The following is a 232,040-nucleotide window of genomic DNA, read 5'->3' as shown; positions in this document are numbered from 1 at the left end:
TCAGTGGTATATCCATCAGATATGGAGGTTAGAGCTAAGGCATTGTGATCGTCAGACCCAACCTTTAGTGATGTTCTTAAAATTTCCCAGCCAATCGAGACAGCTAACTTACTGCCATTTGTTCTATTTCTCAGATCACTGAACGCTATCAAGTGTTCAGTGATGACTGAGAAATAGAACAAATGGCAGTAAGTTAGCATTGTAACCAGCATGCATCTGATAACATTTAGCTATCAAGTATCTTTTGTCTCATAACTGCTTGCCAGTAGAGCAATAACAGTTAATAAAGTATTTAGATTGGTAGTTAGAAACAGTTGCCCCTGTCATCAGTAGGTACCCAGGAGGGCAAGCTTAGACCATGAGTTTGATCTCATCAAACTATGTGGCAGGAGACGAAGCTGCTCCTTCACTGATGTCAAGCGAACACAGGGGCTTAGAACACCAGAAATGATCTCAATTGCTATCATAGGCACAGTAGACATCAATGCCCATTTTGTGTTGCAACATGTCGTGCCTGCCACAGAAAATGGTACTTAAAACTTGTAGGTGCAATCAAGTGGCTCGGCCACTGTCTGGCACCCATATAAGCACTATCAGTGGCTTAATCATCACCAATACCATGGCAGAGTTTTAGGCTGATGCTTGTGCTGCCTTATCCCTTGTGGCACATCTGGCTCTAGCTTCTTTGTACTACCATTGTTCTATTCTCACACGGCACACAATTTTGCGATGTTGTTCTCACTTACTTCAGTACTAATTAAATGTATAAATGACATCTGCAGTGTGTTATTACCACACTACAATACATGGACGTACTCAGACAGCTTCCGTTAACTGCTAAAAACTGGCGTGGTCCCTCTCCGATCTGCTTTCTGTCACTTCTGATCTGCCTGCCATTGCAGCCGCTCTACCTCCTGACACTGCAGATGTTTCAAGTGACATTCCACCACATATGCAGCAGTTTGGTGCATGAGATTCTGGCAGCGTGGTTTCTCATGTGCCCACTTCTCGTGCTGGATGGCGTCTTCAATCACTGACAAAACTGTAAATTGAAATATGTTTATATTTTATGTTATAAAAACAGCTACCAACCACTAATTTAAAGGCTTTTTTCCCACAAAACATTTCAATCCAGGATGAACTGTTAATCAGATGTTGGTTATTTTGCTTGCCTTGGTGCCCTATCATGAAAATATACTACCTAAAAAAATTCATAAATGGAATGGAGATAAACAAAATTTGGAAAAGCATAATGGCTTTTTATCACACATATTTGCAGTAAATGTGTCTTGATAGCTTCGGAGGCTCAAGTTTTTTGATAGTTTCTGCATACCACACAGCTGCATCAGGTAAACACATCCAAAAAATCATGAAGCAGAAGTTGGGCCACCATTAGAACGTTTACAATGAACAATTTGGTATCACACACACTCCACACACTTTACATGTACAGATAGCTTGAAATGATGCTATGAAGCAAAGGTATTCATTGTTTACATTGGTGTCAGGTATGAGGTGAAAGATAAGACTTTAACATTGACATTTTTGTAAATAATACATAAATAAGCAACGTGCAGCACAGAATAATTAAACACAGTTATTCTTTAAAAATTAAATGAAATCATATTTTTTTAATGACAACATTTCTTCTACTTCTAGACCCTATATATTTCATTATAGACATAAAAGGGATATCTACTGAAGAGCCAAAGAAACTGGTGCAACTGGTTTACTCGTGCAGGGCCCCTGTGAACACATAGAAGTGCTGCAACATGACATGGCATATGTTTGACTATTGTCTGAAGTAGTGCTGGAGGAAACTGACACAATGAATCTTACAGGGCCATCCAAAAATCTATTTGAATATGAGGGGATGGAGATCTTTTCTGAATAGCACGTTGCAAGGCATCCTGGGTATGCTCAATAATGTTGATGTCTGGTGAGTCTGGTGGCCAGCGGAAGTGTTTAAACTCAGAAGAGTGTTCCTGGAGCCACTCTGTAGTGATTCTTGATGTGTGGGGTGTAACATTGTCCTGCTGGAATTTACCTAGTCCGTCGGAATGCACAATGGACATGAATGGATGCAGGTGATCAGACAGGATGCTTACGTAAGTGTCACCTGTCAGAGTCATATCTTCATGTATCAGGGGATGTTTTACCAGATTCCTGATAGTTACAGTACACCTGTGAAATGATCATGTGGGAAAATCCCCACTTCACTGCTACCTCGGAAATGCTGTGTCCCATCGCTCATTCACTTACTATTTAACACCAAGTTCAAACGCATTTAAATCTTGATAATCTGCCATTGTAGCAGCAGTAACCAATCTAACAACTGCACCAGACAGTTGTTGTCCTGTATAATCATTGCCAACTGCAGGGGCCTATTCTGCCTGTTTACATATTTCAGTGTTGGAATATGCATGCCTATACCTGTTTCTTTGGTGCTTCAGTGTATTGGTGGAATTTATTTTTGTGTCCCATAAGAGAGCAGCTTTTGGAAATTTTTAGGAAAGCATTGTTAGCTAGTTCTGTTTGTTCGCTGAGGTTGTTGTATGGTGATATGCTTATTTTTCTTCAAGAATGTTTATAATATCACCATTGCCTGCATAATGAAGGACCTTAGGTTGTTTTCAATAATGTTCCCCTTCGCCAATGTGAGATGCAAAGTTGGACTTGCTTAAGTTGTTAAGCCAAACTGCATTGAAGTGCTCCTTAAATCTTATCTCAAAGCTTCTGCCTGTCTGGCCAATGTATTTTGAACAGGATTCACATATTATATTGCATATGAGGACGGATAGAAGTTCCTATATTATGAATAGCTTGACGTTGTATCTTATTCTTTGTGAAGAAACTTATTCTGATAGGTAATAGCTGAATATTGAGCACTCCCCTGATACATATTTGTTTCAGTTCTATTCATCCATCTCTTCCTGCCCCCTCTTTCTGTCCATCTCCTCTGCCCACCTATGTTTCCATCTTCTTCTCTCTGTCTACCTCCTCCACTATTCAGTCTCTCTCTCCATCTCCTTTTGTCCCTCTCTCTGTCCATTTGCTACTTGCCCCTCTCTCTGCCCATCTTCTTCTCCTCCTCCTCCTATCTTTGCATCTCCTCCTCTTTCTACGGCCTTCTCCTACCCCCCCCCCCCCCGCCCCCCCCACCTTCCTGCTCATTTTTCCATTTTCCTTTTCTCTGTCCATTTCCTCTGCTCCCCCCCCCCCCCCCCCCTTTTCACTATCTGTCCACTTCTTCCTTCCCGCATATCTCCTGAACTATGTGACATACGATGATGTAATTTTTGTAGGTACATTCAGCAGCATCTGTGGATACTGTGTGATAAATGTGTTGTGAATACAGGTAGTAGCAAAGAAGCAATAAACATTTTTCCTATCACCATCATGTGGGAGCATTAGCAGGAAAAGTTTTGTAAAGGTTTGAAATTATGTGTGAAAAGTGATGCCAGTCACTAAGTGCACTTGTTCTCAAATACTGGATACATAAAATCTGAGAATTCATGCTTCATAGACTACACTACTTTTTCAAGTACAGTGGTTTCAGAGGGTGGAAGATACATAGGTGCATTTTTATAATATGTATGAATATGCCATTTTCTCTAATCCAGTTTTGATGAAATATGTGGCCTGTACTGTGGCCTTAGCTGCCTTGAAGTTACCATTGAACACCATACAAAAGTCCATCTATTATGTCTTAAGACTAGCATGTTCATACAGACAGACAAGAAATTTTTAGTAAAATTACGTCATGCAATTTTATTTATTTATTTATTTAGCAGCTTATGATGTACATCTATGGAGTAAGTCCAAGTACATATTTGCTTTGTCAGTTTTCCAAAAAAATACAATACTTGTACTGATTCTAATTATAGTTTTGCTAAGATAACTAATAAATTTTAGCCACAACATTTCTGGAAATTAACATCATAGGTGCAAAATTTTAGACACTGTAAACTGAACAAATTTTATGAGGCATACATAATCTCTGTATCATAATTACAGAACATTTAATTGCAACAATTTTATGCTATCAGTCCATCATTTTATATATATGGTATAATACAGTCACATAGTACATACATATTCTAGATCCCACTTTGTTTACATTCATAAAAAAATTAACGGCAATAATACTGTAGAAAAACAAATTCTTTAGATAAAACAATGCTGTTAAGAAGTTAACAATTTTACTTTTTCTCTATACCTGTTTACATTTTTCTTTTAGTGTACTATGTCTGTTTGCTTCAGTTATTTTCATGTGAAAGAAATTCTCTGATTGAATATAAAGAGGTTTCTAATAGCAGTTGTTTGATTGACTGTTTAAATTTATCCTTTGATTTGGCATTAGTGAATTGTGGTGGTAAAGAGTTGTACAACTTTACTACCATGTAACCACTGCTTCTGCAGAATTCTTAATTTCTTGGTGCTTCTGGTGTGGTGGTGGTGTACATCTTCATTTTTGTTGAATTTACCTTTATGATCCCAAGCAAGGAGCAGAATTTTATATATATACAAAATGTAGAAGGTTAGAATCTTATATTTTTTGAAAAAAATCTTGCAACTATCTCTTAATCTTTTGTTTCCTATTATTCTAATTGCTCTCTTTTGTAATTTGAATATTTTAATTACCTCAGTTGAATGGCCGCAGATTTCTATATCACACCTCATTCTAGCACTGAATTATGAACGTTACACCATGCGCACATCATCTTCAGTTATTAGTGGCTTAATTTGTCTCAGAGCAGAAACAGCACTGCTAAGTTTATTGCTTATATTGGAAATATGATCGTTCCATACTAAACAACTGTCCACAGTGATCCATAGAAATTTAGTAGAAATTTAGCACTTTCAACTACTCTTACATCCAGCTCTTTCAAATTTGTTGTTTTTTTTTTGTTCCTAAATAGGATTGCATTAGTTTTCTCATAACTGAGAATTAACCTATTCACTTCAAGCCAGTGGGTGATCATTTAAACTGTTTGATTGCTTTTAATTATAGCCTTCTGTAAGCTCAGTCTCACAGTTATGCTCATTGTGCCATCTGCAAAGAGCATCAATTTACTGTCTAGGTTACAAGGTAAATCATTTACGTATATAAGAAAAAGGAGGGGTCCTACAATACTACCCTGTGGCACCCTATGTTTTACATCTTGCAGTTCTGACAGCTGTTTCCCTTGATTGTGTGTCACTTCCACTGCTTGTTTTCTGTTCTGCAGAAATTACTTTATCCTCTACTTACACAGTGGTGTAGCTTCATTATTAATATGTCACAAAAAAACACGAACTGGGATTTGGCCTTGATCTAGGCCTGCAGAGATTATATTAATAAGTTCAAATGCAGCTGACACTGTAGATTTTTCCTTCTGGAACCCAAACTGTCTACCATTTTGTTATAACCTTTAATCACCAATAATTGCGTGGATATTCAAACACATTCACTTAGAAACAATAGCTGGTTACATGATAACAACTCAGTATCTCTTATTCGACTGTCGTGCTGTGACATGCGGCCAGCGCCGTTCGTAGCTAGGTGGCGCTCCCGCGCTCAGCCGAGTTGCGGAGCACCTCTATCACCGTTTGTACTGTCGTGGCGGCACTGTTAAATGTCGTGGCACTGGCACAACACTTTTCCCCCCTTGAAAAAAAAAAACCCCTCACTTCCTTGGAGACATGGACAGTGCAGGGACATCCATGGCCTCATGTGAGGCCCGGAGAAGATCCTGCGAAGAAACACGAGAGTATGTTCGGAAATGTCCAGGATGGAAGCTCGTGCGTGGAACATGCGTCCTTGATGAGATTATGGGTGAAAACTCTGTAGCAGCATCCATAGGTGTCGTGGACCTGGGGGTGTGCTCCAGCGAGAAGGTGGCGTCGCGACTGGGGCCGGTTCCGGCGTATTCGGAAGCGGTAGCGACGTCGGCTGCATCAACATGTACGGTAGATCGGCAGCAGCGACAGGACTGCCTTCTCGGGCTGGTGGAGGTGAAGGAAGGGGCGGTGGCACCGGCGTGGCCACCACTTGTGGGCGCATCTGGTCATAATGGCAAACAACCATGCCATCGTCCGTACGTATTTCACAAAGCCGGCGGCTGCGAAGAGCCTTGCCAACCCCTGGAATCCATTTAGGGCGAGATCCATACCCTCGTGCCCTCATGTTGGTGCCCACCGAGTATTTTCCCGGACTAGGGGACACAGCACAAGGCCTGACAGGGTGAAGCAGGTGCAGTAGAGTGCGTGGTTGGCAGCCATGCAAGAGTTCAGCAGGGCTGTGATCACCCAGAGGCGTGAAGTGATAAGAACTCAGAAATTGTAGCCGAGCATCATCTGTGGAAAAATCACTAAGGAATTTTTTCATCTGGCATTTGAAAGTGCGGACAAGGCGCTTGACCTCCTCATTCGATTGCGGATGGAAGGGCGGTGCTGTAACATGATGAATCCCTTGTCCAGTACAAAAATCACGGAAGACCTGCCAAGAGAACTGAGGGCCATTGTCCGTGATGATCGTGGATGGAAGACCTTCTAGCGCAAAGATTTTGGACAAAGCCAGTGTCGTCGACGCAGTGGTGGGCGACAGACATCGAACAGCAACTTCGAGAAGGCGTCAATCAACAGTAGCCAATAAGTACCGAGGAAGGGGCTGGCAAAGTCAGCGTGCACCCATTCCCATGGCTGTGCCAGATCAGGCCACAGAGAGGGCACTGTACAAGGTGCAGCCATTTGTAGAGCACACTGACCACACGCAGCAACTATGTGGGCGATGTCCGAATCAATACCAGGCCAATAAACGTGCCTGCAGGCCAGGGACTTAGGCCAAGAAATACCCCAATGGCCTTCATGCAACAGTTTGAGAACATCTTTGCAAAGAGAGGCTGGCACCATGACCCGTGGAGATGCGTCATCTGTGGGCAGAAGAACAACACCATCATGAACAGACAGACGAAGGCACAAGGCACAGTAGTTGCGAAGGGGATCGGATGCCCGGCTCTCGGTCCTGTCTGGCCAACCTCGTTGAACAAAACCGATCACCTGACACAGGACCAGGTCCCGCGCAGTAGCCAACATAACCTGCGAACCTGTAAGTGGAAAACCCTCGACCGCATGACGTTCTTCCTCATCAATGTTGAACCAGAGTAGTTCATCATGATCGAAAACTGGGTCGGGGCCCATTGGCAATCGCGACAATGCGTCAGCATTGACTTGCTGGACCGTGGGGCGATAGTGAATCTCATAGTGAAAACGATACAATTATAAGGCCGAACGTTGCAGGCGGTAAGCTGCCTTATCCGGAAGCGACGCCAATGGGCTGAACAGAGAGACCAGCGGCTTGTGGTCGGTGATGAGGTGAAACGTAGAACCATACAAAAAAACGCTGAACTTTTTTAGAGCATAAATGATAGTGAGTGCCTCCTTTTCGATTTGAGAGTAACCCCGTTGTGCATCGTTGAGGGTCATGGAAGCATAGGCGATGGGTCGTTCCAACCCATCCTCATACTGATGGGCGAGAACAGCCCCTAGGCCATACTGTGATATGTCAGTTGCCAGAACCAAGTGCTGACCCAGACGGAATGTGGCAAGACAAGGCACCGATTGCAAATGAGCCTTTAGGTGGACAAAAGCCTGCTCACACTCGTCAGACCAACAGAAAGGGACGTTTTTGTGAAACAGCTGATGCAGAGGATGAGCTACCGCCACCGCGGATGGAATGAATTTGTGATATAAGCATTCTTGCCTAGAAACGCCTGAAGTTCTTTGACCATAGACAGCCGGGGTAGAGTGTTAATGGCCGCAACGTGCTGACGTAGAGGACGTATACCCTCACGGGACAAGTGGAAACCAAGATACACAATGGAGGGTTGGAAGAACTGTGACTTGTCCAGATTGCACCTCAACCCAGCCGAATGCAAAATCCAAAACAGTGAACACAAATTGCAAAGGCACTCCTCAGTGGAGGCTAATGTTACAACAATGTCATCCAGATAGTTTATGCAGTCGGGAATGGAAGCCGTGAGCTGTTCCAAAAACTGGTGAAAAATGGCCGGTGCTCTAGCAACACCAAATGGTAACCGCTGGTACTGATACAACCCACAAGGAGCATTGATGACGAGAAATTCCTAGGAAGAAGCATCCAACGGCAACTGATGGTATGCCTCCGATAAGTCAAGTTTGGAAAAGAACTGGCCCCCAGCGAGCTTGGTAAATAACTCCTCAGGAAGGGGAAGAGGATAAATGTCAATGAGGCTCTGAGCGTTGGCAGTGGCTTTAAAATCACCACACAATCACAGACTCCTGTTTGGTTTAGAAACCACCACGATTGGCGATGCCCATTTGCTGGAGGTAACAGGGAGGAGAATCCCTGAAGCTGTTAACCTGTCTATCTCAGCCTTGACAGGTGCACGCAACGCCACCATAATAGGGCGTGTCCGGAAAAACTTAGGGCAAGCTGTAGGTTTAAGAGTAATGTGGGCTTCAAAATCCTTGGCATGACCCAGACCAGCAGAGAACATGGACGAAAATTCAGAACACAATCCATCCAGCTGTTGATACGGAATATCCTCAGATATGAGGTGCACATCATCATCAATGGAGAACCCGAACAACTAGAAAGCATCATAACTGAACAGGTTTTCAGTGCCCGCATGATCCACCACATAAAATGTGAGCGGCCTAACAACAGACTTGTAGGCACTGGAAGCATCAAACTGGCCAATGATAGGAATTTTCTGTTTATTGTAAGTTCTCAGATTTCATGTAACTGGAGACAAGGGAGGGGAGCCCAACTCCAAATACGTGTGAGAACTAATGAGAGTTACTGCAGAGCCAGTGTCCACTTGCATGCGAATGTCTTTATCCAGAACACGAATAGTAACAAACAACTTATTTGTTTGAGAAAGCACACAGTTAACATCCATGTCCGATATCTCATCCTCGTCAACAGGAACTTCAGAGGACTGACACACAGAAGCAATGTGGCCTTTATTCCTACATGAATTACACGTGGCCCAATGTTTTGGACACGCGGCCCTGTCATGCTGTATGAAATAATGTGGACAAGAAGGAAGTGCGGAACGAACGTGCTTCTGTGGTTGCTGTTTTCGCTGCGAGCATTGCGGCCCAACGCGACATTGTTAATGCGAGTGAACTGGCGCCACTTCTTCGTTCTCCTGTGAAACAGGCAAATTGTCCATGTCGAAAGTTGACTGTACAGTGCCTACATCACACCACGCATCTATTTGCGTGCCAGCAGCATGAGACACTTCAAAGGATTGAGTGATGCTTAGAACTTCTGACAACGGCGGGGTTGGCAGTTGTAGGGCACACTGCCAAACTTCTTTATCAGGAGCAAGCCGTAGAATAGCATCCCTAACCATTGAATCAGCATAAGACTCGTGATGAGTGTCCATGACAAACTAACATTTCCTACTCAGACCGTGTTGTTCTGCCGCCCAAGCCCGGTAAGACTGATGGGGCTGTTTACGACACCGGTAGAACGCCACGTGGGCGGCAACGACATGGGTCTTTTTTCGGTAATAGTTAGACAATAAGTCACACATTTCTTGGAAGGACAGAGAGGCAGGTTCCCACAGAGGGGCTAACTGAGATAGCAGCTGATAGATCCATGGGGAAATCCAAGATAGAAATAACGACTTACACATAGGAGCATCGACAACGCTGAAAGCCAAGGAGTGTTGCCACAAACGCTTCTCATAATCCTCCCAGTCTTCAGCGGCCTTGTCATAAGGAGGGAATGGAGACAGAGAAAAGGAAGACAGACGATGAGAAAGTGACGTTGACAATGCCTGAATAACAGCCGTCAGCTGTGTTTGTTGTGCCTGAATAGCAGCTGTCAGATGTGTTTGTTGTTCAATGAGCGCTTGCATAAGCTGTTCCACGTCTGCCCTGTCACGAACACACAAATCCATAACACAGTGAAAATATCCCATCCTCATCGCCAAAAAGTGTTATAACCTTTGTTGTTGTTGTTGTGGTCTTCAGTCCCAAGACTGGTTTGATGCAGCTCTCGATGCTACTCTATCCTGTGCAAGCTTCTTCATCTCCCAGTACCTACTACAACCTACATCCTTCTGAATCTGCTTAGTGTATTCATCTCTTGGTCTCCCTTTATGATTTTTACCCTCCACGCTGCACTCCAATACTAAATTGGTGATCCCTTGATGCCTCAGAACATGTCCTACCAACCAATCCCTTCTTCTGGTCAAGTTGTGCCACAAACTTCTCTTCTCCCCAATCCTATTCAATACTTCCTCATTAGTTATGTGATCTACCCATATAATTTTCAGCATTCTTCTGTAGCACCACATTATGAAAGCTTCTATTTTCTTCTTGTCTAAACTATTTATCGTCCATGTTTCACTTCCATACATGGCTACACTCCATACAAATACTATCAGAAATGACTTCCTGACACTTAAATCTATACTCGATGTTAACAAATTTCTCTTCTTCGAAAACGCTTTCCTTGCCATTGCCAGTCTACATTTTATATCCTCTCTACTTCGACCATCATCAGTTATTTTGCTCCCCAAATAGCAAAACTCCTTTACTACTTTAAGTGTCTCATTTCCTAATCTAATTCCCTCAGCATCACCCGACTTAATTTGACTACATTCCATTATCCTCGTTTTGCTTTTGTTGATGTTCATCTTATATACTCCTCTCGAGACTCTGTCCATTCCATTCAACTGCTCTTCCAAGTCCCTTGCTGTCTCTGACAGAATATCAATGCCATCGGCAAACCTCAAAGTTTTTATTTCTTCTCCATGGATTTTAATACCTACTCAAAATTTTCCTGTTGTTTCCTTTACTGCTTGCTCAATATACAGATTCCCTGTATTTTACCCCTGCCACCTTCTGAATTTGAAAGAGAGTATTCCAGACAACATTGTCAAAAGCTTTCTCTAAGTCTACAAATGCTAGAAATGTAGGTTTTCCTTTCCTTAATCTTTCTTCTAAGATAAGTTGTAAGGTCAGTATTGCCTCACGTGTTCCAGTATTTCTACGTTATCCAAACTGATCTTCCCTGAGGTCGGCTTCCACTAGTTTTTCCATTTGTCTGTAAAGAATTAGTGTTAGTATTTTGCAGCTATGGCTTATGAAAGTGACTGCTCGGTAATTTTCACATCTGTCATACCTGCTTCCTTTGGGATTGGAATTATTATATTCTTCTTGAAGTCTGAGGGAATTTCGCCTGTTTCATACATCTTGCTCACCAGATGGTAGAGTTTTGTCAGGACTGGCTCTCCCAAGGTCGTCAGTAGTTCTAATGGAATGTTGTCTACTCCCAGGGCCTTGTTTCGACTCAGATCTTTCAGTGCTCTGTCAAACTCTTCACGCAGTATCATATCTCCCATTTCATCTTCATCTACATCCTCTTCCATTTCCATAATATTGTCTTCAAGTACATCGCCCTTGTATAGACCCTCTATGTACTGCTTCCACCTTTCCGCTTTCCCTTCTTTGCTTAGAACTGGGTTTCCATCTGAGCTCTTGATGTTCATACAAGTGGTTCTCTTATCTCCAAAGGTCTCTCTAATTTTCCTGTAGGCAGTATCTATCTTACCCCTAGTGATATAAGCCTCTACATACTTACATTTGTCCTCTAGCCATCCCTGCTTAGCCATTTTGCACTTCCTGTCGATCTCATTTTTGAGACGTTTGTATTCCTTTTTGCCTGCTTCATTTATTGCATTTTTATATTTTCTCCTTTCATCAATTAAATTCAATATTTCTTCTGTTACCCAAGGATTTCTCCTAGCCCTCATCTTTTTACCTACTTGATCCTCTGCTGCCTTCACTACTTCATCCTTCAAAGCTACTCATTCTTCTTCTATTGTATTTCTTTCCCCCATTCCTGACAATTGTTCGCTTATGCTCTCCCTGAAACTCTGTACAACCTCTGGTTCTTTCAGTTTATCCAGGTCCTTCCCACCTTTTTGCAGTTTCTTCAGTTTTAATCTACAGGTCATACCCAATAGATTGTGGTCAGAGTCCACATCTGCCCCTGGAAATGTCTTACAATTTAAAACCTGGTTCCTAAATCTCTGTCTTACCATTATATAATCTATCTGATACATTTTAGTATCTCCAGGGTTCTTCCATGTATACAACCTTCTTTCATGATTCTTAAACCAAGTGTTAGCTATGACTAAGTTGTGCTCTGTGCAAAATTCTACCATGTGGCTTCCTCTTTTATTCCGTAGCCCCAATCCATATCCACCTACTACGTTTCCTTCTTTTTCTTTTCCTACACTTGAATTCTCTTCACCCATGACTATTAAATTATAACCTTTAATCACCAATAATTGCGTGGATATTCAAACACACTCATTTAGAAACAATAGCTCGTTACATGATAAAAACTCAGTATCTCTTATTTGACTGCCATGCTGTGACATGCGGCCGGTGCCGTGTGTAGCTAGGTGGTGCCGAGTTGCGGAGTGCCTCTATCGCCATTTGCGCGTACTGTCATGGCGGCACTGTTAAATGTCGTGGCAAAAGGCGGGATGTGATAATATTGCACCCCAACTCTGTCACATAATAAATCAATCGTTTGATGAGGGCTGCTTTCCGGATAGGCTGAAGTATGCGGAAGTTCAACCTATTCACAAAAAGGGCAGACAAGAGGAGATAGGAAATTTTCGCCCAGTATCAATATTACCAATTATTTCTAAAATATTTGAGTGAGTAGTTAGTAACCAACTAGAGAAATATAACAAAAAAATAACATTATTCTTAATAATCAGTATGGATTCAGGAAGGGCCGAAGCACTGTGCATGCTATTAATGAACTAATCACTAAAATAAGCAAATGCCTCGATAACAAGGAGAGTGTATCCGGTATCTTCTGTGACCTGAGTAAGGCATTTGATATGGTAAACCATAAGCAGCTGCTCCTCAAATTAGCTTCTTATGGCTTCCATGAAAATCTTTAAATTGGTTCAAGTCCACTCTCAAAAATAGGAAACAGAGAGTAGTTATACAAGATAAGGGTAATAAAGCTTGCTCTAGTTGGAAGGAAATACAAGCAGGAGTGCCCCAGGGGTCCATACTAGGCCCGTTACTATTTCTATATTATATAAATGACATGCCAGGTAAGGTAACTTCAGATACGATTCTGTATGCAGATGACTCAATAGCAGTAGTCTGCTGCAAAAACACTGAAGAATTAGCACAGAATACAAAACAGACTCTTCAAGAACTAGAAAGTTGGATAAATGATAATGCTATGAAACTAAACTTAACAAAAACACAAATTGTACAATTCAGGACCAAAAAAACTGTTGAATATGTAACAAAGTTAAGTTATGAAGGCACAGAACTGATAACTGCAGATTCTGTCAAATTTCTGGGAGTGACCATAAATAAAAACTTGACATGGACTAATCATGTGGATTGCTTACTGAAACGGTTAAATAGTTTTGTTTACGCAATGAGGGTTCTGAACAAAGTAACTGACTTAAGTGTTAGGAAAATTGTGTATCATGCGTATTTTATATCAGTTGTAAGATATGGGATAATTTTTTGGGGAGTTGAAAAAGGAAGCCTCCTCAGAGTGTTCAAGCTACAGAAAAAAATCATCAGAGCTATGACTGGAACAAACAATACACAATCATGCAAACCCTTATTTGCAAACCTTGACTTACTGACAGTTCCTTCCATGTTTATATACGAAACACTTCTCTTTGGTTTAAAAAACCCACATCTTTTTGAGGGAAACTCATTTTCACATTCTTATGAAACAAGGCACAAACAAGATTACATGTTACCTTGCCACAGGTTAACATTATTTGAAAATACGCCATATTATATGGCTTTGAAGCTTGGCAATAAAATCCGTTCAAAGTTAAAGGACTGCAAGCTAGAATCCACCTGTGCAAACATTGAAAAATATTTAAAAAGCAAATGCTACTACAGTGTGGATGATTTTATAAACGAGGAAGGCAAGTAGGAGATATTCATGTGCTTGGTTTTCCTGTTTGTTCTACGTTATGTTCGATGTGTATGCTTATGTTCCCTTTTAATGGAGGTAGATGTTCTTTTTATATGTGTCCATACTTATAAACTATGTATCTAAATATCTAGATGTAAACATATATACTACTATTAAGAAAGTATGTGGTCTTTGGAGTATGACTATATTTATAAACTCCAGAAACAAACATGATAAATACTTTAAAAGAATGATTTCAAACCACTGTGGAAATCTTTTTATGTTGTTATGTGCTTGTGGGAGCATCCACAATGCATTATTTTAATGTATCTTGTAGTAGTTGTTGTAGGTATACTTAGGTAGGCACAGAATTATTCATTGACGAGTCACCAATGTTTCAATCGAATGATTGTATATAACATGTCATGTGACAATAAAGATTCTATTCTATTCTATTCATTTATGATAGAGTTTTTATCAAAAAATGCCATTAGCCTCACAAATATTATACTTTCTAGGAACTCTGACAAAATGGGAGGAGGCTAACTGGTCTGTAATTATCTGGGCACATGTGATCATCTTTTTTTGAACAGTGGTAGTACTCTGGCAATCTTTGTTCTATCTGGGAAGATTCCTTTTTCAAGACATGAGTTTACTGAGTGACAGAGGGGTTTAGCAATTTCCCTAGTAGTTAGCTTCAAAATTTTGTTTGACAGGCCATTTGTGTCTGTGGATGCTTTATATTTTAGTTTCTCTATTATTTTTCTTATCTCTTGTTCAGTAGCCGGATACAGGTAACGTGAGTTACTGGGTGACTTCTGTTTATTCTCAACTAGTTTTTGGGCTTGCAGAGAATCACTATTGTTACCCTGCATAAGTTGTTGGCAAATGCTTGTAAAATATTGGTTGAAAGTGTTGCTAATGATTACTGGATCTTCTGTTACAACATTATTTATTTTTAGGCTTAAGCTTTTATTGTGATTTCCTGATGACTTCCATGTTTCTCTGTTTATTATCTTCCAAGTGCTTCTGACTTAGTTGGGAGCTTGTGTAATAACATTTCAGTCAGACAGTCTTTTTGCAGCTATTAAAGTTTTATTGTAAATCTTTTTATAGTCTCTATAATATTCAACAAATGAATAGGCCTGTCTGGAGCTTTCCAAATTGCATGAACAAGTTTCAGCTTTTTTCAGGATACTAATAGACCTTTTGTTAGCAGTGGCAGATTTCCATGCTTTTTCTTTATTGGATTAGTTTTGGCTGGCAAATACTCTTCAATGATTTTTAAATATATATGTAGGAAACTGTTATATTTATCATTAACACTATTAGATAAGTAAATTTCTGGCCACTTTTCATTTTGTAGCTTTATCTTTAGGTCTGTTATGTTAGAACTTCTCATACCTTGGTAAGAGATAAAGCTGAGTGAATCTAATTTCCCTACTACTTTTATTATTACTGTCTGTCAGTTGTGATCTGATAAATTCATGTCTTCTATAAGGCAATTATATCTGCCAGAATGAATATTTGTAATTATGGAATCAATAGCAGTTTGAGTGTTCATACCTAGTCTCGTATATTTTTGAATTGTGTTATGTAAACCAAACATTATAAGTAAGCTCTCTAGTTCCGTTTCATATTTTGATTCAGAAAGGCAGTCAATATTCAAGTCTCTGCATAACATTAACTTGTTCTTCCAAAATTGTGATAGCAGGCTATCAAGATTTTTTATGAATACACTGAAATCACCATTGGGAGCTATGTATAAAGACATTATTACATAGTTTACATTTTGCAGTTCAATACTTATACCACTACACTCAAAATGTTTTTCAGTTGCATACATTTCCAATGGAATTGCAGTTACAGGGTAGGAGATGCAATTGCTAACAAATATGCAGCTACCACCATTTTTAAAATTCTCTCTGCAAAAGTATGATACTAACTTATAATTAAATAAGTTTATACAAGTTATTATTGTTGTTATTGTGGTCTTCTGTCCTGAGACTGGTTTGATGCAGCTCTCCATGCTACTCTATCCTGTGCAAGCTTCTTCATCTCCCACTACCTACTGAACCCTACATCCATCTTAATCTGCTTAGTGTATTCAATTCTTGGTCTCCCTCTACAATTTTTACCCTCCATGCTGCCCTCCAATGCTAAATTTGTGATCCCTTGATGCCTCAGAACATGTCCTACCAACCGGTCACTTCCTCTTGTCAAGTTGTGCCACAAACTCCTCTTCTCCCCAATTCTATTCAATACCTCCTCATTGTGATGTGATCTACCCATCTAATCTTCAGCATTCTCCTGTAGCACTACATTTTGAAAGCTTCTATTCTCTTGTTGTCTCAAATATTTATCGTCCATGTTTCACTTCCATACATGGCTACACTCCATACAAATACTTTCAGAAACAACTTCCTGACATTTAAATCTATACTCAATGTTTGGCTACACTCCATACAAATACTTTCAGAAACAACTTCCTGACATTTAAATCTATACTCGATGTTAACATATTTATCTTCTTCAGAAATGCTTTCATTGCCATTGCCAGTCTACATTTTATATCCTCTCTACTTTGACCATCATCAGTTATTTTGCTCCCCATAGCAAAACTCCTTTACTACTTAAAGTGTCTCATTTCCCAATCTAATTCCCTCAGCATCACCTGACTTAATTTGGCTACATTCCATTAACCTCGTTTTGCTTTTGTTGATGTTCATCCTATATCCTCCTTTCAAGACACTGTCCATTCCATTCAACTGCTCTTCCAAATCCTTTGCTGTCTCTGACAGAATTACAATGTTATCGGTGGACCTCAAAGTTTTTAGTTCTTCTCCATGGATTTTAATACATACTCCAAATTTTTCTTTTGTTTCCTTTACTGCTTGCTCAATACACAGATTGAATAACATTGAGGATAGGCTACAACCCTGTCTCACTCCCTTCCGAACCACTACTTCCCTTTCATGCCCCTCAACTCTTATAACTGCCATCTGGTTTCTCCCTGTATTTTACCCCTGCCACCTTCTGAATTTGAAAGAGAGTATTCCAGTCAACATTGTCAAAAGCTTACTCTAAGTCTACAAATGCTAGATATGTAGGTTTGCCTTTCCTTATTCTTTCTTCTAAGATAAGTCGTAGGGTCAGTATTGCCTCACGTGATCCAACATTTCTACGGAATCCAAACTGATCATCCCCGAGGTCGGCTTCTACCAGTTTTTCCATTCGTCTGTAAAGAATTCACGGTAGTATTTTGCAGCTGTGACTTATTAAACTGATAGTTCGGTAATTTTCACAACTGTAAACACCTGCTTTCTTTGGGATTGGAATTATTATATTCTTCATGAAGTCTGAGGGTATTTCGCCTGTCTCATAAATCATGCTAAACAAATGGTAAAGTTTTGTCATGAGTGGCTCTCTTAAGGCCATCAGTAGTTCTAATGGAATGTTGTCTAGTTCCGGGGCCTTGTTTCAACTCAGGTCTTTCAGTGCTCTGTCAAACTCTTCACACAGTATCGTATCTCCCATTTTATCTTCATCTACATCCTCTTCCATTTCCATAAGATTATCCTCAAGTACATCGCCCTTGTATAGGCCCTCTATATACTCCTTTCACATTCCTGCTTTCCCTTCTTTGCTTAGAACTGGGTTTCCATCTGAGCTCTTGATATTCATACAAGTGGCTCTCTTTCCTCCAAAGGTCTCTTTAATTTTCCTGTAGGTGGTATCTATCTCACCCCTAATGAGATAAGCCTCTACATCCTTACATTTGTCCTCTAGCCATCCCTGCCTAGCCATATTGCACTTCTTGTCGATCTCATTTTTGAGACGTTTGTATTCCTTTTTGCCTGCTTCATTTACTGCATTTTTATTTTTTCTCCTTTCACCAATTAAATTCAATATTTCTTCTGTTGTCCAAGGATTTCTACCAGCCCTCGTCTTTTTATGTACTTGATCCTCTGCTGCTTTCTCTTCTTCATATCTCAGAGCTACCCATTCTTCTTCTATTGTATTTCTTTCCCCCATTCCTGTCAATTGTTCCCTTATGCTCTTGCTAAAACTCTGTACAACCTCTCGTTAAGTCAGTTTATCCAGGTCCCATCTCCTTAAATTCCCACCTTTTTGCAGTTTTTTCAGTTTTAATCTACAGTTCATAACCAATAGATTGTGGTCAGAGACCACATCTGCCCCAGGAAATGTCTTACAATTTAAAACCTGGTTCCTAAATCTCTGTCTTACCATTATATAATCTATCTGATACCTTCTACTATCTCCAAGATTCTTCCATGTGTATAACCTTCTTTTATGATTCTTGAACCAAGTGTTAGCTATGATTAAGTTATGCCCTGTGCAAGATTCTACCACACGGCTTCCTCTTACATTTCTTACCCCCAATCCATATTCACCTCCTATGTTTCCTTCTCTCCCTTTTCCTACTCTCGAATCCCAGTCACCAATGACTATTCAGTTTTTGTCTCCCTTCACTACCTGAATAATTTCTTTTATCTCATCATACATTTAATCAATTTCTTCATCATCTGCAGACCTATTTGGCATATAAACTTGTACTACTGTAGTAGGCATGGACTTCATATCTATCTTGGGCACAATAATGCATTCACTATGTTGTTTGCAGTAGCTTACCTGCACTCCTAATTTTTTTTTCATTATTAAACCTACTCCTGCATTACCCCTATCTTAGTTTGAATGTATAACCCTGTACTTACTTGACCAAAAGTCTTGTTCCTCCTGCCACCAAACTTCACTTATTCCCACTATATCTAACTTTAACCTATCCATTTCCCTTTCTAAATTTTCTAACTTACCTGCCCGATTAAGGGATCTGACATTCCACGCTTCAATCTGTAGAACGCCAGTTTTCTTTCTCCCGATAACGATATTCTCCTGAGTAATCCCCACCCGTAAATCTGAATGGGGTGCTATTTTACCTCCGGAATATTTTACCCAAGAGAACTCCATCATCATTTAACCATACAGTAAAGCTGCATGCCCTCGGGAAAAATTAGAGCTGTAGTTTCCCCTTGCTTTCAGCCGTTTGCAGTACCAGCACAACAAGGCAGTTTTGGTTAGTGTTACAAGGCCAGATCAGTCAATCATCCAGACTGCTGCCCCTGCAACTACTGAAAAGGCTGCTGCCCCTCTTCAGGGACCACATGTTTGTCTGGCCTCTCAACAGATACCCCTCTGTTGTGGTTGCACCTACTGTACAGCCATATGTATCGCTGAGGGACGCAAGCCTCCTCACCAACGGCAAGGTCCATGGTTCATGGGAGGTTTATACAAGTTATTTCATTGTTTTTTACCCTATGTTCAGTTACACAGTGAACAGTAGGTCTTATACCACTGCTTTCTATAGCTACGTGTACGTTTAAGAGTTTTTTTTGGTTGATTGAATGTTTTCATGTGTAATTATTAATGTATTGACTGAGGTATTTACTCTACCTGTACTTAACTTTTTGTCCTTTTTATGACATGCATGAGAAAAAAAAATCACTTAAGTGAGATGGAGTTACTGGATTCTTCTTCTGTAGCTGAACCACTGTTGCCTCTTTTGATGCTGAGCAGTTCACTTTTGGTGAGGCTGTAATCTTCCCTCTTGGCACTGGAACTGCTGTCTTATTCCTCTACTGTTGCTCATCATTAGATGGTGATTTTGCTGTCTTCTTTTTCTCCTGTAGAGGATTATTTGATGTTTTTGATGCCAGATTCACTTCTTCAGTGGCATTGGATTGATTTTTTAAAAATTGTTTTCCTTTCCTTTTGTTTCCTCCAATGAAGAATGACTTTGGAGTTTTGATTTAGAGCCCATTGAATGTTTCTGTGCAATTGAATTGAGAGGGTAATGCCAATGGAGAATCAGCTTTTTATCACAGAATTTTTTCTGCTTTTCTGACACAATATTGGCTATCACCTGTTTCCCCAAAAAGTTAAGATGTAGGCCATGGACAGTATGAAATCTTCTTTTATTTATTTATTATTTGTCATTAGCCAACATTTGTTGAAATAGAAAGTTTTGACATTACATTTGATAGTGAATCTAAAATTGGGAAACTATGTACATTCAGATTACATTACATGAGGATCAAGAGTTATTCTCTACATTATAATTCCTTGACATCATAGTTACTCTCTACCACATTCCAAGTCCTTAACATCATAGTTACTCTCTACTACATTCCAATTCCTTTACATCATAGTTACTCTCACTCTCTACTACATTCCAATTCCTTTACATCATAGACACACTTATCAGCTAACAATTTGTGCAGCTGCTTCTTCTTGAAGGCATCACCTTGTAGGTCTTTCAGTGATGGTGGTAACTTGTGATATAATTTTAATCCTGTTTGCTTAAAGCTACTTTGGACCTTAGACAGCCTAGTAAAGTCTACATCAAGATCTGGTATCATGTGAATGAACATCTGTTCTGGAAGGTAAGGTATGTTAATGTCTATAGTCAACACATTTGTGAAATGCTTACATACTCCTAACAGATGTTTATTTGCCTCTGCAATTTCTTTACCATTTTGGTAAGTCATATATATGTGGAATATTGCATACTACCACTTTTGTGTGAGTAAGGTGGCTTAAGCATCTTTTCAGACTTTGTATGGCCTTTTCAGTTACATTTTTATATACATCGTTTGACCCTCCTAATAATCAGCATATTGTACTAACTTCCCTACTTCAGGAAATGGGGCGTTTGGTTTAGTAATACCTGTTGATTTTAGTTGTGTTGTCTGGTTGAAAATTTCCGCTAGTCCACGACCATGACTGTCCATCAACACTATTACTTTACTTATTTTATTTATCATTTTGTCTTTATCTGGAGTCACCGTTTTGATGTTTATCGGTCCACCACTAGTATATGCACATGAATTGTCACAATGTTATTTTGTTTTTGTTTCACAGTTTTCGGACACACTGTTTTCTTTTTCTCGTAATAATTTATCATTTTCTTGCTTTAGAGTCATGACTTCACTTTTCAACACCTCAATATCACCTTGTATATCTTGATAATTTTGCTTTTTGTTTTCAATACTTTTTCAAATTTGGATGTTTCAAAATGTAAACAGTCGAGACATGTCCATAAATAATCATCACTGATGTATTTTAAGTTTATTTTGGGCCACCTTTTGTGTAACCAGTAATTGCACGTAACACACAAGATTCCTTTCGTCACCTTTTTATTACATTCTTTACCACAACGAACTGTTCAACTTTTCTGTTTCTGAGCAGACGTTGTGGGTTAGTATGTAGCTTCTTCACTTTTGAAGGCCAGACATACCAACAATTAAAGGGAACAGCCATGGGTACCGGGATGGCCCCCTCATATGCCAACCTATTTATGGGTTGCTTAGAGGAAGCCTTCTTGGTTACCCGGGCCTGCCAACCCAAAATTTGGTACAGATTTATTGATGACATCTTCATGATCTGGACTCACAGTGAAGAACAACTCCAGAATTTCCTCTCCAACCTCAACTCCTTTGGTTCCATCAGATTCACCTGGTCCTACTCCAAATCCCATGCCACTTTCCTCGACGTTGACCTCCATCTGTCCAATGGCCAGCTTCACACATCCATCCACATCAAACCCACCAACAAGCAACAGTACCTCCATTTTGACAGCTGCCACCCATTCCATATCAAACAGTTGCTTCCCTACAGCTTAGGTATTCATGGCAAACGAATCTGCTCCAGTCCTGAATCCCTGAACCATTACACCAATAACCTGAAAACAGCTTTCGCATCCAGCAACTACCTTCCTGACCTGGACAGAAGCAAATAGCTAGAGCCACTTCCTCATCCCCTCAAACCCATAACATCCCACAGAAGAACCCCAAAAGTGGCCCACTTGTGACAGGACACTTTCCAAAATGAGATCCATCCTTCATGAAATCCTTCCCACTCCACCAAGAGTGTCTTTGTGTGTGTGTTTGAGGTTTACGGGCGCTAAACAGCGTGGTCATCAGCGCCCAAACGCATAGAAACAGGAACACAAGCGGTGAAGGGACGAAGACGGACGCCGAACAAGGAGAACGGCTAAAAGACACAGGCCTGATGCAGTTCCAAATGCGCACAGACAGAGGCAAAACAAGAGGAGAAGAAACACACTAAAAAAGGAAAGGAAACACAAGGAAAAGAGAACAGATACCGAAGGGAAACAAGGAGGTAATCGTGACTGGCGGACCTCTTACCTAAAACCTGGGTGAGCCAGTCACCCAGCAGTACATTAAAACCTTCTCCCTAAAATCCGAGGCAACAGATTGGACAGGACACAAAACCGTAAGACCTTAACCACAGTCGCCGCGTCGTCTTGCAAAATAGAGGGCAAATCCGGTGGCAAGGAAACCACCGCCCTCTGGTCAGAGAATAAAAGACAGTCAAGTAAAATGTGGCGGACAGTAATCTGGACGCCACAAGCACTGCAGATTGGGGGGTCCTCCCGCCGGAGTAAAAAACCATGCGTGAAGGGACTGTGTCCAATGCGGAGGCGAGTGAGGAGAACCTCATCCCGCCTGTATGACTGGTAGGACGTACGCCATGGTCGCGTAGTGGCCTTTACCAGACGCAGCTTATTGTCAGAAACTGCCAACCACTCCTCTTCCCATTGATGCATAACACGAAAACGCAAAAGGGAGGTTACAGCATGGAGGGGGACGGCACATTCAACAACGTGAGGGAGGGAACATGCATCTTTGGCAGCCACATCCGCCAGTTCGTTTCCCCTAATACCCACGTGCCCCGGCACCCAGCAGAAAGAAACCTCCTTCCCCTGCCGTTGCAGGTGGAGTAGGGCATCATGGATGTTCTGGACGACCGTATCCGCTGGGTACAAGTGTTGCATGGTCTGAAGGGCACTCAGGGAGTCAGAAAAGATGAGGAACTTTAGAGACCGGAAGTCCAAGTGACCCCTTTCGATGGCAGTGCGGTAGCGGCAGAAATCTGGATCACAGTTAATAGTGGCGGTAGATTCCGCAAAATGCATGGCCAGTGTCTGGGCAATGTCTCTCGGCGCCGTGAGGAGACTTCCCTGATGCAGCAATGCCGTGACAGGTAGCTGGCTGAGTTTCCCGGAAATCCTCCTAATGGCTTCCCATACTTTCGTAGAACTAGTGGAGCGAGAGATGGGATTCAAGAACGATTGCCATGACCGTCGTTTGCTCTCTTTAATCACTCGCCGCGCTCTGGCCCTTGCCACCCGAAAGGCCGCAAGATTGTCAGCTGAGGGACGGCACTTGAAGCGGCGCAGTGCTGCACGGCGGGCGCGGATGGCTGAGTGGCACTCAGTGGTCCACCAAGGGACAGGACGCCTCTTGGGATGACCCGATGACCGTGGGATTGACAATTCAGCAGCATGAGAGATCACAGCTGCAACATGGTCTACCCATTCGTGGACGCTGGCACGGTGTTCCAAAACAGCCAGTTGGCTGAAAAGTGTCCAGTCAGCTCTGCAAAAGTGCCACCGGGGCGGCACTGGTAATGCCACAGCCTCATCCAGGAGGCGAATCCAGAGGGGGAAGTGGTCACTAGAATGGAGGTCAGCTGCAGCCTCCCACAGAGCAGAATCCGCGAGTGCTGGAGAGCAAAAGGAAAGGTCAATAGCCGATGACGATCCGGAAGCAGTACAGAAATGAGTGGGAGCACCCGAGTTGAGGAGGCACAGTTCTTCAGACATCATGACGCTTTCCAGAATGCGACCCCTGGAGCAAGTAGTCGGAGAGCCCCATAAGACATTATGAGAGTTGAAGTCCCCCAGAAGAAGAAATGGGCGAGGGAGTTGGCTAATAAGGTCCGTGAGAGCCTCAGAGTCTATCGCATCCGGAGGTGGTAAATAAACAGAACAGACTGTGAGCCTCCGACCCACAAGAATGTCAACTGCAACTGCTTGCAAGTCGGTGACGAGAGGGAGCTCAGATGAGGGGTGCATGTCACGGACAAAAACCGCAACACCACCCTTTGCCCTTTGCCCCATCAGATCATCTTTCCGATATATGGTATAGCCGCGTAAAGAAGGAGAATCAGTGGCCCGAAAATGTGTCTCTTGGAGACATAAGCACAAGGGGCACTCTCGTATAAGGAGTTGTAATTCGGCCACATGCGTCCTGAAACCATTCAGGTTCCACTGTAATATGGGAGCCAGTGATCAGGGTGGCTGAACTTTCACCCTGCCTCTGTGCTTTGGAGGAGAGACCGTACTGGCCAGAGATTTATTCCTGGGGCGAGAAGATCGCCCCCGATCGACATCAATGTCCATAAGATCCGATGACGACCCACGGGAGATGTCAGACAGTACGATGGCATCATCATCGGACCGACGCTGACTAGTCTCCTCAGGTGGCAGAACCTTCATCTTCTGAGGCGTTGTCTTGGGGGGCTTGGAATGCAGAGCCTTGTCAACAGTTGGAAGTTGACTCACCTGGGCAGAAGGCGCCATATGGGGGGAGGCTGGAAGTACCTCAATGTCAGCAACCACGGCCTTGTCCGATGTAGCGGGGAGAGCCACAGATTGCAAAACAACCACAGCAGCACAAGTGCACTGGCAAGCGCAGGTTTTAGTGCTAACACTAGCAACCTCCGTTTGCGTAGCAACAGTGGCCATTTGTACCGGTTTTCTCAGAGCGGAAGCGAAAGATGTTGAAAACACAGGAGGTTGCATAGCCTTAAAGATCTTCTTGGCCTCACCATAGGGGATGCGCTTAGATGCTTTAATCTCCTGTACCTTCCGCTCTTCGAGATAGATGGGGCAGATCCGGCTCCAGACAGGGTGACTCCCAGAGCAATTCACGCACTTCACAGGCGATGAACAATCGGCTCCGTCATGGGCAGGCTGACCACATTTACCACACGTGGCTATCCCATTGCACCCCAACGTAGTATGCCCAAAGCGCTGACATTTAAAACAGCGCATTGGGTTGGGGAAATATGGCCGTACGGGCAAACGTAAGAACCCCGCTTTAACATGCTCCGGGAGTCTCGGGCAACTGAATGTGACAATAAACGAGTCAGATTTGACGAGGTCCCCATTGACTCGTTTCATAATGTGCTGCACGTCAACAATTCCTTCGTCAGCCCACTCAGATTTTAGCACGTCTATGGGGATATCCACCAAGTCCCTACACGTCACAACACCCTTACTATAATTCAAAGTGGAGTGGAGCTCGGTCTCGACAGCGTACTCTCCTAGACAATTTGCTTTCCGAAGGGCAGCGACTTGACGGGAACTAGAAGTTTCAACTAACAGAGTCCCATTCCGCAGTCGCTTTACAGATTTCAGTGTTCCTGCAATTCCCTCAAGACCCTTGTGGATGTAAAAGGGAGAAACCCTCTCAAAGCTACCCTCCTTCCTTTTAATAATCAAAAACACATTCTGATTATCAGCATGTGCTCCGTTACTACATTCTGTTAAATCTCTAGCAACACCAGGCGCTGGAGGACTCGCAGCGCGTAGCCGCTTTTTCGATTGGGTGTGTTTTCCTACCAGCGGCCCACCCAAGCCACTGGTAGGGGGAAATGTAGAGGTCGAAGGGTCCATTGCGGTCCCACGAGCAGCTAGGGAACTAAAAGTCCGCTCAGACAGAGCCCCGCGTGCCTGAGTAAGCCTTATACAACTGGGGTGCGGCAGGTGCCCCAGAGGTTGCCCGCTTGCGACTGTTCCACCCCAACAGCCATGCATCTTCTAGGCGCGGAGCACACCGAAAGATTGAGGGGTTTTTATAGAGGTTGGCCTTCCTCGCAATCCAGGCGGTCAAGCCAAGATTACCATTCCCCGCAGCACACAACATTTCACCGCTGCGCCGTACGGTGGTCGCTGAAGCATGTTCGGGGGTTACGGTGACAGGACACTGGCGGCGCAGACCAGTCCCCAGCTCAGGACCCCGGGGTAGCCAAGCCCGTACTCAGCAAGTGAATGCTGAGCCCCTGGGGGCAAGAGTGTCTTTCCGCCATCCACCTAACCTTTGTAACCTCTTGGTTCATCCCTATGAAATCCCAAAATCACCTTCCCTACCCTCTGGCTCCTACCCTTGTAACTGCCCTCGGTGTAATACCTGTCCCATGCGCCCACCCACCACCACCTACTCCAGTCCTGTTACCCGAAAGGTGTACACAATCAAAGGCAGAGCCACGTGTGAAAGCACTCACGTGATTTACCAACTGACATGCCTACACTGTGAAGCCTTCTATGTGGGAATGACCAGCAACAAACTGTCCATTCGCATGAACGGACACAGGCAGACAGTGTTTGTTGGGAATGAGGATCACCCTGTGGTTAAACATGCCTTGGTGCATGGCGAGCACATCTTGGCGCAGTGTTACACTGTCTGGGTTATCTGGATATTTCCCACTGACACCAACCTATCAGAATTCCAGCGATGGGAACTTGCCCTTCAATATATTCTCTTTTCCCGTTACCCACCAGGTTTCAACCTCCGCTAATTTCTAGTTGCTGCCACTCATACCTCACCTGTCATTCAACAACATCTTTGCCTCTGTACTTCCGCATCGACTGATATCTCTGCCCAACCTCTTTGCATTTACATATGTCTGCCTGTGTCTGTATATGTGTGGATGGATATGTGTGTGTGTGCAAGTGCATAGTTGTCCCTTTTTTCCCCCTAAGGTAAGTCTTTCCGCTCCCAGGATTGGTATGACTCCTTACCCCTCCCTTAAAACCCACATCCTTTCGTCTTTCCCTCTCTTTCCTGATGAAGCAACCTTGGGTTGCAAAAGCTTGAAATTTGTGTGTGTGTTTGTGTGTCTATTGTTCTATCAACATACCAACACTTTCGTAAGTTACAGCATCTATGTTTTTAGATATACACTCCTGGAAATGGAAAAAAGAACACATTGACACCGGTGTGTCAGACCCACCATACTTGCTCCGGACACTGCGAGAGGGCTGTACAAGCAATGATCACACGCACGGCACAGCGGACACACCAGGAACCGCGGTGTTGGCCGTCGAATGGCGCTAGCTGCCCAGCATTTGTGCACCGCCGCCGTCAGTGTCAGCCAGTTTGCCGTGGCATACGGAGCTCCATCGCAGTCTTTAACACTGGTAGCATGCTGCGACAGCGTGGACGTGAACCGTATGTGCAGTTGACGGACTTTGAGCGAGGGCATATAGTGGGCATGCGGGAGGCCGGGTGGACGTACCGCCGAATTGCTCAACACGTGGGGCGTGAGGTCTCCACAGTACATTGATGTTGTCGCCAGTGGTCGGCGGAAGGTGCACATGCCCGTCGACCTGGGACCGGACCGCAGCGACACATGGATGCACGCCAAGACCGTAGGATCCTATGCAGTGCCGTAGGGGACCGCACCGCCACTTCCCAGCAAATTAGGGACACTGTTGCTCCTGGGGTATCGGCGAGGACCATTCCCAACCGTATCCATGAAGCTGGGCCACGGTCCCACACACCGTTAGGCCGTCTTCCGCTCACGCCCCAACATTGTGCAGCCCGCCTCCAGTGGTGTCACGACAGGCATGAATGGAGGGACGAATGGAGACGTGTCGTCTTCAGCGATGAGAGTCGCTTCTGCCTTGGTGCCAATGATGGTCGTATGTGTGTTTGGCGCCGTGCAGGTGAGCGCCACAATCAGGACTGCATACGACCGAGGCACACAGGGCCAACACCCGGCATCATGGTGTGGGGAGCGATCTCCTACACTGGCCGTACACCTCTGGTGATCGTCGAGGGGACACTGAATAGTGCACGGTACATCCAAACTGTCATCGAACCCATCGTTCTACCATTCCTAGACCAGCAAGGGAACTTGCTGTTCCAACAGAACAATGCACGTCGGCATGTATCCCGTGCCACCCAACGTGCTCTAGAAGGTGTAAGTCAACTACCCTGGCCAGCAAAATCACCGGATCTGTCCCCCATTGAGCATGTTTGGGACTGGATGAAGCATCGTCTCACGGGGTCTGCACGACCAGCACGAATGCTGGTCCAACTGAGGCGCCAGGTGGAAATGGCATGGCAAGGCGTTCCACAGGACTACATCCAGCATCTCTACGATTGTCTCCATGGGAGAATAGCAGCCTGCATTGCTGCGAAAGGTGGATATCACTGTACTAGTGCCGACATTGTGCATGCTCTGTTGCCTGTGTCTATGTGCCTGTGGTTCTGTCAGTGTGATCATGTGATGTATCTGACCCCAGGAATGTGTCAATAAAGTTTCCCCTTCCTGGGACAATGAATTCACGGTATTCTTATTTCAATTTCCAGGAGTGTATTTCATTGTTATTTATGTGAAACATTAATTGTAGTAATACTGAAAAGATGTCACTTGCTGTTATCAATGATTTGTGTGGCAATTTTGTCCACTTAGTAGCAATTATAAAATCATATAATGAAAAATATTCTGATATTATAGTTGTGAATAGATTATTTCATATTGCTTAGGAATGCAAAGTCTTGCATAAAAGTCACTTCAGGATGTCTGCAGTAAACAGTAATGATATACCAGTTTGGTCAACAATCATGGACACCTTCCAGTTCAATGAGGTAAGTATTAGAATTTATAGCTAAAAAATCACAAAATTGAATCAATAACTCTAGGAAAGAAAAAAAATGGAATTAAGGTACACTTCTTGGCATTTGTTGATGATTTTGCAATACTTTCAGAAAACCTGACAGAAGCAGTTATTCAAATAAACCTCCTGGGAAGAATAGCAAACAGAATTGGTCTCAAAACTTCAGCTGAAAAAACGAAATTCACGACAAATATAAAAAATGCACCAAAATGCATTGAAACACAACTAGGTAAAATAGAGCAAGTAAATAAATTTAAATATCTTGGAGAACTTATACAACAGAATGGAATAGAAAAATGTGCAGTAGATTTAAGAATTAACAAAATGGAAAGAGCATATGGTCTGACCAAAAATATTCACAACAAGAAATGTATATCTAGAAAAACAAAACTAAAACACTACACTACAGTGGTACAAGCAGAATGTTTATATGGATCTGAATGCCTAATGGTGAACTATAAGATGGACAAATTAGAGGTACTGGAAAGAAGGATTGTTAGAAAAATAATGGATGCAACAAAAACTGCAGGAAGTAATGGCCAAATGAAGATTAATCTTTTTTTGAACACTTCTACCAAATGGATGGAAATAGTCTAACAAAACAAATCCTCCTATAGTTCTGGAAGAAGAAATTGACAATAATGTTGATTACAGAAGTAAGGAAAGATCTAGAAAGAAACAACATCAAAGAATCAGAAATATCAGAAAGAAACTGTTTTAAAAATAAAATACTAAATTTGGAAGGCTTTCAAAGCAGAAGAAACAAAAAACCAGAAACAACATGGACAGAAGAAGGGAAGATACTTCATGGGGAGAAAATGAGGGAATACTGGATAAATAGAAAATAACAAAAAAGGAAGAAGAGGAACTGAAATTATCAACATGATCCTAGTTGGTCAATACGATTGGAAAAAAAAGAATTATTCATTTAGCACAAAAAAATCTGTATGTTCTTTATATGGCCTGTGCATAACTGTAGTTCTCACACAAGACTGCCTATAGCAGCTGCCCAACAAGTTCTAAGGCTAATTTCATTTTTGGTGCTAGAGCAACATCAATGCAGTAACTATGGCAGCTGCTTGACTAACTATTGTAAATAAAAGGTGTGCGTTAAATCAGGGAGTTGTGAACAGGCAGTGTTAAGTAGTGAACATGCAGCTGCAGTGTGTCAACATTGTTGTGTCACAAACTGCAATGGAGAAACATCTCTAAATCAATATTCAAGATATTCTCCAAAATATTTTGAAGAAAAGAAAAGTGTATGCAAAATTTGTCCCACACATTGACTCACATGCATTATTTTCTGGTAAGAATCATCATGAATGATAAGACTTAATGTTATTGATACCAACATAACACAAAATGAAAAAGTGCACACATTCACATGAAAGATTAATACTTTGACAACATAACCAACATTGTTTGACCACTCTTATCCATTATATTTTTTTAGATTACTAGGACTTACAAACAATGTCAGTGGTTTTATACTTTTTAGGAAATTGCACATTCACATTCTCTTAAACAACAGGACAAAGAAAATACCTTACTTTCCACTACCCTTCACAAATTTATTTAACAAGGCATGAACCCATAAGCATTTAAGAAACAACCAAATGATACTTTCTAATGTGTTTTACAATCTCAGAAAAAGGTCTTTTAGAAAATAAACAGCAACCATTAAAACAAAACTAACTGAACACATCAATAAATAAATTTTGTTTCCAAGGAGAGACTGCTGAAGTGCTTTTCAGTCTTCAAATCGCTGCATTGATGACACAAATTGTGTCACAGGAGAATTTGATCCAAATAAAAGCTGAAACATAATTCCAAAATGATAAATTAAAACATTACTGTAGCATCTGCATTACATATGAAACCTATGGTATCATAGAACAAGTCTTCAAATGCGTATCTATAGCCAGTGTATTGTGGCTGTATAAGGCTTACTATAAGGGAATTAAAAAGCAAATGCAGACTCCTGCTTTTCCAAATAGTTGTCCCCATATTTTCTCAGAGTACCTGCCTTCAAATTTCATATCCTGGTACAATCTTTCAAACTAATTAGAAAAGTCTTCACAATTGGCCTTCTTACATGGATTGTTGGGCTGTTTAATGGATGTAAACTTTGACTGATTCTCCTCTATGGCAATTTGTCCACTTGCAGTGAAGAAAGAGGACACAACTGTGTACTTTCATTACTGTTCTTTAATGAGCACTATTGCACTAGAACCAGATCCTGAATGTTAATTTCTCTTGAGGTCAAACTGCTACAGCAAACTTTATGATACATATATCATGCCTAAATTTTCTGACCTTGCAGTTTATGAATAATTTTGGAATAAAGGAGACAACTCATTGAAAGGCAGAAGTGCAGCACTGTCAACAGGCACACAAATAAAAGGTATGGAGCTGGCTAGCTTTCAGAATGTGCTTACTTTTTCTAGCTGAAGGAAAAACATTCACATAGATAAAAAAAAAACACACACACCTAACTCCCTACATTTTGTTCAATTCACTGCCAGCTCTTTTTTCTAGTTTGAAATTGAATCATGTCTCAGTTTGTTGTACTTCGTGGGGAAGTCACTTTCTTGGAGAGAGGTCAGTTTTGAAACTTGGCAGCAACTGGTTTGACAATTAACAAAAATTATCTTCATGTTCTCACCATAAAAATTGTTTATTCAGCTGTTTTTAATAACTGTCTCTCAGTTAACAGGTTTATGCCTGGCGATCTCAGAGTTTTGCCTAACCTTTTCTTTAAAACAAAAGTACTAAATGAATATTTCACATTCACTTGACAATCCAAGTAGTACAGGTTGAGCCAAGCTCTTCACAAAACCAACAAAACATCTGGCTGAGACTGTCCGCTTGGCTCTGGGCCAGAGGACTCTGGTTTTTCTCACAGAGATACTGCACTGAAAGCCACAAATGAAGTTAGCTATTTAACCGATTTTCTTTTGGGCCTGCCTCCATGATAGAATTATTTCTTCTTCTGATATTTAGATTTTGCCTGATAACCTTACAGTCATCTTTAAGCCAAGTTTATGGTAGAATTGAAACCACTTTCAATACTGTTGAGCAAACACATATGCTTCAGAGATACCATTGTGGGCAACAAGAGCATCAATCACAGACAAAACTTTATGCATCTAAGAGCAAACCAAAGCAAGCAGCAGTCAGCAAATCCCCAGAATGTCAGCCAACATATCAATCCTGTCTGGCAGAAAAACTTCAAGAAATGTGAAGTAAGCTATTTACACCACTTCCTCTAGTCTCTGGATAGAACTGTGAATAGTTTAAAATACCAGAGAACCAGACAACAGAAAATTTTTGGTAGCAAGGTAAAATAAAGTACATAGTCTGACGCCAGCTGTGAGCATCACATGCTCATGATGTTTATGCAAATATAATTTCCATTAGCTATTGTAGAGCCAATTAGTGGAGTGCAGGCTGTAACACAGCAAAAAAGGACTATCCTGCTTGTTCTTATACCACTCCTAACTTTAATATTATTTTTTCCTTACATTTGATTCTGTTTTGTTAATATAGTTACTTGAAATATTCAATTTCTTATTTAAGCAGAGATTATTAAAACCTTAGTATTCACTGAGCAGTTTCTCAATTACTGGTAACAGCAGCATAATTAACCTCTCACTGTCCATCTTCTCCTCCCCACTCTGTCCATCTGCTCCCCCATCTTCTGTCCATCTGATATTTCATCCTCTGTCCATCTCCTCCTCCCCCTATAAGTCCTTCTCCTCCTGCCCCCTCCATCTCTTCCTTCCCTTCTATGTTCTTCAACCCCTCTCTGTCTAAATCCCCCTCACTCTATCACTGTCCATATTCACCTCTTCCATTTCCCTGTCCATCCTACTCTTCGCCTCTCTCTGTCCACCTCTTCCTCCTCCATCTCTCAGTCCATCCCCTCCTCTTTACTTATTTCTTTCCAGGCAGTAAGTTACACATGTATCAAGTTTGGTTGAAATCAATTCAGGGGTTTAGGAAAAGCCTTTTACCCATTGCAGTTTTTGCCCTGCAGTTATTTACAAGCAGGTCAATGTTTACAATGTCATACCTCCTGAACTATCTGTTGTACAATGATATAATTTTGTAGGTACATTTAACAACATATATGGACACTGCCTGCAAAATGTGTGGTGAATAGAGTTAGTAGAAAATAAGTAATAAATTTAAATGTCATGTTGAGGCAGCAGTTTTTCATGGACCTCATTGTTTAAGACATCATATCTCTTGCCTGCTTAGCTGAAAGGTAACATGTTTGCATACCATGCAGCAGGCCCAGGTTCAATTCCTGGCCAGGCTGGAGATTTTCTCCGTTTGTGGACTGGGTGTTGTGTTGTACTCATCATCATCTCATCAACAGCGACACTTAAGTCTGGTGGCCGAACTTCCCCAGATGGGACCTCCCAGTCATCAATGCCACATGATCATTTCATTTCATTTTCCTGAACTATGGGTCATACAATGATAAATTTGCAGGTACATTCAGTGATATACTTAAATACTGTCTGCAAAGTAGCTCATGAATACAGTTAGTAGTAAGGAAGTAATAAACAAAAACATCATGTCTGATGCGTCAGTTTCACTCCATGAATAGAGAAAATGAAGTGTGCAATTAACTTTCTTCCTTTCATCATATTTTGGGAGTTGTCAGCAGAAAAAGTTTCATGAAACTATGTGTAAATTTGGATGCAAATCACTAAGCATTGTGATTCTCAAATACTGTAGGAGTGGAGTCTGATTATTTGAATGTCATGCATGTTTTCACCCTCTCTCCTTTGACACATTGGTATTTTTACCAATGTGATATGTGTACCAAGTTTGGTTGAAATTGGTCCAGTTAGTCTCCTAATGAGAGACCAGTTTATTGATACAGTCACTGTAGACTGTCTGACTTTGTTGACACAATTGCAGCCTTGCTTCTGCTTATATCACTACAGCACCATCAAAGTGAAGTCCTCAACAGTGGTCCTTAAGTTTTGGAAACAGATGAAAATTGGATGGGGCCAAGCTGAGGTTAGCACTATAATTTCCTTCACTGTGAGCATGAAGAACCCAACAAAATTGCACATTACTGATGTTAATACAATCATAACCATACACAGCATCCAGTCTTCTATGGATTTCAAATGGAGGCACATTTTCTAAGGTTAGAAACTTGATTATGCCATACTGTTTCTCAGACACTGGCAGACTTACATTATGCACCACCACATTACAAATGTCAATTCAAAGCCTTTCAGCAGCACAGGGTTGAGGCTTGTGTCACTGAAGCAGGAAAGTCTACTGAGTAATATGCATGACATCTAATACCTCAACTGATAATGAGAACAGAATAAAATGTTTGGAGGCATTACTTTTCTGCCACCCTCACACATACGTCCAATTTTATAATAGTTGTGTATTAGTGTTTCTGTTCAAAATTTACATGTTACAGAAAATCCTGAAAATTCCAATCTCAAATGGTGATTTCCAAAATTCAGTAGAATTTTAGCTCAGATTTTTCTAATTCCAAAAATGATGACTTTGATTAAAATCAATTGTCAGTTTTTTAACTATTCAAATCAGGAACTTTCACTGTGTTTAAAGTTTTCGGTGGGCTTTGTGAATCCCCATGTACATTAAATTAACTTCATAAAGTGTCACCTATTATTTTTAGTATTTTCTGGTTATACTTGTCTTTCTTAAACAAACTTACATCACTTTCTACTGCATCTTTGTTTGTTTTTTTTTTAATTTTCGTGAGTTTTATGTTAATATTTGAAAGATGCAGGTGTTAGACAAGGAGATGAACTATTCCCACTCCTTTCCAACTGCATCTTGAAAAAGGTCATTTAAGATTGGAGAAAGTTGTTAGCCCAAGAAGAAACAAATGAAGAGCAGTTCAGACTCGATCCTAAGAACAAAGGGGTGTACATTGACTGCTTGGCCTTTGTGGATGACCTGGCCATTTTTGCAAACAACATAGAGTCAGCAGTCAACAAGATCAATAGGCTGTCACAAACTGCTGAAAAAGTTAGATCTCTATTCAAAAAATAAGATATATGATAAAAATTTGTGATGGACCTGAATGGATGATCACCAGTCTGAGAAAAATCAGATGAGTTAAGAATTTCGGGTATCTCGGTGAAGTCATCCAGGAGAATGGATTAAATGAAGAAGCAATTAAAGTCTCAATGAGGAAGTTAGGATCAGGCATACCAACTGACAAAAAATACCTACATTAAATAGACCATGAGTATAGGGGCCAAGTTCTGAGGTTAGAATACAGTTGTAGAACCTGAGGGCCCATATGCATCTGAAAGTTTGACCATGAATAGACAAAGTCAGGCTGAGTGGCTGGAAAAGCAAGAGTGTAGGATATTAAGGTAAATACTAGGTAATAGATGGGTTGATGGACAATGGCGAATGAGAGCAAATGAGGACTTGTACAGCAAGACAGAACCTATCACAGCATCCATTAAGAAGAGACAATTGTTATCTCATGAGGATGGACGGTGACCAACTAACAAAAAGAATATGGAATTTCATCCAGCCTAAGAAAAAAAGGCTGAGATGGTTTGAAGAACGCGAAAAAGATATTAGGCAGATTGGTATCTCAAAGAGAGAAATTTCTGATTGTAACAAATTTAGAAGATTTGTGAACACCTACCAAGGTTTTAAAATGGCATCAATGTCTAAGAGACGGAGAGGACCTTTGTCCAAAGAGCATAAACAGGCACTTCCTGGTGGGCTCAGAAGATACTGGCAGGAAATCAAAGCTGTAACAAGAGCAAGACCTAGACACTAATATGAAATTGACTGTTACCATGAAGTGCATAAAGACTCAACTCGAAAGAAATAAAAAAAATGGACATATTAGCTCTGTATTTCAACATTTTATGGTTTTTGATATTACTCTCATCTATAAACAGTTAAGATGCACAGCAGTACCATCAGTCTGTAGTTAGCACTTAAACTGAACAGCCTCTATGTTAGTCAGTTGGCAGGAAGCATCCAAAGTGTAAAATACTTAATGAGAAGGGTTGGTAATAAGCATCCAAAAATTTCAACTTCATGTACTCATTTTGTAAACACTACATAATTTGTATATCAGTAATATCATGTTAGCAGTCTCAGTTTAGCTATAAATGACAGAATAGTGTGAAATCATGTGTTATTCAATCACTTGAGGACTTCATCATATTGCCTATGAATGTAACTCACTAACCTGGTTTGAATATTTAGAATCTTGCTTGTGACAAAGCTGATTATCAAATATGATCCACAGAGTATAAATAAATATGAAGAGATCAAGAATTAATTACTGCAATGTGATGACAATTATCTGGCATGTCTTTGACAGATCCTTTAACAACTGGAAGACAATCATCTACAAGAGACTGTAAGACTACTGAAGACTTAATAGTAGAAGAGGACAGTTACAAGGCTGAGCTTATATATTATCCATGTGTTGCCTCAATAACTTAACATACAGTTTTGGTAACAACAGTAAGAGTTTTTGCTGTCATTGAGCACGCCACTCAGTCTCTCTCTCATCCTTGTTGCCAAGCCACCCTTTGAATGGGTCATAAATCAGTCTTTCAGGGCATCCTGATCCCTACTTTGCTGATGTAAATTAAGTGTTTTATTTTGAAGTGTGACAGAAAACAATAACTCCCCTACACAAGGTGTACAACCTTGCTTCTGCCATTTGCCGATAGGTGGTGACAGCAGTAAGTGGCGGTCAAAAGAAACAGACTGCAGACATCAGGCAGTTAGCTTGGACCTTGATCAACATAATCTTATTCCAACATCAGTCGATTTGTGTCTGCATCATAAAGTTGTTCTTGATCAAAAATGTCAGTTTACAAGACTAATTCTCATTACTTGTGGGAGGTGTTACTGTTTTGTTTCAATATGAAGAAAACAGCAGCTGAGTCTCATCGAATACTCTCAAGTACGTATGGTAAGGACGCTAGTGAAAGAGTGTGTCATGAGTGGTTTCAATGCTTCAAGAATGGTTATTTTAATATCGTAGACTGGCATAGTGGTGGAAGAGAGAATGTTATCGAAGATGAAGAATTGGAGACATTGCTGAGAGAAGACTCATGTCAAACTCAAGAAGAATTGGCACAATTAGTGCAAGTGACACGGCAAGCCACTTCAAAACATCTCAAGACCATGGGCATGATTCAGAAAGAAGGATTTTGGGTCCAATGTGAGCTGAAACCAAGAGAAGTTGAAGAGCGTTTGTGTGTTTGTGAACAGTTGATTCAGAGGCGAAAACAGAAGGGATTTCTGCATCACATTGTGGTCAGGGATGAAAAATGGGTTCATTAAAATAAACCTAAATGCAAAAAATCATGGGGATATCCTGGCCATGCTTCCACATTGATGGCCAAACCGAATATTCATGGCTCCAAGATCATGCTCTGCATTTGGTGGGACCAACTCGACAACGTGTACTATGAGGTGTTGAAACCAAGTGAAACAATCAAAGATGCTTGTTATCAAATGCAGTTAATGTGTCTGAGCAGAGCATTAAAAGGCAAATGGCCGCAATACAGTGATAGGCATGATAAAGCGATTTTGCAACACAACAACGCTTGACCCCACATTGCAAAAGAGATCGAAACATACTTGGAAACATTAAAATGGGAAGTCCTACCCCATCCACCATATTCTATAGACATTGCTCCCCCTGACTATCACTTGTGTAGATCAATGGCACATGGCCTGGCTGACCAACACTTCTGATCTCATGAAGAAGTCACAAATAGGATTGATTCATGGATTGCTTCAAAGATGAACAATTTTTTTGGTGCAGGATTCATACACTACACAAAAAATGTGAGAAAGTAGTGGCCAGAGATGGAAAATAGTTTGAATGATGCATGTGTAAGCAGTTTGTTTCATTAAAGCCTCAAATTCTGGGGAAAAAATGGTGGAAACAAAGTTGTACACCTAGTAGGATATCAGCATTGAAGTAAACGAAGTTTCTTTTTTCAGTGTGACAAAAAAACTATAACTGTCATATGAAAGTGATCTATAAGTCATAGATATTTTTTTATACAAATTTAAGCCTCATCCTGAAGTAAAATAAGCAAGTAATAGTGGCATGAAGTGTGCAGTACCATAAAACCATACTTTCAATTGCTCTCTTCAGCTCACTTAAAATTACTCCCAGGATAGAAACAGAGTGTACGTGAGATTCTTGCAGGATGTAACTTCCTGAAGGGGGCTGAACCTGTTCTCAGTATTGGAACTACTGTAAAATATAATTTCCTGACCATCTTTGTGTGCACATCCTGAGGCTATTGTCTACATGGTTGGGAGATATCACAATGCCACAAAAGCTCTGAGAGTGGACATTTCAGTTCCTATTACTAGCAGCTCTTCTTCACCTTCTGCAGATCCCTGGACCGCCATGAAGATGTTGCTGCTTAACTTGCAGGGCAATGCTTCAAACGGAATGCACATGAGATTCTTGCATGATGTTGTTTCCCAAAGTGGGCTGTACATGTTGTTAACATTAGAATGACTATAATGTAATATTTCTGGGTCATGCTTGAGTACTCATCCTGTGACAATTGTCTATGTGACTCAGAGACAGCATGATGCTAAAGAAGCTTTGAGGATGGACATTTCAGTACCTGTTACTAGCAGCTCTCCTTTCCTTTCTGTGGGCACCTGAACCTCCACAAAGGAGAGAAACTGAATAAACTGCAAAAAGGTGGGAATTTAAGGAGATGGGACCTGGATAAACTGAAAGAACCAGAGATTGTACAGAGTTTCAGCGAGAGCATAAGGGAACAATTGACACGAATGGGGGAAAGAAATACACTAAAAGAAGAATGGGTAGCTTTGAGGGATGAAATAGTGAAGGCAGCAGAGGATCAAATAGGTAAAAAGACGAGGGCTAGTAGAAACCCTTGGGTAACAGAAAAAATACTGAATTTAATTGATGAAAGGAGCAAATGAGATCGACAGGGAGTGCAAAATGGCTAAGCAGGGATGGCTAGAGGAAAAATGTAAGTATGTAGAGGCTTATCTCACTAAGGGTAAGATAGATACTGCCTACAGGAAAATTAAAGAGACCTTTGGAGAAAAGAGGACCACTTGTATGAATATTAAGAGCTCAGATGGAAACCCAGTTCTAACCAAAGAAGGGAAAGCAGAAAGTTGGGAGGAGTATATAGAGGGTCTATACAAGGGCGATGTACTTGAGGACAATATTATGGAAATGGAAGAGGATGTAGATGAAGATGACATGGGAGATACGATATTGCAGGAAGAGTTGGACAGAGCACTGAAAGACCTGAGTCGAAACAGGGCCCCCAGAGTAAACAACATTCCATTAGAGCTATTGACAACCTTGGGAGAGCCAGTCCAAACAAAACTCTACCATCTGGTGAGCAAGATGTATGAGACAGGCGAAATACCCTCAGACTTCAAGAAGAATTAAATAATCCCAATCCCAAAGAAAGCAGCTGTTGACAGATGTGAAAATTACTGCACCATCAGTTTAATAAGTCACAGCTGCAAAATAGTAACACGAATTCTTTACAGACGAATGGAAAAATTGGTAGGAGCCGACCTCGAGGTAGATCATTTTGGATTGCATAGAAATTTTGGAACACATGCGGCAATACTGAACGTATGACTTTTCTTAGATGAAAGATTAAGGAAAGGCAAACCTATGTTTCTAACATTTGTAGACTTAGAGAAAACTTTTGACAATGCTGACTGGAATACTCTCTTTCAAATTCAGAAGGTGGCAGGGGTAAAATACGGAGAGCAAAAGGCTATTTACAATTTGTACAGAAACCAGATGGCAGTTATAAGATTCAAGGGGTATGAAAGGGAAGCAGTGGTTGGGAAGGGAGTGAGACAGGGTTGTAGCCTATCCCCAGCGTTATTCAATCTGTATATTGAGCAAGCAGTAAAGGAAACAACAGGAAAATTTTGAGTAGGTATTAAAATCCATGGAGAAGAAATAAAAACTTTGAGGTCCACCGATGACATTGTAATTCTGTCAGAGACAGCAATGGACTTGGAAGAGCAGTTGAACAGAATGGATAGTGTCTTGAAAGGAGGGTATAAGGTGAACATCAACAAAAGCAAAACAAGGATAATGGAATGTAGTTGAATTAAATCGGGTGATGCTGAGGGAATTAGATTAAGAAATGAGACACTTAAAGTAGTAAAGGAGTTTTGCTATTTGGGGAGCAAAATAACTGATGATGGTCGAAGTGGAGACGATATAAAATGTAGACTGGTAATGGCAATGAAAGCATTTCTGAAGAAGAAAAATTTGTTAACATTGAGTATAGATTTAAATGTCAGGAAGTCTTTTCTGAAAGTATTTGTATGGAGTGTAGCCATGTATGGAAGTGAAACATGGGCGATAAGGAGTTTGGACAAGAAGAGAATAGAAGCTTTCGAAATGTGGTGCTACAGAAAAATGCTGGAGATTAGATGGGTAGATCACATAACTAATGAGGAGGTATTGAATAGAATTGGGGAGAAGAGGAGTTTGTGGCACTACTTGACCAGAAGGGATCAGTTGGTAGGACATGTTCTGAGACATCGAGGGATCACCAATTTAGTATTGGAGGGCAGCATGGAGGGTAAAAATCATAGAGAGTGACCAAGAAATGAATACACTAAGCAGATTCAGAAGGATGTAGGCTACAGTAGGTACTGGGAGATGAAGAAGCTTGCACAGGATAGAGTAGCATGGAGAGCTGCATCAAACCAGTCTCAGGACTGAAGACCACAACAACAACATGGGGCCATTGGAAAACATATTATATTTCCCAGGGAAAAGCACTAGATATGGGCACATGAAAAAGTTATGTTAATCTGATTTTGAAAGTCACATGGTCGGGAGCTGCAAATGCCCCATGAGTTTGTTAGAAGGGGTAACAGGGAATTAAGATCATCAAAGGTGTACCATGGAGCAAAGTCAGAAATATCTTATCAGGTCAACAGTCATTTTTTTATTTTCTATCTTATCATTGTATTATGATTAAATCTATGGTTACAATATTTATTTACATATGAGCATTCTGTTTTATGGATGGTGATTCCAGAAAGTCATGTGTATAATTATACAGCATTCATTCATGAGTTTCATATTTCCTTTATAAATTGTGAATTAAAGCAAATATCACTATTATATGTTGTCCAAAAATTCTCTTATTGAGTAGTTGGAGTGGTACTGTAGACATGTACTTACTTCTCTCTCAGACATTTCTGCAACTATAATAGATTTATAGTACTTGGAAGTGTGTTGAACAGTTTTATCAGTATGTGATAGCTTTCTTTTCAACATTGTCAGGCTGTGTATGTGTAACACAAAGGTTGGCTTGCTGTCTTGTGCAGCTATTGCAAATGTTTGATTTTTGTTTTTATGTTTTCTTTACTGACTTCATGTTGGACTCTAATGTATCCAGGTGTACGTGCAATACAGTTATTACATGGCCAATTACTGAACAAAGGTCTGCATAAATCTCTGCTTTTCTTGCTAGTAACAATTCTGTATCCCATAGTATTACGTGCTATGGGAGAGTTATCCCAAAATATGACTCCATATATTGCAAATGTTTGATTTTTGTTTTTATGTTTTCTTTACTGACTTCATGTTGGACTCTAATGTATACAGGTGTACGTGCAATACAGTTATTACATGGCCAATTACTGAACAAAGGTCTGCATAAATCTCTGCTTTTCTTGCTAGTAACAATTCTGTATCCCGTAGTATTACGTGCTGTGGGAGAGTTATCCCAAAATATGACTCCATATTTTATTTATGCGGTCTTTCAGGATCCTTGGGGGATAGCTTTTACTCAGCTTTGAATTAACTTGTGACACATGTGTGTTCCAGATCTAAGAATTGTTTCCTTACTATTTACTACAGGCTGATGTTTTTGAGAAGTCATGAGAAACAACAGTGAATAGTGAAGTAAATAAGAAGAAAACTACTTCTTCCTCATTCAAATGAATGTTTAGATGAAGGCTCAAAAAATGAGAAGTTTCAAAAGTAAGAAGTGCTCAGTGTTTCTCATCTCTCCAACAAACTATCCAATCAATAAGAAAAGGTATTTCACTTGTTTGTGTTACAGAAATTTTGTGTAGGGGATCTAAAGTAGCACAATTAGCTCTTAACACAAATGATCTACCATTCCATTATAGTAGAACCACTATGAGAAGTGGTGGATCATGTATACAATATATGTGTTCAAAAAACATTGAAAATGTTGTAATTTCATGGATTTTTATTTGACCAATTGGTGTAATTTTTCATTGTTGTATTGGATTTTGCATTTGGCATCAGTTGTCAAGAAGGTTACATGTGTTTGCTTATGAATGGTGATTATTGATTTGTTTTAAAAATTAATCAGAGAATTTTCAGTAAATTTTGCTATGAAAATTGAATAAAATTTAACACAGTTTTAGAAATGTTAAATATTGCTTTTGGTGTGTCTACTGTAATTAAAAGAAAGGTTTATGAATGGTATAAGCATTTCTACAATGGCCATGAAGCAGCTGAAGAAACATTCTGGACACCACAGCCTGCCAACAATTAATGAAAATGTGGCAAAAGTGAAAGAAATGGTTATGAACAATCACTGATATACAATCAGAGAAGTTGTTGATGATGATGGCATGTCAAGAGACTCATGACATGAAAGTGATTTCAAATATTTTGGATATGAGACATGTAACAGGAAAATTTGTACCAAAAGTATTGAATTTTGACCAAAAACAGCAGCAAATGGAAGTTGCTCTGGAGTCACTAAGTGAAGTCATCAGAAATGCAGAAATATTGAAGTGTGTCATAATAGGTAGCAAAACATAGGTGTATGTGTACGATGTCAAAACTAAGACTCAGTCATCCCAGTGGTGGTATCTTGGATCGCCAAGACTGAATAGGGTCAGCAGGTGTGGTAGAATGTTAAGGTTCTGGTAACTTTTTCTTCAATATTCTTGGCATAGCGCATCATGAGTTCTTGCCTAAAGGTCAGATGATCAATAAGGAGTATTAGCTACAAGGTCAATGCAGTCTGTGGGAAGCAATACAAAAAAAGCCCGGATTTATGGAAAACAATTCATGGCTTATGCACCATGATAATGCACCTGCTCACATTTCATTGTTTGTCCATGAAATTTTGGCGAAAAACAACACTATAATGATGTCCCAGTCTCCATATTTGCCAGATATGGCCCTGTGTGACTTTTTTCTGTTTCCAAAAGTAAAGAGAACTTTATAGAGCCATAGTTTTACAAGCTTAGATGAGACTAAAAGCAAATCGCTGAAAGAGCTACGTGCTGTCCCAAAAATCAAGTTCCAGAAGTGTTTCTTCTATTCAAAGCAGTGCTGGCATAAGTGTATAATATCTAACGGGGACTACTCTAATGGCAGTAATGTTAATGTGGACAAATAAATAAAATTGTTTCCAGAAAATGAAAGTTATTGATGCATTTTTGAACACAACTCATATGTAAAGTAAGGGATTATGAATAAAATTAGAAATTATAATATTTCATGGAGCAAACAAAAACATCCAGAATGAAATTTTCACTCTGCAGTGAAGTACGCCCTGTTATGAAACTTCCTGGCAGATTAAAACTGTCTGCCAGCCCGAGACTAGAACTCGGGACCTTTGCCTTTCACGGGCAAGTGCTCTAGCAACTGAGCTACCCAAGCATGACTCACAGTCTTAATTCCACCAGTACCTCATCTCCTTCCTTCCAAACTTCACAGAAGCTCTCCTGCGAACCTTGCACAACTAGTATTCCTGGAAGAAAGGAGACAAGGTGTTGTCGGAATTAAGGCTGTGAGGGCAGGTCGTGAGTCATGCTTAGGTAGCTCAGTTGGTAGAGCACTTGCCTGCAAAAGGCAAAGATCCCAAGTTCGAGTCTCAGTCTGGCACACAGTTTTAATCTGCCAGGAAGTTTCCAAGAAAAACATGTTTAGATATCAGCTACAGAGAGAGGAAAAATAGAACTGTTCCAAAGCCAAAGTATACTATGTATTTCCCATTCTCACACTTTGATATTGGTACATTCATTGCAAAATTAACCCAAGTTTTGGAAATTTCCAAGTCCAAGGGCAAAATACCCATTTATGGAGATTTTTTAAGCAACAAATAGGTTCTGCAACACATTCTTGAATATTATGTACCACTATAGAATATCACCACTGACTAACACTGCCATGAGGATAAACATGTATTCAGCAGCCATCATTGACATTATGTGTCATTCTACATCAAATCAGCCAGTTTTAGAAATAGTTTCCACCTGACAATCTCCATGAAGGAGAGAATTCCATAAAGTTGTAGCTCAAGACATGCTGTACATTTGACACAAGAGCTGTAAGCCTGGGGATCATTCAGTCGATGTGCATATTATTGCACATAAATTATCATATTTACAGTTCATGTTGCTTCTGCATAATCTTTCATTGATTGTATGAGTATCCATTTGAGTTGTGAAATTTCAAACATTCACACGTATTGCAATAAACTTGTACTGTTATCATCAATCGTAGGTGCCAACTTGATTGTGATTTTTTAATTTTTTTTTTAACAGTGGGTCTACCCTCATTCAAAACAAAAGCTCTCTAATTTCATGTTTAATTATGTGAGAAATTGGTTAGTTTTTAGAATTTTTGAATGCTTACAAAACTATATTTTTGTAAGTCATCAGTACTAGTGTTTTCGGCATGTTACTTATTTCACAGTGAATCAGTGTTTGTGGTTCACACTTACTGGCAAAGATTACATCATCCATGAATTTTGTTGTATATCAATGCAAATAAATGTGCATTTTTGTGAATTTTCAAAATCTGCTGTGTCCTGTGGATAATGTACAATTAATTTATAGTAAATTGACTTTTGTGATTTATTTACTGTAGCAGATATTCCAACATATTGTATTACATCTAGTTTTCCCTTAAAGATGAGTAGCTCTACATATTATCTACACTTATCAAAACTTAGCTCTGTTTTCGAGTTTGATAACAAGTACAATTAACCTCCGAAAGTTATAGGAAACTAGTGATAGGTTTTTGTGTTGCCTTAATAGAAATCTCATTTTGCACATTTGCTTCAATTCTTATAGCGAATTAGCAATGTTTTAGCTCACCAGATGAAAAGATAATAAGTGGGCTTAATTTAAAGTTATTTGTTAACTGTCCTGAAATACAAATACATTGCACCAGCCAAAATGCAGCCCCACTGTGAATGCTGCACTCAAACACACAATGAGTTGCTTGAAATTCGTGAGCAGCTGGAAATGATGACTGGCAGCTGCTGTGAATCAGTTATGTTGGGAGAATTCCCAAGACTCATGTACATGTGATACTGGTACCAAAGGTACTATCCTCTCCTGTGGGTCCTCTCTCTTCTGCAGAAAGTACAGGAGCTATCATTACTCATCCACTTGACTGTGAGTGGCACATCAATGGTTGATTTAGGCATCCTGTACAGGGTGGATGGGGACCAGGGATGATTCAGAGGGTTGTAGCCTAACCAACAAGTTGGAGGTGCTGTCTTTCACTGAAACTGACCCAGTGGGACTCACATCACATCAACTGGTTTAGGGAGAGCTGTTTTGCCCAGTGTCATCAATAGGAGGTAAAAGCAAAAGGGTAGGGGTCTTTTAATTGTTGGCAATTCAAACATATGGCAAATGATGGTGGTACCCATTGACAAAATGGCAGCAAGGGCAGGAAAGGACACCAGGTGCACTCAGTTTGTATGCCTGGTGGCCTCATTCAACATGTTGAAAAGGCTATTCCAGCAGCTATTGAGGGAACAGGATGCAACCATCTGCAGATTGTGGCACATATTGGAACAAATGATGCCAGTTGTCTGGGCTCTGAGATCATACTTGGGTCATTCCAGTGATTGGCAGAGAAGTTTGAGAAGACCAGCCTTTTGACTTTGAAAAGGCCAGCTTGTGCACGGGGTTTCAACATAGCTCACAATTTGCAGCATTGTCCCCAGAACTGATAGCAGCTCTTTGGTTCCAAGTAAAGTGGAAGGACTGAACCAGAGACTTTGAATGTTCTGTGACAATCTAGGTGGCAACTTTCTAGACTTGCACCATAGTGTTTAGAACTGTAGGATTCTCCTAAGTGGGACAGGTGTGCACTACACATCAGAGGCTGTGAGTCAGATAACTGACTCTGTGTAGTGTGCACACAAGGGTTTCTTAGATTAGGTGAATCTCCACCCAATCCAGATAACAATAGCTGTAGGAAACCCAGAAGTATCAGTGTAGGTTCAAAAGAAAAACCCACAGGTGAGAGTATTAAAGTCCTAGTGGTTGACTGTTGAAGCATTTGCAACAAAGTGCCAGAGTTCAAAATGTCCATGAAAAGCAGTGATGCTCACATAATACTAGGTATGGAGAGCTGGTTGAAACATTAAATTGACAGCAGTGAGATATTTGGGGAAAATTTAAGTGTATATCAAAAGGATAGCTAGTGGAAAATGGAGGTGGAGTAATTGTTGCAGTAGACACAAAACTCAAATCCACCAAGACAGAAACTGAAGTTGCATGTGAGATTGCTTTGGCAAGACTTAGTATCAAGGCTGGGCCTAAAATGATAACTATATCCTTCTATTACCCATAAGAATTGTGACATTTGCCTGCTTCATTTCTTCTTTGATAGTCCTTGGTGTCAATGTACAGAGTTGTTATACTGGCTGAAAAATGGAGGCGCAAGGGGGTGGGGTGGGGGAGGGGAGGGGGGAGGTGGTAGTTCAACACTGACTACTGTAAATGATGTTGCCGACAGTAACACAGTTGCATTTCACAGTTCTTTACTTTCACTGTTCACAACCCCTCAATATTACACTGGTACGTGGCCAGTTCACTGTTGGTTAACTTTTGATAAGCCTCATTAATAGTTTGTAGGCAAACATCAGCATACTGCTGCAATAGTTTGCTGTTGAACATCTGTGAGTGGCAAAAACCTAATCATGCACTTCTCGCAGAATAATGTGGTACGTATTGAACAGACACAGCTATTGTCTTACACTTATTTCACAGCTAAGTTGATGCATTGTTGTTGTTCTAAGCAACACAGGTTTCTTGTCTGAAACTCGACTGTGGACTAACTGTCACATGACCAAAAATCAGGCCTTTATATATCATCACAATAATAGGCACTGAAACTATACATTGTTCGATGTTTAAGTTACAGAAATTTACAATTAAAACATAACCCATTCAATTAACTGAATACATTGGAGAATTCTTCCCTTTTTAATAGTTTCTTCTACTACAAGGGTTAAGCCAAATTATTTGTTTAAATGATGAAATTAACACATGTAGTTATACAAACAATACTTTTGACAAACCTGGTAATTACTTTGGAATTAATTAAGAGCTGGCTTTGCTAATATGTTTTCAAAAAGAGCCAAATAAATACTTTAAGAATAGTAGTGATTTTCCTCCAAATGTTTATAATTAGTAAAGAATTAATATTTGTTTAAAAGTCAACAACAGAATTTAAGTTATGAAACAATTGCTGATTTCACCCAACAACAAAATATATTAACTAGGAATAGCCAAAATAAATCAGGCAAGTAATGACATACATAAAACTAAGCACAAAATTAGATCTGGTGCTATATTCTTTAAAACTTAGGGCTAACCTTTCTGTTTTATCAAAATGCAGATCATACTCCTGTATGTTAGTGATAATTAGTTAAAACTGAAAATGAATTTAAGGATGCAGATGGCAAAACGAGAGAGGAAGTAAAGATATCCCAGCTTGCTTCATCACACACTTATCTCCTAATGTAACTAAACACTTTAAAGAAGTCCTCAGTTGACTTATACATAAGTTCCCCAATCATACTGTAATCTTCAGTAGAGACTTTACTCATCCAACAGTCAAATGGGAAAATTACAGTTATGTAACTGGCAGGTGTGGAAGACATCTTATGAAACATTTCTAAATGCCTTATCTGAAAACTACCTAGAAGAGATAGTTCAGAACACCAGTCATGATGGAAATATGTTGCGTCGAAGAGCAAAAAATAAGAACAGATGTCTACAAGGATGTCCACAAAGAAACTTGTATTGGTCATAATAACATGGTATGAAGGAGCATGACAGCTGGAGGCATGCAGGTACAAATCTGTATATGTACCTGCGTGCTTCCAACTGTCATGCTCCTTCACACCAAGAGGGCATTCTGAGCACACTGGTGCACAGTGCATTCGAAATCTCGGATTCTGACAATCTAGCAACTGAATTGCAACACTTGCAGGCCATGTTTCACATGAACGGTTACAACAACTGCCAGATAAAATGCTCCTTGAGACCAAAGAAGCCAAGACTGCAGGCTTCCAAGGATGAAGACAAACCAGTTGCGAGGGCGATTATGCCATATGTCGAGAACACATTGGCAAAGATCGGCAGAATACTCAGGAAATACAATGTCAAGTGCATATTTTGCCCTCCATCTAAAACGAAAACATTACTAGAATCAGTCAAGGACAACTTTGGACTCAAGAAACTGGAAGTTTACAGCATCCCTTGCCAGTGCAGGAAAATGTATATAGGCCAGACCATCTGGAAAACCAGGAGAGATGTAGTGAATATAAACATGACTCAGGCAACACACAGCCAAGCAAGTCCACAGGACACCTGAAGAAGAAGAAGAAGCACTGTCACCATGATGGCAGAGTTCTGCAAGCAGCCATGGCCACAGAAGGACTGCAGTCCATGATCCATTGCCAGGCACCAAGCTTCCCCAACCGCCCAATGCCACCCTTACTCCACCACCGGCCACAGACCACCCAGAAGCACCCAGAGAGAGGTGCAGGAGAGGGATGGAGACTACATAAAGTTGACATCCATGACAGATAAATCAGACACCATGAAACACCTGAAGATGGCGAGACATTGGCTTGAAGAAATATCGCGCATTTTGGACAATGCTACCCAGCTGAATACCTGCGAAATTTTCAAGATTCCTGTATGCCAGGAAAACCTCAGATCAAGATCCTAAGTTCTTTAAAGAACGGTTTACATGATATTCAGCTGTATGCATTTTTCATTATCCTCCATATCTTTTTTTCCTTCTGGAAAGTTGTTATGCAGTGAGCAGAATTTCCCCAGAATATGATGCTGTATCTCACACGGGAATGTATGTCAGCATAATATACCACTCTAAATGTTTCAGCAGTTGTGTTGTTTCATATCATTCTCATTGCATAGGTCATTTCAATAGCTTAGAATTTAAGGATGTAACGTGGGTATTCCATTTAAGATTGTCTTGTAAGTAAATGACAAGAAATTTTGTTTCAATGACACTGTTAATTTTTTGGGTTAGCATGTAAATATTTGGTGTAATGGATTTTCATTTTGCTATGTGTGCAAAGTGTATGGTGAGGGTTTATCAGAAGCTATTCCTCACAAAGCACTCTGAAATCTTTTCATTTACGACTTTAGCATAAAGACTAAGAGCTTTTTCATTTTCACCTTCAATCAATACTCTGGTGTCGTCTGCAAATAGACAATGTAGAGGGAGGTCATTTATGAAAACTAAAAAGACAAAGGGACCTAAAATTGAGCCTTGTGGTACATCATAAGTTAATGTGGGAGGTTTCAAGTTATAAGCTTGGAGTTCCTTTTTTTCCATATGTTTGATCTCTGTCGTCTGAAAGCAATTTTCTAAGTAGGATTTCAGTCACTCATTTGGGAGACCTCTTACACCATACCACTCTAGCTTTCGTAGAATAATTTCATGATCTACTAGATAAAAGTCTTTGGGTAAAATGTAGAAAAATCTCTGAAACATTTCTGTGATTACCCAAGGCATTTAAAATATGATTTATGAGGATGAAAGTGGCTGTTTCAGAACTGTACTGCAGCCTCAAGCCATGCTGACATCCTGAGATAACATTATTTTTGCTTAAAAAAGTTGGTTAATTATGACAGAAATAATTCCTTGACGATTTTTGAAAAGCCTGACAGGAGTAACACAAGCCCATAGTTGACCATCTGCTGCTGATCACCCTTTTTGTAAACGGGTACAACTTTTGCAGTTTTTAGCTGCTACAGGAAGATACCTTCTTCTAACTATAATCTGTCATAGATACCTTGAACAAAAAAACCATGCCCAGTTCTTGGAAATAAGCACAGATCACACCTGTCTACAAGAAGGGTACTATAAGTGATCCACAAAACTACTATCCAGTATCTTTCACAATGGCTAGTTGTAGAATCTAGAACATATTCTGAGCTCAAACATAATGAGGTACCTTGAACAGAGTAATCTCCATGCCAACCAGCAAGGATTCTCAAAACAACAATCATGTGAAACCCAACTCACACTTTTCTCACATGACATACCAGAAGCTTCGCATCAAGGAAGTCAGGTAGATGCTGTATTTCTTGATTTCCAAAATGCATATGCCTCAGTACCACACCTACACTAATCACCAAAAGTATGATCATATGGGGTATCAGGTGAAATTTTTAACAGGATTGAGGACTTTTTGGTAGGGAGGACATACCATGTTATCTTGGTGCAGGACTCATTGACAGATGTAGAAGAAGCTTCACATGTGCCTCTGTGTGTTGGGACCCATGCTGTTCATGTTGTACATTATTGTCCTTGTAGACAATATTAACCTCAGACTTTTTGCAGATGATGCAGTCATCCGTAAAGGAGTACTGCCTGAAAGAAGCTGCTTAAATATTCAGTCAGATCTTGATAAGATTTCAAAGTGGTGCAAAGACTGGCAACATGCTTTAAATGTTCAAAAATGTAAAACATTTACTTCGCAAAATTGGAGAAAAAACATAGTATCCTATAATATCAATGAATCACTGTTGAAATTGGCAAACTGATACAAATACCTGGGTGTAACACTTTGTAAGGATATGAAATGGAATGATAACACAGGCTCAATTGTGGTTAAAGCAGGTGATTGATAAAATAATGGGGAAGTGCAATCAGTCTACAGAGGAGATTCTTTACAAATCACTCACGTGTCCAATTCTAGAATATGGATTAAGTGTGTGGGATCTGTACCAAATAGGACTAACAGGAGATATTGAAAATACGTAAAGAAGGGCAGCAGAGGTTTGTTTGATTCATGGCAGAATGTCACAGATATAGTGAAGAAACTGAACTGGCAGATTCTTGAAGACAAACTATCCTGAGAAAGTTTATTAACAAAGTTTCAAGAACTGGTTTTAAATGATGACTCCATGAATATACAACAACCCCTACATATTGCTCTCATAAGGATTGTGAGGATAAGATTAGAATAATTACAGCACACACAGAGGCATTCAAACAATCATTCTTCCCATACTTCATACAGGAATGAAGTGGGAAGAAACACTAATAACTGTTACCAAGAGATGTAGCCTCTGCCATGCACTACATAGTGGTTTGCAGAATCTAGACATAGATGGAGATTTTTGACAACCCTTTATAAGCTAATAATTGTCATAATAAATTTGCAAACTGGCGTTTCTACTCCACTTTTGCTCATAAGTCCAAGTTTAACAATGTCAATAAAGCGGTACATTTTCCACAATTGCTGCTGAAAGTGGGTAAAATAAACTTATGGCATGGGTGCTTCAACCACTGATATTTCTAGCCTTTAACTTTTCTATTTCAATTTTTTTTTTTTAAATGAAGAAAGTTGATGTAAGACCACATGATAAATACAGGCTGATTCAAAAAGAATACCACAACTTTAGGAATTTAAAACTCTGCAACAAAAAAAGGCAGGGCTAAGCACTATCTGTCGGCGAATTAAGGGAGCTATAAAGTTTCATTTAGTTGTACATTTGTTCGCTTGAGGCGCTGTTGACTAGGCGTCAACTACCCGAGGCGATGGATTGGCCACCAGGCAGCCCGTGACAGAGCACTTCATCACTGGCCTCCAAGAAGCCCTGATCTTACCCCCTGCGATTTTTTCTTATGGGGGTATGTTAAGGATATGGTGTTTCGTCCACCTCTCCCAGCCACCATTGATGATTTGAAACGAGAAATAACAGCAGCTATCCACACTGTTACACCTGATAAGCTACAGAGAGTGTGGAACGAGTTGGAGTATCGGGTTGATATTGCTTGAGTGTCTGGAGGGGGCCATATTGAACATCTCTGAACTTGTTTTTGAGTGAAAAACAAACCTTTTTAAATACTCTTTGTAATGATGTATAACAGAAGGTTATATTATGTTTCTTTCATTAAATACACATTTTTAAAGTTGTGGTATTCTTTTTGAATCACCCTGTATTAATTTTCAAGTTGTTTAGTTTATGAGAAATTTGTACTTACATTTTATTGTCAAATTTTTACATTTTATTGTCAAATTTGACCAATATTCAGGATCAAATATCTGAAAATTGTGTTCAATCAACTTTTTTCTTATTAGTTCCATTAGAAAGTGCAGATTTTTCATCTTCCTGGTTACTTGTTTTGCTTGATAGTATCGTTTGTTTAAGGGATGATATTTAGCTTCAAACATAAGCGATTGTGACATGTCAAACGTGTATTTGATGTAAATGGATGAGTGAAAATTAATTTATTTTTAAGGTTATATAAACAGGGAACTTGCATTGGTCCATGGTGGCTTTGCTACTACAAGTTTAGAAAAATTGGCAATAGTTCTGATACTATCTATTTAAAAAAATTGGTAACACCATTGCCAAAAGGACATGCCTGATAGCCATAACCAAACAACCACGGGTGAATCTCTCAGTACAACCTCCCAAGCCTGAATTGGATTGTTCTGCAATATTCACAAGCCTGTTCCAGGGTTTCCTATCAAGTTCCCAAGTCTGAATTGCTATTTTTTTTATTTTATTTATTTATTTATTTATTTTTTTCCATCAATGCTGTGCATGGGGCAGAAATGTTGGTGCTAATATGCTGCTCTGGTAACCTGCAATAGAATGCAATAACCAACAGAATGAATGTGCAGGATCCTTGGGATGCATGGACTCTATTAGCACATCATTCTTTTCAAGTGATAACCCACCATTTATTGTCATAAATACAGGCTATATATTCTTCAGGTTGGAGATTCAAACCCTTTTCTCCAAAGCTTGTGACAGTATGTTTTGTGTTAGCTGTGAATGATGCTGTATCATTTGAAATTTTGCTGATACTAAATTATTTTTCATCAGTTTGTACAAATTGGTGACTGTTTACTGTCCAAGGAATGATTTTGCCATTTTCAGATCTTTCCATTGAAGAAACTGGATAATTTTTTCCTTCTTCTTTTTTCCCCATCTATTTCAGTTACACTGATATACAATTTTACAGTACAGTGGTTACAGGTTTCGGGCTGACACACCCATTCTCTAACTGCATACCTTGTTATCCAGTTTCCTCAGTACTGAACAGGTGCTTGGCATCATGCCTCAAATCAGCAACTTTCTTCTTGAGCCATTCTTGCAATTCCAGCTTCCACCTTTTCCTTCACATTCTCATCACAAAATGTGAATAACTCAAATGGTATCAAAAATTGGTTTCCCCGAGGCAGCTGAATGGTGGCACATGCTGCCTAATTGTTTTGCTGTTCCACCAATTCCGTGGCATAGTGATTTACCACAACTCGTCCTGAAGAAGTTCCATTCAGTTTTGCTACCAAAATAATTTTCATGATTATACAAGGCGAGTCACTAACTATTGCCATCAAGAATAGCTCCAAAAGTATGATAGGTGCTGAAAAGTTTGTGGGACAAAAGTTGCATGGGACAATGGGAGCCATAATATGATGTCAGTTTTTTGTTGCTAGGTGGGTTCACTTCAGAGATACGAAGGTCAACTTTCTTTTTCAAATGTGATGCTACAGTTTGGTACTTATTTTCTGATAGCAGCTATCAAGATGAAGATCTTTGAAGGTCAACGAAGGTCACAAAGGTGGCATGAACATTCATTTACAGGTGTTGGAAGTAATGACTATTGGTATCAATGCAAGGCTGCAATCTTCTTATCATGGATTGAGTGGTATTTTGCATCACATTGGCACTTATCAAAGCACATACTCTAACAATTCTCTCTCACGTATCTTCAGGCATAGTTGGAATGTCTTTATGAACAATGTCTTTTACAAATCCCCACAAGAAAAGATCCAGAGGCAACAAGTCTGGCAAATGAGCCGGCCATGAGACATCTTCTACATGTCCAATCCAATGATTTGAGAACTGTCTATTGTCTCTGCAACTCATTTCTAGCCATCCACAAAAAAATGTGCTGGACACCCATTGTGTTGATACCACATTCTGTTCCTTGTTTCTATAGGTCTTTCTTCCAATAACAGACCTAATGTTTCTTGCAGGAATGAGGTGTACTTCCTACCATTAAAATTTCCTTTGTTGAAATAGGGGCCTATAATTCTGTACTACAGTATCCCACACCATCTATTCACTGACCACGGTTTTTGGTGTGCAACTTGCCACAGCCAACATGGATTTTTAGTTGCCGCATAATGCATGTAATGCAAATTAACATCTCCATGGTTCATGACTGTAGTCTCATCAGTAAATAAAATCAAATTAATACATGTGTCAGCTCTCTGAATCTGAAGTTGAGCCCATCAGCAAAATTCAATGCAATGGATACAATCCGTACCACTCAACTCTGGGTGGAGACTGATATGATAAGGATGATATTTATGTTGATGCAGAATACAAACAATACTACTCTGGCTCATGCCTGATTCCCTTGCAATCTGAAGTAAACTAGCACAGGATCTCGAAACACAGAGGCAAGAGTACCAATTTCTGTTTCCTTGTTAGTAACTTTCCTTTGCCAGATATGTTTCCAATGCATTAAAGACCCACTGGTTCACAATTTATCATACACATATTTAAGTGTACAATGTGTAGGGTGAATATGTTGAGGATACCTTTCAGTGTATAAGTCTCTAGCTCTCAATTTCGTTGACATTCTCTGTAAATGAGAAGCATATCGACTTGTTCTTTGAAGGAATACATCATTCACAATCACTTGATTTGACTATACTAGCCTTACCATTCAATTAGTGTTGTATTGCAAAACTGTCAAATGATGTTTACGTATCTGTGGCACATTAGATGGATATGCCGTATTTGGAGAATATTTACTATTTGCATGATATACGAGAGAGAATTGTCAGAGCATGTGCTTCAATAAGAGCCGAAGTGATGAGGAATACCACTTAATCCATAATAAGAAGATTGTAGCACTGCTCTGATACCAATAGTTATAACTTCCAACACCTTCTGTAAATGGAAGTTCATGCCACCTTTGAGACCTTCATTGACCTTCAGAGACCTTACTGTTACACATCATTGGATTCGTCTTGATAGCTGCTATCAAAAAATAAGTAACAAACTTTAGCATTCCATTTAGAAAAAAAATCAAAGTTGACCTTCGTATCTCTGAAGTGACCTCACCAAGCAACAAAAAACCAATGTCATATCATGCCCTCATTGTCCCATGCAACACTTTTCCCCACATAATTTTCAGCTAATATCATAATTTCAGCGATATTCGAGGTGGCAATAGTTAGTGACTCACCCTGTATAAGCTGATGAAGTTCTTGAAATTTTTGTCTTGGGCAGCAGAAAATGCAAATGCTCAAATGTTGGATATCTTCAGCACCTCTGCAATAAACTACAGATGGGTGTAAAGTGGCCTGGCGATTTTCCCAGCGGAGGGATTGCACGGCATCTGGCACCCAGCAGCTCCCATTTTCAGATTGACTTTTATTGTTTACTAATGGTGTCTTTGATGCTTCAGGACGTAGTGATGGCATGAAATGTTCCATATTTTTCCTGTCAATTCTGTAATAAAATCTTCAGTTGCCATGTGCTATGTGTCGAATGTTTCTCTCTGTGTGGACCTACTGCTTGCATTCAATAATACCTTCAGGATCACCATTCTTGACCATATCTGTCAAAAATATTTCCATTACTTCTTCACTAGAGCACTTTTCACAATGATGGAGCTTGCGGTCTTTCATTTCTAAGCTACAGATAGGTTTTTTTTAGTAGGCATTTTAATCTTCTTGGACTGCATTTCTGTGTAACTTTAGCTTGACATTCTGATGTGTTGTACATCCATAAACTACATGTATTCCAAAGGAGCAAATAGGCACACATCATTTTGGACAGAATTCACAGAATTTTGAAAATCCAGTTTCAGGCCCATTGTGGTCTCAATAGAATATAAATAGTTCTTTCAGTTTGCAAAGTAGGAGTCATTTCTACTTCTTGATCTTCTGTCCTTCAATTATAACTGAAACATAATCTTTGACCCCTGGACACGTGCTACTATACTGATCATTTTCATAAAATTGTAGGACTTGTGGCTTTATTTGGTCCAAAATTATTTTTCCTAACTTCCTTTCAAGCATTGCTGGAATTCCCTTTTCTTTTTTTAAATTTATAGCACTCAGGCATGGCTCTTTGGCGATGAGGTAACCAATTTTTTTAGAACATTTATACCTGCAGATCTACTACTAATTTTTCTGCTGCAAATTCCTATTTAAATAACCTTCAAATAAATTAATTCTCACACGCCCATTTACAACAAATACATGTTTACAGCACTGAACTTGCTTACAACTGAAGCTAAATATTATCCCTTAAACAAAAGTTACTTTCAAGCAACACAAGAGCCTAGGAGATAAAAATTTGCTTTTTCACGTTTGAAAGTTAATATTAATCATGTTTTATTACAACTACTTTCATGATAAAAAATGAATATGGTGGCAAAAATGTTTTAGGGTGGATATATCTGTGGTTGAAATTGGGGTGGCACTTTGAGCCAATTCTGGAAAATGTGCTATCCCATTGACCTTGTTACATTTAAACTTATCTGAAAAAGTTGAGTAGAAATACCAATTTACAGATTTCTCACTACAATTGTCCACTTGAAAATATGTTGTCATCCATGATGATTTATTCACAATAATATGCACATTGTCTGAGTGACCTTCAGGCTTACAGCTCTGGAGTCAAAAGTACAGGTGAACAATAAAAAATGGGAAGAAGTGTACAAGGTCACTAGGATGACTGGAAAATTTTCAAACTTTCTTTTGTAATTTAAATTCAGATCTGTATAACTGTTTCCAAACATACTAAAAGCCATTAAAGCACAAAAGAAAAATAACTGAGTGTCTATTGAGATCAAAAACTACTTAACAATCCACAGGCACCTTGGCAGCATAAAAAAAACACAAAGATCCTTAATTTCAAAACTATGATCACACACAGTCAAACAAAAATGTAAGAGTACTACAAACAGAAAAAGTCCCAAAATGATATATTTATAGGAGAGGCAGAAAACAAAATCAAAGCAGACTGGAATGTCACCAAACAAACAAGAAAACATCACTAACTTTTAGTAAGGGGACTTGCTGCAGCTGTCAGATCCCTGAAGAACTTCATTTTAGGCATCAGCTGTATGAATTACATGGTCCAGTCATTAAATGTGAGCACTGTCTATGTTCAATGTAATGTGCCATAAACACTCATAGACAGCTGGTGGCAGGACTAGCAGTGGGGGGTATATAAAGCATGTTGAGGGGTTGCAGAAAACAGTGGAGTCATTATCATAATGCAGAAACATAGTGATTTATGTGATGTTCAAATGGTATAATCATTAGCTTTTGGGCAAACGGTGGAATCATTTTCAAAATGGCTAAGTTTGTAAACTGTTTATTTGTAGCCATGGTTAAAATATACCGTGCGTGACAAAATGGCACTAGCCAAGAATGGCACGGAGACACTTGTGGTGCACCGCAGGCCATGGATGACAGGAGTGAAAGACAGCTACAGAGATGTGTACAGGTGAAAATACATGCAAATGCTAAGCAACTGACACTGCAGATGACTCAAGGTCCTACCATCAATGTCTCCTCAATGACCATTCAGCAAATGTTGTCATATATGGACTTACGCAGCAGGCACTTGGTTCATGCACACATGCTTACTGCTGTTCATCGGCAATGGAGGTTAGAATTTGCACATCAATACCACAACTTGACATCCACTGACTGGTAGATGATGGCCTTTTCAGATGAATCATATTTTATGTTCCATCAGGCAGATGGACATTGGTATGTGTGGCATGATACATCTGAAAGCAAACACCCTGCAACAGTCACAGGTAGGGTCCAAGCCAGAGAAAGGAATATTATGATCTGGAGAATGTTTTCACGATATTCCCTGCATGATCTCATCATTCTGGAAGGCATAATGGATCAACACAAGTACGCACCTATTCTTGGGGACCATGTCCACCCTAATACGGAGTTTGTAAATAAAATAGAAAGAAACTTCCACATGGGAAAAATATATTAAAAACAAAGATTCCAAGACTTACCAAGGGGAAAGCGCCGGCAGACAGGCACAATGAACAAAACACACAAACACACACACAGAATTACTAGCTTTCGCAACCGATGGTTGCTTCTTCAGGAAGGAGAGGGAAAGACGAAAGGATGTGGGTTTTAAGGGAGAGGGTAAGGAGTCATTCCAATCCCGGGAGCGGAAAGACTTACCTTAGGGGGGAAAAAAAGGACAAGTGTACAGTCGCGCGCGCGCGCACGCACGCACACACACACACACACACACACACACACACACACACACACACACACACACACACACATATCCATCCGCACATACACAGACACAAGCAGAAATATTTAAAGGGCTTTAAATATGTCTGCTTGTGTGTGTGTGTGTGTGTGTGTGTGTGTGTGTGTGTGTGTGTGTGTGTGTGTGTGTGTGTGTGTGTGCGCGCGCGCGCGCGCGCGCGCGCGAGAGAGTGTACACCTGTCTTTTTTTCCCCTAAGGGAAGTCTTTCCGCTCCCGGGATTGGAATGACTCCTTACCCTCTCCCTTAAAACCCACATCCTTTCGTCTTTCCCTCTCCTTCCTGAAGAAGCAACCATTGGTTGCGAAAGCTAGTAATTCTGTGTGTGTGTGTTTGTGTGTTTTGCTCATTGTGCCTGTCTGCCGGCACTTTCCCGCTTGGTAAGTCTTGGAATCTTTGTTTCTAATACAGAGTTTGTTTTTTCTTGACATGGTGGCATCTACCAGCAAGACAATGGAACATGTCATGCAGGTTTCAGTGTATGTGCATAGTTAAAAAAGCACCAGGATGAGTTTACTGTACTCCCTAGCCACCAAACTCCATGGATTTAAACCCAATTCATAGTGTGTGGGTCAGCCTCATTCACACTGTTTGTACCACTGGAAGTCAAGAAACATTGAGCAGCTGGCCACGGTGTGGTGGTGCAATTCCTTTCTCCTTTACCTGCACCTGCCTGTGAACTCATTGGAGCAGATTGCCAGTAGGAAAGCTGAGCAGAAACCTACTGTACTACAACCTGCACCAGGCTGCATACAATGCAACTATTCCAAGAATTGGGAAAAGATCTTAATTTTGAATGAAATACTGGCAAAACTTTGGTATATTCTGAACCTTGATAATGTACATGTTCACTGCGAAGCCTGTGCTAATCTTAACATAGTCATCCACAAACCCTTCCATCCATGTCAGCAAGTTTATGGTAACATATTTCCCAAAATCTGAACAGCTACATGATCACCATACTATTAAGTTTTTTGGTGTCTAATACACTTAAGTTTTTAGTCACCGACCAGCGCAATTAGTCATGTGGAATTACTACCTTTTCTCATACACAAAATTACTTAAAAAATCTGCACATTCTAAAAAAATCCACCGGAATAAATATGCTTTCACTTTAAAACACTTTTGAAATATGCAGCACAACTAAAATCAGCAAATTATAACTTCCTTCAGAGCTCACACTACACACCACCATACTATTGAAAGGCTGAGGTCCCACTACTTTAGACTGCTGTAGGCATTCTATATCTCCAAGAGAAAGGACATGTGAAGAATACTCTGTTCTGAGGGGTCAGTTTTCTTTAAGGCCAATAGAAAAACATTATTCTCTCATGTTAGTCCACAATTTTTATGACTAACCAATCAACAAATAACACACTTTCAAACTGTACTTTTTCCCAAAATAAATATTTAACATTCTGCTACTTTGTTTATACTTTACATTATTAACCATTTTCATTTGCACTCAAATTAGCTTTCCTTTTACCATAAACTTACTTAACATATTATGATACAAAATTCCCTGTTGTCTGCATTCACACTGTCTTAAAACTTTCTCCCACTAGTTCGTACTGCATTCATCAATAGAAGAATGATCTACATACTTACTTTGCACCACGTTCATGCATCATCCACAAAACTAGAAGCATACACAGACCTGTACAAACATAAATAAACAAAAAAGACTTCAAGAAATAAGCAGAACAATTCACAAAAACATTCTCTTGACCTGTTTCTTGAATGTCTCTGTCCTCTACTGTCTTCTAGCTGAGGAAAATTTAAACTACACACTTGACTGAACCTGCTTCAGACCATCTGTCACTGTGCATGCATAAGTCATTCTTCCAATATACAGGCTCTAAAGAGGAGTGATATAAGGCACCAAGCCTCAATGGCACTACAGACAACATAGCTCCACATCTTTATTGGTACTTTCACTGACTCTCTTCCTGCATATCTCACAGTGGTCCACACTGTGAAAGGTGGTTATTAAGGCTTTTGGCAGGTGATGACAGTAATGTGAGTGGACAGAGTATTCTTTATTCTTAACCAGTTGCAGTAAAAACAACCACCATCACAGGAAGACTATCAACAAAATGAATTATGAAATGTACACTTGAGATCAAGTACATAGTACAACATCCCAGCTTCCTCAACCAAATTATAACATTTCAGCTCCTCAACACCAAATTAAAACCTTGCATTAGGAGGTGTCTGCTTCGTGCAAAAGGTCTTGAGTTCATATTGACGACAACAAGTAATTCTTCATTACAGACGTTTATTTACAAACAGAACTGACAGACTTCACAGACTCAACAACTGACTCTCAGAGCTAACCGCACTGCACATCCGAACTGAACTAGCAACTGACAACTCCTAGGTGTATTAATATCTTTCCAAACAATGAGAGTCTTTAACAATGTTTTGTTTACAATACGATAGCAATTCACGACCCAAAACTAAATTAGACATTACAGAATTTTAGTACAGATTAAAGTAAGTAAAAGGATCAGTACATATAAATTCTTACAAGCATAATTTCCAAAAAGATTTTATAACATTTTTCTACCAGCTTCTGGATAACCTTCACCAGATTTGTACCAATGTTTCCAGAAATATCTTGACATTTGATTCTGGATATTTCTTGAGTGATTTAGAACAACTATTTATATGTAAAATGATTTAAATCGTGTTTCAAAACATAAATAAATCTTTTTAGCAATATTTCTTGATACAAATCGTCTTTCGAAATTAGGTTATGAAACAGTTTTCACAAGTTTTCGTATTTTTGCGATCATAATATAGAATTTCTCCATAGAAAGCTCCAGAAGTGTGCATTAAATATTCATTTAGAGACTTTCTCTTTAGCTGGTGAGTTTTTAAAAGTATCTTGTCCATATTATATGAAATAATTTAGCTCAAAACTGATAATTTATACAATTAATCAGAGCTGCAGCAAACAGTGAGTCTTTCTTTTACAAAATGAAATATAATTACAAAATTGAATGAAAATAGTTTACTAACACTAATATATATTTACATTAATTCTATTTTTGTTCTTTCTGTGCAAAATGTCCTAATATTGACACAGTACAATATTTAAACATCACCAAAGTTTCCCTTTACATTTTGCATATCTGTATCGACATCCCCTAAAAGTCTACAGTATCGAATACTTCAATATGTCCCAATATGTCCTGTAATGTTACACAACCCCCACATCAGCACTTCCACGTGAAACACGGAAGGGTTGATGTCCTTACATTACAAAACAGAAAAGTTTTACACATATCTTTGGTGTCTTCTTTCTTGAAGACCGGTGATCTTCTTTCTTGAAGGTCGGTGATCTTCTTCCTTAAAGGTCAGTATACCTCTATGCCACACACTGTATTTCAGTCTCATCTTCACAGTCCATATGGTTTCCATATACACTGCAGGCTATCACAGGCTGCAATAGCACAGTCCGCTATGAATATACAGCATACAGTGGTCAAACCCAGTTAAACATTAGCAAAAGCATTTAATAGTCGGTGGACCGGTTTTTAAGGACACAGAAATTTGAATTCTCTAAAGTCTAATTACTCAAGAAAATTTTACTCTAAATTATTTCTTAAAGCTAAGAGAGGATAGACCGACAGATGGAGAAAATTGATTATACAGGATCACAGAATAAGTGTAAGATGCAATGCCAGAATAGGAAAATGAAATATGACAATTGCATAGCTAGGGGACCTAGTGCTCGCCAAACACTTAGCACACAAAGAATGTATGCTCCCCTGAGGAATCAGATAAATACAACATAACAAAGTATACAAAAATATCCTGGTAAGATTACATATAAAAGTTTATAAACATCTATTATCTAAAATACTTTTTTACATTTTTTTTAATACAATTTCAGTTCGGTCACGTTTCGTAGGCCAAACAGTCTGCCAGAATTTGGGTAGACTAGACGGTAAGCATTCGGATGAGGATTGTCCTGAATCTTGAAAGGTCCAATGTATATGACAAAAAACTTTTTTAGTTCACCACTGATGGCTTTAGACTTCTCTTGTGTTTTAACAAGGGCCAAGTCTTCAATTTTAAATTGAGTAGGCTTCAATCTTTTGTCATGTCTACATTTCCTCTTATCACCTTGAGATTTCATGGTCTTTCTCACTATTTCCTCTCTCTCTTGAGTACTTAATGGTTTGCAGACTGGAAAATCAATGAAATCACTAATTGGATGTGGTGGTTTGCTATTATACTGTATGTCATAAGGCGAAAACCCTGTTGGGAATGCTGTAGGCTGTTCACAACATCTTCGAATTTCTCAACATAGTCAATCCAACTAGCATGATCAGTATTGCAGTAGGTTCTAAAGAATCGCCCAATTTCCCTCATGTATCTCTCCGAAGGGTTTCCTGACGGATGATAAGCTGAAATAAGAATGTGACTTATATTTTCATCTTCAACAAAAGCTTTCCATACTCCAGAAGTAAATTGAGTCCCATTGTCTGATAAGATTTTCTGAGGTTTTCCAACCCTGCCAAAATAGTCTCCTCTGATTTTTGAAATAATGCTCTTACTGTTTGCCTTGCGAAGAGGGTATAACTTAATGAATTTTGAAAAAACATCAACCATAACAAAAATGTAGCAATTGCCTCCTCTGGTCTTCGGTAATGGTCCATATAAGTCGACAGCGACTAACTCGTGTTGTTCTTTTGGTAAGATCTTTTGCATCAATCCTCGACAAGTTTGGTTGGATACTTTTACTCTTTGGCACCTGTCACAACCCGTCAAAATTTTTCTAACCCTCCTGGCTATGTTGTTAAAGTACACATTTTCTTGGATTTTCTGGATACACTTTTGAATCCCACAATGACCAAAACTTTCATGAATGTACTTGATGAGTACATTGATGTACTGTTCAGGCCAACATAATTTCCATACATCGCTATCTACACTGTTTCTCTTGAATAGAATCCCCTTGTAGATTTTGTAATAATCTCCCACTTTTTCATGTCCTTTTGTCCCTAAATAACTTTTGACCAGTTTACAGTTCTCATCGTGGTTCTGATTCCGTCGGATGTCATTACAAATGTCTCTGATTTCTTGTTCATTGTCCACCCCTCTTAAATACATAATTTTGAATTCTTTTTCACATTCCCCACTGTCATCTTCAAAGTCACCCCCCCCCCCCCCAGGTAGTCTAGATAAAGCATCAGCAACTACATTATCGGGTCCTCTAAGATATTTTATTGAGCAATTAAATTGTTGTAACAAGAGTGCCCACCTGGTAATCCTTCCATGATGCAACCTACATTCTTGAATATAAATTAATGCCTTATGGTCTGTGTAGACAACTACCTGGTTTCCCAATAAATAATTTCTGAATTTAGAAAAGCTCTTTCTCGGTAACAGTGTATTGCCTCTCATGTTTTTTCAAGGTTCGACTAGCAAAAGCAATAGACCTGTGTTCTATTTTCCCATTTATATTTACTTCTTGGAAAAGGTGAGCACCTAGGCCATAATCACTACTATCTGCCATAATGCAAAAAGGTAAACTTAAATCAGGACGGTACAAAATTTGACTGTTACATAACTGTGTTTTTATTTCTTCAAAAGCAGCTTCACATTCCTGATCCCAAACCCACCTTGCGTTTTTCTTCAGCAATCTGTTAAGACTTGGAGCATTTAGAGCTTGGGTACTAATGAACTTTCTGTAGTAACCGCACATCCCGAAAAATGACTTTAGTTCTTTCTTGGTTTTTGGAATTGGGAATTTTGCAATTGCCTCGAGTTTTTCAGGATCTGGCAAAATACCTTCCTCAGAAATACTGTGCCCCAGAAACTTCAATTTTTTCATACCAAACTTACATTTAGATAATTTAAGTGACATTCCCCCTTTCCTTAATCTATTGCAAACCTCCCTCAAAGTATTAACATGTTCTTCCCAAGTTTCTCCAGTGATCAAAATGTCATCTACATACACAGTTAATTTTGCTAAAAGATCTTTTCCCAAAACAAAAACAAGTGCTCTAATGAATTCGGCTACTGAGACATTCAGCCCAAATGGTACCACACAATACTGGTAACATCTTCCCCCATACAAAAAGGCAGTATACTTTCTGGAATCATTTTCTAATTCTACTTGGTGAAATCCCGATGTGAGATCTAAACTGGTCATGTATTTCATTCTTTCAAATTTATGAAGTAGTTCGTCTATATTCTCTGGATGATCGGTCTCTCTTTCCAGATACTTATTTAGGTGTCTTGAATCTAGTACAAGCCTGACACTGCCATCACGTTTTGCAACCACTACCAAAGGATTATTGTATTGGCTCTTACTTCTCTCAATGATGCCCCACTCTTCCATCTTTTGAAGTTCCTTTTCTACATCTTTTCTCTTTGCAATGGGTACACTATAAGGTTTTATAAAGAATGGCTCATGTGGTTTTAATCTGAGTTTACATTGATAATTCTTTACTGTGCCAGGTCTATCATCAAAAACATCACAGTAATTCCACAATAATCTTTCTAACTCTACCTTCTGTTCTTAGTTCAAATTATCTGATTCCCGTAATTTTTCTTGAACTATATCCCCATACTCTCCATCATCATAATCCTCAGTAATTTCCTCTACACAATAACCACTGTCTTTAGAAAATGTAACGTCCCTAATTTCAATTCCCTTATCAGCACAGTTTTGAACCGACATGTCAGTACTGGAACATACTCTCGTCTTAGGATCAATAAAGGTAAACAAACTCTTTTCCCAATCAAATGCTGCATTAGCTTTTAATATCCAGTCTATACCCAACAGTACATTCTCATTTAGGTCACTTATTACAAGACATCCTTGAGTAAACTGTACATCATTTATACTGAAGGACAACAACACCTGTCTATTAACAATTTTGCTCAGTTTGCCGGTAATGCCTCTAATTTTTATTCCAACAACTGGTAATTCAACAAAGTCAGGATCATGCTTAATTATATCTTTTAATTTGCTTGAAATGGCACCAATTGGACTCCCTGTGTCAATCAAACAATACCCTTCCCAACCTGCAGCTTTAATTTTTATGTATGGACTACCAATAGTGGTGTTTTCCCTTTCTTCCTGTTTTTCATACAAAAGATCTTCTGCTATCTCATCATACCTCTGTTCAATATTTAGGTTTTCTTTATTAGGCAATACTTTCTTCAAACTTCTAGGTCTTCTGGAATTTACTGGAATGTCTGGATTACTATTTACCTCACACACATCCTAACTAGTACCCCATTTGATGATTTCATTAGGCTTAAAAGCAGAAACTGGTTCACAAATTTCCCTTAATTTGATTTTAACATCATTGTCATCACTGTAATCTTTAAATTTGTCCCAATCAGATTGCAAAATAATCTCAGATGCATCAGCACAATCAACCCCCCTGTCTCCTGATGTATTACTAATCTTAACTGGCACAATCTGATTCTCATGTGGAATGTAGTTAGAGTTCCTGGCACAACTATTCTCAACACTATTGCTTATAACATCCTCCTTAACTTCAACATAAACTATTCCATCCAATTCACCATCAAAATCTTCTAGTACATAATCACCACTAGCCTTAACATCAACATTATCATCATCATTGCCTGAGCTTACACTACAAACACTACTAGTATCACCAACATTACTCACAACACCATCTTCACCAACCACATCCACATGAATATCAGACTTTCCAGAAACTTCAGTACGAACATCATTATGACAACTTACATCTAAAACATCACCACACATAAGTTTGTACAATCCAAAATTATCAAAGTTATCCTTACCTTTCATTTCAACATTAGGTGCTTCTTCTTGATTATATAAATTTGCAATTATATCATCTTCTAAGCCTACTTCATCAAAGGTAGCCTGGTTCCTATTACAGTTGTTTCTAGTATTTTCTCTAATGACATTCCTAAATTTCCTGTCAAATTTAATTTTTTCATTACCTCTATCTACAGATCGATCATAAGCATACTGTCTATACTGGTTACTAAACCCCATTGTACTCTTTTCGGAAGTCTCCGTTTTAGTGCATCAATTTGAGTTAGCTCATCCAATGGCTTATCCAGATGCACTAATTTTTGCAACTGTTTCTCACAATAGGCTTTCATTGACCCATCAGATTCTCTGTAACTAGGACCATTCAAGAATTCACTTTTGATTCGAGCTTGCTCAGTTTCAGACCAAAATTTGGTTAGAAAACATTTTTCGAAATCTTCAAAGGACATTTCCGCGGAACAATTCTGATTGGCCCACGAAAGCACCTCACCATCAAGTAATTTCTTTACAAATTTTATCTTAACACTATCTGTCATTATGGAGGGAACTGCTCCTTGCAGAATTGCATGAAGTCTTTTGGGTGTATATTCTTGTCACTGGGATAAGTTTTAATGGGAAAATTTCCCCATACCCCATTACAACTATTACTAAAACCTTTTTGCAACATAGTTTCTTGTATTTCTACAAATTTTCTGTCTACAGTTTTTTTGACATTACCTACTCTACTACAAATTTCTGTGACCTTTTTGTCAGAATCGGATTTGAAAGATTCAATTTCGCTTTCAAAAAATCGTTTTGTCTGGTCAAATTCATTTCTCAATTGAGAATTTTCCTCATTTACAAAATCAACAACTTTTTTAAGTTTTGACTGGTTATTTGAAATTTCGTTACTTAAATCAGTTTCAAGGACAGAAATTTTGCTCTCAACCGTGTCCACACGACAAGTAAGTTCTTTTTGGTTTGACTCAAAAGTAATTCGCCATTCTTCGAGAACCTGATTAGTGTGAGCAATCTGTTCTGTATTTGAATTTATTTCTGATTTTAGATCACACACAGCCTTCGAAATCGACCTGTCCATCTGTTGTTGTGTCTGTTCAATTTGTTGACGTAATTCGGCACGAGAATCGTCCATCTTCGAGTTTAACTCTGAAAACATTTGTTTTAACATTTCCAATATTCCTACACTGTCAGAAGCACTTTCCCTAATAGGTGTACTCGCTACACCGCTGTCAATACTGAAATCTGCGTCTTTTTCCATTATTTTAGGAAGCAGGTACTTATCTTAGAGTCCGTCGGCGGTCGTTGGTGTCCGTGTTTTGCGAAATTTTTTCAATTCCAGGATGGTTTCGCTCGGTTGATTCACTCCTCTTCTTGTGACCCCAGAATCGACGTATTTACTTCTGAAGAATGACTGGTCCGTCGTATATCCTCTTCTTGTGGTCCCAAAACAGACGTATTTTCTTCTTGTGATCCCAGAAGAGACGTATTTTATTTTGAAGAATCACTGGGTTGTCGTCAGATCCTCTGCTTCCTCCACCAAATTATAACATCCCAGCTTCCTCAACCAAATTATAACGTCCCAGGACTTTCTGCACCAACTTATAACATTTCAGCTCCTCAACACCAAATTAAAACCTTGCATTAGGAGGTGTCTGCTTCGTGCAAAAGGTCTTGAGTTCATATTGACGACAACAAGTAATTCTTCATTACAGACGTTTATTTACAAACAGAACTGACAGACTTCACAGACTCAATAACTGACTCTCAGCGCTAACCGCACTGCACATCCGAACTGAACTAGCAACTGACAACTCCTAGGTGTATTAATATCTTTCCAAACAATGAGAGTCTTTAACAATGTTTTGTTTACAATACGATAGCAATTCACGACCCAAAACTAAATTAGACATTACAGAATTTTAGTACAGATTAAAGTAAGTAAAAGGATCAGTACATATAAATTCTTACAAGCATAATTTCCAAAAAGATTTTATAACATTTTTCTACCAGCTTCTGGATAACCTTCACCAGATTTGTACCGATGTTTCCAGAAATATCTTGACATTTGATTCTGGATATTTCTTGAGTGATTTAGAACAACTATTTATATGTAAAATGATTTAAATCGTGTTTCAGAACGTAAATAAATCTTTTTAGCAATATTTCTTGATACAAATCGTCTTTCGAAATTAGGTTATGAAACAGTTTTCACAAGTTTTCGTATTTTTGCGATCATAATATAGAATTTCTCCATAGAAAGCTCCAGAAGTGTGCATTAAACGTTCATTTAGAGACTTTCTCTTTAGCTGGTGAGTTTTTAAAAGTATCTTGTCCATATTATACGAAATAATTTAGCTCAAAACTGATAATTTATACAATTAATCAGAGCTGCAGCAAACAGTGAGTCTTTCTTTTACAAAATGAAATATAATTACAAAATTGAATGAAACTAGATTACTAACACTAATATATATTTACATTAATTCTATTTTTGTTCTTTCTGTGCAAAATGTCCTAATATTGACACAGTACAATATTTAAACATCACCAAAGTTTCCCTTTACATTTTGCATATCTGTATCGACATCCCCTAAAAGTCTACAGTATCGAATACTTCAATATGTCCCGATATGTCCTGTAATGTGACAATAGGATAAAAATAATTCAAGTAAAATACAAAAATCAATACATCAGATGAATAAGAATCTTTCCTTTAGCTGAATTGAAAGTCTCAAATTTACAAGATATTTTCATAAACATATGTAATACACCACGATTCTAAATAGCAAAAAATTGGCTTAACTCAAAACCAAGACATAACATGAGCACTGACCTCAAACTGAGGAACATCAATGAACACGTGAGTCTGTAAGAACTCCAAAGAAGACAATACAGAGCATGCCCTATGTACAAAATTATACAGCGTCAGCTCTAGTACCTCCCACAGCGGAATTAGAACACATGCCAGAACAAATGGACGTGGCCAGCCTATAGATGGCTGGGGGCTCTTCCGCGCAGTGGCTCTCGTGCAATGAGGGCGCCACCACTACACCACATGCAGACTGCAGCCAATAGCCACTCTCTCCGGCTTCGCATACAAGGACCTGCTTTGCCCTAGTCCAGTCAGTCTGGTACTCTCTCTGGATTGCGTCTCTATCTCGACGGTACTGCGTTCTGGTCATTGCTCGTTGTTGACATTTGCCTGGCTCTGGTTCCAAGTGGATTTACTGTTGGCGTTTGGTGTTGTGTTTTCTACAAGCCTCTGTTGTTTATCTCTTCCTTGTTGTGTCGGTCATAGTCGGTTGTCGTTGGTCTGTCGTCCGACTCGTGCTTGTGTTTACCCAGTGGTGTATGCTCCACTGCCGGTGGCTTGCCCGCCTGGTGGCTCCAATCTGCAGCCCAAGGCATTCCTGTGGTTGGTTTTGGTTACTACATCAACAATCAAGGATGAGGAAACAATATAGGTATAGCATGGAAGAACATTGTATTATAATGTAACAGTGTTGTCAGCCATGTGAATATATGCAGTATTCCTGGAAATGCAATGACATCTACATCTATACTCTGAAAACCACTGTGTGGTGCATGGCAGAGGGCACTTCCCATTGTACTAGTTATTTGGGTTTCTTCCTGTCTCATTCACATAATGTGCAGGAAGAATGAGTGCTTGAATGGCTCTCTGCGTGAAGTAATTATTCTAATCTTATCCTCAGAGTCCCTATGTGAATGATACATAGGCAGTTGTGTTATGTTCCTAGAGTAATCATTTAAAGCTGGCTCTTAAAACTTCAAGTTTCTTGGAATGTTTCGAGAGTAATAATTTAAAGCTGGCTCTTGAAACTTCATTAAGTTTCTCTGGACAGTTTACGTCTATCTTCAAGAGCCTTCCAGTGTAGTTTCTTCAGTATCTTTGTGACACTCTCCCATGGATTAAACAAACCTGTGACCATTCATGCTTCCCTTGTCTGTATACATCCAATATCCCCTGTTAGTCCTATTTGGTATAGATCCCACAGGCTTTAGAAATACTCTAGAGCCAGTTGCACGGCTGATTAGTAAGCAATCTCCTTTGTAGATTGACTGCACTTCCATAGCATTCTACCAACAAACTGAAGTCTACCACCTGAGTCTACCATCTGCTTTACCCATGGCTGAATCTATGTGATCATTTCATTTCATACCTCTACAAAGTTTTACACCCAGGTAACTGTACGAGTTGGTCAATTAAACTGTGACTCACTGATATTATAGTCATAGAATATTACCTTTTCGTGAAGTGCATAATTTTACATTTCTGTAACATTTGAAGCAATGTTGCCAATCTCTGCACCATTTTGAAGTCTTATCAGGATCTAACAATATACATGCAACTTCTTTCAGATAGTATTTAATTACAGATAACTGCACCATCTGCAAAATGCCTGGCTGGGGCACACTCGAAGTTACTTCTACATCCAATGATAATTCTCCATCCAAGATAATATGCTGCATCCTCCCTACCAAAACGTCCTCAATCCAGTCACAAATTTCAGTTGATACCCAATATGTCGTACTTTTGACAATAAGTGTATTTCTGATACTGAGTCAAATCCTTTTTGGAAATCAAGAAATACAGCATCTAACTGACTGCTTTGATAAAATGCTTTCAACACATAATGTGAGAAAAGTGTGAGTTAGGTTTCACATGATTGATGTTTTTAAACTCCATGCTGTTTGGCACTGAAGAGTCATTCTGTTAGAGATACCTCATTATGCTCGAAATTTCTACAACAAATCAATGTCAAGGATATTGGTTGGTAGTTTTATGGATCACTTTTACTACCGTTCTTGAAGACAGATGTGACCTGTGCCTTTTTTCAAGAAATGGGCACAATTTTTCATGTTAGGGATCTACAATAGAGTATAGTTGGAAGAGGGGCTAACTCAGCCACAAATTTTGTATAGAATCTGACAGGGATTCCATCAAGCCCTGGAGCTCTGTTAAATTTTACTGATTTCAGCTGTTTCTCAACACCACTGTTATTAATACTTATTTTATTCATCTTTTCAGTGATGCTAGGATTAAACTGGGGAAGTTCTCCTGGCTCTTTCTTTGTAAAGCAATATTTGAAAATGGAGTTAAGCATTTAAGCTTTTGCTTTGCAACCCTTAATTTCAGTTCCTGTCTACTCCATTAGGGACTGGACACTAACTTTGGTGCCACTAACAGCCTTTACTTACACCCATAATTTCCTTGTGTTTTGTAAAAGATTATTCGTCAGTATTCTACAATGATAGTCATTGGAGACATCGTGCATTGCTCTCTTGACAGCCAAATGCTTTTCATTGAGCATCTCTCTATCTACAGCCATATACTCTGTTTAACACCTATTATGCAGTTATCTCTGTTTATTTAGAAGTTAATTAACAATGACTGGATAACACAAACGTTCCCTACCATTATGAACTGTTCTACTGCATACATATCTGTACAGTGTGTGGTCAACTGCTGTTTTTAATCTTGAGCCACAGTTCCTCTACATATTCCTGCTCTGTGTGATAGTTTCAGCTTCCTCATTGAGATATAACACTACTGACTTTTTATCTAATTTACTGAACATATGTATATTTATGCTTGTTTTAGTTGACCTTTGTACTTCAGTAACCATTGTTGGCACAACTGCGTCATGGCCACTAATACCAGTTTTGACATGGCTATCCTCAAAGAGGTCAGATCTGTTTGTTGCCATCACATACAATATACATCCATCCTAACTGGGGTTCTGAACTATCTATTGTAGGTAGTTTTCAGAGAAGGCATTTAGTAAAGTTTCACAGGATGTATTATCACACCATCCGCTAACTGTAATTTTCCCAATTATTTGTTGGATGATTAAAGTCTCCACTGATGATTACAGTATGATCTGGGAACTATCATACAAGTGAACTGAGGTCTTCTGCTAAGGAGTATGTGGTTACATCACGAGATGAGTCTGGTGGGCGACAGAAGGACCCAGTTCTCATTTTATGCCCAACCCTGATACTGAATCTTGCCCAAACAATTTAAAATGCAACCTCAATTTATACATCAGTGGCTTTGAGTTCCTTGTTTACTGCATTTCCCATTTTCTTATCCTTTTGACATAAACTTAAATTTTCTGCAAAAATCTCACTGCTATCAATTACAGGTTTAAACCAGCTTTCCACACCTAGTAATATGTGAGCATCACTACCTTTCAGGAGCACTTCATACTCTGGCACTTTGTTGTGAATGCTTCAGCAGTGTACCATTAGGATTTCAATACTCTCACCTGTGTGAGGTATTTCTTTTGATCTAACACTATTTTTTTCTCGGTTTCCTACAGCTATTGTTATCTGGATTGGATGGAGAGTTGCCTAATCTAAAAACCTGTTGTGTGCATCCCAGCCTCTGATGTGCAGTGCACACCTGATACATTTAGGGGGACCCTACAGTTCTCAACCCTATGGTCCAGGGAGTTGCAGCCTAGTCTGTCACAGAACCTATAAGTCTCTGGTTCAGTCCTTCCACTTGACTCAGAACCAAAAGGCCATGATCAATTCTGGGGATAATTCTGCAAATTGTGACCTGCGTTGAAACTCTATGTGCAAGGCTGGGCCTGTCAACCTTCTCTGCCATTATCACTCAACATGTGCTACTTACAAATACGGGGTACCTAAGCATAATATATTAGCTAACATCCCATAAAGAAGTAGGACTCTCCAATAAGTCTCTAATGTTTTGTAAATCATAAATTTCTAGAAAAAACCTTAGTTAAAAAAGGTTAGTTATCACTAGCATACACGTCATGAAAATGTGTTTCTTTTGTGTAACTTGTAATTATGTGACTATCTCAAAAATAAATAAACAGAGGACAGCCCAATTCTTAAGTGTAAGATATTTTCATTGTATGTTGTGTACAATAAAATGTATGAAGATATATGAACGTATATATGTTCATTTCTGAAGAAGCATAATATAGATAAATGAGAACAATTCCAAACTGTATTAGTGTACATTCAGGACCTCAAGTGCTAATCGGCCAACATATAACGTAGCAACTGGGCAGCAGCCATTTAAATTACAAATGTCAGTCAACCTAAATGTTAGTATACAGAGGACTTAAGCATCGGGAACTATATAAGATAGCAGCATAAGAGAAATGTAGAACTGTTGTATATATTACTGAATTTAGGAGCAATAGTCACACATAACATTTGTATTATGTTACTACATTGGCTCACTATAACCAGGACAATGTCAAGAATACAATTTTTCTCTTATGGAAACATTGGTAATTCAAAGAACAAGAAAAATTATATAAAGATATCGGAACAAAATGTTCAGTCAAAAAGAAAAACAATCCAAGATTCTATTATAATATGAACCTAACTCGCTGGCAGGAACCATTTTAAATTGTGAGCACTATATCATTTAAGCTACGAGTTACTAAAGACATAAACCTCCATGACTCACTTAGAGATCAAGCATTATTTTCTCTAAAGCATAAAGAACAGGTAAGCAGTTGTCAGGTTTAATAATATTACAATTACATGCTTGTATTCATTTTAAGGAACCATAGCGCTAATGGAGAAAGGTCAGGAACTTATCAGGCGAAGGACAATAGTGAAATCCTCTAATGCATTATATTAAAAACTTTTATCCATTTACAATGTTGCGAGGATGATGTTAGAGCTTATATAGGAGTGATATGTTGACCAGCAACAACAATCTGAAGCTGTCTTGTCATACAAGCTAAAACACAGGAATTAATCAGTTATCTTATACCTACCCTCTCAGGCACTAGCCTGTAAAATTACAATGTCCTAAACCTTGGTATGTGGATGCTTTACACAGCAGGTATCATATAACATCACACACATTTTTTTTTCTAAAACATGTACATGATGACGTATGATGACATATATCAGTATAAGACTAAAAAAACATGTGTCCAATCAATATGAATAGGTGTAAACTACAAAAATAGGAAAGCAATTTAAAACTACATTGTAATCTAGATGTAGACTTTATACAATGATCGCAAATTGCATTTTACACTACTTAGACCCCTAGTGCAATCAGAGATCATAAAATCTAGACCTCAGTATGCAAACTACTTAAAAATCAGGTTCTGTATAATATGGGATAAGTAATACACATGACCAATTGTATATGGTAATGAATAGAAAACCAGTAATCTCATATAACAATGGTATATTGTTACTACACAACCTTACATAATCATAGACAATGTCAAGGATACAAATGTTCCTATTTCATTAAAAACTCTTTATCCATTTACAGTATTTCTATGGTGTTATTAGATGAAACATCAGCATATACACTGCCCAGTCACATTAATGTGACCACCTATCAAAAGACTGAATAACAACCTTGTGCAGTATGGGCCTCTGTGAAACATGCAGGATAACACACAGATAGGTTCTGGAACGTACTGATAGGGATGTGGAGCCATGCTGACTCTAGCGCTGTGGCCAGCTGTGCTAGGTTCCTTGGTTGAGAATTCAAGGCAGAAACAGCCCGATCAAGGTCGTCCCATTGATTATCGACTGGGTTAATATCCAAAGAATTTGGTGGCCAGGGGAGCATGAAAAAACTCATTCTGGTGCTCTTCAAACAATGCACGTACACTGTGAACAGTGAGACACGTTGCAGGGATGGTAGAAGCCATCATGCTAAGGAAAAACACACTGCACGTGAGGGAGGACATGGTCCCCAAGGATACTTACACACTTGTGTTGATCTACTGTTCCTTCGAGAATGACGATATCATGCAGGGTATGCCACGCTTCCTCCTCCAACTTGGACCCTTCCAATGACTGTTGTAGGGTGTTTGCTTTTGAACACTTCATGCTGTGCACACTAACAGCCACCTGTCAGATGTTGCATAACATATAGTTTTTTCTGAAAAGGCCACCTCTCACCATTTAGTGCACGTCCAGTTGATGTGCAGCTGTGGTACTGATGAGCAAATTGCAGCCTTCGTCACTGGTGAACAGTAGTCAGAGTGGGTACATGAACCAGGTGTCTGCTGTGGTGATCCACACGCAGCAACATTCACTGAACAGTTATTAAGGAGATACTGTTGGTAGCCCCTCGGTTCATCTGGGTGGTCAATCGCTCAACAGTTGCACATACATTCTCCCATACGCACCTCCAAAGTTGTCGTCCACTCCTCTCATTTATAGCCTGTGGTGCACCACAACTGTCTTGGTGCTGTTTTTACATAATGCCATTTTAAATTTACAGTAAGTTTTAGCCATGGCAGTACACAAACAGTTTACAAACTTAGCTGTTTCAGAAATGCTTCCACCTTTGGCCCAAAAGCCAATGATCATTTCCATTTGGACATCACATAAATCACACTGTTTCTGCATTAACAGTGACTGCAGAGTTTTGCTGCCCCCCCCCCCCCCCCCGCTCCCCCCCCCCCTCTCACTCAACACGCTTTATAGACCCTCCACTGCTAGTGCTGCCAACTGCTGTCTATGAGTGGTTGACATCAAACATGGGCAGGGATCCCATTAATGTGCCTGGACTGTGTGTGGTATCAATGAAGCAGCATAACATTGACAAACAACAACAGTATCAAGGTTGTTCTATCACACAACCTAGAACACAGGCACTGACCAATTATCTTCTAACCTGGACCTCTGGCACAAGTCAGAGAAATTACAAATATCAACAAACTATACCTCAGTATAAAGATGAGTCATATATCACGTAACAACAACATCAAAAATAAAATTATTCTATACTTCAAACATTGGTATGCATGTTGATGACAAATATCAGTTCAATCAATACGAGATCATAATTTACACAAACAGAAATACTCTTACGAATTCTGGACCGATCAACTGAAGTTGGAAGTCATGTTTGTGTAAAGTGTGCTTGCTTGTGTGTATGAATGGTGTATGTTTCTCTTGTTCTGATGAAGGCTCTGGCCAAAAGCTTTGTGTAAGTGTCTTTTAAATGTGCCTATCTGTAGCTGGATGTGTCATATTTATGGTAAGCAGCAATGTAGCTTTTCTGACACTGTTGATATTCCTACATGGAGTTTCCATTGTTTTATTTTGCATCCAGTTCAAAATGCAAATTAAATTTTGAATTTTTTCCTTAATGACTCTACTTCTTATGTTGAAAATACAATGACAATAAGATGAATTACTGTGTCACACAGCTCAAAAAGAGAAACTGTATTACCAATATGTGGAGGGTTTTGTTTCTTTTCTAGTCTCTCAATTTTCTTATTCTGGTTACAAATACTTGCATTTCACGTGTGGCATAATCATTTACAACACTAATGACTTCATTAAAGTTGTCATAATAAATCTTCTCAGCTAACTGCATATGTGCTAAAGAAGTTTCTCTGTTCAGAGATGTGTCATCTGGAAGGCATTTCCTTTCACTACGTTCTTTCACTGTTTTTGACACAGCACTACACGTCTTAATCTTCACTACTGCAAAAGTTGGAATAACATTATTTAAAATACATTTCCTGATGAAGAAAACTGCTTGTGTACTTCTCATTAGTTTCAGCTTTACATTGTTGATACTGAAGTATCACCTACTGTACATGCTAATGATTACTAACTGGTTATGTACTAAGGTTTTGTCTAATCATTTTGGAGTAACAAAACGTTAGGGACTTATTGATGAGACTTATACCTTTCATGGGTATTAGCTAGTATATTGTGCTTTAGGTCTCCCATTATTTGTAAATTCCACTCTTTGAGAGATAATTTAATCATGTGTCCACGAATACTGTGTGTACTGACACACTTATATCTTCTTCCTGAGATCCACACAACCAGTCACTCAAACCATCCCATAGTTGCTGGATACAAAGCACCCACTGGACATATGTCTGCTCTAGTTGAGCAACACCTGCAACCCGTAGTACAGACTTCCCTCCTATTTCCCAGATCATCTAAAATCTGTGCCCATCCCAACTTCATCACACACCTTGCTTGTCACCAATGATGCCACCTACCTCTATACCGACATCCTCCATATACAAGATTTGTCTGCTGCTAAACATTTCCTAGTCAGTTCCTACCTGACTCCAAACCTATGACATGCTTCCTGCTTACCTTAATCAACTTTATACTTACCAACAACCACTATACTTTAGAAGGACAGACATACGAACATATTAGGGGTATGGCCATGGAAATCAGGCTAGCTCCTCTTTATATGTTACTTGGAGGGGGATTTCGTGGGATCTATAAGCCCTGAGCCCATCCTTTGATTTAGATACATTGATGACCTATTTGCATGTAGACTCATGGTAACGCAGATCTGTTAAAATTCTTGGAATCTGTAAATAACTTTTCTCAGTTAAATTTCACAATGTCCCATTGCAAATTCCATGCCACTTTCCTTGATGTTGACCGCATCCTCACCAAAGGTCAGCTACACACTTCTGTTTATATAAAACCTACTAAAAAAACAATACTACTTACATTTGAACAGTTGCCATTCTTTTCCCATCAAACATTCCCTCCTGCACAGACTTGGACTTTGATACATACATATTTGTTCAGATGCAGACTCTTTACAGCAATAAACCACCATTCTGACCTCAGCTTTTACTAGACATAATTACCCCACCAGCATAGTTCAAAATCAAGTTCACTGGGCCATCACATCCAATCCAGCTGCTGCTGATCCATCTACAAATATCTTAGAAGTACACCTCTAGTCACTTAGTATTGCCTTGGTCTTGACTGTATTAATCAGCTGCTTTGACAAGGCTACGACTTCCTAAAATCATGCCCTGGATTGAGGTTCATTCTGTTTGACATTTTGTCCACCACACCCAGAACAGCTCTTCACTGAACTCCTAATCTCCGCAATATCGTCGTCAGACCCTATGTTCCTTCTGCACCCATTTCCTACCCCATGGATTCTACTGCAGTGACCATCCCTGCTGTAAGACTTGCCCTATGCATCCTACTACCACCATTTATACCAAACCTGTAACTGGTAAAACATATACTATCAATGAGAGAATCACTGGTGAAATGACACATGTTGTATAGTAGCTGTTGCATAAACACTGTCCAGCCTTTTACACTGGCATGATTACCACAAAGCTATCAGTTAGGATGAATGTACATAGGCAGAGGGTGTGCACTGGATGCACGCAATATCCTGTTGCAGAGAACACTCTACAATGTGACAGTCATGACCTCAGTGCCTGTTTCATCACTTTTGCCATCTGGATTCTTTCCCCAGACACCAGTTTCTCAGAACTCCCCAGGTGAAAACTGGTGTTACAACATGTCCTTGGTTCTTGCCACGCACTTGGCCTAACTTGCATTAATCCCTTTGGTCTCAGCATTTCTTCACAGTAATTATTCCTCCCTTCTATATCTTCCATTTTCTTACTGTCTAATTGTCCATAACCCCTCCCTCTCTCCCATCACTATCATATGCAATGCGCTTAGTTTCTGCTCTTATTAACTCAGGCACAACATTTTGGCAGTAATCCCTGTCTTGCGTATTAGCCTATCTTCTACCTCTAAGCCCCAGGTTTAGAAATTACATCTGATGCAGTCCCATCAGATAAGTCTGCCCTGATCCAAACTTCCGGCTGACATTTCCAAACTCTCCCTATTTCCTAAACTTCACCTATCCTTTTCCTTCACCCCTCTTTCTTCCCCCTTTAACCCTTCTGCCAGAAGAAGGAGCCACTGACACCAAATGCTTGCAAATTTAAATACCTTTACGTTTGTATGTCCCTGCCACTGCTTGTAGCTTTTTTATCAATTACATTATATTTTCAAAAATAGATTATCTCTGTACATCAGTGATGATAGGATGTGCTTTACAAGCATTCTTTGGAGTTATTATATATGCATTTATTCATTGGCATTCTGTGTTTGACTCAAGTCAGTCTTAGCACTATGTCTTTCATACTTGGTTGTGGGTTATTGTGAGGCAAATTTCATGGTGTTTAGAGTCATGGTGTATGGTGTATGTTCATGTAAACATCTAGTAATTCTGGGGACTTTCAGTTCATCTAAAAGAAAGATGAATGGCTTATTCATCTGATGTACTGCTATGTAAGTACTTTTGCATAATTACTTGGCCTATTTGTTTACTTGATCTTATGTGTACATTGCATATTTCATTTTCATTGATAGTCTTCATATGATGATGGTTGCTTAATTCATACAGCTGATGACTAAAATTCATTTCTCCAAGATTTTTTAAAAAGCTTTTATACAATTTCAGCACTATGGCATCACAATATCTTATCACAAAAACTAACAACCTTTGCAAATCAATATTTCAAAACAATAACAAAATAGGATAGATAAAAAAAAATCTACTCACCAAGCAGTGGCAGGAGTACACAACATGAGAAAATTTAAATTATGCTGTGTGTGTGTGTGTGTGTGTGTGTGTGTGTGTGTGTGTGTGTGTGTGTGTGTTTTCTCCTGCTGCGACTAGGTGAGAAGGTTGTCTTATACATTCACATTATATTGACAAAAATTGATAATTTTTGAAGCTATAACAAAAATTTGACAAAACACAACCTATACAAATATAGAACTATGTACGACATACAATGATGCTGTGACCTACCACTGTGAAAGAAGTAAGCAATACTGCATACAACTTAAAAAATAAAACAAATGTTTTTTTATTCCAGTCTTTGATCACAATATGAATTCTTTAGACAATGACTGGTTTCAGTCTGTAATGACCATCCTCAGATCTATAATATACAAATATATACACCTAGTGAACAGTGTGTCTTTCAACATAATATAACAATATGTATCGCAATATACTATCATACAACCAGGGAAATGTACAGAAAACATGGTAAAAGGTACGATTTTTCACCATGTCCTAAAGTGATAAGGCTGTAATGGCATCATCAAAACATATAAATATAATCAGCATAGTATCGTCATATAGATTTAAAATAAGATGTAGAATAGGCTGCATCATCCACACAGTCATTATTGCAACTGGCTACTGAAGTACAGTAGCTACCAGAAATCTTTTCGCGTACATCATACCTAGATGTCAATACTGTTGGCTTAGATGTAGTCATCATTTATGCAAAAAACATAATCTGGTAAAAACACATTATGTAAAATACATGCAGTAAACTTTTAAAATTGATAACTATCATAGAAACTAAACTGTAATACATTAAAAGATGAATACAGTTACTCATATAAAATTATTAAAAGGAAATATATGAATATAATAGGAACGATCCTTTTTATGGTGAATTTATGGTCAACAATTAATATATGTATGACACTGCCTGTAACAACCTATAAATTGCCTATGATATATAAAATGTCTATATGACAGCTGGAAAAAGGACAGATCAATGATCAGCGCCCTCTGTAGGGTCGGCTGCCAGGAAGTTATTTAGGTGTGCACCAATCTTAAGAACTTACCCACTAGAGGGATTTACATACAACATGCTATATCTCCCACAGGAAACTTTTAAACAACATATTAACAGTCAATAAATAAAATTATATAGTCTGGTTATACATTCAATGAATAGGTAGGACATAATCAGTTACAGGATTAGTGCAATTAATGTATGGAAGTAAGGCAAATGCCTACTGTTTTCAACATAAATCACCAAGTAAGGCTAGGTATAAATATGCGAGGCATTATTTGGTTATCGTAGTATGTTATCAAACAAAGCAAAGTAGGCATTGGGCACAAAATCTCTTTGTCCATTGAGCATCCCTAGTGGGCTCATGCTTTTTTGCCTTGTAAATCTCCAACTCTTCCAACAAGTCAAGAGCGCCACCCTTCTCTGCCCTGTGTAGAATACGCATACAACTCTCGATATTGCCTAGGGTGTGGCCAGTTTCTGCCAAATGCATTCCCAATGCACGTTTTGTTATGTGCCTGCAAATGTTTCCTGAATCTAATTTTAAACGAATGGCCAGTTTGACTGACGTAAAATTTGTTACAACTACTACAAACAATTTTGTAAACCCCAGAGCCATCAAATTTATCAGATCCTTACTCAAACTATGTTTTACACAGAGTTTCAGAGTGTTGTTAACTTCAAAACCACACCTAACATTAAATTTATTCAAACACTTTTCTATTTGTTGTGACATTTTTCTGTAAAATCTCATTGGAATAATTTCCAGGTTATCTTTATTCTTTCTTTTTTCTACATGATTGTGGATCTGCCTATCATTTGCTTTCTGTTTTTTTGTCCTATTGTATGGGCGCATAACATCTTTAGGTGAGAAACCATTGGCTACTGCAATTTGCCTTAACATACAAAGTTTTTGGTGTATGTCCTTGTCGGCCAATGGTCATCTAAAAAGTCAGTGGATCATAGAGATGATAAAGGCCTTTTATATTGTGGCAGATGGCATGAACTTGCTCCAATAACAATATCTGTAAGTGTAGGCTTTCTAAAAATTGGAAATTCATGTCTGTTATCAAGCTTCTTATTGGTAAGGTCTAAATAGTTAATGGAGCCTGCTTCTTCTATGTCTGTAGTAAACAGTAGTTTGGTGCATGCTGCCTATGGCTTGCGCCAATGCTGTAACCTCATTCTCGTTCCCCTCTAACAACAACAAGATGTCATCGACATAACATTTATTATATATATTCTTGTCTTTCAGTCATGGAAACATAGCAAAGAACTTACATTCCAAGTCGTTCATGAAAACATATGCTAACGTACCTATCCGAAGACCATCTTTGTGTTGATATATTTTGCCATTGAATGTAAAATAGTTATAATTTAAAGCAAATTCTAAAAATTCTATTAATTCTAAGTATTCTGCAAAACTAATCCTGTTATGAGTTAGCAGATTATGATTAATAAACTAAATTGTTTCCTCCATCGGGACACTACTGTATTGGGTTTTTACATCTAGGGAAGCTAGTGTGGCATTATTTGGAATATGTATATCTTTAATCGCATTGGCACGGTCAGAACAGTTTTTCACCCCAAAACTGGAAGAGAAAGTGTACAATGCTTTAAGTTTGTTGTTAAGAAACTTATTTAGTTTACAACATGGAGATGACAAATTGTTAACAATTGGACGGACTGGGTTTCCTTCTTTATGTATCTTAACCTGCGATCTCCGTTGGGGGAGCTTGGGATTAATCTTTTTTAGCGATTTCTTTACATAATCATTAAGCAGAAATTGGTAGCTGTCTATCTTTTTCCATAAATCCATTGGGAACTTCTGTGTTGGGTCTTTGTGAACTTCTGTTTTTCATTTTCAGAGAAGAATTCCTCCGTTTTTTTTTTTAATATAGTCCTCTTCATATATAAAGACAGCTGTATTACCGTCATCTGTACAAATGACCGTTGCCTTCTCTTTTTCTAACTTAGTATTAAGATCTTTTAAGATATGATTCTCACGATTGACGGCATTAGAAGAGTTACACTGACTGGCTAAACACGGCTGTGTCCGCAACTTCCAGTTTTGTCATATTAGCTGCTTCACACACCTTTTTAGTTTCGACTATGGCTCTTGTAATGGTTTGATTATTAGGATTAGTCTTCTGACACTTGAGCAATGTGCCTAACTTTTTGTTATGCCTCTTCTCTATTCTTTCAACATTAATCCTTACTCTGCTAGAAATTTTTTGCCAAACAAACTGAAACTGAGTACTAAACAGCCCGTTACTTAATTTCAAATGTTAATTCAAAGCTTCATTAGTTAGCAAGTCTTTATACGATTCACGTAATTGGGCTCTAATCCAGTTCCTCTCACCTTTGGCTTTGATTACCAAAGCGAGGGCTGACTGTTGTTTAATGTTCAGTTTTGCATAATTCAGTTGACACCTGCTGCAAGACACTGCTTATTGAATCTGATATTCATAACCTCAGTACTGATTTTTTGCTTCGGTTTACAGAGCCTTTTGACTCTGTCATAAGACAGTCACTGCATTAGTTTCACCAACAGCGATATGGTCGCGTATACGAACATTGATCTAGTACTGTAAAATGTTTTTTATTCCAGTCTTTGATCACAATATGATTTCTTTAGATGATGACCGGTTTCAGTCCATAATGACCATCCTGAGATATGTAATTTACAGATTTGTGCACCTAGTGAGCAGTGTGTCTTTCAACATAATACAGCAATACGTATCACAATATACTATCATACAACTAGGGAGATGTACAAAAAATATCCTTCCATACATATACAGACACAAGCAGACATATGGATGTGTGTGTGTGTGTGTGTGTGTGTGTATGTGTGTGTGTGTGTGTGTGTATGTGTGCGTGTATGTGTGCGAGTATATACCTATCCTTTTTTCCCCCTTCCCATGTGGAAGTTTCTTCCTTTTTTCCTCCTTCCCATGTGGAAGGAAGGAAAAGGAAAGATGAAAGGATGTGGGTTTTGAGGGAGAGGGTAAGGAGTCATTCCAATCCCGGGAGCGGAAAGACTTACCTTAGGGGGAAAAAATAGGACAGGTGTACACTCGCACACACACACACACACACACACACACACACACACACATATCCATCCGCACATACATATCCATCCGCACATACACAGACACAAGCAGACATATTTAAAGGCCTTTAAATATGTCTGCTTGTGTCTGTGTATGTGCGGATGGATATGTGTGTGTGTGTGTGTGTGTGTGTGTGTGTGTGTGTGCGCGCGAGTGTACACCTGTCCTTTTTTTTCCCCCTAAGGGAAGTCTTTCCGCTCCCAGGATTGGAATGACTCCTTACCCTCTCCCTTAAAACCAACATCCTTTCGTCTTTCCCTCTCCTTCCTGAAGAAGCAACCATCGGTTGCGAAAGCTAGTAATTCTGTGTGTGTGTTTGTGCGTTTTGTTCATTGTACCTGTCTGCCGGCTCTTTCCCGCTTGGTAAGTCTTGGAATCTTTGTTTTTAATATATTTTCCCATGTGGAAGAAAGAAACTTCCACATGGGAAAAATATATTAAAAACAAAGATTCCAAGACTTACCAAGCGGGAAAGCGCCGGCAGACAGGAACATGAACAAAACACCCAAACACACACACAAATTACTAGATTTCGCAACCGATGGTTGCTTCTTCAGGAAGGAGAGGGAAAGACGAAAGGATGTGGGTTTTAAGTGAGAGGGTAAGGAGTCATTCCAATCCCGGGAGCGGAAAGACTTCCCTTAGGGGAAAAAAAGGACAGGTGTACAATCGCACACACACACACACACACACACACACACACACATACACATATCCATCCGCACATACACAGACACAAGCAGACATATTTAAAGGCCTTGGCAGAGATGTCAGTCGAGGCGGAAGTTCAGAGGCAAAGAAGTTGTTGAAAGACAGGTGAGGTATGAGCGGCGGCAACTTGAAATTAGCGGAGGTTGAGGCCTGGCGGATATCGAGAAGAGAGGATATACTGAAGGGCGAGTTCCCATCTCCGGAGTTCGGATAGGTTGGTGTTGGTGGGAAGTATCGAGATAACTCGGACGGTGTAACACTGTGCCAACATGTGCTGGCCGTGCATCAAGGCATGTTTAGCCACAGGGTGATCCTCATTACCAACGAACACTGTCTGCCTGTGTCCATTCATGCGAATGGACAGTTTGTTGCTGGTCATTCCCACATAGAAAGCGTCACAGTGCAGGCAGGTCAGTTGGTAAATCACGTGGGTGCTTTCACACGTGGCTCTCCCTTTGATCGTGTACACCTTCCGGGTTACAGGACTGGAGTAGGTGGTGGTGGGAGGGTGCATAGGACAGGTTTTACACCGGGGGCGGTTGCAAGGGTAGGAGCCAGAGGGTAGGGAAGGTGGTTTGGGGATTTCATAGGGATGAACCAAGAGGTTACGAAGGTTAGGTGGATGGCGGAAAGACACTCTTGGTGGAGTGGGGAGGATTTCATGAAGGATGGATCTCATTTCGGATTTCATATATATATTACATGGTCTGTAGCAACCTATAATTTGCCTATGAAAGATAAAATGTCTATATGACAGCTGAAAAAAGAACAGATCAATGATCAGCGGCCTCTGTTGGTTCGGCCACCAGGATGTTATTTTGGCGTGCACCGATCTTAAGCACTTACCCCTAGGGGGCTTTACATACAACGTGATATATCTCCCACAGGAAACTTCTAAACAACATATTAACAGCCAATAAATAAAATTATGTAGTCTGGTTATACATTCAATGAATAGGTAGGACATAATTAGTTACAGGATTAGTGCAATTAACGTATGGAAGTAAGGCAAATGCCTACTGTTCTTGACATAAATCATCAAGTAAGGCTAGGTATAAATACGCAAGGCATTATTTGGTTATCATAGTATGTTATCAAACAAAACAAAATAGACAATGGGCACAAAATCACTCTGTCTGTTGAGCACTTTCATGCTTTTTCACTTTGTAAAACTCAAACTCCTCCAGCAAGTCAAGAATGCGACCCTCCTCAGCCCCGCGTAGAATACGCATACAACTCTTGATATTGCCTAGGGTGTGGCCGGTTTCTGCCAGGTGCATTACCAATGCACGTTTTGTTATGTGCCTGCTAATTTTAAAAGTATGGCCAGTTTGATGGATGTAAAATTTGTCACAACTACTACAAACGATCATGTAAACCCCAGAGTCATCAAATTTCCCAGATACTTACTCAAACTATGTTTTACACAGAGTTTCAGAGTGTTGTTAACTTGAAAACCACATCTAACATTAAATTCATTCAAACATTTTTCTATTTGTTGTGACATTTTTGCATAAAATTTCATTGGAATAGTTTTCAGGTTGTCTTTATTCTTTCTTTTTTCTAGATGATTGTGGTTCTGTGTACTATTTGATGATACCATTATGTCCTTATCGCTTTAGGACATGGTGTAAAAAAGGTATGTTTTACCGTTTTATCAACCTGGTTGCATTATAGGTTTGTGTGTTTTATTCATTGTGCCTATCTACCGGCGCTTTCCCGCTTGGTAAGTCTTGGAATCTTTGTTTTTAATATATTTTTCGCATGTGGAAGTTTCTTTCTATTTTATTTATAGTATATTGTGATACGTATTGCTGTATTATGTTCAAAAACACTCTGCTTACTAGTTGTATATATTTGTATATTATAGATCTGAGGATGGTCATTATGGACTGAAACCAGTCATCATCTAAAGAATTCGTACTGTGATCAAAGACTGGAATAAAAAAAATTTGACAGTATTGGATCACTGTTTGTATATGCGACCATGTTGCATTTGGTAAAACTAGTGCCCTGGCTGGCTTACAACAAAGTCAAAAGGCTGTTTAAACTGAAGCAAAAAATCAGTACTAGGTAATGAATATCAGATTCAATAAGCAGTGTCTAGCAGCAGGTGTCACACTGAATTATGTGAAATGGAACATTAAACAATGGTCAGCCCTCGCCTTGGTCATCAAAGCCAAAAGTTAGAGGAACTGGATTAGGGAACAATTACGAGTATCATATAAACACAAAGACTTGCTAAGTAAAGGCGCTTTCTATTTACATTAGTAATTCTATCTTGTAAATACCCAACCTTGTCCAATATCCTTGTATATATTCTATACATATAGGATTTGAAGGAATAAATAAATAAAAAATAAAATAAATAAATAAGTAACGAACTGTCTAGTACTCTGAAATTTCTAGCAGAGTAAGGATTAATGTTTAAAGATTAGAGAAGAGGCCTAACAAAAAGTTAGGCACATTGCTAAAGCGTTAGAAGACTAATGTTGTAAAAAGTAAGGATGGCATTGGACAACATCGCTTTTATGATAGAGTAGCTAACTTGACAAATATCGAATTGAATGAGGACGAAAATACTCTGCTAAATAAAGGTTTAGAACATAATGTCACTCCTAATCCTAGTAATCGAAACATTATAAGAGCCATAGTCAAAACTAAAATGGCGTGTGCAGCAGATAATATGACAAAACTAGAAGTTGCGGACACAGCCGTGTTTAGCCAGTCAGTGTAACTCTTCTAATGCCATCAACCATGAAAATCATATCTTAAAAGATCTTAATACTAAGTTAGAAAAAGACAAGGCAATGGTCATTTGTACAGATGACAGTAATACAGCCCTCTTTATATATGAAGAGGACTATATTAAAAAACCAGAGGAATTCTTCTCTGAAAATGAAAAATAGAAGTTCACAAAGACCCAAAACAGAAGTTCCAAATGGATTTATGGAAAAAGATAGACAGCTACCAATTTCTGCTTAACGATTATGAAAAGAAATCGCTAAAAATGATGAATCCCAAGCTCCCCCAACGGAGATCGCAGGTTAAGATACATAAAGAAGAAAAAACCCAGTCCGTCCAATTGTTAACAATTTGTCATCTCCATGTTGTAAACTAAATAAGTTTCTTAACAACAAACCTAAAGCATCGTACACTTTCTCTTCCAGTTTTGGGGTGAAAAACTGTTCTGACCGTGCCAATGCGATTAAAGATATACATATTCCAAATAATGCCACACTAGCTTCCCTAGATGTAAAAACCCAATACAGTAGTGTTCCAATGGAGGAAACAATTTAGATTATTAATCATAATCTGCTAACTCATAACAAGATTAGTATTGCAGAATACTTAGAATTAATAGAATTTTTAGAATTTGCTTTAAATTATAACTATTTTACATTCAATGGCAAAATATATCAACACAAAGATGGTCTTCGGATAGGTACGTTAGCATATGTTTTCATGAACGACTTGGAATGTAAGTTCTTTGCTATGTTTCCATGACTGAAAGACAAGAATATATATAATAAATGTTATGTCGATGACATCTTGTTGTTGTTAGAGGGGAACGAGAATGAGGTTACAGCATTGGCGCAAGCCATAGGCAGCATGCACCAAACTACTGTTTACTACAGACATAGAAGAACCAGGCTCCATTCACTATTTAGACCTTACCAATAAGAAGCTTGATAACAGACATGAATTTCCAATTTTTAGAAAGCCTACACTTACAGATATTATTATTGGAGCAAGTTCATGCCATCTGCCACAATATAAAAGGCCTTTATCATCTCTATGATCCACTGACTTTTTAGATGACCATTGGCTGACATGGACATACGCCAAAAACTTTGTATGTTAAGGCAAATTGCAGTAGCCAATGGTTTCTCACCTAAAGATGTTATGTGCCCATACAATAGGACAAAAAAAAACAGAAAGCAAATGATAGGCAGATCCACAATCATGTAGAAAAAAGAAAGAATAAAGATAATCTGGAAATTATTCCAATGAGATTTTACAGAAAAATGTCACAACAAATAGAAAAGTGTTTGAATAAATTTAATGTTAGGTGTGGTTTTGAAGTTAACAACACTCTGAAACTCTGTGTAAAACATAGTTTGAGTAAGGATCTGATAAATTTGATGGCTCTGGGGTTTACAAAATTGTTTGTAGTAGTTGTAACAAATTTTACGTCAGTCAAACTGGCCATTCGTTTAAAATTAGATTCAGGAAACATTTGCAGGCACATAACAAAACGTGCATTGGGAATGCATTTGGCAGAAACTGGCCACACCCTAGGCAATATCGAGAGTTGTATGCGTATTCTACACAGGGCAGAGAAGGGTGGCGCTCTTGACTTGTTGGAAGAGTTGGAGATTTACAAGGCAAAAAAGCATGAGCCCACTAGGGATGCTCAATGGACAAAGAGATTTTGTGCCCAATGCCTTTGCTTTGTTTGATAGTATACTACAATAGCCAAATAATGTGTCGCATATTTATACCTAGCCTTACTTGATGATTTATGTTGAGAACTGTAGGCATTTGCCTTACTTCCATACATTAATCACACTAATCCTGTAACTAATTATGTCCTACCTATTCATTGAATGTATAACCAGACTACATAATTTTATTTATTGACTGTTAATATGTTGTTTAAAAGTTTCCTGTGGGAGATATAGCATGTTGTATGTAAAGCCCTCTAGTGGGTAAGTTCTTATGATCGGTGCATGCCTAAATAACATCCCGGCGGCTGGCTCAACAGAGAGTGCTTATCATTGATCTGTTCTTTTTTCAGCTGTCATATAGACATTTTATCTTTCATAGGCAATTTATAGGTTGCTACAGGCAGTATCATACATATATTAACTGTCGACCGTAAATTCACCATAAAAAGGATCGTTCCTATTCTATTCATATATTTCCTTTTAATAATTTTACACTCCTGGAAATGGAAAAAAAAACACATTGACACCGGTGTGTCAGATCCACCATATTTGCTCCGGACACTGCGAGAGGGCTGTACAAGCAATGATCACACGCACGGCACAGCGGACACACCAGGAACCGCGGTGTTGGCCGTCGAATGGCGCTAGCTGTGCAGCATTTGTGCACCGCCGCCGTCAGTGTCAGCCAGTTTGCCGTGGCATACGGAGCTCCATCGCAGTCTTTAACACTGGTAGCATGCCGCGACAGCGTGGACGTGAACCGTATGTGCAGTTGACGGACTTTGAGCGAGGGCGTATAGTGGGCATGCGGGAGGGACGAATGGAGACGTGTCATCTTCAGCGATGAGAGTTGCTTCTGCCTTGGTGCCGATGATGGTCGTATGCTTGTTTGGCGCCGTGCAGGTGAGCGCCACAATCAGGACTGCATACGACCGAGGCACACAGGGCCAACACCCAGCATCATGGTGTAGGGAGCGATCTCCTACACTGGCCGTACACCTCTGGTGATCGTCGAGGGGACACTGAATAGTGCACGGTACATCCAAACCGTCATCGAACCCATCGTTCTACCATTCCTAGACCAGCAAGGGAACTTGCTGTTCCAACAGGACAATGCACGTCCGCATGTATCCTGTGCCACCCAACGTGCTCTAGAAGGTGTAAGTCAACTACCCTGGCCACCAAGATCTCCGGATCTGTCGCCCATTGAGCATGTTTGGGAATGGATGAAGCGTCGTCTCACGCGGTCTGCACGTCCAGCACGAACGCTGGTCCAACTGAGGCGCCAGGTGGAAATGGCATGGCAAGCCGTTCCACAGGACTACATCCAGCATCTCTACGATCGTCTCCATGGGAGAATAGCAGCCTGCATTGCTGTGAAAGGTGGATACACACTGTACTAGTGCCGACATTGTGCATGCTCTGTTGCCTGTGTCTATGTGCCTGTGGTTCTGTCAGTGTGATCACGTGATGTAACTGACCTCAGGAATGTGTCAATAAAGTTTCCCCTTCCTGGGACAATGAATTCACGGTGTTCTTATTTCAATTTGCAGGAGTGTATATGGGTAACTGTATTCATCTTTTAATGTATCACAGTTTAGTTTCTATGATAGTTATCAATTTTAAAAGTTTACTACATGTATTTTACATAATGTGTTTTAACCAGATTATGTTTTTTGTATAAATGATGACAACATCTAAGCCGACAGTAGTGACATCTAGGGATGTTGTACGCAAAAAGATTTCTGGTATCTACTGTACTTCAGTAGCCAGTTGCAATAATGACTGTGTGGATGATGTGGCCTATTCTACACCTTATTTTCGATCTATATGACAATACTATGCTGATTATATTATGTTTTGACAGTGCCATTTTGTCTTATCACTTTAGGACATGGTGTAAAAAAGGTATGTTTTACTATTTTTTTGTACATCTCCCTGGTTGTATGATAGTATATTGTGACACATATTGCTGTATTATTTTGAAAGACACACTGCTCACTAGGTGTATATGTTTTTTTATATTATAGATTGAGGATGGTCATTACGGACTGAAACCATTCACCGTCTAAAGAATTCATAGTGTGTTCAAAGACTGGAATAAAAAACATTTGACAGTGTTGGATCACTGTTTGTATATGCAACCATGTCGTAGTTGGTGAAAAAATAAAACATCTCAGTACCAAAGACATTTTAGTGTGCATCATAAATAAATCTTTCACTATAGGTTTCTTCCGAGAGACAGAAAAGCATCCAAAATTCTTCCCTCTACATAAGTATGGTTACCTAGAAAACATAGAAATTCAATTTTAGGGTACTTAACAAAGTACAATCTTCTTTGTAAACAACAGTTTGGTTTCAGGTCTTACAGAAACACAGTATCATCTTGTAATGGAGTTGATAAATGATACACTGTCACCATTAAGTAAACAACACAGCACATCCTATAAATTCACTATGCAATGCTATAAAGATTAATCAGCAATTGCATCATTATACAAGTGATTTTTAGTTGTAAACAGAATGTAATAAATATCCACTTGAACATAAATGGCATAAAAATAATATTATGTACAATACTTAATTTTTCTATTATGTAAATATATCTTAAGTTGTTATCATCAATACTGTTTGTTCAAACTTTCAAATTAACTGAAGAAACAATTGCTGTTAAGTAACTACTTTGTCACTGTTGAATTCTCTTTGCTGTCTATATTATGTCTGTTGCTCTTTGCTTTCTGGTGGTTGATGGGAAGTACACACAGTGTGTTGACTTGTGTGTGGAGGTTTACACATACTGGAACAAGTTGGAAAGTTGTAATTGTGCTGTAGAATGTTGTAAAGAATATGATGAGTAAAAGTGCTATTTGAAAGAAAGTCATGTCTGCAGCAAGTTATTTAAAAGATCACAAACACATTGTGAAGTAACATTGTAAATCATCCTGCATGTAGGATATCTCATGCCCCTGAATTTACCCATTCCATACCAAGAAATCTCTTCCATACAGCCAAGCCACCCATGGCCATTGAATCTGTAGTGACAAGTGGTCCCTCTCGAAATACAGTATGGATCTCGCTGAGGCCTTCACAGACTATAATTACCCTCCCAACCTCATACAAAAACAGATCTGCTGTACCCCATCCCTCCAGTCACCCATCACGTACCAAAGTCCCACAGTTCAGCCACAGAGGAGCATTCCCCTCATGACTCAGTACTACCCAGGTCCAGAGCAACTGAATCACATTCTCCACCAGGGTTTCCACAATCTCTCATTGTGCCCTGAAGTGAAAAATATACTACCAGCTATACTTCCCACCTGTCCCAAAGTGGTATTCTGCTGCTCACTGAACATACACAATATCTTCATCCACCCCTGCTCCCAACCCCTTACCTCATGGCTCAGATCGCTGTAATAAAACTAGATGTGAGATCTGTCCCATACTTCCTCCCACCACCATCTACTCTAGTCCGGTCACAAGCATCACCTATCCCATCAAAGGCAGGGCTACCTGTGAAACCAGTCAGGTGATCTACAAGACAAGCAGCAGCCACTGTCCTGCATTGTACATGGGCATGACAACCAACAAAATGTCTGTCCTCATGAATGGCCACTGACAAACTGGAGGCAACAAACAGCTGGGCCAACCCAATGCTGAGCACGCCACTGAACATGACATTCTCCATTTAATGACTGTTTCAAAGCCTGTGCATCTGAATCCTTCCCAACACAGATTAGATTTTCTGAAATGCACAAGTGGAAACTCCCCCTTCAATATATTGTATATTCCTGTAACTCTCATGGCCTCAGTCTTTGTTAATACTCCCAATTGCCCTTACTCACATAGCCCCTTCCCTAAAGCTCACTTTTGGTGGTTTTATTTGTTCTGCCTATCTGCAATTCAGTATCTCTGAAGTATGGTGAGAAGCAACTATCCTTTTCATAATATTGCTAAAAATTACATTTTAAGTTTTATTTTAGTTTACAGTTAATTCATTGTCTTTAAACAAGTTACTAGAAATTGTTAGGTTGGCTGAACTTTGTTCCTTTAGATCACGTATGTCACTCTCAGTTGCAATGAAAGTGATGACATCCGCAAACAGAACAGATTTATGTGGCGTGGTACTGGGAGACTATAGTTCTGAACCTCAAATGAAACAGCACCTCAGTTTATCTATTAGAATCTCTCTACTCATAGAGTAGAAGTGCAATAACAGATGATTTTGCTTCAAAGGAACTGAGTACTGTTGAAGCAACATTGTCAACAGCTTTCAGTGTTGATGAATTTTCTCTGAAGCCATATTGAATATTTTCCTGTGTTTTATTGCAGGTGAAATGATTGTAAATTTGTTAGCACATGCAACACTTTATTATTTTCGAAAATATTTGTACAATAAAACAGGATGGTACTTATCAATGCATGATTTGTTTCTTTTTCTATGTAGAGGTATAACTCCTGTAATCTTTAAGCAGGCTTGGGAAAAAAAAAAACCATCTCGTGAAAATCAAACTTACTAGTACATGGAGTGGTTGTAGTATAATGTCCACTATCTTCTCAATAACAAAATTTGACAGACCATACAAGTCTTCTGCTTTTTTGAGTTGCTGCATTTTGCAAGAGTTACTGCAACTTCAGTTATAGCAGTTTGTGTCCACTTTAATGTGCATGTTGCAGATTTATTGTAGAGTATGAATAACTTTGTTTTTTCAAAATGTTTATTAATGCCTGATTTAAAATTGTTATTTTGTTGAGTTGGGTGTCCTTTGTTGCCAGAATTAATAAAGAAGTTATTCATTGCATTTGGTGTGATATTGGAGTATCACAAGTGGTTCTACTAGTATTAGTTGTATTTGTATTTCTTTATTGGTCCTGTAAATCGTGTTTAGGTACATATTTTGCACAAACGATGTAGGACAAGTCAGGTTGGTACAGTATATACATCATCATACACATTGTTATTTTGAAAGGACAAATAATTAAAAATTATTCAATACATGTTGAATATTGATGACACATTTAATATAATAAAATAAAATGATAGACTTATTAAGGATATTTGAGCAATTATACTACACTTTTCTGGTACCCTAAAAACTCGGAAACAGAATAGAAGCAGTGGTCAAGCAAGTACTCTTTCAGTTTCACTTTTGTAATTCTCCAAGCACCCTTGCATTCATTTTATGATTGCTGAATATAGTTATTATTTGGCATTGATTTTTGTTTTATAATTGCAAATCAGTACCTTTTGCTTAGTAGAAGGTACTGATGTCCATCTTCTTCACTGTTCTTTCATATGATACAGAGATAAAGAACCTGTGTTCTTAATTTTTTGAGGACATGTGTAAACCATTGATATAAACTTTTGTGATTAATTTTGTTTGATTTTCCCTTCTGTCTTTTTAATACTTTAGAACAGCACCTATTAAACATAGTAGAAACAAGACTGACAGAGCTATCAAAAGCTTCATCAACATTTGTCAATTAGGACAGGAAGATGGACCATTATACTATACACAGCTGTGATCTAAAAGTGTTGATACGAGTATCATTAACAATTCTAGTGGAATTTTTTGTCGGCAACTATCAGATCAGCAGAGTGTACCAATAAGACTTGTAGCATTTCACTGTTCACTAATTTATCTGTTTGCTTTTCATATAACAATCAGTTTTGAGATATTGTCATAACATTAGTTTACGTACATGGTGAGATACAATAGCCTACTTCTATTACTAGAAGAATATAAAGACATACATTTATATAAAAAGTACGATTCACAAAATACCATTTTTCTGTTGCAAAAGCAAGCTTAAGATTTTGTAAACTAGCAGTTTTACAGGGGGATCATTAAAATTTGAAGTCTTATACTGAATAGCAGCATTTATCTATTAATAAGTGCTTGAGATTATACTTCAAGATATATAAATTAGTCACCTAGTAGTCTATTGCACAAAATTTCCTCTGTTGTATGTGAACTGTGGTCTGCATCCTTTTTATTACTGGTAATTCTCTGAAAATTTTCCTTGCCCTTCTGTTGTAGTTTGTACACTACTGTTACAGAGTGTTAAAGTTATAGGTGCTGGCACCTGTAAACATGTGTATATAGAGGGTGATTGTGTGCTGATGTTATAAACTTTCAAAGATGATGGAGACAGATAGATGCATCAATCTGAGGTAAGGTTTCCTGGTTCGAAAAAGAATGAGTTGAAAGTTACAAGTAAAAATTATTCTAATACCTTTGACAGTTAAATACATGTATTGATACTGTTGTTGCTAAGAATGTAGAGTATACAACTTTCAAAGCTGGTAGTATGGACTAAAACAAGAAAAAATTCCTATTAAACATGCACAGGCCTGAGGAGCAATGAGTGCTTATTCATCTTTGTTAGTGTCCTCTCCTTTATTGAACAAGTGCTCATAGCTCTAAGATATGTATTTTAGAGCCCATGTTTACTAGAAAATTTTCCTTGTTTTGGTCCTTGCTACCTCCTCTGAAAATTGTCGATCCAACAGTCTTAGCAACAACAGTACCGGTACAAGTATTCCACTGTTGTTGTTGTTATTGTGGTCTTCAGTCCTGAAACTGGTTTGATGCAGCTCTCCATGCTACTCTATCCTGTGCAAGCTTCTTCATCTCTCAGTACCTACTGCAACCTACATCCTTCTGAATCTGCTTAGTGTAGTCATCTCTTGGTCCCCCTACACGATTTTTACCCTCCACGCTGCCCTCCAATACTAAATTGGAGATCCCTTGATGCCTCAGAACATGTCCTACCAACCGATCCCTCCTTCTGGTCAAGTTGTGCCACAAACTTCTCTTCTCCCCAATCCGATTCAATACTTCCTCATTAGTTATGTGATCTACCCATCTAATCTTCAGCATTCTTCTGTAGCACCACATTTCGAAAGCTTCTATTCTCTTCTTGTCCAAACTATTTATCGTCCATGATTCACTTCCATACATGGCTACACTCCATACAAATACTTTCAGGAATGACTTCCTGACATTTAAATCTATACTCGATGTTATCAAATTTCTCATCTTCAGAAACGCTTTCCTTGCCATTTCCAGTCTACATTTTATATCCTCTCTACTTCGACCATCATCAGTTATTTTGATCCCTAAATAGCAAAACTCCTTTGTTACTTTAAGTGTCTCACTTCCTAATCTAATTCCCTCAGCATCACCCGACTTAATTCGACTACATTCCATTATCCTCGTTTTACTTTTGTTGATGGTCATCGTATATCCTCCTTTCAAGACACTATCCATTCCGTTCAACTGCTCTTCCAAGTCCTTCGCTGTTTCTGACAGAATTACGATGTCATCGGCGAACATCAAAGTTTTTATTTCTTCTCCATGGACTTTAATACCTACTCCGAATTTTTCTTTTGTTTCCTTCACTGCTTGCTCAATATACAGATTGAATAACATCGGGGAGAGGCTACAACCCTGTCTGACTCCCTTCCCAACCACTGCTTCCCTTTCGTGCCCCTCGACTCTTATAATTGCCATCTGCTTTCTGTACAAATAGTAAATAGCTTTCACTCCCTGTAATTTACCCCTGGCACCTTTAGAATTTGAAGAGAGTATTCCAGTCAACATTGTCAAAAGCTTTCTCTAAATCTACAAATGCTAGAAATGTAGGTTTGCCTTTCCTTAATCTTTCTTCTAAGATAAGTCGTAGGGTCAGTATTGCCTCACGTGTTCCAACATTGATAGTTCAGTAATTTTCACATCTGTCAACACCTGCTTTCTTTGAGATTGGAATTATTATATTCTTCTTGAAGTCTGAGGGTATTTTACCCGTCTCATACATCTTGCTCACCAGATGGTACAGTTTTGTGAGGATTGGCTCTCCCAAGGCTGTCAGTAGTTCTAATGGAATGTTGTCTACTCCCAGGGCCTTGTTTCGACTCAGGTCTTTCAGTGCTCTGTCAAACTCTTTACGCAGTATCGTATCTCCCATTTCATCTTCATCTACATCCTCTTCCATTTGCATAATATTGTCCTCAAGTACATCGCCCTTGTATAGACCCTCTATATACTCCTTCTACCTTTCTGCTTTCCCTTCTGTGGTTAGAACCGGGTTTCCATCTGAGCTCTTAATATTCATACAAGTGGTCCCCTTTTCTCCAAAGGTCTCTTTAATTTTCCAGTAGGCAGTATCTATCTTACCCCTAGTGAGATAAGCCTCTACATCCTTACATTTGTCCTCTAGCCATCCCTGCTTAGCCATTTTGCACTTCCTGTCGATGTCATTTTTGAGACGTTTGTATTCCTTTTTGCCTGCTTCATTTACTGTATTTTTATATTTTCTCCTTTCATCAATTAAATTCAATATTTCTTCTGTTACCCAAGGATTTCTACTAGCCCTCGTCTTTTTATCTACTTGATCCTCTGCTGCCTTCACTACTTCATCCCTCAAAGCTACCCATTCTTCTTCTATTGTATTTCTTTCCCCCATTCCTGTCAATTGCCCCCTTATGCTCTCCTTGAAACTCTGTACAACCTCTGGTTCTTTTAGTTTATCCAGGTCCCATCTCCTTAAATTCCCACCTTTTTGTAGTTTCTTCAGTTTTAATCTACAGGTCATAACCAACAGATTGTGATCAGAGTCCACATCTGCCCGTGGAAATGTCTTACAATTTAAAACCTGGTTCCTAAATCTCTGTTGTACCATTATATAATCTATCTGAAACCTGTCAGTATCTCCAGGGTTCTTCCATGTATAGAACCTTCTTTCATGATTCTTAAACCAAGTATTAGCTCTGATTAAGTTATGCTCTGTGCAAAATTCTACCAGACGTTTTCCTCTTTCATTTGTTACTCCCAATCCATATTCACCTACTATGTTTCCTTTTCCCCCTTTTCCTACTGACAAATTCCAGTCACCCATGACTATTAAATTTTCGTCTCCCTTCACTATCTGAATAATTTCTTTTATTTGATCATACATTTCTTCAATTTCTTCGTCATCTGCAGAGCTAGTTGGCATATAAACTCGTACTACTGTAGTAGGTGTGGGCTTCGTATCTATCTTGGCCACAATAATGCATTCACTATGCTGTTTGTAGTAGCTTACCCGCATTCCTATTTTCCTATTCATTATTAAACCTACTCCTGCATTACCCCTATCTGATTTTGTGTTTATAACCCTGTAGTCACCTGACCAGAAGTCTTGTTCCTCCTGCCACCAAACTTCACTAATTCCCACTATATCTAACTTTAACCTATCCATTTTCCTTTTTAAATTTTCTAACCTACCTGCCCGATTAAGGGATCTGACATTCCACGCTCCGACCCGTAGAACGCCAGTTTTCTTTCTCCTGATAACGACATCCCCTTGAGTAGTTCCCGCCCGGAGATCCAAATGGGGGACTATTTTACCTCCAGAATATTTTACCCAAGAGGACGCCATCATCATTTAATCATACAGTAAAGCTGCATGCCCTCTGGAAAAATTACGGCTGTAGTTTCCCATTGCTTTCAGTTTTTCGCAGTACCAGCACAGCAAGGCTGTTTTGGTTATTGTTACAAGGCCAGATCAGTCAATCATCCAGACTGTTGCCCCTGCAACTACTGAAAAGGCTGCTGCCCCTCTTCAGGAACAACACGTTTGTCTGGCCTCTCAACAGATACCCCTCCGTTGTGGTTGCACCTACGGTACGGCTATCTCTATCGCTGAGGCACGCAAGCCTCCCCACCAACGGCAAGGTCCATGGTTCATGGGGGGAGTATTCCACTGTCAGAAGTATAAGAACAATTTTTGCTTATAACTTTTGACTCTTGTTTCCTGTACAGGGATCCTGACTCAAACTGAAATATTTATCCTTCTGCACCTTCCTTGAAAGTTTGTAACATTATCACAAAATCATCCTGTGTATCCTTACATTTTCGTCTGCAGCTCGTGGTCTTGTGGTAGCGTTCTCGCTTCCCATGTACGGGGTCCCGGGTTTGATTCCCGGTGAGGCCTGGGATTTTTCTGCCTTGTGATGACTGGGTGTTGTGTGTCTTTCATCATCATTTCATTCCCATCGACACGCAAGTCGCCGAAGTGGCGTCAACTCGAAATACTTGCACCAGGCGAACGGTCTACCCGACGGGAGGCCCTAGCCTTATGGCATTTCCATTTTCCTTACATTTTCAGGCGCTGGCACCTGTAACTTTGAAGCTCTATAGCATCACTGGGTGCCATTTCCAGACATGGGTTCCTGTACAAAACATTATGTACTCCCTCCCCTCTACAAGTCCTAGAAGTTTGTAAAAGGAATATCCAAACACCTTATATAGATTGTATTGCAACATTCCACATGAAAATAATGTGACATTCCTCCCACTGATTTCCTTTCCTGATGATTCTATGGCAGTTTGCACACTTCTCTATTTTCACAATAAAATTATGCCTCAGGTGTGAAGTTAAAGATCTCTTTTCAAAGAAAGGTAATGATTAAAGGATTTCTGTATCAGACAAAACATCTAAATCAGAACTGTTCATCAACAATTCTGTCACATGATTTAAATGTAGCCTATTAAGTTTATATATTCTGAGTAATGAAATTTACTGATGGGAGATATGAAAATGATTTATGAACAATTATCAACAATACTAACAAAAGGACTGATTGCTACTTACCATAAAGATGAGATGCTGGCTTGATGACTGGCACAACAAAATGACTGTTACACATTCAACTTTTGGCCAAAGCCTTCTTCAGAAAAGAAAACACCACACACACTTAAAAGCAAACATACCTGACACACCCATGACCATCATCTCCAGCAGCTTTGAGTGAAATACATGTCACTTTGAACAAAAGTAGCATTCTGCACTGAGGCAGGGAAGGGGGAGGGATAGGCAGTAGAGAGGGGGGTGGGGGGGAAGAGGTTCTGCCTGAAGCATGCAGGGACTACATGGAGGTATGACGAATCTGCTAGGCACAGGATCAGAAAGTTGTGAGGCAGGGGATGTGAACAGGGAGAAGGTCATAGGACAGAGTGGGCAGAAATTGTTGTAAGGAGACTGTGGGGACAGTAGGTTACCACAGGATGAGGCTGAGATAATTATATGGAGACTGTGGGGACAGTAGGTTACCATAGGTTGAGGCTGAGATAATTTTGGACATAGAGACTGTGTTATAAGGATAACTCCCATCTGTGTAGTTCAGAAAAGCTGGTGGTGGAGGGAATGATGCAGATGGCCGGGGTTGTAAAGCAACCATTGAAATCAAGCATGTTAGGTTCAGCTGCATGTTGTGTCACAGTGTGGTCTATTTTGCTCTTGGCCACAGCTTGTCAGTGGCCATTCATCCTGTTGGACACCAGCTGGTTGGGTGTAGTCACACCAATATAAAAATCTGTGTGAGATTGCAACTGAGATGGTATATGACATAGCTGCTTTCACAGGTGGCCCAGCCGCTATGGGGTAGGATAACCCCATGACAGGACTGGAACAGGAAGTGCTGGGGGATGGACTGGACAGGTCTTGCTCATGTGTCTTACACAGTGATATGATCCTTGTGGCAAGGGGTTAGGATTGGTAGTGGCATATGGAGGTTCAGGATGTTCTGGAAGTTAGGTGGGTGACAGAACACAGAAGGATATGGTACAGTTGTTTCTGTCTGTGGTAGTATTGGGTGATGGAGACATTCATCTTAGATGGTTCTTTGAGGAAGTGTGAGATAATGGTACAGGAGTAATGTTTACAGATTAGGTCTGTGGGACAGATGTTGAAGCTGTTAAACAGGGTGCTAGATTTGTCACCTGTAGGTTCAAACAACATGCAAGTATTCTGAAGATGCTTCGACATCAGGTGGGAATATGTTGAGGGAAGCTTATGTTCTTTTCAATGAACACTGTTGGAAAACTCAGAGAACCAGAATTTGAAGGTGACTGCAGAATCATTCTACCGCTGCCAACACGCATTTCACATAAGGACCATTAAGATAACATATGAGAAATTAGGGTCCACATGGAAGCATGTACAGTGGAACTATGATTTTACATTTCTGGTTTATGTTTTTCATTATTCTACACCATAAATTTGTAGCCCCTGCAAAAAACCCAGAAGATTTATACTAAAAATCCCCAATTTTACATTTATTTCTAGTAAGGTGGACTTCAATTCTAAGTTCTCACTCGATGTCTTACTTGACTTCAGTCCAATTTCTTCCTATTGACATTTGATGAAACTGAATGGGTTATAAGTGGCACAAAAGTCAGATGGTTCGCATCATGCGCGGTGGCAGAGTCAAGGGAATATTTTAAGCTGTTGTGGAGAGGGGAGGTGTGAAAGAGGAAAGAGGTGTGTTGCCAACACAACTTCCAACATTTAGCTTCACCGTGCAAATATGATACAATTAATGCTAGGTAGCAGCAGTAATGGGAAAACAAGACAGTCAACACAAAGTGTTGTGGACTGAGCCAATACATGACGAAGGGGTCCAGCCACGACCTTTTCTTGTGTTACTTATAAATCAGTCTCACCTTTTTTATCTTTTTACACATATTTCAAATGTACTGTATTCAGCAACAATATCAATCATCAACATTTAAATTCAAACAGTGAGTCTTGAAGAATTGGTCATAATCAAGAAAACATTGCCCATTTCCACCTAGATACCAGTGCTTATTAGCTGGTGACATGTTAAGTCACCCAGTATTCAGCATAGTCACCACACCACATTAACAAATGTAAAACGAGTTCGCCTACTGGATGTGTGGACAGGGGAGTTGCCCTTTAGTGATGGGAGTGCTGGTAGGGGTGAAAGAATTTTGTGAAGTGTTGAAAATATACATTTCATGCAGATGATGTGGTTTGACAAAGATTTCACACGGAAGTAGAAAAAGGGTTTTGCGATAGCACATTTTAAAGACTTTCGTGTTCAAATCTGACATGATACAGATGCAACAACTATCTGTGCTATTTATGTTCATACTTTGCACTTCACACACCACACACTGTAGATCATAAATATTGGCAGTAATAATGTGTGAAGTGAAACTGTCGCACCTGAGCTTTCTTTCAAAATTACATTTTACACAGTGTACAGAAATTCACTGAGCTGACTTGTAATAAGCATGTAATGTCAACTGGGGGAGTAAATTCATTTTTTTAAATCTCCATTTCAAGCCTAAAATAACATTTTAACTGTGGTGAGCATATGAAGTGAGGCTCATAACAAAAGCATTAAACAATAACACTAATGGTAACAAAGTAACTCATTAAGCAGATGTCCGCATTTATGCTCATGGTTTAACTACTTAGCTGCAGTGATGTGTTTGGTTTAATTCAACATGTTCATCAACTTTTGCCTTCTTCCGGATGAGCACAAAAGATGATCTCTCAAAAATGCGTGTTTTGTACCTGTAATTTGTGGTCATAGAATATTGGAAAACATGCTAGATTACTTTCTACCCAGATTCCAATTTCATTTTTTTATGAGTTTTTACTAGTTGTTACACACCTGTGTTTTTTAAGAACCGATGAAATTCAGTACTCAAATTGTTGTATAAACATTATATTGTACATTTAATTTCCTTCACTTACGCAGATTTCAAAGTACTGGAGAGGACTGATTTTTAATCATATGTGCCAATTACATGTGTTTTCCTCATATTCTGGGGGGTTTAAACACTTTCCTCAGTTCTGCATTTTTTAAGTCTGGATTGCATGAAAACATAAAATAAGGGTTTCACTATAGACAGTCGTTTTTCACTCACTATATTTGCAGGAGGGACAGGAAAGGAAGTGCCTAGTAGTGGTACAGGGTACTCTCCGTTGTGCACCGCATAGCGGCTTGTGGAGTATGTGTGCAGATGGAGATGTAAATAGTGCCTATCTGTGAAGGTCTTTGAGAGACCTTTAGCATATTGGGCAATGGAGTTCTTGTCACTGCACTCCCTGCGTGCCTGACCTATATAGAAATATTATTTGTTGTGGAAGGGACGGCAGCCATTGAAATGCATGTGTTGTTGGGGGATGGTGGGTTTAATGTGGATGGAAATGTGAATGGAACCATCAAAGAGGAGAAGGTCAATATCCAGGAAGGAAGCATGCTAGAAAAGGGTACTCCCTACCATGCACCACAGAGTGGCTTGTGGAGTATGCATACAGATGAAGGTGTAGGAGATGCCTGTCTGTGAAAGTCTTAGTGAGACCTTCACCATACTGTGCAAGTGAGTTCTTGAGACTGCACTCCCTACATGACTGGACTATATGGAAATATTATTTGTTGGGGACGGGATGGCAGCTGTTGAAATGTGTGTGCTGTTGGTGGATAGTGGGCTTAATATGGACAGAAATGTGGATGTAACCACCAAATAGGAGGTGGTCAATATCCAGGAAGGTGGTATGCTAGGTTGAGGAGGACCAGCTGAAGTGGATGCAGTAGAAGGTGTTAAGGTCATGAACAAATGAGGATATGGTATCTTGGCCCTGAGTCCAGATCATTAAAGTATCATCCTTGAAGAGAAGCTTTGGGTTTTGGGGAGGCTGGGAAGGTTTCCTCTAGATGGCCTATAAACAGTTTGACAGAGAAAAGCACCATGTGGGTGCTGGTGGATTTGTTCGTATACCTTCCTTGAAAGGAGACGTAGTTGTGTTTTAGGATGACGTTGGTAAGATGTATGAGGAATGAGGTTGTGGGCATCATGTTTGAAGGACACTGGGAAAGCTAGTGTTTAATAATGGCCACACCATGGGCATGATGGAGGTTGGTGTATAGGAAAGCAGCATCAACAGTGACAATTAGAGATCCAGGAGATCAAGGGGTTGGGATGGTGGAAAGTTGGTGAAGGAATTGGCTGGCATCTTTGATGTGGGAGGCTAGATTTTGGGCAATTGATTGGACCAATGAGAGGCAAAATTCTATCAGTGCAGGTGCAATAACCAGCTACAGTGGAACAGTGGATTTGTGAGTTTTGGGGAGCATGTAGGAGATGGGTGTGCAATGTGTCATTAGTATGAGGAGGAAACAGATTCTGGGGAGAGGTTCTGGAAAGAGCCTAAGGTGTTAGGCAGAGATTGGAGGTTATGTTGGACTTTTGATGTGGGGACACTCTGGCCTAGTTTGCAGGTGAAGGAGTAAGATAATTGACAGAGGTCTTCCCACAGGTAATCACTGCAATTCTTAACAATAGTGGTGGAACCTTTGTATGCTGGTAGGATGATTAGGTCAGAATTTGCTACAAGTTTGTGTATAGCTGTCCTTCCTTCAGCTGAAAGGTTGGTGTTCTTAGGAAGGGTCCTGGGGAAGGATGGTGAGGCCAAGCTGGAGGTAAGGAATTCCTAGAAAGTGACCAGGGGGTGTTTAGTTGGGGGAAGGATTGCAGTTGTATGGCTGTATGGACTGGGAGACGTGACCACATCCCTGTGGATGATCCAGGTGCAACACCTGCCCAATCCATCCACTTAGTATTTCCTATTCTAATCCTTTCACAGGCTTGTCCTATCCCATCAATGGCCAAGCCACCTTTGAAAGCAGCATTGTCATATACCATCTCAGTTGCAATCTCGCACAGATTTTTATATTAGTACAATTACACCCAACCAGTTGACCACCAGGATGAATGGCCACCACCAAACTGTGACCAAGAGCAAAGTAGGCCACCCTGTCACACAAAGTGTGGCTGAACATAACATGCTTGATTTCAATGGCTGCTTTACAACCCAGGCCATCTGAATCCTCCCTTCTGCCACCAGATTTTCTGAACTCTGCAGGTGGGAGTGATCCTTACAATACATTCTTCACTCCTAAAACTATCTCATCCTCAACCTATGGTAACCTACTGTTACCACACCCTCCACCCAAGAGTTTCAGCCACCTCTGTCCTACAACCTCCTCTCTGTTCATGGCCCCTCACTCATTTTTTGCTGCCCTCTGCCAATGGACCCACTCGTATTTCCCTTTTCCTACCCCTCTCCTTTTCTGCTCGCCTCATCCCTCCCGATGCACCTCCCTGCCTCTCAGCCAACCACAGCTGTGCCTGGTGGCAATCTTGCCATGCTGCCTTCTAGTCCCTGCATGCTATGCCAAAATATTAGATTAGATTGGATTCAGTTTTTGTTCCAAAGACCCAAAAAATGAGCTGATAGTCATGAGTGTGGAACATGTCAGAAAGTATAACAAAACATTTGAATATAATGCTTACTACTCTGACCATTTGTCAGGAGATAGGTGAATGCAATGTGGTAAACTGGAACAGCTAATATTTACAAAAATAACACACTGTCAGAATGAAACATTGTTATGCACTATTAATAAATTTATCATACACAAAACACCTAATCTCTACTGTTGTGACCAGGTGCTGTCAAAACTGAAATCTAACAGATACACTCCTGGAAATTGAAATAAGAAGACCATGAATTCATTGTCCCAGGAAGGGGAAACTTTATTGACACATTCCTGGGGTCAGATACATCACATGATCACACTGACAGCACCACAGGCACATAGACACAGGCAACAGTGCATGCACAATGTCGGCACTAGTACAGTGTATATCCACCTTTCGCAGCAATGTAGGCTGCTATTCTCCCATGGAGACGATCGTAGAGATGCTGGATGTAGTCCTGTGGAACGGCTTGCCATGCCATTTCCACCTGGCGCCTCAGTTGGACCAGCGTTCGTGCTGGACGTGCAGACCGCGTGAGACGACGCTTCATCCAGTCCCAAACATGCTCAATGGGGGACAGATCCGGAGATCTTGCTGGTCAGGGTAGTTGACTTACACCTTCTAGACCACATTGGGTGGCACGGGATACATGCGGACGTGCATTGTCCTGTTGGAACAGCAAGCTCCCTTTCTGGTCTAGGAATGGTAGAACGATGGGTTCGATGATGGTTTGGATGTACTATTCAGTGTCCCCTCGACAATCACCAGAGGTGTACGGCCAGTGTAGGAGATCACTCCCCACACCATGATGCCGGGTGTTGGCCCTGTGTGCCTGGGTCGTATGCAGTCCTGATTGTGGCGCTCACCTGCACGGCGCCAAACACGCATACGACCATCATTGGCACCAAGGCAGAAGCGACTCTCATCGCTGAAGACGACACATCTCCATTCGTCCCTCCATTCACGCCTGTCGCGACGTCACTGGAGGCGGGCTGCACGATGTTGGGGCATGAGCAGAAGACGGCCTAACGGTGTGCGGGACCGTAGCCCAGCTTCATGGAGACGGTTGCGAATGGTCCTCGCCGATACCCCAGGAGCAACAGTGTCCCTAATTTGCTGGGAAGTGGCGGTGCGGTCCCCTACGGCACTGCGTAGGATCCTACGGTCTTGGCATGCATCCGTGCATCGCTGCGGTCCGGTCCCAGGTCGACGGGCACGTGCACCTTCCGCCGACCACTGGCGACAACATCGATGTACTGTGGAGACCTCACGCCCCACGTGTTGAGCAATTCGGCGGTACGTCCACCCGGCCTCCCGCATGCCCACTATACGCCTTCGCTCAAAGTCCGTCAACTGCACATACGGTTCACGTTCACGCTGTCGCGGCATGCTACCAGTGTTAAAGACTGCGATGGAGCTCCGTATGCCACGGCAAACTGGCTGACACTTGACGGTGGCGGTGCACAAATGCTGCGCAGCTAGCGCCATTCGATGGCCAACACCGCGGTTCCTGGTGTGTCCGCTGTGCCGTGCGTGTGATCATTGCTTGGACAGCCCTCTCGCAGTGTCCGGAGCAAGTATCTTGGGTCTGACACACCGGTGTCAATGTGTTCTTTTTTCCATTTCCAGGAGTGTATTTTTACTTAAGCTGGCTTAACAGTCTCTGTTAAGATATTAATCTATGGAGTAGAAGGACCTGTGTATCAAAAAGTCTTTCAAACTCTGTTTAAACTGTGCTTTATCTGAAAGATGCTCTTGAGTCTCCTTACCTTTACCCTGTTATCCCTCCTCCTTCCCCACCCTGTTCCAGGTTGCTAATTTTATTCACTGTGACAGTTGGATTCCAGTCCAAGATGCTGGAAATGGCAGTCATGTGTGTGAGATGTGCATGGTGGTATGATTGTATGTATGTTTTGTTTTCTGAAGACAGCTTTGACTGAAAGACGAATGTGTAACAGTTTTTCCACTGTGCCTGTCTTTAACTCAACATGTTGTCTTTACCTGAGCAACAATCTGTCCTCTTCCTAATACTGTTGATTTTCCAACCTGCAGTTCCATTGTTTGATTTAATGAGAGTCTATTTATGAAAGAAAATTAAAATGATTTACATAAGATGACATTAATATGATTTGTTAGAATAGTCTGTTTTATCTAATGAGCTGATCAATGAATTTTATGTGATAAAGGAAAAGGTTTACTGCCACAAAACTTGAGATTAGCTTAGTTCACGCCAGTACACAATCAAGATGAAATGTAAAATTTTTCTGTTAAATTATATACAACTAATAGATTTGTGAAAATTGAAGAAAAAAAACTAGTAATTGCATAAATGTACTTTTATTTTGTAAACTTACAAAGTATAACATAACTTTTGTTAGACTAGGTTGTAGTGACATATTTTCTTATTCAAATATGTATTATCATCTTGTGTTCACTTTACACTAATGGTTAATCTACGTCCATGCATGCAAACCATTGTTTAATGCATGGCAAGAGGTAATAAGCTACATAATTAATTTGGATACCAAACACAATCTGCGAAACTTTGATTCCAAAGAGGGCCCATTTATGCAGTTTGCTCTTGTAAAATGATCACTTTGCAGTTCCACACAACATAGTATCTGTTGTGGGCCTTTTCATTTTTATTCTACATGTATAACAAAAATTGAATAATCTGCATGGAGAAATGTCAGTGAAACTAGAATATGCAAGATAAATTATGGGATCATAGCAAAGTCTCAAGATATTGAACTATTTGCAGAAAACATTTGTGAAAAGTGAGGCTCAATTTTCAACTATGCACTATGAAGTTTTAATTTTACTTACTCAGGGAGTAACAATATTGAAAAGGATAGTTGCTATTCACCATATAGCAGAGATGGGAGTTGCAGATGGGCACAATGAAATGACTGTCAGAAAATGAGCTTTCAGCCAATAAGGCCTTCGCCGGTGGTAGAACATACCCATTCACTCTCACACAAATGCAACTCACACACACATGACCACAGTCTCTGGCTGTTGACTATTACATATACACTACAAATATACTCTGCTAGCCACCAAGCGGTGTGTGGCAGAGGGCACAATTCATGCCAAAGTCTTATTCCCCCCTCCCCCCCCCCCCCCCCCTCACTCTCTCTGTTCCACTCACTGATTATGCGAGGGAAAAACAACTGTCTGAACGCGTCAGTACGAGCTCTGATTTCCCTTATCTTTGAATGGTGACTATTGTGTAATTTGAAAGTTGGTGGTAATAATATATGCTCTACATCCTCAGCAAAGATCATATTTCGGAATTTAGTGAGCAGCCCCTTCCATCTGGCACATCGTCTATCTGCAAGTGTGTCCCACTTCAAACTTTCTATGAGATTTTTAATTCTCTCACAATGGCTAAATGTACCAGTCATGAATATTACCACTCTTCTTTGGACCTTCTCAATCTCTTGAATCAGACCCAATTGGTAATGGTCCCGTACTGATGAACAATGCTCCAACACTGGATGAACTAATGTATTGTAAGCAATTTCCTTTGTTGAAGGACTGCATCGATCGAAGATTCTACCAATAAAGCACAATCTAGAGTTCGCCTTGCTCGCTACTTGTGTAATCTGATCTTTCCATTTGAGATTATTTCGAATAGTCACACCCAGATACTTTATGGATTTTACTGCTTCCAAAGACTGGGCATTTATTTTGCACTTGTACATTATTGGGGATTTTTTGACTTGTTATCAGTAGGATACACTTACTAATATTGAGAGATAACTGCCAGTCATTACACCACATTTATTTTATGCAAATCCTCAATGATTTGTTCACAACTTTCATGTGATACTACTAACCTGTAGACCACAGAATAATCGGCAAACAGTCTAATGCTGCTGTCAGTAACACCAAACAGATCATTTATGTAAATTGTAAAAAGCTGCGGACCTATTATGCTGCCGTGGGGCACACCTGATGTTATGCTTGTTTCTGTTGAAGTCACCCCGTTCAGGATGACATACTGCTCTCTGTCTGTTAGAAAACTTTCTATCCAACGACACGTCATCAGATATACCATAAGCGTCGACTTTTTGGAGAAAGTGACAGTGCAGAACTGAGTCAAAAGCCCTTTGAAAGTTGAGAAATATGGGATCAACCTGGGAGACAGTATCTAGAGCCTGCTGTGTATCATGCACAAAGGCGGCCAGCTGTGTCTCACATGACCACTGTTTCCTAGAATCATGCTCGTTTCTGCAGATGTGCTTCTCATAGTCTAGAAAGATCATTATGTCTGAACACAAACTATGTTCCATGATTCTACAACAAATCAACATCAGTGAAATTGGCCAGTAATTATGTGCATCCAATTTTCTACCCTTTTTATAGATTGCTATGACTTGGGCCTTCTTCCAGTCCTGTGGGACTTTCAACAGTGTGGCCTCTGCAGCCAGAGACTGGTCATGCATGTATGAGTTGTGTTTGTGTGTATGTTCTATCTTCGACAAGGTCCTTGTTGGCTGAAAGCTCATTTTCCAACAGTTGTTTCATTGTACACCATCTGTGACTAAGTGCCTCTGCTATATGGTGAATAGCAACTACCGTTTTTATAATACTCTTACATTGGATACCAGATTTTCCTTTACTCAGTGAGTAAATTAGACTAAGAATCTACATCTACATACATACTCTGCAAGCCACCTTATTATGTGTGGTGGAGGTACATTGTATGACTACTAGTTATTTCCCTTCCTGTTGCACTCATAAATAGAGTAAGGAAAAAACTGACCATATCAGACCTAACTTCTCTTATCTTATGTGCATTGTCCTAATGCAAAATGTATGCTGGCAGCAGTAGACTCTTTCCTCTGTCAGATTCAAATGCCAGTTCTCTAAGTTTTCTCAATAGAATTACCCAGATAGAATGGTGACTTACCTCTAAGTATTCCCACTTGAGTTCCTGAAGTATCTCTGTAATACTTGCATGTTGATCAAACCTATTGGTAACATATCTAACAGCCCTTCCCTGAATTGCTTTGATGTCTTCCTTTAATCTGACCTGATGGAGATCCCAGACACCTGAGCAGTACATACTATTGTTCGATATGTTGTCTCCTTTACAGATGAACTACACTTTCCTAAAATTCTCCCAGTAAACCAAAGTTGACCATTCACCTTCCCTACTACAATCCTCACATTTTTAATGTGAAATTGATCAACCTGACTGTGTCAATTAGTACACTACTAATTCTGTATTCAAACGTTATAAGATTGTTTTCCCTATTCATCATCAGCATTAACTTACATTTTTCTACATTCAGAGCTAGCTGCCATTTATCACACTAACTAGAAATTTCGTCAGCTCAGCATATAGATGGATATCACTGTACTGAAGATCAGAGTAACTTCATGTGATAATAACAGTTACTATTTATGTGCTCCAACCTACAACTGATAGTCTGCAGTATATATACTCCCATACAAATGGCCAGACATAGATGAGGAAATACAGAGTTATCCTTTAGTTTTCACTGAAGGCAGATTGTTGGACCACACTTAATGGAAGCAAGTGTATTCAATACCATACTATCAGTTTTCAGTGAACAAATACCCCAATAAATAGTAACAGTGAAAAAAGTCAGTCACAATGGTAAGATTCAACAAGAACACACACAAGATCTGAGTTGGAGGAGGAAGGGGGCAACTCATATATTGGAAAGGGGAGGCATAGAGGAAGCAAAGCACAATTTCTAAAAAAATTAAACTCATAATATTTGAAAACTGACAGAATCATTTAATCTTGGAACAACCCTGTAACAGTATGTATCATTGTAGAGTTTCTGATATAATCCAAGTAAATTGCTCATTCTGTTATTAAATCAAAGATTGATTGTAGGTACTCAAACCCAAGTGACTGCTTCTGAAGGGAGACCCTTTTTGCATGATAACATAAATTTTCATGTAGTGAAAATTAGTTGTAACACAACAGGCACATTGAGCTACAACACAAAACTGCTTGAAATTCTCCGTCTCTTTACTTATGTTTACTCTATCAGCTCTCATCACACTATTCAAGTTTTGATATTTTGTCTCCCTTGTAGAAATTATCACCAGCATTACTAACATTTACTGGAAATCAGAGCCATCTCTTATTCACAGTGACAAAATTCAATTATTGGGTTATTCCAGGATATTATGCCATACTCAAATGAATTTTTTGTTGAAGCCAAATGCTTCATACATGTTTGTAGACATCATCTTCAAAGAGGGTTGTAGCTTTTTAGAAGGTCTGATGCAAAGCTTAGCTCATTATTGATTGAAGTGAAATTCCATTTCTATGTGCTTTTGGACAGAGGCACGATGCCACGGATTTTGAATACTTGAATACAATTGGCAATTGTCAGCTCCTGTTGTCTGTTACTGGTAGCGTGCCATGATGGGAGACTAATGCACACCTTCTTCAGTGCTGAAATCCAGATATCATGTAGCTTTAAACCCTCCTTCTACTGAAAAAATTGTTAAGGTGTTTAGTAATCTTTTTGGTCTCTCTATATAGCTTTTCATAGTAGCCACTTGTGGCTGCCACAGTCTGAGTTTTATCAAACTGAATCCAATGGTCTGGCTGCAAAGCATGTTCCACAATGATTGATCTGTCAGTTTCTGCCCTTCTGCACTTGCACTTACATTCTTGTAGTCAGTTTTTGACCATTATTTTAATAGTATCAACAACTACACGGTATCCTGTAAATTCCTGCTTTTTCAGCAGTTTGCAAGCATCCTTGGCTGACTTTAGGTGTTCCTGTATCTTATGGGTAGGTTTGTAAATAGCAGTGGCACTCTGTTTTAGCAAGATCTTTCCTGTGTAGTCAGTAATGTATTTTTCAGAGGGAAGGGGGGGGGGGGGACGACCTTGGTTTTATCATATGCCCATACATCACTATGATATTTTTGTAGCTGTCTTAACACTCTTTTTACCTCAGCAGACAATTATCTATTCTTCAGCAATATATTGCTGTAATATTCCAATTCTGTATTAAACATCTCTGGTGCAAAGAGGTTCCCCATTCTTCCTGCTAACATTTTTTTAACAACTCACTTTACAACTCACTTTGTCATGGCTGGTGATTTGAATCTCAGTGAGGGTAACAGTCTGTGTGCTTGGATTTTTGTTATCCCTGTGCCCAAAATTACCATCTTCCTTCTTGAAGGCTGGAACATCAAGAAAATTCAATATGTTTTCTACCTCCTGTTCCATAGTGAACTGAGTCTTTAGATGAATCTCATAGAGATGTTCTTGAAAATGATGTAATTTTTCTACATCATTTCTCCACAACATGTACATATCACCAGTGTAACAGAACGATATATTTGGCTTTTTGGCAGTTCCTAATGCCTGTCCTTCAAATTTTTCCATAAAAAGAAATTTGAAATAAAAGGGGCTCCACATAGTCACACCATTTGTCTGTTCATAAAACTCATTGCTTCATTTGAAGTTCATCAGTATGATATAATACCTAAATAGTTATGTAATATCCACAGGAAAAATATGATTCGGCCATTTCAACATCTCATAAAATGGAACAACTGTAAAAAGTGATACTCCATCAAAACTGACTGCCTTCAGTTCTGAGACTGGTTTGATGCAGCTCTCCATGCTATTCTATCCTGTGCAAGCATCTTCATCTCCCAGTACCTACTGCAACCTACCTCAAACTGAATCTGTTTACTGTATTCATTTCTTGGTCTCCCTCTACGATTTTTACCCTGCACACTGCCCTCCAATACTAAATTGATGATCCCTTGATGCCTCAAAATATGCACTACTGACTGACCCCTTCTTCTAGTCCAGTTGTGTCACAAATTTCTATTCTCCCTGATATTCAATATCTCCTCATTAGTTATGTGACCTAACCACCCAATCTTCAGCATTCTTCTGTAGCACCACATTTCGAAAGCTTCTATTCTCTTCTTGTCCAAACTAGTTATCGTCCATGTTTCACTTCCATACATGGCTACGCTCCATACAAATACTTCCAGAAATGACTTCCTGACATTTAACTCTATACTCGATGTTATCAAATTTCTCATCTTCAGAAACGCTTTCCTTGCCATTGCCAGTCTACATTTTATATCCTCTATACTTCGACCATCATCAGTTGTTTTGCTCCCCAAATAGCAAAACTCCTTTACTACTTTAAGTGTCTCATTTCCTGATCTAATTCCCTCAGCATCACTCGACTTAATTCAACTACATTCCATTATCCTTGTTTTGCTTTTGTTGATGTTCATGTTATATCCTCCTTTCATGACACTGTCCATTTCGTTCAACTGCTCTTCCAAGTCCTTTGCTGTCTCTGACAGAATGTCAATGTCATCAATGAACCTCAAAGTTTTTATTTTTTCTCCATGGATTTTAATACCTACTCTAAATTTTACACTGCTTGCTCAATATACAGATTTAATAACATCAGGGAAAGGCTACAACCCTGTCTCACTCCCTTCCCAACCACTGCTTCCCTTTCATGCCCCTCGAATCCTATAACTGCCATCTGGTTTCTGTACAAATTGTAAATAGCCTTTAGCTCCCTGTATTTTACCCCTGCCACCTTTAGAGAAAGCTTTTGACAATGTTGACTGGAATACTCTATTTCAAATTCCAAGTCTACAAATGCTAGAAACGTAAGTTTGCCTTCCCTTAATCTAGCTTCTAAGATAAGTCGTAGGGTGAGTATTGCCTCACGTGTTCCAATTGTTCCAATATTTCTACAGAATCCAAACTGATCTTCCTCGAGGTTGGCTTCTACCAGTTTTTTCATTTGTCTGTAAAGAATTCGTGTTAGTATTTTGCATCCGTGACTTATTAAACTGATTGTTCGGTAATTTTCACATCTGTCAGCACCTAATTTCTTTGGGATTGGAATTATTATATTCTTCTTGAAGTCTGAGGGTATTTCACCTGTCTCATACATCTTGCTCACCAGATGGTAGAGTCTTGTCGGGATTGGCTCTCTCAAGGCCGTCAGTAGTTCTAATGGAATGTTGTCTATGCTTGGGGCCTTGTTTCGACTCAGGTCTTTCAGTGCTCTGTCGAACTCTTCACACAGTATCGTATCTCCCATTCCATCTTCATCTACATCCTCTTCCATTTCCACAATATTATCCTCAAATACATTGCCTGGTTCTCTTTTTTGCAAAGGTCTCTAATTTTCCTGTTGGCAATATCTATCTTACCCCTAGTGAGATAAGCCTCTACATCCTTACATTTGTCCTCTAGCCATCCCTGCTTAGCCGTTTTGCACTTCCTGTCGATCTCATTTTTGAGACGTTTGTATTCCTTTTTACCTCTTTCATTTACTGCATTTTTATATTTTCTCCTTTCATCAATTAACTTCAATATTTCTTCTGTTACCCAAGGATTTCCACTAGCCTTCGTCTTTTTACCTGCTTAATCCTCTGCTGCCTTCACTACTTCATCTCTCGAAGCTATCCATTCTCCTTCTACTGTATTTCTTTCCCCCATTCCTGTCAATTGTTACCTTATGCTCTCCCTGAAACTCTGTACAACCTCTGGTTTAGTCCATTTATTCAGGTCCCATCTCCTTAAATTCCTCCTTTTTGCAGTTTCTTCAGTTTTAATCTGCAGTTCATAACCAATAGATTGTGGTCAGAGTCCACATCTGCCCCTGGAAATGTCTTACAATTTAAAACCTGGATCCTAAATCTCTGTCTTACCATTATATAAGATATCTGAAACCTGTCAGTATCTCCAAGCTTCTTCCATGTATACAACCTTCTTTTATGATTCTTGAACAAGTGTTAGCTATGATTAAGTTGTGCTCTGTGCAAAATTCTATCAGGCGGATTCCTGTTTGATTTCTTAGCCCCAATCCATATTCACGTTACGTTTCCTTCTCTCCCTTTTCTTACTACCGAATTCCAGTCACCCCTGACTGTCTCCCTTCACTATCTGAATAATTTATTTTATTTCTTCATACATTTCTTCAATTTCTTTGTCATCTGCAGTGCTAGTTGGCATATAAACTTGTACTACTTTAGTAGGCGTGGGCTTCGTACCTATCTTGCCCACAATAATGTGTTCTCTATGCTGTTTGTAGTAGCTTAGCCACACTCCTATTTTTTATTCATTATTAAACCAACTCCTGCATTACCCCTATTTGATTTTGTATTAATAACCCTGTGTTCACCTGACCAAAAGTCCTGTTCCTCCTGCCAGCGAACTTCACTAATTCCTACTATCTCTAACATTAACCTATCTTCGATTATGGACCACTATCCCATTAAATTTCCTGATGTAGTGTGCCAATTTCGGGTCCTAATAGGCAACATACAATTGTAATAATGTTATCAAGAATTGGTGAATTGAAAGCTGAGTAAGCCAATGGCACTTACTACAGGTCTTAGTAAAACATTCTCTCTATTAATTTTTGCCAACCCATAAAATCTCAGTGGTAGTGAAGATGAAATGAACAGACCCTTCTCTATGTCCTGACTGAGGGACTATTATTACCTGTGTAATAGTTCTAAGAATTTTATTGGTGGGGCCCTTACTCAGCTTCTTATATGGCTGCAGGTCTAACAAATTGCAATTTTACTGTGATAGTGGACCACATTCAAAAGTACCATTGCACAGACCTTTTCAATGTGGAAAAAGATAGTACTAACATCCTCATTCAAGTGTTTTATAGTATTCCTCTCACCCATAGTTATATTTAGGAGCCTTTATGCCAGCTAATACTTTTACTCTTCTATACAGATTTCTTCAGGTGTTAATGCAATAACACTATGAATGCCTGCTTCCAATCTAGTTGTTTCCTCCATGGGCACAGTGTTGATTTTCAAAATGATATTCATCCAAACGTGGCATAAAAGCATGGAATATAATAATAATAATAATAATAATAATAATAATAATAACTGTAAAATTTCTGGCCATGAAAATTTATATTTGACAATTAATGTGACAGGTTTTGTGGAGGATACTTTCTGTGAACTAAACCTGCAAATCCTGATAAGAGAACACTGCTTAACTTCCTTCTTGATACTTTTCTTAAGAAGCATTCTGAAGTACCTGAGATACAAAAACAAACAAACACCGTCTGAACAGACCCAAAGGCCTAATGTTACTGACTGGCCGCTACATCACCCTCAGCCCTGAGGCATCAGTGGATGTGGGTATGGAGAGGCATGTGGTCAGCACACCACTCTCCTACCTGTTATCAGTCTTTATCACCGGTGCTGCTACTTCTCAATCAAGTAGCTCCTCAATCAGCCTCACAAGGGCTGAGTGCACCCAGCTTGCCTACAGCACCCAGGAGACCCCAGTGCTAGCCAAGCCCAACAGTGCTTAACTTTGGTGATCTGATGGGAACCGGTGTTACCACTGTGGCAAGCCCATTGGCAACTGACATACAATGCTGAGATATCTCAATAGAGGTAAATTTTTCATCCAAATGCTGATGCTTTAAATAATATTAATGAATCAAAACGGTGATAAAAAAGCATCACCAACTTATTAAATACTTTGTCTTGGAAAAATCTTAGTCCAGAACTGTAATCTATCAATCACATTCTGTTAATTTTTAGTTGACCTTTTTGCAGCAATTTTCATTTTTGATTGTTTTTATCTCTTTCCTGCCTATATCAGTCCAGTTCAAGCAATATATTATAAAGATGATTTTTGTACAAACCGAACCAAAAATCTGTGAGTGTCCATGAATTCTATTATGATCCTCCAAATTCTACTAAAATTTGGTAACTGTACAAATTATTATTTAAGATATACTTTGTAATTCTCAAGTAGACCTTGGTTAACACGATAAGAATTTCACAAGCCATCATAATGAGAGAAATTGCCGAAGCAGAGGTTGGACAGTTCCAGATAGTTTTCAGGGAGGTAGGTAGTTGCTAACAGAATGGTTAAGAGTTTCAGATGAGTGAGTTCTAATTAGTGTGGTGGCAATACTGACAATATTATATACAAGTAGAGTACTGTATTTATATTCTGTGCAGAACAATAATAAACAAGTATGATACACAATTTTTGTTTGTTATTTATAATTTTAAAATAACCCCAAACATCATATGAAGCACGATAAGTATAGTCATGGTAGACAAGGATTTGGTGTTTTGCCTATTATAATAAAACAAAAGACATAGATCTCAAGCTACTTTCAACAATTTAAAACAGTGTGCGACTACTACCGTGGTGATTTCTCATCTAGATATTGGAGTTAAGCTATAAAACTCAAAGACAAACAACATAAACATAAGTTAAAATTGTCATGTACAAGCTATCAAATAGCTCATACTAACACACAGTGTACATTCTAAACCTTACACCAACAAATTGAAGGAAGTAAGTAAGGAAAAGATTAGAATGGCTCAGCTGTAGTAAAAAGAAAAAGAAGCTCATCAGAAAAGGAACACACGCACATCTTCATTCACACAATCAAGCACAACTCATGCACCCATCTGCCATCTCCGGTAGCTTGGACTAGAATGCAGGTGTCACATAAATCGAAAACAGCAACACGGAAGGGGTGGGGAAGGGGAAGGGACAGCAGGGAGGGTGGTGGTGGGGGGGGGGGGGGGGCACTGTCTGGCAGTGTAAGCAGGCACTAGACTGCCAACAGGTACAGCATCAGGAGGCTATGGGGGAGGGAGGTGGAGAGGGGGAGTGGAAATGGGGAGCAAAAAAAGAGAGGAGTGGGGAAGAGGAAACTTGGGTGGAAGCATTGGCAAAGGGAGACACACAAAGTGGGAGGGAGATGAGAATAGGGAGGAAGTGATAGGACAGAGGGGGTGGAAACTGTTGGGTGGAGGGTGTGGGAACAATAGATGGAGCAGAGGATAAAGATGGTTCGGGTAGTGCAGCAGGCATTGAAATCAAGCATGTTATGTTCAGCTGCATCTTGTGCCATAGAGTAGTCTACTTTGTTCTTGGCCACAGGTTAGCAGAGACTGTTTATCCTAGACAGGTGGACCAAAGCCAACCTTATCCCAGCATTGAACCCTGCCTCATCCAATTCATACCATCATCCAACAATGACCCTGCCTCTCCCCCTCTCATCTAATCATCCACCTTCCCAGATTTCCTTACCTCCAATATGGCCTCTCACCATCCCTCCCCAAATCCTTTCTTCTGAACACTTACCTTTCAGCAACTAGGTACCCTTGTTCCCAATGTGGATAGATCTTTTGTGTTCATTCCTGCATGCACACAGTTTAGTGGTGATCATCCCTAAATAAAACACTGCATTAAACACATGTTAGCGGGTAAATGATGTGTGGGTTTAGACATTGCTCTGCCTTTCACAATGTCAATGGAGGGGCAAGACTAAGTGTCTGGTTTTGTATTCCAAGCTGTCCTATAGCTTACAATGCCCCTCTGCCACATACTCCTGTATTGGAGCTTGTCTCCAGGGAGCGTGAAGTTAGAACAGTTTGCATTCACCTCAGAACCTCTTGGGTAAGTTTTGTGGTCTCAGTAATATTTTCCAGGAGGACTGAAGAATTTCTGGAATGCTTGAAGACAAGGGTTCCTTTGGGATTTCAGTTGAAATCTGTTGGTGTGATTGGAATAATGTGGTGAAATGGTACTTGCAATTGAGATTAAGGCCGAATAAGTGGGGATCTTGCAGTAAGGCAGAGTGACTGAATCTGAGTTTGAGGCTGAAGTCCTTCAGAAAGAACAGATGTCTCAGAATCAGTGAGGGCTCTAGAAGAGTGATTGAGGATTAAAAGGGAACCAGAGCAGCGAGGTGTTGCATTTTGATTTTAGTTCTGGTGAGCTTGGATGGGTGATCACTAGGAGGAGAAAGACATCAATTTTGAGGTATTTGACAAACAAGTAAGTGAGAAACATTTTATTCAAATTTGGACTGTGTGTGCTAGCAGTTGCAGGGACTGAAAGATGAAGATTTTGAACATAGACAGAAGACGTTGAGAGTGATATTGATTGGCAATGTATATGTCAACTGTGTTGTGGTAGGCAGGAGAGCCAACACCGTGTTGCTAGAGGAGGCCGAAAGGCACGCGTTTTAGCTCACGCAGGCTGGCATGAGGTTTGGAACAGGAAAAGGAAATTAGACTTCAGAAAAACAAACCTAGCTGGTGGAATACTTAACTTTAATCCATTAATGATTAACATCACTCTTGACGGTACATGATTTACAATATCAATAGTAACTGATAATGGCGCCTTGCTAGGTCGTAGCAAATAACGTAGCTGAAGGCTATTTTTTTTTTTTTTTTTTTTTTTTTTGTGGTTTTAGGACACACAACTATAATGGTCATTAGCGCCCTGACTAAGTTAGGAATGCACCACGAGGCACAAGGTTAAAACAGCAACTAAAAGGGTCAACACTATAAAAGACATTAACAGGCATAGGATCAAAAAAAACAACAGAATAATCAAACGTCCTTAGACAGGTGTGTCAAGTAGATAAAACGAAGAATGCGAGCAGCAGCTCCTGGGTCATCCACTAAAATGGCATCCAGAGTACATGGCAGGCCAAGATCAAGATGCAGTGTAGTAAAATCCGGACAGGACATTAGAATGTGGTAGACCGTCAGCAATTGCCCACATGGACAGAACGGTGACGGTGCAGCCATCAGCAGATGGCGATGGCTGAACCAGCAGTGTCCAATTTGTAGCCGGGCCAAAACGACCTCCTCCCGCCGAGGAGGACGTGAGGAGGACGTCCAAGCCGCGGGAAGAGGTTTCAAGGCCCGAAGCTTGTTGTCCGTAAGTGCAGCCCAATCAGCATGCCACAGCGATAAAATACGCCGACAAATGACCCTGCTACAATCTGATGAAGGGACAACAAGAAGCTGTCTGAAGCTGGAGAACCGCAACCTTGGCCGCGGCATCTGCAGCTTCGATCCCAGGGATACCAACGTGGCCAGGAACCCACATAAAGCTAACCGGAGAACCTTCGTCCACCAGCTGCTGAAGAGAGCGTTTGATCTGGTGCACGAAAGGGTGAACCGGATACAGATCACTGAGGCTCTGGATGGCGCTCAGAGAATCGGAGCAGATAACATAAGCAGAACGTTGGTGGTGGCAGATGTGAAGAACAGTTTGGTAGAGGGCAAAGAGCTCAGCTGTGAAGACCTAACAATGGCCATGTAGCCAGTATTTGAAACTTTGTGCCCCAACAATAAAAGAACACCTGACCCCGTGATTGGTCTTAGAGCCATCTGTATAAATGAAGGTCATATTAATGAACTTCGAACAAAGTTCGACAAAACGGGAGTGGTACACCGAACCGGGGGTAACCTCCATTGAGAGCAAGCTGAGGTCAAGGTGAACGCGAACCTGAGCCTGGAGCCAAGGTGGCGTGTGGCTCTCGCCCACTCTAAAGGTTATAGGGAGTGAAAAATCAAGGTGTTGAAGGAGGCGATGAAAGCGAACTCCAGGGTGTAGCAGAGCAGAGACATACAACCTGTATTGACGGTCGAGAGAGTCGTCAAAAAAGGAACGATACGATGGGTGGTCGGGCATTGACAGTAGCCGACAGGCGTAACGGCAAGGCAGTATATCGCGCCGGTAGGTGAGTGGCAATTCACCGGCTTCAGCATGAAGACTCTCGACGGGACTAGTATAAAACGCTCCGATCGCAAGCCATATACCCCGATGTTGTATGGGGTTGAGGTGGCGTAAGATGGACAGCCGTGCAGAGAAGTAAACAAAGCTCCCATTATCCAGCTTGGAGCGAACGATCGACCGATATAGGCAAAGTAGGATGGTTCGATCCACTCCCCACGACATACCACTGAGAACACGGAGGACATTTAGAGAATGGGTACAACGGGCAGCCAAATATGACACATGTGGAGACCAGCTAAGTTTCCTGTCAAATGTAAGACCTAAAAATTTTGTTGTCTCCACAAATGGGAGAGCACAGCCGCGGTCAGGCGCTTCCGCAAGAAGTTATTCATAATAAAGGTCGACAAGGTAACCAGATTGTCATCAGCAGAGCGGTGCCTACGAAATCCACATTGTACATTGGTAAGTAGTCATCGAGATTCAAGCAGCCAAACCAAACGAGAGTTAACCATTCGCTCCATCACCTTACAGACATAGCTGGTAAGCGAGATGGGTTGATAACTGGAAGGCAAGTGCTTGTCCTTCCCCGGCTTAGGAATCGGTACAACAATAGACTCACGCCAGCATGCGGGAACGTGTCCCTCAATCCAGATGCGATTGTAAGTACGAAGAAGGAAACCTTTATCCGCAGGAGAAAGGTTCTTCAGCATCGGAATATGAATAGAATCAGGCCTCGGAGCAGAGGACCGTGACCGGGCAAGTGCATTTTCGAGTTCCCGCATGGTGGATGGGGCATTGTAACTTTCACGATTCTAGGAGTGGAAGTTAGGTGGCTGAGCCTCCTCTGCCTGTTTTCGGGGAGGAAGGCAGGGGGGTAATGAGTGGAGCTCGAAACCTCTGCGAAATAGCAGCTGAAGGCATTGGAGACATCCTCAGGGGCCACAAGGGCGTCATTCGCGACTGTCAAGGCAAAAAATTGTGGGTGGGGTAGCCTGCGCCAGCTATCTAGCACTAAGGTCCAGACAACAGAAGGAGTAAAACTGTTGAAGGTGCTTGTGAAAGCAGCCCAGCTGGCTATCTTGCTTTCTTTAAAAATACGACGACACTGTGCACGTAATCGTTTATAATTGATACAATTCGCCACTGTAGGGTGGCATTTAAAGGTGCGTAAAGCACGTCGACGAGCACGTAAAGCGTCTCTACATGCTGCGGTCCACCAGGGGACTGGTACGCAACTTGGAGAAGAAGTAGTGTGAGGGATGGAATATTCAGCAGCAGTGAGAATGACTTCCATGAGGTGTGCAACCTGACTATCACAGCTTGTGAAGGTTTGATCCTGAAAGGTCGCCCTGGAAGGGAAGAGCCCCCAGACTGCTTTGAAGATGTTCCAACTAGTTGAGCACGGATAGGGGGTATGATGCAGGAGATGGATAACACACGGGAAGTGGTCGCTCAAATATGTATCATAAAGTGCATACCACTCAAATTGGCGTGCAAGTTGGGTAGTACATACAGAGAGGTCTAAACGGGAATAGGTGTGAGAGGTGTCTGAAAGGAAAGTAGGGGCGCCAGTATTGAGGCAGGCAAGACTGAGCTGGTTGAAAACGTCTGCTAACAGGGAGCCCCTCGGACAGGATGCCGGAGAGCCCCAAAGAGGGTGGTGAGCATTGAAGTCGCCATTTAACAAAAATGGAGCAGGCAGCTGAGCAACAATTTGCATCATGTCTGCCCTGGTAACGGCAGATGACGATGGAGTGTAAATGGTACAAATGTAAAATGTAAAAGTGGGGAGAGTAATGCGGATGGCAACTGCCTGCAGGCCGGTGTGCAATGTGATGGGATCATAGTAGATATCATCCCGGACCAGCAACATAACCCCTCCATGAGCTGGAATACCTGCCACAGGGGGTAAGTCAAAATGCACAGAGGCGTAGTGTGCCAAGTCAATGTGATCGCCTGGGCGTAGCTCCGTTTCCTGGAGGGCTACGACGAGCAGACTGTGCAAGCGGAGCAGCAGCTTTAAGTCCTCTTGGTTCTAGTGAATGCTGCGAATATTCCAGTGAACAGGTGCCATCGTGAGAAGAAGATGCAAGAAGGGGTCACCTCGAAAGCCGCTGAGGGCCCGGCTTTGAGCGAGTACTGCCGCCGCTAGCGGCAGGCGGACAGTCATCATTCATTTGTTCTATAGGTTCATCGGCCATCTTGTGAGGATGGCCGGGAGGGGGAGCTTCCTCCTCTGGTGAATGGCCAGATGTTTGGATACCAGCGGTGCAGCCAGGTGAAACAGATGACAGCCTGGGGCGGCAACCGCTGGGTGGTGCAGGAGAAGAAATGCGCCATGGTGGGGAAGGTGAACTGTGCTTCCTATGAGCCTTCTTGGAAGGTAGTTTTGTGGAAGGATTGGTCGATGGCTGGGATTTCGAGGTACGTAGGAAGTCTGCATGAGACGGTTCCTTCTTGAAGCCCTGTGCATCTGACTTCTGGGTCTTCGTCCTGGCAGAAGCTGATAAAGGTGCTTGTGTCTGAGGGGTGACGGGAGGAAGAGGAGACGTCGACTGGGCGATCTTAGCACTGGCCGAACGGACGACCGTAGTGCTGAAGGTCAGACCGCATGTCTGCGTCGCCACCTCCCTGGTAGTCAGAGGAGAGGCGAGGACAGTACTGTATTTCCCCGCTGGGAGCAGCATGGGCTTCCTGCTAGCAAATAGCTTGTGAGCAGCTGAGGTGGACACTTTCCTTTGACCCGAATTTCTTGTATACAGCGTTCTTCCTTGTAGATGGGACAGTCGCGGGAGGACGCTGCATGGTCACCCTGACAGTTCACACAATGAGGAGATGGAGGTGGACAGTCACCCTCATGGGCATCCCTGCCACAAGTGACATTTAGCCGCATTGGAACAAGACTGGCGAGTGTGATTAAAATGCTGACATTGGTAGCAGCACGTAGGTGTCGGGACATAGGGGCGAACAGAAGTAACCTCGTAGGCCGCTTTGATGCGCGACGGCAGCTGAACACTATAAAAGGTCAAGAAAAGTGTCTGGGTCGGTAAAATGTCATTGTTGACCTTTTTCATGACCCTATGGACAGCCGTCACACCCTGCTCAGTGAGGAAAGACTGAATCTCCTCGTCAGTCAAGCCATAGAGTGATATACCACACCACGAGACGAATTCAAAGTGCGGTGAGCCTCCACCCGGACAGAGAATGTGTACAGGAGTGTGGCCCAAAGCAGTATTTGTGCCTGAAAGGCGCTCTCAGTTTCTAGTAACAAGGTACCGTTATGCTACCTGGTACAAAACTTGACTGATCCGGCTATGGCATCTAACCCTTCTGGATAACGAAAGGGTTGACAGAGGAAAACCCTTTCCAGCATCAAATCGAGAAACTACGAGGAACTCTGGGGCAGGCAGTAGTACTTTTGTCACTGTTGGCTGGTCAAGTTTCCGTTTGTGGGCAGAGGTCGAGAGAGGAGAAGAAGAAGAAGAAGAGAAATCCATTGCGGAGGAATCCCCCATCATTGCGAGCATCTCCGATGGCACACTCCTTCCTTGTGGGGACCCTCTCAGAGGGCACTCTCGCCTTAGGTGATTGTTCACACCTCAGGTCACACCTCCCGAGAAAAGGACGGAGCGACCAATCATCATGGTCGGAAGATGTCAGCTCAGGCAATCACACCCCTCCACCCCGTCACTGGCTATGCGTGCGAACGCGTGGGTCGGCCTTCAGGCACACACAGGGAGGAGAGAAGGAAAGAAAGGACAGAGGGAAAGAAAGGACAGAGGGAAAGAAAGGACAGAGGGAAAGAAAGGACAGAGGGAAAGAAAGGACAGAGGGAAAGAAAGGACAGAGGGAAAGAAAGGACAGAGGGAAAGAAAGGACAGAGGGAAAGAAAGGACAGAGGGAAAGAAAGGACAGAGGGAAAGAAAGGACAGACTGTCTCAAATGCCGAGGCGGAGACCAGAGAAGGCAAGGAGAAGAAGGCAAGGAGAAGAGTAAAGAAGACAGTGAGATGGAGAAGAACAAAGAAAGGTACCAACCAAAGAAAGGAAGAAACCAGAAGAAGTGAAAAACCAAAATGACTGCAAATATAGGTCGTGATACAGTCCGTCTCCGGATGCAGGTGCGAACTACCTCCTTGAGGGGGAGGGATTCTTTGTAGCCGCCTCTTACGACAGGCAGGAATACCTCGGGCCTATTCTAACAGTCGGACCCGCATGGGGGCTGAAGGCTATGCTAACTATCGTCTCGGCAAATGAGAGAGTATTTTGTCAGTGATCCATCACTAGCAAAATCGGTTTTACAACTGGGGCGAGTGCTAGGAAGTCTCTCTCTAGACCTGCTGTGTGGCGGCACTCGGTCTGCAATCACTGATAGTGGCGACACGTGGGTCCGATGTATACTACCGGACTGCGGCCGATTTAAAGGCTATCAACTACCAAGTGTGGTGTCTGGCGGTGACACCACAAACTGCAGGATGGGTAAGAGCTAAGGAATGATCAGTATGGTATTTAAGAAGGGACTGGTGGAAAGAGTAAGTGCTGCCAGAGGAGGAAAATAGTAATCTGAAGCCTTCGGGGACTACACCAAAGGTTAAGTGGGACTGGAGGAAAAGTATGTGGAGCTGTTGTTTGGCTGCAGCAAGAGCGTATGTGTGAAACCTTAGGTGTTGAAATATAAGGTTAAGGAACATGAAATTGGTGAAAAAAAGCAGAGATTACTTAGTTTGGTGAATGTAACACTATGGAAGAGAAACAATAGTATAGATTCTGTTCACAGGCAATTACACAATTATATTGATTCTAAGATTTAATATTTTCTTATGTAGCATATAAACCAATGATGCTCATTGTAAATATCCATCCGTTTTTATAGTTTGTACATGACTTATCATTGATAACTATTGGTATAGATGTGGTACACTGAAGTAACCTCCTTGTAGAGTACTCATAAATTAATCAGCAATCAGGCACACCATGGGCAACACTGACATCAAGAGAATGGCAAACCCTTCAACCACCAGAAGACATTGTGGAGGAAACAAAACGCTTTCCTCAAGGGTAATGGAACAAGGGCTAGCACCCTGACAGTTTTTCAGTTCACATGCCACTCAACATGAGGTGAAAACAGTCAAGAAACCAACACCAAAAACACACCATAATACCATAATGTGTACCGTACTTGGAATTATCAGCTCAGAAGTCCCCTTTAAATGGTAATTCACCTTCAGAAAGGTGGCCTGGAAAATTTTATCAATGGAATTGAGCAATGAAGTTGCAAAACTTAAATTGACTCCAAAAACATATAAGGATTTTGTAACACTTATAAAATCTCTCTTGGAAACACGTACTTGTGGATGCAGAACAATACATGTTTGGTCTCAACCAAGACACAGTTAGCCTGTGGCGGCCACAATGTTCAAATGAGCGAAGGGCTAAACTATGGCACAGCCGACACAAGTGCAGCTATACCATTATGCCAGATTTTGGGATGCACCAGACCACACAGGACAAAAGCAGGCAGGCAGTGTGAGCTGGTCAACACAATACAGCACACATTTCTGACTTCTCCCGCTGCTGACCATGTATGTCAAGTTAACACGACTCCCCCGCAAACACGCACGCGTGATCTTAAATGCTGTCGCCCGTTTCACAGTGTGCACCCTTTCTCTCTTTCATGGACATCATGGTGCCTCCGGTTGTGCCAGGAGCTGAACATTCGGTGACACAGCTTTTGTCTCGCTCAGTCCATGTGGTCGCATCATGGCTCATCGCTGGAGTGTACACCCTCTGAGATCAGTGACAGAGCCATACCACCAGTGCAACGCACCTGTACGGACAGGCTTTAGTGATGAATTGCATTTGTAATTTAGTGTAAGACTTGTGGAGAATAAATGTGTCATGACCAAAAATGCTCTAGTCATTTCTGTCAGCAAGCCTCTCCCTTTAACATTGTGTGTGGGTACAGCAATACAGCTGGTTCACTGCATGCCAATGACTGTAAGCAGTGATACCACCATCTCTGCTTCACTGGTGAACCCTGCATGATCCAAGGCTAAAAACATGTGGTGATGAACGTTCATTGGTACAAGTGACTTGGAACTGCAAGCAAGCTGGCGTGTATATGCCCGCACCCAAACAGTGCTCCATAGTGATAAAATATGTTTTTTTAACAAACTTTTTTTTGTGTTGTTTTTGTGCGAGTATGTTTCTTTCATGAACTGACTAGTTTTATTCTTTTTTTGCGTGTTTTCGTTTGTCATGTTATTTTCATTGTGTATTTTCCCCTTGTGTGAGGACTCGACTCTAAGCTAAGATGACAACATTAGAAGAGTTGCAAAAGACTGTTGAAGACCTGCTTGCACGAAACAAGGGGCTGGAGAGTGAGCTACAAGCTCTGACTACACGCTCAGATGCTGCGCAGCCACAGACAGCCCAGGACAATTTTGGCACTCAAATCCCCACCACAATGACACTTCCTACAATCATCAGAGTGCCAACAAGCACTGGATGGGTGTCGATCAGGCTGCCTCCCTTTTGGCCCCACGAACCTGTAATGTAGTTCAGCCAAGTGGAGGCGATCTTTATGAGCAATCATGTAACCTGTGACCTGGCGAAATTTGGACACGTGGTGAGCCAGCTCGACCAGAACTATGCGGCTGAAGTGTGGGATATAATCACCACTCTGCCAATGCAGTCAACCTACAAATGGCTCAAGGAAGAGCTGATCCAGTCGAAAGAATGAGTGCACCAACTGCTGTGGCAATAGGAATATGACCACCGGAGGCCCTCACAGTTCCTGAGCCACTTGCGGAGCCTCACACAGACCGACACGGTGGCAGATTTGCTGTTACACACTATCTGGGTGCACAGCTTCTCAGCTCAGTTGCACGCAGAGATAGCAGCACAGATGGAGATGCAGCTGGACACAATCACTAACTTAGACGACTGGGTGCACGTGCGCTGACAACGGTGCCTAGCACCACGGCTGTGGCAGCTTACGACACCATCCCCCCCACCTCCGTGGTGGCACACGCCTGCCACACCAGCATTGAATGCTGACCTGCAGCAGCCAGTGCAAAACTTGGCCGCACAGGTGGCAGCTCTCTCCACACAAGTCGACCGGTTGGTGCACTTGCAGCAGCAGGGCAGTGCGCATCACAGCGGCAGCAGACTAGGCTACTGGCAGCGTGGCTCGTGCAGCCAGCAATACAGAAACAACCACTCCAATGGTACCCCACAGACGTCAGAGCACGCACAAAGTGACTACTGCTGGTACCACGCCCATTTCGGCAACAAAGCAACCATGTGCCACGCTCCTTGCTGGCACCCAAATGCTGGCTGTGACCGGACCTAGGCACACCCGGCTGCAGTACGATATCGAAGCACCTGTTTGTTGCAGAATGGAGTCGCGAGTATGAGGTACCTAGTCGACACTGCTTCAGACCTTTCGATATTCCTCTATTCTATGCTACGAGACTGCAGGTGGGTCGAGGCACTCTCCCTCACAGCGGCAAACAATTCAACTATCAAAACTTATGGCACACACAGCCACAGTTTAGATCTAGCTCTAAGCTGAGAAATTCTCATGGACTTTTACTGTGACCAATGTCAATGAGCCGATCCTGGGTGCAGACTTTCTCGGCCACTACGGGCTGCTGGCCAACATCGCAAATGGCCAGCTAATCTATGTGACGACAAATTTAAAGTTAGCGAGACTGCACCGGCAGGCCTCATTCTACAGTGTTGAAAACCTGTGAAGTGCCCCAGACCTAACAATGACATCCTTGAAAAATTACCCAACCGCACCCATCCAGCTGGCACATTGAGAGACGTTAAACATTCGATGGTGGACCACATAATAACCACACCTGGACCCCCAACATCATGTTGCCCATGTCAACTCGTGCCTGATAGACTTGCAGCAGCAAAGGCATCGTTCGACCATTGAGCAGCCCACTGTCGTCGGCATTACATTTAGTACAAAAAAAAAGACAATTTGGGGTGCACATTTATGGACTCTCGTGCCCTTAATTCACAAACAGTGACGGATCGATACCCAGTCCCACACCTTCAAGAGTTCAGTTATACTTTGGCGGGCTGTTTGGTGTTCAGCCAGATAGATTGCACAAACATGTACACCCAAATTCCGGTGGTGCCCAAAGACATTGAAAAAACAGCTATTGTAAATATCTTTTGGACTTTTCAAAAGCCTGTTTATGACTTTTGGTCTTCGGAATGCTCCCCAGACTTGGCAGCTGTTCCTGGATGGCGTCTTGCGAGGCATGCCATTTTGTTTTGTGTAACTTGACGATGTCCTGGTGTATTCCAAGTCACCCGAGCTCCACCACCACCACCACCACCACCACTTTCAGTTCCTGAGTGAAGCCGACATTGTTATTAATCCAGCAAAATGTGAATTTGGTGTGACAGAAATCTAGTTTCTTGGCCATTTAATTACCCCCCACCGGATCGACACCACTACTGAAGAAAGTGCAAGTGATACTGAACATGCCATGTACCGCACATACACAAAGAACTATACCGTTACCTCGGCATATTGAACTTTTATCACCAACACCTGGCCAACTGTGCCACCATGAAAGAGCCGTTGACTAAGGCGTTACATGGTCCTACCTCAAAGGGAAAGATCCCTGTGTGTTGGACAGATGCAACGGAGCAGAGCTTCACAGACTCAAAACAGAATCTCGCAGAAGCGATGCTGCTCGTGCATCCGGTACATGACGCGGACTTGGCTGTAGTTGTGGACGCCAGCATGGCCACCACCAGTGCAGCATTACAACAGCACATTGGCGGAAGCTGGCAGCCTCTCGATTTTTTCTCTAAAAAGTTATCCAAATCGCAATGCGCTCGGAGTGCTTATGACCGAGAGTTGCTTGCGGTGTATGCAGCAGTGAAATACTTCCGACCATCCGTAGAAACCAACAACTCGTCATTTTCACCGACCACAAACCCATTACTCACGCATTCCAGAACACTCACACTAAGTGTTCACCGCGCCAACTCCAGCAATTACATTACATGTCACAATTCACGACAGACACCCGACATTTCGGGGATAGACAATATCGTCGGCAATTGTTCATCCCGAGCGTGTGCCTTTATCTCACACTGTGTCAACTTTGAGGATGGCGGCCAACTACAGGAGAGTGATGAAGAACTGCACCACTTTCATTACGACACTTCGAGTGGCCTGCAACTAGAGCTGGTGCCTGTTCCCGGCTCTGCCCGTAAGATACGGTGTGACATCTCAACTGGCACTGACCGACCGTTCCTTTTGGAGAAATTCCAGGGGCAGTGCCTATCACTGAGCCCAAAGGCTGTCACACGCCGGCACCAATACCTCTGTGGCACTCATGGCTGCACATTTCATCTGGCCGGGGCTTTGGAAGGACTGGCGTGAATGGGCATGCACTTGCACAGCATGTCAGTTTGCCAAGGTCGTGAGGTCCACTCACATGCCCGTGGGCACCTTCCCTGATTCGACACGCCAATTTGCGCACATTCATGTGGACCTCATTGGCCCGCTGCCTCAAGGCAAGCGGTATCTCTTAACTATGATGGACCGCTTCACTCATTGGCCAAAAGCAACACCCGTCACGGACATCACCACTGAGACTGTTGCCACCGAATTTGTTGACACCTGGGTGGCACCCTTTGGATGTGCCAGTCAGGTGACAACTGACCACGGCCACCAGTTTGACCACGTGTTATTCGCGCATATCACCTGACTGTGTGGCATCCGGTTACACAGGACAACAAGCTACCTTCTGGCATCAAATGGCGCAGTTAAATGGCTCCACAGGACTCTGAAAGCAACCCTAACTTGCCAAGATGCCTCGTGGCCAGAAACACTTCCACTGGTGCTGCTCGGCTGCGAGTAACACAGGAGAAGGAGATCAGTATGTCATCTACCGACCTTGTTTACTGACAACCTCTGACAATCCCAGGCGATTTTGTCAAAGAAGTTCCACTCCCACATGATGCCATCGCACCCTCTCTGGCAGAATGTCTGCACACTCCCACGGCTGGCCTCCGAGCGCACGGGATGGTATTTGTGCACGGTGGCTGCACGGTGGCCGCTGCATGCACGTCATATTGCATATTGATGCAGTACAGCCACATCTCCGGTTGCCCTACTACGTACCGCACCACACGAACGCCCGAGGAGACATAGTGCTGGTCATCGAGTGCAACGGGAAGCCATCTACATAGTCAATTGACCACATCAAGCCAGCTTACATCTTGCCTGCTCCAGCAGCCACACATTTCTTCAACCCAGCGGAAGGAAGATCTGTTTACAGATGACACTTCCTCTGCCAGAGGTCAGAAGGGGCCTGCACTCGTGGCTGCCGGTGACACACAGCTGCAGTCTGCTGTCATCGTGCCACTATGTACACATCCCACCACCCCACCTGGGCAGCCAGCATGGCCACCCTGACCGTACCCACCACAGGCTCTCTGGTAACCCCACCACAGCCGCCAGTGGACTACAACACGACCGCCGGCTGCTGCGTCCGATTCAAATGGCCGTGCTGCGTCGCCAATGTGCTACACCACCCAAAACGACAAACACACACCCGAGCCACTGAACACCGTCAGAATCCAGTGTCCACGAGCCACTGTCCTCTGTAGAGACCCAGCCTCACGCTGCCCGCATCTTCAGACTGTAACTCCAGTCGAGCCCTGGACAATGCCTCCAGTGACCGTCACAGCTCCTGGACCCGCATTCGTGTCCCTGTGTCTCCACCGCATCAGGTGTGGTGACCAGGTCAGCATCTGTGCCAGTTTACAATATTCGCTTTGCTGTCTAGCTCTGGACATCGCACTCCACACCACCTGGCTTGCCCGAAGTAGCTCCTGGACCCGGGTTCGAGTCCCAACTGTACCGCACTCGCACATATTCTTCGGACCTCCGTTGTCTCGAGGGTCGAAGTCGGTTCAAGTGCTGCGCTGTGTGCCCACGACTGAGTTACTTGGTGAAGTTGTGGAACAGTGCAACGAATGAACACTTGGACTTGCTACTCTCGACACCACTCTGAACAATGTAAATAGTGAACTTTTTTTGTAGCTCTTGTGATTACTCAGCATTGTTATTAAGATGTCAGTGCCTTCAAGACATTATACCAAATGACCTGAAGCATGTGCCTTCATCATGAATTGGACAGACAGTTGTAGTCAGTGCGTGCCGCTGCTGTCACTAGCCAACCGCATGAGAACATGCCCACCGCACACTTGCAGGTCCTGTGCGCTGATGTCACGGGCTGTCACACTCCCTTCCAACGCTGACCGACCCCTGCCAGTGCTGCCACACTGTCATCATGCAGTGCGTGAACTTTAAACACGCATGCACCACAGAACAATCACCACGTATTTGCAGACAGTGCGAGATGGTGAACACGACATGACACACACCTCCAACTTCTCCCATTGCTGACCACATACATTGAGTTAATGTGACTCTCCCAAAAATGCACATGTGCGATCTTAAATGTAGCCGTTCATTTCATGGTGTACACCCTTCTGTTCGGCAGTGCCTTTCTCTCTTTTGTGGACATCACAGCGCCTCTGGTCATGCCAGAAGCTGAACATTTGGATGCAGCTTTTGTCTCACTCGGTCGTTACGGTCGTGCCACTGCTCATCACTGGAGTGTATACTCTCCAGGACTGGTGACTGAGACAAGCATTAGTGATGAATTGTATTTGTAACTTAGTGTAAGACTTGTTAAGAATAAATATGTCATGACCAAAACTGCTCTAGTCATTTCCATCACCAAGCCTCTCTACTGAACATAGTGTGGGGGGTACAGCAATAAAGCCGGTTTGCTGCACGTTAATGACTGTAAGCGGTGATACCACATATCTCCGCTTCAAGCCTACTGAAAATCTACCAAGATAAATACAAAAGACACTCACAAGCTGAAAATCCTATTCAGGTACATGAAGAGCTGATGACATGTTTTGTAAAAGGCAGAATTGTCAAATCTTTTAACTGATCTAGATATAGCTCAAAAAGTAGAAAGTCTTGGAAAGTAATTAAAAGTCACAAGCAATGATCCTATAATACAACCAGAGGAATTTGTGCACATCTCAATGTATATCCATGTAGAATGAAGTAATAAAAAAGTTACTGAGCCCACCCCAGGCCCTTCTTCTATTGCACACCTGCATCCTTCTTTGACAGCCATCCCTGCCATCCCATTATAGATGGTGTCAGGAGTGAAATTCCTAGAGGTGAAGATGAATGGCCAGAGGGAAGTAGGTGGTCCCATGGTTCCACAGCAGCATCTTTCTTGCACTTAGATGTATATTATGGAGGAAGCATTATTAAATGAAGTAATATCATTAAAAATCAGTTTAGTAAATATATTTAAGGGATAAATTTAATATTTTGGTCAAAAATATTTACACAAATGAAGATACATAAAATTTAGCTGTTATCAAAATAATGCATGTATTCATTCAGATATTTTGTCAAAATATATTTTGTTTTTCTGTTTTTGCTTCTACAGTCCACACACCATTCTCGTGAAGTCACAGTTGATTCCACTTCAGAAATTTTCACATTGCAAAGCTCTCCAATTCTCTCAGTTATCTTCCTTGGCAATATTTTTGACACTACTCTTTGCTGAAGATGATCATGCAGAAGTGCAAAAGAAAGCTGCCTCAAAAACTCTTCTTCTCAGTTGTTCTTTCTGATCTGAGCTGAAAATAATAGCAGCATTTATCACAGGTGTGTTCATGATGCTATAAAAAACAACGATTGGCCATCTTTCAGTGTTTCTAGCTACATCATATGTTGCACTCATTCCATCTACAACGTCGACTCCGCCCTTAGTAAAGTTATAGAAAGTGATAATTTCTGATTTTATTTATTTTATCATTCTGTGTATTTTTGTCAATATTTCCATTGCGGTGCATCACTGACAGTAGTAATACCACTATTTTGTTTCGGCACATAAGAGGCTAAGGTGCAATTTTTCTGAAACCCAAACATGGATGACTTTTCTTGTCAGTTTTTAGTGTTAATAAATCCCCTTGGGACTTGTCTTGTTCTTCCTCAGGGTACAAACGATGGTCGTCTTCTTCGTAATCAATGTGTTTGCAAGCTCGTAACGTGTAAAATAATTGTCACGGGTTATGTGGTGGCCTGTATTCAGGATAGGCTGGCAAAGTCTCTAAACAAGTTCAACTGGTCTGTTGTCCTGTCTGTAAGGGCCTTCAAGCTGCTGCCCAACATCCATGTTGAATGTGTAAAACATTCTGGCATCCCTGCTGCAAAAACCTTTACTCCATACTTGTTTGACTTATTTGGCATGTACTGTCTGAATCTGCATCTTCCACGGAATGCTTCTAGTTTTTCATCAACTGTCACATATTCCGAAACTGTATAAGCCTTCTGAAAGTTTTCAACAATTAGACTGAACACCTGTCTTATTGCTGCCATGTGATCTGTTTTCTCCCATTCCATTCTCATTTGTTTGTCGTCAAATCTAATACATCAAAGGAGAAAACAAAATCTGTTTATGCCCATTGTGAGATGAAATATTTCAACTCCTGTGCCATCTGTTTACCACAAATTTTGTAGACTTAGTTGATGGGCATGCATTACACCTGTGTAGTACAATAATCCCAATAAGGACTTTATTTCAGCTTCATTAGTTTGTTATGCATCTCTTTCCCTTGAAAAGTTTCCCTGGACACTTTGAATGTACCTATTAGTGCAGCCAACAAGTATGAGTACAATGTTTTCATCAAAATCAGTTTCCAGCACTGTAGAGGATTTGTAGCACTTTTTGTAGCACCTTTCACACCTGGTAAATGAGTTACGATGTTATGACAACATGTGCGGGAGTTCTTTGGCAGAGCACGTGAGTCCCATACTGTTCCCTCTTTACTGACAACCACATCACTGTCAGCACCACAATCACCGTCTTCTGATTCATCACTCAACATTTTTTGTTCGGTGCCGGAATCACCTCAAAGTCGATTTCTCCATCTTCAGAATCACCAGCATCACTTTCAGCCATTACTTCTTCAATCAAGTTCCTAGTTCTCTCCTCCTGTGCCTCATAAGAACAAGCCATGATGCAGTTACAACATTTACATAACACTGAAATAGGGTACAAAGTGCAAAAAAATCTGTTCTACCACTAAACTAAGCAGACACTGCAAATATGTACACGCGTGAATAACCTTCGGAGCTAACAATAAACTGCCACCAGTGCATGCGGCTGGCCTGTGAGACCCTAGGCCACTTTGTTGTGAACTAACTGGAAGTGCTATTGTTGAAATACCAGATACACCATACCAAATTACTCTTATTACATTCATTTAAAGGTACTGAGAGGATAGGTTCTTGAAAACAACTTTCAGAAATTGCATTAATATGAAAATATTCTCCTTGGTCTGACAGACCATCTGCATGTACTGAGGGGTTAAAGTTGTGGCCATTTCAAGAATACTGGGAGATGTAATCTCAATAAATGTGAGTCCAGGAGAAATAGTTAACAGTTACTACTTAGTTCATTAAGATAGGTTTAAGCGATGGCATAGTGCTAATAAGTAAGAACAAGAATAAAGAGTTGCAAAATTATTTCTTGGTTAGGTTTTACTGTCTCCACATCATGTGGCATTGTTTCAAAACAGAAGTGCTGAGATACCACACATATGTGAAATGGGACGTAGGTGGGAAAATGATAGGATTATTGTTGGGGCTAGTATAACACCTGTAGCTGGGTCAGTGTTATCAAATGGATAAATCTCTATAACAAGAGTAACCAGCTATAGGCATTTGGATAGATTCCTCACTCACAATGTCTTCAGACAAAGACCAAAGCACGGTTACCATGGATCCCCTACTATTGTAAATTTTTTTCCTAATAGCTAAAATATAAAATATGGCACAAAGCTGAGCGCTAAGTCCTCCGCTGGCGCGCTGCAAAGATTGCGTAAGCTGTTCAGCGGGTTGCATTGGCCGCCTTTGTAGGCGTAACATGCTGTTGCATCCTTGAGCCCCCGGTTCTAGATGTACCCTTGTCCGGTTAATGGCTGACGCTACAGATCAGTTTGCAAATAAACAATTTATTTATGAAAATATACAGTACAATCACCAACAAACTTTACATATTCACATACACCTTTACCTTTTACCCAAATGAATACAGACTCTTTTACAGATAATTTCCTCCTATTACAAGTATACAACGACAAAGCAGAAGGCGACATATAAGCAGATTTACCAAAGTCTTTATTAGCAAGTTCGGCCATGTAGTAGGTGCGAAATGAAATAATGTCTCTGTCAACAAAACTTTCAAGTCCACCAACATTGGGTACTCCAGAACCTCCACGGACAATGGCTACAGTAAACCATCCATTGCCATGATCAAAAGAATCATTAATATCTAAACTAAAATTAAGTCGGCACCCTCAGAAAACAGAAGGTGGGTAAAAGGTCCGTCCGTACAGACGATACCGTCGCCGTTCTAAACAGACAGTGTACAAAACCATCGAGAACATTGAGTTCGCTACAACATCTGGAGACAAGAAGAATCGTATACCAGTCAAGTCTGTTGCTGCTCAAGCCTTGCTGGACAGACCTTGTGTTTTCTGTGGGTGCCGACTTAATTTTAGTTTAGATATTAATGATTCTTTTGATCATGGCAACAGATGGTTTACTGTAGCCATTGTCCGTGGAGGTTCTGGAGTACCTAATGTTGGTGGACTCTAAAAGTTTTGTTGACAGAGACATTATTGTATTTCAAGGCCAGTATCGTCGAACAACAGGGTAGTGCATGAACCATTCTGTTCACATAAGTCAGATTAGATCCCCACAGGTTAAGAAAGGGTTTAGCCCTTAGTACATGGTATTCTACTTGATATTGTTAGTGATAGGCAGTAAGCAATTAACATGATATGAGGCGGAAAACATAAGGGACAAATCAAATCATAGAGCTAGGAAGCCATCCTCATGTCTGTTCCCTCCCTCATAGTGGAGCCAAAAGCTGCTCACCAATGAGGAACAGAATTAATTGTGAACTCTCTGTGTGAAGTGAAGTGCTAGCAAGGTTGAAAGAACTGTAAACAGTGAAAATGGACCAAGTTACAACATGATGAAGTTAAAAATGTAAGAGATACAGCACTGGCAGAAAAAAAATCACAGTACCAAAAAATAATTAATGTACAGTAATGATATTTCTGCAATACATTTGTCTAGGTAACATTCTCAAATGGTTAACATTGTAAGATAATGAAAGTGCAAGATAAGCCATTGCAAATGCGAAATGGTTAACATTGTAAGATAATGAAAGTGCAAGATAAGCCATTGCAAATGCGAAATGCTGGTATATCAGTAACTGGTGTAACTGCCAGAAGATTAAATTCAAGCATTCTGTTGTAGAGGTGCCAGAAGTCAGTTTGTGGGATGGAGATCCACGCCTGTTTTACTTCATTGGTCAATACAGGGATGGTTAATGCTGTCTGTGGATAGCACTCTGGAGTTGTTATCGGAAGATGTCTTGCATGTACTCAACTGGAGACAGATCTGGTGGTCAAGGAGGCCAAGGCAACATGTTAGCACTGTGTAGATAATGTTGGGTTACAGCAGCAGTATGTTGGCAAACATTATCCTATAGGAAAAACCCCTTGGAATGTTGTTGATGAATGGCAGCACAACATTTCAAATCACCACCGACATACAAATTTGCAGTCAGGGTGCATGAGATAACCACGTGAATGCTCCTGCTGTCATATAAAATCACACCCCAGACCAGTGCATCTAGTATGCTGACAGATTCGTTGCTGGTCCTCAACTGGCCTCCTCCGAACCAACAAATGGATATCACTGGCACCAAGGCTGAACCAGCAGTCATCAGAAAACAAGACATCTACCCTACCCTCCAATGAGCTCTTGCTTGACACCACTGAAGTTGTAGATGGCAGTGGTTTGGTTTCAGTGAATGCATGCTACAGGACATCTAGCTCAGAACTGTTCTTGAAGTAACCAATTTGCAACAGTTCATTTTGCCACTGTGGTGCCAACTGATGCTCAAATTGCTGCTGCAGATGCAGTATGATGCGCCACAGTCATATGCTGAACACAATGGTATTCCCTCTTGGTAGTGCCACACATCTGTCTGGAATCCAGTCTTCTTGTGACCACAGATTCTGGTGATCACAGCTGCCAGCAGTCATGTACAGTGGCTACATTCCTGTCAAGCCTTGCTGTAGTGTTGCAAAAGGAAAATCCAGCTTCTTGTAGTCCTGTTAGACAATCTCATTCAAACTCACTGAGACGTTAATAATGGTGTCTTTGTCACTTTAAATGCATTCTTGACTAATAACAACTCACCATGCCAAATCTCAAAGGTAATCAAGACTCATTACTGTTACAGCATGTATTTATAGCAAACCTGATTTGCATCCTCACAGTGATGCTACTAATGCCACTTCCATGTGACTAGCATGAAATGAATAGAAATCATCTTTCAGTCATAGAAACACACTGCCAACTTTCATGTATGTTGCACAATGCCTTCTTGATGCTCCATTTTTTTTTCCATCTATATATTTCATAATGGCTGTAGTCACTGCAATGCATGATCCTTCAGACATGCATGCGTGCATTGTTCTTGTTAACAACACAGGCACTGAAATATATTTATCTGCCAATACCAGGCAGTGACTTTCAATTAAAATATCCTATCCTGTATGGGAATTATGTAATGCGTGTACAAGTATAGATTGTAATGCAGAAATGACACTATATGGAAATTTGTGACTGGCTGCGAGTTGTGCACCAATAGCCAAAGCAGTTAAGGTGACTGCTCATCTAAAGCAGGAAATCACATTCGAGTCCCAGTCCAGCACAAATTTTTGTTGTCATCATTCCCTTATACAGATGATGTATGCCTGTATTGGAATGGAAGATTGATCCAAGAGATCTGTAATCAGGCCACAGCCAGAATCAGCCAGTGCTGATCATTGAACTGCATGATCAGCAGAAGTGACTGCCCCTGCATCAACATACCACACATGCCGACATCAGTTCAGTCTCCAGGAAGTAGTATAGCCTGAGCCACTGCTGCTTATAACAGCCGATCATTGCCTCTGCTCCAGATAATGCATCCACCACTGTGGAGCCAACAGAAGAGAAGCAGCATTCAAAACTCACCCAAGCCAGGTCATCATCATGATTCGACCATCAGGACATTGTGGTATCCACCACTATTAAATCTCCACACTGAGCAGTGGCACACTCCATTATGCATGGCCGAGAACCCATCATTGGCTGCTCTTCTCCATGCACAGCCCACTGCTAGCATTGCAGTCCATCTTTGTACACACACTTGGACACTCAGAACACACAGTGATTGGCCACCCTGAACATGCAGTGACCCCAGCCACCAGCTCCATTACTATGGAGCCTTATTTAACAATGACACCAATGTCTACAAGCCAGTTCTCATCGTACTATGTTCTACTCAACAACTCAGAAGTACTATGCTGCAGTGGACTGTTTCATCTCTTGGACTGATGTATCTGTTGCTCACTGTTGGCTTGGCTGCACTCTGGACATAGAATTTAGCTGCTATACTGCAACTTGAACTTCAACATTCACTAGGTTTAGTATGTCAATGAAATTGTGATTTCTGCCCAAATTCCACATTCCACTTGCACTTTCTGGCCATTGGTATAACCACCATCAATTTATATTATTTTCGTAAAGTGTTTACCTAACATTGGGCACTTGGTGGAGGAATTATTTGTATCAGTTTGTGTTAGTAAACTGTGGAACTGTGAGATATAACTGGTTGTAACAACCATATGTGATGCTGGGCCAACACTGTCAATTCAACCCAGCATACTGACTACACCAGCTCAGTCCACCACTATCTGAGCAGCATATGCCAACTGCTTCCTGCATCTACCTTGCCCGCTGCTACAATGTGCCAGAGATGAAGGGTGCAGCTGAATCTGTGCTCAAGCTGAGTAAATTAACAAAGAAGTAATAAAGAAGTTACTGAACCTTCATCACGGCATCCTTCTGCTGCACACCTGCATCCAACTTTAGCCAGCAAACAACCATCCACACACCCAGCCATCCCTGCTATTCCTTTATAAAAATTACCACAATACATGGAAGAAAATAACTTCTTGAGGTTGCTTTGCACAGCAACAGTGTTGGTAAGGGCTGCGAAACAAATGAAAAGTATCAGAGCTGCAGGACAGATGATATAAGAACAAAGCAGCCAATGCATTTTGGACCAGAGACTCTAAAGTGGTTGGTTAAATTTATTAATTAATGTTCTGAATCTGCCCACATACCTACTTTCAAGCTGGGGAAACAATCTACCGATCAAAGGAATTTTCACTGGTTCTCTCTTATGTGCCACCTGCAGATAGACTTCGAGAGGATGATACAGCCTAGGATTTCAAGTACAAATTAAAAGATCATTCCAGGGCAAGCTCACTAACACCAAGGCAGGAAATATTATGACCTGAAAAACCTCACGTTCATTCCTGTAAAGACTGGAGTATGTGAAAACTGAAAACTAAGTGGAGAAGATCAGAAACCCATCACTGAGGCATTGCATACTATCTGGGAATAAGTCTGGATTGCACGCAATATTTTAGAGCACACAGTGAGGGTTTGAAAGGAAAAATCTGCTGAAGAAACAACATCTTGGGAAATCTGACAAATTCTGTGTGTGGGAGCAAATCCCCACCTTCTCTGGTAAACTGTGCTGGGATCTTTTTTGTGGGAGAGTAGGGCACACCAGTTTGGAGTGTCAGTCCACAGCATGTACGTGAACATAGCCTTAAATGTGTTAGCCCACTTTGTTACAGAGTGCCTTAGATCAACCCCAGACCCAAAAATCTACTCTTTGGTCGGCATTGCATCTCCATCCATAACATTAGAATGCTGCGAGGAACAGATTGGAATAAGCAAATAGAAAACCCAAAACATTTGTGGTACTATTATACATCAGCAGCATTCTGCTTTAAATATAGGAAAAGTTTATGTTGAACGTTATTATTAGATGTCAAGCCTGATCCAGTTTTAGACATGTTTTTCTGTGGCAACCAAGTACCCCTAAGAAAGAGTGCTTCACTCCAAGAGAAGAAATCAGCTGTGGTACTGACCCTATACTAATTGGAGAACCCTTAATAGATCAAGAACAGGAGTCTCAAGGTATCGAATAAATTTGGTCTCATGGATATGAGGAGGGGATTACATGCAGCTGAGCAGTGGTCCAACCAGTTAATTTACTACTATTATGGATGGATCCTGTATCCAGAAAGATGTCTTAAAAGCCACTATCAAATACATTAAGGTTGCAGAATTATGGAGAGAAAATGTGGTGTCTCTCTCCCAGACATGGAGTTAAAATAATCAGTGTACATGTGTTAACATTGAGTAAGTGGAAGCAGCAGCTTTTGTTGAAATATTGAATTTTTAGAGCTCTTGGTATTATGTTCATTTGTAGCCTTTATAAGCACAAATTGAATATAGGCATTAAGTAACAATTATTTGTGATTACAGCATACAGAATTAGTTTATGGCAGTTTAAAATTTATATCTTGACTTGTTCTACATATCAGAATGTTCTTTCACACAACCAGATGCTTGAACAAACAAATGAATGAATGAACTGTGATCTTAATTGGCTTACACTTTGTCATTCTTTCTTGGTAAACTGGTTTTGGAATACATTAATTCAGACAGATTTCTGTTTCTGTATTCAAACATAACATTTTACAACTTCATCATCATCTTGGACAGTTTCTAGCCTCTGGCTGAGTCTGTTTTGAACATAAGCCTCTCAATCACCTTCTTTATTGCCACTATCTCTCTGTCTTCACTTTGGTCTAGTCTTTTCCTTTCTTCTGGATGCATTCCTCTACTCCTTTCAGCCATCTGTCTCTCAGTCTTTCTCTTGGTATCTTATTCCAGTATCATCTCATATAACCTCCTGGGTATCCTCTTCTCCTCCACTCACTTATATGCCCATACCACCTCAGCCTTGATTTCTCTATCTCTTCCTGTAATGATTCTATATTCATTAACACTCTGATCCTCTCATTTCTTAACCTGTCTGTCTTTGTCACTCCAATACTGTTCCTCAAGAATTTCATCTGCTTTTCTCTCTGCCTTTCATAACCCAAGGTTTGGATGCATATGTCAGGATCAGGACATAGTATGACCAGTATATAACCTTTTCACTGATTTGGCGTACATCCTTGCTCCATGGCAGGTTTCTGACTGTTTCGAAATGCTTCCGATTTTCTCCCACTTGGAACTAACATGAAACATTTTTTTAAAGGTACAAATTCCACACAACAATCAACTGAATACAACATGAATAATATTTAACTTGATGATGCTGAAAAAATAATAAAACAGAAAGAAACTTCCACATGGGAAAAATATATTAAAAACAAAGATTCCAAGACTTACCAAGCGGGAAAGCGCCGGCAGACAGGCACATGAACAAAACACACAAACACACACACAGAATTACGAGCTTTCGCAACTGGCAGTTGCTTCGTCAGGAAAGAGGGAAGGAGAGGGAAAAATGAAAGGATGTGGGTTTTAAGGGAGAGGGTAAGGAGTCATTCCAATCCCGGGAGCGGAAAGACTTCCCTTAGGGGAAAAAAAGGACAGGTGTACACTCGCACACACACACATATATGGATATCCATATATGTGTGTGTGTGTGTGTGTGTGCGAGTGTACACCTGTCCTTTTTTTCCCCTAAGGGAAGTCTTTCCGCTCCCGGGATTGGAATGACTCCTTACCCTCTCCCTTAAAACCCACATCCTTTCATTTTTCCCTCTCCTTCCCTCTTTCCTGACGAAGCAACTGCCAGTTGCGAAAGCTCGTAATTCTGTGTGTGTGTTTTGTTCATGTGCCTGTCTGCCGGCGCTTTCCCGCTTGGTAAGTCTTGGAATCTTTGTTTTTAATGAAAAAATAATAACCTATATACCTCAGATGATGGTTACCTGACTCTGATGTCTTCGTTGTTCATTTTCAATTTCAGCTCTTTCCACTTCAAGTATAACAGGAATGAAAATAAGTATAGATGTGCTAAAAAACAACCATGTAGCAGTTCGTCCAAAATTATAAAATGCTGCAATAAGAAAGGACAGCTAATTATTTTCATGAGACACAAACTTTGATTTTTTAGATATACTATTATTACTTCTTGTCGCAAATTAAGAGGCAAAATAATATGAAGAAAATCAATAAACATACCTTTAAATGCATTGCAAGTCTGAGTAAACACAACATAAGAAACATTACGAAAACTTTCTGGGAAAAGTAACCACAATTTTTGTATTAAACTTTGGTTTCCATCCTGCAAGTATAAAGATATAATTCAGTCAGGTAAAGAAGCATTAAGTGCACTGTTAAATGTAGCAGTTACGGATGAGCACAATAATACATACACTCAAACCATATTCTCCAGAAAATGTGTAAAAAACCTGAACATATTAACTCATGGGCTACAAAAGCACCAACTAAAGTAGCTAACAATGCATACTATGATTCAAAGCCAGCATTCTTGTAATTGAATTAAGTCAGTTAATTAATAAAAATGTATTTGAGCACAAATTAATAAACCAGTGGTTAGAGGTAACATGAAAGTGGAGAGAAAAAAAACAACAAGCAAACAGCCTCAGTCTAGCACAGATTAGAATGGACTCTTGCTTCAGAACAGTTACTAAAAGCACTACCATCACAGCCATTTCAGTGGCCAATGGAAATTATACTGTTGCTACTCCACCACTCAGAAATAGGAAAATCAAACAATGGAAAATCCAGGATGGAATGTAACAATATTATGAAAAGGATAGTTGCTACTCACTATGTAGCAGAGATGCTGAATCGCAGATAGGCACAACAAAAAGACTGACACACAATAAGCTTTTGGCCAACAAAGCCTTTGTCAAACACACACACACACACACACACACACACACACACACACACACACACACGCACACAGCTTAAATGACTTACATTCTCACTTGTCACAAACATTTCTGAATATTTAAAGATTTCTGACATTGTAGATAGGCAGGAACCTAAGAACAGCTTTAATTGCTGTGAATGAAATGAGCAGCAATCATATTTACAGTCTTACTTGTCACAAATATTTAGCTGTGACCAAATCCTTAACAATTCTTTTGTAAATCTGGTGGTCAAGACAAAGATTGCACCTCACAGAAAGTGAGTGTTGTCATTTGACTAATAACAGATTGCAGGTGAATGGAGGGATATCACATAGTTTCAATTATTGGTTATTGCTGTTTCAGGCTAAGTTGTCTAATAATAAGTACAAGCAGGGAAACTTTGTCACATTTTGAATAACAGTTGTGGAATCCTTCACTATTGACTCCATCACCATCTAGATCACTCACAGGAGTTGGCAGCTGCTTCCAACATGCATCCTCCAGTGTGGGAGACTCCACAGGCAGGGACTGCAGTACCCCATTGGAAGGGTTGAGAAAGTGTAGGCTGGCCACCTCATGAGCATTCTTGGTTCAATCTTGAGGTTGCTCACTCATGGTTAATGTGCTTTACTAATCAGTCATCATTACTTTGCTTGTATTGTGGCCTGCTGTGTGTCTGGACACTGCATCTAACGACGTTAAGTGATATCAAACTGTCACTAAGTGCTGTTCATCTCATCGCTTTTTAGTGTGAGTGCCACCTTATCCTGATCACCTAAGCCTGGGACAATACAACACACCATGTTCCTCAATAATCCAATAGAAGCATCAATGCTTTCATTGAATAGAGCAAACAACAAATGATAGATATGGTGTGCATTTTAGGTTTATTCATTGTCTCCTGCACTTGTCATTGCTTTTTCTATCAACTTCTGGAAGATGCATTTTCTAGTATCGTTGTCTTCAAAAGTGTCTCATCCCAGCCACTCATTCTGACATATGTGAGAACTATTTCTTTTGTTCAATGCAGTTTCTAATTCATTATTGGGAATAAATTTGTGTGTCGCATTTTGTATAATAGTGCACCTTGGGAATACTCCACCAAAAGCTTGGTAAAATTTGACAACTTAGCCAATCCAAAATTTGGTCTTTCTTTACCTCTTTCACAATTTTTTAAATCTAGCATTTTGGGGTCTTTGTACAGGTTGTTAAAATGTCAGGGTTCATTAGATTCAAACTGAGAGCATGAAGATATTAAAATTATGACATTATGCTACAGCTTGCTGTCTCCAACGTGATGAACAAGAAAATGAGCAGTAAAAAAAAGCAGCAAAAGAGTTCAATATTCCTCAAACAACAATTGAAATTGAAGTTAAACATCTCCATTTAAAGACACAAGGGTGCCAGAGTGCACTGAGCATTGAAGCAGAGGACGAGATCCTCGTGTGTGTGCAGATCGCGGAATGCTTCTTGATGCTTTTGAAAAATGTCTTAGTTTCAATGGAGAAGCAGATTTCACAACTGAAAACAATTTATCTGGTGACAACTGGTACTGTTCTGTTGTGAAACAGCATAACCAAAGGCTTTCTTTGAACAAGAGGCAAAATATTTCTCACACAAGATTAGTGTTGGAGTAGATCAACTTAAAGCATACTTCAGTCTTTTGCAATAATCATTAGAAGCAGTTCCTCCATCTCACATATTAAACTATGATGAGTCAGATCTGACTGATGATCCAGGGTCCAAAAAAAAGTATCCAGAAAAGAATTATAAATTCAACAAATTCAAGTATTTCTTTAATGTTTGCAGTTTTGGCACGAGGTGAACTCCGTCCTCCTTTTGTGGTTAATTGTTTGAAAAAGTTGTGGGACACAGGTCTTAAGAGGACAAAAAAGAACAAAGTATGGCAGTACAACAGATGGATGATTTGATGCTCTGCATTTCATTTTGAAAATTGGTTTTTCTGTGTTGCTTAGGCATGGACAAAAAAACTATCTGGCAGCCAATGTTTAATATGAGAAATGTGTCATTGTGCCACTAAGTACTCAAGAAGTTCATTCTAGAACCCAGATGCAGAGAGATTTTATGATAATGGCACACCCACAAGAATTAGTGATTTACTCATGAAATGCTGTCGAGCCTGTAGTGAAAATCATAGTCAAGAGTCTGTCAAAGAGGAGAAGGAGAACTGATGTGGCACCAGGAAAAGCTGTTCATGAATCACACTTCATGAACTACCAGTCTCTTCCAAGTACCAGTGTAACAAATCAAATTGACGGAATATCCATCACAACAACAATGAATGGTGACTATGCTTTTTCTTTATATGACACACCTAACACTGAATTTTAACAAGACACAGAACCTATGAAAGAACTTAGTCAGGAATTTGTCAACACCTTTTATCTCACTTTTTGCTGCAAAGATGATCATAATTCAACCATTTGTCAACGTAATGAAACAATTCCAAAATGGTCCATGTAGTAACACGGTTCACGTTTTCCTTCACACTTCATAGTAGACCAGGAACTGTCTCATAGGCATTCCCGATGTGAACTGACTGGGCACAGCCCATGCTGCCTGAGTTGTTGTTGATGTTGTTGTTGTTGTTGTTGTTGTTGATCCACTGGCAGAGGTCGCGGCCAAATTCTCGCGTGCCCTCTTGTGGATGGGACTATTTGTGGCACCTACCGTCTGTGATGCACCGTGCCGATGTGTGCCACCCATGATCTTTCTGGTGGCTACTGCACTCCTCCTTCGGGGGTGAAGCCACAGTGATCCACTGCATCGGAAGGTGGAGCGTCGTGCAGGAGTGATGACCACGTCCATCGGAAAGCTGGAGTCGAGGGGATCTGCCAACCCTCAAGCTGGAACCCTCGAATACACCTGGAAGTGACCCACACGAAGAGGCACTCGTCATCCCACCACTGGAACCCGGGCCAGAACGGGAGACAGGCAGTCGAACTCTGGATTCTGGTCCACCCTGGGAGGGGCAAGACCCAGTGGCAGGGACAATGGGGAAGGGACGACCCCAGGTGAACCAGCCTGCTGAGAAACCGGGCCTGCAAAAGGGTTCGGCTCTCACTGGGGCATCGCTAATGATGGCGATGCCAGTGCTGGAGCTACTGGAGGCTGCCAAGGCTGAGAGCCATCACAGTGCGGCAGAATCACAGGGGGGAGGGGTGGTAGCGTCCCCTGAGAAACAAACACATGTGCCGGCAATGTGGAAGCCGGTGCCCGAGGGGTCGGAGGGTGGGTGCTCAAATGTGGACGTAGCTGATTTTGGTGACGACGTACCTCTCGGTCCCCCATCTGCAAGGTATAGAGCCGGCAGCCATTTTGGCACAGGACCACCACCGGTATCCAATGTGGCTGGCGACCAAACCCACGTGCCCAGACTGACATACCTGGTGGAAAGCCGGGTACTCCGTTTTGCGAAGACTGGCGAGGACCAGGCCGAAGAAGGTGCAGCAGAGTCCTAGGTTGGCGCCCGTGGAGGAGCTCTGCGGGGCTGCGTTCTCCCATAGGTGTGGCCCGGTATGCCATCAGGAAAAACGTCAACGCCTCCTCCGCAGGAAATTCGTGCACATACTTTTTCATCTGTGTCTTAAATATGCGCACCATGTGCTCGGCTTCCCCATTCGATTGTGGATGAAAGGGGGAACAGCAAACGTGCCGAATACCGAAGTGCGTACAAAAATCCTGGAAGGTGTGCGATATAAAATGAGGTCCATTGTCCAAAACCAGGGTTATTGGCAGACATTCCACAGAAAAGATTTTTGCTAGTGCCTAGATTACAACATCTGAAGTGGTTCAGGACCACCGAACCACGTATGGAAATCGGGAATAAGCATCAATGACAATGAGCCAAAAGCCATTGAGAAACGGGCCCGCAAAATCGATGTGAACACGTTCCCATGCCTGGGTTGCAGGCGGCCATGAAGAGAACGCTGACCTGGGAGATGCCTGTTGGCTCGCACACTGGGAACAGGCGGCCACCAAGTGCTCAATTTCCCTGTCAATACCGGGCCAGTACACGTGCCAGCGACCCAAGGTTTTAGTACGGGAAACACCCCAGTGCCCCTCATGTAATAATGTGAGGACTTCCCTTCACAAACTTGCAGGAACAACCACGCAAGGAGTGTATCATTGGTAGCCAGAAGGAGAACTCCTTCCAAGATAGAGAGGCGGTCTCGTAGAACAAAATAATTACGAAGAGGGTCCGAGGCCTGGCCTGAAAGAGCCCTTGCTGAATGAGGCGAACTACTTGCCGGAGAACCGGGTCAGCTGCCATTTCCCTGGCGACTCTAGAACTAGTGATCGGGAAGCCATCAACCGTTTGGCGGGACGCCACATCCAAATGAAAACACATAATCTCCTCTCGATCGAACTTAGGATCCGGGCTCACTAGAAAACGAGAAAGAGCATCTGCATTGGCATCCTACCCGATAGGGCGAAAAGGAATGTCATAATGGTACTTAGAGAGGAACAAGACCCAGTGCTGTAGTCTGTGGGCCGCCCTATCTGGAATCTGCGAGGCAGGGCCAAATAACGATATTAATGGCTTATGGTCAGTGATTAACTGAAACTTCATGCCATACAAGAAAGGGTGAAACTTGGTAATAGCATAGACAATGGCCAAAGTCTCTTTTTTCCACCTGGGAGTAATGGGCCTGTGCGGGACTAAGTTTTAGACGCAAACGCCAGTGGCTGCTCGGAACCATCTGCGTTGTGATGGGCCAGGACTGCCCCCACCCCATACTGCGAAGCATCTAGCCAGGACCAACAGCTTACGGGGGTCAAAAGCAGCCAAACACGGCGCTGACTTGAGGAGGCCTTTCATTGAGGTGAATGCTCGCTCGCATGCAGGCGACCAATCAAAAGGAACACCCTTGCACAGAAGGTGGTACAGGGGGCAGGTGGTGGTGGAAGCCCTGGGAATGACCGGTGGTAATAGGCAATCTTGCTTAAAAAAGATTGTAACTCCTTCTGTGAAGCGGGCCGCGGTAGGTCGACGACACCTTGGACCAAACTTCCTAGTGCCTGGACGCCGTGCCGAGAGACTCTGTAGCCCACATACTCAATGGACGGTTGGAAGAAGTTTGACTTACACAGGTTGCAACGCAAGCCCACGGACCTGAATTTGAGAAAGAGTGTGCGAAGGTTGTGCAAGTGCTCCTTCGTGCAGTGGCCCGTGACAATTATGTCGTCCAGGTAATTAATACAATGAGGGATTGTCGATGTGACGTGCTCAAGATAATGCTGGAATATTGCCGGAGCACCGGATATTCCGAAGGCCAACCGCTGGTATTGGTAAAGGCCAAACGGGGTGTTAACAACTGCCAGCCGTTTGGAGTCTTCATCAAGAGGTATCTGATAAGCCTCCGAAAGATCGATTTTCGAAAAATATTGGCCTCCCACTATGGCGGAGAACAATTCATCAGCATGAGGCAAAGGATAGGTGTCCACCACCAACTGGGAATTAATGGTGGCCTTGAAATCGCCACAAAGACGTAATTTTCCCGAGGTTTTCCTGACAATAACGAAGGGCGAAGCCCACTCACTAGAAGAAATGGGAAGAATGACCCCGAGGGTTATTAGCCGGACTAGCTCTGCTTTTACTTGAGGGCGGAGAGCCGAGGGGATCTGTCTCGCGCATAGAAAACGCGGGCGAGCTGACGCCTTCAACGTTAAGTGAGTTTCAAAGTCTGAAACACGCCCCAGGCCCTCCTTAAAGATACCCGGAAAGTCAGAGATCAAAGATTCTAATGATTGATAGGGAACATCTTCGGAGACCAACTGTATGGTGTCAGTGATAGAAAACCCGAAAGCTTGAAAGGCAGCCAAGCCAAAAAGGTTAGTAGAGCTCGCATCACTGACCACAATAAAAGTAATAGGCCGAGTGACGGATTTGTAAGTCACGTCGGTAGTGAATTGACTCAGAAGGGGAATGAACTGTTTACCATAATCGCGTAGACGCCCGTAAAATGGCGCCAACAGGGGCGACCCAAGGTCGGAGTAAGTTTGTGCATTCGACAAAGAAACTGCCGCGCCCGTATCTACTAGCAATTGTAATCGGCGTGACCGAACCGACACCTCGATAAAGAGTTTGTGGGCCGATGCGCCGGTAGCCTGGCCCTATGAAACTTCCGGAATGTCCACGTCCGTGTCCTCTGTACCTGCTTCCTTCGATTCTTTCGAGGCTGAGCGGCAGACGTTAGCAGTGTGTCCTTTTTTACTACATTTGCGACAAACGGCCCAACGCTGGGGGCACTCCGACCGATCGTGATGTATACAGCACGACGCACAGGACGGTGACAGGGGCCGGCGGCTGGAACTCTGATTACGGGAGCGGCCGTAACGGGCGGATTGTAGCGCTCGCACGTCGTCCACCCCGGACGCAGTGGGCGCGGCCGCGCCGCCCTGAACCGCCGCGACGTCGCACCACGCTTCCAACTGTCGACCGGCGGCGTGAGATTGAGCAATGGACAGGACTTCCTCGAGGGAAGGGTCTTCCAACTGCAGGGCCCGCTGCCGGACCTCCCTATCGGGGGCCGAACGCACAATGACGTCTCGCACCATAACGTGGGCACACGACTCTCGCGACTGCTCCGTGACAAAATGACAGTTGCGACTAAGACCGCGCAGGGTAGCGGCCCACGCCCGGTAAGACTGATGGGGCTGCTTCTTGCATTGATAGAACTCGACCCTAGCCGCCACAACATGCGTGCGGCCGCGATAATATGAAGAGAGCAATGAACACAATGCGTCAAAAGACAAGGACGAGGGTTCCTGCTACGGCGCTAGCTGCCGCTAAACTTGATATAGCGAGGGAGGTATCCGAGACAAGAAAGAGCACGACATACCTCCGCATCGGCAACATGAAACGCCTGGAAATGCTGCCGAAGGCGATGTTCGTACGCGTCCCAATCCTCCGCCGTCTCGTCATACGGGGGAAAGGGAGGAGGGAACGGCGCCGGAGCAGACGGCGCGGAGAGCAACGCCGGAAGCACTTGTTTCGTGGTGGCCATGAGCTCCGTCTGCTGCTCAACCAAAACCCGCACTAAATCCTCCATGCCGCGGACAAGCTCCGAAACCGGAACAACGACGCAACACGCGAAAGAACGACCCTACTCGTCGCCAATTGTGTATTAACACGGTTCACATTTTCCGTCGCACTTCAGAGTAGACCGGGAACTGTCTCACAGGCATGCCCGATGTGAACTGACTGGGCACGGCTCGTGCTGCCTTAGTTGTTGTTGTTTTGTTCCGCTGGCAGAGGTCGCGTCCGAATTCTCGCGTGCCCTCTGGTGGACGGGACTCTACTTGCGGCAACTACCGTGCTGGACGCGCCGTGCCGATGTGCGACGCCCGCGATCTTTCTGGTGGCTACTGCAGTCCAGGACCTTATAAATTTAAAGCTTGGACTGTTAGTTATCACAAAACGCTTAACAAAAACAGTGTCAAACATTTCCTTGGTAAACTTATTCAATTCTATGTAGAAAGAGAGCTCAAGGTATTGTATCTTCAGACAAGAGACAGGGGTAAGATTTTTTGCTTCCCAGACATGCCAAATGAAGCTTCCCTAAATGTAAATGACATTGAGCACATAATTCATTCTCCTTAAAATCAAAACCGAGGCAAATTTTTATTTATGATGAAAATGGCAAACTTTCCTTTTAACTTTATGATTCGAATATTTGTGTGAACCTCCCTTTATAACTTTCTTTGCATTGAAGTGTTCAATATTAATGAGCAAATTGTTTCCAACGTTTTAAACATCTTTTCCTGTAACTTTTATGATGATTTCCATAAATTTCAACACAGTCAGCAAAGTTACCTGGTTTTGTCAGGCAACTTTGCCAAATGTATTTGCCACTTTTTTCATATCTAAATACAAAATTAAGTTGTCATCCTTCCATGTTTTATGAGACGAGAGATCTAAATTAGTGTTTTAGAATTGTTTCAATAATGTTTTTCTCATTACGAAACAGGCAGAAAAAAATGCAGCATAGTTATGCCAGTTTACAGTACACATCATTTCAATCTGTTTCTAAACTTTTCTCACGTACAAGCTTAACATATAATGTCATACTCTGCTTGGACATATTACAGCAGAAAAAAAGCAATGTTTCAAGGAACGACACAGGGACACAGGGAAGTTCTCTTGCGACTGATAGTGTATTCTGTGGGATATGGTCCTTCTCCTAAAGTACAGGAGATAGCACCTTACACTAGTCTGTGCTGGTGACTGAGTGGATCAACACCTGTATATTTAATGGGGGTCAGGGCATTTCCTTGATACCTGCACACAGATAATATCTCTATCAGATGAAGTTAGCGGAGCTTATGTAGTTCGTAGTTTTTTATTCTATGTCTAATGGTACACAACGGAAACTATATTTGGGTGACCGACGTCCTTCGGGCTGGGGTACTTATAAGTAGTTTGGAGATGCACCACAATTAAATAGTAAAATCCTCATCCTTTTCCCAGTTTCTGTAACTGCTTGTACTGTCTTTTCTAATACCCTGTGTTGCAAGAGCAGGCTTTATTTGGCGCTGACCTTACACACTGTAGGCGGTTGGCGGAGCCACGACAATGTGGTCCCTTTCCACTGAGTCCTGCGGCATTAGCTCAACTGACCCTGTTTCTGTCCAGGTTGAAGAAGATGGTAGATATAGCTCTTCCCAACCTTTATTCAGTTCCGACTTAAATTGAAACGATCACATGTAGAACTAGCTGCAGGGATGGCAGGGTAGAGTCTGAGGAACAGTTACAAGTTGTGTAGGTATTTCTAAAACCATGTTGAAATTTTACTGTCGCAGATGGGTCTGAAAGGATGAATCGTTTCGAGATACGAGTGTGCCACAAATATGATTCACTAGCGGCTGTCATCACTAAAAGACAATAGGATCCAAAGCAGGTATGTGTTTAGATGGAAAGAGTTGCTTCCAAAGTGCAGACAGCATTTCTACCAGAAAGCTTAACAGCATAGATCTGAAAAGCTGTGTACATTTCTTATGACCTGAATCTAGCGACACATTTTTTAAAGTGAATAGTTGCATAGCACACCATCTACTGTATGTGATAATTCTCAATCAACCATTGCCTATGTACTGCTGGATATATTGCACAACTTATGACATGGCGTTGGGGTAGAAGGCGGTACAAATACTGAAGAAGTAGCTAGTGAGGGAACTGCAAATACTGGCTTCATACCATGTGCCTTAGCTGAATCACTTTTTAAATTCAATGATTTTATTACGAGCTTACATCGCTGGCGATGTATACCTGCACTGTCAGTCTGTTAATACAGGTCCTGCGATCGCCGTCTGTATTCAGTGTCGCAGTATTTGTGTGGAAAGCTACTTAGTTTGGAAGCAATACTATACCTCGAGTTATAGAGCTTGTATAATTCTTAAAATGGATATCGTTAGTGATACTTGTGTGTGCCTGTAGAACCAAGACCGTTTGTGACACTAACTTAGCCACTACGTTCGTGTTTTGAACATCTGAGAAACTATATTGCTATGGTGTATGTGGTACTGTTCACAGCTGGTTTAAATCATACCTGACAGACAGATACCAGAAAGTAGAAATAGTTCACGAAGGAACCTCTTACTTTTCAGAATATAAGAAACTTAGTAATGGATTGCCACAAGGTTCTGTCCTGGGACCCCTCTTTTTCTTGATTTTCATAAATGACCTACCAAACTGTTTAATACTAGCTAATGCTGTATTGTATGTGGACGATACAAGTCTTTTTATTAAAGCCCAAAATGAGACTGACTTGCAACACAAAGTAGAAATAACAAAAGAAGAAGCAGGAAAATTGTTTAGAGATAACTGTTTATTTGTAAATGAGAAAAAAAAACAGTATGGACGAATTTCAGCCATGTATCTAATAAAGTAAAGCCCAATAAAGTTTTGAAACATGGTGAACAGAAGCTTTTACAAACTTCAAACACAAAATTTTAGGTATCTGGTTAGATGAGCAACTAAAGTGGGATAAACCTATTGAAATGCTCAATAAAAAGCTAAGTAAATGCTGCTACATACTCAGAATGCTGAGAAACTGCAGCAGTGAAAAAACAGTAATATGTGCCTATTATGCTCTTATGCATAGTCTACTATGGTATGGTGTCTTATTTTGGGGTACTTCAAGTCTGGCAAACCAGTCATTCATTATTCAAAAACGATCATTAAAAATAATGAAAGGCGCTGCACCAACAGAGCCCAGCAGGGAAATTTTCAAAGAATTTCAAATAATGTCGCTTCCATCTTTATATATCTACAAAAGTATCTGCTTTTTCAAATCTCACCCCCAATTTTCTTCTTTAAATAGAGAGTGCCATGACTACCCAACAAGACACAGGAATGATTTCCACAGAGAAACACACAAAACAGCCCAATATTATAAAAGTGCAATATATCACCCCAAAATCCTTTTTAGTGCTCTTCCCTTAAGCATCAAAAAGATAGAAAAGTTTTATAGTTTTGAAAATGAGCTTAAAAATGTTATTAAGAGAATGTTTTTACAGTGTTACAGAGAACATAGATTTTCAGAACACAGTGACATAGTGGTCAATGATAATGATAATTCATATTTTAACAAATGTATGAAAATAGTCTACCTGTACACACTATAATTAATTAAATATTGTTTGTTCTGTTATTCTCTACTAGAGTGGTCAATAATAATATAAGTCATATCTGAAAAACAAATATATGAAATAGTATGCACTATAAATAATTATTTATTGTTTGTTTTGTTATTATCTACCATACGCTGCATGAGGTATATATTTATATATGTTTTACCACTGTAGGCCTATGTTATTAATTTACTGTATAATTTCAAACTCATATAATGTAACATGACAATTCCTATATTATTGTATATGATAAAATGAATGCTCAATAAATGAGTGAATGAATTATTCTTTAAGGCACAGTGGTACCACTTGCAAGAAAAGCAAATGAGACATGTCCATGCATCGCGAATTTTCGATCGGTATTGTTTCATATCGCCAGTACTCAGTTATTGGTGAAGTATGATACTTAGTCCTAGGGGATGTGTGATAGATTCACGCGTGCAGCAGGCTTATAAACTATGTGTGTGTTCCGACATGTGTAACTAAAATGACTATGTCCTTCATAAGGAAGTTACGGATTTGACATGGAAAACTGAGATAGCCGCAAACGGAATGAAAGTTTCCTTTTTACTTGGAAAATTAATAAGAATGATACAGACATTTCTATTTCCAGAGCCATAGTCATCAGGAGGGGTTTTTTCCGACACTGTTCATTTTCGAATGTCGTCCAATTGAGGCTGAAATCGTAATATTTAATTGTAAGTACTTTAATAAAAATGTGACTGTACGTGGTGGCAGTGGCCTGTAGTGGGAACGATTGACGTTTCCGGCTTACAGCAGGAGCCATCTGAATCGAGAGGCCGGCTGGGGTACAGCAATGTAGCTGACAGACCGTGTCGCCCTTCAGAGAGCTGAATAGCGAACTAATACTCAATATGTGTTGGGCATCCCTTGTGATCACATGTGTTCTCTGTAGAAATTTGAGAATATTCAATACGAACGTGCTGGACCGCCATTCCCTCACACATAAATTGTTTGGTTGACTGCTTTTGCAGATTTCTCGTCTTTATTTGGTTTAGAGAACATCATTGTGACGTGTGCTATGTGCATCTAGATGATGAAGGAGGGGTGGAAGACGGGTTTGCCGATTCTCTTAACTCGACAAACACCATTGTTGACTTTGTAAAGTAGAATGGAGATTTGGAATCTATTATATCACTGAGATAGCTATTCGCGAGTGTAACTACCTGTTGCCTCTATTTTTCCGCGTTTTCACATAAAGATCTTCACAGACGAGATAAGTTTCTAGTTATTCAAAGGTTTGCAGCATGTTCCACATCACAGCACCATGCTAAAGTTTCAGGATTTTAGAAATATAATTTGCTGTCTTTATGTTCGAATTATACTGTGCTAGCGATAGGTAGTGTACTGCTATGTGCTTGATATCCAGAACTGTCTCGTAAGTGGTACGATATTCTGACAAACCATACGAAAATATAATAGTTCTTGTAATCCCAGAGTATGGAGATGGGTGAAGAAAGCAAGCAGGTTGGGGCCAGAAATAGTAACATTTTTGTGTCTGTGGAGGGCGCTCTGGTCGCACGTCGAGCCAGCATATGTGCGGCAGCACTTTCCTCATGATAGAGGGCTATGGTGGATGACTGCTCAACCTCGCGGGAAATATCTAGTGCTGCAGGAGTATATACGAGGTGCAATCCAAAATTTTTGGGACTGGTGTTGCCATCTAAAAAGTAGGAGAGAGCTGCATATCTGATGAGTCAGTGTACAGAGTGGCATTCAGCTTGGATGACGTGTTGCGTAGTACTCTGTATTTGGTGTGTGGCGATTTTACGATGGATCCATTAATAGAACAGCGTGTGTGTATCAAACTCTGTGTGAATCTCGGGAAAAGTGCTACGGATACCCTCGCTGGACTTATGGTTATGACCCGAAGGCTAAGCAACAATCGTCCAATGGAAGAGACCGGGCTCTCCAAGATCCAAAAAATCGAGGCAGGTGAAGAGCTAAGTGAAGAGCATGATCATCGTTTTCTTTGATACCAAGAGAATTGTGCACAAAGAATTCGTCCCACTCAACCAAACAGTGAAGTGAATTCCGCGTACCACTGTGACTTTTTGCGATGGCTCCATGTGGCGACAACTGCCCAACTTTGGCATCAAGGGCAGTGGCTGCTGCATCATGACAATGCGCCCTGTCACACATCCTTGCTCACCAGAACCTTTTTGGCAAAAAAAACAACATGGCGGTTGAACCCCCATCCACTGTACTCGCTAGATTTGGCACCTCGCTATTCCGAAAACAAACTCAAGTTGAAAGGCCGTCGGTTTGACACTCTACAGATGATTCAAGAAACACTGCTGGCGGTGTAAACACCCTCAAAGAACAGGACTTCCAGAAGCGCTGGGACCAGTGTATACGTGCAGATGGGAACTACTTCCAGTGTGATGGTGACCATAAGTCCAAAGGTAAGTTTTTATCAGTTGGCAGCACCAGTCCAGAAAATTTTGGATAGCATCTCGTACAGTGCACGTGCTTATGTTCTCATTTCGAATTTGTCTGTCTTCGTAGCTATATGCAGGATGAAGAAATGATGATTTTTTATGGCGCAGTATATGAACTGTGTGTTTACTACATCAATTTGGTATGTTGTGATATAGCTCGATTTCATGGTGAAATGTTTGATCTTTCCTCAACAGTAGCAGAGATGTGTAATTGAGAAAGTATCTTTCCATATTTCATGATCTGTAGATCACTTTTTTACAGTTTAAGTGTCAGTGAAAGATGGGTGCTGTATGTTTCTTTTTCGGTCTGTATAAAATAGGTTTGCCGCTGAAAATCTCGGAAATGACAGAAGTGCTCCCACACCAGCAGCGGTAGCAGCAGTTTGTTGGGTAAATTCAGTAACAGCCAATCAGAATGTTCCATTCAATCACAAGACATCCTTCTTATGGGGCATGGGAGGCTCTAAAGACTGGTTCAAACAAGATGGGGCAAGGTATCTATAGAAGGTTATGACAGTAACGTGATATTTTTTTTTGTTTGAGTGTTCAAAGACAGGTCCAAGTAGGCCCTCTGTCTCTGCCGGGATGCTGTCTGTTATCCGCCATTGTAGCTTTATAGCATCACCAAGCCAGCTGCTGCAGGACACCAAAAATTCTAGCCATTTTTCTCATCTGTAGGACAGTGCTTGGAATTCTATTTGTGTAATTGTTCTGATTTTCCCGTGTATGCTTGCCTTAGACAGTGCTTTGAGAAGTAAGGAAAAAAAATAATGTCTCAGATTCCAGCAGCAGCAAATAAAAGTAACACCACTAACCATTTCAGAAAAGTGGTGAATATCACAGCAGCTGCAGAACTCAAGAGCTCTCTCTCTCTCTCTCTCTCTCTCTCTCTCTCTCTCTCTCTCTCTGGCAGTGCCTTCAAACAAGCAGCTAAAACTCGAAAACTCTTGAGCGTTATGTGTTTAGAGTTACACGGATATTTATTTCGGCTTCCCAATATCGTCGTTTTGACATGTAAAACCAGATCTTGCAGCTGACATCAGCGTCGGGGTTTGTTTCCCACAAAACCACACAAAACCATGTGATGTTTCACAAGTGTGTCATGATCTTTCTAGAGTCCATATTCGAGTGTGGCAGTATACAACGCGAAACTGAAGCAAACTACTGTGCATCGATCTTTCTGTAAGTGTATTACAGACATATTCAGTTGGATTTAGTAACTCGTGAAGCAGCTCATGCTCAAAGACAAGTGTATTTCCCATAAAACCCTGCGAACCCTCACAGGAATGGTTTCACAAGTATGTCACGCTGTGTTTCTAGAGTCCACATCAAGAGTTGCGGTATATGTCGCAAAATTGAAGCAAACTGCTGTACATGGATCTTTTTCGAAGTTTATTTACAGCTATATTCAGTTGGATTTAGTAACTCCTGAAGCAGTTCGTGCTCAAAAACAAGTGTACTTCCCACAAAAGCATGTGAAGTGTCTGTGGGATGGTTTAACGACTGTATCGCTATCTTTTTCTCTTTGATTCGACGTTCAAGTATGGCGGCGGCGGTATTCTTCGGAATAAATCGTGTAATTGTTGAAGTATTCTCGCATGACCTGCAAAGCTCAATCTCTTTTTGCGATGGCACATTTAGTTCCTGTGATATCTTGAAGTAGGTGACAATATTCCACAACAACAGATGTAATAACTCCTGAGGCAATTAGTGTTCAGTGAGAAAGGGTAACCATTCGGTGGGGATGTTAAAGATGAGGAAGGCTGTGGGTATTTCCAATGCAGCAGGAAGTGCTTAGCAGCTACCATGTGACCGTACCATAAGCCGGCGTTCATCCTGTCTGTCTCGTGAGTCAGCATGGAGACTTGGGGCAGGGAGTCTGATGCTTTGCCTCTAACAGCGGGGCACAGAGACCCTGGAAGACTAACGGATGGGACTTTTATCAATCAATCTACATTTACAGCACACAATTATCACTATGAGTTGTGAACTGTAATTTAGCCCATATTCGTCTTCATCAAATACCAATGCTATCAACACTGTCCTCAGATGCTAAATACTCCTCCTCCTCTTCCACCACAGACATCTCATCTGTTGAAAACAGTGTACAAATATGTCTGTCGTCCCAGTCCAGCAGCTAGAAACAGACTGAGTCCTTTTCTGCCATTTTTCTCCAGACCACCATCTTGTATTACATCATGGGAGGGGAGAGGGACAACAGTGCCTCCTGTTGGCAGCTTGCAAACTAGGTCAGTTGGACTCTGGACCTCATGGTGAACACACTGGATGGAGCTACTGTCTATGACAATTCAAATTGTTTAAATAAACAATGCATGCAAAACAAAGGCTTGCATCCATCCTGTCCAGTAGCTCAGCACAGATTGAGTCCTTATCCCACCACTTTCCAAATGGCAAAGGGAGGGGAGACAGGGAGAGGAGGGGGAGGGGAGGGGGGAGGTTAGTGGAGGTAGCGCAATTGACCTATTTTCCCACCAAAATTTGAACTTGCCACCATGACATCATTGTAATGTTGCCACATCTATCGCCTCCATCTAGGATCTGCCATCTTGAACAAATCTGGAAACAATGCAATGTGGTGTAGATCACTGCTTGCCCTACTACTCACATGGAATGGTTTTTGAGAACTCTAACTTTGCCATGTGTACCCTAGCACTGTGTACCACTTTTAATTGGAATTGTAGCATAGACAGAAAACTAGAAAGACACAGGCGTTTCGAAACTGGCAATTCACCATATTGGTAGGACTGACTTTCCTTTACAATACACTTGTTTTGTATTATCAGTTGCAATGTGTCTTTTCTAGATTGAAATGACCCTGTAGTGAAGCCAATTATCTGTAACACTTTTCTTTCCAGACGTCCTAGCCCAGCACAGTATGCTAGCGTTTGTGAAGTTTTGAATGTAGGAAAGGAGTATTGACAGAACTGAATGTATAAGAGTGGATGTTGAATCGATTCTGGATACTTTGTTGTTAAGAACCTTACTTATAAAATGCAACATTCCGCGATTAAAGACTTGACCGAAGATTTTGGATGAGCTGAAACTTCCGATACTTCTTACACCCTAGTCTAGGACTCGGACTATGCTACTGAGCAATATGTAGCGACATCTGATATTTCGTACTGTATTCATATTCGTTGGCCCCGTCATCTCACAATCGAACGGTCACCTTGGGCCACGGTACAGATCAATCCTTCACATTTCCTCCCCCCCCACCACCACCACCACCACAAAAAAAAGAAATAAAGGAAAAAAAGAGATGTGAAAAAATATTGTATTTTCCCGTATATGCCACATCACTACGTCACGAAACGAATCCGACATCGGTAGAGTCGTCGATTCGCGGTCATGGCAGTGCCTGTTTTAAGCCCGAGCGACAGAAGCCGCCACTTGCGCCAAAGCTGAGGTGCCACAACTGTCACAATTAACAGCAAGCGGTTTGAGTGCCAGTATGAGAGGGGCGGTAGCGTCGTAATGAGCTTTTTCTTTCCCACATTGGACGAACCTGTTCTACAGAATGCAAGCGACCATGCTGAACAGTGGTTACAATTTATTTGTGCCAGGAGCCTGCATAAAGAGATTCAGATTGAGTTTTTGTGTTCGTTGTTTTGGTTAGGTCCCGGGACAACACTGATTATGGTGCATCGGATATCTAGATTTTGGAGTAACGATGACAATTTGCTGCAAGCCCTAGAATTGTTTGAAGGACTCAGACACGCCTGCCATTCCAAATACCTTAAACAGTACGTATCTTAGTTATTAGCCCCTGTAATGTGTACAGTCTTGTTCAAACATATTCAGTTGGCCTTTCTTAAACGTGTGCTCTAATATTATTTTGCGGTTATCAGATCAGTGTTATACTGTGAACGACGTTCGATACACGTGTTACAATCACTATTAGTTCTCGATTTTTCGTATGTTTGCTTCAACTCAATTCTAAACACAGTCATATCTAGGAGATCCTTTTCAATACTTCTTAACAGAAGCACCAAATAACTTCTCACCAAGTTTAAAAGTATGAACTAGTTTTCAAATGGCTGCCTTTATTGTCTAACCTTCTATCGGTTTCAAAACATGCAGTTCAGCCATAATAGGGTATGGATTTGATTTAGTGGTGATGAACGTACCGTATTCGACACGAAACCGATTATGCCGTTAAAGATGAAGGCAATCTGCCGTTAAAGATGAAGGCAATAAAAGTACCGTAATTACCCGTTCGATAAAACAATTCTGCGATACGCACGTACATCACTACATTGACATGATGAAGAAATTGAAAGTTCGCAGTAAATGCTGAGTAACATACAAATTACATTGTCTGAGGGACTGTCAAATATTTTGTCTGCTGTACCGTACCTCGATGGTTTCAGGTTCATCTTTCTCATACTCCTCGATGTCAGCCATGAGAAATTAGTCTAGCGGAAATAACAACTTTCCTTCTTCCTATGAAAGATGTGTGCAAAATTCTCAGCGCGAAATCCTATTTCAGTGTAAAAATGACAAAGATCATACATAACTACAATATAGAGCACACTGATGGAATATTACAAAAGATCTCGACAAACATTTAACTTCTTTTTAACGTCGCTCTGTAAAAGTGACATACATACATGAAATCGTATACTGCAGAATAATGAAAGAAAATTATGTGGAATCAATAATAATGAGAAAATATTGTACTCACACAGCGCCATAGTCAATAATGCCTAACAGCAGAAATTTATTGAATCTATCGGCAATATCCGAATATATGTACCTCAAATTTCAGTAGAGAAAGAAAGCAGCGAAATCTGCTTCCCAGTCTTACCTGTTATTGGTAGCTGTTGCATTCGTGAACATCTACAACTGAAACGGTCTGAAACCCTTGTAAAGCTGTTGCAGGGTAGGTTGTGCTGCGAAATAATTGCGCAGAAAAAAACTCGATTCGTTGCGCAGTTTCCAAGTTAATCAGCATTTAAGTTAGCCGATACCCAATTTTTGTACCGCTATCTTGTTCGGTTTTAGGAAACCAAACGTTAAACAAGTTGGGCGACAGCGCCTCTGGCGGCTCGCTTGAATGTGCGCGTACAGCAACTTCATAGACTATTTACGGTGCTAATGAACTCGGAAAAAGCGCAACTTTACGATTTTTTTCTTAACAATTTATTTCTCAGCACAACCTCCCTTGCAACACCCTTACAAGCTTTTCAGACTGTTTGCGACCACCCTGTGCACTTTTTTAAAGGTATTTGGACACCAGTTTCAACTACATTTCACTAAAGAATACGCTGTTTTGTGGATATTTGGTCGAGTTGATGGATGATCACTTACGTTTTCCTCTGATAAAAAAATTCATGCTCAAGATTAATTTGCGATATTAACCGTTGACTTTGACCAATTACGGGGACTTTTTAGTGAGCATTTTAATTTGCAGTCTTTACAATTCCTTATAACGCTGTCAGTTGTTATATTTTAGTCGATTACGAGCGGTTGCGAGCAAGCAGGTATAATAGCGTGATTGCGATCATATTAAATAAATAAAAAATGAGCATAAAATCGATGGTTACGAGAGAAATCTTATTTTTAATCTTTGCTGTGTGTGAGAAGTAACATATTGTCTGTTCTGTTTCGACTGAAATAATGATATTTAGTCGATTTAATCAGTCTCCTTTTATTTAAGTCGTACTGTTTATTGTGGTCCCCACAAATGTGAGGAGTGGTCTTAAAAGGCTTGGTTCAGTTTCATTCCTATAAGTAATATACGTTCTTATGTGATAACCGTTTCGGTGTACTAATGAAACACACGTTATGTATTTTCACAACTACGTCACTGTTCGGGAAATCTCTGTTTCTACTCGATCTTTCGATCGTCACGCGGTCTTGCGACTTCTGTTGAACAGAATAGAATATTTATTCACCTTTAAACATGTTTACATGCAATCGGTGTCATCATATAAAATTTATAAACAGAGTAAAGTGATTCCACTGACATTAGCAGACGACTGTTTACGATCGATTATTGTTCATTATTTCTGTCGCCTGTACGTAACAGCTGTTTTAAATACTAAAAATTGCAGTGCATGCGTTAATACCATAGTTTCAGGAAGACAATTTCGAACATTTTACTGTTCTTGAAAGCGTTATTTCTTCTAGTAATACGACACAGTTGGCCTTATTAATACAGCTTTTTTTCGTTGATATTTTTCAAATAAGCAAGAAGAGAAAGACTGATGTGAAAAGGATGCTTTCGTAATCCATTTTATTCCACTCTTCGCTGTATTTGTATCGATAGCAAATGAAGCCAAACTGCGAAACCAATTACTTACTGGTAATTTATCTCGTTCGTACCATATTCAGATGTCAGCTTGTATGCACCACTGTTTTAATGTTTACTTCCGCAAAAACCTTATCCACCCATTGTATGTTAGCCAATAAACGTGTGCAATGAGGAAAGAAGCAAGGCTTGCTATCGTATCTCGTGCATGTGAACAAAGTGGACGATTACTGCAATGTCAACGAAACAGAACTACCTGGAGGTTGATAAAAAAATCTAACGTCAATCGACAGAAATAAGAACCCTACAATAAAAGTAAACCGCGCTAGCATAATTCAGGTACACAACAGAAAATATTGCTTCAATGGCTCCATTTACAAATGAAATGTGATTCCTTTAAACTTTAGGTTACGATCGGATCGATAAGTGCACCAGTAAAGGAAGCAAGTTGGCATTTTTAATGAAACAACTACGCTATCTCTCCACACAATCAGAGCACCAAATGTTATTTGAGATACGACCACGAAAGTCAATAGATGGCCTCGACGGTCGAAACTGAGCACGTCAGAATGACGTCACAGGGAAGTATCACCACTGCGGTGACCAATGAAAGTATAAGTGCGGTGAACCTAACGTTTCTGAGCTACAAAACAGGGCGGACGTCGGCTTCAAGTTTGTGACGTAATGACGACTCCCTTCTTTTTTTGCCTCCATGAAAACAAACACAGAAAACATTTAATAATGGGCCGACTACATTTTTAAGATGGTGACGACAACATAGACTATTATATTGATAAACAAAATTGAAAAGCAAAGTATTTCAATCAACAAATCAAATGAAATTAAAGGGGCAGTAACGGTAATGAGCGGGTATTGGGCAGGGACAAACTTAAGTGGGATACGTGAATTCGTCTAGAATGAACGGAACGAAAATATATAGAAAATATAAAATTTGAATCGAAAGACAGCGATACCAGACCCGCCCTCCCCCCCCCCCCCCCCCACCTCTCCAAAACAAAAATATAATCGAGAAATTACACGAATTTGCCTAGAATAAACGGAACATAAAAATACAAGAATCACACAATTGGAATCGAATGTTTAGCTTGGCCTGTATAGCCAAAATGAAGACAATGATACTGCAGAACCGAACAACGAGAAGTATAACTGGAACACATGCATTGATACCAAAAACATACTCCTCCGAGTGAAAGTAACAAAGCACAAAATTGAAAACCGTCAACTGAAGAGCAGAAATATCCACCACAAAAGTACATCCCTGCTCACTTCAAAATGTAGACTTCAAATACACCGAGCATGCGCGACTTCAAACAATGCAACACACTTACACCACGAGTTAAAATCAATAAGTGGAATTGCAGCTTACGCTCACCAATACGAGAGCTAAAAGGAAGACAATAGTACCAGACACAGTCACAAAAAAGAACGATTTAATGGAAAAATAACAAGAACAAATTCCTCCAGACTGAACTGAAAGAAAATATATATAAAAGCCACATAAGTGGAATGCAACATATACTGAACTAACATAGCACAAACGAAGGTTGTGATGTCAAACCATCCCCAAAGAATCACATAATCGAAAACTGGCACACACGTATTCCTCCGGAATAAACGGAACAAAGAAATGCAAGAAACACACAACTGAATCAAATATTTCGCTTGATCTCAGTTCAGGCGAAGAGAGCGATGCCAGTATCCCCGCCACACTCAATATTATGACCTAACTTTTATACGAAGTTTACCCAAAGTAGAATAATTATCCCAGACACCACTGGATAATGTATCAATAATTTGATTCAGGTTATGCATTAATTCTGTGGATTCGATGAAATGGTCATAGAACATATTTCTTGAACTGTTACTTAATTATTTGCAACTGTAACTCTTATTAGAGATCAGAACACCAAGTGCGTGCATTAGAATATCAAGCGTTTCATGTAGAGGATATTTTGTTTTAAATATTGGGCATTAAACATTTGCTGTGTGAAATCGTGTGGGTTGACTTCTATTTATTTAAACTATACTGTTAAAGTTTAATCATATTTCATTTACAAACCTGCCCCTCCTTCATAGATTAATAATTTTGTGTGTTTTCTTAAATATGGAAGCAATTCTGTATTATAGCTTGCATGCACCATTTCTTGCTCTGTACCTTTTGTTTGTGAAACACGATAGAACCTGCAGTCATTTTAATATTACGAAGTTCGATAATCAGTTTAATATTAATTTCCGCAGGGAAACATATTTAAATTCGCGGTCAGTAACAAATTTTTCCAAAAGATTTGCTCTCGAAGCTGAACCTGTGGGCCGTTGCTACTTTCAGAAGAAATTGCATTAATGTACATAAAAGTTCAGAAATAAGTCAGGCATTTAATGAAAGACGCCTCAGTTTCTTTTAATGTTGCCGCCACGATGGCTTTTGATTTTAATGTAAAAGTAGGTCATAACCCGAATTTGCCTTCCATATTAATTGGCAGTAAAATAACTAAATCCCAATTAATGGGCAGCGACATTAAAACAACCATAAATACCAGTATCACACTTTTAACTAGACCTATCAGGCTGAAGCGCAGAAATTGATAAATACCTCCCCCCCCCCCCCCCCCGCAGAAAGTGAAAGTAACCAAATACAAATTCCAAAACCCTAATTTCAAAGAGATTTCCTTTTGACAAACCAACTACAGTATCACAATAAATGAAGAAACGAACTTATGAACTGTGGAAACCTCCAAATTAATTATGGCGGCCACAAAATATACTAAACCATACTGCAAACAACAAATATACAAACACAACACCACATCAGACGCAAACACAAACATTCAATATAAAAAAACAACAAACTGCAAACGAAAATTAACAGCTCAAACAAATAAATAATCCACAATTACCAATGTTTAAATCCAAGTCAGCTGAGCCATACACTACCATAAACCTCACAACAAACACAAATATCCGCCGAAAGAGTCAGCTGCCACTGATGACAACAAGGCCCTACAAAACGATTCGTTTCAAACAAGCCACACCTCCACATCATCACGTTCAAAAAATATTTGTAAGAATCAAAATTATAAATCTTGACTCATAGATCAATAGCACTCTCACCGGCGTCTCACAGTTTGCAACTCAAATGCACATTTCCGACAGACCCCGATAGCGATCACACAATGAGCCAGCAGATCCAATGATACGCATCTGCTTGCCACACATTCAGTGGCCCTGACTACGAGCGCCCTCTGCCGTCATGACATTGGATGGCCGGTGTCAGACACACAGCCCAGTCTCAGTTGTAGTCTTTGCCCATCTCCAGTCTTAAGTTTTCTCACGCCTTGTTAGTGGGTGTCTGACAGTGCACGATGCTCTTCAGTTTGCTTCTTGTAACACCTGGACTTTATTGCTATTCGTTTTTCGCAAAGTTTCTTCGCAACACTTTGGGAAAGCTACAAGTTAAGTAAAACTTCTGTTTAGTGTATTTACGTGTTCACTAATCATTTCTGCTGCTGCCCAGCTTCCTACGACGACAACTCACATCCCCTTACCATTGTGAATGAAGCAGTATACAATAAACCTGGCAATGAGATGTTTTCGTTTCCATGTGTGGTAGTCTTCAAGTCTCATTTACTTCTTACTTCACTTTTTGGTAGTTTTCTTCTGTTGTAGGCTTGACGTCGTGTCTCCTGTGTTTGCTTGGCTTGTGCTATTTATGTTCTAGGTTTCAGGGTTGCTACTTTTGCACTCTTTTCTGTGCTATTTCGAATTGCTTTTCATGTCTTCATGCATGGCTTGGTTCACAATGCTGCAATCACATACTGTGCTACCTGCAGTTGATCCAACTCAGTTTACTCATTTTCAGAGACAACAAATGGTGTTACTGCCTGAAGTGATGTATCACTTCGTGACGATGTAGATAGCTTCGAAAACAATTCCACAGCAAATGACGCACCATCACCTGCACTGCCTGCATGTGTGCCACAATTTCTCGAGATATTAGATACAGGCTCCCAGGTAGATGCTATTTTTCTTTACTTCCGGAAGGCGTTCGATACAGTTCCGCACTGTCGCCTGATAAACAAAGTAAGAGCCTACGGAATATCAGACCAGCTGTTTGGCTGGATTGAAGAGTTTTTAGCAAACAGAACACAGCAAGTTGTTATCAATGGAGAGACGTCTTCAGACGTTAAAGTAACCTCTAGTGTGCCACAGGGGAGTGTTATGGGACCATTGCTTTTCACAATATATACAGGGTGTTTCAAAAATGACCGGTATATTTGAAACGGCAATACAAACTAAACGAGCAGCGATAGAAATACACCGTTTGTTGCAATATGCTTGGTACAACAGTATATTTTCAGGCAGACAAACTTTCGAAATTACAGTAGTTACAATTGTCAACAACAGATGACGCTGCGGTCTGGGAAACTCTATAGTACGATATTTTCGACATATCCACCATGCGTAGCAATAATATGGCGTAGTCTCTGAATAAAATTACCCGAAACCTTTGACAACGTGTCTGGCGGAATGGCTTCACATGCAGATGAGATGTACTGCTTCAGCTGTTCAATTGTTTCTAGATTCTGGCGGTACACCTGGTCTTTCAATTTCCTGAATGAATATTTCGATGATCGTGTGATTGCTTTGGGCTATCCGAAACATACAGGAGGCGGCGTGGATTGTCCTCCCTATTCGCCAGACATGAACCCCTGTGACTCCTTTCTGTGGGGACACTTGAAAGACCAGGTGTACCGCCAGAATCTAGAAACAATTGAACAGCTGAAGCAGTACATCTTATCTGCATGTGAAGCCATTCCGCCAGACACGCTGTCAAAGGTTACGGGTAATTTTATTCAGAGACTACGCCATATTATTGCTACGTATGGTGGATATGTGGAAAATATCGTACTATAGAGTTTCCCAGACCGCAGCGTCATTTGTTGTTGAAAATTGTAACTACTGTAATTTCAAAAGTTTGTCCGCCTGAAAATGTACTGTTGTCCCAAGCATATTGCAACAAACGGTGTATTTCTATCACTGATCGTTTAGTTTTTATTGCCGTTTCAAATATACCGGTCATTTTTGAAACACCCTGTATAAATTACCTAGTAGATAGTGTCGGAAGTTCCATGCGGCTTTTCGCGGATGGTGCTGTAGTATACAGAGAAGTTGCAGCATTAGAAAATTGTAGCGAAATGCAGGAAGATCTGCAGCGGATAGGCACTTGGTGCAGGGAGTGGTAACTAACCCTTAACATAGACAAATGTAATGTATTGCGAATACATAGAAAGAAGGATCCTTTATTGTATGATTATATGATAGCGGAACAAACACCGGTAGCAGTTACTTCTGTAAAATATCTGGGAGTATGCGTGCAGAACGATTTGAAGTGGAATGATCATATAAAATTAATTGTTGGTAAGGCGGGTACCAGGTTGAGATTCTTTGGGAGAGTCCTTAAAAAATGTAGTCCATCAACAAAGGAGGTGGCTTACAAAACACTCGTTCGACCTATACTTGAGTATTGCTCATCAGTGTGGGATCCGTACCAGATCGGGTTGACAGAGGAGATAGAGAAGATCCAAAGAAGAGCGGCACGTTTCGTCACAGGGTTATTTGGTAACCGTGATAGCTTTACGGAGATGTTTAACAAACTCAAGTGGCAGACTCTGCAAGAGACGCGCTCTGCATCGCGATGTAGCTTGCTCGCCAGGTTTCGAGAGGGTGCGTTTCTGGATGAGGTATCGAATATATTGCTTCCCCCTACTTATACCTCCCGAGGAGATCACGAATGTAAAATTAGAGAGATTAGAGCGCGTACGGAGGCTTTCAGACAGTCGTTCTTCCCGCGAACCATATGAGACTGGAACAGAAAAGAGAGGTAATGACAGTGGCACGTAAAGTGCCCTCTGCCACAAACCGTTGGGTGGCTTGCGGAGTTTAAATGTAGATGTAGATGTCTGATGATATGAAGAAAGACCGGAATGAATACTTCACACGGCTAGAAGCACACATTTGCAGCACATCATATATGATATACTGGCAAACATTTTTATTTCTTGCCTATGGCAGGAGTGACTGTTCATAGATTTTGCACCAAATTCTTTCCCACTTTGCACCCAGAACATATAAAATATGAGAAACTATTACAGGCGCTTACAAAGTGTTATGGAGAGTACAAGTGGCAGCTGCCACTTACAATTTCCTTAGGCTACGTAAGCGACAAAGACAGAGGGACCATTAATGGGTGACTTATTTGCAAGGCCTTACTAGACAATGTAGGTTCAAATGCGCTGTGGCAAATACTACAGTGATGCAATGAGTCATGATGCCATCACACACGATGTAGCTAGTTCTCGAATTCGGGAGGAATCTTAAATACCCAGACTATTCCTCAGAACAGGTACTGCACGTTAGATTAGATTAGATTGGATTAATTATTCATTCCATAGACACATAAAACAGAGAATCTTCCTGGGTGTGGAACATGTCAGATAAACACATTACAAAAATGTAATTAGAAAACTTGAGTTTCATTAATTTTAATGAGCCTCAGTCAATAAACAGCATAATTCTGTACATGAATTAAATTTAAATTTCTAATATTTACAGGTTTAATACTTACATCTGCTTTCATTAAATCCGTCATTCAGACATTTGCTAGTTTCTTGGCTATTACAACCAAGTATTGTCAAAAATTAAAGTAAATTATTCATTTCAGTGATCCTCAGTTAAGAACAGTCAGATTATGTACAAGATTTAAAATTAAACTTCCCCTATTTACAGACTTAAGACTTACATCTGCTTTCCATACATCCGTCATTCACACAGTAGGTAGTTACTTGGCTGTTACAAGCAAGTATTGTCAAAAATTAAAGTATGATATATTTTCATTAAAATAGTCTACTGCACTTGTAGAGAAACTCATGGATGGAATGGAAGGAGTTGGCCACCAAAATTTCTTTTAAATTATGTTTAAATTGTGCCTTGTCTGAAACAAAACTCTTAATAGTTGCTGGTAACGTATTGAAAATATGCATTACTGAATACTGGACTCCTTTCTGGGCAAGAGTAAGCGATTTTAAATCTTTATTTATATTGTTCTTATTCCTAGTATTGATACTGTGTTGGAAAAAGATATGTATTATTTACAATAAACTTCATTAAGGTATAAATATACTGAGAAGCTGTGGTTAATGTGCCCAATTCTTTGAATAGGTTTCGACATGATGTTGTCAGCTGGGGTGGCCAAGTGGTTCTGGGCGCTACAGTCTGGAACCACGTGACCACTACTGTCACAGGTTCAAATCCTGCCTCGAGCATGGGTGTGTGTGCTGTCCCTAGGTTAGTTAGGTTTAAGCAGCTCTAAGTTCTAGGGGACTGATGACCTCAGAAGTTAAGTCCCATGGTGCTCAGAGCGATTTTGACATGATGTTCTTAGATTTGCACTACTCATTACTTTTATTATATGCTTCTGTAGTCTAAACATTTTTTCTCTGTTTGTGGAGTTACCCCAAAATATGATACCATATAACATAATGGAGTGAAAATAAGAAAAATATGCCAGTTTTTTTATATTTTTATCTCCTATGTCTGACATCATTCGCATTGCAAACACAGACTGGTTTAGGCACTTCAGCAGCCAACTGAATTTATTATCAAGTTGTAATCCCAAGAATTTTACACTCTCAACTTCTCCTATTTCCATGTCATCATATTTCACACACACACCAGAAAGAAATCTCTTGGAAGTTCTGGACTGCATATAGTGGGTCTTTTTAAAGTTTAATGACAGTGAATTAGCTATGAATCACATAGTAACGTCAGTAAAAATTTGATCAGCTGCCCTTTCTAAATTTATATTTGATTTACTATTTATTGCAATGTTTGCACCTTCTGCAAATAAGACAAACTTGGCATCTGGTGATGTAACAGATGACAGGTCATTAATATACACAAGAAACAGTAGTGGACCTAGCATGGAACCTTGGGGAACACCACATGTAATTTCTTCCCAGTCAGATGATATCTGATTGCCTACTGCTGAAGTGTTACATAGTGACACCCTTCATTTTCTGTTGGTGAGATATGACTGTAACCACTTTCTAGCACTACCAGTGAGTCCATAATATTTTAATTTACTTAAAAGAATGCTGTGATTCACACAGTCAAATACCTTTGACAGATCACAGAATATGCCAGTTACCTCTAATTTGTTGTCCAACGAATTAAGGACATTTTTGCTGTAAGTTGACTATTAAGCTTCCTGTGAAAGCATAGCAGAATACTTTTGAGTTAGACTTGTTTGTTCTGTAGATATATGCGACAAACAGGTCTCGCAGCCACACCAGAAACAGCTGCCTACCTGCCAACAATCGCATCGCTCGTGTCAACATGTCTCGCCTCCAGCACAGGATGTGAAGTCGTGTCCTTGCTGTAATACGGCACACACTCGCCGAACTTGCCCATCGGGTGAAACGACTTGTTCTTTTTGTGGCAAATGGGGACATGTAAAGTCTGTTTGGTTACAGAAGCGTAAGGCACCACTTTCTGCTACTCCTTCACGCAAATCCAAGTCACAAACAGCGTGCAGTGTGTTTTCTATGGTCCACAGTGTCGTTAATGCAAAACAACAGTGTAATAGTTTTTCAGGAGAGCCCCCCAACTCATCTTCAGTGCTACAGGGAAACAATGAACTGTTTGTGTCTCTTAGAATAGCTGGACAATCAGTCCATTTGTAACTTGACGCTGGAATTTCAGTGACTTTGCTTAACCTTAGCACTTACGAACTGCATGGCAAACCATAGTTGTGCACATGGCGCTATAAGCTGATGGCATATAATGTGCAAGACATTCCTGTTTTAGACACTTGTAGCCTTCCTGAAACTTTCCGAAATTTGATGAAGTAGTGGCATTTACAGTGCATTCCTCCCCAGACAGTGCTGTTACTTTGTGGTCTAGCCATTTTTGATTTGTTTGGGTTAAGCATTCAGCATGACGTACTTTCTGTTTCTTCCTTTGATCCTCGGGAGATTGTTGTTAGATTACATGCAAAATTTTAGAATTTGTTTTCGGAGGGATTAGGCACAGTCAATAATTTCATTGCACATGTCACAATGAAGGAGAATGCACAGCCACGTTTTGTTAGAACTTTTCGTGTACCTCAGGCTCTTCATGAACAGGCGGCTCAGGAACTTGCTTCTTAGCACGACAGAGGGCTCTCAGCGCCCATTACTGCCAGTCAGTGTGTGTCCCCTCTCGCCTTCTACAGAAGCCGTCTGGCAGGTTCTAGTTGTGCACCATTAAAAAAAAAAAAAAACTGTGCACCCTCAAATGGTCATTTATAGTTATCCGTTGCCATTCTGGAAGAACAAATACATGAAATGGATGGCGGTCATTACTTTTCAAAAATTGATTTACGTGACACTTTCTTGCAAATACCTCTGTATGAGCAGTTAGAAGAGGTTTTTGTGATTAGCACTCATCAGTACTACCGTTTGGCTGTCCTTCTACATCCACCATATTTTGACACTTTCTGGATCAACTGACTTCAAAAGTTTCTTTTTGCTCGAATTATTTGTATGACACTGTCATCTCAAGTTGCACTCCTGAAGAATGCAAGTGTTGTTTGTAGCTGTTCTCAAGTGTAACAGAGACAAATGTGCGTTTTTTCAGACTTAACGTGCATACTTTGGCCATGTCGTTAATAGCCAGGGTGTTCACCCTTTGATATCTGTCCGTGATATTCCATCCACAAACTATGTGCGGAGATTGCAGTCTGTGCAAGGGAAACTCATGTACTACATCCAGTTTATTCCTAATGCTCCCTTGCATCATTGCACAGCAAGAATGTTCCTTAGCAAGGGCGTCAGTCTGCTTTCTAGAAGTTGAAAAGTGCTTTGCTTTGTGATCAATGTCTTGTTCCTTTTGTTTCTACTCAGTCACTCCCAACTCTAACACTACAGAAGCTACAATGATGGGCTGTCCTTTTGCAAATTATGTATTGGTGCACTCATAAGTGTCCCAAAGCCAAATCTCTTTCTTGCCTCCCTGTTGCTCAACTTCAGCATTCAACGAGTCTTCTGGTTCTGTTGATACATTGATGCACAAAACAGATGCTTTGCATAGCTTTCCACTTAATCACAGGAAAATTGCCCAGGCCACAGCGGCAGATCCTGATTTGCAGATTCTGTTGCACAAAATTTGCACTGACTGCATTCTGGCATATAGATTCATAGCTCTGTGGTTCTCCTGGCAGCTGTTCCATATGCCATCTTGGATCCCTCTGCAGTTGCTGAGGTGCCTCCATGTCTGTCTGCTGCTCTGCCCCTGGATGTGAGTGCACACCCTCTGCTTGGTATTTCAATTGGCATTCCCAAGCAGGCTCAGTGTGTATGCCAAAGTGTGGGCAAGAGCTCGGCAACAGACTCCGTTTCATGTCCTGTCCAATGATTGCCACTTGCATTCAGCCCTCGTCCCCATCACTGTATGCTCATCCAGATTACATGGTGACAGTGAAAAGATTTGCAGTGAGGGGACAGGGGGGAGGATCGATACCACCCTCACTGGCATCTCACAGTTGGCAATGGAAATGCACGTTCCTGACAGATGCCAACAGCAGTCAAATGTGGTTCCATTGAATCCAGTGAGGCACACCTATTGAGCCACACTTTCAGCAGCTGCTACTGCTTTGCGAATGCTTGACTCCATACCAGACCCATGGAAAATTAATATGTCATTGAAAAAATATCCACAAAAGTTCTTATCTTTGTTGTGCGCTGTCAAGATCTTGTATGCATTTAAACGTGCAGTTAAGAATTATTAAACAGTCTGAAAAAGTTGATGGCTGCTCTCCAGAGACGGCTGCAGACACTTGTAAGACCTGCAGTGTCATGTGCTGTGATGTATATGCCAGACCCTGTCTTTCTCATTGCCCTTGCACACAGAATGGGTGGAGTTGGACAATGCTCTTGAGCCTCATTTTACAAGGATCATTAAGTACCTAATTATGTTGCGAGGAGGCTTTTACGTAAGTTTCTACTTTAGGAAAGTACACTGTTATACAAAGTGATCACTGTTTGTAACTCTAATACAGTATACCACAAAACATCGGGAAATTGTGTTAATATATTTATATCTATATCATCCGTAAATAATTATAATGAGCATAAACTTGTTCTGTATATTGCCTGATAAAGCAAGGCATAGTGAGTCAACTTACCACATTGGTAACTTCATAAAATTTATCAATTTATAATTTTGTATACTGACATATCAAAAATCCAAGTCATCTATAATACATTTTTCAAATTCCAACACTGTATAAAGGATTCACTTTACACCCACTTTGTTATTACACTTTAAATTTATTAAAGAACACTAGTGTAAAATGTAGGTACTTTCTTAAAATATGTGAGGCAAAGATATTATAGCTGTTATGCACTTTTGTTTGTCTGGCACGTCACTTGTCAATTGCATATCTGTGTCTACTATTGTGATGGTTTATTGACATCCTGAGATGAAAATTATTCAGCTTTTCTTTGATGTATACTACAGAACTCTTAACATATAAACTAAGTATTTTAATAATATTCATTTCCTTGAAGTAATGTCTACAATGCATTTGATGGCTCTTTCTTACCAGTTAAGTAGAGTCTCATTGTAAGATCCAGATGAGTTTCCTCGTAGCAAAATTCTATACATGGAATCAGTATTGAAAAAACCAAAGTATGCACACAATAGCAGAGTTTAACTTAGATGGCCGCTCAGCTTATGCAGCAGATAAAACACATGTGTGGGTCTGGAGAGTAGTTTATCCATAGGTATGTCCTAGCTTAGGCTTATCAATATGGAATCCAAGAGGTTTCACTGATTTATTTTAGTTTTTGGGAGCATTTAGATTAAGTCCAATGTTTTCTGTTCGCTGCTATTTGTGTGTAATGCATTAGCCTGAAACCAGGAGATACACCTATCTATTGTTGTTGTTACATTCAGCTGTAACTCATTCATCTTTGTATTCTAAGTGGTTAATGTGGTGTCATCTGTGTATAGTATAGCTTTACAGGGCACTCTGGGAGGTAGATCTTTTATGTATATGATGAACAGAAAGGGCAAAATGGAGCCCTGCAGTGCTTCTTTTTTAAGAGGTAAAGGATCTAATTTTTGGTCATTCAAAACACTAACTGTTTCCTATTGTTTCAGTATGATTGCAGAACGAATAGGGCATTCTTCCAACTCCATAGCACTAGCACTTTCTTATTAGGATAGTGCGGGACACTGTAACTATTACCATGGTGTATCTTGTTTTTTGAAACATGGACTGCACTATCTTCCAGGGTTCATGTAATATGTAACAGTGGCAACCAATAAATAAAGGAAATATCAGAATAAAAATTCATTCTAATTCTTGAGTTTCACTCATTCCACAATCTATTGATGTCTCTTGGTACTAACTCCAGGACAGGTCTTGCCACTGTAATTATTCTCACAATACAAAATGCAATCAGTTTAATATGATTTTTTTTTTGGTTAGGCATTTCATTCTGATTAATTTTCTTCCTTGTTTCATCAGAAAATTACCTATTGTTTTCAAGCTGGTTAAAAGCCATCTACATACCCCCCCACCTGTGAACCACGGACCTTGCTTGCTGTTGGTGGGGAGGCTTACTTGCCTCAGCAATACAGACAACACAAATAGCCATACAGTAGGTGTGACCACAAGGGAGGGATATCTGTAGAGAGGCCCGGCAAATATGTGGTTCCTCAAGAGGGGCCTTTTCAGTAGTTGCAGGCGCAACAGCCTGAATGATTGACTGGTCTGACCTTGTAACATCAACCAAAATGGCCTTGCTGTGTTGGTACTACATACGGTTGATACCAAGGGGAACCTACAGCCATAATTTTTCCTGAGGGCATGCAGCTCTACTATATGGTTAAATCCTCTTGGGTAAAATATTCTAAAAGTAAAATAGTCCCCCATGTATGAACTAATCAAGAGGATATTGTCATTTTGAGAAACAGAACTGGTGTTCAATGGATCAGAGTGTGGAATGTCAGATCCCTTAATCGTGAGGGAGGTTAGAAAATTTAATCAGGGAAATGGATAGGTTAAAGTTAGATATGGCAGGAATTAGTGAAGTTTGGAGGCAGCAGGAAAAGGACTTCTGATCAGATGGATACAGGATTATAAATACAAAATCAAATAATGGTAATACAGGAAGTAAGTTTAATAATCAGTAAAAACTAGGTACATGGATAAGTTACTATGAACAGCATAAAGAATGCTGCATTATTGTAGCCAAGATAGTCATGCAGCCCACACCCACCACAGTGGTAAAAGTTTATGTGCCAACTAGCTTCCCAGATGCAGAGGAGATTGAGGAAGTATATAACTAGATAAAAGAAATTATTCAGATAGTTAAGGGGGCCAGAAATTTAGCAGTCATAGGGGACTGGAATACAATAGTAGGGGAAGAAAGAAAAAGAAAAGCAGTAAGTGAATATTAGCTGGGGGAAATGAATGAAAGAAGAAGCCGCTGGTGGAATTTGGTACACAGCATAATTTAACCATACCTATCATTTGGTTTTAAGAATCATAAAAGGTGGTTGTATACGTTAAAGCGACCAGGAGACACTGGAAGGTTTCAGATTGATTATATATTAGTTAGACAGCAATTATTTTTTGTTGTTGTGGTCTTCAGTCTATATACTGTTTTGATGCAGCTCTCCAACCTACTGTACCCTGTGCAAGCCTCTTCATCTCTGAATAACTGCTGCAAACTACATCCTTCTGAGTCTGCTTAGTGTATTCATCTCTTGGTCCCCCTCTACAATTTTTACGCTCCACACTTCCCTCTAATACTAAATTGGTGTTACATTGATGCCTCAGAACATGTCCTACCAACCGGTCCCTTTTTCTAGTCAAGTTGTGCCTCAAATTTCTCTTCTTCTCAGTTCTGTACCGAACCTCATTAGTTACATGATCTACCTATCTACTTTTCACCATTCTTCTGTAGCACTACATTTTGAAAGCTTCTATTTTATTCTTGTCTAAACCAGTTATCATCTGTGTTTTACATCCATACATGTCTACACTCCACTCGCACACTTTCAGAAAAGACTTTCTTACATTTTACATCCTCCCTATTGTAATAGTCATCAGATATTCTGCTTCCCAATAGCAACACTCATTTACTACTTTAAGTGTCTCATTTCCTAATCTAAATGCCTCAGCGTCACCCGACTTAATTCAACTACATTCCATTATCCTCGTTTTGCTTTTGTTGATGTTCATCTTATATTCTCCTTTCAAGACACTGTCCATTACGTTAAACTGCTCTTCTAGGTCCTTTGCTGTCTCTGACAGAATTACAATGTTGTTGGCAAACCTTAAGGTTTTTATTTCTTCTCCATGAATTTTAATCCCTACTCCATATTTTTCTTTTGTTTCCTTTACTGCTTGCTTAATATACAGATTGAATATCTCACTCCCTTCTCAACCATGCTTCCCTTTCGTGCCCCTTGACTCTTATAAATGTCATCTGGTTTCTGTATGAATTGTAAATAGCCTTTCGCTCCCAGTATTTTACTCCTGCCACCTTCAGAATTTGAATGGAGTATTCCAGTCAACATTGTCAAAAGCTTTCTCTAAGTCTACAATTGCTAGAAATGTAGGTTTACTTTTCCTTAACCTAACTTCTAAGATGAGGTGTATGGATCAGTATTGTCTTGCATTTTCCAACATTTCTACAGAATCCAAACTGATCTTCCTCGAGATTGGCTTGTACCAGTTCTTCCATTTTCTGCAAAGAATTCATGTTAGTATTTTGCAGATGTGACTTATTAAACTGATAGTTCAGTAATTTTCATACCTGTCATCACTTGCTTTCTTTGGGATTGAAATTATTACATTCTTCTTGAAGTCTGGTGGTATTTCACCAGTCTCACACATCTTGCTCATCAGATGGAAGAGTTTTGTCATGGCTGGTTCTCCCAAGGCTAACAGCAGTTCTAATGGAACGTTGCTACTCATGGGGCCTTGTTTTGACTAGGGTATTTCAGTGCTCTGTCAAATTCTTCACGCAGTGTCATGCCTCCCATTTCCACTTCATCTACATCCTCTTCCGTTTCCATAATATTGCCCTCAAGTATATTACCCCTGTATAGATCCTCTATATACTCCTTTCACCTTTCTGTTTTCCCTTCTTTGCTTAGGACTGGTTTTCTATTTGAGCTCTTGATATTCATAAATGTGGTTCTCTTTCCCCCAAAGGTCCCTTGAATTTTCCTGTAGGCAATATCTGTCTTACCCATAGCGATACTTGCTTCTACATCCTACATTTGTCCTCTAGCCATCCCTTCTTAGCCATTTTGCACTTTCTGTTTATCTCACTTTTGAGATATTTGTATTCCTTTTTCACCTGCTTCATTTATTGCATTTTTATATTTTCTCCTTTGATCAATTAAATTCAATATCTCTTCTCTTACCCATGGATTTCTACTAGCCCTCATCTGTTTACCTACTTGATCCTGTCTGTCTGGTATCTACCACAATATTCAGTTGTGTGAACGGACACGTTGTGCACGTAATATTGCCTCTTCGATGCAGGCTTGTAATTGGCTGAAAGTGTTGCTCACTTCTGGTGTCCATTGCAATAATCGCTTGCCCTTGGTGTTCTTACCAGCAACCGTGTTTGTTAATGGTGCCTGCGTGGCAGCTGTTACTGACAAATGGCGGCAGTAAAAATTTACGATGCCTAAACCCCTCTTAGTTGCTTATAGCCAGTTGGTTCTGGCAGATTATACAGTGTGGCTGTCTTTTCATGCAAATGTCAAAACCCATGGGCCAAGACATTATGACCTAGGAAAGTAACTTGCTTTTGTACGTGATGCAGTTGTCTTCAGCAAATACCACTCCATAGTTTTCATAGGTCTGGGCTGCATTTTTAACACCAAATGGGATACAGAAAAACTCAAACAGGACAAAAGGCATAATCACTGCCATCTTTGCAATGTGCTATATACCTGTGGGTTCTGGTTGTAAGCTTTCTGGCAATTCAACACTAGGAAATCCTTTGCGTCTGCCAGAGCATAGGTAACATTAGGTATTGCATACTTTGGGGCCATTATTGTGTTCACTCTATGGTAACCACTGTGTGCCACCCTTCTTGCATGCCTGGTGTAAAGAGAATGCCCATGGGCTGTCTGACCTTTGTATACTACCAGTGTGGAGCATCTCTTTGAACATCACCTTTTTCTCAGCCAACAACTCTGAAGCTATTCTGCAAAAATGTAGTGAAACAGGTGTACCTGGAGTCATGCATATATAATGTATGGAATTATGCTTAATATTGCCTGGCTGCACAACCCCTGTGGCGTGGTCTGTTTAATTGCGTTATTGATTACTCTTATTATGTAGATGTAGACTGTCCACATAAGCTCTTTGAATTTCCTTTACTCTGTTGCTTAGTGTCTTGTTTATAAGGCAGGCATTTACCAACTCTAGTCAGTGCAAAATGTGACAGGAAATCAGCACCTAATGTAGGTTGGATGTCAGCCACCACAGAACTTCACTTATATTGAGTGCCTGTCATCAGCTCTTTGAGCCCATACATGCTGATGCTGGAGGTGTTCACTGCCAGGAACTATAAGAGTCTGTAACTCTAAGAGTTCCTCAGCAGTTGATAAGATGCCCCTTAGCACAATACAGCATGAACCTTCCAAGAACTATGATGCATGTTTGTCACCTTCTGCTGCGATGCTGGTGGTTGTTGCTGCTATAGATGCAATTGTAGTGAACTCTAGTACGACATATGCTCTATCAGCTGCATGTAGTAACTTATTCAGTGATTGTTTCTCACATGCTATTAACATCAACTGTACTTGAAGCAGAACCTGTCATCAGATATGTAAGAGCAACTCATTAAATATTTTGCTAATGTCCACTATTGCATGCCACTGCATCCAAAATTCCAACGGGTTTCTGTCCCTCCATTCTCCTGGTGGAGCATTTGTGAAAGCCTCTGCTTAGATAACTCAATAACTCAATGCAGCATATGACTGGCAAAGTCTTGAGTGGAAGGTATGCTTGTTGGTGAGGCAGGTGCAGAATTACATTGGAAACTATCATCATTGCTGTCTGGCCCAAATCGCCACCTGCCAGCATCAATTGTTCACTGTGTTCTGTGATCTTTCGTGCAAAAATGTTCTCCAAGATCACAAACCGCATTTCCTATTGTGTGGGTGTAAGAAGTGGTGCTCAAAACTGTAGATGTAGCATGGCCGGGACCAATGAACCGGCACTTGAAAAGTATTTGGAGCAGCTGTACATTTATGGTGTAGCTGTGATTGCTGGAGCTTGTGATCTTATCTTGCCCATCTTGCTGTCATCTCTCAGGGTTGAAAGTTCTAAAACTTCAACCACTTTACACAGCTGCCAGATCTTATCACCAATGGTTTGTAAACAGCCATTTGTGCCTTCCATGTTTAACGAATGTTATGCAAAAAAAGTTATTGTGACTTAAACTGTTCTTGTTTTCAGGATTACCAGTTATGTAGGCCAGAAATGAAACCCACTTATATTTAACAACATTTATTTTTCTCGAACACAGTCAGAAGTAACAGTTATAAAAGTCTTACTCCAAAATATGCTATGTTTGCAAGGCATAAAAAGTGTACTTCATTGGTCAGTTTCTCATTCCCATACCATCAACACACAAATGTTTTTTTTTCATTCAGCCACAATTGTCTCAACAATTTCTTGTGAGTAATCTTCCACACTCCTTGAACCAGTTGTTTGTGGTGGCATGAGATCTCTGACAGGTGAAAAGGAAGATCATAGCCCCAAGAGACAATGAGAGCTAGTGTGCTCTTTACACTTGTAACGATTAGAGAAGTTATGTTTATGATGCTTAGCACTAAATAGTGTGGAAACCGTATTTCTATGTTGTGTCACTATTCTGCTATCACACCTCTTGTACCCCACTCCACAGAGGTAACCCCCAAATTTCTGCATTGCACCGTGATTTTGCTGTTAAGTCGAAGATCTGCCAGTCCGGTTATGCCATCAAGAATGCTGCCATTGCAAACAGTAAAACCTCACAGTTTCTTCAGCAATGTCAACAACATTTCTCTGCAAGTGCTAGTGAATTCCACTAACATTCCATGTGCAAAATTGTTAAATATTCACCAAGGCTTGGATGATACTACAGTGCCAAACAACATTGTGACAATGCCTTCATTGTTCACATTGACACCAATGCCAAGCAGGAAACTGCGCCATGACAAGTGTCGAATTTACCGAGTTACTTCACTATAAACATTCCAGATTTGGTACCCGGTGAATCTATGCCTAGTACTTCAGACATAAGTTCTGCAGAGACTCACAACAAAACAATGGCTACTCACCTCCATAACAAATGTTAATCTAAGTGCCTTAACCTACGTGCCTTAGAACTTTCCAGTACTAATGATTATGAGCATCATGACACACACATAAACGACTTGAATCATTTGGATGCCTCCCACAGTGCTGTTATGGTTGAACAACAATGGTCCATACCATACCATTCTGTTGCTCTGTTTTGCCACCCATCTGCCAACAGACTGCAGGATGAAGAGTTACATCATATTTCAGTACCTGTTCATTCAAATTTTCCAAATCCAGTTCTGAACGTTTCGATTGAACACGAGTTCTGTGAGACAGACTATGACATCACTCATATCCCAACTGCACCGGACATCACAGCCGACTTGCTTCTGGTCCAGCACCATGCTTTTCATGTGTATCACCCTCACCCAGCACCAAAACCACCTATGGACTCCGAGAACATATTTTTACAACCACACCTCAACAAGGTCAGATAGCACTGCCTCCTAATTCGAGTGGTGTCACACCCCTGTCAGCAGCATCACGAATGACTACACGTCCACACAAACTCCATGAGACACTGCCTGTGGTGCTGGATAATAAATGGTGCATGCATTCCTTATTTACAGTGTCACAAACTCATGCACACTCACACATACATTTTACGCCATCTCATACATCTGACATTGGGAATGTCATAGCTACTGCTTTGGCCAAGGAAGTAGACTTACATACACAGCCATTCTTCAAACAGCCACCTGAGTACTATGCACATAGCTGCATGGCAGAGACACAACGTGCCTTAGTCAGGCCACTGAAGGCCATTATACAGACCACCACCATCCAAAACTACTGTTGTTCCACAAGCATTCTCATATGAAGTGGTTTGCCAGTGGCATCATTGGGGACAACAGGCAGTTTACCACTCTTCTTAACCACCTCGGAGACAGTACAGACCTTATTAGTGACTTGCTTTTGGACATTCTGACTTCTCACAAATATGAAACCGCCAAGAAAATACTGCTACAATGCTTAACATGCACGCCTTAATAGCAGCCACATCTCATCATCAACTTTGGGCAACACCATGCCGTCTTTGCTCTGGCACCCCTTGCAAGTTCTACATGACCAACACTACCGCCTGACTGCATGCTGTGGTCATTTTGACTCCTAAAACTGCCAGAGAACATCGAACAGTGATGCCAGCGCATGAGAAGGCACCTCTAGAGTTTAAAACTCGCTTGCAGAATGCATGCACTATCAAAGCACTGCATTCTAATCAACAATCAACAGTGCTACACTGTAGTCGACGTCCACTACACCTGCACTGAAACTGATTTTGCACGATCCCAGCCAAAGTGCACTGACATTGATTGCAGCCACGGACTGCCCAACAATGGTCACTCTGACCTGAATTGGGCTGCACTCCCGGCCACTACCACCCCAAGCACTTTTCATGGTTCTCATGGACAACAGTCTCCCACCATAACAGCTGAGGTTGCTACCCCACCAGCTGGCAACTGCCCCAGCTCTGTGTATGAACAAATGCCACACTGACGAAGTGCATCACTTGCTTCCATAACCAACACACAGCAGTACTACACCAGATTTGGGCAAGATGCACAGTGCTGCAGAGAACCTTGCCACTACCCAAACTAGAAAGGAGATTGCCACCTGATGTAGTCATACCGAGCTGCTTTTCATTAACAATACACCTCTGCACACCACAAAAAAAACAGCACCAAGGCAGTGTTTCAATGGCCAGACGGTTCCTGACTATTCATCCATGAAAAGTTCCTGTACACATATTTTCTCGTTGATTCTGGAGTAAAGTGAGCATTCTATCACCTGCTCTTGCACCTGCTGCAGTGTTGCACACACCACACTCGACCTCAGAACATATATGCAAATACCTTGGACACACCTAGTGGAAGAGTTCAACGAACCAGTCCCGGGACACAATTTCCTCTGGCACTACAAACCACTTCCAGATTTAAATCATGTCCTCCTGTTATGACAGAACAGCCAGCAGCCGATCAAGGTGTGGTCAGCAAGACACTACCCACTGGCACAATAATGCCCTGAGTCACACTGCTGTGTTCAGCACACCAATCATCCTTAAACTACAAGGCGAAGCACTTAAAGGCAGCCAGTACTGATCATTATATTATGACAATGAGGTCACGTGCCTCAACAACGAACATCTGTGGAGACAAATTGCGGATGCCACCACATCATTACATGCAGCTCAACAGCATATCAATGACATTTGTCATCCCGACACCGATCACTACCGTGGCATCGTTACTATGGACACTTCTCAGTTCAGTGAAGTGTCCCCCCACTCAAATGTGCTCCTGACACAGTGCTGTGGGACAATAACAACGATGGCGAATCTCTTCATGCCCTGCTTCCTGGACTTGCTCCACACTCCCCCATTAGATCACACACAATCTGTGCCACATGAGACAGTACAGCCCACCACATTACAACCGCACCAGCCCCCCATGCCATTGCTATCCCTATCAATTACCTCCCTACCAACTTAAAGCAGCTAAGGCTGTAGTGGATGAACTTTTGCGAGCCATCAGATACTGCTTGGGCCTCCTCAATTAAACTTCTTCCTAGAAAGAATGGTACTTGGACCCTATGCAGTGACTACATTTAGCTCAATGCCTGTATAATCATTAACAGCTACCCCATTCCGAACTTGCATCATTTTAACCACGTCACGGCAGGGCAAACATTTTCTGTGTCATTGATTGCAATGTTGCATATCTGCAAATTCTAATGGTGGCCGAAGACGTATCAGAAACTGCAATTATGACACTATTCAGGTGCTCTAAGTTCCTCTATATGCTGTGTGGACTAAAAAACGTGGCACAGATATGCCAAAGATTTATTGATAGCATACTGTTCATTTGGCCTTTTTGTTACACCTATATAGATGATTTCAAAATCGTTTTGCAAAACGAGCAAGACAACAACCACCTGCGTATCATTCTTGATAAATGGGCCTTTCACAGGGTCGTGATAAACAATGACAAGTGCCAAACTTGGCAACCTCATGTGAACTTTGTCAGACACCATGTTGACGCATCTTGAGTGCATTCTATTTCTGAGAAATCTGACCAAATATGCCTCCTCTCACCTCCCAACAGCTACCAACAACTGCATAGGTTTTTGGGGGTTATAAATTTCTACAGGAACCAATTGCCACAGGCTCCTGAGATTTAACTACCACTCACACAAGCATTGCATGTCAAGAATACATCTGGTAAACGATGTCTCGATTGCACGCCACAAATGCAGACTTTTTTGAGAAAATAAAAGAACACCTGTTTCATGCCACAATCCTTGCCCACCCATCACTCAATGCACATCTAATTATTGCATCCAATGATAGAAATCGCATGATTGAGGCTGCTTCATAGCAAGAAGACTCGGAAACACTCAGCCACCCAGGTTTTTCTCATGCAGACTCACCAACACCCAGAAAAAATAGTCCACATTTGATCACGAACTACTAGCTGTATATGAAGTTGTTCGTCACTTTCAAGATGGCATTATGGCAGATGCATTCCGTAACCTGTCTGTCAGTTTTGCACCCAGGAGATTCTGCCACCTAGATTTCGTAGCACAGTTCACTACCAAAGTACGATAGATCAAAGGCGCTGACAGTATTGTGGTGTACTGTCTTTCCTGTATCACAGCTGGATTTTGATAGGACTGCAGACACACAAGTGATTTCCACAGCTTGTTTAACACACCAGACACTCCACTGCAATTGTAATAACGCATGCTACTCGACATGACCAAACAAGTTTGATGTGACGTTTGAAATGGATGGGTCCGTCCAGTCGTCCTAGAGCCGTATCACATGAGAATTTTTGATCTTCTCCACAACCTTGCACATATGGGTGTGCGTACTACCATAAGCATCACAGTACTGTTTGTCTGGTCTAACATTTAAAAACATAGTGCCATGTCAGCCAGGACTTGCATTCCGTGTCAGCAGGTAAAAAATGGCTGCCACGCACAGCCCATTTTGGTAAATTCCCAATTCCAAAGGGGCACATCCACATTGACACTGTAGGGCCACTCCCCAAATTGCATGGTTACCACTAGATTCTGTCAATGATAGATCATGTGACACGATGGGTGGAGGCCATGCCCATTTCCAATATATCAGCACAGATAGTAGCAAAAACTTCGTCAATAGTTGAGTGCCAGATTCAGCTTCCCAGGCTCTTTAATGTCAGCACAGAGTATGCAGTTCGAATCCCAACTGTTCAGTGACCTATTCCACCTATGCGGATGCCACCAGTACCACACAACCGTCTACCACCCCCAATCCCATGGGATTGTGGAATGGTGGCAACCTGCTCTCATGTTCAACTCAGAACTGTGGGTGGAGGCCCGTCCATGGGTTCTCCTGGGAATTCGCATGGCACAAAATAGGACCTTGATGAGTCGTCTCCTAAATCCTATATGGCGAGTACCTAGCCCTACCCACTGAATTCATAGTGCATGAAACAGTCCACAAGACCAGGACTTACTAGACTTAGTCACTCACATGTGCACACATATACAAAACATATGTGTCTCCCCCCCCCCCCCCCCCCTAAATCAGATGACACAACAAATTTTTATTCATACGGACCTGGCCACAGGTTCTCATGTGATGATATGTACAGACACAGCAAAACCCACCCTACAATCGTCGTTTACAGGACCATACCGAGTGCTGAAATGCAACACAAACACAAAACAAATAACAGTGTCTGTGAACCAGTTTAAACTGGCATGAACTTTAGTGGATCTGACACAACAGACATGCCTCAGCTCACCGCCTCCTATGCACCCGTTAGGCAATTTCCAAGTGCATGTGAATCTCCACATTTTCCTGCCTGATGATATATCTGCCACGTTACGCAATACCGACATTGTAACTGCTGCTATTTACATGGACAGGCGGCCATTTGCAAGCACTGTCACACACAGCTTCATGCTCTCCACTTCTGTCCCACAGAAGTTGACACGGCAGGACTTACCAACTGTTTTTCAGAAAACGGTACACTCACTGGCTTACACCACAGCAGGACCTGCAACACCTCCTATGGACATAACAGTTCACGGCAACACTACCAACATGTTTCCCTCTTCGAGTACTGCCCCTGGGCCAACACTAATCAAAGAAGATGCTGCGACTACATTCTTTTTTGGTAATGCTGCAGGCAGCAACTTGCTACTCACACCACTGATGTCGCACTTTGGGTGTGCCCTGTGGCTCCTCGTACCCCAGCCTGGCTACAATTTGTATTACACCACATCCACCTTTACACAACTGCCTACATCATTTCTGTCAGATGATGGCCCGCTGCAGCCTCTCCCTCACGTGCTCCGCACTACGTGGGATGGGGAAAGGTGGGGGGGAGGGGGGCGTCGACGGTTCCATGGTAGCTTATGATCTCTGACAGGAGTAAAGGAAGATCGCTGCTCTAGGAGTCAAGGTGAGTTCGTATGCTCTCGCAGAAATAAGTTACTAGACTGGCAAAGACTTAGCTTTTACTGAAGCCTGAAGTTTGATGGGGTACAATCAGGAAGAGTGTACGTGGTACTAACACGATTTTCTGAAACGTAATGGCGTTGTAAGTTTTACAAGGTGATTTAAAGAATTTCTGCAGTTGCGCAAATATTTGCTTAGTAATTGAGTTAAAAACATTGAATGTAGAATTATCTTACGAGAAGAGCATCAAATTACATATATGCACGTTGGAAGCAAGCTACGGTTTTCGTAAGAACACTCAAATGAATAAAGACACTTGTTATCAACGACAAATAGCATTTTCATAACGAGCATACTATTCGAAGAAGAAAAGCATAAGTTCATCTACATTGGTTAAAAGCACATCATTAAGCTACGTGTTAATACTATATTATTAGGCCCCCTACAACGTACATTAACTACATAAATACTGCCGGTACAAACTGTAATGTAATTATTTAGGATTACATACAATAAAAAGCCGAAAATGCGGAAGATGTTTCTAGTTATGCTTATCTTGAAACAAGTTCCTTTCCTTGCATCTTCCGTCTGCTGTACGAAAATTACAGCTAAACAAGACGCAGTTATTGACTATTATGCCAAAATTCTAAAGGTAAAGTAGTTGTATCAGTTTACAACTATTTCTTAATAGTAAATAAACAATGGTTTACAGTGTGCGCCAGCCACCACATTGTTATTCTAAACTGCTGCCTTCACTGATGTCAATCATACTGTCAGTCGAGTAATGTATGATATGGGTGCTCTGTACGCGAGTAACGACTGGGCGAGTTTTGTGGATTGTGCTTAGCAAGAAACAGTGTGTCACTATTCTACTATCACACCTCAGGTACACTATTCCACATGTTTTTCCTGCTTGCAAACAAACTAGAGCAAATATCTCAACACCAGCGTCTTTACTGCACAGAATTCCAAACCACAATCTTACTGACAATATAACTGACAGTTTTTTTGAGCAGTCTATGGGCGCACATCAAAATTATTGCGCAACATTATTGAATACCTAGGAGCCGCGGTCAGTTGCCTTTTCCGAGCACAAATAATAGGACCTACTTTTCTAATCGAGTCGATCGCTTATCATGCAATATAAAATATTTTATTGTTCACTCTTTCGTGTTATGTTAATTTTTATCTGGCTGTTTGCAACTGAGACTCTATATTTTTGGTTTGATTTTTATTCACTGCAGCCTGTTACAACTGACTAGTAATTTTTCTATATTTGAGTAAATGGACAACGGTATCTCATCTTCCCTGAGGTGTCCACTGCACTTACAAAGAAAAAAAAATATTTTAAAAATAATTTCAAATTTAACGGCTGAGTATCCTTTTGCAAACAGTACTCCCAGCGCCAGTAAATAATTTCAGAGTTTTAAATGTAGCCTCTCTTAAAATTAATGTATGAATTGGTTTCATTTGTCTTAATGCACGAATAAAAAAGGTCTGGGATCCTCTGTTTTCTTATAACATCTATGTACATATTCGGCATTTCCTGCCCATTGCTAACTTTGGTACCCGCAGCGGATAGAATTGTCTGCTAGTGTTGTGAAACATGGCGACTGGCAGGGTTATGACACTTCTCGGATACTCTCGGATCGTAAAAACGGAACATTTTCCTATTGTTACCAGGAAGGCTACAACAACAGCGACTGGCGCTGTACTGCCTGAACCACATAGAACGCCATTTGGATTGTTTGGATTACTGTTTGCCGTTGTACCAGGATTACTGATTGGAGCGACGATAAGCAAGAAGATAGCAAATTTCTTAGAAGAAAACGATCTGTTTGTCCCTTCGGACGACGATGACGATGATGATTGAGCCTAGGCTTTGATTTCTAGGAAGGTAATAAAATACAATACTTTGTAATTTTAGTAACCCGTGAGCGAACAAATTTTCATTCACCATGAAAGCAATGACAGTGATAATTGGGTCGATAAACATAGCTAACGAATGCTTCTTATTAAAACTTTGTCAACGAAACAACAAGGAAATACACATGACAAGCTGAGGCAAACTGAGACTGGTGTTTTATGTTAGTACCGTCAATTACGACCCGAGACGCCCACCTCGTTTATATGAAGGGTGCCTCGTGTGCGACGAATGTGAGAAACTGTAGTTATCAATTACTCGCGATCAGCGTATTATGCACGATTTTCATAGTTTCGATCTAAGCAAAGGCTGTCATTCAATAGCTCTCTCACTTCTAACAGAGTTAATGTACGTCCGATAATAATTATATACTTTATTGGTCTAACTAGATCCTATTAGGGCCTTCGGGACAAGTCTTTTGGACATACATAGTTTTTTTTTACATCATAATTAACGAAGAAATAACAATTTTAATATGACAAAAGGTATTATAATTGAGTGTGTATAGTGACAGTATTAGTAAATAATACTGATGTATGAACAGATAAAGTGCATTGTGGGAGTACTTGCGCTGCTGCTGCTGCTGCAGAAGTAAAAAGAATTTGTAGATGCGTCTTCTGATTATGACAATCGTTATAGCTGAATAATTGTCTGTATTTGTAGACCCATAGTTCAGGAGTTGGACTGCAGTCGATAAATATCCATAAATTTGAGAATTTAAGTGGTACAGTTCCTTCAAGTAGCATTCAAAGATTTTGGTATAGCACTGGATAATTCTGTATAATTTCGTTCGTTATTGTCAACACAAACAATGCAATTCAGTAAGAAGAAATATCTTGGCGACAGTTTCCAAAATAGGTTTCACAGAAATGGAAATGTGCAAGCCTTTGGATCAAGTGGCTCCTTACTGAGGCAGAAGGATTGAAGATACAGGAAGAAGACTGAAGGAAAAGGACTTGTAAGATTTAGGGAATCAGGAAAGTTGTGGAAAAGTCACCTAGAACACCAGATCAGAGGAGACTTACTGTATGGGATGAAAAGGGGAGACTGGTTCAGTCTTTCCTTCTCAGCCTGTTCAGTAAGTCTGCCCTAGGCAACTTTTTTGTAACCCTACCAATTTCCTAAACCTTGCCAGTCATTTTCCTTAATCCATCTTTCCCTTTACTGACTCCAAAAGCTTGCTCATTTGCATATTTATTTGTTTATTTAGCATCCAATAGATCACACATGTGATATAGGATTTGTCATTTGATTAGACGTAACACGTAACAACACATACACATAATAAATTGACAAACATATACAAACAGCAAACAAATTACATACACATAGTACATAAGTAGTGTACAAGAACTTATTACCCAAAAAACAAAAGTACGTGCTCATGATAAACAGTTTTAGATCATGAACTATGCCTTATACACAAAACGTATTATTGATATTTAGCAGACTTTTCCTAAGTATCATAATTACAAAGTTGAAAACATCATTAAATTAGTTTGAATTATTAAAAAATAAGTACACATTTCAATCCACAGTCTGAGACAGCTATTCACTTACACTGTAGTAGCATTTTTCCATCAAGTATTTTTTTACTTCATGCTTGAAATTATTTTTGCCTTTCAATTCTTTAATTTGAGATGAAAGTGCATTTAAAAGCTTTATTCCTAAGTGGCTAACATGTTTCTGACTTCTAATTTTTGCTACATAGGGAATGTGGAAGTCTTTACAATGCCTTGTATTGTGATCATGGTAGCTTGAGTTGGCTTGGAGATCGCAGTTATTTTTACTTATCATTTTCAGGCATTTAAAAATATATATTTATGGTACATGTGTGTCCTCTTGCTGCCATTTGTTGAGTAGATTCGTTATCTATCCATTGCTTATTTATCCATATTAGATTGTGATTATTGAGAAATTACCATTTTTCGACATTGATAGATGTTTGGTGGTTTCGAGGGGTAGACACCACTGAGAACTAGAAACAGGCAACTAAACTTAGTCAGTTACACAAGTAAATGGGTGTTATATGGAGTTTGACATCCCAGTTCAAGCCGTATCTTGATATACAGAATGCTAAAGAGCAGCTGTAATTTATTGCAAATTTCACAATTGAGAGGTGTAGTATTCATTGTGAAAAATAACGGATTTATTTTCTGTGCTCTGTTAGTATTGCTCTTTACAGTGCTTTCTTGCAAAAGTTTGAAATGTTTCCTAAAGCCTAACAAAGATAAAAAAAACTGCCTGCAGATAGTGGCAAGATATTCTAAGGATTAGATACAGTTGTCAAAATCTAGAATCAGAAGATTTGGAGGGAGTGAGGGTAGGAAGGATGCAAAGTATGCAATTATTTAAGGGAAAACAGCAAGATTTTTTTTATTTGTATGTAGAAAACTGAAAATTATTTCAGAATATTTTGAATAGATGTAAATTATTCAAACTGATAAAAAATATTATCCAACAGCTTCTGTATCTAGAGATAGTCAATTTTAGCAAGCTTCTGATTGTCTGCATTGCAGAAATGTTGTTTGGAAAATGGTTGCTTAAAGACATAAATAAGAAAGTCTTGTACCAAAGTCTGGTCTTGACCTCTATAGTCCTATAGAAAGTTCAGCTCTACATAGTAATGTTGACAAGCAGTTTTAAATGCACAAAATGTGGGAAAAAGTAGTTTGTAAAGGGTTTACTGCTAGGTTGTGTAATTTACCAATTAAAATAGGGGAATGGGATAATTTCCCCAATATTAAAAGTTAGTAAATGCGTACGCTTTCCTTTTTTTTTACTAACAAGGAGAGGCCCCCAGTGGTGAGATGCATTTTTGGAAACGAAATATACAATGGTGTAGGTTAACACCCCAGGTATCACATCCTGTAGCCATTCGCCCTGGTGGGCCCTCATTTGGAAGTAACTGTTGGAAAAAAATTTGGAATTTAGTGTGACACTCAGTAGTGCTAAAAAAAGCTGTATTACATAGTCAGGTTGTGTGGTGTGATGGATAGGGTAATTGCATCACATGCAGAAGTTTGTGGTTTCTAATCTCATCAGGTGCAGTAAATATTTTTTAATTTTTTAAATGATTTTTTTTATTTCCATTCTTTGGAAACATTTTAATCATAATATCAACTTCTTCATTTGTTCTCATTTTGCTTCCTAACATTCTTTTTGCGCTTGAAATCTTTGTTCGATTGTTTTCAATTAATTTTGATTTGTTTCCATTGTTTTATCATCAGGTTTTTTTTGTCCAGGTTATTGCAGTCATTACTTCTATTTCTCCTTTTCCTCAAATTTCATTGAATTTGGAAACCCTTCTTTCATCTACATTTTCATATGTGCAACAGGAATTTAGATTATGTTTCAATGTTTGTATGATGATTATCGTGCAAAATACCTTCATGTCTGGTAACCTAATATACAATTTTTCACACCACTGCACAGTCAACATAAATAGGTTATTTCATCTTTTGCTCTTTTACTGATCGGAATTTTCAATAAATATTTAACTTAATTAACATTGACAAAAATTTAAATTGGAAAAAGAATGATATAAAGAAAATTAAAACAAATGAAGAAGTTCATACAGTGATTAAAATTATGTGACAAAGGAACAGAAACAAAAAAATACAGTTAAACTAATTAATTGAATAAAAATATTGATCATTTGTTTTGATAAAGATTAAAAAATAAAAAATTTCCTGCTCCTGACAAGATTCAAACCTACAACCAGCTGCATGTGAAAGTCTAGGACAGTCCATTTCTTCCCCTGTACTACCGTCCATCCCGACCCCGAGCTCTGTGTCGATGCCCAACACCTGACTGAGCCCCCAGTTCCATTTCTTCGGACTTCTAGTTTACTTCATTGCCCCATATCTGTCATCTGACAGTTGGCTGGTTTTGTAAATTCAGTGTTCTTTGATGAAATCTTCTCGGGTTATCAGCCGAGTGGTGGCGTCGTCTTGTCAGTGTTCTTTGCTTTCTTGCCCACACCTCTTGGGGTACGTATCGTTCAAACCATCTCCGCTTTTATACAGCATAGTTCTGTCTCATCTGGACTATGGTTTCTTGATCAGCTGTCCCTTCCACGGTGCTCCTCTGGCACCTACATCCTGATATCCGTTTAGCCACAGGTGCCTTTTGTCCTAGTCCTGTCAATAATCTTCTGGTTGACACTGGAATTCCCCCCCGTTCAGTCTGGCAGTCCCAGCTCCTGGTATCCTGTGCCATCACCATCTGCTCTTCCCCTGCTGGCCCTTCCTATTCTATTCTTTTCGTTACTTTGAGCCATCGCTCGCCTGCTACCTGCCCTTGAGTGTGTTTACTGGTTGGGCTCCATCTTGCTTCTCTCTGCCATGATTTCCATCTCCCCTCCTTGTCATCTCCCCCACATTCTCTACCGAGCACCATCCCTTGGTTAGTTCCTTGGCCCCAGATTCAGATGGGTCTTCTTACGGTCCCAAAGCATCCATCACTCCAGTGGTGTTCTATTGTTTGTTCCGAATGATCTTACAGGATTTTCAGGCTGCCATTGTTTCTTACACAAATAGCTGTAAATCCACCCACCAATCGTGTGGAATATGCCTGATCATCATCTGTCGGCACGGAACACCATCTCTTGCCTGCCACATGGGGGATGTTTACTGCAGAATATATGGCCATCTATCAGGCCCTCTGTTTTATTAAATGGTCTTCCATCACCTGAGTTTTGTTATCTATGGACTCATTGTGTGGCCCTCACACTGTTGCTCAGTATTTTTCCTGCCACACCTTGGTCTGTACCATCCACTATCTTCCTGCTGATCTTGGCAATGCTGCTTGTTTGGTGGATTTCCTCAGGGTTACTGGTCACTTAAGAACGCCGGCTAATGAACTTGCTGATCATCTGGCTGAAGGGGGTGGAGGGGGGGGGGATGGTGAGGGGGGTTGATCTACCCTCAGCTCTCCTTGACACACTCTTGGGTGCTTCCTCACTGTATAATAAACTTCCTTCTCTTTGCCCTTCCTGACAGGACTCTACATTTTCTCTGCCATATTTGTATCGTCCATACAGGGTGGACACATGATTTTTACTCTGCGATGAAGCCCCCTCACACACACACTTTGTAGCTGAGGGGACCTGCCCCCCTGACTGTGATCAAATACCTTGCTGGACTGGCCCTACCTTTTGGCCTTTCGCACTAAATATACCCTCCCACCTGACCTCTCAGATTTAAGTTCCCCTGGAATTGGATTCCCGCAATTAGCATTGGTGTTGATTATGGAGGCCTTGGGATTTCCTCTACAGTGACCAGGTTCTGCACACCTTTTCCCCATGATTTGTCTGGTCTTAAGTGCAGTTTTGTTTCCCTTTTCTTGTCTTTTTTCCCTGGTGCTGTTGCCATTGTATCATGATCATGGTAGGGTGTGAGATTCGGGATGGGTCGGTGGCAGTGCTGGTGCTCCACTGCGCTTTATTTTTCTGGTTCACCCTTAATGTGTCTCCCCCACCCCGTTCATGTTTGCCTATTTTCCCTTCGACTGGATTGTGCTGTTTCTGTTGTTCCTCTCTTCATTGTACACCTTTGGTCATGGGTCCGATAACCTCGCTGTTTGGTCCCTTCCCCCCAATCAGTTAACCAACCGTCAGATTTTCAGCATTCCTATGACACACTGCCATGCATCAGACAAACCTGTGACTATGTGTGCCACCTTTCTTTGTCTAAATTCAGTAGGGCTATTAATCCTAATTGTTAAGAGTCCCACACATTTGATCAGTGTTCGAAGATGTACATTTGCTTTTTAAGCAATCTCCTTGTATAGCTAGGTTGCATTTCTTTAGCATTCTACCAATGAACAGAAGTGTGCCACCTGCTTTACCTATGGCCGGGACTATGCGAGTGTTTCATTTCATATCCTCACAGATTGTTACATGCAGGTATTTGTGTGATTTTACTGATTCCATATTTGACTTTTTGATATTGTAGTCATAGGCTACTATGTTTCTATACTATGTTACTTTGCTTTCTGAGTTTCCAAAATTTTACATTTCTGAGTATTTAAAGCAAGTTGTCAGTCTTTTCACCACTCTGAAATATATTTCTGCTGTCCTTTTCAGGTTAGTAATTTATTATAGATAATTGCATAATTTGCTAAAAGGCTGAAGTTGTTATTTATATTGTCCACCAGGTCATGTAAATGCAACATGAAGAACAAGCATACCAACTCACTTCTCTGTGGCCTGCTTGGAGGTACTTCTGTACCTGTCAATGACTCTGCCTCTGAAATAACATACTGCATCTTCCCCACTCAGGAACACTTAATCCAGTCACAAATTTCATTAGGTGGTTAATGTGATTGTGCTTAGTTTGTAAGTGTTACTGTGATAGTCGGATACATTTTGTAAGTCAAGAAGTACTGCACCCACATGACTGCCTTGATTAACAGCAATCAGGTTGTCATGTGTTGTTTCATGTTACTGATGTTCAGGTCATAAAATTATACCTTAGAAAACTGATGATATGGTGTTACAACCACTTCCTATTTAGAGAAGAAGACCAAATGCAATGGAGAAAGATTAAATATGATGTTGTCCCACAATGTGTTCTGCTTGACATGCATACATGATTTTTCTGGGTGTATCGGAAGACTCTTTTAAAGACAGGAGTATGCTCTTAAATTGTCCAGACATATCCATACCAGTCAGGATAATAATAGAACAGGGTTACAACTATTTCGCAACAAACAGCGTAGCCTTATATCTTACAATTCCAAACATAAAAATAGGCATACATTGGATAAGATTCTGTATTTAATGCATGAAGGTCATAGATGTGCAAATGGGTAATAAATGGAGTTGGCACTAACCGTTGCTAAATCAATGAAAAATTCAATGCAGCTTTGCCTGTTTTAGTTGTGGAAACCTTTCACATTATGTTGCCTTGCGGATAGGATGTTTAGATACTTTCATTTCACACTTCTATCCAGCATTATATTCTGGGACAATGCAGCTACGGCCAGAAAATTACTTATTCTAAATAAGTGAGCAGTGAGAATTTTGTTTAAAGTTGATAACCGAATGTACTCAACATAATTCTTCAGCAGATTCTTTCACTTATGTCCCAGTTGATTTACTTCCTAATAGAAATTGTAGTTATTAACAAAAATGAATTTAAAAGAGTTGTGCAATCAATAACTGCTAATGCAGATAAAAGTAGTTATCTATGTCGTTCAGAATTGAATTTCATTTCCTGGTGCAAAAATGTGTAGCAGATTGCTGGTAGACATTTGGCAGGAAATTCAAAATCCCAGATGTTCATAGGAAAAGTAAGACTGTACATCTCTGCTTAATTACTGCAACCTGCATACATGTGAGCCTTCTTACTGTACTCAAATGTTGATGTCCCTTTACAAATTTTCCCACCTTATTTCCTTCCGTTACGTGATTGATTAGTCCTTGATGCCTTAAGTTGTGTCCTGTCAACCAGTGCTTTTTTTTAGTCCAGTTGTGTATTTTTTTTTTAATCCCTTATTCAGTTTGTTAGTTATTGATCTGCAGCACCACATTTCAAGAACACATACTCTCTTCTTGTCTAAACCATTTGTTGTCTAAGTTTCATTTCCGTGCAAGGCTCCCCTCAGGGTCTCAGCGTTCGTTTGCTGAATATGGGCTTGGCGAGCCTAGGATTCCTTAGTTGGAGACTGGTAAGGCCACCAGCCCTCCGTCACCATAAGCTCTGGACATGGCGCAGCAGTAGAATGTTGTGTTTTGGAGAACAGGGGTCTTGGCTTCACCGCCTGGACCACGAGGAATGAACACACCTCTATAAAAAAAATCCTTCAATCTCAATGTGTACAATGCGCTTATAAGGTGAATGGCTGTTGGGATAAAACTGTCTCTAGCAGGCAACCTCTGGGACACACACACACACACACACACACACACACACACACACACACACACACACACAGAGTTGTTTAAGGCTTCCTCAGGCATGCAGGGCTCTGCCTCAGGGTTGACAGTTGTTTTCCTAGCATCTCTTGGGATCCTATGGAATGGTACACCCACTCATCAAAGAGAGCTCGGTTGGTCAGCTCTCCTGAAAAGAAAGTCTCAGAAACATAGTAATAGAGCATTAGTGTGCCACAACACTTTCATTGCAATCAAGCGAACACTATTCACATGGCATTGGGAGGTATTGTTGGGTCTCTAAAAAGTGTGGAACGACTTTGTAATAAAACACTTCTAGTTGAAACTGCTAATTCAGCCCAAATATCTAAGCTCCTGGGATGTAAGGCCTTAGGTGACTACACAATGCAGTCTGAGTTACATAACACCCTCAACTTTAGTAAGGGTGTGGTTACCTACTTTGATATAATGGAGGCGGACCCCACGGAGTTACATGAAGAATGGAAAAATGTGGGTATCACAGAAGTGCAGAACTATATGAGGAGAGTCAATGACAAATTGGAAAAATCAGCAACATTTATTCTAACATTTAGTAGCCTGGAATTACCTGGTCATATCCTTTCAGGCTATATACATGTTAAGGTTCGCCCGTTTGTTCCTAACCGAATGCGATGCTATAAATGTCATGAGATTTTGCCATACCGCTATGGGATGTAATGGGAGGGCTACGTGTGGCAGTTGTGGAGGCTCAGTTCACGAATCAGGCAATTCTTGTACACTTTCTCCTAAATGTGTAAATTGCTCCTGGAATCATCCAGAGGAGAAGAAAGTGTGAGGTTTACAAGGAAAGGAAAATTCATGAGTTGAAAGTAAAGAGGTGAAGCTAAAAAGCTTTCAAAGCTATGCAACCTCCAATTCTCGCTATTTCTTTTGTACCAGGGTTGCCAAGTGTGATGCCTCCACACACAAACTCGGACCACAGATTCAAGTATGAGCACATGCACTTGTCAGTGTACCTGTGGGTGAAATGCTCCACTTGAAGCTGAAGTAATTTGGAAGCTCTCAGCAGTGGGAGTACCACCTAAGCCACATACCACGACCAAACATCAGAAGCCAGCTAAGCCATCCCCACAACCCAGTCAACCATCTCCTCTCATTAGTAAAGAGAAATGTCTTTTAAAAAGTAGTTCAAAGTCCAAGAAAGTGGTAATTAAACCTCTGGATCGGCGAGCTCTCTCCCTATCTAATGGGGACTATGCTCTTGAGGATATGGACTTCCAATCGGAGGAACCGGAGAGCAGGGAACGGGCTAATGTTCCCTGTAATCTCCCTGGTAAATCACTGCCTCCTAGGAAAAAAAGAGAACAACAACCATCACTAAAGCATGGCTTCCACAGGGCCTTCTGTATTGCAGTGGAATTTGAATGGATATCACTCACATTTGGAAAAATTACAGCTCCTGGTCCAGGAGAAACCATTTTGTACCTGCTTACAAGAAACACATTACGGGGTTATCACCCATACAGGAAGGACAATACAAGTGGAGACACGGCTGAAGGTGGAGTGACTGTTTTCATTGAGGACAGATACCACTCCTCTACTGTCCCTCTTACCCTGACCATGCAAGCAGTTGCTGTGAAAGTTCCTGTACCTTTCCCCAAATGATGCTTTGGATGCAGATGCACAAGTAGAACTCATCCAGGCACTCCCACACCCATTCCTCCTTGTGGGGAACTTCAGTGCACACCATGTGCCATGAGGCTTGGCTACCACTTGCTCCAGGGGTCGGATGATCGAGCAACTCATCCATTCTGAGAATGTCTGTCTTCTGAATGTGGATCAGATGACATACTTTTCCACAGCTACAGGGTCTTTTTCGGCCATTGAGCTTTGTTTTTGTTTCTCAGCTATTGCAGACTCAGTTCAATGGGAAGTGGTTCCAGATTTACATTCTAGTGACCACTTCGCAGTACAGATCCGTCTGCCGACTAGGATGGTGGCTGACAGGAGACCACATAGATGGATGATACAAAGGGCAAATTGGTTGTAGTACAGTTGACTGGCTATTTTTGAACAAAAGGATTTTGCACAGGAGACAGTAGCCCGTATCACTTGTAAGATCCAATGGGCTGCCGCAGAGTCCATCCCCCGGTCTAGTAACCACATCAGACAGCCTATACCTTGGTGGGATGACGACTGTTGATAGGCAGTCAGGGCCAGATGAAAAGCTGTGCAGAACTTCAAATACTATACAACTACAGAAAACCTTTGCATCTTCAGATCTCTGAGACACATGTGGGGTGAGTGATAAAAGATTGGAAGAGGGATTCCTCGAGGGAATTCATGGCTTCCATTAATCGGTCCACTTCCACTGCGCAAGTTTGGTAATAAATAAGATGGATTTCAGGCAAGAGCAGTACACCTCCCCCTTATGGCCTTGTTAAATAAGGGGTCCTGGTGGACATAACAGAAGACATTACTCAGGTCTTAGCTGAACACTTCTTTACTATTACTACGTCATAAGACAAGCTCGTGCTTTTCAGGTGTTCCTTAGGACTGCAGAGATGAGGAAGTTCAATTTTTTCTCGCATAATGAGGAAGTCTACAACCTTCCGTTCTCCTTGTGGGAGAGAGAGAGAGAGAGAGAGAGAGAGAGAGAGAGAGAGAGAGAGAGAGAGAGAGAGAGCTGCCTGATACACTGTTCCAGGACCTGATGAGATCCATTATGCCATGTTCCGGTCATCTTTTGCCCTGAATCGAAAAGATAGCTCTCATCTTATTTCAATCAGACTTGGAAGCAGGCAGTATTAACACTTTGCTGACTGGCGACACAATAGTGGTGTAGTGTGCAAAATAGCGGTCAACGTCCAGCGACACCACAGTGGTGTCGTGTGCATAGTATCGCTCAGTGGCTGGTGACACCACAGTGGTGTCATGATCATAGTATCGTGCAGTGGCCGGTGACATCACTTTAGTATCTTTCTCATCCTGTTGGTGTTTTGTTTAGGTAACATTAAGTTACACACATGAGCAAGTTTTTTTGTTTTAATAAGTACTAGTGCACTTTCATCATGGTAGACGAAAGAGACGATACGATTATTTACGATGAATGCATGGATGTCTTGTCTGACGTTCTGGATGTCTTGGCCAACTTGGAAGAAGACATTAGATATAAAAAAAAAATGAAAGTGAAGTAGAATTATCGGAAGATAGTAAAATACATCCAAGAAGAATTTGGTGAACACTACAGTTGCCAATTGATTCGGATGAATCAGACAAAGAAGACTGACTATGATTTACGGAGCACCAATAATATTCTTCAAGGATCTCTGGGGCCACACATATTTCTCAAAGATACACAGAGCATCGGGGATATCATAGAATTATGTACTGGGAATGATCTGTTTGAATATATTAGCAACAAAACCAACAAGTATTACAGTCAAAATTTCAATAGAAGGAAACTGACTAAAAAAAAAGCCAAATTTGCCGACGTTACAGGACCCATTCTTAGGAAATGGTTTGGGCTTGCTATCCTTATGGGAATTGTAAAAAAAGGCAAGGATTGATGATTACTGGTCAACGAATCTGTTGACAGATGCACAGATATTTCGCAAAACGATCTACATCTACATTTATACTCCGCAATCCACCCAACGGTGTGTGGCGGAGGACGCTTTACGCGCCACTGTTATTACCGCCCTTTCCTGTTCCAGCAGCATATGGTTCGCGAGAAGAACGACTGTCTGAAAGCCTCCGTGTGCGCTCTAATCTCTCTAATTTTACATTCGTGATCTCCTCGGGAGGTATAAGTAGGGGGAAGCAATATATTCGATACCTCATCCAGAAACGCGCCCTCTCGAAACCTGGCGAGCAAGCTACATCGCGATGCAGAGCGCGTCTCTTGCAGAGTCTGCCACTTGAGTTTGTTAAACATCTCCGTAACGCTATCACGGTTACCAAATAACCCTGTGACGAAACGTGCCGCTCTTCTTTGGATCTTCTCTATCTCCTCTGTCAACCCGATCTGTTACGGATCCCACACTGATGAGCAATACTCAAGTATAGGTCGAACGAGTGTTTTGTAAGCAACCTCCTTTGTTGATGGACTACATTTTCTAAGGAGTCTCCCAATGAATCTCAACCTGGTACCCGCCTTACCAACAATTAATTTTATATGATCATTCCACTTCAAATCGTTCCGCACGCATGCTTCCAGATATTTTACAGAAGTAACTGCTACCAGTGTTTGTTCCACTATCATATAATCATACAATAAAGGATCCTTCTTTCTATGTATTCGCAATACATTACATTTGTCTATGTTAAGGGTTAGTTACCACTCCCTGCACCAAGTGCCTATCCGCTGCAGATCTTCCTGCATTTCGCTACAATTTTCTAATGCTGCAACTTCTCTGTATACTACAGCATCATCCGCGAAAAGCCGCATGGAACTTCCGACACTATCTACTAGGTCATTTATATATATTGTGAAAAGCAATGGTCTCATAACACACCCCTGGGGCACGCCAGAGGTTACTTTAACGTCTGTAGACGTCTCTCCAATGATAACAACATGCTGTGTTCTGTTTGCTAAAAACTCTGCAATCCAGCCACACAGTTGGTCCCACAACCGATTCAGACAAATATTATCATTTTTACATTTTTCCGACAACAACAATAAAACAGATAATGCCGACCAGCTTTTCAAAGTGCAATTCATAATTGATTATTTTTCCAAAAAGTTTAAAGAAACATTTAATCTAAGTCAAAACATATCGATTGACGAAGGAATGATATCATGGTATGGACAGTTAAAATTTAAAGTTTACAATCTGTCGAAAATTACGCAATATGGCATACTCAATCGGATGCTGTGTGATTAGAGTATGGGATACATTTCCTCATTCGAGATATATTCTGGTGTTGGACGACGTTTAGCAAAAGCAGTGCTGGAACTATTGACACTTTCTTATGGAAAGTGGCATCACCTCTACATGGATAATTATTATAACAGTGAAGAACTTGCAGAGAAGTTACTTGAAAAGAAAATTAGAATTTGTGGAACAATATGGCATAATAGAGGATTTCCGGAAAAATTAAAGCATGTAAAAGTTAATGTGTTTGAAGCTTGTCAGCAACGGAAAGTGAGCAAGCCACTGGTGACAAGCCAAGTAATCCGAATCAGCGCTGCCGGCTCGAAGCGAATAAATTTGCAGGAGACGTGCGGATGGCAAACTGTTAATTCCATTCTGGAAAATCAGTTACTGGACTATAGCCCTTACCAGTTGTATGTGTAAGACTCTTGAACTCATGGTCAACCACTGCCTCGTGTGGGTGCTCAAATCCTGAAGGCACCTGAACCGCTTCCAGTGCAGTTTCAGGGCTACCACTCTGCCCTTCACAACTTAATTCTACTGGAGATGTCGATACAGGAGTCATTTTTAAGCCGGAACTCTTTAGTTTTCGTGTTTTTATTTGACCTGGGAAAAGCATATGACACTACTTGGAGGTACAACATCCTTCATCAATTTCATGAATGGGAACTATGTGGATGCCTGCCACTTCTCATCCGATCCTTTTTTGAGGAATGGCATTTTTGATATCACGTTGGTGATGCCTTTTCTGACTGCTGTGTTCAGGAGAATGGGGTTCCCCAAGTCAGTGTCCTCAGTGTCACATTGGTTGCCATCGCTATAAGTGGCATTTCCTCCTAATATCCAGCACAGTTGCCAGTCCGTTGTGGTGGGGCCGCCGTGTACCCTGTTGGTTGTAGCCCCATGACCACACAAGGATCGCTCTGCTGATGCCTGCACCGTTAACTCCCCACGTATGCCAAGGAGTAGGTGTCCTTCACACTGGGGCATTGGGACTCCCAGCAGTGGCCATCGTGCCAGATGGCTACACCATGGGAGGAACGCCAGGCTAAGTATGGCAGCGAAGTTTATTCACCCCGGTACCTCGTATGTATGTGAGTTGATGGGGAATCTTTCTTGTCAATGAAACATAGTTTTCTGTGGAGCATTTAGAGGACAAGTTTGGGGAGGTGGAGGGCTTGTCCAAAATGCAGTCAGGGTCGATCTTGATCAAAACAGCATCCTCTACCCAGTCACGGGCACTACTCGCCTGTGACAAGCTGGGGGATGTTTTTGCTTCCATCACTCCCCATAAGAGCTGAATATGGTCCAGGGTATCATTTTTCACAAGGACCTGCTTTTGCAGTCTGACGATGAGCTGCACACCAATTTAGAGCGGCGAGGTGTCCATTTCGTTTGGAGCGTCCACCAGGGTCCGAAGGATAATAAGGATGCCACCAGTGCCTTTATCTTGGTCTTCAAGGGTGACACATTACCCAAGAAGGTCAAGGTGGTGGTCTACCGCTGTGACATAAAGCCATATATCTCTCCCCCAATTCTGTGCTTTAAGTGCTGGAAGTTTGGCCATATGTGTTCCTGCTGTACTTACAGCATCACCCGTATGCATTGTGGATGTCCTTCACATCCCAATACTCTCTGTGCCCCACCTCCCATCTGTGTCAACTGCAGAGAGCACCATTCGCCTTGCTCGCCAGACTGCAGGATTCTGCAGAAAGAAAGAAAGAAAGAAAGAAAGAAAAAGGTTTCTGGCCTCTGCTGAGGAGCTATATCTCAGTGGGCCCTCAGACACAATGGATGTCTATTGCACAGGTACTCTCTGGTGGCAGCAGGTGTCCCTGAGGCATAGAGTGCCTCATTGATTGTTTCGTGCCTTCCCAGTCTCACAATCACACAATCCTCCAGTGGAATTGTGGCGGATTTTCCACCACCTGGCTGAGCTGTTAAGCTTTACACCTGCTTTCTGCATTGCCCTTCAGGAATCCTGGTTCCCTTGCAGTGCGGACCCCTGACCTCTGCCGCTGTAAGGGATATTACAGGAACCGTGGCGACTATAATAGTGTGTCAGGTGGAGTTTGCGTCTATGTCCTAAACTCAGTGTGTAGTGAACCTGTGCCCCTTCAAACCCCTCATAAAGCTGTGGCTGTCAGGATTAGGATGACAGTAAATAACTGCCTGCAGTGTATATCTTCCTCCAGACAGTGCAGTACCACTGAACTTATTGGCTGCACTAATGGATCAACTCCCTAAATCTTTCCTACTTTTGGGAGATTTTAATGCGCATGACCTCTTCTGGAGTGGCACCATGCTTAGTGGCCGAGGTAGGGAGGTTGAAAATTTACTGTCACAACTCAACCTCTGCCTCTTAAATACAGGTGCCCCCACACATTTCAGTGTGGCACATTGCACATATTTGGCCATTGATCTCTGTCTGCAGTCCTGACCTTCTCCCAGCTATCCACACATGACATCCATCATCTTGTCATTCCGCTGGCATCATGCTTACGGACGTCTACCCAGATGGGCTTTAAACGAGGCAGACTGGGAAGCCTTCACCTCTGCTGTCACTGCTGAAGCTTCCCCACATAGTGCCTTTGATGTTGTTGTTGAGCAGGTCACTACAATGATCGTTTCAGCAGTGGAAAATACGATCCCTCATTCTTTAGGGTGCCCCCGGTGAAAGACAGTTCGTTGGTGGAGAGCGTTGGCAAGCTCTACAGTGACATAAGTGGCACCTTTCCCCAGAGCATCTAATAGCCTTTAAGTGGCTCCATGCTCGCATCCACCAGCTTATATAACGATGGAAACAGGAGTGTTGGGAGAGGTACGTGTCGACCATTGGGTGCCATTCATCACCTTCCCAAGTCTGGGCGGAGATCACACGTCTTTTTGGGTACCAGACCCCAACAGGTATCCCTGGCATTAACATCAATGGCGTGTTATCTACCGACGCAAACGCTATTGCCGAGCTCTTTGCTTGAGCCTCTGCGTCGGAGAACTACCCCCCAGCCTTTCACACCCTCAAACGGTGGGTGGAAAGGAAAGTCCTCTTGTTCACTATATGCCACACTGAACCCTATAACGCCCCGTTTACATAGTGGGAGCTCCTTAGCACCCTTGCACCTTGCCCTGACACAGCTCCTGGGCCAGATCGGATCCACAGTCAGATGTGTAAACATCTCTCGTCTGACTACAAGCAACATCTCCTCGTCATTTTCAACCGGATCTGGTGCAGTGGCATCTTTCTGTCACAATGGCGGGAGAGCACGATCATTCCAGTTCTCAAACCGAGTCAAAACCCACTTGATGTGGATAACTACTGGCTCATCAGCCTCCCCAACTTTCTTTGCAAGCTGTTGGAACGTATGGTGTGTCGTCGGTTGGATTGAGTCCTGGAGTCACGTGGCCTACTGCCTCCATGACAGGGTGGCTTCTGCCAGGGGCGCTCTACTACTAATAATCTCATGTCCCTGCAGTCTGCCATCCAAACAGCCTTTTCCAGACACCAGCATCTAGTTGCCATCTGTTTTGACACGACCTGGCGGCATCGTGTCCTTGGCACATTGTATGAGTGGGGTGTCCGGGGCCTGTTGCTCCGTACTTTTTCTGTGTCCAAGTCGGTGCCTTCCATAGTCCCCCCGCCCCATATTCAGGAGAATGGTGTTCCGCAGGGTTCCGTATTGAGTTTCTCTCTTTTTAGTGGCTATTAATGGTCTAGCAGCAGCAGCTGTAGGGCTGTTGGTCTCACCTTCTCTTTATGTGGATGACTTCTGCATTTCATACTACTCCTTCAGAACTGGTGTTGCTGAGTGGCGCCTACAGGGAGCCATTCACAAGGTGCAGACATGGACTCTAGCTCACGGTCTCCAGTTTTTTTGCCGCAAAGTCGTGTGTCATACATTTCTGTTCGTAACACGCCATTAACCCAAAACCAGAACTTACCTTAATGACAATTCACTCACTGTAGTGGAGACATATCGATTCTTAGGACTGGTTTTTGATGCCCAATTGACTTTGCTACCTCACCTTCATCAGTTTAAGTGGAAGTGCTGGCAGCACCAACTGGGGTGCAGATGGCTCTGAGCTGCTGCAGCTCTGCAGCAGAGCCCTTGCTCAATGCCGCCTTGACTATGAGAGTCTGGTTACGGTTCGGCGGTGCCCTCAGGGTTGCGTCTACTCGACCCAGTGCACCACTGTGGTGTTCGCCTAGCAACGAGAGCATTTAGAACGAGTCCAGTGTCCAGTGTCCTGGTGATGGCCGGAGGCCCTCCATTGAAGGTTAGGTGTGCACAACTGCTCCCCAGTTATGTTGCACATGTTAGTAGTTCGCCTGCACATCTGAATTACCATCTTCTTTTCCCAACCACGGTAGTTCTTCTCCCGCATCAGCGGCCCAGGTCAGGGCTGATGATTGCGGTTCACGTGCAGTCCCTTCTGTCTGAACTAAGAGTACTTCCCATTACCACCTGTCCTCGAGGTCCATCATGTACACCTCTATGGTGTACACCTAGATTATTCTGTACCTTTCGCATGGCCCTAAGGAGCCCATTAACCCTGCGGCTCTCCGCTATCAGTTCCTCTCGATTTTTGACATGTAGTGGGGCCATGAAATGGTTCACACCACCAGCTCGATGGCTTATGATCACATAGACTTCGCATATGTTCATGAAGGACATATTGAACAGTATTCCTTACCAGATGGCTGCATTCACTGCAGAGCTGGCAGCCATGTCTCGTGCTTTTGAGCACATCCGCTAATGCATTGATGATGAGTCATTTTTCCTATGTACTGATGCCTTGAGCAGCCTACAAGCTATCGACCAGTGCTACCCTCGCCATCCTTTTGTAACGTCCATTCAGGAGTCCATATGTGGCCTGGAATGGTCCAGTCGTTCAGCGGTGTTTGTGTGGACCCTAGGACACGTCGGAATCCCAGCCAACGAACTTGCTGACAGGCTGGCAAACCAGGCTATGCGGAAACAGCTTCTGGAGATGAGCATCTCCAAAACTGATCTGCATTCTGTCTTACGCCACAGGGTTTATCGGCTTTGGGAGATGGAATGGCATACCAGTACACACAACAAACTGCATGTCATTGAGGAGAGAGCTCATAATAATGGTGGGTTAAACTTGAATTTAGTTCCATATAATGTGGCTAATCATCTGAATACCTTAATGTGCGATCCTCTCGCAGATAATCAGTTGTCCTCTGCCGGCTCCACATGGGCCATATGTGGCTAATGCTTGCTGGACTGCCCACTTTTAGCTGCACTGCAGTGGACTTTTAATTTTCCCACCACCCTACCTTTATTGTTGGGCGACAATGCTTCAACAGCAGCTTTGTTTGACATTTTATTCTTGAGGGTAGATTTTATCATTTGATCTAAGTTTTAGTAGAACTCTTTTGTCCCTCTGTTTCCTCCACCCTAGTGCTTTTAGGGTAGAGGTTTTAATGTGCTGCAGAGTGGCTGGCTGCTTCTTTTTATTCTCATGGTCAGCCAGCCATAGTAATCTGCTCTCTTGTTTTGATCTCTTCTACATGTTTCCTGCATGTGTCTGTGGTTTTCTTGTCCGATTTTGTCCATTTTAGTGTTTGTTGCCCATTCTATCATTCTTGTGGTTTTCTCCTTTCTTCCAGCTCTGCTTTGTATGTCTCGATTATTTTACTCCCACCCCTGTGGAATTATTTTAATCGGAACAAGGGACTGATGACCTCACAGTTTGTTCCTCCCCCCCTCTTTTAAACCAACCAGTCAGTCAGTCCTCTGCAGTCAGGAGCCCTGTAAAATGCTTTTTTTTTTTTTTTTTGGATGACTTTGCAGTCTTCTAATCTTACCCTGATCTTATAATGATCAGACTATCATCATTATAATGACAACAAGGCAACTACAACCCTTAGGAGGCTGGAAACCTGAGCCAGGACAACTGGTTTTCGGTTGTCGCCAAAGAAGACTACATGTGTCAATTTTAACTGTGCACATCGAAGTTTGAACCAAAACAGTGGGAAACATTGCCTGTTTTCGACAAAGGGTGTTTGGTCCCCAGCCTTGAACCAACCAACCAACCAAACGTGTATTTGCAGACTATGAGGAAGATTGTAGAACAAAGTACTGCCTTAGATTCATAAATTTGGGGAAAGCTTTTGACTTGGCTTTATTAAACTTTGTACTAACAGCTCTCAAGAAATAATTCATTGGTTTTACCTTTCAGTATATTGAATAGTATAGAAGCCATACCAAATCTTCCATTAGACTTCATCAAGATAGTGGGGAATTTAGAATTCAAAGAAGAGTTTGGGAAAGGAAATTTAACATTGCCAGAACTATTCTCAGCAATTCTAGAGTAAGTTTCCTGATTCATAAACTGGGGAAAAGAAGAAAAGTGTGTACTGCCAGATTTAAATTGTGGCAGTGACATTTAGCCTTTAATGTGAAAGCCATTCAAAAATTATTGGTTGCTTGGCATGCACTGATATTCTGAACTGACAACTCTAAAAATTATTTTATACAATTCAATGAGAAATAATTTATTTCTGTTTTAGCGAATTTGTTGTTTGTGCATTATATTAGGGTGGTAACAAACACTTAATCAAGGCATTGTGAAGGGATTATTTCCTTTCCTTAGCATCATATTCCAATAGTAAAGTAATGCATATTATGCTGCAAGTAGATACTCTACATTGCACCCAAAGGATTAAAATTAAGTCTCTCCTACATACCGTGCCTCATATATTATTATGTGCATTAATTTATTCATTTTTCTCAGATAATGCAGTTGCTTCTTTAATTATAGTTACAACTTTTATTATTTATAGTTAATAACCAGTTTTCACTTGCTAGCAATAAATAGTAGTTTGTTTAATGGATGTCAGGTTCCAATGGAACTATTTAGCTGTAAATGAAATTATTTTAAATAAAGGAAAGCTGTCTTCCGACCTTTGAACTGATTAACTCAGTTGTAGGTGGAGCTGTAATTTAATGTGTACTCTGAACCACAGTGCAGGTTAGCGTTTTTCACATTAAAAAATCATTGCCAAAGGTTAAGAAATCCTAGAACTAACTCGGGATTAAAACCTAGACCTTAGGATTCACATCATGGCACTTGTCCAGCGAGCAACCGAGAAAGAATGAAATTGTCTTTTAAAAATGAGATTAAAATAATAATTGAAGAATAGAAATAAAAAAAGGCTGTGTGAATTTTTGGAAAATAAATTGTAAGTATACTCAATAATTGTCATAATTGCACTATTAATGTGGTTTAAATAAAAGTTAAGCATAGTGTGGATCTAATTTACAAAGGAAATTACAAACATTGTATTGTAACTGTATGGAAAACTTACTGAAAGTGGGCATGCAATAAAAAGCTCTAAGTGCCATAGTTCAGTAGACAGCGAAAAGATAGTAAAAGTTCCAGAATGAGATTTTCACTCTGCAGCGGAGTGTGCGCTGATATGAAACTTCCTGGCAGATTAAAACTGTGTGCCCGACCGAGACTCGAACTCGGGACCTTTGCCTTTCGCGGGCAAGTGCTCTACCAACTGAGCTACCGAAGCACGACTCACGTCCGGTACTCACAGCTTTACTTCTGCCAGTATCCGTCTCCTACCTTCCAAACTTTACAGAAGCTCTTCTGCGAAACTTGCAGAACTAGCACTCCTGAAAGAAAGGATATTGCGGAGACATGGCTTAGCCACAGCCTGGGGGATGTTTCCAGAATGAGATTTTCACTCTGCAGCGGAGTGTGCGCTGATATGAAACTTCCTGGCAGATTAAAACTGTGTGCCCGATCGAGACTCGAACTCGGGACCTTTGCCTTTCGCGGGCAAGTGCTCTACCAACTGAGCTACCGAAGCACGACTCACGTCCGGTACTCACAGCTTTACTTCTGCCAGTATCCGTCTCCTACCTTCCAAACTTTACAGAAGCTCTTCTGCGAAACTTGCAGAACTAGCACTCCTGAAAGAAAGGATAACATCCCCCAGGCTGTGGCTAAGCCATGTCTCCGCAATATCCTTTCTTTCAGGAGTGCTAGTTCTGCAAGTTTCGCAGAAGAGCTTCTGTAAAGTTTGGAAGGTAGGAGACGGATACGGGCAGAAGTAAAGCTGTGAGTACCGGACGTGAGTCGTGCTTCGGTAGCTCAGTTGGTAGAGCACTTGCCCGCGAAAGGCAAAGGTCCCGAGTTCGAGTCTCGGTCGGGCACACAGTTTTAATCTGCCAGGAAGTTTCATAGTAAAAGTTTGTTCTACTTTTGTAAAACTGTATTGTCATCATTGTCATCTACTGCATTTTTTCAATCAAATATTTCTTCTTTTCTTCACAGATATGGTTTGTGACATCCAGGGCAGGTAGTGGCATTTTCTTGACATCCCATATTCATATGCCATTCCTCCAAATAGGGATATCTTCCTGGGCCTCAGTTTAATTTAAGCTTCTGCCAGTCTTAACAGCATGAGGCTATTGTTTGTCCAAGTATAGCCAATGTACTTTGAATATGTTTAGATTTGCTGTGTTTATATTTGCAGTCTGCAGCTTTATTGAAATCTAAGAAGTCAGATGGCTTCATGTTACTTATGATAAATGGCTTTGTCTTGATTGCTGTATCATGTCCTCTACATCTTCTGGAACAATACTATATTTGGTAACTCAAAAGTAAACATTGTCAAGTTATGATGTAGGTTAGCAATCAGTAATGAGACTTACCTCTTGTGCTGGATGTGTTTTTGCAGAAATACATTTATTACTTTAACTTATATGTGCAGTTTTCAGTTTTATCCTTTTCTGCTGCAACAGTACCTTTTCCTTTAATTTTTTATTTGTTTCCACTAAAAATGTTACAAACCTCTGCTGCCTCCACCATTTTTATGTAACAGTAAGGAGTAAGTCTGCGGAACATAGTGCCTTTCATATGTTAACAGCTGTGACTGTTAAACTACATTTTCATTCATGTCAGTTTCAGATTTTTATACATTATTGGGCTTGGCATGTAGATCGCAACATTCCATATTATGACACTTAGAGCCTTATATTTATTTCACGTCCTAAATTAAAGTATGTTCTCTTTGTGTATGTGGGCTATTCTAAGTTGTACCATTGTTACTGATTCTTATGAAACAAAACTTGATGTTAAATTGAGGCGATTTCTCATGAAAGACTTTTTTTGTTGCAGATCTGATTATCACAGCTTCTCACCAGGACATCTGGAATGCTGTAACTGTTGAAATTATGTTTGTAAAATTTGTAAATATTATTTATTAATGTTACTGTGTTAATAAAACAATATGTTGCAATATATTTGTTGTTCTTTGCAGGTCCCCAAAACCATCCCACACTTCTCCTTTCTGTCTTCCAATTTTTTGCGCAGAAAGGTTCTGCATATCTTTTGTATCCTTACTAAATTTTAACCCTCTTGTCAGCAATTGAAAATAGGTGGCACCATTATGGTATTACAATGGTATCTTAAATTGGATAGTAGTCTGAAGCACAGTGTAATGCTATAAAGATCTGTTCAATAATTAACCTCCCAATATTCAAATGTTTCCTAATAACTTTCAAACTAGAAAGAACTGTGTGAACTGCATGTCAAATGCAAAAAGACTTGGCAGAGGCCATTATCAAACTACAGAGAACAACTTCAACCACAATGGTAGAGGTAGAAAAGAGGTCAATATTATACAGAAAAGACGACATAACAAGAGGCAAAATCCACACCCAAGAAACATAAGCCCTTTAAGTAGGAGATGGTTAGTATTTACTCACAAAGATAACTCTGAAATAGAACTGCATACCTGTGTTCACATTGTTGGATGACATCATACTCCTCCGTTCACTTTCCAACATGTCACAAAGAAAAAGACTGCGAAAGAATATATGCTTTGATTAATGGCTCCTCTACTGCAATGGGATAAGAGCTGTTTAAGAACATGAGGAAGAAGTAAAGTTTCTAACAAGGGATAAACCCTTGTGCCTGCACATACGAGAGAGACATTTCAGAGCTTCACATAAGCCTGTGTTTAAAGGCTACACTGTCAACAGAATCTGATCTTCGGGACAATATCTAAGTCTTGGAGGCAATCAGTCATGATCCCCTTTTGAAACTTGGGAAAAATTGCACCAGCTCAAGTAGTTATGGTATTGTAGCACTTACCAGGTGTATAGAGAAGACACTGGATAAAATGTATGGATTCTAGAAAGCATAAAATTTCCCATTCACCTTTAGTGTGGTTTCTGAGGGTACCATTCTACATTTAATTACCTAATATTTCTTAAGGTAGTAATGCAAGAGACTGGTCTGTGAAGGCAGCACCTCATAGGATATATAAAGATTCCAAGACTTACCAAGCGGGAAAGTGCCGGTAGATAGGCACAATGAATAAAACACACACACACAGAATTTCGAGCTTTCGCAACCGGCGGCTGCTTCGTCAGGAAAGAGGGAAGGAAAAGGAAAGATGAAAGGATGTGGGTTTTAAGGGAGAGGGTAAGGAGTCATTCCAATCCCGGGAGTGGAAAGACTTACCTTAGGGGGAAAAAAATATAGGTATATACTAGCACAGACACACACGCATATCCATCCATACATACACAGACACAAGCAGACATGTGGAAGTTTCTTTCTAGAAACTTCCACATGGGAAAAATATATTAAAAACAAAGATTCCAAGACTTACCAAGCGGGAAAGCGCCGGCAGACAGGCACAATGAACAAAACACACACACACACACACACACACACACACACACACACACGCAGAATTACTAGCTACATCCTTTCATCTTTCCCTCTCCTTCCTGAAGAAGCAACCATCGGGAACTGCATGAAGACCTCCTATCACCCAGTAACTGTATGTATCAAGGATTGTCTTCCTTACTTAGTCTGACTCTTCCTATCAGGATGGCAGTTTCAAAGTTGGCAATGCACTTTCGGACCAACACACTATGGGTAATAGTGTCCCTCAGGGGAATTTGTTATTCTTTCTGTAATAGCTGTCAAAAGTCTGGTGCCCACAGTCTGGAGCACTAATCATTGCTCTCTTTTTCTGGATGATTTTTCAATCTTTTATTCATCTCCCCCTCTCAAAATGCCTGCTTGACAACTGTAAAGAGTATTAAGAAATCTGTAATGAGGAGCTTAAACCAGAGTTAAATTTTTTGCCAGATAAATGTGTGCGCCTAAATGAGTCTTGTATATGTCATTTTTTCAAATCAGTTTGGCATTGTGAATGGTGGACACCATTCACAGTTTTAAAAAAGGACTTTGCTCATATCAATGTGCCCAAGTGCCTGATAATGGGGCCAGATGGATTCTGGTTTTGTTGTTTTACACAGCCATTTTCGGTGAATGGTGGACTATGTATTGCGTGTTGTTTTCAATACCCATTGTATTTAAAAACCTTTTGACTCTGAACACAGAAACCTTCAGGACAAGCCCTATACCCAGCCTCTGAGCTGAGGCTGCGAAACTGCTTCTAACCATATGGTTCAGAATCACAGTGCATCATGCATATGGTGAGTCCTAGTCTCTTCTCTTCTTGCCTAAATAGCAGCAGAGCCATAAGGGGCGACTCGCAGATTGTGATTTGCTGGTCCTGAAAGTTTTAATGTGAGGTTGCAACAAGTGGCTAGTAGTGAGCCCAATGCTGTTTTTAAATTTGATGTGCCAGAAATAATGTACACCAGATTTTATTTCTAAACAAGCCTTTTATGTATTTTTAGTGAAATTTAAGTTATTTACACTGATAGGTCTGAGCAAGGCTGTTCAGTTGTTTCCCCTGGCAATGTCTTTAGGATTAGACTACCATATGAATTTACAATCTTTGATGCTGAGCTCAATGTAATGCATATAATCAATCTGAAACCATCTAATGTCTGCAGCTCTCTTCCACACGTACAACATTCTTTTATGTTCCTTATACCAAATGGGCAAGTTATGCCCTGTGCAAAACTCTACCAGGTGGTTTCTTCGTTAATACCTTTGCACCAGTCCATACTCACTTACTATTTTCCCTTATCTTCCTTTCCCTCCTATCGAATTCCGGTCCCCCATCACTATTAAATTTTGGTCTTCCTTATCTACCTGAGTAATTTCTTTTATCTCATATATTTCTTCAATGCCGTCATTGTCTGTGGAGGTAGTTGGCATATAAACTTGTACTACTGAGGTGGGTGTGGGCTTCATGTCTGTCTTGGCTAAAATAGTGTGTTCACTATGCTGTTCATAGTAGCTTACCCGTATTCCTATTTTCTTATTCATTATTAAACCTGCTCCTACACTACTCCTATTTGATTTTGTATTTATAACCCTGTATTCATCTGGCCAGAAACTCTGTTCCTCCTGCCACCATATTTCACAAATTCCCACTGTATCTAACTGCAATCGATCCATTTCCCTTTTTAAATTTTCTAACCTATCTGCCTGAATAAGGGATTTAACATTCAATGCTCCGATCCTTAGAATGCCAGTTTTGTGTCTCCTGGCGACGACATCTTCCTGAGTTATCCCCACCCAGAGATCCAAATGGGGGACTATTTTACCTCTGAGATATTTTACCCAAAGGGGTGCTATTATCGTTTCATCACACAGTAGAGTTGCATGCCCTCGGGAAAAATTATGGCTGTAGTTTCTTCTGCTTTCGGCCATTCTCAGTACCAGCACAGCAAGACTGTTTTCGTTGATGTTACAAAGCCAGATGAGTCCGTCATCCAGACTGTTACCCCTGCAACTACTGAAAATGCTGCTGCCCCTCTTGAGGAATCACATGTTTGTCTGGCCTGTCAAGATACACCCCTCCGTTGTGGTTGCACCTGCGGTATGGCTATCTGTATCACTGAGGCATGTAAGCTTCCCGAAGTCCATGGTTCATTTTAGGTAACTAGTGTAATATAATTAATTTCTAGTGGTATATGCTGCAGAGTAACATAACATATCATCATATCATACTGTACTGCCATCTGATGACATTAGCTATGACTTAAGGTCTAAATGATCTGCAGCAGGTAGATTTTTTTTTGTTTTCATTATATGAAAGAGCTCAGCACTCTATACAATGTCTAATTAATTAAGAGTTCTGTGAGTAGGATAGGTAATGTACTTGTAGCAGAATGGTGTAATGTTAACGATGACTTCGGATCTGTTCCATAAATAATCGTATTTTGTGTGCTGTATACAAACATGTCATATGTTACTTGAAAGCATGGATATTGCCGTATAGGTTATGTATTGTACTTAATTGTTTTACAGACTTTTTGGTTTGGATGAGATGTATTGACCTGTACTTTGTTCTAAACCTTCACAGATGTGAAGGTGGCCATTGAACTGGCTGAAACTGGTAATTGTGTGTAATGTAACTTGCTGTCTATGCAGTAAAGTGTTATAAAAGGATACTAGACTCTCATTACTAAAATAATTTTTTCATACACAAAAAATATTTACCCATACTATTCAATGGTACTTACGTAAAGATCATTAACCTAATCGCAGGGGGAATACTCGTCCAGTTCCCTATGCTTTATCACTGAGAAAGGTACTCAACCAATCTGTCATATCAGAATACACTGCAAAGCCAAAGAAACTGGTACACCTGCCTAATATCGCGTAGGGCCCCCATGATCATACAGAAGTGCCGCAACATGATGTGGCGTGGACTCGACTAATGTGTGAAGTAGTGCTGGAGGGAATTGATACCATGAATTCTGTAGGGCTGTCCATAAATCCATAAGAGTACGAGGAAGTGGAGATCTATTCTGAACAGCATGTTTGCAAGGCATCCTAGACATACTCAATAATGTTCATGTCTGGGGAGTTTGGTGGCCAGCAGAAGTGTTTAAACTCAGAAGAGTGTTTGTGGAGCAACTCTGTAACAATTCTGGCTGTGTGGGGTGTTGCATTGTCCTGATGGAATTGCTCTAATCCATAGGAATTCACAATGGTCATGAATGGTTGCAGGTGATCAGACAGGATCTTTACATACATGTCACCTCTCAATCATATGTAGACATATCAGGGGTCCCATATTACTCCAACTGCACATGCCCCACACCATCACAGAGCCTCCGCCAGCATGAACAGTGCCCTGCTGACATGCAGGGACCATGGATTCATGAGGGTGTCTCCATTCCCATACACGTCCATCTGTTCGATAGAATTTGAAACGAGACTCGTTCGACAAGGCAACATGTTTCCAGCCATTGAGTGCCCAATGTCAGTGTTACGGGCCCAGGTGAGGTGTAGAGTTTTGTGTTGAGAGGTCATCAGGGGTATACGAGTGGGCCTTGGCTCTGAAAGCCAATATCAATGATGTTTCGTTGAATGGTTTGCACGCTAACACTTGTTGATGGCCCAGCATTGAAATCTGCAGCAGTTTGTGTAAGGGTTGCACTTCTTTCACATTGACTATTCTTTTCGGTCATTGTTGGTCCTGTTCTTGCAGGATCTTTTTCCGGCCATAGTGATGTCAGAGATTTGATATTTTATTGGATTCATGATATTCACAGTACAGTCGTGAAATGGTTGACGGGAAAGTCCCCATTTCATCGCTTCCTTAGAGATTCTATGTCCCACTGCTTCTGTGCTGACTATAACACCATGTTGAAACTCATTTAAATCTCAATAACATGCCATTGTAGCAGCAGTAACCAATCTAACAATCATGCCAGGTACTTGTTGTCTTATATAGTAGTTGCCGACCACAGTGCCGTATTCTGCCTGTTTAAATATCTCTGTATTTGAATACACATGCCCATACCAGTTTTTTTGGCACTTCAGTGTATGTGCGCAATGTGAAAATATTGTTCATACTTTTGTATTCATTTTCATTCTCTTCCATACAGTGATGGTACACTTTAATGCTATTAAATACATAATATTTTTTGCCAGAATTTGAATACACTGTCTTTACAATTCTAAATAATCCCCAACAATAATACAAAATGCTGGATTTCTTCCTTTGCCTGTCAAGAACTGAATTGCAATCCTAAGGAAAGAAGATTAAAGACTAATGTCCTATCGAAAGCGCATTCATTATAGACAGAGGACAAGCTTGGATTATGAAAGGAAAAGAAATCAGTCATGACCTTTTCAATAAAACCTTCCCAGCATTCACTTGGATCAGTTTAGGGAAATCATGAAAAACTTAAATCTAAATGGCTGTCATCGTCCTGAATGTGAATCCAGTGTGATAACCACTGTGCCACATCACTTGGTGAAATGTGATCATATTAGCACATAATCTATGACTTTATACCCAAGTAGCAAACCTGGCAATGCTTCACAATTACTAAATATCTATGGGAATCGGATATATGATCCCAATCTCCTTCTCCCCCTCTCTTTGACCACCACCTCATTCCACTTTCGTCCATCCACTTCCTCCCCCTTTCTCACCACTTCCCTTCTCTCCGATCTTGAGTTTTGTTCATTGTTATTGCCCATGAATGCTGCTGGACCTGTGAGAACAACCACTTTGTTGTCAGTAGTTTGCATAGTTTGAATTTGTAAATGGATAGGATTACAAAGTTCCAGATGATTCAGATTCCATAGTGGTATTCTAATCATAAGCTGAAGAGCCACGAAAATACACCTTTCCTGTTCTCTGCGAAAACCACCAGCCCCAGATCTACGGTATTTCCGAACCGGGACAAAAACTTGATATTGGTGGCCCTGGCCCCCCACCCGCCACAAGCGTTTAAGATTTGACATCAGACAAAAAAAAAAAAAAAAAAAAAAATGATTTTTCGAAAATACGTTCATTTTGTAGTGCACATCTTTGTCAAGAGTTTGATGTATATAACATATGTTCAAGGAATTGTAAGGCATGTTATTTGGTCTTAAGTGTGCCAAAGTGCAGTGCCATGCCTCATCACAGCATTCTTCTATCTCACGTCTCTGAATTTTGCTCTGTGGAATTCTAACTTGTATATTTTCTAGTGGAAGCCTTCAAACACATATTCAGGTCAAAAGAAATTAAACGTCCTGTGGTGCCTCTCTTTAAAATAAAGAAACAAAATCCCGTTATTAATACTTGGTGGGATTATTTGTAACTGGGAGAATAAAAACTCTTCAGAAAATTTGCACGCTTTATTGCCTATTAGCTAATGACTTTCTCTTTTGTGTGATATAAAATTAAATATAGAAAACCTAAAACCAATAAAGTCCAGAGACAAGCATGATGGTACACATTTCTTCCGTCCTTAGGTCTTAGCATTCTTTTCTCTCTAATCCAGCTGCAGATTTACACGGCAGGCTTTCCTTTCTGCGAAAGAATCAGGATATCGGAAGTGTCCAATTCCACCCGGCTGCTTTGACCCATAACGTCATCAGTATGGCAGAAATGGCTATTCTAAGTGTCTCCAATATGGCACCTATGACGTCACTACATACACACGACAACAAACACGAAAATACGTATAAATAAGACAATAATATCTCCCTCCAAAAATATAATCAAATTAAGAGTACCGAGCGAGGTGGTGCAGTGTTTAGCACACTGGACTCGCATCTACATCTACATCTACATCCATACTCCGCAAGCCACCTGACGGTGTGTGGCGGAGGGTACCCTGAGTACCTCGATCGGTTCTCCCTTCTATTCCAGTCTCGTATTGTACGTGGAAAGAAGAATTGTCTGTATGCTTCTGTGTGGGCTCTAATCTCTCTGATTTTATCCTCATGGTCTCTTCGCGAGATATACATAAGAGGGAGCAATATACTGCTTGACTCTTCGGTGAAGGTATGTTCTCGAAACTTTAACAAAAGCCCATACCAAGCTACTGAGCGTCTCTCCTGCAGAGTCTTCCACTGGAGTTTATCTATCATCTCCGTAACGCTTTCCAGATTGCTAAGTGATCCTGTAACGAAGCGCGCTGCTCTCCGTTGGATCTTCTCTATCTCTTCTATCAACCCTATCTGATAAGGATCCCACACTGCTGAGCAGTATTCAAGCAGTGGACGAACAAGCGTATTGTAACCTACTTCCTTTGTTGTCGGATTGCATTTCCTTAGGATTCTTCCAATGAATCTGTCTGGCATCTGTTATCTAGGAACTCCTCAATCCAATCACACAATTGATCTGATAGTCTGTATGCTCTTACTTTGTTCATTAAACGAATGTGGAGAACTGTATCGAACACCTTGCAGAAGTCAAGAAACACGGCATCTACCTGTGAACCCCGGTCTAAGGCCCTCTGAGTCTCGTGGACAAATAGCGCGAGCTGGGTTTCACACGACCGTCTTTTTCGAAACCCATGCTGATTCCTGCAGAGTAGATTTCTAGTCTCCAGAAAAGACATTATACTCAAACATAATACGTGTTCCAAAATTCTACAACTTATCGACGTTAGAGATATAGGTCTATAGTTCTGCACATCTGTTCGACGTCCCTTCTTGAAAACGGGGATGACCTGTGCCCTTTTCCAATCCTTTGGAACGCTTCACTCTTCTAGAGACATATGGTACACCACTGCAAGAAGGGGGGCAAGTTCCTTCGCATACTCTGTGTACAATTGAACTGGTACCCCTTAAGGTCCAGCGGCCTTTCCTCTTTTGAGTGATTTTAATTGTTTCTCTATTCCTCTGTCATCTATTTCGATATCTACCATTTTGTCAACTGTGCGACAATCTAGAGAAGGAAGCACAGTGCAGTCTTCCTCTGTGAAACAGCTTTGGAAGAAGACATTTAGTATTTCGGCCTTTAGTCTGTCATCCTCTGTTTCAGTACCATTTTGGTCACAGAGTGCCTGGACATTTTGTTTTTATCCACCTACCGCTTTGACATAGGACCAAAATTTATTAGGATTTTCTGCCAAGTCAGTACATAGAACTTTACTTTCGAATTCATTGAAAGCCTCTCGCATAGCCCTCCTCACACTACATTTCGCTTCGCGTAATTTTTGTTTGTCTGCTAGGCTTTGGCTATGTTTATGTTTGCTGTGAAGTTCCCTTTGCTTCCGCAACAGTTTTCTAACTCGGTTGTTGTACCACGGTGGCTCTTTCCCATCTCTTACGATCTTGCTTGGCACATACTCATCTAACGCATATTGTACGATGGTTTTGAACTTTGTCCACTGATCCTCAACACTATCTGTACTTGAGACAAAACTTTTGTGTTGAGCCGTCAGGTACTCTGTAATCTGCTTTTTGTCACTTTTGCTGAACAGAAAAATCTTCCTACCTTTTTTAATATTTCTATTTATGGCTGAAATCATCGATGCAGTAACCCCTGTATGATCGCTGATGCCATGTTCTGCGTTAACTGATGCAAATAGTTCGGGTCTGTTTGTCAGCAGAAGGTCTAATTTGTTATCGCCACGAGTCGGTTCTCTGTTTAACTGCTCTAGGTAGTTTTCAGATAAAGTACTTAAAAATATTTCACTGGATTCTTTGTCCCTGCCACCCATTATGAACGTTTGAGTCTCCCAGTCTATATACCGCAAATTGAAATCTCCACCCAGGCTATAACATGGTGGGGAAATCTACTCGAAATATTTTCCAAATTATTCTTCAGGTGCTGAGCCACAACAGCTGCTGAGCCCGGGGGCCTATAGAGACATCCAATCACCATGTCTGAGCCTGCTTTAACCGTGACCTTCACCCAAATCATTTCACAATTCGAATCTCCGTCAATTTCCTTCGATACTATTGCACTTCTTATCGCTATAAACACGCCTCCCCCTTCACTGTCCAGCCTGTCTCTGCGATATACATTCCAATCTGAGTTTAGGATTTCATTTGGGAGGACGACGATTCAATCCCACTTGTGGCCATCCTGATTTAGGTTTTCCATGATTTCCCTAAATCACTTCAGGCAAATTGAGGGATAGTTCCCTCGAAAGGGCATGGCCGACTTCCTTCCCTAATCTGATGAGACGAATGACCTCGCAGTTTGGTCTCTTCCCCCAAATCAACCCCAACCCAAACTAACGGGACAATGGCAGGAATTGGGGGTTTTAGGAAAGGGTCAAGCTAAATATAACAGTAAAAGAAAGAAAAAAAGAATTTTTTAAAAAAATCTACAGGAATCGGACACTTCCCTTGATCTGTATAGGTCAACTGCATCTGACGGTACCAAAGCACTAATACCTACATATAAAACTATGAAACATGGAATCTGTCATTTCCATTGACACAATAAATACACAGAGCATTACAGCTCGAGAAAAAATAGACCCAAAAAAATAATTACTTTCCACCAACATATTTCGGCATTTGCAAAGTAGGTCGGCCATCCCAAACACGCGCACGCGCCCACACACCCACCCATACGCGTGCGTGCGTGCGTGCGTGCCCACCCACACACCCACCCACACACCCACCCACCCACCCACCCACCCACCCACCCACCCCCCCCCCCCCCCCACACACACACACACACATACAAAACAAGATATCTACAAAAACAATCAACAACACCCCTTACACATGGGCCAAAGCAGACCGGTGGAATCGGACACTTACATTGACCCAAAGAATCTATTATTTCATCAAAGTTAATCAAACGTTTTTCTACATTAAAAATCAAAATGACGTTGTCTAATACTGAAAAGGCTGTTGATATGAATAGTACTCAAGACTGGTGTGGTTTCTTGATTTGATTACATCTATTCTGTCACTGTCTGCTAGATAAAATGAAACAGGCCTTTCTAATATTGCACCAATTGTAACACGCGGCAAATAAGTGAGACAGTTTTGGCACAAATGGTCATTTTTATCTAACTCATTTACATAAATAACACAACAGAATATAATTCATGAAGTACCAATTTGAAATGTCTGTTAGGCCTACTACAAGCAAAAAGTTTTATGTTAGGAAGTAGTTTCTCATTTCATTCATACACTCCAGTTTATCAAGCATGAGATCAAAGTAGTAGTATGGAATTTTTACATAAATGTGGAATCATCATAGTCTTCTGTGTAACTGCTTCCTTGTTCTAACAACCAATTGTGTCATCACAAATTCTGTAACTACTCCTGCCATTGTCAAAACTTATCCTCCTGTTAACTTCAGTAACCTTGCCAGTTAACTTATCCCATACTTATTCTCCAGGCAGTTGTTGTTACATGTTTGTATAACGCATTTTTCACGCTATTCAGCTCAGATTGTAGAGCCCCATCCCCTTTTGCCTTCGGAAAAGTTTTTTATTTCCAGATGCAACATGGATTCCGATGGCAGACACACGTACACTATGCATGCATTCAAAAATCAGTTTAGAATGTGTTCAAACACCAACACAGATTTGTTTCCAAGTCATATGAATAACCAACAGACCAACGTGCGGTGGATGCTAAGTACTCTGTGAAACGAAGTTTTTTCTTCAAGAATATGAATTTGGTGCCCCTGAAATTGTATCCCAGGCAAATACACCAGTTTGCAAAAATCCCCTGCCCCATTATCCTGGCTTGAAAATTACTGACTGTGAGCATAAAGACAATACAGATCATAGTTATGTATGCAACTTTTGTTTAAAATTACATAAAAGGAGAAATGTTATATATGGGAGGAACCATCTGCATCTTAGCACACACTCATGTTTATTAGAGTTTTGTGTTAATATTTGAAGTACATCAGTCAAGGACTATTCAAGATTTTTGGTAACAATGATGAAAAACAACTCGTTTGTATATGTATTAAAAATTATGTAGTCTGTCCATCCAGACGTTTGTTAGAGCATTGGGTAAAAATATGAAGGGAATTGGTAACAACATTATACAATGACTTGTCTTTATACACACTCCTGGAAATGGAAAAAAGAACACATTGACACCGGAGTGTCAGACCCACCATACTTGCTCCGGACACTGCGAGAGGGCTGTACAAGCAATGATCACACGCACGGCACAGCGGACACACCAGGAACCGCGGTGTTGGCCGTCGAATGGCACTAGCTGCGCAGCATTTGTGCACCGCCGCCGTCAGTGTCAGCCAGTTTGCTGTGGCATACGGAGCTCCATCGCAGTCTTTAACACTGGTAGCATGCCGCGACAGCGTGGACGTGAACCATATGTGCAGTTGACGGACTTTGAATGAGGGCGTATAGTGGACATGCGGGAGGCCGGGTGGACGTACCGCCGAATTGCTCAACACGTGGGGCGTGAGGTCTCCACAGTACACCGATGTTGTCGCCAGTGGTCGGCGGAAGGTGCACGTGCCCGTCGACCTGGGACCGGACCGCAGCGACGCACGGATGCACGCCAAGACCGTAGGATCCTACGCAGTGCCGTAGGGGACCGCACTGCCACTTCCCAGCAAATTAGGGACACTGTTGCTCCTGGGGTATCAGCGAGGACCATTCGCAACCGTCTCCATGAAGCTGGGCTATGGTCCCGCACACCGTTAGGCCGTCTTCCGCTCACGCCCCAACATCGTGCAGCCCGCCTCCAGTGGTGTCGCGACAGGCGTGAATGGAGGGACGAATGGAGACGTGTCGTCTTCAGCGATGAGAGTCGCTTCTGCCTTGGTGCCAATGATGGTCGTATGCGTGTTTGGCGCCGTGCAGGTGAGCGCCACAATCAGGACTGCATATGACCGAGGCACACAGGGCCAACACCCGGCATCATGGTGTGCGGAGCGATCTCCTACACTGGCCGTACACCTCTGGTGATCGTCGAGGGGACACTGAATAGTGCACGGTACATCCAAACCGTCATCGAACCCATCGTTCTACCATTCCTAGACCGGCAAGGGAACTTGCTGTTCCAACAGGACAATGTACGTCCGCATGTATCCCGTGCCACCCAACGTGCTCTAGAAGGTGTAAGTCAACTACCCTGGCCAGCAAGATCTCCGGATCTGTCCCCCGTTGAGCATGTTTGGGACTGGATGAAGCGTCGTCTCACGCGGTCTGCACGTCCAGCACGAACGCTGGTACAACTGAGGCGCCAGGTTGAAATGGCATGGCAAGACGTTCCACAGGACTACAGCCAGCATCTCTACGATCGTCTCCATGGGAGAATAGCAGCCTGCATTGCTGCAAAAGGTGGATATACACTGTACTAGTGCCGACATTGTGCATGCTCTGTTGCCTGTGTCTATGTGCCTGTGGTTCTGTCAGTGTGATCATGTGATGTATCTGACCCCAGGAATGTGTCAATAAAGTTTCCCCTTCCTGGGAGAATGAATTCACGGTGTTCTTATTTCAATTTCCAGGAGTGTAGTAGTATAGATGGGTTTTTCTACGTGGTCATGTTTTAATTTCCTAGCCATTGCCACTCACTGGCTCTCTTCAGCAGTCAACTCAGTTCGTGACAGAAAATTAATAATCTCATCGGGAATATCATCAATTTTTTTGGCATGTAAAACTAAACAGACTGAGACCAATACTATCATGGGTTACACTGTTCATCACACATTCAAAATCAGACAGCTTAGTGCTCTAGTTTTTATGTTTCTTTCCACTGAACCCTCTGCCAGGCACTTTATTGTGAATAGCGGAGTAATCATGTAGATGTAGATGTTGGAGGCTCAGAACAGTTTCCACAGACACTTAGTGGGATTAGATGCTGGACAATATCCAGAGATAGCACTGCGACAGAGCTTATCTTCTTAAATGAATAAGTTCCTCATTTTAGAGCAAAACTGTGATCCATTATCTGACACAATATTATCATTTTACTGTTAGCTTTTCTGAGTGGAAAGAAGTAACCAAATTTTGAGAATATTTACACTACTACTTCCCACAAGACACACATAGATGCCTACAAATGTCCAAAGTGATATTTTACCTATTGTTTGTGGGAGAATACTGTGCATTGTCAACACCACCTTCGTATGCTGACATAAGTCACATTCTTTTATAATTCTTTGTACTCATGGAAACATGTTATCAAAATTCTCTTGTTTCTGAAGTTGCTGTAAGCATTTCCTTGGATGAAAATGTTTGAAACTGGTATCAACGTATTTATCAGATCATCAGTATTGTGTTTTGGCATACAAAGTGTCCACAATTCTGGCTTTAAGTCAGTTCTGCAGTGCAAGATGTCATCACAAATTACATAACACTGCCAAAGTTTATTCTTCGCTTCATCTTGATGCGTAGTTTTCATCTTTTTAATATTTCATTAGCCTCCTGCTCTGCATTGGTATTAGACTGGAACCTATGAATTTTTGACTTGCCATCCATGCTTCTTATAAGATTAATCTTGATTTCTCTGACGTGGGGTCTGTGTGCAAACATAGTTGTAGAACACACGAAAAAGCATCAGGTACCACATTTATTTTGGCAGGAATGTACTTGATCTCAAATGGAAATTCCTGTAGGGAGAGAGCCCATATAACAAGTCAATTACGTATTAATTTGCATTGAAGTAGGAAGGGTAACTCCCTATGATCTTTCCATATAATGGTTTGTCATCGGAGCAGACAATAATAGAAACAGTCAAAGCCTCAAACAATCACAATCATGGATTATTCAGTGTAAATGGACTCCCAGTTCATACTTGCTAGTGTCAGTCACAAATATTATTAAGTACACTGAAGCTTTTAATAGCTGTTACTTTTATCTCATCAAATGCTTCCTGTTGATTTCTCCCCCATTTATTTTATTTCATTTACTTATTTAGATCCCATAAATCCAATGGTCTCCAGGGAAGATCACTTAGTATTCCATAGAAATGTTGGAACACATGAGGCAATACTGACCATTTGGTTTATCTTAGAAGACAGATTAAGGAAAAGCAAACTTACATTTCTAGCATTTGTAGGCTTAGAGAAAGCTTTTGACAATGTTGGCTGGAGTACTCTCTTTCAACTGAAAGTGGCAGTGGTAAAATACAGGAAGCAAAAGGCTATTTACGATTTGTATAGAAACCAGACGGCAGTTATAAGAGTTGAGGGGCATGAAAGGGAAGCAGCAGTTGAGAAGGGAGTGAGACAGGGTTGTAGGCTATCCCTGTTGTTATTCAATCTGTATATTGAGCAAGCAGAAAAGAAAACAAAAAGAAAAATTTGGAGTAGAAATTAAAGTCCAAGGAGGAGAAACAAAAACTGAGGTTTGCCAATAACATTGTAATTCTGTTGGTGACCGTAAAGCACCATAAAACAGAATGGCCAGTGTCTTGAAAGGAGGATATAAGATGGACATCAACAAAATCAGAATGATGATAACGGAATGTAATCGACTTAAATCAGGTGATGCTGAGGGAATTAGATTAGAAACTTAAAGTAGTAGATGAATTTTGCTATTTGGGGAGTAAAATAACTGATGATGGTCGAAGTAGAGATGATATAAAATGTAGACTGGCTACGGCAAGAAAGTGTTTCCGAAGAAGAAAAATTTGTTAACTTTGGTATAGATTTAAGTGTCAGCAAGTCTTTTCTGAAGGTATTTGTATTGAGTGTAGCCATGTATGGAAGTGAAACATGGATGATCAGTAGTTAAGATGAGAAGAGAATAAAAGCTTTTGAAACGTGGTGCTACAGACGAATGCTGAAGACAAGATAGGTAGATCATGTAACTAATGAGGAAGCAGTGAATAGAATTGGGGAGAAGAGGAATTTGGGGCACAATTGACTAGAAAAAAGGATCGGTTGGTAGGTCACATTCTGAGACATCAAGGGATCACCAATTTAGTACTGGAGGGATGTGTGGAGGGTAAAAGTCATGGAGGGGGACCAAGAGATGAATACACTAAGCAGGTTCAGAAGAATGTAGGTAGCAGTAGCTACTCAGAGATAAAGAAGCTTGCACAGGGTTGAGTAGCATGAAGAGCTGCATCAAACCAGTCTCTGGACTGAAGACAACAACTAATCCAATACAGTGAGACATATTTGCAGGGGTGTGTCAGATTATTACAAATTATACAAAAGAAACACATAAAAAGCCCTCTTGCAAGAGGAGATATAGGTATAAGACAAAATACAAATTAATGGGTATAGACAAAATTACACAAAAAAGTTAAAATAAAGGTAGATCTTAATAGATACATAAAAGACATAGTAATGTTAACAATGATTCCAAATATTGTAATGCATAAGAGCACATCAGATTTAATTAAAAGAAAAAATCAATTACAGTTAACACAATTGAAATAGTCTTCAATCAAATAAAAGGAATTATCTATTAGATAGTGTTTAAACTGTTGTTTAAATTTTCGAAGCTCATGGACAAGTGATTTCACGTGCTGGTGGGAGAGCATTAAACACCTTGCAGGTCATGTAATGGACTCCTTTTTGAACAATCTATGGTTTTTTTAATTCACATAGGAGGTCCATCTTCCTCCTGGTATTGTGGGTATGGTATGGATCATGAAACACAACAGGAAGTAGATATATTGACATGCAGTTGTCAGTATTGCTAATGTTTTAAAAATGTTTCTGCAAGCATATCTAGGCTGGAGTATGCTAATTATCCTAATAAATCTGTTTTGGGCAACGAATATTTTTTTTGGAAAGTGGCTAATTACCCAGAAAACTATGCCATAAAACCAATAGTGCATGGAAGTAACTAACATAAGCATTTTTTTGGTATCTCAGTCACAGATAGTGGAAATAATATGAACAGTGAATGTTGCTGAGTTTTTTGAGAAGTTGTAAAATATGCTCAGAGCATTTTAGATTGTTGTCAGTGTGTATGCCCAGTAAGTCAGATTACTCAACTTGTTGTAACTCACTACCATTACATTTAATATTTAATTGATCCTCCACTTTTTTACTTACTTGGAAATGAAGAATCTAGGTCTTGTTAACATTTAGTGATAACCCATTACCTTCAAACCAGTTAAGTACTTCATTAAAGACAGTATTGGCCAATTCCTCAAGATTGTGGCTGGGAGTTTTGTTGATGAGGATGAAGATGTCATCAGCAAAAAGAGTAAAATGAGTTTCAAAACTAGTACATGAGGGAAGGTCATTGACGAAAATGAGGAAGAGAAAGGGTGCCAATTACAGAGCCCAGAGGAGCAGTGACACATGCTAGATGACACAAAATGCCCCTCAGAGTTCCAGTTATGTAGGATTTAATCTATGAGCCAGCTGATCCACTTATACCATAATATTCGGCCTTTGTTAAGAGAATTTCACAGTTAAAATTATCCAAGGCCCTAGAAAGGTCACAAAAGGTACCAATAGGATACAATTTATTATTAAAAGACTAAGATTTGATGGGTGAAGGAGAAAATAGGTTGTTCTGTTGATATACCCTGTTGAAATCCAAACTGGCTATTGTTTAATACCTTATAACGAATGAGGTGATCAATAAGTCATTTGTGAACCAATTTCTCAAGAATTTTAGATAAGATTGTTAAGTTTCATCACCTTTTTCAAAAAGAGAGGTTTGTTAATAGCAGATATTAGTCTCTCAGGAACAATCCCATGCTGGATGTATTCATTGAATATATAGCACAGTGTTTTGCATATTTCTTCAGTACTCTTGAAGAGAGACCAACAATTTCAACAGAATTATTGTGTTTCATCTCTCTAGTTATATTCTCAATTTCATGTACTGTGACAGGAGACATTTTAATCTGCATGGGTTATTTATAAATATTTTTTATTAATTAAGAAATTTTTATTTTTATTGCTATTTTTTATTAACAGCAGGTCAAAACTGACTTCTCCTTAATTATCTGCAATAAAGCAGATGAATACAAGCAATTCCCTGTAAGAAAACAACAGTGTTACCCACAAAAACTGAGATGTGATTGAGATTGTTGTTTACAGTTTGGTACTGTAAGTTTTGAATTGCTTCTAATTTCTTCAGATCTGGCTCAGTTCCTGCCGACAAGATGACATGTACCAAAAATTTTGTCTTCTTCTTTAAAAATTCTGATTTTTGCAGACAGTGACTCCAGCCATTTCAAACATAGTCAAAATTATCCAGATGTCCATGTGTTCATTCCATGATGTACACACAGTCAAAATATCATCCATGTATACTGTTAGACTATCACATTCTGCAAAAGTTTCTCCCTAAGAATTTCATACAAAGTTTGAACAAATGCCACTGATGAATTTTTTTAAACTGAATGGCATCCATTTGAAGTGGTAGCAATGTCTGTTGTACAAGAATGTAGTGAACTTTTGGTTCCTCTCCAGCTTCAATTGCCAGTACCTATTTGTCATATCCGAACTGCTGAACAGCATGTACAACAGAATCACTACAAAGTCTCCTCTGTATTTTCAGGCTGATCTTTCTGAGGCAGAGTGACGTGATTGATGGTCTGGGCATCCAAAACAAATCTAACTGTGCAGCCCCTTTTAATTACTGTGTGTATTGAATTGTAATATTCACTCTCTGAGCTCTTGATTGTATAATTTTCCATCATCTGTTTGATCTCCTTCCCTACATCATCTCTTCTAGCCAGCAGCACCAGATCCAATCTCAGTTTGTGTGGCTCATGTGATCACATCTTAATTTGACATTGACATCCTTTCATAACTCCAAATTTACTTGACAATACCTCTGTGAGCATGTGCAAAACTTCTTTCCATTTTTTAATGTAATGAAAAGGATAGTTGCTACTCACCATATAGTGGAGATGCTGAGTCGCAGAAAGGCACAGCAAAATGACTGTCACACAATTACCTTTCAGCCAACAAGGCCTTTGTCAAAATTAGACTACACACACACACATGTGAACACAGTCTGGCAGCTGGAACCAGATTGTGAGCAACAGCGCATTATGGAGAGAGGTGGGGCTAAGGTTCATGGAATCCCTCAAATGGCCTTACCATCAAATTACCCATCTCCGGCTGCCACCCTTCCTCCTACAATGAGCTCCATCAGTTCAGATTCCCTCAACCCATAGCCCTCACCAACATAGTCCTGGAAAACCATATCAATCAGGCCCAAACCTCCTTGCAATACCTTCTCTCCATTCAGAAAATTCTCCTGCTATGCACTCCCAAATTCCTTGATCCCACAAAGCACATTGAAACTTTTGCCCTGCAGCAACATGGAAAACGCCACCTCAAAAAACTTTCCAACCTGCATGCATCCTACTCCCACCTTGGACTATCATTCTCCATCACCCCTACAACAATCTCCAAATCTCCCCAATGTTCCCTAAAAACCCTGTCTAGCAGACCTACTACATTAAACCACCCACCAAAACTATCTCCCACGAACCACACAGAATGTGCAACCAAAACAGACTTGAAATACAGTCATGAACCTGTCCTTCAAAAGCCTTAGCCCGCAGAAGTATCAATTCTTTACAAAGGCCTCGCCTTTTGCCCCACTTCCAAATTCAGTCAAGCAGTACCTTTCAAAGACCTTCTCTCCTTGTCCTGGTCCCCAGAATGGAAAAACTTTTTTGCCACCAACCCTATGAAACTCAACCAAAGACCAATGTTGACTCTGCCGAACTCAGTTCACTCCTCCATCCATCCGTGATCCACCCCCACTGCCCCCAAATCACCCTGTTAACTTTCCACAATTTCTTAACCTTGAACCTTGGCATTTGAAGGTATTTGTATGGAGTGTAGCCATGTATGGACGTGAAACATGGATGATAAGTAGTTTAGATGAGAAGGGAATAGAAGCTTTTGAAATGTTGTGCTACAGAAGAATGCTTAAGATTAGATGGGTAGATCATGTAAACAATGAGGAGGTACTGAATAGAATTGGGGAGAAGAGGAATTTGTGGCACAACTTGACTAGAAGAAGGGATTGGTTGGTAGGACATGTTCTGAAGCATGAAGGGATCACCAATTTAGTATTGAAGGGGAGTGTGGAGGGTAAAAATCGTAGAGGGAGACCAAGAGATGAAGACACTAAGCAGATTCAGAAGGATGTAGAGTGCAGTAGTTACTTGGAAATGAAGAAGCTTGCACAGAATAGAGTGGCATGAAGATATGCATCAAACCAGTCTCTGGACTGAAGACCACAACAACAACAACAACAACAACACTGATATTTCTTTAGTTTCATGAAGCTTTCTGTACAAATTCCTGAACAGAGAGATAGCATCACTTCCATAATCTAGGACAACTACAATTTTCTGACCATTTACACTAAATTCAAGCAATGGGATTAAAGCCTCACTTACAATCTGTACTTCTTCCCTTAATAGTTTGGCTTTAATGTCTTCATTATCATACCTTACCAACTGAATTTTCAGAGGTGACTCATTAAACTGTTCACATGCTCCGGAGCGGGCGTCATCTTTAACTAACTTTAGTTTACTTGCATTTGCTCATTTTGTTATTGTCTGTCACAGGGAGGTAAACAATCTTAAAATCTTCTTTCTCTTACTGCCTGCTGATTCTGCCTTTCAAAATCATTTTCTCTCCCCACTAGTCTCTGAAGCTCAGTTCGAAGCAGAAGTCATCACTGAATACAATCCTGCTCCAGTCAATAAAATTCCAGGCTGAATATGTCTGGCGATGCTCTGAACAGTGGTGGAATACCGACCTGACTGTTGCCCAACATAAGGCTCAACAACCAGGAGCAGGACCCCTTTGGTTGTCATTCGTGGCACCCACACAGCACAGCGATATATTGACATTAGTCTACAAACTGTTTTGTTGCCATTCTTGGCTTACATTTCGGCAAGATAATGCCATTCTTGGCTTACATTTCGGCAAGATAATACCCACCTGCAAACAGCAAGAGTTTCTACTGCTTGTCTTCGTGGTTGCCAAACCCTTACCTTGGCCAGCAAGGCAATGAATCTCTCCCCAACTGAGAATGTTTGGAGCATTATGGGCAGGACCCTCCATTTCAGGATTTTGACAATCTAACATGCCAAATGAACAGAATTTGGTACAATATTCCTCAGGAAGACATCCAACAACTCTATCAATCAATGCCAAGCTGAATAAGTGCTAGCATAGGAGCAGAGCTGGACCAGTGCATTAAGACTTGCTGAATTTGGGAAGCTCTTTCTCTTGAATAAATCATCCAATGTTTCTGAAGTTGTGATCATCTGTTGGCTTTTTTAAATACTTTCTGAAGCAGTGTGCCTAAAGTAAATGAAGTGTTTATTCGGCATAAGTGAGCAGAAGAATAGTGTATAACTTAGTAGATAACCATACATCCGTCAGAAACCTTTTAAAGGATCTCCATATCCTTACACTTACTTCTCAATAAATTTACTCCTTAATGGTTTTTGATGCTCATAATAGAAATCAGTTTTAGCTCAATTGTGTGTTACACAGTCCCAATACAAGGCACAGCAATAATTTTTATGTGGACTTTTATCTCTTTCTCTAGGGTTCAGAATGCAGTTATGCTCTCTGGTGCAAGATTTCCTGCAAAATTCCATGTAATGTACAGCAATAAATTAGGAATCCCTATCAAAAGTTATAATACATCTCATTAACTGCTCTTTTTATGAATTAACTGAATGTGAAAATACAGAGACTGAGAGGTTTTGTTGGTTTTCTGTGAAAAATAAATTGTAATCAAGCAACTATAGTAATAACGGGAAAACAGCAGTCGTACAGTACAGCTAAGGAGGCAGCAGCAGCTCTTGTCAAAGTACTGGCAATCCTTCGAGTCTTAATAAAACTTAGCTATATCAACAACGTAGGAAAAGACAGACTGCTACTTACCATAAAGATGACACATCAAGTTGCAGACAAACACAATTAAAAGGCATTCGCATACAGCTTTTTGCCACAGACTTGGTCAGTAAAAGAGAGAGACACACAAGCAAGCACACACGACCGCCATCTCCAGCATCTCGGGCTGGAATGCATCACATGGGATGCAAGCAGCAATCTGCAGGGGTGGGGAAGGAGAAGGGGAAGGGATAGAAGTATAAGGGTGGGGAGAGAGATGAGTACTGTCCGGTGGAGTGTGCACGGACTACACTGC

At 40.9% G+C, this 232,040-nt stretch overlaps 1 protein-coding gene and 1 long non-coding RNA gene across 6 annotated transcripts; one reads left to right on the top strand and one right to left on the bottom strand.

The window, feature by feature from the left end:
* Nucleotides 1-29,958: 29,958 nt before the first annotated feature.
* LOC126318743 (mitochondrial import receptor subunit TOM22 homolog) lies at nt 29,959-160,971 on the bottom strand. 5 transcript variants are annotated; one of them, XR_007557718.1, is made up of 5 exons: nt 160,827-160,934; nt 142,631-142,733; nt 142,378-142,505; nt 93,927-94,103; nt 30,021-30,351 (listed from the first exon to the last, which is right to left on the bottom strand). XR_007557718.1 is itself a non-coding variant. In XM_049993512.1 (4 exons), exons 1-4 carry the CDS (start codon nt 160,872-160,874, stop codon nt 30,286-30,288), a joined length of 345 nt encoding a protein of 114 aa, XP_049849469.1. In that variant the 5' UTR covers nt 160,875-160,971; the 3' UTR covers nt 29,959-30,285. The 5 variants fall into 5 exon arrangements, 4 of the variants coding, with proteins under 4 accessions (XP_049849469.1, XP_049849470.1, XP_049849472.1 ...); XM_049993512.1 differs by lacking the exon at nt 93,927-94,103 and having other exon boundaries at nt 29,959-30,351; nt 160,827-160,971; XM_049993513.1 differs by lacking the exons at nt 93,927-94,103; nt 160,827-160,934 and adding an exon at nt 146,023-146,069.
* A 27,239-nt stretch (nt 160,972-188,210) lies between these two features.
* LOC126318656 (uncharacterized) lies at nt 188,211-210,584 on the top strand. Its single transcript, XR_007557430.1, has 2 exons — nt 188,211-188,514; nt 210,460-210,584. It is a non-coding gene; the product is annotated as an uncharacterized LOC126318656 (long non-coding RNA).
* The last annotated feature ends 21,456 nt before the right edge of the window (nt 210,585-232,040 follow it).

Source organism: Schistocerca gregaria, chromosome 1 (assembly GCF_023897955.1).
Source record: "Schistocerca gregaria isolate iqSchGreg1 chromosome 1, iqSchGreg1.2, whole genome shotgun sequence".
NCBI classification, from domain to species: domain Eukaryota; kingdom Metazoa; phylum Arthropoda; class Insecta; order Orthoptera; family Acrididae; genus Schistocerca; species Schistocerca gregaria.
The sequence above is the reverse complement of the archived record's forward strand: the minus strand, read 5'-3'. Positions and strand labels throughout refer to the sequence as shown.

What these genes read in the sequence shown, in the direction of transcription:
- LOC126318743 (XM_049993512.1), bottom strand. Translation starts at nt 160,874, where the DNA reads ATGGCTGACATCGAGGAGTATGAGAAAGATGAACCTGAAACCATCGAG. An exon ending in ATGAACCTGAAACCATCGAG is followed by an intron (nt 142,734 to 160,826) that starts GTACGGTACAGC and finishes TTATACTTGCAG; the next exon opens with GATGGAAACCAAAGTTTAAT. An exon ending in AACGAAGACATCAGAGTCAG is followed by an intron (nt 30,352 to 142,377) that starts GTAACCATCATC and finishes ATTATGTTTCAG; the next exon opens with CTTTTATTTGGATCAAATTC.